Source organism: Astatotilapia calliptera, chromosome 12 (genome assembly GCF_964374335.1).
Source record: "Astatotilapia calliptera chromosome 12, fAstCal68.1, whole genome shotgun sequence".
NCBI classification, from domain to species: Eukaryota; Metazoa; Chordata; class Actinopteri; order Cichliformes; family Cichlidae; genus Astatotilapia; species Astatotilapia calliptera.
The window spans coordinates 31,620,372-31,872,541 of record NC_137433.1 but is presented as its reverse complement, the minus strand read 5'-3'; the positions used below and the strand labels follow the sequence as shown (position 1 = coordinate 31,872,541).

General features: G+C 40.4%; 6 protein-coding genes across 27 annotated transcripts; 1 reads left to right on the top strand and 5 right to left on the bottom strand.

Moving 5' to 3' along the window:
• Window positions 1-7,228: 7,228 nt before the first annotated feature.
• LOC145432104 (uncharacterized) lies at window positions 7,229-19,273 on the bottom strand. The gene is made up of 11 exons (XM_080308662.1): window positions 19,181-19,273; window positions 18,987-19,097; window positions 16,378-16,572; window positions 16,107-16,284; window positions 13,611-13,794; window positions 13,295-13,392; window positions 12,742-13,128; window positions 12,375-12,551; window positions 11,819-12,006; window positions 10,353-10,576; window positions 7,229-8,875 (listed from the first exon to the last, which is right to left on the bottom strand). The coding sequence occupies exons 1-11, from the start codon at window positions 19,271-19,273 to the stop codon at window positions 8,272-8,274; spliced, it is 2,439 nt and encodes an 812-aa protein (XP_080164788.1). The 3' UTR covers window positions 7,229-8,271.
• A 26,586-nt stretch (window positions 19,274-45,859) lies between these two features.
• kcnt1b (potassium sodium-activated channel subfamily T member 1b) lies at window positions 45,860-123,921 on the top strand. 16 transcript variants are annotated; one of them, XM_080308884.1, is made up of 36 exons: window positions 46,255-46,940; window positions 48,291-48,413; window positions 49,712-49,760; window positions 51,408-51,575; window positions 79,930-80,009; window positions 81,900-82,005; window positions 83,003-83,059; window positions 83,176-83,224; window positions 83,419-83,478; window positions 85,166-85,240; window positions 85,462-85,545; window positions 87,684-87,778; window positions 88,394-88,574; window positions 91,857-92,021; window positions 93,055-93,191; window positions 94,077-94,140; window positions 94,293-94,401; window positions 94,508-94,616; window positions 95,898-96,047; window positions 96,153-96,385; window positions 96,715-96,735; window positions 97,398-97,611; window positions 98,720-98,825; window positions 98,982-99,154; window positions 100,130-100,201; window positions 102,978-103,112; window positions 103,821-103,932; window positions 104,173-104,268; window positions 105,391-105,492; window positions 105,865-105,948; window positions 106,049-106,177; window positions 106,620-106,640; window positions 106,843-107,140; window positions 109,457-109,519; window positions 113,823-113,907; window positions 120,023-123,921. In XM_080308884.1, exons 3-36 carry the CDS (start codon window positions 49,720-49,722, stop codon window positions 120,141-120,143), a joined length of 3,795 nt encoding a protein of 1,264 aa, XP_080165010.1. In that variant the 5' UTR covers window positions 46,255-46,940; window positions 48,291-48,413; window positions 49,712-49,719; the 3' UTR covers window positions 120,144-123,921. The 16 variants fall into 16 exon arrangements, 15 of the variants coding, with proteins under 15 accessions (XP_080165016.1, XP_080165004.1, XP_080165008.1 ...); XM_080308881.1 differs by lacking the exon at window positions 48,291-48,413 and adding an exon at window positions 47,390-47,579; XM_080308883.1 differs by having other exon boundaries at window positions 46,255-47,579.
• A 119-nt stretch (window positions 123,922-124,040) lies between these two features.
• LOC113034426 (uncharacterized) lies at window positions 124,041-126,733 on the bottom strand. 3 transcript variants are annotated; one of them, XM_026188984.2, is made up of 3 exons: window positions 126,352-126,733; window positions 126,201-126,257; window positions 124,041-126,110 (listed from the first exon to the last, which is right to left on the bottom strand). In XM_026188984.2, the coding sequence occupies exon 3, from the start codon at window positions 125,935-125,937 to the stop codon at window positions 124,867-124,869; it is 1,071 nt and encodes a 356-aa protein (XP_026044769.2). In that variant the 5' UTR covers window positions 125,938-126,110; window positions 126,201-126,257; window positions 126,352-126,733; the 3' UTR covers window positions 124,041-124,866. The 3 variants fall into 3 exon arrangements, with proteins under 3 accessions (XP_026044769.2, XP_080165017.1, XP_080165018.1); XM_080308891.1 differs by having other exon boundaries at window positions 126,201-126,733; XM_080308892.1 differs by having other exon boundaries at window positions 124,041-126,257.
• Window positions 126,734-134,770: 8,037 nt separating this feature from the next.
• camsap1b (calmodulin regulated spectrin-associated protein 1b) lies at window positions 134,771-165,935 on the bottom strand. Of its 4 annotated transcripts, none has more exons than XM_026186766.2 (19): window positions 165,497-165,935; window positions 163,990-164,155; window positions 157,703-157,965; window positions 150,424-150,585; window positions 149,169-149,249; window positions 148,853-148,885; window positions 145,947-146,088; window positions 145,539-145,678; window positions 145,366-145,462; window positions 144,219-144,375; window positions 143,764-143,846; window positions 143,558-143,645; window positions 141,046-143,347; window positions 140,581-140,717; window positions 140,282-140,496; window positions 139,168-139,270; window positions 138,922-139,031; window positions 138,523-138,641; window positions 134,771-137,125 (listed from the first exon to the last, which is right to left on the bottom strand). In XM_026186766.2, exons 2-19 carry the CDS (start codon window positions 164,153-164,155, stop codon window positions 136,829-136,831), a joined length of 4,695 nt encoding a protein of 1,564 aa, XP_026042551.2. In that variant the 5' UTR covers window positions 165,497-165,935; the 3' UTR covers window positions 134,771-136,828. The 4 variants fall into 4 exon arrangements, with proteins under 4 accessions (XP_026042551.2, XP_026042552.2, XP_080165003.1 ...); XM_026186767.2 differs by having other exon boundaries at window positions 144,252-144,375; XM_080308877.1 differs by having other exon boundaries at window positions 165,762-165,935.
• A 3,744-nt stretch (window positions 165,936-169,679) lies between these two features.
• Window positions 169,680-177,568, bottom strand: ubac1 (UBA domain containing 1). 2 transcript variants are annotated; one of them, XM_080308876.1, is made up of 11 exons: window positions 177,112-177,568; window positions 175,885-176,005; window positions 175,735-175,808; window positions 175,540-175,647; window positions 175,274-175,376; window positions 174,453-174,561; window positions 173,922-174,198; window positions 173,377-173,463; window positions 173,029-173,167; window positions 172,246-172,370; window positions 169,680-169,819 (listed from the first exon to the last, which is right to left on the bottom strand). In XM_080308876.1, the coding sequence occupies exons 1-10, from the start codon at window positions 177,247-177,249 to the stop codon at window positions 172,255-172,257; spliced, it is 1,272 nt and encodes a 423-aa protein (XP_080165002.1). In that variant the 5' UTR covers window positions 177,250-177,568; the 3' UTR covers window positions 169,680-169,819; window positions 172,246-172,254. The 2 variants fall into 2 exon arrangements, with proteins under 2 accessions (XP_080165002.1, XP_026044039.1); XM_026188254.2 differs by lacking the exon at window positions 169,680-169,819 and having other exon boundaries at window positions 171,668-172,370.
• Window positions 177,569-178,563: 995 nt separating this feature from the next.
• notch1b (notch receptor 1b) lies at window positions 178,564-222,390 on the bottom strand. Its single transcript, XM_026186396.2, has 34 exons — window positions 222,127-222,390; window positions 221,395-221,476; window positions 209,034-209,290; window positions 208,510-208,848; window positions 206,563-206,685; window positions 206,240-206,473; window positions 205,907-206,062; window positions 205,339-205,524; window positions 203,944-204,057; window positions 201,081-201,194; window positions 200,731-200,964; window positions 200,282-200,392; window positions 198,311-198,503; window positions 198,046-198,191; window positions 197,821-197,934; window positions 196,971-197,090; window positions 196,552-196,704; window positions 196,209-196,437; window positions 195,504-195,705; window positions 195,179-195,332; window positions 194,837-195,021; window positions 194,059-194,191; window positions 192,974-193,231; window positions 188,330-188,442; window positions 187,432-188,000; window positions 186,720-187,154; window positions 186,353-186,501; window positions 184,390-184,600; window positions 183,997-184,087; window positions 183,586-183,748; window positions 182,130-182,428; window positions 181,743-181,890; window positions 181,523-181,620; window positions 178,564-181,430 (listed from the first exon to the last, which is right to left on the bottom strand). Exons 1-34 carry the CDS (start codon window positions 222,182-222,184, stop codon window positions 180,039-180,041), a joined length of 7,563 nt encoding a protein of 2,520 aa, XP_026042181.2. The 5' UTR covers window positions 222,185-222,390; the 3' UTR covers window positions 178,564-180,038.
• Between the last annotated feature and the right edge of the window lie 29,780 nt (window positions 222,391-252,170).

Genomic DNA, 252,170 nt, shown 5'->3' with positions numbered 1-252,170 from the left:
ATAAAAACAAAGCTCTAAAACAGATCCTGCTTGTTACTTTTGGCTTTGATCAGTTAAGGATAATTGATGATTGAGATGTTTCCACTTATGACGTGGATAATGGTGCTCACTGTCATATCTTGCTGGAGTTAAAGGAGCGTTGTAAATGTTAATAATAAAGGTTAATTCATTCTGATCTAAGCACTGTTTTACTTAGCGAAAAGATTCTGTGGGTTTATTATCAGAAAGATTTGATTAGTAAAGGGGTTTTTTTTAGCACCTGGAAGCTCCAGTTATACTCACCATGCTCCTACAACATCAGTTTGCCACAAATCTGCTAAGAGTACAGGGATATAAAGCAACTAACAACCTGGAGTATTTTTGTTTAGAAATCTAACTAATCGCATAGCATCCACAACAAGTCAGCTGCATGCTAAAGGTGGTGGATGTGCATTCACCCCTCCAGAACTTGATCTACTTCTAAACTGTTTTTGCAGTTTTGGCATAGCGACCTCACCGCTTTACTACTTCATGGCAACTGTGGGGCTGAGAAATGAAGAACAAGCAGAAGTTCAACTACTGCACTTCCTCTTGTGGTTAAGGTTGGCTCAGCAATCTCCACAGATTCTCATGTTAAAATGTCCAACTTTATAGCAGAATTGTCTCTGTAGGTAGTTTCTACCAGATGTGCAGGGTGTGGCCATGTTATAAGTGTGCCAACACAGGCACACAGGTTTTGATCTCACAAATGACAATGCTTGCTATCAGTGAATTTCAGTTTTTTATTAGTCTGTTACTGTTAGCCTACTAAATAGCAAACATCTGTGCAACTTACTAGTCGTGCTTTCAAGCATTTAGTGATAACCCAGAACTCTACCATGTTGGGTCAGTCTTTGCTTCAAAAATGCCAACATGACAACAGGTCCTCCAGCTACTTTCTAGTTATTAATTTGCCAAATTCCAGCAAAAGCAACACTGATGAACTGCAAAAACTACTAAAACTGCTCTGCACCTTTCTGTGTGTGCGTTCTCAGTTGTTCTGCACTTCTGCTGATATTGAAAGTATACCTCTGTTCATTTATGTCAGCAAATAATATTATTGGCCAAACCTGCATGTCACAAAAACCTGAAACTGTTGCAATTTACACATTTTTAGAGTCAGAAACCCCCAGGAATTTGAATTAGGGTTTTTTCCATCTACATAATCAGTTGAGGTGAAGCAAAACCACATGAAAGTACTTTTGTGGACTCACCCCCAATCCACTTGCGCTCTATGAAAATATTTAACTTCTTGTGAAACGTGTGACTGAACTTTTTCAGAGTAATCTGTCTGACATTTGAAAATTTGCAGTGTAAACACTCCTGCTGTTTGTGCTTCGCAACTACTCTGTCTGTGTCAAGTTCCATCAAACTCCAACCGAACCCCAGCAAAAGCAAGGAACACATTTCCGCTTTGACAAATGAACAATTAATTTAATCAAGTGAAATTTAAACCATTAAACCTGCTTTTTGTGACAGCCCCCTTTAACCCCCTGCCTCTTCACTGTTTACTTCCGTTCTCACCATTATAACAGGGTTGCAGGGCTGCACTGATTCCAATTTGTGCATGTATGTGTGTATGTGCATGCGTACTGTCGTGTGCTGCGAAATTCCTCTGCCAAATAAAGTCCTCATTGACCCGCCTTCAACAAACACGCTATGACAGTGTCCAGGGGAGACCCAACAGAGCACCAATTCAGCCGTCTGCAACTGGATCTCTTCTCCTCGCACAGAGTCCCCACACAGTTCGTCCTCTCATGACCAGGAAGGAAGGGAGCTCACCACCTTGAAAGAGCACTTCCCATGTACCTGTCTCAGCATCGCCGGATGTGAGCTTTTGTTACCACACGTTTTAGTTTACAGACAAGGAGAGCTATGTCCTGTGGAAGAGCCTAGGGGAAGATCTTCAATCTGGAGTGTAAAGTTTCATGGGGTTTGTAATGATTATTGCAGCAGCCTATGCAAGTGATTCTCAAATTGTTGCCCAGGAACTGCCAAGGGGTTCTTAGATGCATGCCTGTTCATCTTCTTGCCAAGAGTTAAATGAGAAGAAGAAGAAGCAGATGGTTACTTTTTAGCTCAGCTTAGCATTAAAATATAAACCAGGTAACATGTCTATTTAAGTGCAACAGATCTGCCAGTTTGCTGTTTTTGCAATTCAGCTTTTGTGTAAGAGAATAAAGCGTTTTACAGAACGAGCTTCAGAGCTTTATTTTGTCTTTAGACAAACTGTATATGAAAGATGGACGTAATTTATAGGTCTTTTTTCTCACTTCGACTGTCTCAGTGCTTTTTATACAGGCATCATTTAGAGCTCGCTTCACAGCCCTGCTGCCCGGATTTTAACTGGCACCAAGAAGTATGAGCACATTACTGCAGTACTGGCAAACTGACACTGGCTGCCTGTTAAGTTCCATATTGATTTCAAAATTTTGGTAATCACTGTTAAAACATTAAATGACTTTGCTCAAGAGTCCATGAAGGACTTATTAACACCCCTGCGTGCCTGGGTGTTTACTGTCATCAGTGACTTTTTATTCCGAGTTCTCGGCTAATAACAAACAAAGGTTAGCAGGCTTTTGCGATGTTGTGGTCTTAAGATATGTGGTATTTTTTATCCATCTTTATTTTTTTTTTTTTTTTGATTTTGTTCAGTTTTTACATTTTCGCCTACCTTTTGTGAATTTTCCTTTTCTTTTTTTTCAGAGATCCTGCCTATTGATAGGCCTAAAATTGTTTTTCAGTATCTAAGTTAAGATAATTGCCAGCGATAGTTTCATATTGCTGTCAGGGCACGAGCCTCTCCACACATCTAAAAGAAAGCTAATTATTTTAATTAGTAATTCCCTAAATTAATTGTCCTAACTTTTAAGGTAATTCCTAGCAAAACCTTTTATTTTACTTTCATATTATCAACAATCAAAACTAATGGCGTATGTATTTTCCATCCTCGCTGCACTCAGACCCAAACCTATTTATGCTTCCTGAAAAAAATAATTATATATTTAAATCATTTACACTCTAAATGATTTTCTAGATCAGCTGGGCCCTTTAGGTTTTAGCCAGGGCCCATTTGTCCAATAAAATACACATTTTTTGTGTAAGGGAGTGTTCTTCAGTAATAGCTTTCCTATGTAACACAGGCAGTAAAATGTTATGTGTCGTAGATATTTGAAGTCTTTCCAGATATGGTTCCTTTGGGCACATAAAGGTTTGTGGTCTGATGCATGTTGGTGGTCCTTGACATGAAGAAGTTTGAGAGCTCTTTTCAGTTTGGCCTCTGGGATTTAAATTTCTGCTTTTCTACCTGACAGCAGTTTCAGAAGAGTCGTCTTCCAATCCAAGCAAATACTTTCCTGCATACTCGCAGTTCAGGCCAAAAGCTTGTTTTAGTGGAAAGCATGAATTAGCTTTGATGGAAAAGCTGCAGGATTTTCTATGAGTATTTTAATAGCATATTCTCTTCTTCACAGGACCCAAGTGAGAAGTTCTGTGTGTGTGTGTGGAAAATTGGTGGATTTTCCTGCCGACAGTGTCGTTGTAACTAGCATTGCAATTAGCATAGAAGGCAAATTTGTTCAACTGAGTGCTAATTAGTTATAAGCAACAGTTCAGTTTGCACAGTTTAAGATTTATGCTGATATATTCAATTAAATTTGGATTCAATTTGAGTAAAAACATAAACGGGATATTTTTGGATATTCTGTTCTATTTTTATAACAAACCTTAAAATATGAGCTTAACACATGGCACATCTTTTCATTTCATGCTCTAGAGATGGAAACGCTTGTCTGATAAACACAGACTCTTTTGTTTTACTCTCATGTCTTGGGGAAATGGGGCCAGCTGAATGCAGCAGACTCTGCTCAGGCACAGCTGGATCCAATAAGAGGATGCCCTGGTGTTCTGTTTACCCATTCCATATATTACAACAGGAAATTTGGGGAGGAAAAGAGTGATATAATAGTATCAAATACTACTATATTCATTTCATTTCCCTACTAACAATTCTGCTTTTTCCCCTCAACTACAAAAAGAATGATAACATCTGTTCAGCCCAGAAATACTTTGTACTTTGTTCTACTATAACAATAGTATATTATGTTAGTTCTAGGCTATAGTCTGTTGTCTGTGCGCATGTAAAGACTACTGCACACCAAATCTACCTAGCTGTACCTGAACTTAAACTTTACAGTTTAGTCTCACGGCTCTTGCCTTAAATATTCCTACAGAAGGCAGCTGTGGGAATATTAACTTTACAGACTGGTAAAGTTAAGAACTAGCTTTCAACAGTGTGGATCATTTTGTAGTAACTTTTTTTTCTCAGGCATTTGTGGAAACAAAGTGAGACAGAATATTGGACTGAAATTTGTCAATGGTGACAGAAAAGGGAAAATAAAGTTAATAATATTGCTCCACTGAGTTGTTTCAGTTTGTTAATATTTAACATTTTCAAGTATATTGGCAGTTTTCTCAGTTTTCCTTTTAATGTTATTGTGCTACGTCACACAAACAGTTATTGAATGCAGGTTTAAAAAAAAATACACATTATTTGCGGCATGCATACATATAACCTTTTTTCCCCTCTACACTCCGGCATAATACAATGCACCAGTCATCTGGTTCATCCTGATATGCTGCACCAGTTCATGTATCGGCCATCTTTGCTACTTTTTTAGAATATATTATAAGTGAGTGCACTGAACGCAATAATGCAGTGATAGGGTAACTCAAGATTTTAACCCTCTTTAACAGTGTAATAATAATAATTTGAAGTTGTGCTAGAACACAAAGACTGAATCTGTCTGAAGGCCACATTAGATGTGGTAATTATTGCCAATTCCTTACCCCGTGGAGCTGCAGAAAGACAGACGCTGCTGCCAAGTCAGAGGCATTGTTGTGGTGACATTTGAGTGGGGGATCAAACCGCTGATGAATAATCCATATTGAAAAGCTGCTCATTCTGCCAAATGTCAAACAGCAGCAGGAGCAATTGTTCAAGGAGCGGACTCTAAAACTCTTCATTCAGCATCCTCATAATACTGTGTCACACAGTGTACTAGTAAAGGTGGCGATGCAGCGTGTGCAAAACAAACAGTGGTTTAATAACTGAGGTTTCAAAGGATTTCCTCACTCACTAGATTGCTCATTTTCTAAACCAGTCCTGTCATAATATGCCACACACTACGTTTGACTGTCAGTAGAAGTACTAACAGTTTACTTTCCTGCAGCTTTGTATTCATCGTCATCACAGCTTCACAGCTCGTCTGTGAATTGCTCTTCCGTCATGGATTGCACCCTGTGATGATCTCTGATCTCTGCAGCTCTACAGAACATGTCACAAGTCCAGAAACCCTCATTTTTATCTTGTGCTTTGAATGTGCAGCAAGAATGAGCCAACATCAGCTTCCTGCTCCCCTTCTGTTTACTGCAACAGATGAAAAGAGAGCAGAGTATTCTGTAAAGACGAGGGCTTAGCTGATTTGTTTTGCATTGTCATGAATTGGCAAACTGACTCTTTATAATTAGCCTGCCGCAAAGCCAAGCAATGTTTCAGGGCTTGCAGCCTGTCTCCAGTCCCCATAAAGAAATATTTGAAATTAACAAAAAGCAGCTTCCATCTGGTAGAGATTCACAACTTGGACTGTGTAGCTGAAACAAATTGTTGTATCCCTGTGGTCAGCATAGATCTGGCATATAGAACAGATGCTCAACCACCCCCAGGCTTCCATAAAAACACACAACACCAACATACACCTCTGCGCATCCATTCCCTCATGTCATACAGTGACTCACACTGTTATGGTGGAATAGATGCAGGTGGATTCAGTCTCCCCCAGCATGCTTTAGTGCTGGAAATAATACAATATGGTATTTTAGCTTTTTAAAAGATTAAAAAAATACATGAAGAATCACATCGAAATGGGGCAGGTGCAGGACCTAACACAAACAGGCAACAAAAGAAGAACATCAGTGTCTTGCACAGTGCTGGGTTCTGGTTTTCCATATATACTGCATGACAAAGAATGTAAAGATCTGAGCTGCCCTATTCTTCACAGTAATTCACACTGCAGATATGGAATAGTTTGGAATGTGATTTTTGCCTTCTCCTTGCATAAGTTGCTTTCTCTGCCAACTGCTAACAAGTACACAAGCTCAGCCTGTTGATTAAAGATTAGGAGGTTTCACTCTTCTTTTCATATCCTGGATTTTCATTCATTCAAATCTTAACACTTTTCTGTGACCAGTGCAAGAATTAACTTGAAGTTTGAATCCACCTGTGCGTATCCGTGGGGCAAAATTACAAAGACATCAAAAGTTAATGGCTCTGGAAACAGACACTGACCATTTATACACTGTAAGTGGAAATAAATTGCATCACCCTGCCCTAAAGAATGTCTGAATCACTGAACTTCCCATGAGGATAGGTAACTATTGTTCACTTCATTTGTTTTGTTTTTGCCCTAAGTCAGAGACAAGAAACTCGATTCTGAAGACTTTCCATTATCCAATTCCCCACAGCACAGTCTCGCTTATTTGAAACCTTACTCCTGTGTAACAGTGTATCAGCAGCACCTACGTATGCTACTTTCAGCTGTGTAAGAGCGATTCTTTGTTTTTCAAGGATTTAGGTAGTTCATCCATTAGCAGTATCTGCAAATGTGACGAATGATGTGTTTGATTTGATTATACCTTGACTTTAAAATAACAGTGGACATCACAGCACTTCCAAGACCTTATGTGACTGTACAGCAGCAAGTGATACTGCTCAGTAATCTACAAAGGCCTGAAAGGGGGAACTGTTTCTTTAGCCAACCTGTAAATTCCTAACAGATTGAGCTTCTGGTTGAAGGCCTTGTTTTTGGAAAAGCAGCTGAAAGAAGCTTGTAACACTGCAGGATTTCTTTCAGGCTAAATACATTAGCAGATGGACAATGGGGTCAGTGATCCGAGGTTTACTTGTAACAGAGAAGCACAAAGTCCTTATCGAAGGAGTCTGTGAATTACAGTGTGACTCGTGTTTGCCAGCTTATGCTTAGCCAAGCGTTATGGTGTACCACTTTGTTCTGTATTGAATCTACTGCAAACGTGGCTGTTAATATCTTAGAATATCAGCAGTCAAAACTAAAAAGAAACACGGGCTTATTTTAGCTGTGATAACATCCCTCTGCAGGACTAAGAATTGACCTGACAAATCATGACACCCCAATTTAGACATCTTTATTCTAAATGTACAAACACCACAAACAGAAGCTTATTCAGTGTGGTACGGCAACGCCGGATAACGTCTGCAGATGTAATCTTCAGGAACACCAGTCTCATTTATCTGTCATCCGCTTGGGGATTCGAGGAGCGCCTTTATCGGGGTTCCGCAGAAAGGAATTCGCAGAGACTGCAGATGAAATATGGACGGGTTATTTTCAACAGAATCACTACTGGCAGCCTTGAGAGGAGGAGATAATTACCACTTTGACAAGCTTTGATCACAGGTACAGTTATGCTCAGAATGTCTATGTGGATAGAACAATGAGATGACGGCCCTGAAATCCAGATGAGTGTGGCCTAGTTTTGCTTCTTAGATTATGAATAGAAGTACTGTCTAGCGCATGAAGATGCAAGAACTAACAAAATAGGGGTAGTTGATGTGGCATAGTTGACTGTCCATAACTCTTTTGATTTGTAGAAGTGGAGAAGAGCTACTGCAATGCTCTGGGGGAAAATGTTGTGGGTAAGTCATCCACTTGTAAATACTGTGGGTGGAATGAATCACTGTGGTTTCTTTTTTGTCCGAAGGCAGCAAATTATTCAATAGAATGACAGATGGATCAACGAGCCTGGAGTCTTGCTGGAGTCGATTTTAGCGAAGTAGGTGTGGAGTCACGAGGGGTAACACTGGTGGGAAGTAGGGAAAAAAAATCAAGATGAAGATGTAACCTTGGCATACAGAAATAAGGTTCAGTTCATTGATATCTCTTTGAAAATGCATCCAGACCAAAGTAAACATGCCTCCCACACTACCTGCCAGAACTAAACTGAGATGCAGTGTTTCTTAGCAGGGCCACCCAGGTATAGGAAGGAAGAGCTCTTTTTGTTTGTGTGTGTTTGATGGTCAAACAAGTCAAATGAGTCAGGTTTTGCCTCTCTGACCTCCGGAATGTAAACAACAAACCTTATGAGTTTTCAAGTCAGTGTTTTGTTTATGTTACATAGTTTTTCAGGGTTTGCGAATGTATTCTTCCACCCCTGCAGGACTCATTTATATTTTACCTCCTCCTGTATCCTGCTCATTAGTCCTGCACTGATGTTGTTCTCCTGGAGGCTCAGATGCCTCAGTGGAAACTGTGTCCTGCAAAGCAAAGCCCCCATGATGTCATTTCCTCCCACATCGCTGATGCAGTTCTTGTCTAAATCCACCTGCTGCAAACTCATGTTCTCTTTCAGCATGTCAGCCAGCAGCCTGACCCCGGGGTCACCCAAGTTATTTTCGTCTAGGATGATCTGAGTCAGTGAGCTGTTTCCTTTTAAGCTGTCAAAAAGTTCCTTCCAAGCTGCCAGATCGGCACCGCTGGTCTGTGCTAGCCCTAAATACTGAAGATAGGAATGGGATCTCATATATGATGCTAACACTTTCACCCCATCACTGCTCAAACCATTTCCTCCAATATCCAGCTCTAAAAGTGTAAAAAGCCTGAAAGAGCTCCATCCAGAGGGCAGCTGAGGTAGCATATTGTGTTCTGATGGGAAAAGCATAGCCTGTTGGATAGCAGCAGCTGCTCTTGCTGTTTGTTCCTGCAGCTCAGCTATTCCGTTCAACAGGGTCAGCACTCCATGGTCACGCAGTTTGTTCCCAAACAAGCTGTAGAGAGAGAAAATAGAGGTTACTGTGGAGATTTATTTTTGAGCCTCCATGAACCACTCACTTGAAAATGTAGCTGTGTGCACCCTGATATTAAGTTTTCTCTCATGTGACATCTAAGTTCAGGCAGAAAGCCTTTTTTTTTTTTTTTTTTTTTTACACCGGATGACACTGGATGACACAAATGGTGGATTTTGTGTGTGTGTGTGTGTGTGTGTGTGTGTGTGTGTGTGTGTGTGTGTGTGTGTGTGTGTGTGTGTATTTTTGTTTTGCAGTAAAATGGAATCTGCAGAAAACTAATTTGTTACATCTTTTCCTGTTGAGGGGTTGATGTATTTGGTATGTTAAATGCAGATTTAAGGCTTTTGAATAACTGAAGAACTGAACTGGTGCATTTGGGAATAATGCTGAAATATATTCATGTGTTTTCACAGGTAAATTATTTTTAAGCCCTTACAGGAATATCTTTGCCTCTATTCCCCTTTAAGAGATGAAGATACACTTTTCATTGGCTGTATTAGAAATAGTCTGCCAGCTGAAAATCTCATCTCATTTGTTTAATCTGTAAAAAGTGAAGTCTCAGAATAATTACGCAGAGTCACAAGCTTGACTGTCGCCAACAAAGGCCTTCTAGAAATAGAGGGGCCGGTCTTTCTCACCACTCTGCCGCTGTCTCGATAATTTGCCTTCACTTACCGCTTGTTTGTGGGTCTCTATGCTTTAAGTTTTGGCTTCAGTAAATAAAAACAATCAAAAATCAGTTGACTGACTTGATGATTAAAAAATATCCAATATTTCTTTGCCTTTAAAAACTCTTGGGTCACCTTTGCTGTTTGTTTTATTGTTTGCACTGTGAAGCATCAGTCCTTCAGCTGTGCAGCAACTGTGTTCTTTACTTGGTTTTAAGCAGTGAAGTTGTTTTTCTAACCAAGGGAAGAATGCTTCCATCATTCCCTTTGGTTGTCTTCTGTGGTTTAAAACATATTTTGGTCTTGCTGTTATCGACAGTGTTTTCCTGTAAGAATGGGCGAGATTTCTAAATTGTTTTTGCTATCATAGCCTAAAGATGGGCTCTCTCACTTGCAAGGACATCTCTTTAGACCTCGTGTGGAGAATTCCACTGGAAAGTACCAAATACAACTTCATCATCTCCAGACTTTTATCTGCCTAATGCATCACAATAATAATAAGGAAACCAATTCAATATAAGCTGCTGAAAATGGGGGACTGTGTATAAAAATGGCTGAAATTCCCACACAGTTAATGTGATACTTATATATCCATTACTTTGGTTGCTGTATTTCTTGGATTTGCTGCATTTTTATACTATCTCTTCAGTTCCGTTCATATTCCTGTCTCTCTCTTTTTTAAAAAAGTGATATTCAAATGCTTTTAGATGGGGGCATGTTTTCTGAATTCTAATGTTATTCTTTGTCAGATTTTGATAAGACACAACTCAGTGGAGCGTAGGACTTACTGCAGGCCTTTGACCTGGGGCTTCACTCTCAGAACATCCAGCAGAATGTGAGCACCGTAGGGGCCAATGAGGTTGAGGTTGAGATTGAGTAGTGTGACTTCAGACAGACTGCTTTTTAGTGACCCCGCCAGGCTCAGCAGAAGGTCATCTGTGAGGTCCGTGTTCCTCAGAACCAGCTGCTCCACCTCATCAGACATGCTCAGCACTGTCATCATGGCATGAAGCTACATTTACAAACCAGGAGAAAGTCACAGAAAACTGTAAGTCCCTCTAAAACGACAGTGCGGGAAATGAAACTGTTATAATGCAGTGTCGCTATACTGTTATCCATAAGAACAGTTTCTTACTGTGAAACTAGAGCACTGTGCTGTGTGGAATATATATTTTATATCTGTGAATTCTTCTTTTCTGTAATCTTGTTGTAGAGTGGTGCAGAATGCGCGAGCACAGAATTGCAAAGATATGATACAGACAAAAACATATTACATTTAACTTCTAAGTTACCTCAATTACAAGAGAAGCAGCTGTTATAAAAATACAGAAATCACATTTGCACAAGTGCAGATTATTATTTTGTCCTTCATACAGAAATGCATTTTGCATCTGAGCCCTGAGAGGAATATTAACATTAAGCATTTACTGTTTGTAAATGTGCGCAACAGCACACAATGTGAGATGTGTTGTCGGGTGGGAAAGAGATGTGGGGGAGACAGGTGCTGGAGGTTTTCTAAACACAGACAAGATGAGAGTCCGGAGACATATGGTCTGGCTGTCCGGCCACCTCTACTTTGCCATTTTGCTAGACCTTGAGGAATTTTTCAGGAACTGTTGGAAGCTTTTTCATCATGATCGGTATGACCGAGTGAAATGCCTGCCTGCCCCAGATAAAACTCAGTGACCATTTGAACAACTCGTCTTTGTATTCAAAGCCCAAATAATAGAATAAATCCTCTGAATTCATCCAAATGAAATAAAATCAACATTTTATCTGCCAAATCAGTGTTACATGCCTAAGACATATTGCCACCTTTCTGTTATCAGGGTAGATTTTACATGTTGGACAAGTTCCTCAGGGGGGACGTTTGTGCTTAAAAGCTAAAAATATGAAGCAGTAATTAAAAGAGAAAATGGTGGCACTCAATAAAAGCCTGTGTTTCTCTCTGTGTAAACACTACATTATTTAGTGAATAGCTGGAACATGGTAATATAGTCAGAGTGTGGAAAAACATGAACAACCTTAAAGCTAGTTGAGAAGTGGGACAATGGAACGTGCATTACTTTAATGGGCAAATTGTTTTTTAATGTTGACATTTCATTATATTATTTGGCAGATACAATTCCTGCTCTGACAAAAACACAGAATGGAAGAATCTGCTTGAATCGAGGCTTTTGGCAGTGATTTAATGCCAGGAAAGCTTCTGGCAAAAAACACAGTTTCACCACAGTAATTTGTGTTATACACACACCTGTGCCTGCAGGTCTTGCTCTCTAACGGACTCTTCCGTGCCAGCGCTCTGATTAACCATGTGCTCTTCTTCCTCTGGCTTTCCATCATGCTGCAGAATGGTGTCACTTTCTGCACTGAGCTCCACATCTGAGCGTTGAGCTTTGGGGCCCGATGACAGCCTCTTCTGGAGCCGGCACCTCTCCAGGACTTGGCATACAGAAAGAAAATTAAACAACTCAGGTGCAATAAAACCAACTGTCCTGAAGCCAAGTGCATGCAGTGATATTGATATCTGCGGTTAATTTGAAAATGTAAATAATAAAATCTAAAATTCAGTTTGTGCCTCTGTTTGAGCAATAGAGAAAGCAGATCAGCTAAAATTTATGCACACAGGCATGTGTGTATCTGCATAACCTCTCCCACACGTCATCCGTCTTCCTTTAAGCAGACATTTCTCAATGCATCACTTTCTTGCAAATTCAACCTTTTTCTGCTTAAGTGTATTATGTAAATCAGCTACAGCTCTCCAGGGGGATTCCACTTTGGTCCTACTGTGCTGCGGTTTCTTTACTCACTGTTTGCCTTGAACCAGTGATGTTTGCTTGGGCCTTGCTTCAACGCAGCACTCATTTCCACACATTCTTCATAGAAGTCCTTCAGCTTTTCCCCATCTCTGTTTTTCCCATTTGATCCAAGGCCCTTCTGTTTCTCTCTGTTCTGCTTCGTCAGTGCTTCCTCATCCTGCAATGAATCTTTAAAAAGAAACACTCTTTTTCTTTTCTGTTTTCTTTCTCTGCAAAGAATATTAAATGGAGATACCACAGGCAGAAGGCTTGAAGGTCATCTGTATCTCCCCTTGAAAGGCCAGAAGATTCTATTTTCCACTATTTTTCCATCTTGTCTTACAGGAATCAAACCAGATAAAAATTAAAATTTGCATACCGGGAAATTTGCTTATCACGTTCGATGGCGGCTGCCCCGTATGCAGGATTGTGACAGGGCTGGTTGTTCTGTCCTGCTCTTGTCTGGCAGACAATGCCTTGTCTTCAAATTTTTCCATCACTGTTGACCTCGTTGAGCTCTTGCCGTCTTGTCTCTCTTCTCCTCTGTCATTTCCAGCTGTCTTGCCTTTGCTCTCCTTCTGATTAGTTTGACCCTTGCGTCGTTTCTTTTTGGAGGTCTCTTTAATTCCAGCTACAGGAAGGTCTTCGCTGTCTGTTGATCCTCTGCTGCCCTCCTTGGTGTGTTTTCTTGTCCTCCTCACTGATTTCTTCACAGGTTTGGCTGGGATAAATAGAGGGGATGATGGACATGACTCGATGACGCCTGCTTTGGAAACATTAGAGACAAAATGAGAAGGAAAAAATGCTTTGTGAGACATCTTGTCTTTAAAGTAGTTGATCAAAAGCAAGGACTGGGCCTGATATCAAAAAATGTTGATGAAAAGCTTTAGGAAGTAATGGAAAATTGAGACCCTCATTTCCAGGCTTAGTACCATTGCCAGTGCTCTGCTCGAGAGAAAGATTTAAGTTCTCCTTTGCGCCGTTGTTCAGCTGCTGGCTAGAGCTGTATTTGGTTCGGAGACTTGTGCATCTGAAAGGGATGGAAATGTGCTTTCATTATATTCTACCTACTGTACCAACATCACCCCCTGATCTTGTAAAATATGCTTCCTTTTTCCTCAGTGTCCACCCACAACACATTATATCTGCAAAACAATGGATTTACCCAACATGTTTTGACATTTGGTATTAAATTCTCATTTTTCTGCCAGTGCCATGCTGTCTGTCTCTCAGAGGATGTAATCTTACCTGTAGCAGGGTATCCCACCAGCCAGCCAAGTCAATCTGAAGCAGCTCTTCCTGCCCTGCTGGAAGCCAGGAGTGTAGCGGTACTCACAGCAGGAACTGATCCTGGTCACCATGATGCCATTGACATAAAAGGAAGCACTGAATGGGTAACCTCTATGTCTCTGAGACAAAAACTGGAACTGCTCTGAAAGATACAAGCAGCACAAATATTAAGATTGTAGATATTGTTTGATCTTTTTAGAAGGTAGTCTTGTTTGGCTTTTCTTGCTGCAGGTCATCACATTTGGTAATGGTTTCTTATGCATTTGTCTTGTGTTACAAACGGCTTGTGGTCCACAAAAACAGTGGCCAGGTGTTCTGCACTTCCTGCAGTCTCATGTGTCACACAAAACCCTCCTGCAACACACAGCTCACATATTCTCTCTCTTTCTCTCTCTCTCTCTCTCTCTCTCTCTCTCTCTCTCTCTCTCTCTTCTCTCTCTCTTGCACACACACACACACACACACACACACACACACACACACACACACACACACACACACACACACACACACACACACGGAGCAAAACCCACAAAAAGACTTGGGGCCAAAACACTAGTCATAATTGATAGCATCACTGGTTGCATTTGGAGATTGAAATCACTTTTATGATTTTAATCAAATTTTACTTTATCTTTGCTTAATGTCATCATGTGGTGATGTTTGGCAGTGCTTCTATCTTTAGTTAAACACTGTGTTCAATCTTTTGCTGCCTCAACTGGTTTAGTTTAAAAGTAGGCCTAAAAAGCACAGAGTTACAGCGCTAGTCTACCTCAAAATCACTCTGCAGATTCTTCTTCCTCTGGCCTGTAGCGTTATTTATTCATCTAAATTGCTTTGGATTGAGTTGCCCAGTTTTTGGTGACATTGGCTGTAGAGATACAGTATCAGACTTCTGTTAAAAATCTTGGATCCAGACAGAACTCACCTTGTGGTGCTCAAAGTGCCAAAAAATACATTTGAGATGTTTACCAGCAATGTGTTGTTTCAGAAATTATGATTCAATAAAAACAAACAAACACAAAAAACATTAACTTTGGTGTGAGCAGTTTCATTCAGGAACTCTTTTCTCTTTTTTTTCAACTATGTCCTCTAACCAAACCAAAGGAAGTAATGTGGCTAGCTAATGTTACAACGCAGACAAGAAGACACCAGAGTCAACAGAAGTTCTTAGAAGACACCATCAATGTTAATGTTGTTTGCTTTGTTGTGCACAAGCTTTTTGTTGGGGCTAGACCATAGGCTTCCCTCAGCTCAGTGGGATTGGCAGGTGTAGTTCAGTGGAAGGAAAATAGTTCTCTGCATGCTATATCTCCAAAACTGAGTGACTCACACTGAAACTATCTAGATGGATAAATGGAACCAAGGTCAGAAAGACAACATGTTTATTTGATTTTAGAATGAACCTCCACTTTGACAGCACTGGAAACATACCACATCCTGGTTGGCTTTTGCAACTCCCATTTGGGAATAGTAACATTAACTTAGAAAGAGACCCTTTTTAGGTGCAATCAAGAGATGCAATACTCAAAACAGGACGCAGATCCAAGTGCAATTTATGTTGCAGTTCCAGCCATTGATTGGTGTCTCAAAATATCTTTTAAAAAAACAGATATGTCCGACAGTACAAAAAAGGCTATTTTTTCATTTTATACTATCTATTTCATTTTATTCTGCTTAGTCAATTCAAAGACAGTGGGAGGTGGAGTCTATCCCACCAACAATAGAGCGAGAGGCAGGGTAAACCTTGAACAAGTTGCCATAATCACTATTTAAAATGAACTTAACTGGAAACAAAACATTATGTCAAAATGTTAGATATAACTAAATCTGTATGTAATGTCACTGCACTCTTGCCATCAAAATCACATATCACTGTATATAAAGTGTAAAACCAATGCAATAATAGTCACGACATATCTCATTGACTTTGTGGGATCGACTGTTTGGATTGTGCTTCTGTGTATTGTCTGCTCCTTTGTTTTATTCCTACCAAGGATTTTGTAAACACATCACACATGCAGTCTGAAGCAGAAATCCATAACCTCTTTCTTGCCTGACTTTGAGATTCCTTCCCTGGAGTGATGCTTGTACAGTGTATATCAACATGTACCGACTGCAAAGATGAAATAACTTGTCTTGTCTATTGACGTTTTTTATGCGATGACAGTGCATCAGGTCACACATCAGCTTTTTATTGGTGTTCGGCTGAAATTCTGCCTCAGGGCAGTGTTCTCATCATTCTCATTAAAATGTTGCTTTGATGAGGAATTAAGCTTGTGGCAGTGGACACTTTAATGCCACTGATTTCTTTCTCTTACTTTGACCCCCTTAATGGCAGAAAACACCTTAAAATCTGCAAAAGGGAGTCAAATATAAAGAAATATAAAAAACGAATTTCTGAATCATTGTTGGCCATTCAAACTATACGGTTTCAGCTTTAGCAGTTCCTACCGCCTGGAGTTACGAGGCCTTTGAAGACACAAATATTCTCTCCTCCATTGACTTGCTGGAGTACTTTCAGTTCATCCTGAGTTGACCCAAGCCCCAGATTCCGATGTCTTTGTCCAAGGTAGGTCATTGTCACAGTGACATTGGATTTCTTTGCCTCTTTTTGTGCCTTAAGGCTGCTCTGATAAGAAGAGGGCAGAACGTGCACAGTGTAAGAAGAAGGGTTTAAAACATGTTTGAATTTGTTTTTGTTGCAAGCAAAATATCAGCCTACCTGTTTTGCTGTGCGACCTCCTGTTTTCTGAGAAGCCACTGAGGAGAAGGATCCTCTTCGTTTGTCATATAGGTAAGGGCACGACTGACTCAGACTGCCTCTGATTGAGTTCAGGCTTGAAGCCTTAGCTGTGATGGCTGGGAGATAAACATCACCTTTTCCAGGTCTGCTAGAATGGGCTCCAGGCTCAGTCAGCTACATGAGACGATCAGAATCAGAATACTTTATTAATCCCTAATGAAATGATTAGGTTACAGTTGCTCCAAGACAATAAGAACAGTAACAGACTGAACTAAATTAAATAATGCAATATATTACAAAGTTACAAATTATAAGAATACAAGATACATGCAACATTTCAAAGAACAGTTTAAAAAGAATACTTTATTTTTTCATAGCTCATCAATGTTATCGAAAGAAATTATTTACAGTTACACTACATTCTGCTTCTCTACATATATTGGTAGCCACAGATATCTATGGCAGCAAAACATAAATAAACAAAAAAATAAATAAATAAAAATAAATAAAATACAAGGTGTTGTAAATTTTCTGTGTCTCCCTCTCCCAGTCTGTTTGTATTACTGTCATTCCCACCTATGATAGTGTAGCTGGCATTGTTTTCACTCTGTGGCTCTGTGTCTGTATCAGTTAAAATATGGTCCTGGAGACACCTACTGGAACTACCTCAAGGTCTGTTTTGAACACTTTCACATGTCTGTCTGCCTGTCGTTGCCATGCAACTGCATCACAACTGTGTTTGATAAGACATCAAACTTTAACTGAGGTTAAAAATAAATAAATAAGTTTGACGACAGGTATTGCCTGACCAATGAGTATTACTTACTCATGTAATAATAATGACATGTTAATAGGCATTGCACACAGGCATAGTAGTCAGTGCTGCTGTCAAGGAACATAAAAACATGTTAAGGTGCTTCTTCTGCATCATGGTTCTTGTTAAACAGCTGGAGTTGCTTCGTGGGAGCCCAGGGCTGCTGTCTGCTGCTGCAGCTGATAGTTAAGTTTGGCAGAGAACACATTTCACTGCGGGGATCAAACAAAGTAATGCTTTACTTATTCTTTTTTTTTTCTTTTTAAATTCTGAATGACTTTTGAATAGACAAAAGGAACAAACTATTTAGTAGTTATAGTGTAGGAAATGACCTATTTGGTAAAATTTCAGTCCTGATGATTGCCTCTTTGATCATTTTTCACCTTTAAATCTTAAAATTTGAATTAACTCAAGACTGAAATGCTGCTACATCCACTGTAATAAGCAGGTCTGTTATATGATGGGTATCATACCAACACTCTTCTTATATATTTTTTGTGTGATTTCGTATGCAATCCATGTATATATTTACTCACCAGACACTTTATCGGGTATAGTTTTTCAGTTGCTTGTTAATGTGAATATCTAATAGCAACAACATGACAGCAGCTCACTGCATTTTGGCTTATAGATATGGTCAAGATCAGCGGTTCCCAACCTTTTTTGCGCCACGGACCGGTTTATGCCCGACAATATTTTCACAGACCGGCCTTTAAGGTGTCGCGGATAAATACAACAAAATAAAACTAGTACCAGTACCGAAAAAAAGAAGATTTATTCATAACACACGTGAAAAGAGCCAGGAAAACCGAGTTAACGATAAAAACGATAACAAAATAACGCTGAAAACCGATAAAAACCCTGAAAACCATACATTTCACACCTGAGCCTCAATTCTCGCGGCCCGGTACCAAACGACTCACGGACCGGTACTGGTCCGAGGCCCGGGGATTGCGGACCGCAGGTCAAGATGACCTGCTGGAATTCAAACTGAGCATCAAAATGAGTGAAAAAAAGTTATTTAAGTGACTTTAAACATTGTGTGATTGTTGGAGAATGGCCCTATTAAGGTAAATATATGAAGGGAGCAGCAGTTTGCTAGGTAAAGGTGCCTTCTTGACAGAGGTGAGAGCAGAATAACCAGGCTGCTTTGAGCTGATAGGAAGCCAATAATAGCTCAAATAACTCTTGTTAAAATCATGGTTTGTAGAAGAGCATCTCTGAATGTACAACACGTCAAACCTTGAAGCAGCAGCAGAAAATCACCCTGGGTGACACACCTGTCAACTAAGAACCAGAGATTAAGGCTATAATTTGAACAGGTTGACCCAAATTGAGCAATAGAAGATTGGAAAACTTTTGCCTGGTCTGATGAATCTGCAGCAACTGTTTGATGTGTCATGTCAGCACGGACCAAAAGCTGTGAGGAAAGTTTCCAGCACCATTTTAGTCCGACAAAAATTAAGGCAGTTCTGAAGACAAAAGTGAGTCCATCCTAATACTACAGTGATCCACCTATAAATAAAAAGGCTGGTGAGTATATTCTTTTTTTGTCTTATTTTTGAGTTTTGTAATTTTTTAAATTCTCATTTAAATTCACACTCAGTAAATAAACTTTGCAAGTAGAGATCTCAGAGTTTACCTGGTCATAATTCTTAAGCAAAATAATAAAATTATATGTTAGGTTCCTGAAGTTTGCATGCGTCATGTGTTGGGAAAAAGGGACTTGTTACTAATTTCATCAAATTAGCATGCTGTTCAAGATTTTTCCGACCTTGTAGATCTCCACAGTGTCTGGATTCTCAAGGAGGAGAAGCTTGCTTTTTGCTCTAATCAGACTGGCAATGGAATGGATCATTTTAGCATCTCTAGGCTGAGCTGGGATCTGTTTAAAAAATATTCAGAAAAGGAGAACGTTCAGATGCAATGTCAGCCATGGATCAGAAACATGCCCATAGAATGACTCACAGGAGTGTCTCTGTCTCCTCCGTGAACTCCTCTGTAAAAGAGATCCTGAAGAAGAGTCTTGCTGTTCCGTCTGATTCTTCTCATCGACTCCATTCTTCCAGCAACACGTGTTTTTGAATATATACCGTCAAAGGTTTTCTTCCACCTTTTATAGTTCGTAAGAGGAAAAAGTGTGACTATCACAAGTTAAAGTAGACACCTGGAACACTGTAAACACTTTGTGGTAAAATAATAATGAGGTAAAGGTACTGCTAATCATTCTTCAGCCAGGCTGTTGACAATGGTGCTTTTATTTCTATAATCACTAATTTTACAATATTACCTTCAGGGTATAAATCAAAGATGTGGGTAGAGATTCAAAGGTCTGTGATCATGGTAATGTATTCCTATTATTACCTTCCTGAGCTGTACTGTTATGGCTCCCTAAAGGTGGTATTATAAAGTTTTTTGTGTGAGACAATTAAATGAAAACCTGGGTGGAAGCAACAGAAAAGCTCTATAATTTTCACAGTGAGTAGGATGTATATTATAGTTTAGTCAGGAAAAGATTATATAAGGTCCTCGGGTGAGAGTCTGCAGAAACAACTGTACGGGGACCTTCTCTTTTCATTTAAGTTGTAAGGTCACTGTGATCCTGCAGCTCAGTGAATAAATCGAGGCAGTCTTTGCTGGAAGTCCATTCCCCATCTCAGCACCTAATGTGTTTTAAAAAATAATACAAATATGATAAATCTAAAACTAAGAAGGCACATCTTAATTCACTAATAAGCTTTCTTTTTTCTTTTACAGCCTACCGATGAATTTCAGTATCTGTAATCTAATCGCGTCATCCGCAGCCATGTCATCTGCTGTGCTGAGTGCTTCTGGGAGAGGAGGTAGCAGGCACGCAGCCATCCCCCTGAGATTAGTAGCCTGCGTATGCATGAATGCGCCCCAGCCTCCAAGACTAAAGAAATTGGTCTAAAGAAGTGTTTCTTTTTGGCAGTCTGGTTTATTGTCTAAATGGCTATTCTTAATGGCCCATATGTTTTGTTTTAAGCCTTTAATTTAGCTAGAACTGAGAAATACATATACAAACAAGAAGCTTGTTTACTTCTTGTTTGCATATGTAAATAGATAGATGACAGTGTGATGTAGCATCTGCAGATGTTTAACCTATGTGCTGTCTAATCTGATCAGATATTGTAGTTTTGAGGGCCATTTAAAAAAAATATAAAACTGAAAGAAACAACATCTTACTGAAAAATGCTCCACTATAAATAAAACATCTTTATTTAGGGTTTTACTAGTACTATATGTATGCAGTACTAACAAGATATTAAATCATGTTTAGCATTTTTACTTGTATTGTAGTAATAATAAATTCATTATACATTACTAAATATATTAGTTTAGAAGTATTCATAGCTAATTCCTAACACTATATTTACATTTATTTTTAATTCTTTTTTTTTTTTTAGGTTTACCTCTTAATAATTATTTTAAATGTCATTATTAACCTAACTACATTAGTACAAATTAAATAAATAAATAAATGCCCTCCATACAAAATAAAAATAAAATAAAATGGATTCTTTCTTATTCTCCATTATTTCTTATTGTGTTTTAAAGCTACAAATCACAGGAAGCACAGCAAGTACTCAAAACATTATTACATTATGATGTGTTTAAAATCTTTCTTCTTTCCTCACTCACCAATTTTTCTCATAAACCCAGAGAGGATAGAGAATCTTACCTGTTGTCTTGTCCACGTATGAAGCTGAATATGTGTTTGCACCTGGTGATGTGATATGTCCACAGCTGCTGATCTCCTGTTCTCTGCTCTCTTCACAAAGCCAGTGACACCTGAGCAGCCGACACCTTTGGCACATAGTCCCCGTCACCTGACATTGGTACCTCATATATCATTAATCGCCTCTGACCTTTGCTTTTCGCATTGACTGCCTGTGCTATTGTTTAAGTCTTTTCTTTTCTTTTCTTTTCTTTTTTTACCAACCAATTAGAAAATGTAAATTGAGGAGACTGAACACAGATTCATAACCGTGAATCACTGCCACTGATTTCAAAAAAACATTTCCACAATTTGTCATGAGCAATTTTTAACAAATTTGCTGCAAACAAAAATGAAGTATGTTACCACAAATGCTCCATCCTGCATCAACTAGTGAAACTAGGTGATCTCTTCATTACACGTTCTGCACTTGGCATTCTTTGAAAAAGGGCTGCACTTGTGTTTTTTAGCAAATGCAGTCTGGTTCTTGCACAGAGACCTCCGGGGTGGAAGGGGATAGAATGATTGTTACAGCAACTTTTACTGGAAAAGGATTTTAATCAAACTTCTCGGCAACTTTTTTTTAAAAACTGATGCCACAATTTTCTGTACTTGTACTTAAAAAAACAGTTAGCAAAGAAAAAGGAAGTGATGATAAACCGCAAACATGATAGAGCTCAAAACATAACCAACACACATATCAGCTTATTCTGGAGCTTGTAACCAAATTACATGGTTCATTAGCAGCGGCACCAGCTGTCATAAAGAGCAATGTGAACTCAGTAAGCATCACTCATTCGCAACAATTTTAACAAAAATGGACAAAATTTCAAAAGAAAATAATAAATTGCTTCAGAACGAAATTGTGATTATTCAAATGTCACATCACCTATTATTAAATCTGTCTTAAACGATTGTGAAGGTGCCCAAATGAGCAGTGAATAGTCATCCTTGCCATGAAGTCTTTTCAGTAGAAGTGTTCATTACATACTTTTTATTACACATTAATTCCCAAAGTATTCATTACAATTCACTTTAAGCTTATATAAGGCTTTGTGAGGCAGTCTGATAATCAGTGAAAGTGATCTTTCAGACTTCCACCGTTTCACTGGAATAGGATATCAGTCCTTTTTGCCCGTTTGTACTATAGATAAGGTTTTTGGAGCAACAAGGAATATGGTGATAAAAGACCCAGCTTTGCAAGATGCTCACTTAATTTTTAAACTCAGTCTGCATTAGCCTCAAATGACCTTCAGATAAACTTTTTTGTGTGTATTTTTTCACTGAATCAAAGGCTACAGACTTTATCCACTTACAGTTAAGACACATCAGACTCATTAGAAACAGATCTTTAAGACACTGGTGTTGCCAAGAGGAATAATTTCAGCAAGTAAAAATAATATTTCAATGTTTGTTGTTGTTTCAAAGCACATTAAAAAAAGAAAAAAAAAGAAAAATTATTATTTAAATCAACACATTCTGGTTTATTAGTGCCATTTAAGTTATAAATGTTAGCAGTGGCTTAAGAAACATACTAATGAAATATGAAGGGTTGTGTGAGACAGTCACACATGTGAACATCATCTATCCAGATGTAAAGCACAATTAAAAATTAACTGAAATTTAAAAGTTTTGTCAGAGACCTACATGTATGTCTCCTTTCATCAGTTCACCAGAGACTGTAGGCATTCCCATCATGCACTGTTATTGTTATATAACAGTCATTTTCCTGATGTTTGCCCATAAAGACCTGCTCATTCTCTCGTCATCTCTGCTCTGTGAGATGTCTGAATGGTTGCACTGTGCGCACGCCTCAGCTCTCTCAAAAAGCTTGATCTGCCAAGCGAACACTGGCTCCACGCAGTTTCTTATGTGCCGTGGCACATTCAAAGGGCCCCCGGAGGCCACCAGGCTCCGTCTGCCTGCTGGATCCATTACATTCATAAACTGATAGGAGGTCTGACCGTATTTGGCTTGGCAGTCCAGCATTTGCTTCCTGCCATGTTCACTGAAGCAATGTGTCAGTTTATTGTGGGTTCGCCGCACACCTCCGCCCTCCAGCATCCACGATGTGATGCATTATGTGAGTGGTGCTCTGCAGAGGGAGTAATTTGTCACTTTTTTTCTGCTCAGCACCTTTTGAGAGTCAAGATTTGTAAAAGTCATCAGTGGTCAGTGTGGAAATATAAGTTGCCGCTGTGAATACGTTGAAGTGAGGCCAAATTGATTGCTGATGTTGGCGTTCATAAGCTGTGTTAGAGCCATACATCACTGCATTTTATATACAGCTTATGTAATATCCTGCTGTCAGGGGACAGGTTGCATTACTCAATATTTATTCTGCTTCTCTTCGTGAGAACCAAAGAGCTAGAATATATTTAATTTCCCTCTTGTATACTTCCTCTTGTATATTTTGTGACTATATAAAGATGCAGAGGCATAAAACAGAGGATGTTGTTGACCTAAGTGCCCCTACGTTTTGCACTTTGCATGCATGTAATGACCTCCATAAGTATCAACAAAAAAACAAACAAGCATATAATGCACTGTCTTTTTGCACTTTTTCTGAATTTAGAGTTTAGAGCTCCACTGATGATTCCCCTCATTTCTCATTTGCAGATTAGTGATTTTGACAGTCAGTATTTTAAAGAAATCAGTTTCAAAGCAAGCATTTTGCTTATAATTCCTGACGAATATTCTTTATCAAACAATAATTGTTACTTTTTGTAGTTCGTTGGCCTTTCACACAATATTTCCAGGTACATGTGGAAGTTATAGAAGTACCCCTGTTGGGAAATGACTGTTCTACAGATTAAGAAGGAAAGACTATGACCAGAAAGTTGTGGTTCATTCTCTAGAACAGCAGGACATATTGGGTTGGTAAGTGAAGGACCAGTGTTTCCCTGCCTCATTACCACCACTGAGGTGCCTTTCAGCTTTAGGTCCCAGCGGAGTTACTGGGTCTGCTCAGTGGCCAATAGTTTCACTGGACAGATTCCAAGTCGCAATGGTGTGTATCTGTGCATGAACTGATCTTTCCCCAAAATGGAAAGAACGGCACTCAGTAATACTGTAAAAGATTTTTGTTTAAAGTAGGTATCTTCATTTGGTTCCAGAAGTCAAACTAACCCAGTGCCCCCCTTTCAAAACAACAGGGTGTTTGTATCATGTGAATTTGGCAAATATGGGTTAGAGAGTTGCAAAAGCCTTATCTTGAATAAATTGACTAGTGTGGCTGTGTGTATTACCAAAAAAAGGTAAGGTAAATCAAGAAATGCTGCATTAAGCATTTCTGCACTTTCTGAGTGTTTTTACAGACAGAAAGTGCATTGTCCCCGGTTTATTTCCATAAATAAACTGCCAAATTACTTTCAATTGAATTGAATAAAAGCATAAACATAAAACAAAGATATATCTAAGGAACGATATCTAACAAAATCTAATGATAAACTTCATCTAGCCATCAAACATCTCGGTCATTGAAGTTTCCAGATGGAAAGTTGGTCTGGAGAGAAATTGAGCTAGGTTGGGAAGTCAAGGCCTAGTATTTGTTTTTTGTTTTAATGAGTTTTGAAATTCAGAAGTTAGCTATATTTTCTTTTTTTTTATTGAACATAAATCATTTTTAATTAATTCGATCAACAAAACCTGAAATATTCTGGTGTGTAGCTGCAGGCTAGTTAATTTGGAAATGTTTAAGTTTGACAGTTTAATCTCAAAAGCCTGGGGCATGTAGTGTTTATGCGCAGAGTTTATTTTGTGATTTACTCATTTATCTTGTGATACTCTTTAAAATGCTTGCACAGCTCTTTAAATCAGACTTATATAAGGCTGTGGTGTCTTGTAACTCAGTGCTGAATGGGTCAAACGTTATGCATGAAAAAATAACAAAGCTTCCTTTGTTCATTTGTCTTAATTTTCTCTTGATACACATTCTTTTGTTTTTTTAATGAAGGACACATTGCGACAGGAGACTTCCAACAATCTTTGTTATTAATCATAATTTACACAATTCTCAATAATTGTTTATGAAGAAACGTTGGTTCGTTCATCTTAATGTTTCAAATTTGCAGTCGTGGCTCTCAGAGCGTCTTCCTTTGACATATGTGTTAGTTGTGCAATTTGTTTTGGGACAGTAGACTTTGATTTTATATGTTAGAAAACACATTTACGTATTGAGCCGAGTAAGAAACAAACATCAGCTTCCATAATGTCATGTCAGTGTTTTACCACTTGAGGGCGCAAGAAGACCACATCACCCCCTACGCTGCCATTATTGTTTATGGGAAAAAGAGGGCTGGCAGCTCTGTTTGAGGCTCCCTCAGTGGTCTGTTGTTCCTTTGTGGCTAATTACCTCCTTCTTTCTGAACTGCTGCGTCATCTGTTCCTGCTGACAGAAAAAAAAAAACGAAGTTATGGCTGATTACTGTGTCCCCTATTCTTACAGTTTCCACAAAACACTGGAGCTGAAGCTCGCTCTGCTGTTGTCACCAGGCAGTCTGAAATGAAACAGTTTGCTGTCTGTTTGTAATCCTGCATCAAATTTCACTTGATGGTTAAACGAATTTACTACCATTAAACAGCAGTAGTGTACAGTAGATCACACAGAGGGATGATCGGAAAGAAAATTACCAGAGTGGAGAAGCAGCACTTATTGCACACTATGCTTATCGCACACTCACTGATTTCAGGCTGCAGGAATTAACCCCGCCATGCCAGAGCAGAGACATATACATACAAATATATCCACATTGCTTTTTCCAGTGTTGCAGGGGTCGTTTGCTGACAGGTGACCTCTATCCCGTAAACTCTTGGTATGGCATGAGTGTGTTATAACACACATATGTACAGACAATTATTAAGGACTCAGCAAAGTGATGATTTTATAATGGATTAATTGTGTTGCAACTATCAGTATAGTTGATTTCTGACAAGTAAAACCTGCTACATTTGACAAGCGCTGCACTGGATTTAGCAACACATCTATAACCATTAACCATCAGAGTTTCAACAGCATTCTGAGGTAGGCTTGGACACTGAGTCCACATGGACTAGTTCCACACCTCCACTGCTGAGGCGGTTGCACAGAGCAGCAGCTGCATAGTGTTCGGTGGCAATCCCCAAACCAATAAAAACACTTCAACTAGTTTTTATCATTGATACACAGATTTTTCGCTTTTTACATGGTCACCTTCATCAATCACCTATAGGATGAGCGTCTCAGGAATTTCTGTCTACAACAATAATGATTGAGCCTCTATTACAGAGTTTCAAAATGGGACCTTATGTGATACCACCCATCCGGGATCCTAACTTAACACAACATCTATGTACTGTGTCAGTGAATGGCACGAGTGGCCTGTCCCATCTGTGCAGAGCAGCAGGGGTGCCAGAGCTGGTCCCAGCTGGAAACTAGCATAGCCATGTGGCAAGCTGGCATCTTCTTGACAGGGACATGGAGCAGACCACACGTAAGAGCCCTGCTAGAAAAAAATTGAAATAATGTAACCTTAATGTTGCCAAATAAAATCAATGTTATGCTCCATTATTCAATCAACATTATAAACACCTTGAAAGGAAGGAACGATTTCAATTTTCTGTCTGCTCTGTGGGAAGTTGTTGTATGAAAGCTCTAATGGCATTGTGGTCACTAGAGTTCTCTTACATTTTGATTCAAATTTTGACAGTTTCGAACAGTTGAAAACTCACTGATAACAATAAAATAAAATAATAATTGATTCATGAGGTTTGAGTATGTTTTATAATAGATTTGTATTTTTAAAGTCTACAGTTAGACTTTCTGGCTCTACAACAATGTCATTTCCTTTTTCTCACTTGTTACTTAGCAAATTCGAAGCTTCTCAGAAAAATGCAGCCTGCAGATTGTAATCAGCTACTTGAACAAACAACCTTTGGGGACAATTTTTATGGATAGATAATCACCTTTTAAAGGATGAGGATTCTGGGTGTGAACCTGGGTGCACCGTGCATCTGTGTCTTTTTCTTTGTGAATGTGTTTGTGCCTGTCAGTAAACTAAATGTGTTAGTTTTAGGAAACTGGTCATGTCCGTGGTATTGCTGAGATAGAATCTCCCCAAACAACAATGTGTGGATATGGAGAAAAGGCTTTATATTATTTGTCCTTTGTAATAGTTTGTCTTGTATGTATGCTGTCCTTATCTCTTCAGAAACCTTATCATTGAGTTTTACCATTTGTGACATGCGCAAAACCTTTACTGATCAATCCACATGTGGATTTGAGGTCATTATATGCTTAATTGTCTCTGTTATTCAATTTTACTACTGTTTTTGCCTCCTTACATCAGCAATATGCATGTGTCTGGGATAATGTGCTGTAGATAAAACTGAATTACCAATCAAAAACACCAACAACAGCAACAATAACACCAGCACCAAGGAAGTATGCAAGAAATAGATTTTATTGTACTTAAATGCAAATCTGAGTTGGAATTCCAGTAGTGCTGCAACACTGCATTACTTCCATCCAGTACAGAATGGCTCAGTGATTATGTTACTGCTGTGCATTTGACCTTAGTTTCCAAGATACCTGAGAAGCCACTATGGTACAACTTACTATCCAATGGCACAAGAGGACAAGTACAAAGAGGTACCACGAGTACAATGATTATATCAGGTTAGTCAGGATCAGACAACTGGTGCTTTGCTTTCAGTAAATGTCTGAAAGCACTACACAGTACAAAAGAAACATCCCTTGGGGAGAGCTGTTCGTGCAGTTTTGTATAGCAACACAGAGTAGCCTCTATTTAGCTACGAATGTTCCTCTCTGTTGGGCAACAGATTGTCAGCCACATCACAACCACTATCTTCCCTTGTAATGTAGTATGAATAAAAATCTTTTGAAGTACTGTATCCCGCCTCTGCAGACATCCACCATGATGTATTCTGCTTCCTGTGTTCTATGCATCACTTTAAAACCCTCTCGTCGTTTTCGTTCCCATACTGTATGTAATGACTGGCTTTAACAACAAATGATTCAGCATCATGGGAATTCAGTCGAATCTCTTGTAGTCAGTCATACACATCCAGGAAATTGTAAATGTGATCTGTTGAAGTGCTGCCTTGTGCATTTTCAGTCATGGCCACCAAAAACCATAAGTAGTTGCTACCAGGGTGGCCTTGGTTTTAAAATGAGGAGATGAGGCTCACACAATCAATAACCTCTTTTAAATCACTTTCTAAACACATTTTTTTCAGCCTTGCTTTTATATGATTCCATTATGCATCATATTTGACTTTTTGGGTATTTCTGTTTTCTTGATTTAATATGTCTATCTATCTATCTATCTATCTATCTATCTATCTGAGGTAATCGATTGCATCTGCACCAAAGCAACATTTAAGCTGCACATTCTGAGTGTAAGTTTCTATGAAAACTTCTATAATGTAATATATACAGTGTTGTTAGAGCACATTGCCATTTGTTATTTGTTTTTGTTTTTTGGAAAATAAACATTTGAAGGAGAATTTATATTACAGTTTTTCTTAGTGGCTTTGGTGCTTTTCCCACATCACTATTAACATTTGCACAGCAGTTAGTGTATTTCTCAAAACATTTGATGCGAACGGCAAAACCTAGTGGATAACCTGCAAAAGCAGGTTACTTGCTCAAAATCGATAATACATTCCTCAAAAGGAAGTATTGATGTCAATGAAACTGTCAGTGTCATCAAAATGAAAAGTCTTGACACCATCTTGATGAACAAGATAATCAAATGGCTTTGTCACGTTTTCATTCTGACAGTGTACACTATTCTCTCAGTGTCTTCAATGCAAAAAAAGGTCAGAACTCGGTGACACTACCTGAAAATGCTCAAGACAGCACTATCCACTTTTTGCACAGCCATGTACAGTAAAATCTACAGTAAAATTAGACATTCCTGTAGTTGTGGAAGTAAGTGAGTACAAGACACTGAATACGTATGTTTCACATTTTTACTGTGTAGGATGTTTATAATTCTACAACATTGTGCAAAAGGAAAATACTCTACAGTCACGTATTTAGAATAAACATGAGAAACACCCTTTTGGTAGAGCTGTGCACAAATGTGAACAATATAACAGTACAATGTAACAATGTAACTGAACTAACGTAAATCATTCTGGCACATGGCCTTTTGCATATTTTTGTAGGTGATTAATTTATTAGTATTTTCTATATTTTTGCACACAGAAGATGGCATTGTTCAAAATAAAGATTTTTAAGTTTTCAAAATGTCAGATTTTGTATTGTATTGGGCTCTAGGACCTACTGTCTTCATAAGTGTAGACTTTTCTGCTGGGTATTGGGTGCTACACCATAAATGTAATATACTCACTAATTTCAAAATCCTGGTTATGGTTTATAGTGTTTTAGGCTATAGTGCTTATAGTATCAATATTCCCTTTGGTTGGGAAAAATTTGGGTCTGGTTTAGTTCCTCCTGAAAAAGTTGGTTATTTGCGAGTTATAATCTCCATCTGAGTTAGAGAGATGTAAAATTGCTCTGGAAAAGAGATTAAAACAGCAAATTTCACTATTAATAGATGTGGTTGACTTTGCATAACTTCTCACAGAGGCAGCAAGTCAAAAATGGTTTGTTAGAAATACTTTACATTATCTAAACATACAACATAGTGAAAACATTAAAGGAGCCAATATAAAGGCGAAACGCACAGTAGTGTTGATGAGTAATAGTTTGGGATCCTTTGCATGGCCTCTATATTACTTTTAAAGTCAGCTACACCATTTTTAACAACAGAAAAAACACTGGCATCACTAAAACCTCTGAACATCATATTTGGTACGTTGATCATGTACTTCTCACCTCTTGGTTCATCGTGTATCACTAATGTCTTTGAAGAACGGCTCTGTTTCATCGGGATTGGAAATGTTTTTCTTGTCTATGTTAACCACGCCATTTTCAGGAGTTTGTGTGGGATGATTATACAATGACTCAGTGGCTGCTCCCCCTTCAGCTACAGTAATACTAATCTTACCCGTCTAGACTGCCAGTTTTTGAGTCGGCACAGCAGTAGAGTTTTCATTTTTCCTCTCCAACTGCTTCAAAGTTGAGGTTACGTCAGAAAAGCTATATATATCATCCAGCCACTGCTGTGAATCGAAATGCTATGTTAAGGTTGAGGTTCAATTATATCGGTATGCTGCTGCATGCTTTGTGGTTGTAACAGGAATGACGGTCCGACCACATAGTTCGTACATTCAGCACTTTATTTCCGGTTGCTGTTCCCTTTAAACCCCGGCTGCAGATTTCCAACACCTCAGGTGAGGCACGATGAGCTGATGGAGCTCCGGTGTGTCTCAGCCTCCCATGCAGCCGCGCCCAAGCCACACCGTGCCACAGTGGTTATCAAATTTGACTCTGGAAACAGTTGTAGGAAGATGTTTCATTTGCTGGCTGTTTAACATGTGGATTGTCTTACATTTTAGAAGTGATCAGTAAAATAAATGTTTAAATAGGGATCACCTTCCGTTATGAATCTGTTTTAAATTCCTTATCTGAAGGATTTCCCTTTAACCAACAAATGGTCTTATTTGGTGCATTATTACCTACAGAAGGTTCTGAGATTTATCAACTGAACGATTAAATGGTAAGCTCTTAAGACTGACTTAAGGAAACAATTTATGTGTAAAATAGTCTGGGATGTGCTTGCTTACCAAAGTTCAAAGAGAATTGAGTCATATCACTAAGGCTTCCAATACTCTGACATTTGAGATTTACAGAGCCCATGGAGAAATCTTTTATCTCGTGTTCAGAAGTCATTTACCTCATGGGGACAAGTTGTTTTTTTTAATTTCACACCCTAGTACTTCAGGGTAGAGATTAATATGAATACTGCAATTTTAAAATGCTAAATTCATTCACTAAACCCCCAAAATGCAGCAGATGCATAAACAATATAGCAGTTTTAAAATAATGTGATAATAATTCATTTTATTTGTACATGTTGATTTTAATTATAAAGTCACTGGGTAGCTGAGAGTAATTTTTTCCCATTGATTCCAGATTGTGTACTGAATGCTTGAACTGGATAAGATTGTAAAAAAGCTTAGTTCATATATTGCAAAAAAAAAAAAAAAAACCTCGCGTTTTCCTTTGTAAATAAAAATATATTTTCCCCTGTCTCCTAAGCATAAAAATGTATTATAGTTTTAAAATGTAATGCTGCTGGAAGTTGAATAGATATCTAGTTTTGGCTAGTGACTGAAGTCATCCATGAAACATCTTGATTTCTCTCTGACTACTTGAGCAGGGTTTAAAAAGCAACTGATATATTCAGTAATTCACATGCCTAGATATTATTCATCCAAGTCAAAGAAGAAATGCCCTACATGCCTTACATAGAAATCTGTTTATGAGAAGATAGCTTGTCAGTATTTATTTTTCCCTTACAGACTTCAATAAATCCCTGACCTCCTGAAAATACTGGATTTTATTTTACAGCTGAATCACTCAAGAGGCCCTAGGGTGATGAGAGCAGCCCAGATACTGAGGTCACTGAGTGGCCAAATCAAATCTGCCAGTAGAGTGCACGGGTGTAACTGCTGAATCTGGAAGGAAACTACAGACAATTAGAGAGATCAGTTGTCTATCTTATACCCAAAGACTTTCGACTCATTTATTCTGCAGGTCTCGCTGATGGGCAGACGACTACAATTTAGCCTGGTGTAACTGTCTGTTTGTCTATCTGTGAAGTAAAGGTGAAGTGCGTTTATTACCAGATCTCATAAAACAAATATTAATCTTTAGAAACAATATAATGTGTAGTGTAATGTGTAGTTAAGACACAATTTGGCAGTCAGCCCTGGAAAAAGGACCACAAGGAGGTAACAGAATAGTCATTTTTACATCAGAATTTGCATTTTACCGACTTTCCTTGACCAACAAATAATGAATCATTAAAACATCCGAGCGGTTCCTGCTGAGCAAAGAAATAGAGATTTGTGATGTGTGTTTAATTGTTATAATTTTTATAACCCAATAATTGATTAATTAGAAAACAAATTTTGCATCTAGAATTTGTACCTATACATACATATCTTCTACTTTCATTAGATAAGAAATCTAACATACACAACACCTTCATGGGCCACAGAAACCCTGCATGACTTTAAGTTATGAGGCAATCAAGTCCATCTGAACTTAAAATTGAGCACACGTCAGCAATTTCCTATTAAAGGAGGAGTCTGGGGTTTCACGGATGGTAGAATGAATCACTTGGGGAAGTTATATAGGGATTTGTGGAGCAACTGAGGGAAGGCAGGTTTTAGCACTTGAAATGTCTTACAGTTCAGAAAGCTATTGCAATACAAAGAAGACACATTGCAGGAATCAGAAATGTGTTTACAGATAAAGCACATAAGGTTGTTGCTTTCAGGCAGATTCACAAGTCTGACTACAGATACTAAAAGATTAAAACAAAAAATAACAGTAGGATAATGAACAAACTTCCAGCTCTCAATCTAGGTTTTTGAGTCTTTTGGCTGGAAAGATTTGCAGTAGCGAAACAAGAGGGGACATAATGTCTGAACATCACATGTCTTGTTTTGCATAATGCAATACAGGAAGATGTATAAAAACTTGTTTTTGTTAATTATTGGCAGTAGTTGGGAGAAAGTTATGAGTACACAGTCACTGTAATTTGTCCATGTCTGCTTTATCGCTTCATGTCACAAAGCAGCCCTACAGGAGCAAGAGGCCCGCCATATGCTGGTTTGTTGGTCAAAGAAGGGTTATTCTGCCATCATGGCATGTCAACTCCCCTCACTCTGCAGAGACAACTCAGCAAATGCATTCCAAAACATGTCCTCAACAGCATGTTTATGGGTCAGTTGATGCATCACAATTTGAGAGTTTAAAGAGTTCAGGAAAAGAACAGATTTTCTTTTTATTGCAACACTCAAATACAATATTGAACTGAAGAAATGTTATTATGAGATTGTATTATGGAAAGTGTACCTGCAGGACCAAGATTTTATTTATGCTTGCAGTCCTCTGCTTCCCTAAATATATATCATCTCAGGCACACAGCTCTGGCTGTCAGCACAGCAGCTCCACTCACCAATTGTTCAAACCTAATGTTTGCAAGGAGCAGCCAATTAAACTCAATTTTTGGCTTAGGTAGTATGGCTTTACAGGGAAAGGAGCTAAAACAGTCTGATAAATCTGATAAATAATTGTTATTGTAAATTGTGGGTTATTCACAGCTACTCTGCTAATGCCATTCTTCCAGAGTTGCTTCATCCGGTGTTTTGATAATGGTGTTAGAGAGCACTGTCCTACTCCCATAGGTGTTAGATTCAAGAAGAAAAACATGGGGCTGGAATGTCATAATAGGTCCACTCTTAGTAAACAGCTTTCGAAGGAGTCTGCAATCCTCATTAAACGAATGCATCTGTTCACTCTCTCACAAGACCAATTAATGCTGGATCTTGCAGTTTCAGTACCATACTGTTGTGAGACTGCTGTGGTCACTTTATTGTAATTGCTGTAGTCTGTCCTGGGCAGGCTTTTTGGTTAATAATTAATGGATGCCTGGTTAAATGGCAAATAGATCAAACTATTTTTCAGCATTTTTGTACTCTAACTTAGCACTCAAAGTGTTTTTAGTACATATTCAACCATTCACACATACACTATTCAGAGGAGCACTCGTCACACAGTTACTGCAGATGTTTCAGCTGCACATCCAGGTCCTAGTCTACCACACCCCAAAGGTGCTTTGTTAGATTGAGATCTGGTATCTGTGGAAACCATTTGAGTACAGTGAATTCATTGTCAGGTAACCAAGCCTAGCTCAGATATGAGCAATAGAGAGCTAACTGAAACCATACTGGTGTGAATTAACAAGGTCTGCGTCAGGTTGCAAGGAACCAGGTCACTGATGAGAAGAGGGCTATTTGAACACGAAGGCATATGTGGGAGAACAGGGCACTGTTGGAATGCTACTACCAAGTAACTCCAGCGGAAGGGGTTACACAGGGAGGATGTGGGACCTATGAAATACCCAGCATCTAGACTGACAGCAAAAACAATTAGTAGCTCAGTGTTTCAACACTTGGATGAAACAGCTGCTATCACAACTGGAGATCAATGAGGTATAACACAAATACTGCGACAAGTGGGAGCTGGGATTGGGTACCAAGCCCTAAGTATGACTGAAGGTGCGCTGATTGCCAGAGCAGCTGACCTGAGAGATAGGATCGTGGCAAAGGTGGAAACCTGGTCCCTCCATGGCCAATTACCAAGACTATGTGAAGTACCCTCTGAAAGTCTACTAGAAGATGTGGATGCAGCATTACAGAAGATCCCTACTGCAACCATCACCGAGACTACACCATGGCAGCAGTGAACCAGAGGTGCTTGGCTATCAGATGAACAGCCACAAGTAGCAGTGTCCTCCATGGAGAAGGAAACTAGTGGCCAAAATCAAGGTAGCTCAGAGGGAAGTTAGCCAACTTTTGGAGTTGCATAAAAGGTACAATGAAGAAAGGGGTGCCTAAGAAGTACAGACACCTGCCCATACCTGAAACTTTGGAAACTGCCAAGCAAAGACTCACAGCCTTGACCAGCTGCTTAAACAGGTATACCAGAGAGATAGAGGCCAGGAGAATAAACCAGCTGTACTACACTGAACCATCCAAGATATACTGTCGGTGGCAGGGGAACAATATGAGAACAGCTCCTCCAAGGATGGACACAGCGCAATCCTGGAAGAGCATATGGGAGAAGTAAGAAACCCATAATGGTGATGCGAAGTGGTTAGTGGATCTAAGAGCGCACCACAGCAACCTCCCTGAACAGGGTCCAGTATCCATCACAGTGGCCAGCTGCCAGCATTCCATGAGCATCTGGCAGCACAAACGAACCAGCTGCTAGTAGACAAGAGACACCCAGAATGGCTAATTGAAGGTTGGACTTTCCTGATCCTCAAGGGTGCCCAGAAGGGACTGGTCCCATCCAAGTACCAGCCAATAACCTGCCTCAATACCACATGGAAGTTCCTGTCAGGCATCACTCAGGAACAACCTCTGAGATATATATGCAAATCATGGGGAAGTGAGATGTTTTGATATGTTTTTATACAAGATCTATACTGTGGGTAGGGGAAGATAACCTGCAATGTTACAGGAATGTGGGGAGTTGAGATAGTTTTAAAATGTCTTATGTGTGTACACTGGTCTTATTCTGGCAAATAGTTGTATTTAAAAATGACACTCTATGGAATAACTTCAAAACTTCTCCCCTGGTATTAACACTTAAAGCCCTTTAACACAAAGGATTTGTCACTGTGAGCATTTCACGCCATCTTCTGAGCAGATTGAGTTTTCATTTTCCAGTTAAACTGCTGACTTCATGAGAGGCTTTAACTGAAATGGGTTATTTTCATTTAGGCTAATTTTGTGGAACAAGATGATTCAACCTGCATTTCATTACCTCGCACAAGCAATCACAGCAAGGAAAGGTGAAAGGAAGCATGCTCGAGCTGGCAGCGACAATCTGAAGTCAGCTCTTAATAAGTACCAGCTGCCTGGCTCTAATAGAGAATTCCTCCCAGCTCGAGCTGATGAATGAAGTCGTGTAATGTAATATAGGTGTCATGTGGAGACATCAAAGTCGGTGAGTTGTGGACCAACTGCTGGCAGTAGGCTATGGGGTGCTGATGCTTTTTCATTAAGCCAAGGCTGGCAAAAGATGGTGTAAGTATATACGGTCCAAACATCTATATATTGAAAGACCTCTGTCCTATTGTTGATGTAACTTTCTTTGACCAAGAATATAGCATTGTGAAACTTGAATTTAAGTTAGACTTCATGGTTGTTTTGACAAATATAGCAGCAGGCTTGTAGATAAGTCAAACGCTGAGGGTACAAAACTTACAGGGCAAGACATTCTTCTCAAATTATGCTTAAGGTCAGTGTCGTATTTGTCAATTTATGACCGCATTCCCGCATGAATTCCTCCAAGGGTGGTCAGATTTCCTGGATATGATGGTTTGCCTCTCTCTTTGACTTCTCAGTAGAATAATTTCCCATTAGTTTGTGTAATACAGTCAATCTAATTTGTTTTCACTTTTATCTCAGGGGATACTTGGATCCACAAGTTTAATGTTCCTTTCTTTACAAAACCATCCCATTTCTCTGGACTGTGTTTGGGTTTGTGTGTTTCCTCCCAGTCAAACGAACCAACCTAACACAACTATTACCTTATAACTTGCATTCTCTTCATGACACATTACAATAAACTGTAAATTGTGGTGGATCTTGAGTGAGACAAGCTGCTACATCACTGACCTTGTGTTTTTATTTTTACCCAACCTGAATCTGGTAATCTTAAAACTTAACATCATTAGCCATACACTTATTTTAAAGTACTGCTTAAACTGTAGATCAATGTTTCATATTAAATAAAAAGAAAGGCAACTGCTTTAAACTGCATAACTGTGTATGCTGTAGAACTAATGGGAGAATGAGAGATTTGTATTTATTTGCCGTTGTTGTTGTTGATAGTATTCGACAGAAGAGGTCAGTATTAAGGCAGAAATTTGATGCAGGTGCCTAAAAAAAGTAAAATCAAATTGTAATTATAAAATCTTATTAGTGAGCGATGGACTGCCCCAAATTCTTGTTTTATAGGATTTTCTCCATCTCCTGATGTTTCTGGGGTATTTATTTCTCATAGGCCCAGAAAGTCCAAAATAAGCTATTTCACTCACACACACAGTGCACTAGTCGACGAGTTTCTCCTTCTTGCTCTACTTCGTCAGTTTCTTCAAATATCTCAAAGGAGCTGGCCAATTTCCCAGTTCCCACAGTTAGCCATTTCTTAAATGGATGCCAGCCAACTGACCCAATAATAATCATCCCAGCAGGCTCTTGACAACAGTATGGGGAAGACCTGCTCCAGAGTGATCAACTCTCTATGCATTGATCCTGCTAGCTCTTTTTTTTTTTTTTGCCCCTTAGCCGACTGCACCTAATCTCTGAAGGGTGTTTACATCGCTGTGCTGACATTTCAGGGGAATATCAAATGTCCCACTCAAGCAAAATTTTGGCAATTAGGAGAAAATATTGTTCTGTAGGATGTGGGTTTTCAACTAAGAGTCTTGAATACAGAGAAAACAATTTTAATAGCCTTCCTGTGGAGAGGAAACACTTTGACAGATGTTTGCACAGATGCCCACACAACTAAAACGTTTTCACTCAGTGCGAACGTGTGTGTGTTTGTGTGTGTCTGTGTGCAAAAGCTAATGTATGAGAGTAGTATACTACTCTAATTAAACTAATACTTTATCTTCATTTTGAAGTATCTCTCTGGTAACTATTCTTATTTGCACTGTCATTTTATGCTACTGAGGCTAATAAGAAATTGTGGCTATATAAAGGGGAAAACAGTATTTGGCTATTGTAGTAAATGGGCAATTTGACTAATTCTGTCTGTTGCAAGACCCTCCTAAAGGATAGAAATGAACCAAAAGTGACATTCCCACACTGCCCCATGAACAGTGTAGAATGGTTTTCTATTTTTATTTGTGTGTAAGCTTGAAAAACTTTAAAAGTAGCACAAAGCACAAAGATTGCAAATACTTTTTTTTTTTTTAAAGCTGAGTTTCTATGAAAGCATCTCTCTGTGACTTGTCTTCTCAAAATGTTATTGCCAGCAGCTGATATTATCTTCCTCCAACACTTTGACATCCCACTCTTTGATTTCCATCCTGGCAGGTATCCAGACACAGACAGCTGGAGTACAGATGTAGCACCCTTGAACAACCCCCAGAGTGCAGTGTGTCTGGTGGCAATGGACAGATATCTGTATGCCATTGGAGGACATGATGGCATTACTTTCACAAGTACTGTAGAGAGGTACTTTAGCACAAGTGCAAACTAAAGGTCAATATCTTACAAAATGAACTGTCATTCCACTTTGTGCAGACTGTAAACAAATGAGACTGTTTTAAAGAGCTCTCACTGAAATGAAAGGTCTCTCTTTAGAGTTTGCAAATAAAATAAAAATGTATCTTCCATTCCTAACACAGTCTTCTAATGTGTTTAGTTTACTGTCCATGTATGAAACTTGTTTGTGCTATCATTACATAGCACTGAGACAGCACTTTTAAGGATTTTTAACGATATTCTCTTAACTATGGATTCTGGCAGCCCTGCTGCCCTTTTACTGTTGGACTTGTCAGCAGCTTTTGACACGGTTGACCACGACATCCTGTTATCACGGCTAGAATCGCATGCTGGCCTAAAAGGATCTGCCCTTCAGTGGTTTCGCTCCTACTTGACAGAAAGGTTCTTTTATGTCAATATGGGCCCCCACAACTCCAAATTAGCTCCTCTTAAATACGGTGTTCCTCAAGGCTCTATTTTGGGTCCCGCCCTCTTCGCACTCTATTTGCTGCCATTGGGCTCCATCTTCTCGCGGTACAGCATTTCATTTCATTGCTTTGCGGATGATCTACAGATTTATCTACCTTTAAAATCAGGATCAGATCAACCGCAGCTCTTATTACGCTGCCTTGACGACGTTAAACAGTGGTTATCATTAAATTTTTTACAGCTAAATGAAAACAAAACTGAGGTTGTCATTTTTGGCAATTTCAATCATATCGACAGCACGTTGGGTACCCTCTCCTCGTATTGTAAAACACATGTAAAAAACCTCGGAGTTTACATTGATGGTTCTTTTAAATTGAATAAGCAGGTGAGTGCAGTAGTTCAGTCCTGTTTTTTTCAGCTAAGACAGCTAGCCAGGATAAAGCCATACCTTCCGGCTGACGTCTTCGAGCGTATCATCCACCTTTTTCTTACTTGCAGATTGGACTACTGCAATTCATTGTATTATGGCCTAGATCATGCCACCATCCATCGCCTTCAGATGGTTCAAAATGCTGCTGCTCGCCTGCTAACCGGTACCAAACGGAGAGAGCATATAACCCCAATTTTAGCCTCTTTACACTGGCTCCCTGTCCCCTACAGGATCCAATTTAAACTCTTACTTTTTGTTTTTAAGTCACTCAACGCCCGAGCCCCCCCCTACTTGTCAGAGCTCCTCTCTGCCTATGCTCCAGGAAAACCCACGAGATCTAGTTCAAAACTATTGTTGTCCATTCCACGGACTAACCTCAAATCTCGTGGTGATAGATCCTTTTCTGTGGCAGGTCCCAGACTTTGGAATAGTCTCCCCTTTAATATTAGATCTGCTCAAACTCTTGAGCAATTTAAATCTTTACTAAAGACACACTTTTACGCTCTGGCTTTTAACACATTATGACCCAAGCATTTTGGATTTATCTGAATTAGTTAGTATTGTTTCAATTCTTCTATTTTATTGTTTCTATTGTTATTATTGTATTACACTGTAGTTTTTAATTTTATTGTTATTGTTAAGCACTTTGTGCAGCATCGGCTGTTGGAAATGTGCTATATAAATAAATCTGACCTTGACCTTGACCTTGCTATGAAAAAAAAATCTATAAATGTAGCTAAAACTAATCTAATCATTTTCTTATTTACCTGACATTTCACATTAATTTGATGACAAGCTGAAGAGGCTGACTCAGAGGAAGGAACAAAGAATTCAAGCTGCACAAAAATATCAATGACAGACAGATCACTTGCTAAAATGATAACCTTTGTTTCGTTGTTATAAATATGATCCAAAAATGAACAAATGGACCAAGCAGGTACCGGTGCTGACAAGAAGAACCAGAGCTGTGGCTGCTGTGCTGGAAGGTAACCTGTATATAATGGGAGGGAGTGATGGTGAAAGGACTCAGGTGTGCGATGCTATTGAAAAAGACTATCTTTGTCCTAAACCTCACAGATACTGATTACATCAACAGGATAAAAGGCTGAAATCGAATATTATGCCTAACTTCAATAAGGAAAATCTGTAATCACTCACCTGCATTCATCCCTGGCTGTTTGGCTAGTAGTCGATTCTTTACGTCACTTCCACTCACCCACATTCTCAAACTCAATACTGACATCATTACTGTAGTCCAATCATCTTCTTACGTGCCTCGTTTGAGCCAATCTGCTTACATTAAATCTCAGTACTCCTCTGTTAGTCTCCCTTTTAGATTCTGATTCATGCAGCTCACTTCCTCCCCACCTCAGTCAGAGCCTCCAGCTTCATCTTCACCAGCATCCAAACCCTGGAGTCACTTAAGTCCTTGATGATGGTTATCAGACTCTAATTGGCTAATAGATTTTCCTGTCTAATAATTTTTCTAACACAATAAATCATGTTCAATTCTCCCACATGATTTCTCCTTGTTGAATTAACAATTATTCACTATGAATTAATGTGAGCTAATCATAATAATAATAAAAAAATGTCTTTCATAAGACAGACTTTTTTTTCACCCACCGTGCTAACCTGCAACCATCCACATTTGGGCAGTTGGAAGCAACAAATACCCAGCATTTTGCTTTGCTTTTATATGAAGATTTTTTTTTAAACTAAAAGAATAATAAATAAATAAATAAATAAATAAATAAATAAATAAAAGCTGAAAAATAGTATGTGTTAATATAGGAAAGCTATACTCACAAAAAATATTTTGTGCCCTGTTTGTGACCCGACCTCTTTCTACCCTCAAAAACTGAACTTGCCTGCTTTTGGACATAGGAGAATTTAAGAAACACTTATTGTGTATCTTGACCCCTTTAATTCCATGTATCCCACATTACCACAAGACACACACATGCATACACACTTACAGGCAACCGCTTCAACCTTGCCAAAGATAAACACGGGTCACTTGTTCCTAACTATTTTTGTCTGTGAGAAGTGCACATCGGTGCAATTCCCACAACCATTTTTTGGTTCCCATCAAGTTCTTGGACACAATCTTGGCTTGGAATATCCAACATGTTTTTTTTTACAAACTGAAAAATGTACGTATATTACAGGAAACACTTTTAGCTTATTGTGTAGAGTAGATTAGTAAAGCCTGTGTTATAGGTCTTAAACCCAGGGCTTAGTGTTTCTCTGCGGGTTCAACACTTGTTTTTAAGATTGCCTCTTTTTGCATATTAGTGCAGTTCACATTTTCCTTTGGCATTTATTATTTCCCCTGTCTGCAGTCTAGTTCATCTTCTTGGTTATGTAATATTTAGTTATCCCTTTCTATTTCCCCTGTCTTCCCCTGTGTTCCCATGCCTTCTGTCAAGTCTTTGTCTGTTAATGATGCCATGTTTAGTTACTTCCTGTTTTATTTTGCTAGTATCTTGTCTCTTGTGCACTCTGTTTGGCTTTGCTTTCTTTGTTTTGTGTTCCCAACAAGTGTCAGCTGTGTTCCCTGGTGTGTCCTGTCTCTCTAATTACTTGGTGTGTATTTATTGTCTGAGTCTCCCTCTGTTGTTTGTTTGTATCCTTCCCTCATGGCAGTTTGTTTACCTCCTCCAAGGGTCCTCATTTATTTTTCCTTATGTGCTGCTCTGCATTTCTTTTGGTTTTTTTTCTTAAGTTCCAGCAATAAAACTGAGTTTTTGAGTTAATTTCTGCCTCCTGGATCCTGCATCTAGGTCCACACTCTGCCTGCCACACAGTCGTTCCCATGACAACCTGGGCATTTTTCTACATAAACACTCCCAACCTGTAGTGCTACACACATGGTGTATATGGTTGTGCATTAAATAGTATACATGGCCTCCCCTCACTTGTGCTATCTTCTAAATGTTCCCCAGTGTAGCGGTACAACCCTGCAGATGGAACCTGGTCGATATGCGCGCACATGCTGAGTCACAGAGAGAGCGCTGGTTGTGCTGTGTACCTGAGACACCTCTACATGGCCGGGGGCAAAGATGAGCTCAAGCTGGAGCTCCATGCAGCTGCAAAGGTTCAATTGTGACACCATGAGGTTGATGCCTGTGAAACACATGAGGAGTGAGAGGGTAGATCGGTACAACAGACATAAACTGTTCTCTCTAAAAAAAAAACTTCTGGCCATATTTGCATACGAATGATAAAAATGGAAAATATGGAGCGAGGAAATATGAGTGACATGAATGAGAGAGGACCACATGATTTTTCTTTTGTTTTATTGTTTAATAATTTACACTGCAATAAAGGGTTCTTACTGAAAACATTTTCTAGCATGCTTTCACTGGATTGTGATGGTGCTGATGATTAAAATGAATTCATTATAAAGTTAGAGGACCCAAATGTAGGATGCTAGACGAGTAAGAAAGTTTAAAAAAAAAGTATAAAATTGAGTAAGAGAGCATGAGTGAAGCTAATCAGGGCAGGGAATGCAAACATACAAAATTGAAACAAGACAAATGCACAACAAAACAAGGAGATTCAGGAGACATTGGGGAAAGAACGGTCAGGGTTTGAAAAAATAAATCAGGAATCAAAACTAAACAAATCCAGCACTGATAACAGTATAATGTTTTCAGTGCTCACCATCTCCGTTTCATATATTGGCATACCAGCTTTTGGCAGCTAAACAAAACACTAAGTGTCACTTAGCAGTTATGCGTCACAAACTTAGTTTGGCTGGATGATGGCATTTTCACACTATGGGCATAAAAGTATCTATCAAATTTGAGCCAAACCAACTATATTCTAAAATATTTGACTGAACATATTTGAGTGAAACATCTGTCATTGTACTCTGGTACAATGTGAAAAGTCTACACAGATTTATTTTACAAATGTAAAGCAGCACACTCGCAGGTCACTTTGTTAGGCACACATTTTCAACTGCTGAGTAACATAAATTCTGTTCGGCCAATCAGAGGTTTGGGGGAAGTGTTAGAATGATTGGAGGTGATTTAAGTGACCTTAAAGTGGCCAAGATTCGCTTTGCATTCACTTAGTGGCTTTTGAGCCACATGAGCTCAAGAAACACTGAGGTGCCAAAGTCTGAGTATTTCCCTCCATATCTTACAACACTACCACTGCTGATCCACTGGGATTTTCCCACACAAACATCTCTAGGGTTTACAGAGAGTAGCCTGAAAAAGAGAAAATATCCAGTGAGTGGCAGTTCTCTGAGTGCAAATGCCTAATTGTTCCCAGAGGGAGAATGGCCAAACTGCCTCCAGCTGACAGGAAGGAAGCAATAAGTCAACAAACCACTTTTTAAAATGAAAATATGCAAAGTAATAAATATGATAGCCTTATAAATAAATATATAGAAAACCATTTTTTTCTGGCACACTTTGGATCCCTTAGTACCACCTGAGCAATATTTAAACATCATAGCCTGCCTAACTATTGTTACTGACCATGTCTATCTCTTTATGACCACAGTGTACCCATCTTCTGATGGCTGCTTCTAGCAGGATAACGCACTATGTCACAAAACTCAAATTATTTCAAACTGCCTTCTTCAACATGACAACGATTCACAATTGATTTCACAATGATTTCACAACTGGCCTCCACAGTCACCAGATCTCAGTCCAACAGAGCACTTTTTGGGATGTGGTGGAACAGATTTGTAGTGCAGCTGACACATCTGCAGCAACTACGTGATGCTGTTATGTCAACATGGACGAAGATATCTGAGTAATGTTTCCAACACCTTGTGGAATCTATGCCACAAAAACCTGAAGCAGTTCTAAACGCAAAAGAAAGACTAATCCAGAAGTGTAATGTAAGTGTAAATAAATGCTAAATCTTTCCAGTAACTGTTGAGATTATTTACTTTTGATGAGAATGGCACCTTAATGACACAATTTCAAACATTGGACTTTGAGTTTCAGAAAGTTTTTTCTACTCTTGACTCTGTATGATATCAGTGAGATCAGATGTCCATAAACAGTCACGCTGGTCTGGTTTTGACAGCAATCCTACCGACATCTTGTTTAAACCTTCTGTATGTGACAGGTAATCATTTGGGAGAAAGTTTGCATGAAAGGGGTGGACTTAAAGAGATAGAGAATAAAATGGCTTGTTTCCCACAGTGGAAACAAGGCGCAGTATAAGATAAATGAGGATACTTCAAGAAAACACTTGGAATAGTTTTCAGCACTGAAACAAAGACTTGGTTCTTCGTAACATAATCTGAAATCCTGGGATCAACAAAGTATATATATGTCTTTCTCTATCTTACTTGTGTATTTTCAGATATCTCTTGTAGTCTTCAGTGGTGCACTGCTGGCTGTAGGAGGATCTGATGGTTTCACCCATCTGAAAACAACAGCAGTTTACAGCCATGAAAACAACACATGGAGGTAAGAGGAGAACTGAATTTGTGACAAAACTAATACAAAATGATTGCTACAAGCATCAAATGATGCCATAAGCCCTGACATAATTTTGTTTTGATTCCCTGTTAATTACATTTGCAGGAAACATGAAAGCCATAATGTAAACAAGCTATGAACTGAATCACTATTCAATGACATCAATTAGTAGTAGAGAGCTATAAAGAGGAAATGTATTTACATTTAAACATCATGAAGGGCACAGCAGGCCACGAATGCATTAGCATAAAACATTAAATATGTTGTATAAGATATATTGATACAATACATTATATTAATATTTTCCCGGAGGATTATTGTTTACACTTTGTTGGTAATATGGGAGAAGGATTAACTAATCAAAATAATTTTATGTTTAACTGGATTGTTCGAATCATTTATGTTTAGTAAATGTAATTACACTGGATGTGGCAGGTTCAGATAATGGTGTTAAAGGGAAAAATACAGACTCTTACTTTGGTAAAAATCAAGACACAAAAAAGAGATGTCTCTTCCAAAATTAGTTAAAATTCAATGTAACATTACATCGATTAATGTTAAAGAAAGTGTATGCAGGATGAAAATATTATAAGCGAGACAAATATATAGTCTCTTTGTGATTCATGCACTGTGCTCATGTATGGCTCCTATATATTATATATGCCTTCAGGCTGCAAGCTGAATCTGGGTGCTTCACTGTCTGAGCATGTTTCCCTTTCCATCTGTTTTTAGACACTTTGGAAGCATGAAGAGTAAGCATCCAGGTGGGAGAGTGGCTGCGCTGTGCTGAGACTCAACAATACTCATATTATATGAGCAGGACAGAAGTGTTAGAGAAAAATAGCCTAATGGATAGGCTCAGGGACACATTGCAATATGGTTCAAGTAAAGGCAGTAGAATAAATGAATAATGGAGGAGTTCGCTACAAAATGAGACATAGCTGCATTAGTACATGGTGACAGCTAACTAAAATTAAAGCACATCACATGCTACCCAGTTTTGATCTTTTATGTCTGTTGTCTAGAAATTATAAACAGATGAAACTGTAGAAAGCAGATTTCAAGAATAGGTTAACTTTTGGATTGACAGACTTAAAATGTAGATTTTATACAATTCTGAAAAAGAAAAAGCAATCAAGTAAAAATGAGACAATCACAAAAATGCTCATAATATGAAAAAGTGAATCAGTGTTTCAAGGGATAGCACCATTTAAGATGATTTCATTTTAACTCATGAGCTTGCTAATTAAATATTAATGTGGAGTAACAGGTGTTAGTCATGGATAAATCATAGCTAAGGCACGGATTTGGAGGTAAAAACATAGAAGCGCATATTGTTAGTCTTACAATGAGGCATGGTTCATGTGAAGTGTGTTAAAAGTAACCAATCACAGCTCCTTTCTGAGTTATTTCAATAAGCTGGAGACATCTTTGAAATTTATGTAGACGTTAATCATATCACTGAATTTTTGCAAGTGGCTCAGTCTATTCAAAGTATGCGGGAAATGACTGTAAATGACCCACAGCAGTGACTGTAAATAAAGTGCTTCACCATATTTAATCATTGAGCTTGTGTAAACATCCACTGATAGGAAGGGTAAGTGCCTGCTGCGGTGTAAACCAACAAAATCAGACAAATCAAGTGGAGAAGAAAATCTGTGGGAATCAAGATCCTTAGCGAGACTAGTGAGTGAGTGAGTGAGTGAGTGAGTGAGATCTGACTGCTGGCATGGGAAAGCATAAGAGGCTGTGTGGGCTTTAAAACGATGACGCTCAGAGCTCTTTCCCCTGGAGAATAATGGGCTGAAATGTGGAGAGGCTCAGCACAAGGAACGCACACAGAGTAGCGCGGCTTTTCCACAGACACACAGGAACCAGCGGTGTCTCCCCAGTCGTGCCACTGTGCACACAGAATGAATATTTTCTTCAATGTGAGGGGGACAGTTGTGAGGCAAATAGCAGAGGACAGAGCAGCTGTTGCAGGTATGGTTTAACAGAAATACATATATACATTTATGTATGTAATTTTTCCCTGTGTGTTGTAGGAAGATATTGCAAGTGTAACTTGCCAAGACTCTACACGTGCTGTGTATATGCTCCATAAAATGTTGCTGGATATTGATAATTATAAGGATCAACAAATAACTTAATAATTTTGGGGACTGTTGTGATGTTTTGGTCTTTTCCTGACCAGTATGCAGCTAAGAGTAAAGCTCCCCCCACATGCAATTTATTGTGTGGTAGTGGAAATATAATAGTAGAAGAATAGTTGCACTTTAATGCACTTTTTTTCTCCAAACAAACGTGTTTGGATATATAGGTACATCTGTCACTACCCATTAAATACCACTTCTTAAAAATAAATAAATAAGAGCCAGTCTTTTGCCTTGACATAACTTTGAAAGAATTCTGCGCTGTCATGATTTGGGGTGGGAATAACCGTGACAGCGCAGAACTGCAGAATCTATTATTAGGTGTGTTTTTTTTTTCATTTCACTAAAAGCTCTTTTTAAATTAGAAATTTCCTGTCAGCATTAAACGCTTCAGTTTCCTCGGCAGACGACGAATTATTCCAAGGTTGTCCGGTAGGTGGCGAGGCACCGGTGGTGACTTCAGGTTAGGAAATCAGCGCCCCTCACCCGCTGTGTCCTGGGAAGCAAGGATGAGGATGATGATGTTGTCCGGACAGCGTGGAAACCCGGTGGACAGCGCGCTTACTTGATGTGTTACTTCATATGCGTAAGCAGACGTTACATGGCAGGAGTCAACAGCGAAGAGAAGCTGTACTTTGAGTGATTCCGAGGGCAAGGGTTGTTATATAACAGCAGCTGACAACGGTTACAGGGGACTGCGAGCTAATTAAAAAGACGAGCGCAAGTTTATCGTTAACTTAACGTCCGTCCTCCTTCCGCCACGAAATGTAGTTCGGCAACAGTGGCAAACAAAGTTGTTGCTAAGCGACAAGGAAGTCAGTCGGTTGTTTTTTGTTTGTTTTTTTTCGCCCATGAATATTTACGTTTAATGTCAGGTGTGCCATAATCGCGTACATGTGATAATGATAATGGCAGGAAGTTAGCAAGTCAGGCTTCGCGCTTTGCCGTCAGGAGACCCTTCTTTGGGTTGATGGGATTTAACTAAACCCCCAAAGCTCACTGTTGGATCCCTTTTCTTCCCACCTCTGATCACAGGAGCTAACTTCCACCCCACAACTCTTGCAATTGTCACTTTCCAGTGATGACATAGCTTTCGCGGGTACTCGTTGTTGGGAAGCATCCTGTGTCGCACACGCAGTGCAGTATGGAGAGCGAATGGAGATTATCTAAATCAAACCTAAGTTTACGATGCTGGGACCTCGGCCAGAAACGGGAGCACAGCCAGGTAAACGAAGTTAACAGGAAATCACAGGGTACAGATGCACCTATGTGTTTTAACGCGTATTAGTTCAGCGAATATCATCAAGTTTATTGTAAAGCTTTGGTGGCAGATGCTGTACCGTGAAGTAAGATTATTATTATTTTCTCTGTTATTTATATTGTGTTGCCATAACATCTGTGGTGGACGTAAATGCAGATGTTTTGGTTGTCATGAAAATATCATGACTGCATTTCTGCGTTATGTATGTCTGTATTAATTGTATCTGTATTAAAGCTGAACCCTTGGTAATTGCAGTGAGGATGGGCTGATTCGCTGTGGTGGAGAGCATCTTTCTGCCATTGTTCATCACTGCAAATCAATACAGTTATCAGCTTTATATTGATGCTCAGTGGGCTCTTCCAGGATTCCATTACCTTCATTCATAGGGGCCACTGAATGCCTTGATTGAGTGAGAAAATAATGTGAGTTTGCTTTAGAATAGCATCATCAGCTGGGGAAATCTTGGTGTCCTGCCTCTCTGTGGAGGTTAAAAACGTTTGAAGAGTCAATTCCGATGGCTCAATCATCCAACACCTTAATAAGTAACCCGCCCCCATTTTTCCACTAATTAAAAGTTTTGTTGTCACTAACAAACTTTTTTCAAATGTGGAATTTTGATAAATATGTTTCACAGATGATGGTTTTAATCACAGATTTCCTTTTTTTTGCTTGCAGACTGTGCTGAGCATTATGTCTAGATATTGGTCTCTGCATTGAAATCTGAAAGGCAGTTAGTCTCATCTGACCTTTTGAAATACATAATTCTGAAGAAGACGATTGCAGATTTTTACAGCCATTGTAAGTCGAATTTGATTCTTTTTAGTCTTCTTCTCGCCCTGGTTCCCGTTATTTATTTAAAGACGAGTTTTATGCCTTCCCTGCACATGCTTTTCCTCGCTCCATCTGCTCTCTTTGGTCTGAATCCACGACATTCGCTCCATTAAAATGAGACACTCTCTTACCGCAAGCGACTCTTTTTCCCTTTTATTGTGGTCACTTTGCCTCCTCCATTAAGTGAGTTCTCAGAGGTCACAGGCTCTGTATTTTTTTTTCTTTTATACTGTATGGGGACGTGCTAATTTTACTTGCACAGCTGAATGTACAGTTCTCTGTCTCTTTTATCTTGTCATGTAGTTCTTCTTAACTTCTGATGTCTCCTAAAGTAAAGAACACATTGAGAGTACTATATTCTTTATTCTTCTGCATTCACCTCCTTTTGTTTCTGGTTTTGGCTTTCTTTCCTCTCCACCGTACTCGCGGTCATAACCTATCTCTCTTTTCTCTGTCTGCCCTTCTGGGGGACTGTGCCTTCACTGTTAATAAGGGAGATCATGTCTCTGGTTGCTATTAGCCCACTCAAGATTGCCCACACCGTAGTATGAAAACCACAGACACACACTTAGCTCTGTATTACCCACTTATTTTCCCTCTGTAGACAGTTTAGCAATAAACCAAAGGCACATCAACAGAAAGTCTAGGTTTATCTTTTAGCTGGAAATGTAAAAAAATGTCATGGAAGTGCAGACACGGATGCCCATCTTGTTCAACCAGACAGATGAAGCTTTGGTATATTGTACCTACACTGTATGTATTTAAGAACGGTCTTTGTCCTGTTTCTGAAATGACCTTCCATCTGTTTGTTTTGCTTCATGGGCAGAAAAAAATGTGCTAACAGCATCTTGACAAGGGAATCCCTCCTCACTATTGCAAAGATTAAAATGTACACTAGGGTGCCTTTAATAAACACATGCAGATAGTAGCTGATTAACCCACTTGCTGCTTTCCACTTTATGAAAAGATGCAATATAAAAAAGTTAAGCACCATCGAGTGGAGATGTTGGAGAGGGACAACTCGGTAATATCAAACTGTACCCTTGCATAAATGTGTTGGTGTAATCCTGCTCTATGTAAAAACCAGAAAGTTTGAGAGTGCACACTGATCTTTGCGTGTAAGCTGTGAAACAGGCAGTGGATGTGATCGACCTCTTTCAAAAGGTCTTAAGAGGAGAGTTTTTATAAGTGTTGTTTAATCTCTCTTTTCCCTTTTCTCTCTCTCTCGCTCTCGCTCTCATTCATCATTGATGTCCCCCTGTAAGAGCCAGTGATGAACCCTCCACGCCGATCATCGAGTTCCCTCGGTGACAGGTAACTTCCTGAAGAACTTCCCTACATGTGTTACTGTGTGACAAGGTGGAAACGCATGCAATAATTAGCCACAATATTTGAAAAAAAAACAGCTGCTTAATTTTGTGTAAATGCACATTGTTCTTTGAAAATGGTCTTTACCTGTAGTGTGCCTCCACTACTACTGCTCCATAGATTGCCTTATCAAAATGTAATCTGAATTTTCAAGTTGCTCTTTGCATTCCTTGAGTCATTTTGGAGCTTGAAATGAAAGTGTTTGGGCAAAAGCTTTAAGTGTTGAGTTACCAGCTCATGGAGACTTGCTTCATTTGCAGGCTACATTCATAAATTTGATGGGATTTAAATACAGTCAGCCAAACAGAAAACTAGACAATTTATTACATAAAGCACCACCACAACCACAATAACCTTGAGCTCTAGTCCATGACTTGAATTAGCAGAGCAGAAGCCTTGGAGAGAAGTGCTGACTACAGCTTGCATCCACCTGTTAGTTGCCATAAATTAAAGTTTTGTTTTAAAAAGTAAAATAATAAATGACAATAGGTGCAAGAGAAATGAAAAATGAAAAACATTTTACTTCAGCTTATTTATTTGCACCAATCTCATTTAATCTCAGTGTGAGTCATTAGGCTACTGCATAGTGCTGACATTTAAAGCTGCATTAGTTACTTCTAGTTCCTCCTTTTCCTTGAAACATATTGCATGTGGAGCTGGTGAGAGAGAGCTGATGTGAAGTAGTATTAATCAAGGTAATGGCGTCATGTAGTATTACACTAAGTGTAATATACACTTCTCAGCAATTGTTGCAACAAACCATCATCCTTCTGGCTTCATTTCTAATGTCTGGATTTTAACTGTTGACATTCTGGTTGCAGTAGTTTTTAATTTGCCCGTCGTTTTATGTGACCAGGGAAATGTTTATTGGGGATGGACCAATAAGGCCGCAGCTGCAGCAATAATGTATATTGTAAAATGTAAATAGGTTGCATATTCATATGTCGTTCCCTTTCTTTTTGAATAATGCATGTATGCATGTTTGTATGTTTCCTTTAATACAATAATACATAATACAAGATGTTTGTGAAATAAGTCAGTTGCATCAAGTCACATGGTTTAGATTATTATCCATGTCAGGATTTAGGCTTAAAATAGGGTCTGTGTGCCCATTGCAAACCATTTCTGCTTAAGCTGTTTTCTCAGCTGTGTTAGCAGCACAAGAGCTTAATAGCTGGTCAAGAATCTTCATTGTCATTATCAGTGTGCTCAGTGTGTCATCCTCATAAATGCATGTCGTGTTTACTTGGGATTTCATGGAATGGATAATGGGCCTTTTCTGTTTGCTGTGGTTTCCTTTTTGTCCCATGTGAATAAATTGGCATGTGAGCATTACAGTAAAATGTTTGTCATTGTTCCCCCGAGCAACCACCTTTGTGATTGCAGACAAGTGCATTATACAACCATAACTTTCCTCACATATGTTTTAAAACTTTGTAATATGCTTTTTCAATTAGAGCCAGCCTCTAAATTAACAGCGTCACGTACACTTTTGTTGTGTCTGTTCTCAGCTGAATACGTTGTTTTAAAATGTCACCGTTGTACTAGCAGACAGGTTGCTGAGCAGATTCTGCTGTCTTTCTCGTCATGCAGGCCATCCACTGAGACCGTGCAGAAAAACAACAGCAGCAACTCTGGTGTTATTCTGGACATCTCAGCTCTCAAGATGGCCGATGTGGATTCAGGGGTGCCTCCGCTCCCACCTCGTTACCGATTCAGGGACTTGCTGCTGGGGGACCAGACATTTCAGAATGATGACAGGTAGCACGAAAAGCTCTCTTTAAGTTTGTGTGTGTGACATGTGAGAGACTGCCCAGGAATATTGTGGATCTTTTTTGTACAATAACAACAACAGAGAACCTGAAATCTTGCAGTCTTTATTAAGAAGAAGTCTCTCCTAGAGTAAATGACAATAAATTGAGCAAACTGATACTACTTTGGCCAGAATTCTACTGAAATAAGAAAATCACATAAAATAGAATTAGCTGAAAATTCTACTTGTAACAGCTGTAACAAGATTTGTGTTTTTCAGGGTATAGCTGGATTAAGTATATATATATTTATTTTTTTATTTACCCTTGACTGGCGCTACAGTCACCAGAGTGCTGTAGTGTTTGGGAGTACAGTTATCGCTGCGGTTGGAGAGGCAGACCAACAGATGCTGTTTGCTACCCAAGAGGGGAAAAATTAGCCTCAGGCATGGCTGAGTGCTGTGGAGCTCTCCATGGTGCTGAAATGAAGGCATCTCACTAAAGGATCAGCAGTCCATTGTATACTGGCTTGCAAAGAGGAAACTGGCAGCCAAAGCTTTGTATGGTGGACTTACTTTTGATTTGTCAGAGATTTGTGTGTTAAAATGAACTTTCACTATTTCAACTTGTGAGACTTTATATGAAGGCTTCCATAACGTTTTATCCTCAATGCACTGCGGCTCAGTGATGTTGAAGTTCCTGCTGTAGGTGAATCCAGTTCCCCGTTCTACACTATGGAGAAGTATGGAGACGACACCCCCCCCCCCACACACACACACACACACACACTGCTTTGTTATATTTCCTAGTTGAGAAGGGAAGTGATATTAGTTTTCTAGTTTTCACAGCTTTCCTGTTAAAAACAACAGGAAAAAGGAGCAGAACCATTGAAGCTTCCAAAAGACGTGTGGTTGTGTTCTCAGTATTTTGTTCTGTTGCATTTGATCCATTTGAGTTCGAGAAAAAGACTTATGAATACTGGTGGTTATAAGCAAAGACTAAAACCAGACGCTTTGCCTACAATGTTATCTCACAAGGTGTCCAAACACTCTCAGACAATGAGTGAAAATTGCTTAAAGAAACAGGAATGACAGGGGACTTAAGAAGCTTTTTTTGCTAGGCTACAGCAGATGCTGTATCTGAAAACACACTAAATGGCATGACCCTAGTGGTATCTTGAGGTGTCTGACATTCTGCCAGTTCATACTGCAGTTGCCTGGACAAATCAGATGGAGCTGAAGGTGGCAATCACATCTAGCCGGCAATTATGGACAGTGTTTACGTGGGTGAACACGACCTCTCATGGTGTATTCACATAATAAAAATGTGCACCCCTAACATCCAACAAAAGGCAGAGGAGGAGGAGTACAACTGATAGCTTAAATCAGAAACATTTTTTCAGAACTTACCATTAAGTCCTATAATTTCACTCACTTCTCTCCAAGCCCACTCCTTTTCTCCCTATCTTTGTCTAGAAGTGCAGTTGAATCAGACAGCTCCAGCTGCCCACAAACACAGTCAATAAATTAGTTCTCAATTTCTCATTGTCAGCATCAGGATAATCCCAGCTCTAAGGGACATACTGAGAAGCAAATTTTCTTCCAAAGTTAAAATATTGTAATTCCTGCAAGATGCTGATTTCCCTTGATTTGTATATCAATTTGCTTTGCTGCATAAACTCTGTCTGAAATCTGGCCACAAAGAAACTTTGCTTTGCTTAGTGTAATCACAGCATAACAACTGTTGACAGAAAACAAAGCTCTCCCTATCAATGTAGAGGGGCAGTTGCTGCGCAGATACTGATTATGATTAACACTTCATTTTGAGTAATGTTCAAAGTAAAAAGATAGATGTTTATCTTGCCCTAAGGTCCAAAGACTTGGACAGTTTGTCACTAGAGAGTCTGTGCTGCTATTTAAATGAAGTAAAGTTACAATGTGTTTTTTGTTTTTTTCTGTTTTTTTTTGTCAGTACTGTTTGATTTCTGAGGTTTATACGATTTCAATAACTGATGTTTGCTCACAATGAGCCAGACCAAGTCTTAATTAATGAATTGGAATAGATAACTTGCAAATGCTTTGGTATACCACTACCTATCATTTTATTTCTTTGTTCATCTGCCTAGTGTCACTGGGGATCCTATCAGTTAAACGCCATCACTATGTTTTTAGAGAGAAATGCAAGGCATGTGTCTACAGATAACATTTAGAGCAGCAGAAAAATACACAATCCCCACCCCACCCCCACAACCCACCCCCCACTACACGCACACATGTTTATTGTTCCTGTGTGCTTTCCCAGAGTGCGCAAAGGTTTCCCTTTTACTGCATTAGCCATTTAATGTTGACAAACAAGTCGTTTGAGTGAAAGTGAGATAATGCACAACTTGTGAATAATATATCTCGCTGTATGTTTAACAGTGGAAATGCATGGAAAATATACATGGCAATATAGTCATTAGGTAACATATCTCTTATCTTTTGTCCCGTATGGGTTCTGTGTCATGTATCTTAAGACTGTTCCCCTGCAAATGAATGTTTTGCTGAACATTATTGAATTGCAGAAGGTAATTAGAGCTTGTTGCTTAGCTACCAGCACATGTATGCCTTAGTGTGTGTGTACATATGCATGCACATTCTTGGTGTTTCCACAGAGCCACGTAATTCACAAATCCTGCCAAGAAAAACAGAGGATAACCAAATCCAAACAACAGCTGTAAAATACATAGATACACATGTACATATACACAGGAAATCAATAGGAAAAGCACCAAAAAGTACACTGCTATTGATACTGTCTTATGCCAGTGCAGAGTAATCCCTATTTTCTGATCTCTGGAGTGGAAATTCAAACAGATGATGTCACTTTGCCTTGGGGACATGCTTTTTCTAGCTTGATGATCTTCTGCATGCTCATGGGTTGAGATGTTGACTATTTCCTGTGCTGAACCTTTGTGAAGTCTGAAGCCTGAAAACAAATTACCTCCCAGAGGGAGGAATCAGCACCTTGCTGCCCTGATGACCTTCTGTATCTGTTTTTCTTTCATTTGTCATGATGTGCTTTTAGAGTTAAAGGCAGTGGGTTGCAGAGATAATGCACCAAATAAAGATACATCATTAAGGGAGTCCACCAAGGCACCGGGTTATCAGAAGCACATAAAAGGGGAGGGGGCAGTTTGTTGCAAAGTGAATGAAATATTAATAAAATAATGGCGATAAGGCCATTCACTGCTTATGGCCTTATCGCCAAAAACAAAACATATTAGTAATCTGTTTCGTTTTTGTGTTATCTTCTACAGTGATTACTATCTTGCAAACCATTCTAAGTTTTAATCCACAAAAATGGCTTTTTGGTTAGACGGTGTTCTCTCATGCATGTAGAGTTATTGCTACTCACTTTTATTGGCATAATTTAGATGAGATTGCTCAACTTGCTCATGTTTACTGGAACCTGCTTTGTTGTAGTCGTGTTTTAGATTTGCAAAGGACTGGGGGGAGACAAAAGCCAGATACTAAAACCGTACTTTTTTTGTGCCTGGATGTGAACTCATTTATTGTGGAGAAGTGCCCGAGTGTCACTGTGAATGTATTCTTTGCTGTTTTTCTGTTTGTACGCAAATGCAAATTGTTCAATGTGCGACGGTGCAACAGTATTAAGCCCTTCTGTGCTGTCTATGTAAGTGTTTCCCTTTATTTCCACTCATCTCTGTGTCTGTAGTGTGGATGTGGGCGTACAGTGTAGATGCCTGTGTGGGGAGGAGGGGGGTAATCTCCCTCCTGGGCTGTCATTATCTCCAGGGTTGGGTTTCAGAGGGCCATAATGACGACTTGGTTGTGTGGGCGCTGAAGAGCAGCATTCACACTGAAGTCGAGCAATTTGTGTGTGTGTGTATGTGTGTGTGTGTGCATGCACTAAACAGGTGTTCGTGTATGTGCCCTGAGTGTGGGCACGCTGGTGTATGGACCTGTCAATGTCTGATTATATATCTGAGTGTGTGTATGTGGGTTTATTCCTCAGTCTGTCAGCCAGCTAACCTCAATCAAAGTCAGAAATGGAAACAGCCCACCAAATTCATGTACAAATGCCAATAGAGTTAAAAACAGAGCAGAAGAAAATTAGTTGAATCTGTCTTATCTCTGTGGTCTTTTTTGTGTTTTTGTGTTTTTTTTCTTCTGGCCTCTTATCAAGGCAGGGTCCCCTGGGTGTGAAGCTGACAGGGTGAGTGTTAATCGGTCACCTTATCAACTCGACACATCCTTGTGAGTCAAATAGAGCCACTTGCAGTGGTGATCTAATACTGACTTGTGATCTGCTGTCAAGGAACAGCTGGTCTCAGATTAGACTCATTCATTCATATTGCCATTTATAATTCTGAATTATTTCATAAACCTCAGTTGTTAGATTTTTCCAAGACACCAGGCTGTATGTTTCTGGTCAATCAAAAATGTCATGTTTTGTGAAGTGGAGTTGGACACACTTTGACTCAACATGGTTTTGTTTTGACCATATAAATACTGCAAAACCAAACTCCATGCAGAATTACACATCCTGAGACAATAATTGTGCACTGATACTGGCAGCAGCTGTTTGTTTGCACTGATTCTGTGGCAGAAGTGGCTATTGGGATTTGATGCCTGAATGATTTCAATCGGACCGAGTTTAGGAGGAGGATAAGATACAGAACAAAACGAAAGGGGAATATGATGAGCAGAAGGAGCACAAAAACTCAAAGGAAGGGAACGTGTTGGAACGAGTAAATGGGATGGAGGAAAGAAGAAAGACAAAGGACCAGAGGGAAAGTGATGAGTCAAACTGTAAAGATGAGGATGGATTGGTCCAGCTAGATATAATCAGATAATACCAGGTGCAACGTGCACACAATGATGCCTTTTGTTAGTGAACAACTTGAATGCCATTTAAATGCATGCAGCAAATTCATTTCATCATATATAGGGGGCAGAAATGGAAAAACTTGTCCTTATACTGATGTCTTTATACATTTGTCACTTATTATCTTATGTAACAAGCACACACAGAGAAGTTTTTGTTGTACATTTACATTTGATGCAAAGTTACTGATGTTGACTTTTTCTTTTAAATAAAACAGCTAATGCTTTATGCTTAATATTTGCAAATAATTATGACTTATTTTTTAAAGAAGCCAAACAGAAAGTGATATATGGTTATATTTGACTTGATCTAGCTATACCCTGAAAAACACACAGCTAGTCACAACTTTTACAAGCAAACCCTAAGTGAAGTACCATCTGTAGGTCTACTAGAAGATGTGAATGCAGCATTGCAGACAATCCTTACTGTGACCATCAATGAAACCAACCAGCTGATCTACACCACAGCGCCTGTGATTTCTGAGATGCTTGGCTATAAGATGAACAGCCAGTAGATAAGATGAACAGTGCCGTCCATGGAGAAAGAGACTAGAGGCCAAGATCAAGATAGCACGGGGGGATGTTAGCCAACTATCGGAGCTGCAGAAAAGTGCGATAAAGAAACACCAAGCTGCCCGTTACCTGAAGACTGCCAGACAAAGACTCACAGCTTTCATCAGCTGGTTGAAGAGGTTTACTAGAGAGGTAAGAGAAGTGTACTCTCAGTGGAAGGGGAATAATATGAGAACAGCCCCGCCAATGCTGGACAAGGAGCAATAATGGTTGCGGATATGGAAGAAGGACAGCAATGCTTAGTGTCTAGTAGACTCCCAGAAGGGACCCATTCAACTACCGGCCGCTATAACCTGCCTTACTATCACATGGAAGTTCCTGTCAGGCATCATAGCGGCTAAGAAGAACAGGCACATGGCTCAATACATTAGCTGGGCACAAAAAGGAATTAGCAGTGTACCAGAGCGGGAAAACACCAGCTATTTGTAGACAGAGCTGTTGCCCAAGACTGCAAGATCAAGCTCACCAACCTGTGCACTGCCTGATTAAATACAAGAAAGCCTATGACTCAATGCCTCAAACATGGATCCTGGAAAGCCTAGTATACAAGATCAACAGGACCCTAAGAGCTTTTATTTGTTTACATGTGTATATTAAACAAAATACATTTTTGTACTTTGCATTCCTCTCCAGGACATATACCAAGATTTGTTGATTGGTCTTTGCATAAAAAACTTATGTAGTACCTATAGCTACAGGCAAGGACATAAAATGCAGCTGTACAATATGTGGGCGATGATAAACAAGTCTAATTATTCACTGCAGGAGCCTCTATACACTGACTGTAGCTTGAATAATTGAAGAATGAGGGAACAAAGTCTGGACTTTTTAGGATCCTTGGATATTCGGTCATCACGTTGTAACCACAGTGATAAAAAATAAGTTACTTCATAGTATAATAGTATAAATAAAATTAGTATAAATTAGTATACATTAAATGTAATGTCACAGAATATCACCATGTGACTCATTTATTCACTAAATATATTCCTTAACTCTACTGACATGTAACTCTGTAGTTGAATCATGTATACATCACCTACTTTGTCTCAAGTGTGTTTACAATTCCTTTAGTCTGGTCTGTTTATTGGTTTTCTGTCTTAAATCTCAGCATTTCAGTAATAGTGTTCTATAACAGTTTCCTTCTTGAACATTTCCAGGGGTACTCACTGGTTTCTGCCACCACAAAGTGTTTATGACTACAGTGACCTGACTCAAACTGCTGTATGTATGTCAAAACACTGTATATGAAGTCTCATTTCCTCCACTAGTTTTTCATTTGATTATATGATTATATGTAGCTAATAAGCAGTTACATATAGCAGCATTTTCCAAATTTTTGTTGATAGCAACAAATGACAGCTGTCGTTTCATTTGCTGTGGCAAGCATTGTAATTAAGCTATCGCCTGTTTGTGTCCCTAGTTTCCATGCTGTCCAAATTATTAGTATGTAATGATAAAGGAGAAACGGCAACTTGAATACCATGAGACATTTTGCATCGCCAATTTCGACCTGATGACTTCCAGACGTCATCTCACTTAAAAGTCTGATGTGCTTCAAAATGTGTGTGTGTGTGTTGTTACTGGTGACATGTGCATTTCCGCTTAGCAAACAGAGCTTGAAATTAAGACCATAGGTGGCATTAGTCATTGCAATCAGCGCAGAGTGGGTAGGCGACACTTAAGGACGGCAGACTTGTTCTCATTAGCTGCGGAGTGGCTGTGTTTTTCTTGACATGCTGTGAGTTTAAGAGTTGTTGTTATTGTCACAATGAAGTGCAGAACCCAAGCATGTTGTCCAATTTCTGTCTATTTTGAGACAAGTTTCTCTAAGGATTTGTTCAGCCAGTGAGCGGAAATGGTGGAAATGAGTCTGTCGAAGCGTTGCATTGCTAAAAAGCCCAATTTGTAGGGAGCTCTGTTTCGACGATTTCTAGCCAGATTTATTTCCCATCAGCGCAGTGGAGGTATTAGTGAAAATGACACGACCTGCTTAAGCAGAAAGGAATGAGCATGCAGCTCTCATAAAAGGTTTTATTAGTCTTTATATGAAATCATTTGGAACATCACAGTGTCTGAGTGCATAGTCTCAGAGGGATAGCTCAAGTGGGACGTGCAATTAGAGAAAGACTGCAAAGGGAGAATTATTGAAGGTGGTGCTTGAGAAGAATTAAGATTTCATTTACCCCCTCAGAATTTGTTTCTCTTCTGGGCCACTGCATCTTTGAGCCTTGAAATCTCTGGTGCATTTGCCATTTAGCTCTCGTGCTTTGTCTTGCCAACTTAATTAGCATCAGTGGACTTGGCTTGTCAGACTTTAATAAGCAAAAGCAATGATGGAAGTACTTGGTTGAGCTTGTAAACATAGACCAGGGAGCTCCGGTATTGAGGATGCAAGTACAGCTCCACATAGTGGATTATTTAGCAATGGCCAACCACATTTCTACCCACTAGTTCAAAGGGTCTAGCAAAACTGCAAAACCTAAATACTAAAACTGGCTTTGAATTTGAAAGCGTTCCCATGTTTTTCTTAAATGTTACAACAACTGCTTTTTCCCTTGAGTATAATAAGCTTTAACACTAATTATCACTTATAAATCTATCTTAAGTTGCTGTTGTATAGCTGTGTTGTAGGGTGATTTCATGTGTGCTGCTGTGATTATCTGGTTCTCCTGCCTAAAGGCAATCAGGTAAATGTTTTATAATCAATAAAGCTGCTATGGTTCACTGATCATGAATGTGCAGCAGTATTTTAGGAAAGAGCCCAGTGGCAGCCCTTTCAAGTAATTCATCTGCCTGCCAATCACCTGATGACTTTTTCATCTCCTGTCTACAGCACCTCACATCATAGCATTATAGCAATTTTCTCTGTTCCTTTATATTCAGTCTGTCCTGGATTCACTTTCCTGTCTTGTACATGAGTGTTAATGTAGCAGCATTGCTTGCTCATGAGCAGACATGTGCTGTGTTAGTAAACTGTTGACATAGAAGTTCTGTGGTATAAGCTTCTGAAATCTGCAATTGATGTGTGATGGTCTTAAAGGCTAAATAAGATAAAGTGGTGCACTTTCTTGTTTTAACAGATTTTCTTTTTCAAACTGTGCAAACTATTAACTAAACTGTGTGTTAATTTAAATGCATCATTAAAGTTCTTTATGCTTGTATGTTCCTTCAGGTTGTTTACACTGAGTGATCAGTACTATATAGACTGAACAGTAATTTTATTGTAAGTGAAATGAAAATTGCAGGTATGTTTTTGAATTATTACATGATTCAGCTGTTCATTTAGTAAACGAGTATCTAGGTAAATTAACTGGAGTATATAGTGGATGCTTTCATGTAAGGCAAATGAAGAGAACCGTGCCACTCATTTTTGGTACAGCGTCATGCTGGGAGCAGCTGTTTTATTCATGGAACTGTCGATTTGTTTGCCATTAATGTGGCTTAACGAAAGTGCCAGAAAAGGTTTCAAACGTATTTATATCGGGGGGAAAATATTCAGGAGTTTACCGAGATGGTTGTGGTGTAAATACATGTTGCACAAACTGAAGTAGTGTTTCTTATTACTTTAGCGAGTTTTCTCTGTTCATAAATAACTTAACAGCTCAACTGACATTTTGAAGAGTTGATGGCGTGTTTCTTCTAATTATTATTATTATGGATGAATCAAGCGCTCTGGCATACTCATTCTACTCAAGTAAAGTTCCACAGTCATCTTCATTTTTGGAAGAGAACATAAGGTTATGACTGATAAATGGTTGTTGAACCTTTTCCGCACCAAACAGCCTCTGGCAAGTTTGCAGTTAGCAAGCAGTAGGATCCCCGTTTGCAGTGCTCAGATGCATGTGTACACTCTTGTGTGTAAGCCTGCCAGTGGAATTGGCTAGACTTCTTCCTCCTCTTTGGCTATACTGAGCACAGGGAGACAGCTCACCCACAGCAGTGCTAGCTCACTGCGTTAATATGTTTTGACAGAGGAAGCATTATCACAGCTCTCAACTCTCATCTGCAGCACGAAGCACGATGCTGAGGCGACCCCAGTGATCACGGAGATTTAAAGGGAGACTTATTAGGCCCACCAGCAGCTTTGGTTCAGTCTAACAAGCTTTTACCACTTTCAAAACATTAAGTGCAAATAAATGTTGCTGTCAGGTGACTGCTTTTTAAAAAAAAAAATCCCACTATATCAGTGTCCATTTCTAAACAAATAAATTAGCTGCAGTTGTGCATCCAGCTATACAGCTCAACAGTGACAGCAGTAGCACTATGGCACAGCATGATGTTGCATACATCAGCTCTGCCCCCAAAACCCTGTTTCTTTTTTAAAAGAAATGTCTTTTTCCTTTCATCTTCGCAGCTGGAAGTTACTCATCTTGCATAATTGTGTTTAGTTCTTCTGCCAAGCATTTCTAAGTGGAAGGCTGTGCCAGCTATAGCCAACCAGCAGGCTTCACTCCTCTCTTAACATGTTTGTTATATCCCTGCATTGTGCTACCCACTAATGTAATTAATGCAAATATCCAGTGTGAACAATGGCACTCGTTCGACTTCTTTTGTGCTTCATTAAATCTCGTTTTTAACCCTGAGTTGGGTCTGGACTATACTGCCATCTGTGTGGTTAGATATACTGTAAAATACATGAAAGCGCTCTCTCTCTCTCTCTCTCTCTCTCTCTCTCTCTCTCTCTCTCTCTCTCTCTCTCTCTCTCTCTCTCTCTCTCTCTCTCTCTCTCTCTCTCTCTCTCTCTCTCTCTCTCTCTCTCTCTCTCTCTCTCTCTCTCTCTCTCTCTCTCTCTCTCTCTCTCTCTCTCTCTCTCTCTCTCTCTCTCTCTCTCTCTCTCTCTCTCTCTCTCTCTGCTACACTGCAATCCTCTATTTCACCACTAAGTGTCTCTGTGCTCAAATCTGTACATTTCTTCCTGCTACTCGTGAACTCATTTACAATCCACTGTCTGGTTTTATGCCACATACATTGTTGCTTTTCTCTTTCCATTAACTGTCATTTTATGCTTCGGACTGTTTCCTTATGGTCAGCTATTACCTTTCCAGCACTTTGGATCACAAACACAGTCTTGGCGAGAGTATGTGTCACATGATACAACATGATTCATTTATCAGTTTACAGTTTGAAATGCAGCACCGCGCTGCTTGACAAATATTTATACAGAGATAAATGACTTTAGTACACGGAGACAGCATTATTGTCTATGATTTTACGAGTATGCACACATTGATTTTTAGAGAACATGAGCCTGTTAAAAGGTACTGGGTAATATCAACAAGTGTTCCTCGAATTTTATTGACCCTGTTTCCCACTAAAGCTTGGTAAAATGCAATAAAGTATAAGACTACCGTAAACTGCAGCCTTCAAAATAGAGTTTAATCAGCATGTTTTTAGAACAGTGCAATATGAAAAAGAACATAAACTAATCCAGCGATCAATCCTACCTTCGGAAAAAGGGCTGTTGTAAAAGGTTGGTTTCATTTGTACTTAAATCCAAACTGACTGTATGCTATAGTTACAGATGGGATTGTTAAGGTAGTTGTGTAGATCCCACTAAAACTGAAGACGTAACCGTTCAGTCATCCACAAGCCAGCCTCTCTAATCCCCAGGGTACTTTAAGCAGATAATTTAAAATGTTTCCTGCAGGTTGAACTGAGATCAGCATCTGCATCACAAATGGAGTGTGTAATGTGTTTTGTAAATGCATTACCAATGGGAGTTCAGCATGTATGGCTGCTTTGGCTAAATTAGGAATAAACCACACTGTAAACACATAACCAACAATAGGTCTGTGAGCTTGTAATCATGAACAGAAGATGAGGAATGTAACTGATTTTGAGTAACTATTCTAGATTAATGCCTAAAGAATCTTTTCAGTGAGCAAGACAGTTTTTATTAGATGACATAAATTTGAATTATAAATAAAATGTGAAAAATCTGGCAATCAGACTTGGGTTTTTGATGACAACATCCATACTGGACAGAGTTTAAATATATTTGCAAGGCTACTTACCTGTTTTTACCTGTCCTGTTTTAGTCTAAAGGCCACTTTTGAGGTGACTACCAATGAAGTTAGTTTTTGTATACATCGCTTTGTATCAGCTGTGGTTGTTTAAGAAGTGTTTTACAAGTAAAATTGGTATGGTGTGGTATGGAAATTCAGGATAAAGTAATTGAGCAGATAAATCAAAAGAGGTAAACTATTGCAGAATACCTTAACATCTTTAATCCCTGGTTCAGTATGTGTTAAGCAGTTTACATACAAAATGATCAGTGGCTGCAACGTTGGTTTCCCTTTGAATGACTTAATATGTACATTATGGGTCCTTTATCTCTGACTAACTGAGAGAGCCCTCCTTCCGTTACAAGACTTGAAAAAAACCCAAAGGACATATAATTCGGGGTTAAATTCATGTTTACATGTTGAGTTTTATTCTAACAGTTCAGGCTTCTTAAAAACACTTTTTAATTAATATTTTTCTTTAAAAAATGACTTTGTAAAATCAATTCCTATTTTTTTGTCATTTACAACTTTAAACTCTGGTGGTTTCTTTTTCATCACCTGCACACTCTCACACTAATATCATGTCAACTCCAGGTGTCCCGTGTTCCCATGCAAACCAGCACGATCATGCCTGAAGTGTTTGCCTATCCACCTGCTCATTTGTATGTGGTTTTTCGTCACTCCTGCCTGCAGCTACTGAAAGGATAGCACTTCTAAAGCTTCCAGTGAAGTTGAGATGAGGACAGCTTGATTTATTTTCAGCACTGTTTTTAATCATTAAAACGGTTTCAATAAGGTGTAGGCGCATCTAAATCTTCAGCTCGTTTTAGCTGACTGGACGATTTACTGCGGGACAGGACTGAAGAAGAATGAAGGGCACGTTGGCCTGATCAAAAGTAATCGGCGGTCATTAAATTTGAGCATCTTGGTTATGTAACATGCTGGGAAGCCCGGTTGGTCGAGCTCTTGACGCTACACCGTGACGACGTGAGGATCTCACAGACGCGCACGGGGACCTCTTATCTCCATCAGGGATGGAGGTAGATTCGATTAACAGGAGACAAGTTCATGCTTCCCTCAGTGTGTCTGAGGACCCCGTGATGCGACAGGGAGAGAGACAGTCTTCGTCCTCCTTCGTGCACCACCAGTGAGACCGGGATGCGGTTTTCCGGCGGTGTCGGTCGCTAACTGAGCCCATTTTGACACCAGGAGGAAAAAAACATATTGGCCGTTATCTGCTGGAGGTAACACTCGGGAAGCATGGCAGGCGCAAAGCTGACGCCCTCTCCCTCGGAGATCGACCCAGACGTCAAGACCGATGTGCAGAAAACACCAGAGCCCACCTGGGTCAATCCCTCCACCCCTCTCCGGACCATCGGCTCTTTGGGGAGCGATGTCGACCAAAGGTAGCTGCCGCAGATCCGCACCAAAGGCGCATGTTTCTAAATGCAGCTCGCTTGCACACACGCAGCATCCTCACGGTGTTGCAAGCGACCGGCACATCAAGTCTTCCTAATAACTTGGCTGGTAATTAACAGTAGTCGTAATCAATATTTCATTACCATTAAAGCTGTCCGCCTGTAAACTGACATTTCCCACAAATTTACAGCGTAGTGTGGGAACTACGGTAGTTACGCATCGGGTCCTACAGGCTATATTTTCCCATTGGGATTAAACATTAAGGCAACCAGTACGACTCTTTGAGTCACTTTCACGACAGATGGCTGAATGATCGCAAACATTTCTGTCGTGAGTCATTTTGCTCCAGGCATCAATGGGATTCATTTAATGACTGCAGTGTTTGGGATTACATAATTCAGTGGATGCTGCATTCCCATTACAATTTTATGAATCTTTTGCAGGTTGCATGAGCTAAGTTTTTTTAATATTATTAATGCATATATATTAGATTGATAGATGAAATAAAAATGCAAACCACAGGAGAGCTCCTCACATACCCCCTCCCTATATAAAAATACTACATGTTATTTCACAATGTGCGGGCACCAGTCCATAAAATCTGCTTTTACTCTGCTACAATTTGATAGACAAATTAGATGTGGTTCCTGTAACAACTGAGGGATGCATTTTTTTTTCTTTCGGAGACAAAAGAACTCAAGAGCTGGAGAAATGCTGCTGTTCAAGCTAATATTTGCACTGTTATATGCAGGTTATGAGGTTGGGTTGACTGAAAACAGAGTGTGCTTATTTGGCTGTGCTTCAGAAACTACTGCACAGCCAGTATGCTGGTGGTGCAGTGTGCCCTGTCTCTCAATATTTATAGCACATATTTTTCTTCTCACTTTTTATGTGAAATACTGATATTTATCTGCATGTTTGATCAGATCTGCTGGGATTTAATCTGTTCTGAATGATGGAACATTTGCTGTTGGTTGTGATTTTAATATCCATATTGAGGCTACAAAAGCAACAGAGTGGCATGGGAAATAGCTAAACAACGTGATTACAGGAAGAATGTCAAATGCAGCACATTTGGATCAAAAAATCATAATCCTAAAATAATTGGCTACATTGTTTATTAGAAACTTTAATAAAAACAAAACAAAAACCAACCCCTTTAATTAAATATCGAGGATAGATTAGAAACATTCAGTTTTTACCACAGAATCCACCCTTCACTTTCTCAGCTAAAACCATGGGCAGAATACACACACCTCTGCAAAGCTGCCTCCCCGAGGCAAACGCCTCAACTTTAGCTACTGGATTTTGGATGACAGATCTGGAAGGATGTCAGAGTTTGTTACAGAGTTGGCAGAGATGTCTAAAGCCCTGAGAATTCAGGTGGACATAAATCAGAGTTGAGGCTTGAGCTATCACTAAATGGGAGCCATCTATTGATTCCGTTCAGTTCCAATTATTCATATAGTCCATACTGGTTTCTCAAGAACTTTACCTTGCAAAGTAAAGCTCTCACAACATCACAGGGACAAACCCAGTGATTCATATTGGATTTTTGTCTTCAGTCTTCCTTTTTTCAGTGTTTTTTGTCAAGCTTTATTAGCTGTCAAATCCTAACCGTTATGTTCAAACGGATGTTCAGTGTGGTGAACATGACAGTAGAGCAGATAACAAAACATGTCTACTAAAAATTGCAATTACAGCTGTGATCAAGACAATGAAGACAGAGGTTTAAAGTCCTATATATGCAAATAGGTGAGCTCAGTCATCAGTGCTACCAAAAAAAATAGGAGAAATATACACTAATGAAAACATTATTCACAGATGACACATCAGTACTTGTGATGATGATGATACTGGCAAAGACAGTGAATAATTAGCCAAAATTATAATGTGTGATTTTGACACTGAGGGAGGAGATGAAGCTTTTGAAGTTACTGGTGTCCTGTAGGTGGATATAGTCAAAGTGACAGTTCAGATCCGTAAGAGCAATTAAAACCCAACAAAAGCCAGTAAGTCTGTTGGCAGCTGAACACTGTAAGAATAGGTTTAGAGACACTGAATAATATTGACTATTGCTTTATTGCCATCCAAGACTGTTTAAAGGGTTGTCTAGTACACTATCTACAAACGGGTTGGCTGTAAAACCTAATGCATTAATTGGCCAGTTGCCCTGAGCGCGGTCCATCTCCTTTGTTTACAAGGTAGCGAGTTTTGTTGATAAGGGCTTATATCTTAATTGAGGACATAAATTAATAAAAGTTGGCCTTCATTTTCATCCAATCATTACATGACCAGATTTTTGCAGAGATAAAAAAAAGTGTATTAATTTATCCAAGTCACTTGCAGGGTGATGTCTGTAATCTGAGAGCTTTCTGGGTTGTGAAATGTGGTCAGCGGGGATTTCTGTCCAGCGGGCGATTTCTGTCCAGCTGGCTCAGGAATGAAAGGATGCGGAGAGAGTAAAAGAATCAATAATCTGGTCCATCGTATAGCACGGTCTATAGGGAATTCATCTATTTTGGCATAATTTACAACACCTCTATGTTTGTTTATATCGATTCTCTGGCCGTTATTGACATCTTAATATTGCAGGCAGTGAGAGACTAATTAAGTCTTGGAGGATTTTCAATAACAGAGAGAGAAGGATCATCTTTTAAACGCGGGATGTGGTCAGAACTGATAAACACATGCAGATTTATTTTGGCTTCGTCCATCTTCTCCACCACTTTGTCCTCGCAGTGAAAAATGTGTTTGCAAATCGAGCATTTGGTCTGCCTTGCTGAGGCACTATTATGCACTGTATATTCTCACTAAGAATGGACCAGGATATTGCAAAGGATGATTTGAATTTTTTAGGTCAGCTGCGTAAGAACTTGATAAAAGGCAGAGTGACTGATGTGCAGCGTAGGCTTTATCCCATTTGACATTTCAGCAACGCAGAGCCTTCCACGAAGCTCACGTCTGTCAGTCCAGAGGGCTTCTGCTTTTTTAGCCAAGTTAGCAAACTACTTGTGTACTTGTATCCTTGTACACTTAATATTACCTCTTCAGTATTAAAGCATCAAAGTTGACTTTAAATTATTAAATTTGTGCAAAAATGCTGGGCAAGTAGAAGGTCGTTGGTTCAGTTACAGTCAAACAAACAAATCACCATTGATGTTTTGTCAGGGAGGACAACCAGGCTAAATCAAAAATGCAGAGCTAGCTGCTGTGCTGACCCCGTCTGGCAGGGGAGTAGCCGAAAGTAGCTTTTATAGTAGGATTAAGTAGAAAACTCAATACGGCCACAAAACTGCTGTTCGATTAGACCCAATAATCCCAAAGATATAAAAGGGACAAATTCCACAGTATATATGTAATATGTGATAAGGTTTGTCTTTGTGATGTTTATTATTGCATCAGCAGAGATATTATAGGTAATAATTCTTTACTGTACCTGCTCTAAGTAGTAACTTATGCTAAGTAATATTTGACACTGTTGCAAAGCATATAACCTCCCTTCATTCATTTTGTTACTCCAGTTTTCAAGATTTAAAGTGGAAGAATAGTATATATTATATACCAGAATGATACTTTTGCTGTTAGCTTTTTCTGTGAATACAGACAGAAAATGTGATGAGGGAGCAGGGGAATAACATTAGGTAAAGGTAATGGGAGTTGACTTGGGGAAGGTGCGACTAAGGGCATTTTGACCATTTAGTATCTTTACCATCTAAACTTCAGTCTAGGATTACTGTATGAAATGGAGATGCTGCAGTGTGAGTCTCTTGAGTTGCTTCTGGGATGTGTGGAGAACAGTATGGCAAGCTACCAGACTGAAAACTACACTTCCCATTTGCCTTTGTAATTTCTGCAGTCATAAAGTATAAGTGCATGAAGCCCTCCCACATTATCTCTGTAGCTCTCACAGCTGAATGTTACTGGAAAACATACGTTGAAAGTGCTGGTCATGTTGCACATAACTCAGTACCTCCGCTCACACCTTCGCTCCAGATCTGCTCCAAAGAGGTGAGAATCAAGTTCTTTACTGTAATTATTTGATCTTAAGTATACTAAGGCATGACGTTAATGACATAATCTAATAACGTCTGAATTATAATTGAAAACGGGACAGATTAGACTCTGCATGCAGTGTATCTGTTGTAAGCTAGTCTCCATTCATTTTAGCCTCTAAATTGTTTAAGCTCTTAGTAGCCAGATAGCATCTTTATTGACCAGTAAAGTGCTGTGAAATATCCACCAAATCACTAGCGGGATCACAGCAGAGCAGTGATGGTCCTGTTTTTATGTACATTATCTCTTATATAAGCCGACTAATCATTTGCTCATTGGTTTAACTCTGAATTAACATCTCAAACTGCTGAAATGTAGTAATAAGCAATGATAATATACTAATAAAACTGTTAGAAAATTAGTAAAGTGTTGCATTGCAAACCTGGTTCAGTGTGTTTCGTATGGTTCAGAAATTTCCCAAAAATGTCCAGCAGTCCACATTTTTTTTTTTTAATCTTAAAGTTCTGTGTGTGCTAAATTCTCAAAGTGAATTTACTGAATTGAATCTGTCTTTCAGAAGTGGAAAATGTGATGTTATTAATCATTTAAGGTTGTAGAAATGTTTTTAACATCATTCTAGATTACTTGAAGAAAGAATTGCTTGGTTTCAGGTAGGGCTGCACGATTTTGCGTAAAATGAGAATCACGATTTTTTTTGCTTAGAATTGAGATCACGATTCTCTCACGATTTTCTTTTCCAGTATAAATATTTATTGCACTTATTAACTGCACATCAACTTCAGGTGAGACTGAACATAAAAACAATAAATAAACATAAAAACAACAAATGTCTCACATTATGTCGTTGCCGCAAAACGTTGTACTGCTTGAAATTCTGTCTCCACCGTTGCTCGACGCTGCGTGTATAGAGCAGGTAGTGCAACAATAGAAAAATAGTTGCGGGACGGCACTGTGTAGCGTTTGTCTAGGGTGTTGATCATTTTCCTAAATCCCTCGTTTTGCACAGTGTTGATGGGAGCCATATCTTTGTTCAGGTGATAAGTAATAGCCTCCGTAATTTCTTTGTGCCTGCGGGAGTTCGACGGGTATAGGGAAGCGCTGTATAAGGTTCCCGTTATTGATGTTTGGGTGGTTGACGGGGTTTTTTCCCCTGCCAATTTTAGCAGCCAGCTTCTGTATCACGTGGTATAAGGCTCCGCCCTTGTCATTTGTTGAGCAGGAAGAGTGAGCGCTTGTTTTCATGCAGATTACGTCCCAGATCAAAATGCGGTACAATCGTCGTCTTTTTTTTTTTTTTTAAATCATTGTCATTTGGAAATGAGATCGCACATAAGTATGAATTGAGATCGCAATTTTCTAACGATTAATCGTGCAGCCCTAGTTTCAGGATATTGAGCCATTAGAAGAAAGTTGCAGATAAATGAGTGTACATGGACACTGCTCTTTGGAAATTAGAATGAAACCCATTTTCACTGGCATGTTGGAAGTGAGAGCCATTGTTGAGATGGTAAAACGTGCTTGATTAATTACTGAAATGGCAAAGTCCTCCCTTGTGACCTCTCTATTTCCTGAGTGGAATGGACAGTCCATTAGTCCATTTAGAGTTTTGACAATCTTCTCAACGCAAACCTCTCAGCTCTGCAGTCTTTATTTTCAACACACATTCCTCCACCACCTCTTTTTTTTATAGGTTTGACTGATATAAAGACCTTGTTCATGTAGAGATTTCAAAGACAATTCAACCCACCCTTTGTCCATTCACTTTTCCCCAAAATTGATATGGAATATTTTTAAATATACTCCAGACACTGAAGCAGCTTACTTACTAGATTAACAGTAAATTCAAATTTTTTTTGAGTTTTTGGGGGTTATTGGGATATTTTCATAGGTCATAGTGAATACTTAAGGGTGGAGTGGGGGCAGCTGAACATGTGGTGTTACCTGACTGAATATAGTATACATATAGTATGTATACATACCGTTTACAAGAGTTAAAGGAAAGGGCTGTGCTGTGATTTCTTCTATATTTACTTTTACCTCAAGTTCATAAGTACGAAGACAGAATATCACATTTATTTTTCTCTCACACAAAGCTAAGGTATATTTTCTCACTTTAAAACAAAGGAAAGTAATGTCCTAATCCCAAAGTGATACTCTGAATATATACCAAATGAAAGCAGTGTACAAAAGAAGAATCACTGGTATTAAAATGAGAAAAATCTGTGTAATAAAAGTCTGCCCCATGAATGGCCTTTTGACTCAGACAAGACCCCAGACAAGATTTTTTTTTTCCATGAAATTTGTACCTGTGTAATTACTGTGTTCATGTTGTTTCCATTTTTGAATCTGTGACGTTATGTATTACAGTATAAAAGAAAAATCCCATTTAAAAACTCATACGTTTTGATTTGTTGTCAGACAAAAATGCACACTATATTATATAAAATACTACAACTTTCAGCCTCAGTAAGAAGAATGTAAGAAAATAATCGACGTAAGACTACTTCTTCTGCTTCAAATCAAATTGTACATTTAACCTGTGACCCTTTGCGCCTCAGATCTATTCATTTGTTAGTGAGTGAAATTATCTGGGTATGCCTCTGTTTGTCACCTCCCTCAGTGTTACATACTTCCCTTCTTTTAACGGTCATCTCAATATGGCAACTTTGAGACTGACCCTGAGGATGTGTACACTGACTCCCTGTGGTTTGCGTTAAGTGTTCCATCTGTTCTTATGGTTAACTTAATGCTTTTTTATGTCACGTTAACCTCAGATATAACCAGTATCCACTGTAAATGTTTATATTTACTTGCATGTGAAGTTTAATGGTGACTTAATGAAACCTGGTGGAAAAGTCTTGCAGTAAGAAACAGCCACTCAAATATAGTATTTGGTTAACCTGTTTATTTTATATGCCTTAGGTAGAATTCCTTTAGGAATTTCACTAACATATTGTCACATTCCACTTTGGCCTTTCTTGCTGCACAACTGATTTAAAATTCTCTCTGAAGTTTAAATTTGGCTCCATTATAACTAAGATGCAAGTAATGAAACTACATTGCAGTGGCATCCTTTTCTTGCTTTTCATCCTTTACTTCCCTTTCCTGCTTTCTTGACCCCACTCTCTCCTAACCTGTACCTATCTGTGTCCGTGTGTGCTGCGTCCAGGTATCAGGAGGAGTACAGTATGGACTCAACCAATGCCCAGTAAGTCTCTGGCAGCATCATGCTTGCATGGCATGGATTGTGTCTGCAGTGATAACTGGACTGCGAGCACCAAAGCATATGCATAAAGCACTTTTCACTGGATTTTGCCTACACCATGTGTAAACATAATGCCATTACTGTGATAAGTTGCAAAGTTGGTAGATGATGCAGAAAGGTCATTCTTTGGCTACCTTTTCAACAGTTGTTGTGGAAAAGATGTTTGGTCCATTTATGGAAACTGGCCACATTTGATCATACCACTGTAAATGTTGGAAAGGTAGCTTTCAATAAAGTAAATGCTGGTGTATTTGTTTTTCAACTGAATGTGCACGCCAGGCTTCACCACTTCAGTGTTGTCAATGTCCATTTGTGGGCTTGAAACATGCAACTGTGTGAGCAAATATGACAGAATTCCTAGAAAAACAAAGAGCTAAATATTGTTGAAATGGGGGCTGAAAACACTAACATGGAAATGATTCATGCCTTACTTACCATATAATGTGCATGTTGGTGAGTTGAAAATCATTGAAATGTTTATCATCTTTTAGACCGACTGAGTTAGATGGTCTTTTTTTTTTTCTTTTTTTTTTTTTTCACTGCAATACCTTTTGGGAAATTGAGACATTTCAGTGATAACTCAGATTTTGGGTTGTGGCTGTAGGTGATGGATCATCAATAACGTGGTAAAACCTGAATATGGAATCTGTAGAATTCCTTCTCTTCTGTAGGTGGTTTTCCTTTAGCTGTTATGACTATGAGTTATGACTCGAAATGACAAGTGCAAAGTGTAAATGTATACCAGTCAACAACATCATCGAAACCTTTTCTACAGTTTCACATTAAAACAATACATTTTAATGAGATGATCAATGTTATTTGCATCCCCTGTCAGTGGTTATTATTGATGTGACTGACTGGTACAAGTCACATCATCTCTATGCTGCAATTGTTAGTCATGTTGCAATGAAGTGCTGGGTTCTTTCTGTGTGGGGCTGTAGGTGTGAATGTGACCGTGAATGTTGGTTTTGCCCCTGATGTTGCTCCTGATGGCTGGAATAGATTCCATCCATGAATTGGATAAGTGGATGTTAAGAAAATGGATGAATAAATGGGGGGGGAAAGATTTTCCAGCATATATATATTGGTGTTTCAATTATTAAGATCTAAAAGTTTGAATAAACAACAACAAATTTATAGTCAGATTATGGTTTATTTATTGAACTTGTACAGATAGAGGAAGTTTGTAGTGTTTATGGGAGCAGTTGTCTTGTCTTGTCCAACATATGAATAATGTGCAATAGCAGCTATGGTTAACCTGTAGATGTAAACACCTGCCAAACAAACATTGAATTTGTGACACGTTCTGTAACATTATTAATCCTTCAGCAACATTAATGCTCCAACCTTTTACCGACACACCGCAAAAGAAGCTGAAATGTCAAGATCCTCCCTCCTTTGTCAGAAATGACAGGTCATTTGACCTTTAAGGCTGCGGTTTTATTCTTGATTAACCATCCTGTCAGTAAACTGGAAATGGTAATGTCACATACACTAATGACAGTGAATCTGTGTGTGTTTACTCTATCGGTTATCTGTTCATTTATTTGTTTTTTCTGACTGTCTGTGTAACAAATGTATATGTTTAACTTAATTTAATGAAACCACAGTTAACAGAAAACATATTTGATTACTATTCATTTTCCTTTGGCTCTTATTGAAAACGCTTGTTCAAGAAACACTGGTATAACTTGTCAGCAGCAGACCTTTCAGCTGTGGTTGCTAATAGAATACTTTGTACTGCTGTGTAATGCTACTTTGTTGGCTATGCAGTTGGAGGTTGGGTTGAACATTGTGGGTGTGTTGAGCTATACGCATGTGTTAACTAAAAAGTGCTTAATTAAAGGCAGTGCATTTTAACACGGTGTTAAAGGATATGCCTTTTAAACTGTATTCACTGTGGGGTGATTGACCTTGTTTCTGTGGTGCAGCAGTTGCATTACCCTGGCAACACCATGAGGAATCTTGAAGTCATTTTTAACTAGGATATGTCCTTCAGTGCGCATCATCAATATGTAGGACTGCTTTCTTCCATTTGCGCAATATCTCCAAAATTAGAAACATTGTGTCTGAGAGTGAAACTAGAAACTAGTATTACTTCTAGGCTGGACTACTGTAATTCGTTATTATCAGGATGTTCTACCTGTACCTGAAAAGTTTTCGATTGATCCAAAATGCTGCAGCAAGAGTACTGACAGGGATTAGAAAGAGATAGCATATTTCTCCTGTAATGCTTCTCTTCATTAGCTCCCTGTTGAATCCAGAATTAAATTTAAAATCCTGCTCCTTACATACAAGGTCTTAAATAATCAGGCCTCATCTTGTGTTAATGATGTTTTAGTACCATATCACCCCTTTATGGGACAGACTTCTCATTCCTAGAGTATTTAAAAGTAGAATGGGATGCAGAGCCTTCAGTTTTCAGGCCCATCTTCTGTGGAACCAGCTTCTAGTTTGGATTCAGGAGACAGACACTATCTCTAGTTTTAAGATTAGGCTTAAAACGTTCCTTTCTGATAAAGCATATAGTTGGGGTTGGATCAGGTGACCCTGAATCCTCCCTTAGTTATGCTGCAATAGGTCTAGGTTGCTATGAGATTATCATGATGCATTTAGTGTTTTTTCTTTAATTACCTTTTTCACTATGTTGTTTATACATTCTGCATTTCATATTCGTTATTATTAATCTGACCTTGGTTCTGCTGGAGATTTCTTCCTGTTAAAAGGGAGTTTCTCCTTCCCACTGTCACCAAAGCGCTTGATCATAGGTGGTCATATGATGATTATGGTTTTCTCTGTTTCCTTTGTATTATTGTAGGGTCCTTACTTTACAATATAAAACACCTTGAGGCAACTGTTGTTGTGATTTGGCACCATATAAATAAAATTAAATTGAAGTTGACGCAGTGCAGTGGTTACTTAACCATTTCTTTCAATGATTACAATTTAATGAAACATTAAAACAATATTTAACTGCATTTTTATTTGCCTGTGAAACATTTTCATACAATTCTTGCAAAGGAGGGAAATTCATGAAGTTAGTATTTCCTCTACAAAAAGACATTATTAGGGTATTTTGACATTATTTCTTTTTTTTTTTAAATCCAACTCATGAATAACTTATTTTTTTTTTACCATTTTATGAATTAGACCCTTCTGTGGTCTTTAACATCACCCCAGTGCCATTATCCAATCTGACAACCTTGTGCTTTTAAGTCTTATCCAGGCACTGAGGTCTCTGCACTTTTTACAGTGCTAAGCCTTAAACTCAGGACCTCTGTAAATCTGGAGTTCATGCACATTCTGATTCTTTCATAGAAAAGGATTATCAAAACTCACACATGGAGGCTAGATCTAAATTATTTCTGCACTTAGAGCACTTGAGCAGTACCCTGTTAAAAACCTCAACATTTTGTACCTTTTCGTTTTCTGCGGACAAAGGAACATCTCTTTTATGTGATGTCGCTTTCGTTTTATGAAACTATTCGACAAACAACATTGCTACAATGCTCTTGAAATATTCAGTCAAGAGGAGGATAAATTTGGTTTTACAAAACCAGCACAGTCAGCACAGCAGGCAGCAATCTTAAAGCTGCACATTTGTGTCAGAACTCCTTAATAAACCGTGAAAGACATATGACAGTTGCTTTGAATAAGCAGCTTTCAGATGCCTATTTAAGGCTTCATTGCACTAACGTTTGCTCATACATTCATAAGTATTAGGAACAAAACCATTCAGTGTAATCTGGGTCCGTCAGCGGTCCACACCACCCACGCTCATGTGCAGCAGCTTACAAGTTGTACATATCCTATAGACAACCAGAAATCACCATCCCTGCCCTTTCATGTTTCCCTTGTCTATCCACTGAACACACAGGTCCTATTAAAGTTAGTGAGGAAGGCTTCCCCTCCAGATGATTATGACACAAACACTTACACATCCTTCTTGAGGATTGTGGATTCAGTGTCCATTTGATAAGCTGCCTTCACAGTTAACACAGTCGCGTCTGAGCTGAAGTCCATATTCTATCTTTGCACTATAATAAGGCTTTGGAAAAGTACCTGCAACAATTGGGAAGTTTTGAGTGCTTTAGAGTGATAGAAGTAGAGAATAACAATGAAGCCACTGCTTTTTATTCGAGGAGTATTTTTAGAAGCCTTGCAGCGTTTATATCAGGAACACTTTAGTGGGAGGTGAATAGGACATTTTCTATTTTCAACTCTTTGCTTTGTCAGAGGGGCAGCAGAGCAAATCCGCCATCAGAAAATCTAAAACTGTATTAAGGCTGTGATGTGAAAGAGGTTTTTTTTTTAACACTGTTTACAGGTAAGATGCATCATTAATGGTCTGCATAGTGATTCTGTGGCCTGGTTATCATCAGAAACCTTGAATTAATGGGTCGCTTCACTAAGGCTGCCTGGTTGGTCAGGGATAATCAAACTGATGTGTTACAGATTTGGTTCTTTGCAACTAGTTGCAACTGGCAGACTGCAAACTAAAACATACAAGGCAAGGTTGCTGTTGATTGGGCTCTGCAATAGATGCAGAGCATGAAGCATCTGAGTACCATCTTAGGACTGATATCTGTTGTAGGCTCCTTCTTGAGTGACTATTACGACCCCCATTGTCTTGTTGTGGTGTTTGCCTGTGCTTGATTCTGCAAAACCCTCACACATATTCCATATGGCGCAGAGCATCTGGCGGCTGTTAGACAGAATTTGTTTTTTGTTCGTTCTTTTTTTTTTTTTTTAAATGTAGAATGGGGCTTTGAACAGATCTGTTCTGCTCGTCTGATTATCCCGAGGTCAACAAGCTGTTTGATGTTTATTTACATGGTCTACAAAGCAGTTGTAGTTGTTCAGTGTCTCACATGAGGAGCTCATAAAATTGCAATCCTGTCACAGGCAGCGGTCACTGTAAACAGCATTTGTATTTGTGTTTGTTTGTGTGCCACCTCAATACTATACATATATGTATATATATTAGTGTTGAAGCTCTATATACCGTAAAGAGTTGTTAGTTGAGGACTCAAGGTCATATGATGCATCTATCCTGTGTGCGAACAAAGGGACTGCATCTTCTTAAAGTTATTGTCTGTTGTGAACACTGTGTGACTCCTTGGATATACAGACTACTAATCATCTTACCCTACAGTCATTGGTGGTGGTTGTTTGCAGACTCGAGATGCCAAAGGAAAGAGAGTATGTACTTGAAAGGTATTGCTGTGGGTTCACAGCTCCTGGCAGCCACTTTATGTGTAAGAAGACCTTTTTGTACCCTTGGTCAGAAGTGTTTTATAAGCACGATAAAAGGTAAGGACAGCAAATGTTTATCCTTGTGTATTATGTGGACAGAAATAAGTGTGATGAGAAGTGCTGTAAGGCCATAATTTTGACTGGCTAGTTTAAAAAAAAAAAAAAATCCACAGAGGCAATTCAGTAATTTATAGCTTCTTATTCAAGTCCATTTTTTGCTTTTTCAGTTGTGAAGGACCATAGCTTAGAACTGTATTCTGAATCTTTGTCAGTAAAATATTGTTTATATGGTTCAAATGACTGAAATTATAGAACAAATGCACAGTTTTGAGACTACTGAATGTTGGGTTAAGTCATTTTTAAATATAGTCTCAGGAACTTTATGACATGGAAATTGAGAGCTATTGGTCTTAAGAAAGTAATGGAAAGCTAGAGCCATATGCAAGACATGTCTGAATGGCATATTGAAGTCCTAGTTGTTGACATATTTCTTGTTGTGTACTTTGTGTAGCAAAGCATATACAAAATCGACTTTTCTTCAATCCAAAATACATTATAATCTCCCCCCAAACTACAGTTTCTTCTCTTACTTAAATAACTGAAAATGCTCTGCTACTAGAAAGAGGTATAAATACTTACATGAAAATCTGATCTATACACCCACCTTTACCTGGCATGTTTGAGCTTACCAAACAAAAGCAGCTGCAACAGATTTATATAACACATCAGATTACAGTTACTTACATCATTTTCCAGTATATTTATACATTCACCAGATAACATGACATCGACCCTTTTCTCCCTTTTCACTCATCTCCATCTTTGGATATCTTTACCTTTAACCACTTTGCCTCCATTAGCCTCCTTAAAATGTCCATGTTCAGCTGGGTGAAGGTGATTTAAGTGTCTGATTAGGTTTATTGTTAGGAAGTTTTTATGATGGTCCCTCCATGATTTTCTTTGGTGAAGTTTGCCTTCGCTCCAAGTGAGGAGCTTCCATGCTAAAGACATGTTTTTTTGTGGATGTGAATATGCGTGACAATTTATATGCACCACAGGACACATGTTGTACATGCATGAAGCAGGCCGGCTCAAAATCAGAAATACCCAAAGCCAAGATTGCTGGAAATTGGCCTTTTCCGGTCCCTTGCTGGTCGATTGCTGTGTCTGTAGTATTTTACAGAAACATAAAACTTAAATAATCAAGTAACCTAGAATTAAAACTTTGCGGCCTTTTCATTTGTAAAGTAGCTACTCTCTGTAAAGAATGTATTCGATTTGCTGCTGGGCTTTTTTTTCTGTTAAATGAGTAATTCCCAAAGTGTTCAGTTAAGTATTAATGTACTCAGTTTGTGTTTTCCTTTAGTCGTGTCTTAAATCAAGATTTAAGTTTTATAAATAAGTAATCAGTCTGTAAATCCACAAATTTTATTTTTCCTTACAACAATGGTTGGCTTAGGTTTTGCTCTGTTCACATTTGTCCATGTGCTTATAGGCAACAGGGTAAATAAAAGGCCCTAGTAACTTTCATTCAACTTTATAAGTTCTTTTACAGCTTCTTAGGTGACCGATACCAGTGAGTGAGATATGTGTGTGATGGAGTCTGTATGGATGGGGATTTGGAGATGATGGCTTCTACATGTGTGTCGGTGTGTGCATTTGGCTCCGTCTGTCTCTGACTAATTCCTCGTGCAAGGAAAGCATGCCACACAGACACGTGAGTGAACATTTCCTGCACTGAAAACTGTCTCTATGGCAATACGGAAGGAGGAGAGAGGGGATTAGCTGGGAAATGGCTCATATCATGTTCTTTCTCCTACCTACACTCTTTATCTACACACACATAGTCCCTTTGGAGTAGGCTGCTGTAATTGCCCCTTAGCTCGCTTCTCTCCTCCCTTGTCTTTTCGCACCCTGTATTCATCTTGTCAGACAAGGTGGAAAGCTGCAAGGGTCCCTGCTGTGACTGTAAGACCATTATTACTTTCCCTTCATGTTCTTTACTGACAACAAGCTCTGTATATTACTGAAATGGGCAATAGGCCTGGCTCATTACCTTCAATTGTCTAACCTACCCACAGTTCTGTAGCTACGTCATCATTCATGCTTAAGTGATTGTTTGGTCCATTATGTCTGCTCAAATCTTTAATAGCTTTGCATGTGTCATAGTAGGTGTGACCACTTAAAAAGCATTGCTAAAGTGCTATAGTTTTTAATAGGGAGATAATTGTCAATTATTAATGGAAGCTTTTTTTTTGGTGCTGTTTATAAAGTGGGCTCTCCACTTGTATTCTCTCTTATTTATGTGAAGAAATAAGGCTAGACTCCAGAGGTACTGATTGTCTCTCAAATTGTAAACAAGGTTTCAGAGTGCTGAATGTGTTGGCACTCTTAAAAGTCGCAAATAAATATTACAAATTTTATGAAATGTTTAGAAATATTAAGCAATCAGAAATGATTCAGTCCTATTTTGCCCTTTTCACAGAACAAATTAGTCAATTTGAATAAATATCTCACTAAAGTAATTAAAAAAATACTTTAAAACAAAGTATTTCTCTGAATGTGGAGAAGTTTCGCAGTCGCTGTCGAGAGATTGTCAGTATATTTACATAAATCTTCATTAATGACTGCAGATGCTGTACGTTTGAATTTCAAGTTAGATGTGAATGTACTTGTGCTCAATATTGTTATTGTACATGGCAGACAGTAAATGCTGGGTAACAGAATTAGTGAAAATAATATACAGCTTATTCTAAGTCTGTATAGATTTGCATGTGATCTGCTGGCTGGAGTTTACTGGAAAAAAACTCAATTCTGTTGACAAGAAGTGAAAAATCACAATAAAATGAAACGTACGAAACATGAAGACTTCTGGGAAATGTCACCATATTGTTACTGTTTTCTTCTATGCTTAACCTTTCTGCATTGCCCCCACAGGGTTCAGGTAGAGTTCTATGTGAACGAAAACACCTTCAAGGAGAGGCTAAAGCTTTTCTTCATCAAAAACCAAAGGTCAAGTAAGTAACCATAAACTATGCTATCTTTTAGAGTGAAAATGGTAAGCGGCTTGCTACTGCTAGATACTTTCTGAGCCAAATGAATAATAAGTGCATAATAAAGGAAATGACAGCCAATGATGACATATTTCCACTTTGTGTCTCAGTTGGGGCTTTCATTATTACATTAGCTGCCTCATTGTTGGGGTTTTAGGTGTTCAAGCTGTGACCCAGCGTGGACAGAAGAATATGGCTCATTTGTGGAGAGATGAGGCAGAGCTGCAGTGTTTTTCTCATTAGGACATGCCACATTGTCTCTAAAGAAGACACTGGCATGACTCAGCAGTTTGGTGCACTGTGTCTGGAAGCTGTTCATTTGCATGTAGTTATAAAAATGTACACTATGGGAACTCTCCCATATATAGTTGGACATGTTGTTACCGGGTCCGTGACGCTGGCTCTGCTTTCGTTCGCTCAGCTTGTTGTTGTCACTAGGCAGCCATAGTCTTTGACATAAAACAGCAGGTTTTAATGAAAATGTCACATCGTGCTGCGGGGGTCTTCTGCTCCATTTGTTGTTTGTTTGTCTGCCCTGTTTCAAACCTTTTTAACACTGACGCAGGCTTCATCGCAAGGGGTCGTGTCACTAGGGATTAGCTAACTCACTGGCTGGATGACTGACTGGCTAGCTGACACTGCTAGATTTAAAAAAGCTTCTGTCATCTTCTGTCAGGCTTTAGTTTTTATGTGTATTATTTAGTGTTGTATGTAGCAGGTTGTATGTGAGTTTATCAGTACACTTATGTCCACAAAAAAAACCTTGTGACTTCATAAACATTATTATCACCCATTGTCATGTTTAGGCTGTGTGCAGGCAGGAGAGGACCCAAACGCAAGCTCACGGGAAAACAGGACTGAACTCAAAATACAGCTTTATTGCTGACGGAAGTTAAGGCGATACAAGATAATATGGAACTAAACTGGGACGCATAAAGGAACTGACTCACAAGGAAACACACGGCGGAGCACACAGTCATGAGGGAGATTGCGACACTGACACAGAGAAACACAGGGCTTAAATACACTGGGAAATAACGAGGGGAATGAGACACAGAAGGGGAGCACAGCTGGGAGAAATCGGACATAACGAGACCCAAGGGAAGCGAAACTCAATACATTCACGTAGGACACAGACCTTCAAAGTAAAACAGGAAATGTAACATAGACGCAGACTTGACTAGGGGAGACAGAGCAACTAAGAAACACAGAGAAAAATAACAGGGAGACACAGAGGGCGGCTAACTAAATATTCAGAAAACTAAAGAGAATACAAGAAAGTCAAACTAAGACACTAGACTAAAGAATAAACTGGGGCAACAAAGAGAACTAAGATCATAATACAAAAACTCAGAGACATAAGAAACTCAAAACACTGGGTCACCAACCCAGGACCGTGACACCCATGGCTATTTCTATGCAAGCCCACCAGGCATTCATACTGCTTTGTAATGCTTCTGCACATTGTTAGGATACAAAAGTGCTAGTGTTATTTTTGTGTTCTTCTTGAAGGATTTGAAGGATGTGCGTCATGGAAAATCAGGTGTGCCAGGCTGCTGTAGAGGCATGGAAATATAATAGTTATGGTTCAGGGGTAAAAGCATTTTATGCACCCAAACGACCACAATTTGAGCAGTAGCAGTTCGCTATGATGAAGAGAATTTGCTGGATTTGTTGTTGACAGCAGTCTCTGTTTGAACTTCAGACTGCAGACAAAGTGTACACAAAAAAGAGTGGAAAAAAGTCAACACAGAGCTTTAAGTCTGAGCCTGTGAATAATGTGAAAAGATGTAAGCAAGCTCCTCTTTAAGTCACTCAATTTAAGCTCCAGCTTTTTTTGTTGTTGCTCCACAGGCCTGAGGATCCGCTTGTTCAACTTCTCACTGAAGATTCTCACCTGTGCCCTCTACATATTAAGAGTCAGCTTGGAAGATCTGAAGGAGAAAAATGGGAGCCCATGGTGAGAGTGAGACTCTACCTCTCCCTATTCAATCACTGTTCCTATTCCACTTGTACATAGTAATTCTTTTTTATTAAAAATCAAAAATGGAGGATAAATAAAAGCTAGAAAAGAAGAAAGAGGAAAAGGGTGATAGTCATGTCATCACAGGGTAAGTAAATGTTAAAGCAGTCCTTCCAGATACTCAAACTCTACCGCACAAAAAACATTAAAGCTGAGATAAAATGAGTGAGATAAAAACAAAGCCATGTATGTGCAATGTTACTTTATTAGTCCATCACTCCCTCTGTTATCTGGCTTCACAGAGCCCAATATCAGCTGTCACAACCAAAGTCTGTTATTAACAGGTCTGCACATTAGGAAAAGTGTATTTACAGGTTTTTTTTAATCTAGCAATTCCAAACAATTTCCAAAATATTTTTTTTTGTTTTCCATTGTAGAAAACGGTAAATGTAAGTGACTGCAGCGTGATGGCTTAGCGCTTAGCTCTGTTTCCTCATAGAGGATCCTTGTTTCAGTGGCTGGTAGGGCCCATCTGTGTGCAGTTGCCTCTGGGGACTCACAGATAAACATGTTAGGTTAGTGCTGCCTGTACTGGACTATAACAGACTGGCCAATAAGATTCTTCATCTCGAGGGTTTCACTGAAGGTTGTCAGGAGAGCATAAAGCATAAAGGATACAGTACCATGAAGTATTTGCCACTTCCCAATTTCAGCGAAAAAAACAAAGAAATCAGGGAAAGGGCAAATGCTTTTTCTCGACACTGTAAGTATATGTGAAATATTCAGTTTTTTACTTTCACAACAGTTATTTATTTTATAGTAATTATATAATTTTACTCATGTTGTGTGCGTGTTTATATGAACAATGTGAAAAAGTTGCTCATCCTATGCAGTTATGTGGATGTTTGACTCCCAGTAGACGTGTTTCCTCCCATTCAGACGTTCAAACTGTTACTCTGTGTTTATCTTTTCCTTACTCCTGTCCGTAATACAGTGCAATGAATCGAAGCAATGGTTGGAATGATACATCAGAGCCACCACAAATCAAATGGTATGTTCATGTTAACATGGCACTCCATAGTAAAATTAGTGGTGCACAATAGTAAGGTTGATAATAAATGCAGATGCAGTGAAGTGTGAGTAAAAGTTTCACATTGTTTGTGACAGGGAACGCATTTTCTGGGTGAACAGACGAGAGTCTGTGTGGGCAATACAGGTGAGCATAATACCGTTTCTGTGTGCATAAATCAAATTCCATTCCATGAACTCAGTCTCAATGCATAATTCAGCCCAGAAACACCACAAGCCATTTATTAGAACAAAACACTGCAGAGTATGGACGTTCCCCGCTGAAGGCCGAGAAGAGTCTGCATTTGCAGGGTTCATTTATCTCTCTCCCCTTTGCTCCAGGTGACAGTGGCCTTAATCAGTTTTTTGGAGACTATGCTTATCACATATCTCAGCTACAAGGTAAGAGACTGACTCACACTACAAATTTTATCTTTTTAATTCTTATTGTCCTCTTGCAGCTTCTTGATCTAAGTCCAACGCTTTGTTTCCTGTCTTGCGAACCAACACTTTCCAGCCTCATTTACATTCCCCAAAGACAGCCCCATCACAGAGCCAGCAGTCTTTGCTGCAAATTTTCAACTCAGACATCTAGCACACTGTCTCAGAAAGAAGTTGAGATAAAGGCTCTACAGAGCTTAAAGTGCTGTTTGTGTTTTGTCTACAAACACGTGACAGAAAGATGCATCACAAGTGTATTTAGGTCTGATTTGCGAGCCTTGCAAACCTTAGCATTGATTCTAAAGTCGCTGGAACTCTACCAAAAGATTTAAATATCATTTTTCTCAAAGTTATTCCCTCGTGTGGTGTTTTGATGATTTTGGAGGGTGCGATCAAGCACATCCACCTAAAACCTCCCACAGGGGCTCAGCTGAGTGCTCATTTTCATATTGATCAAACCATTAAGTGAGCGCTGGTACCTTATGAGTGGTGATGATATGGTCATTTAAAGTGATCACTCTCATCAGGAAACCATTTTTTTTTATCGTAGGATAACAATGATCACTTATTGTACTGGTTTTTCAGCTAATCTTCTCTCCCCGAACCAGCCGAATGCCACAGAACACAATCAGTTCCCTTCGCTGTAGCTGTCAAGAGTTTAGGTTCAGCTTTCCTTGAATCTGTGACACATCTGAGTATGCACTTCTTTTCTCAGTCCTTGTGCATGCAAAAGGAGGATTGTGCACATTGCAAGTAAAATATAAAAAATATGTGTTAGTGAAGTGCACGGTATATAGAAATACAGAATATCTGATGGCAGACAGAATATTTGAAACATTTTACAATCCACACAAACATATCTTCATAACAGACCATTCAGTTAGCTGTAATAGCTCTTCTCAGATATTTATTGAATTGAGCAGCATCACATACTGTCCATATTTTTTTCTTTACTTTTTAATCTGTTAATGTATTTAGAAATTAAGATTTTAGGAATGAACACACTATTAGTTTGGATTTGAACATCTCCCACAGCTTTCCCTGACTCTGAATCTAAGTTGCACCATTGCTTTCATCTCCTGTTGAGATCCTCAGATGTTTGCATCACAAGTGTAAATTTATAGTGTTCTGCTTCTTGAACATTATACCTTGACAGTGAAAATATATGCAGATATATTTTTACTTATGTTCTCATTCACTGCTATATAATACCAAATGGAATTATAGTGCACAGAGACATTATGTAACACACGTGTAAATGAGCAGAGGCTGCATCATACAGTCGATTATGTAAACCCTTCATTATGAAAAGAGATTTAAGTGGTATATATATATTAGAACCTTTTTATCTTCACTTTAAACTTTGTATCTTACATTTAACCACAGTAGCTAAGCATAACAGGCAAAAACTACAAACAAGCACATTTGAATGCTTTAAGCACAAAGTCAGGTGTTATATTCAGATACTGACACTAAAATTGTTAATTTCAAAGAACCATCTCCTCTCAACAAAGATTTTAGATGTTAGCACAGAAAGTTGTTGTTGTTTTTCCTACATGGTGTTGTTTTATGTTGATGTCCTCCATCTACCGAAGGCAGACCCCTGCAGCAGATTCATTAAATTGTATCCCATTAATTTCCTTTCTAGGGAAACATTTGGGAGCAGATCTTCCAGATTTCCTTCATCCTGGAAATGATCAACACAGTGCCATTTATAATCACAGTGAGTAACTTAATCAGTTCGCCTTGTCCACAAAACAAGATCTTCAAATATCAGATATGTACAATTTTGAATTTAATGAGAAACTACCTAATGCATCTAAATTTCTTTATTATTTGTATTGGGGATTGTAACGTCATGTTATATATGAGGTATATTAACTAAATATCGCTTTACTAATATACTGTATATTTTCACCCTGTCTCTTTCTTTTCTTCTTTAAGATTTTCTGGCATCGATTAAGAGACATATTCGTCCCTGTGTTTCTTAACTGCTGGCTAGCCAAAGGTGCTCTGGAGAATATGATTGTAAGTTTTTTGCCAATGTAAATAAAGTGTGTGTTGCATCTTACACACTAAAGCTTGATTGTACTAGAGAGAATAAACAAAACTGTATGTTTTCTTTATTACTATGGGCTTTGAGGTTAAATTATCTGCCCTCTAGCAGCCATATTAGAGCTCATGAGTAGCATTGTGTAAGTGCTCAGTGGGTTGATACAATGTAACAAAACAGAATTTAATTGACTAGGCTAATTCATTTCTTTCTGGTTAGCTGACACTCTCTTTTTGTCGACACTGATATGTGCACAAAACAACATATCTTTTTGAAGCTACATTTATCTGTGTATTAGCAGTAACAGTGGTTACTTTGATAAATTAGCCTGCTGTCTAATTAGCTGGCTACAAAGCTAACACAAGCCATGTTATTCATGTTTAGCTGACGTATTTAGGAGAAAACAAAAGACGTGTTTTTTTAATCGAACAGCAGACTTTCATATTCACGCTGCAGTAGGCTTTCAGACATACTGTGTTTTCTCACTAGAAGCTAGCATAAGGAAGAAGCAAGCACTTTTTCTTTCTTTTAGAATTGACTGCATGTTCTTGAGGCTAGTGCACGGCATGCACGGCAGGTATCGTGGCCTTACACTCATTGGTCCACTTTATTAGAAATACTTGTTCACTTTCTCATTTATACAAATTTCTAATCAGCCAATCACACAGGGTAGGTGTGAAAATATCCAGTGACCATTAGTGACCATTAGTAAATGCCCTGTTGATACCAGAAGTCATAGTAGAATGGTCAGACTGCTTGAGCAGTTAGTAAGGCAGCAGTAACTCAATCAGCCACTTGCTACAACCAACGAATGCAGAAGAGCATCTTTGAGCAAAACTAACTTTGAAGCAGACAAGCTACTGCAGCTGAGAACCACACCAGGTGCCACACCGAGGGAACTGAGGCTACTGAAGCTACAAAACTGAGTAAAAGAAGACTGGAAGAAACATTACTAAGTCTGAGTGTCAATATTAGTGGTTCAGGCTGCTGCTGGTGGTGTAATGGTGTGGGAAATACTTTTTTGCACACTTTGGGCCCCTTATCACTTATTGCTCATCACGTGATTCCTTTATGACTACCATATACCCATCTTCCTGTGGCTGTTTCCAGCAGAATAACACACCATCTCACAAAGCTCAAATAATCTCCAACTGGTTTCTTGAACATCACAATAAGCTCATTGTACTCAAATGGCCTCCATAGTTCCCAGAGATTGCCATCATGGATGTGGAGCCAACAAATCTGCAGCAACTATGAGTTGCCATCGTGTCAATATGGACAAAAATCTCTGAGTAATATTTCAAACACATTGTGGAATCTATTTCGTAGAGAATAAAGGTAGTTCTGAGGGCACAGAGGTTTCAACCCAGTACAAGCAAGGTGTACCTAACAAAGTGGATAATGAGTGTATATTGTTTAAAGTTGCAAGTAAAGCAGTATATGTTTAGAGTACTACCCAATATCAAGAGCAAGTCGAGCCAAAGCAAAAAGTACAAGTGTGGGCACGGCGAAGTTTAATAAAACACAGAGTTCACAGAAATCTGGTGTTGTAGTATTAGTGTTGCCCAGAAGGGTTTAACAGGTACATGAAATTCAAAGCAATTCCATTGGATCCACCTGGTGCAGTGTGTGCTCTTGCTGTGATTCAGATGAGACAGAGTAAGAGCTACATGCCAAGACGGTAGGTGGCAGATGGTTGAATCTGTGGCCAGGGGGGTGGTGGCAGGCAGAACATGCTAACAAGGTGCAAGTGAAAATGAGTCGTGAGCTGCCATGTTGGAAGATGGACAGTATGCTAATATAGGAGTATAAAAAAAATCTTCCAAAGAGGAAAGGGCACTCGTTTTGGTGTAGTTTGTGTGTTAGTAAAATAATGGACTACAGTTACGTAAGAGATCTGAGCTTTGATTAATTAAATTAAATGATTTTAATTTGGTTTGGAAGGTATTTGTACGTGTGATGCAGATGCCCTTTTAATAATTTGTTTTGCAAATATATTTTGGTCCAGTTGTCCTTGAGAAATTGTTTATTTTTGCTATCACAATTGGAAAATGTGTCATATTTCTCAATCAGCGGTATGACTAATGCACTAAACCTCTTTTCTTGTGTCCAGAATGATTTCCATCGTGCCATCCAAAGGACCCACTCTGCCATGTTTAATCAGGTGTTCATCCTCATCTGCACCTTACTGTGTCTGGTTTTCACCGGGTGAGTCAGCCTCTGTTCTCGCTGTTAGTCACTGAAGTGCATCTCTGACCGCTGGGGCAAAATCTGTTCTCTGAACCTTGTACCACGTAACCCCAAAAACATCGTCTCACAGTTGGTGGTCTGCATGGCTTATTATCTGGTAGAAGCAATATTTGTTGTAGAAACGAAAACTGGAAAAAGCAAAACATGTAGCTATTCAAAGATCTGTTGAAAGCAGGCATTGTGAGCTACGGTTGGTTATTGGTTAATGTTTTTTAAGAGGTAGTATCCATGAAAGAGATATGTATTTGCTACTGTTGTTGGAAAAAGAAATGCTTATAAAAATGCACTGATGATCAGCGTCAGAGTAAACAGACCTACAAACACTGTTATTGTATTGATAACCTTGGTGTCACTTTAAATGCCATACTGAGGAGAAGCCCACGTTGGGCTGACCTTTGGGCCTTTGTTCTTGGTCAAATTGAATTGTAATATCCAGTCTAGACATGACTATATTACCATAGTGAAAGAGATTGCCTTAGTAGAATATATCCCCTTTCATATGTTATATTTTAATTATCTTTACCCGTAGGACATTTGTCTGGTGTCATTGTATGATTCCTCGTTTTTATGCAGGGCTTGTGGGATCCAGCATCTAGAGAGAGCTGGGAAGAACTTGACCTTATTTGACTCGTTCTATTTCTGCATCGTTACTTTCTCCACCGTGGGCTACGGGGACGTCACGCCACAAATCTGGCCCTCCCAGCTGCTGGTGGTCATTCTCATCTGTGTTGCCCTGGTGGTCCTGCCGCTACAGGTACCGACTCTGTGCTAAATTAAAAACCAGCGATTCGCAAAGTGCAGTGAAGGGTTGCGGTTTGTTGTAAGCCTTGTGTTAGGTCTTAATCATAAGGAATTCTTTAATATTCTGCAGTCAGTGATGACCTTTGTGTGGGTATCATCAGATATTAAATGACATTTTCATGCTGGCCTGCAGCTCGTAAAAGTCTAATTTGGTCCTTCGCTTCTGTGACATTTTTTTGGCTGCAGAAGAAGTTTGCAAGTGCCAGTCAAAATCCTGGCTCACATTTGCTGCATCATTAGTCCACATATATACTGTGTTATTTATATTTAAAGACTGCGAACAGGTTCATCCCTTCACTTCGGGCGGACAGGGACAGCATCGCTAGCGGTAAGCGTAAAGGAGGTGGGCTTGCTGTTTTAGTTAACAACCGGTGGTGTAACCCTGCCAACATAACAATCAAAGAAAGGATTTGTTGCCCGGACACTGAACTGTGTGCTGTTGGACTCAGGCCGTATTATTTACCCAGGGAATTCTCTCACGTCATCTTGGTGGCTGTCTATGTTCCTCCCTCTGCTAACCCCACAGCTGCATGTGACACTATCCACTCTGCCATAGCTCGGCTACAGACTCAGCACCCGAGTGCCTTTATTGTGATCTCGGGTGACTTCAACCATGTATCACTGGACAATACACTACCAACATTCAAACAATATGTGGACTGTCCCACCAGGGGAGAGAAAACTTTAGACTTACTGTATGCTAACGTCAAGGATGCATACAGCTCCTCCTCCCTCCCCCCACTTGGTAGGTCAGATCATAACCTGATTCACCTCACCCCCCGCTATGTGCCAATTGTGAGGAGGGAACCTGTGACCACCAGGACTGTTAGGAGGTGGTCAGAGGAGGCAATAGCGGAACTACAGGGCTGTTTCGAGGTGACCGACTGGGAAACACTCTGTGAGCCTCACGCCGAGGACATCAATGGGCTTACTGAGTGTATCACAGGCTACATAACTTTCTGCACCGACTCCATTGTTCCAGCTCAGACTGTTCATTGTTACCCAAATAACAAGCCGTGGGTGACTAAGGACATCAAAGCCCTCCTCAACAACAAGAAGAGGGCTTTCAGAGGGGGCAACAAAGAGGAGGTGAGGAAGATCCAGGTGTTACTAAAGGACAAGATCAGAGAGGCTAAGGACAATTACAGGAGGAAGCTGGAGTGGAAACTCCAGCAGAACAGCATGAGAGAGGTGTGGAGGGGCATGAAGACCATCACTGGATTCAGGCCAACCAACAGCAGGGGAGCTGAGGGAGGTGAGAATAGAGCCGACGAGTTGAATCTGTTTTTCAATAGATTCGACACCACAGTGTCTGCTCCCACCCCCACAACCTCACCTGCAGTCAGCCTGGAATCCAGAGCCACACCACTGTGCCAGCCTCTCTCTTCACATGTTGCCTCCTGTGAGATTCCTGACACCCCTCCCCCACCCATCACCTTCACTCAATACCAGGTTGAGATGCAAATGAGGAGACTTCACTCAGGCAAGTCTGCTGGACCAGACGGAGTGAGTCCCCTTGTCCTCAAGGCCTGTGCCCCCCAGCTGTGTGGAGTCTTTCATAAACTGTTTATGCTGAGTCTGAGTCTGCAGAGGGTCCCGGTGATGTGGAAGACATCATGCCTCGTCCCTGTACCAAAGACGCCTCGTCCCAGTGGCCCCCAGGATTACAGGCCCGTGGCACTGACCTCCCACATCATGAAGACCCTGGAAAGGCTCATCCTGGACCAGCTGCGACTCATAGTAAGACCACATCTGGATCCCCTTCAGTTCGCTTATCAGCCTCGTCTCGGAACAGAGGACGCCATCATCTACCTGCTCAATCGTGTCTACACCCATCTGGACCAGCCGGCGAGCACTGTGAGGGTCATGTTTTTTTACTTTTCCAGTGCTTTCAACACCATCAGGCCGACCCTCCTGGGTGATAAGTTAGCAGCGATGCAGGTGGATGCTTCTCTGGTGTCCTGGATTGTTGATTACCTGACAGGAAGACCACAATATGTACGTCTCCCACAGTGTGTGTCTGACAAGGTGATCAGCAACACAGGGGCACCACAGGGGACTGTCCTCTCCCCCTTCCTCTTCACCCTCTACACCACAGACTTCAGCCACTGCACAGAGACCTGCCATCTTCAGAAGTTTTCTGATGACTCTGCGGTGGTTGGATGCATCAGCAGGGATGATGAGACAGAGTACCGGGCTGTGGTCGACTCCTTTGTCACGTGGTGTGAGCAGAATCATCTGCAGCTCAACGTGGCAAAGACCAAGGAACTGATCGTGGACTTCAGGAAGACCAGGAAACACTTGACCCCTGTTTCAATCCAGGGGGTCAGTGTTGACATTGTGGAGGACTATAAATACCTTGGAGTACACATTGACAATAAACTGGACTGGGCTAAAAACACCACAGCACTTTACAGGAAGGGCCAGAGTCGTTTCTATTTTTTGAGGCGACTGAGGTCCTTCAACATCTGCCAGAAAATGCTGAGGATTTTCTATGAGTCTGTTGTGGCCAGTGCGATCCTCTATGCTGTTGCATGCTGGGGGAGCAGGCTGAGGGTCGCAGATGCCAACAGACTCAATAAACTGATCCGTAAGGCCAGCAATGTTGTGGGGATGGAGCTGGACTCCCTCAAGGTGGTGTCGGAGAGGCGGATGCTGTCCAAGATAAAGACAATGTTGGATAACACCTCCCACCCACTCCATGACATGTTGGTCAGTCACAGGAGCACGTTCAGTGAGAGACTGAGATTACCGAAAAGCACCACTGAACGACACAGGAAATCATTCCTGCCTGTGGCCATCTCCCTGTACAACGCATCCACTTAACACACTGTTTGCTGCTACAACTACACATGTTTCTTTCCAAATATTTATTTATAAGTGACTTATGTATGTATGTATGTATGTATGTATATATATATATGTATATATTGTACTATTCTTAGTTAGCGTATTGTCTGTCTTGTCTTAATGTTGGTTTAAAATGGAGCACTGTAACAAAAAATAATTTCCCCCAGGGATCAATAAAGTATTCTGATTCTGATGTCTCAAAAAGTTTCTGTCCCTGTGGAGCAAATGGAGTGAGAAGTGGAGATGAACTCCCACTGCTGCCAAATTACTCCACTAGTAGTTTTCACTCCATCTGTGTCCAGACAGAAAATCTATCTCATTTTTTATTATTTATTTCATTCTTGCTGCTTTTGACGTCACTCCACCTTTGCTGTCATTGTGTCAGTTTGAAGAACTAGCATACCTGTGGATGGAGAGCCAGAAGTTGGGGGGGAACTATAGTCGACATCGGGCGCAGACAGAGAAGCACGTAGTGCTGTGTGTCAGCTCGCTGAAGATAGACCTGTTGATGGATTTCCTCAACGAGTTCTACGCTCATCCCAGATTACAGGTACAATGAAAAGACCAAATGATATGTTAATATGCTGCTATTTTGCTTATTTCCACTGTTTCCACTATATCTTCTATATTTCTATTGCATGCTTTAATCATGAGCATGAGACATGAGACCGGTTGTGTAATTAGCTAAGTCAGTAGTACACAGTGACTATTCAATATAAAATAAGGCAAAACCTTTCAACTTGCCAGCCTAAGAATCAGCTGATTTTTCGCTCAGCCCGTGGAAGGACAGATGAACTGTATGTATTGTTTTCATAAGTCAGAGGAATCACTACTCCTCCTGCAGTATTTGGTAGAACTTAGTGAAACCTCCATGCAATGATATCCTAATAGGTCTTCACCTAAACTGTGCTCAAGGTCATATTTGTCATTCTCAGTGGATTTTAATTGTTATTAATTGGTCCAGTACAGCTGACCAATGACAAGAAAACTTCACTGTCACTGTACTTCACACATACAGCACAACACAGTAACACAATAAGCTGTGCACGTTGATGAATATTGAGCTGGATAAGCTACCATGCCACTAAGATACTGGTTTATATTATAACTTTTTATATTATAATATTTTTGTACTTTATTGGATGTTTTACTGTGAAAAAGTTGCAGCTTTTTTGTTTTATATCATTTTTTTCCCTCAACATTTGGTATCAAGAAAAAAAGAGCACTTTGCCTATGGATCTTGACATTGGAATGGGTGTAAAGTTGATTTGGTTGCAGTTGTCAGAGCTAAAATGTGTTCATCAGTCATGAAAAATGTATGTTACTTTCTCCTGTACCAATGAATTTATGAGGGTTTAAAAATACTGGGGGAAAAAATCAAAGGTCAGCTCATGCCTGTGTACTTCAAGGGGCTGTAACTCTTTGTAGGATGAAGGTAAATGTTTTGCATGGCTTTATTATATATACACTTTGGACTGACTGACTCACTTTTTATAGATTTATCCAGGGTTTTTGTATTTCATGTTTGTTTTGGGGTTTTTTTGTAGATTTTAATTTTCTTGTTTTTTTCTCTCTTTCTCTAGGACTATTATGTGGTGATTTTGTGCCCGACAGAGATAGACATTCAAGTTCGTCGAATTCTCCAGATCCCCCTGTGGTCCCAGAGGGTTATCTACTTGCAAGGATCTGCTCTCAAAGACCAGGACCTGATGAGGGCCAAGTGAGTAAACGCATAACATGCACATATTAAGACCAACACCTAAAAACAAAGCTCTTGTGCGTTATCTTTCTGAAAGGTTCAGATTTCAGTAGAGCTGAATCTGATTGGTTTTATTCTTTTTATTTTCTGGATACGACTTGGAATGTAATTTAAAGTGTTGCTTCTCAACTGGCAATGCAAAGCCATTGAAGTGCAGTTAGAGGGTGAGATACTTACAAATCAGCTTGGCTGGCCTCTGCTTTCACTTCAGTGTAATGCAGTTTTACTCCACATCGATCATCTCCTCACTTCAAAGAGCAAACTCTGCACAGAAGCAGCGAGAGAGATTGTGACCTGTCAGTTTTGTTTTCGTCAATCAAACCCATTACTGCACAACCGCGGCATTCGTATCTCGTAGCTCGGCTGCAGATGTTGAATTACAGCCCTATATCCTTTTCTTTGAAAAGTCTTAAGTTTGTCCAGAAGTTCACTCCTCTTTTCCAAGATGCCCTCTTTAATGTGCAGCTGTTCAGGTGCTGTGTCATTTCATATGCACCGATATGTGACCACACAGCCAGCTTACCTTCAAATGACTAACCTCTATCGAGAACATGCAGAGGGTTGGTGTGACAGAAGAGGATGCTAGGAAGGGTGAGGTGGAAGCAGATAAAAAAAAAGGAAGAAGCAGCTCCTGTGTTGCAAGCACTGCATTCTGATACGGTAGTGTTTTCAGAGATCAATTGGGCTTTTAACCTTTTGAGCCTTTGTAATGGCATATTAACGCTCATCTATGCCTGGCTTTAATTTAATGCACTGATCTGTTAAAATGAGGTGTTTCACACCTGGTTGAATGACCTCTTTCCTGCCTTTCTATCTCTCTTTTGTGTGTCTCTTCCAATCTGTCAGGATGGACGATGCTGAGGCCTGCTTCATCCTGAGCAGCAGGAACGAAGTCGACCGAACGGCAGCTGTGAGTCTCTTCCTAAACTGTGTCATGATAATGATTATTTCAAATAAGCAGTTTCCCTTTACACCCTATTTCCCTTTGATATTTGCCAGGGAAGTTGTAGATGAAAATGAGCCACTGGACAAGTGAAATAACACAATTTTGCTCCCTCACAGGATCACCAGACTATTTTGAGGGCATGGGCTGCAAAAGACTTTGCTCCAAACTGCCCTCTCTACGTACAGATTCTCAAACCAGAAAATAAATTTCATGTTAAGTTTGCTGGTGAGTGTGCAAAGAATTCATAGCTTCTGAAAAACAGTAATTTGCCATGTTGTTGAGACACAGGCCAGACTTTTTCTTAATTTTGCAATTATTCCTTTTCAATTAGATCATGTAGTTTGTGAAGAGGAGTTCAAGTACGCTATGTTGGCACTCAACTGTGTGTGTCCAGCCACGTCCACTTTAATTACGCTGTTGGTTCACACCTCCAGAGGACAGTGAGTATCCGCCAACATTTATTTGCAGTTATTATTCTTTCCCCTTTTCATTTTTTTCATTTTTTTTTTTACAATTTTTTAAAAATACATTTAATTTACTTATTAGTGCAGCACGATGATGCAGTGGTTAGCACTGCTGCCTGATTATTTTGGGGAACCTGTTATTAGACTAGATTTTCCAGTCCTGCAAACAGGAGGACGTTTTTGGTTCCTTTGGATAAAGTCTAATTTCAACACCTGCTTCTTTTCATTTTCCTACACTAAACCAACCATATTTGGTATTTTTCCAGTAAGTATGTGTTACTGTAACACAAATTACCCGGATAAAGTAACAATTATTTGGCAGTTAAACTAAATCTGCATGTATGGGTAGTATTATACTTAAGGAAACAAGTAATGGAAGCCCTGTGTAGTTTTTTTAAGTGTCTGTGAGTTCTGTAATTGCTCTAGAAGACATAGTTTGTTGTAGCCTGTGGACATTGTTTTTGGATTTCAAGCTAATAAGACCTATAAAAACCATATTTTTACTTCTTAAGAATTTACTCAACAAATGTCTGTGTTTCTGCCTACATAGCAACTCAGCTTCTCTGAAAGGTTTCTATTCAGTAAAATTTCTAATCTTCGCTTTGACTAAAGAGTTGAATATTTGTGGAGAGATTAAATCTCTCTTTGGGATTAATTTGAGAGGAGGATGACTGTGTGTTCTGCACACAGTCTTTACAGTTACACAGACTGCACTCGGTACAATCTCACTACTCTACTGTCACCGCTGCCTCGACTTGTCACTGTCGAGTCAGTGAACATTACACTTTTTTCTTGTCAGGCCATAAATCTGGCTGGTTTTTTTTTTTCACATTCTGTTCAGTCCGCAGGAGACACACATCCATTTTCATTTCCATTATGGAAACTGGCCCCAGTTTGTGCCTTAGACAAGATGACAGAAGACTTAATTTGTGCCAGGTTTCAAATATAATTATGATGTACACAATCTGTCTTACATCAATGACCCTAAAGCCTGTTGTGTCCTGATATTGTTTGTGACTAGAGTTGAGGAGGCTGGAGAAAACAGGGTCAGAAAAGGTCATGAAAGGTTTGATTTATCAGTACCGAGAGACAAATAAAGTGCAATTTGATTTAAATGTCTTCTTTCTCTGACATTCAAATTGGTTCTGCGCCAGAGTTTAAGATCACAGTCTAAAATATAGTAAGAATGTAGCATGTAGCAAAAAGACTATGGGACACGAAACATCAGAATGAATTGTTCTGTTAATACAAATTCAGGGAGGGGCAGTTATCACCGGAGCAGTGGCAGAGGACATATGGACGCTGCTCTGGAAACGAGGTCTACCACATCCGCTTGTGTGACAGCAAGTTTTTTGGGGAGTACGACGGAAAGAGTTTCACCTATGCTTCCTTCCACGCCCACAAGAAGTTAGTACATTTTCTTCTAGCTCAGTAGAGTAAGATCCTTTCACATTAGAGTAACATCTCTGAGAGCAAAAACCATGTTTGTGTCATTTTGATTTCAATCGTCAGGTATGGCGTGTGTTTGATTGGAGTTAAAAGAGAGGACAACAAAAGCATCCTCCTGAACCCCGGACCTCGCCACATCATGGCTGCCACCGATACCTGCTACTACATCAACATCACCAAGGAAGAGAACTCTGCTTTCATCTTCAAGCAAGAGGAGAAGCACAAGGGCCTGCCTGTCTCCGGGCTCTATGACGCCCCCTCAAGGCTACCTGTGCACAGCATCATCGCCAGCATGGGTAAGACTGAAAGCCACAGGCAGGAATAAATGATGTTTACAAAAAGCGCAGCTGATAAAGAAAGCAGAGAAAATAGGAAGATGGGAGGGTTCTGTTTGTGTGCTTACTAGGCTCACTATCTGATGGCTGAAACGGTTTCCATAGAAGAAGAGAAAATGGATGCTTTGTTGGTGGTTTACTCTAAATTGCACTCACACTGGGCCTTTCTGAATGCTTAGGGCTGCCTTGCTGATGCTTTATGCTTTCACTGACTGTTAAGCATGATTTTTTTTTTTTTTACTTTGTTGGCTGACATTGTTGTGTTGTGCTTTTTTTTTAACCTGTGAAAGTTGATCAGGCCACTTCATTTGGTAAGTTTGTGCATGAGGCATCAATTTTCTATTATTCACACATTTTATTTGGAATCATTTGCACAATAACACCTCACACTTAGCCTAAAAATGTTTCAACAGAATGATATATGTATAGTACATATATCAAATCTGATATTGTGCATATATCTTTGCCACATATCTTGTACAACTCTGTATCCAAATAAGTTAGGGTGCTTTAAGTAACAACACTCTGCAAATATTAGCCTTTTTTAATTGATCAATTTGTTCTCTTTGTACATTTTTTAATAAACACGAGCTTTGAATAACGCTAATGCCAATATTTGCATTCTGTTTTAATCACCTTTCTTCGTCACAGCATCCTAACTAGTTGGAAACAATTGTGCTTGATATAACTGATCTATCTATTTTTCATATTTATGATATGATGTATATCATACATCATAGGGATATATTTACTGACAGATATGCTAAGTCATTACTATATGCATGCTTTTCATGGTAGATGGTAGCTTTGTGCTTCAGAAAGCAATACATTTTCTCCTCAAGGTCAAACTTCTGAGACTCAAGAGAGTAGTAGGAATATTACAGGCCAAGATAATGAAAAGTCTCAATATATACATAAAGCTATTTCTATATAGCTTTACAGTTGTGATAATATAACCCAACATGATTTCCAGGCACCGTAGCCATTGACCTGCAGCATCCCGATCCTCCTGAGGAAACCGGCAAACTTGCCCTCCCAACAGAGAATGGAGCTGGAAGCCGCCGACCGAGCATCGCCCCCGTTCTGGAAATCGCTGACTCCTCCTCCATCCTGCCCTGCGACCTCCTCAGTGACCAGTCAGAGGATGAGACCAACCAATCAGATGAGGAAGGCTCTGTAGGTTCAGAGTAAGTTTTTTTTTTTTTTAAACTGAAACGTGCCCGTGGTATCCTTTGCTCTGTGCTTGATTGATCTCACCTCCCCTTCTCTTCTTTGTCTCTCAGCTGTTGTAGGATCAAAGATGGATGAGTTTGAAATAGGCATGTAATCAGTGTGTCGTGATGCTATTAGATGTGAAGTACTAGTGATGAATGTGTACAATCATGTCAGTGAGGATAGCACTTTTTCTCAAGTGAGGTTCTTGTATGGTGTCCCTGTATTGATTGCTGCTCTTAGCGCTCATTTATCAGTTAGCCAGGCAGAGTCACCCTGAAAGGGTTTTAGCACGTCAGATGTAGGCCAAGGCCCATGTGCTTTATTTTCTCCGTCTATGCGGTTTCTTAAAAGTGAGATAAGTTCAGGATAGATTAGGTACTGATCCCTCAGCCCATGAAAACCAACAGCTGTTAGACCCAGACAATGGTGAGTTTCATAAAGGTGGACCTAACATGGTCCTTCTGACCTGTGTGCCTCCATTACTGCACCCGTTGACGCTTCAGTAGTTTTTCTTTTTTAAGAGTTGTCAGTGCCGCATAGAAGAAAATTCAAGGTCCCACAGTGCCATCGTGTGGTGATCAGTAGGTTTACATCTATGATCAGCTGGAATTTCTTTTATTGGCAAACTAGAGGGCATCGTGAAACTCATTAGGATAATTGCAGCTGACCCATTACAAATCAAGGAGCACAGAACCAAACGGACACACAATCAAGACTTGATTAAAAATAAATAAACTTTGTAATGGAATTAGTCCTTCAGGCTTATAAACATCTGTAATTATAGTAAAGCAGCTGCAGAATCTAATAACAAACTGAAAAGAAGAAACATTAAACTGGTGATAATTCACTTAGTTTATATCATAAAGTAGTGATGAAAGAAGGAAGAGGGAGTTGGTGATGCTTACAGAAATTTTGTAACAGTAGAAGCCTCTTCAGAATCTCCTTAAATAAAGTTAAAAATTAACAGTCGCATAATATCCTAAAATATGTCACCGCTGATATTTGCCTGATATTTCTTTAAAGCTTTAAAGGTGAGTTCTTTGAGTGTTTAAGTGTTTTTTTCTGTTTCTTTTCCACAAGCTTTGTGAAGGGCTATCCCCCCAACTCACCCTACATCGGCAGCTCTCCAACCCTGTGCCACCTCCTACCACAGAAAGCTCCGTTCTGCTGCCTTCGCCTCGACAAGGTAAGACTCAATGAAAACTCACAGTACAAAATCAACGCTTTTTTTAAACATCTGTTTTATCGTCGTGGTAAGTAACTGCCCTGTGGTTTGTTTCCTAAGCGCACAGGAATACTAGACCTTGACTAAATTTCTGTTGAATTGTCTGTCTCCATCCAGGGCTGCACACATAACAGCTTCGAGGATGCCAAGGCATACGGCTTCAAGAATAAGCTGATTATAGTGTCTGCAGAGACGGCCGGAAATGGTCTCTACAACTTCATCGTCCCTCTGCGGGCTTATTATCGGCCCAGAAAAGAACTCAACCCCATAGTGCTGCTACTGGACTACCCGTAAGACTGTTCAGTCTAACATCCAACACATCCAGACCAGCGTTTATTAGATTTCCTGACAGTGATGCGAAAGCCTAAAGCTTTTCAATATCACAAGAATTTGAGAGTCTTATAAAACTTGTTTTTTTGTGTGCTTTTTAAGAATAGTTGATGATGATATAACCAATGAAGGAGGCCCTCTCTTTGTTACATGGATGTCAGTGTTACTGCACAGTGTTGATGAGACTGGTTTATCATTATTGCGGTGCATGGACTTCTCTATAGGATCATTATTTTAGCAGTTTCAGATGTTACAGGCAGCAGATTATGGTGCAGGCATGAAAATGACAGCAATATAATATCTCTATAAGGGCTTGCTTATTATACCTGGAAGGATATACTTGTTAACCTAGCCCCAACATTGAGAAAAAGCTGTGTACTGTATATGATTAAGTTCACCAAACAGAGAACTGGAGTGAATTTCAGGATTTACAAAAAAAATTATGTTTGCAATTTAAGAAATTCAGTCAATCAGTGGATGACAAAAGATGAAATTATATATATATTTTTTTATCTCTGTTTCTTTTTTCTCTGCATTATTCATAGACGTCTGCAGTGTTTGTATGTTAGGGCATGTATATTTTTGTGCATGCATGTTGCAGTGGTCCATTTTTTCTGCTCTAACCCACTGCGGGCTTCATTAACTTTGACCTCATTTCTGCAGTTTGCTGAAACAGATGAACGATAAAAACACAGGGCCAGGAAAACAAAGTGGCCCCCTCAGGAATTTAAATGTCAGGCAGTTTTTTATAAATCCTCCAAATGCATTGAACAATTTATTTCTCTCTTAATCCATAATGAATTCAAACAAATCTTTCCTGCCCTCATCAACAGGCAGATTTCAGGAAATTACTTGTACAGTTTCGTAATCTGTCACTGGGGTTTACAAAGATAATTAGTGTGGGATGCTCAATTCATGTTTCCCGTTTCCCGCAGGCCAGACAACCATTTCTTAGAGGCCATTTGCTGCTTTCCAATGGTTTACTTCATGGCCGGCACAATTGATAAGTAAGTGTTTATATTATAAAAGAAAACGCACTCGGTTAATCACCTAGCTTAATGTATGAAATAATTTTTCATCCAGCCAGCAGAAGTACAGCTCCAGGACATCTTGGACATCACAGTTACACAACAACTTAAATGCACTGTAATCTTTAATGGCTCTTGAACACATTTGCTGCTGATTTGATTTTGTGTTTTATAGGCACATTTGAATCAAATGTAGCAGTTTGATTGCAAACTATATAATACATTTTTAAATCATTTTAATCTTTTCTGTGTTACCTGAGGAAGAAGACAAAGATGCTTGTCAGTGACGTTCAAACGTGCATCTTGCAGCTGTTACTTGCAGATTTTTGAGCTGGAACAAAGCAAGCACTCAGTGTTTGACTGAAGCAGGGAAAGCAAGTGGTAGTTAGTTTGAACCTAGTGATTTAAAAACTTCACTAATGTGTAATTAAGCTGTCAAGAAAAAATGGCTTCTTTGCAAACAAAAATGAATGAACAATGTAAAGAGGGAGTCACCATAGCATTATAGTCTAAACATTAACAAAAATAATAGCTTTATGGAGACAACTGTACATTGAAACCTAACTTTTAGTTCTGCAAATATGATTCTTTTAGTTGAGTCATGGAAAAAAAACAAATGGAAAACATGCAGTTGAAAATGTGCTGCGTTTATTCAGTCCCGTAAACCAAAGGCGTGTACTACGAAGCTGGATTTGTAACTCTGGTTTTCAGTTTCATGAAGGTAGTTCACCTCTTACTGGTGTGCATCACCATGGTAACTTATACTGAAGATCTAACCTGCTTCGGGGCAGGTTGTACTCGAGACGAGAGCAACAGGCACGAAAGTCCCGCCAACTGACCAATCAGCTCTCTGGAAAATATTCTTAGAAGCAACTTAAGTTTTTAAATGTTGACTGCAAACAGTTTTACAATAATTATTCTAAAAACTTAAATTTATAAAAAACAGGAGACCTGTTTCTTGAACTTGTATCAAATTGTTTATAACCACATTCGACTTCTGTTTTTAGATTTCTTTCTTTTCATTAATCGCCATGTTGCCGCAGCTAAAAGAATAAAAACTCAAACTTTACTATGCACATCTATTATTTAATGAAATAACAGTAAGAATCTCAGCTTCCTCCATGTCTTAAAGTGCTGACTATGTAATGCTGCTTACAGTCAGCATTTTTGTTGGTTTTGCTTTCTGGGTTTATGGCTAGACTTTATTAATATACTTACCATCACTAAAAGCATATTTGTAGAAGCACGTTTCTTACTAAACTACTCAATAGTGTTTTCCCGTTAGATGCTCACACCACTAATTTGTCTGCTGCAGCTGTGTTGCTTTCAGCCAGCATTGTGTGTTTAACCTCCAAAATTACCAGTAGACTCGTCCATCAGACGGTCAGGCCTGTCAGATGCTGCCAGTGCCGGTCGTCTCATGTGAACATACGAATAACTAGATGGTTAAACCCCAGTTTAATCTATCGAGTTGATAAAACCTTTCATGCAACTACTTTGTCTAGTTCTTGATGTTAGATGTAGGGTAAGCCAGACAACAGAAATATATCCTGGGTATGTTGAATGTGCTTGGTAGTGCACGTCAATTCTGACAAAAAATAAATATATTTAGTAACCACTAACCTCTATCTAAAACTTGTTTTTGCAGTCCAGCTCATTATAATTTATTCATGCATAAAAATCCACTTAGTAAACTCCTCACCTTCTTGGTCGATGCAGATTTGGACATCATAAATCCAATTTCTGTCTAAAAGAGGCAACATTAAAATGTTTAAAATGAGAGAAATGTGCCATAAAAAAATCAGCTCAATTTGAATTTGATGGGAGCAACACATCTCAAAAATGTTGGAACAGGGCCGTGTTTACCTCTATGTTGCATCTGCTCAGTCTGTAAAACTCTATGTAACTCTGTGTAGCCTGTAAAACCTGTATGTAACATTCTGCATTGATAGTGGCATTAAAGATATGCATGCTGACAATTGCATGTGTACTAATGTGCACCACACTACATAGAGACGTGCATATTTTTGAATGGAGCTCTGATAACAAGCAGAATGGTCCCTCTGCTCTTTAGTTCAGAGGACGCAGCATCCATGTTTGCATCACAGAGGTTTAACCTGGTGAACTATTTTAACAGACAAAGATTTCTGGAAGTGTTCCTGAGGCCATGCAGGCATCTCCATGACAGCCGCCTGAGGGTCCGAAGACCACGAACATCCATTATTAATTTTTGCTGTTTTGATGATGTTATGTACTGTAGATGATGAGATATTCACAGGAACATATTGAGAAACATTATTATGAAATATTTCCTAAATTTATAAGCACTGTTTTTTGCAGATTAGTGAACCTCTACCCTTTACTATTCCACAATGCTCTTTTTTAAAAATATATATCAAATCATGTTACCGATCTGTTGCCAGTTAACCTAATTAGTTGCAAAATGTTCTTCCAGCTGTTTCTCTCATTCACACTTTTTTGAAAGGTGTTGCTTTCTTCAAATTCAAACTTGACTAATATTTTTCATGAAATAGGAAAATGTCTCAGTTCACACATTTGTTTTATATGTTTTATATATTCTTTAGTGAATACAATGTGGGTTTATCAGATTTGCAAGTCATTGAATTCTGTTTTTAAATTTTACATGATTCCAACTTTTTTGGAGTTGGGGTTGTATTTACTATATTACTCTTATATTTACCGTTTTCTAACATGTCATAACCTATTAATCACTGCTGCTTTCTGAATGGGACAGCTTGGACAACCTGCTGCAGTGTGGTATCATCTATGCTGACAACTTGGTCGTTGTGGACAAGGAGAGCACTATGAGTGCTGAGGAAGACTACATGGCAGATGCCAAGACCATCGTCAATGTCCAGACAATGTTCAGGTAACATAGAGCGTGCTTTAAAAACTCAAAGGTGTCCTCCCACCAGTCTCAATTGTTCTCACTCCCCCACTCATCTTATTGATCCAGGAACAAGTTCATTAAGTTCATCTCAGCTTCTCTCCTCTTTGTGCGCTTGGCCTCTGTCTTTCTCACTTTGCAGAGAAAAAGGTTCATGATTTTATGTATTTTGTGCCTCTGTTGGGGAAGAGGTGTCATGCTTGGTGATTACTGTACTAAAGCATTTTTCACAGAGACAGCTGTCGTTGAGAACATGTTGGAGTTCTCGTTAGCTCTTGTTAACATGCCCACGTCTAACAAAACCAGAGTACGGCAATCGCACTTAACACAGTGAATTTTGGGGAGTCTAATGTTTTTGACCACAGTATAGATCGCCTTGTGCGAGCTCACCCTTGTTATGTATGAGTCAAGATTCTGGTTTTGGCCCAAGTGTGCACCAGATTCACTTAATTAATGTCTTCGTCTGTTCTTACTGCAAAGCCAAAGAGCAAATATAAGCTTTTAGAGGGGGTTTACAGAAAGGCAGAGCTCATCTCAAAGACAAACTACAGCTGCCAAAGCTGTGAAACTGCTCATTTATTTAGCAACTAAAATTAAAAGCATTTATCACTGCCACACCATGTCTCTCTCAACACAAAGCATTTTGTCTTTCCACTGACATCCCTCTCACTTTATTTCCTCCACACTCAGGTTGTTCCCCAGTCTCAGCATCATCACTGAGCTCACGCATCCATCCAACATGAGGTTCATGCAGTTCAGAGCCAAGGACTGCTACTCACTCGCACTCTCCAAACTGGAAAAGGTGAGTGTTTCGTGTTCAGTGTCTTTGACTTAGATCGTTTTATTTTCTGGACAATCGAAAAATATCTCAGTATCCCAAAGAGAAGTGTAAGCACTTTGGGTTGTGCATTATAACTTGCAGCCTATGAAGTCTTCTTTTTTTTTTTTTCTTTTTTTTTTACCTTTTTGCACTGTATAAACTCATCTGGCCAATTTTTGTGTACACTTTGCTAGTTTTAAGTTGGACCCAATTTGCTTTCAGAACTGCTGTAATTCTTCGTGGCATAGATTCACACAGCTGCTACAGATTTGGCTGCACATCCATGATGACAATTTCCTGTTCTACCACATCCCAAAGGTGCTGTATTGGATTGAGATCTGGTGGCTGTGGAAGTCATTTGAGTACAGTGAAGTCTTTGCCTTGTTTGAGATAATTTGAGCTTTGTGACATGGTGTGTCCATGTTCTGGAAGCAACTGTCAGAACATGGTTACGCTGTGGTCATAAAGGGATGGGCATGGTCAGCAACGATACAGCAGGCTATGGCTTTTAAATGATGCTCAGCTGGTACTAAAGTGCCAAAGTGTCCCAAAAAATATCCTTCACACCATTATACCACCACACCAGTCTGATATGATATGCAAAGCAGGTGGATCTATGCATTTATGTTCTTTACACCCATTTTCTGAGCACACCATCACCATTGCAACAGAAAACCAGACTAATCAGACCAGGCAGTGTTTTTTTCAATATGCTTTTTTTGGTTTAGCTTCACCACAAATCTGTTCTTAACTGTCGATAGGGGCACAAGGTGCTGCTGTAGCCCATCATCTTCACATTTTGTTGTGTTGTGCATTCAGAGAAGCTTTTCTGCATACCTTGGTTGTAACAACTGGTCATTTGAGTTACTGTTACTGTTGCCTTCCTATGAAGCAGCGTGGCCATCCTCCTCTGAATTTTGGTATCAATGAGCCATTTTTCTCTTTTTCAGATTATTCTATATAAACCCTAGAGATGGTTGTGCAGGAAAATCCCAGTAGATCAGCAGTTTCTGAAATATTCAGACCAAACTATCTGGTAGCAATACCCACACCACATTTAAAGTCACCTTTCTTCCCCATTCTGCTGCTCAGTTTGAATTTTAGCAGGTCTCTTGACCATGTCTACATGCCTAAAATCACTGAGTGTTGCTGCTTCAATCAGCCGAATAGATTTTTGTGTTAACAGTTAGTTTAACAGCTGTACTAAACAACATGGTCGGGTGAGTTTATATGACATTTAAAGAGTTAGCTTACTTTCCAGGAAATCAAATAAACCCATTAATAATTTTTGTCACACTTCAGGCCTCTTGTGAATGAATGCATTTGTTTAATGCAGTTAAATCATCATTACTAACAGATAAAGCTTGTATGTATCCCCACTCTTTCTTAAATCTTTTTTTGGCTCCTTTTTTTTGTTTGTATTTTGTTTTTTGCTTCCAGATAGAGCGTGATAAGGGCTCCAACCTGGCTTTCATGTTCCGGCTGCCGTTTGCTGCAGGCAGAGTGTTCAGTATCAGCATGCTGGATACACTACTTTACCAGGTGGGATAACAGACTTTGAACTAGTTCGTTATGAAATAGTTAAATATAGACCTGTCTGTCAGCGATTTCATCCTTAGAATTTGTGCTGCACTAGTTCCTCTGTCTGAAAGTTGTGTCTAAAAAGGTAACGGCTGTTACATCAGTATTTCCTAGTAAGGTGCAGTTTATTGTCTAAAGTAAATGTGGGTTTTTTTTTACGTGTTTAAGCCTCAAATGAATATCCTACAAAAGAACATTTGTGCCATTAAATATTAATGAGCATAATGCACAGGATAAAATAATTTATTGCAGGTGTTATAAAGAAAACTTCCCCTCAGAGCAATTGCAAAATGTGTTTGCGAAAGCTTTTAAACTTATTTTTTTAAACCACAGTCATTTGTCAAGGACTACATGATTGCCATCATCAGGCTTCTCCTTGGTCTGGACACCACGCCTGGTTCTGGGTACCTATGTGCTGTATGTGGAAATTTACTTTTGCATCTTACCAAGTGATTTGTGCATTTTAGTAATTTCATCTGTGATGTGCAGCAACTTTATCGTCAATCTCTCACTTCAGATGAAGATCACAGAGGAGGACCTGTGGATCAGGACCTACGGCAGACTCTTCCAGAAACTTTGCTCCTCCAGCGCTGAGATTCCCATCGGGATCTACCGGACCGAGTCGCATATGTTCTCAACCTCAGAGGCAAGTTCACTTTGATCAGATACTCAGTATCTGAGTCCTGGTCTTGGATTTGGTGTCAGCTTTTGCCTGTGGTTTGAATTCAGCTACCATCTATTAATCATTCCCTCCTTTAGTTTTTGCTTGAGTCCTTCTCCTTTGATACTCTTGCTTATTCTTCAGCTTGTATGTCCTATTCCCTAAATTGCCTTTCCTTTGTTTGAGGCTGCACATTTACCATTCATTTCTTAATACAGATACATTCCAGCTGACAGAAATTCATGTCAAGCAATGAAATTAGATTTATATTTTTGACTGACTCTCACATACTGCTATTAATACAGTTATAAATAAATAAGCTTCCATATGCTGATGTTTAAGGCTTCGAACATTTGTTTGCTCTGAATGCCCTCATCTTTCATTGCATCTCTTTTTGTTTGGATGTCTGTCTGTCCTTGTATTCCAGTGCAGGGACAGTAATGCACAGGTAAGGTCCAAACAGGCTTGATTCTGTTTATTACGTCAGCTGACTCCTTTTTGCTTAAAGCAGGCAAAGTAAAAAAAAAAAAAAAAAAACTTTACTGGTATTTTTTTTTTTTTAAATATCAAAAGTTTGTTTGTTTCTTATTCTTATAGTGCACGCTTTCCTCACAGAATCCAGCATTCACATTTCCATCTTACCATTCCAGTCTCAGGTGTCCATCAACGTGGAGCAGGGTGAGGAGCACCGTGATCGTGGAGGATCCTGGAAGGAGAAGACGGGCTACAGAAACTCCACCACGAGTGACCAATCGGAGCACCCGCTGCTAAGGAAGAAGAGCATGCAGTGGGCTCGGCGGCTGAGCAGGAAGAACGTCAAACCGTCGACCAGAGCGGAGCGCATCTCACAGCAGAGACTGAATCTGTATCGGCGCTCCGAGCGACAGGAGCTGTCCGAGCTGGTCAAGAATCGCATGAAGCACCTGGGCCTCCCCACTGTGGGATACGGTGAGTGGAACAGCTGATGTTATGATATATGAGGATATATTGATGCTTTAGGTTGAAAGATATTACTCAGTATAGCTTATTGTATAGGACTAGATACAGTTCAGCTGCTCTAATCAGTTATTTTAATTAATGATTGTATTTCTTTGTATTTAATTTGTAAATATTAGTCATAATGTCCCAGAAAATGAATAATAATGCTAATTATAATGTTTGTTGCAGATTGGAGTCTCAGTTCTGTAAACATGACTTTGAGGTCACAGAAGCTTTGGATGCAGAAATCCTGTAACTGGTTGAGTTAAATCGCAGTGAGTGAAGCCTAAGAAAAGTCAAAGAAGGAAACCTTTAGTTCAGAAGTCACAGACATTCAAGTCCACACAGCATAGTAGTGTGAATCCAGCTATAAAGATCTGATTAAAGTCATATAAACTGAAAGCCCAATTTCTGAGAGAGGGTTTTTTGAAGGGTGCGGTATGTAAGCATCTTATTCTAAAAGGATGCTACTAGCCAGCTAACCCTGTCCATCTCGTCTCCCAGTTTCTGCTAGCTGCTCAGGTGTGGTGGTTCTTGATGTCATTAAGTGGCTGCTCATAGTCCTTGTTGCTAAGAACTGGGGGACCTGAACCCTGTGGATAACTGATTTATGATGTTGCCACAAAAGCACCCTGGCTATTTGGCACAAGAGACTAATCAGGCCAGGCCTGTGCTCTTATTATTCAAAATATTTATAGCCCCCTGAGAACCAGCCTATTCATTTATGTCCTCTGTAATGGATGTTTGTTTTGGCGTCTATATCTTTTGACTTATTTGAGCTACTTACGACGCTTTTTCTAGTAGTGAAAATGGTGAAAATGTCACCCCAGATGGATCTCTTTAGGCTGCTTGTTTTTTAATGATCCAAAAACCAAAGATTATACTACAGAGAATTTTAGAAGCTGGGACAGGCTAAAGATTTTATTTTTGTATTGTTCCTGAACACTGTAATCTGCTCAGATCAAGAATAGCATGTGACTGATTTCATGCCACAGGCAGTTACACATACAGTGCCTTTGTTATCACTGCCTTATGTGCGGAACTCCCATGAGTTCCTTGATTAAACACGGGTACCATTACTACATACAGCTGCAGAATGAGTTCTTGCATTTGTTTGAGAACACTTGTTGCCTTTCCTCAGTTGCCTACTCTGTTACCACCTGTTGGTTTTACTGGGCTTTGCTCTGATGCGTAATAATAATGATATTGACCATCTCAAAGTCTCAAAGTCACATATCTATGCACCACCACAAATTTCATTGTCACTGTGTTATCAGTTTAAATCGAGATATAATAAACTGGCCCTGTTAGCCTTAATAAGATTGCACGTACTGAATCAATGGGCCGTAGCATCAGCTGCAAAAGTACTTTCTGAGCCTGGTGGTGAAGTATATTCATGAGCTTAAATTTTAGAAGCAAGGACACTCTAGAGTCTGATAAGTTCAGGTTTCAGGATCAAGTTCATGAGATTCTTTTGCTTCACTAATTGATGCTTCTCTCAGCTGGTTAAATTATTTCTGCAGTGCAAGCAGCTGTGTTTGAGAAAGTTATTTAACCCTCCGATCTGTATTCCAGTCATTTTTGTTTTCTTTTACCTCATCTCATTTCCCATGAACACATAGTAATGTGAGGCTTGTTAGTACAGATCATCGACATCGCACTGCATCGTCACTGACCTTCAGAAAACCTCATTTTCTCACATCACTTTCACACCCATCAAACTCCTCTTCCGTGTGTCATAACTCAGACGCACACCACCTCGCAGTCATGATCATACCATCATGTGGATGTGAACACATCACGCATGAGGATGCAGGAGCACGAACCTCGTCTCAGTTGCATTCAAGACTGCAATTACAGAGTGAAATTGCCTGCATTCTTTTCAGTTCACTTTTTCTTTCGTTTTTGCCTCCTCCCAGCTTCACGGCTCAAAACAAAACAGCAGAATCATGCTCCAGATGTGTTGTAATGTGTCAATTAAATACGTTTCAGGAAGAACTCCTGAAGTTCAAGATCTTCTAAAGAACCATGAATGTCAGTGAGGATTTCTGCAGCAGGATGTGACAGATTAATAATTTGGAAGTGATTCTGTGCACACACTGATGCATGGCCTCTTTGCATTGCTCTCACACTTTTAAGAGTTTTTTTGATTGTTGTTTTCTTTTTTTTGAATCTGCAGATGCTTTTGCTGCCTGCCTGATATTTTTTTTGTTTCTTGTTCTTGTTTTTTTTTTTTTAACCTCCTTTCTCTGCCTCTTCTGTCTTCCTTCCCCTTTTGGCTTGTAGAGGATGTTTCTAATCTCACTGCGAGCGATGTCATGAATCGAGTAAATCTAGGATATTTGCAAGGTAATTTGTGTGCTGTTTATAACTCATTTGCAACATGTGAGTGATTACGTCCACCTTGTGGAGAAAGGAATTTGTCCTTTCGCCAGCATCCAATGAAGAATAGCATTTGCCCACCAAAAAGAATGCTTAACTGTAGATGTTATCTTATCTCTTTAGTTATATAATCTGTTTTATTTGACATATAACTTGAGTACAAATGAATACATTAGGACGTTGAAGTTAACAGTGACTGCCGTTGCTTAGAGTTGCAGGCCATTTCAGAGCACCCGTATTCAGAGGGGACCAGGCTGTCAGGTTAGCTGGTTGATCACAGTACTGCAACTTTACTGCATGAGTGTGAGTGTGCGTGTGTTTTTTATGTGAGTGTGTCCCCTGCCAGAGTCAGCAGTAGGTCAGCAGCAAGTCTCTCACTCTACTCTCTCCCTCTCTTTTTCGATCTCTATCTGGTCTTTCTGCATTGTGTTCCTGTGAGGTGACGTCCCAAATGGCTAGAGTACTGCAGGGCATCAGAGTATGGCTTAAAGAGTGGAGCGGAGTGCATTATGTCTGTGGATGGAAGGATAGATTGTATTCTATAAATGTATAAAAGACGACGAGTGTCGGAGGTGGTCTGATGTAGAAAGTAAACATGTTGGAGGAAGCGGGGCTCTTTTCCTCCTCCATGTCTGTTACTTTCACATGTCAGTGCACCTCAGAGTGTATTAACTTTATGCCATGGCCACTTCCCCAAAGAAGTCAAGTTTGAGCTGATTGTATTCAGTTTGAGCTCTTTTTACCTCTCAGCGTTTTTGCTCTGGTAATATATCTTGTGGTTCTGTACTCCTGCACACTGGAGTGCTCTCAATTTTATTTAAAGAGCAACTTAACATTCACCAAAAATATTGCTTTTTTTAGCGACTTCCAGTGGTTTAACTTCTCGCTTTAGTGTAGTTATGCAAAATGTGCACGCCAAGAGCACTGTGTGGAAAGAATAAATATAGAGGGAGGAAATAAAAATCAGAATATAAAGGCGGGTGATACTGAAAGACTGCAACACTCTGCTGGCAGGGTGGAACAAAATTATTCCAAAGATATTTTCCTTCACTGCCGTAACAGTGAAAGTCTTACAGCGGTGTTCGATTGGGTTGAGTTCTGGTGACTGTAAGGATGATAACATATGTTTCACACACAGACTCGCTATAATGTGGACATTATGCTAGTGGCTCTTAAAAGCAAAGCCAGCAAGGATGTGTCATCTCAGTATTAGCAGGGGGCAACTCCTCTGGCTCCAGAAAGAAATCTGATTGTAGAAGTCTGTAGGAAATGACCCAAGTGCTCTCTGGTGACTTCAGAAAATGCTTTTCTAATGAGTTTACAGTCGTAATCGATGGTTCCAAGTCTTATTTAACTCAGCACATGTAAATTATGGCCCCCATTAGAGCCTGAAAGGGCAATAAAACCAGGGTATGCTTTCAGACAGGCCTGCCTCATGATTGGAAAATCTCTTTTGAATGTGGAGCGTCCTTTAGTTTCTAATTTTATTTTTAATACACAGTCTGTGGATTGACAACATTTTCATACTTATAAAAGTGCTTTGTGGTCATCTTGTTTGAGGCCAGCTTTTGAACCATAAAGATAAAGGTGCTCCCTCAGAACAAATGATGACGCACGGCATAAAAGAGGATCGAACAGGATTCGGTTCTTTTCCTGTAATTTGTTTCACACGTTTGAGCTAAAAATCGAAGGTTTCTAAATTAGAACAAGACCAATCTGTAGTTATTTTAGTGCCACAATAACTAAATGACTACATCCTAAATTGCTACATTAAAAACTAGGATTTTGATTAATGGGAAAAAACACTGACCCTAATAAATGGGAATAATAGGAACGCAAGCAAAAAGAGACCAACTTAAACGCTGACCAGTCCAGAATCATGTTTCCAGAGTTGGATAATTACCAGTGTCAGTATATTAAATATAATATTTAAATATTCACACTTCCGTAGCATGAATAAGGCAGGGGTCTAGATCATCTTTATTTGTTGCTTTGGGGGATTTTAAGCTGTTGATTCCAAATTAGTAGCATTAATAGGAGCAAAACTGTTTAAAAAAAGTATACCCTCTAACATGAGCAAAAGTAAGCATTGTTATAACTATAGTTATGCTGGATTACAGAGCCACAACAATAAATCCTTTGCTTTTCTTCAGCTGGTTACCAATTATATATCTGCCGCCATGGTATAACCCATATTTAATACACTGAGTAGTCTGCAGTAACGATGTGTGGATGAAGGGCGAACAGAGAATTACCGTAACTGTAAAGTGTACCTGAATAGATGAATAGATGAAGCAGCAGGTTGACCTCTTCCACTCTCACACTCCCAATGTGCTTTGCTTCACTCTGTTTGGTTTGAGTCGCTCTGCGTTTGGTCCAGTCTGACGGATGCTGGAGCATGTTCCTCTCTGTCTGTGCGTATGTCACATGTCAGTCGGGGGGAGGCTGGGTTGTGGTGGTGGTTGGGGGGGGTGGGAGGCTGAGTGTCGTCAGTTAGCATGGCAACCTGCCGCCTTAGCAGCCTGTTGGTCCCGTGTGGAATGCGCAGGACGTAAAAGGAATGCGACTTAGATCGATCTGTTGCGTAGCTGGGGACGCTGTCTGCATGCTGGCTCCGTTCTGAAGCTGCGCATGGGGTGCCATTTCAGTCAGCAGGCAGCATGTGGGCCTCCCCTTATTCCACAAAGTGCCCTGTCAGTAACGGTTAGACCTTCTCTCTCTTTCACCCCGCCTGGCTTTATAAAGGGCCACAAGCAGGTGGGTTTGTCACGGAGACACACGTGCCCTCCTTTTCCTTCCTCCGCCCATCACACGACACAAGTAGGAGACACTGCCGGAGTGCAATCACCACACATGCATGCAGACATGATTAACACACACACACACACACACACACACACACACACACACACACACACACACACACACACATAATATGACTCATCTGGAAAAATAAAGGTTAAACTCTCATAGGTTTCCTCTCATAAAATCTAAACTCTTCATAGTGCAGAACAATTTCCTTGGCCTAACTGTGTTGTTGAAGCAATAAAAGATGTTTGTTACAACTGTTAATGTTTTTAGTGTTTATAACAGGATGTAAAGGACTGAATGGGGGAATTTAGCAATTTATGAGTATCTTTAAGTGGTTGATTTGAAAACGAATTAAAATGCTTTTCAAATAAAAATAATAAGATTTTCTAAATCAGTTTAATATTTTGTGAAATATTAAATTTTCTAACAGTAATTTATAATCACATGGTTGATTTATTGTTCAATTAGCTTGTTGCAGACTGGAAGAATTGTTTAACTATTAAAGTGAATCCGTCCTCGTCCCCAGTTGTCAACGTCTGGTACTTCCCCTGCAGTACTCATCAGAATCTAATCAAACTTGCACACACTGATCGCTTAATGGGTCCTCACCCAAACTGTGATCAAGGTTGAGGTAACATTGGTCGTTTTACGTGCAGCAACCTGTGAATTGTTATGAATCTTGAGCCTACGTCATTTACATCCTGGTTAAGGAACTAGTTAAAGGTAGAGAATATATGCAGGATTGATTTCTTCTACAAGAAATTGGTGAATATGGCAAACTGGACTCTAAAGGCTTTCAAAACTCTTTTGCTAGTCAAATTTTATTATACATCTTTAAAATATACAAACCATAAGAACTTTGAATACTGTGTAAAATGTTTAAAAAAGGAAGAACTGAATGATGAGCCCAGATCAGTCACCCATTGAAAACATTTTGCATTAATGATAAAAAATAGAATAAAAGACATCCTGTATAAATTGATTATGTGAAAAAAACTGCGACTGTTCTCCACTCACAGAGTTTGTATAAGTGTGGTAAAGCTGCCCCTGCTCCAGCTATTTAAAATGACCGTGTAAAAATGTCAGATTCTGGAGTTTGTATGTTCTTTTTTCTAATCCCATTTAAATACAGGCTTTACATTACTTAATGACAGGCTTTATTCATGCTAAATGTGTTTAATAAGATCATTTGTTTCCTCATATTAAGATTTAAATGATCATTAGCAGTTGTAACAAGGAACCCTCAAATTATTCCCGCAGTTATTTGCCTCCGATTTTTTGCACCACTTGCTCGTTAAGTTTTACTTTACTTTTGTCCTGACTGAAAGGCTGAAAACAAGGCAGTGTCATATTTTAAATGGATAAAAGGCTCATTTCCTGGTTGATGTTCTGTATAATGGAGGGGGACGAGAGAGGGCTCCAGAGCAGCACTGAAGGCCATCTCTGTCTGTTTCTACAGATGAGATGAACGACCACCAGAACACGCTGTCCTACGTCCTCATCAATCCTCCTCCTGACACCATGCTGGAGCTCAACGACATTGTGTAAGGACCTCTCTCTTTTATCCTCTACACTTTACTTTGTTAACACCTTTGTGTTTTATCTGTGTGTTGTTAGTTACAGTCAGACTAAATTACAATCTAAACCATTATGTTTTTTAGACTGGTCAGCCAACACTAATGGTACTTAAATGTAAATTAAACTGAGTAATAAATTACTGAATAGTTGACATGTGGAGCTCAGCTATGATATACACAAATCAAAATCTTATATATTGTTATTAAAGCCTGGAAATTATAATATGGTATCCATCCTCATATGTCAAAGCATTAACCAATATTAAATATCACCTTATTACCACTTACTGCCACAAGTCATAATATAAATATTAGAATATAAATATATTAAAATATTAGGGGTGCAACGATACACAAAATTCACGGTTCGGTTTGGTTCGATACTTTGGTGTCACGGTTCGATATTTTTTCGATACAAAAAAAATGTTCATGCCTTTTTAATTTGTCATTTATTAAAATTAGAAATATATATTTTAACTCAAAAGTACAGTTTTTAAATTTAATGTTGCTGAAACAAAAGTAATTTAAAAAATAAATCTGATTGAGGAATCACTCATCTTTGGAAAAGAGAGTTTATTACAGAGAAATGGCTCTTTCCAAAATAAAAGCTATACTATACGCTTCTTCTGGGCTATATTCTCAGCAGCATATTGTAGCGGGTCAGGGCTGTTCGGGTTCTGTTTGTACAGTTATGTTTTGTTTATGTTGCCATAGTGACGGCTGACGCCCTCTCGCTGCGACGGTGTGTCCTTCCGGGGTCAGAGGGCGCCCTGTGTGTTGTTCTTGTTGTTGCTGTGCGGTTGCCGCGTTGAGCAGTTAGCTAGCGGCAGTGTTCTTCTGCAGATGTCAATAAACGGCTGTGCTCCCTGGCTAGCTCACGGGAAGCAAGACCAAACGACACCTCCGTCTCCTCCTTGTCTGAGCTCGCCACATTGGTGTCAGAAGTGGGATGATGGTGGCACCCCATGTTCTGACCCGAGTGACTTTTCCCCCGCCGGTCGTGACCGGCCGGTGCGCCAAAAGAAGGCACCTGGACATTTGCAAAGTGAAAGCAAAAAACAAGCGCAAATTCAAACGCGATTTCAATATGTCACATATTGACAGTGGCTCACCGATGCCAATGACATAATTACCCAGCTACATTTCCGAAAGAATGCAAAAGCATTGACATATATTTTTCTTCCTACAATAGCCCGACGGGCAGGGCAGAGATAGCCCGACTGGAAAAATCGCTAGCCCGATGGGGGCTAGCGATTTTGCAAGCCCTGTGTTACAGGCATGGCCCTTTAAGGATGAAGCCTGATGGGAAATGTATTCGGGATGTGTGTAGCGGGACTGCCTGGTGTGTGTGTGTGAAGAGAGAGAGCGGAGAAGGGGAAAAAGTAACGGTTAGCTACAGAAGAGACGAAAAGAAAATAAATAAAAGGAATATAATAACTCCCTCGACAGCCAGAGTTGTGTCGGCGATGCTCGCTGTGAGTAAACTATTTCAGCCCACTGTACGCGGTGTTCGTGCCTTAGAGAAGAAATAAAGTTTGGTGAAGCAGTTTCCTACGCCTCTTTCGATCTTTTTGCTAGCGGAGTTGACCTGTATAGTAAGCTGTTGCCGGCTACGAGTCAGTTACGGAACCTTCAAGTAACTGCCAGAGGTTTCCTTACTACGGTTCGGGGCCGCGGATCTGGTGCGGTAACACCTGTATCTGATTGAGGAATCACTCATCTTTGGAAAAGAGAGTTTATTACAGAGAAATGGCTCTTTCCAAAATAAAAGCTATACTATACGCTTCTTCTGGGCTATATTCTCAGCAGCATATTGTAGCGGGTCAGGGCTGTTCGGGGTTCTGTTTGTACAGTTATGTTTTGTTTATGTTTCCATAGTGACGGGTGACGCCCTCTCGCTGCGACGGTGTGTCCTTCGGGGTCAGAGGGCGCCCTGTGTGTTGTTGTTGTTGCTGTGCGGTTGCGGCGCTGAGCAGTTAGCTAGCGGCAGTGTTCTTCTGCAGATGTCAATAAACGGCTGTGCTCCCTGGCTAGCTCACGGGAAGCAAGACCAAACGACACCTCCGTCTCCTCCTTGTCTGAGGTCCCCACATTGGTGTCAGAAGTGGGATGATGGTGGCACCCCATGTTCTGACCCGAGTGACTTTTCCCCCGCCGGTCGTGACCGGCCGGTGCGCCAAAAGAAGGCACCTGGACATTTGCAGGACTTTGTGTGGGGTAATGGGGTCGTCGGGGACGACTGACCCCTTAGGTGGGGGCTATGTAGCGGGTCAGGGCTGTTCGGGGTTCTGTTTGTACAGTTATGTTTTGTTTATGTTGCCATAGTGACGGGTGACGCCTTCTCGCTGCGACGGTGTGTCCTTCCGGGGTCAGAGGGCGCTCTGTGTGTTGTTGTTGCTGTGCGGTTGCGGCGCTGAGCAGTTAGCTAGCGGCAGTGTTCTTCTGCAGATGTCAATAAACGGCTGTGCTCCCTGGCTAGCTCACGGGAAGCAAGACCAAACGATACCTCCGTCTCCTCCTTGTCTGAGCTCGCCACAATATTAAACATATCAGGTCCCCATAAGGAGAATCATGTGCTAACGGCTGTCTAAATGACTCGGGTAAAGTTTGTAGCATGCATGCTTGTTGTTTTTGTCTGCTTCCACTTGTCTTTGCACTAGGATGATGTCAGTGTAAATGTGCAGTCATATTCGTTGTGTTCCCACTAGTGCTGTCAGCATTAATCTCCTTGAAATGACGTTAACGCCACAACATGGCAAATCTCCGTTAACGAGCTACCCCTGCATGGGGCTAGACGGCCAACACGTTAACGAGCTAACTGCGCTAACACACTAGTTCCCACCCATGTAATTGTGCATTGCGTGGCACATCCAACATACTGTTTTACTTTAGTCCATGATGCGCTTAGCTTCAGGGTCATACGTCACATGAAAACCAAAATAATTCCAAAAGCCAGATCTGAATGATCTGTCTCGCTAACTTGCCCTGCGCTCTTCCTTCTGACAATGCTGTCTGTGTTGAACGCTCAGTGGATCTGCGCTGACAGTGCAGCCTAGGCGGAGTAGTCGAACGCAGATTCACTGAGCGCTCAACACAGACAGCATCGTCAGAAGGAAAGTTGATAAAATAAATTACAAATTTTGTATTGTTCATACATATGCGTACCGAACCGAAAGCACTGTATCGAACGGTTCAATATCGATACGAGTATTGTTGCACCCCTATAAAATTTATAGTATCAGAATACAAATATATTGTAATGCACAGATATTGCAATTTTATTGCTAGTAAGTTATTATTTTGTAACCAGCACATTGTTTTACTATATTTACCCCGGGTTTCTTGAATGTTATTACCCATCCATCCATCCATCTTCTTCCTCTTAACTGGGGCCGGGTAGTGGGGGCAGCAGCCTAAGCACAGAAGCCCAGACCTTCCTCTCCCCAGCCACCACCTCCTCCAGCTTGTCTGGGGGAACACCAAGGCGTTCCCAGGCCAGCTGAGAGATATAATCTCTCCAGCGTGTCCTGGGTCTGCCCCGGGGCCTCCTCCCAGTGGGACATGCCCGGGACACCTCACCAAGGAGGCATCCTTATCAAATCCCCGAACCACCTCAGCTGGCTCCTTTCGATGTGGAGGAGCAGCAGCTCAATCTGACCCCTCCTGGATGGCCGAACTTCTTACCCTGTCTCTAAGGGAGAGGCCAGCCACCCTTCGGAGGAAGCCCATTTCTTTCGCTTGTAACCGCAGTTTCGTTCTTTCGGTCACTACCCACAGCTTGTGACCATAGGTGATTGTAGGGACGTAGATCAACTGGTAAATTGAGGGCTTTGCTTTTACACTCAGCTCTCTCTTCACCACAACAGACCGGTGCAGTGTCTACATCACTGCAGCTGCAGCACCAAACCGTCTGTAGATCTCCCGCTCCTTTCTCCCGTCAGTCGTGAACAAGATCCCAAGATACTTAAACTCCTCCACTTGTTGTTACCCAATAACATAATTTCAATGTAATATCACTCAGCTATAACAACTATTGATACAAAATTATTATTTGGATACACTTACAACTTCAGTGGGGTAATTAAAAGGGAATGTTACTATGTTATTACTGAGCTGTAACAAATTGTTACTTTGTTATCTGATCTGGGGGAAAAGGACAAATTATAAGTTTATTCAACTTAGTATTTACAGTCATCCTGTATATCCAGACATGCAGCTTGCAAACAGCTACAAACAATGACTTCACACTGTTTCGTAAATATATCTTTTGCAGGAGAACTGCAGGAAAAGTCTGGTATTATGTGAAATATTCCATTTATAACACCTTTCATGTAAACTCCAGCTGTGTCGCAAAGCGTCACCCTTTTTGATGTGTGAATCGATGCCTGCAGCACACGCGCACAGGTAACGGTTAACACCTCGAGCAGAGAACCAGCAGGGTGTGTGGATCTTAACAGGCGACGATATAACTGGCATGTTAACTGGCTAACACTAAAAAGTATAGCTATTCTGAAACAGTCAACAACGTAACACGAATATTAATTAATACGAGGCATCAGTAAAGTTCCTTAATAATACTGGTGTCACCTTGTTAAGCGTGACTGCTTCAGAATTATTTCTAGCCTCATAAGAAAGGCAAGTAAAAAATGGCTGAAATGAAGTCTAGTTGTTATTTAACTTGCAAAGGCTTAACTTCAAACTGCGCACTGAACTTCCACTTTTGAAGCCTCGCCGCCACAGACTCCAGGGTCGAGCTTATGTAATTATAATGAGCAGCCAGAAGGGACAGCTGGCAAATCATTCTGCTTTTGAGTAATGCACCAATCAGACACAACATTATAACCACTGACAGGCGAAGGGAATTGCATATCGCTACAGTGCCACCTGTTAGGGTTGAGATATATTTGGCAGCAAGTGAACTGTCAGCTGTTGATGGCAATGTGGATCTGAGGGACTGACATGATCCAGCTTGAGGTGGCTATATGACTGTGTCACAGCCTGTGAACATGGTGGGTCTTACTGGGCTACATTATTAAAAAGTTCAGTGCAGGCCGTGACAGAAAGAGGGCAGGCTGTTGCCACACTACAGAGCTGGTCATGTCGACCCCTGTCCACAGGGGAGGCATTGGAAGAAGGCGGCCTGGCCCCATGAGTAATGTTATCAGAAAAAGCAAAAGGATTTACTGTTTAAAAAGGCAGCCTGAATGAAGCAAGTCCTTGCATTTATGTGGGTGTTACTTCAACCTCTGCCTAAACATAGTTGCAGACCATTTGTATCTGCTGATCGTAGCGGGCTCTTTGAAACAGCTACAAATATTATATGAAGGACCCTGGTTTAAAGAAGCTGTGTGCACACAATACCTAATGTTAATGTTGGAGCTGATTGGTGTAGTTAATAATTTAACTGTTAGAACCAAACTAGGATTTTAAAGTTTCAATTAATTTGCACTCATCCATACTACAAGTTAATACACTACCCTGTAACTGTCCACTGATTGAGATCATGACAGTGCTTTAATAATAGAACTGTTCCAGTATTTAAGATCTCATCTGTTATTTATTTGAGATCTCTCTATATTTTTTGTTTCATAGACCTTTATTATATTGTTTTCAACTTGATAGTAACTAAGTAAATCACCTGGTAATAATAATTAAATTGTTGCTACTGTAGACAGTAGTATAAAAAATACAACATGTGTTTGATCACGCCAGATGTCCTTCCTGACAGAAACACCAGCTGATTCCTGTCATCTCCTGGGATAAAACCAGGGCTCATTCTCTTGTTAGGTAAATGTGTAAACCATTACACTGTGGAGCCACTCTGGAGACTCAGTAAGAAAGGAAGGTGAACAGTGCAAACCTCTTGAGTAATATTTAGCAAGTACATGGTTGGAAAGTTACTCTCACAGTAAGTTTTAGACTAATTAACAGCTTAATTTAGTGATAATGCTCAACTTTCCTAGAGGTGAAACCCCCGGCTGCCATATTTAAATGCCAGATGTTTACATGTAAGTACTCGTTTGGGAGTCCAAGTCTGTAACTGCTCCATGCTGGCAGATAATGTCAGTTTTTGTCTTTGCAGGTATATAATCCGCTCAGACCCACTGGCGCACGTGCCGGAGGACTCGCAGGTGGGACCGGCTCGTTGTAGCAGGAACCAGCAAGACTTTGGCACAGAGACCAGAGATGAGACTCACCTCTGAAACCCACCCACGCCCCCAGAGTCCTCTACACACCCTGACCCTTAACCTCTGAAAGCCGGCCTGGGCCCACTGAGCTAGTTTGTCTCACACAGATAAAGGCTCCTATCGGGCCGAGATCAGCTGTCCATAGTGAATGTGCATTAAGTGCGTCTCAGCTCGAGACCAGAAACGATCAACATCTTAAAAATTCACCCCTGAGAGATCTCCTGTTTCCCTACCGAGCTGCTATAGAAAGATGCATGAAGAGTGCCTCGTCATCACCTGCCATTCAAACACACGCAAACACACATCACCCACGAAAACAATCTGAAACTGAGAACCCTCCTCCGAAAAAAAAAAGGACGGCGAGAGTAGAGCTTAAACAGAATATCTTCACTGTCACTTCGTTCACCAAGCAGTGCGGTTGACCTCATACCATGACCTCCTCTGTGCTTGTTTCTACCTGAATTTACAAAAGAACAGAAACCTGGGGCAACTACACCCTCCTTCACATCTAAACGATCATGTCATCTAAAGACGAGGGTAAATGCTTTGAATTTCTTCTTTTTTAGGCATTTAACCTAAAATTACACTACCTGTGCACTTCTCTTTACTTATTTATTTTAGCTTAATTCAAATTTTAAAACTTTGTTAGACAGGTTTTTTATTTACTTACAAGCACAACCTTTTTTTCTGTAAATATACACACTACCGTGCTACTTTTATCAGCCAGGTTTGCGGTATATTTCTGGAAATGACTTTGTTGTGATCATTGCTAGAAAGTACATTTATTCCTAATTTATTTCATTAAGTTTTCCAAGTCATGTCTGCTCTACTGTATGTGCCATTCTGTTTACACTATTGCTTTGTGAATATCGTTGAATTATTTATAACTTTTGTGCCATTCTGCATCTTTTTAGTATGGAGCCTGTCAGCAGCAGTACAGGTGGAAATAAAACGTTCGTTATTCCTTGTTTTACTGCAGTGGGTGCACAAAATGTTAATTCATGTTCTTAAAGAAAATGCAGAAGTGCCAAAATCTGCAGTTTCGTAGGTCATCTCCATCAGTGAGTCAGTCCCCATAGACTTGCATGCCTGTCGGGGTTTCCCAACGTCAGCTATGAAATGTACATATTTAAAGCCTTTAATAATCAGGGTGTGACAGTACTCAACAATTAGTTGCTGAACTGAACTACAATGTTTGTGCTGCTGGTGCCATTTAAAGCATTTCTGACGTAATATTATTTGACATAAAAATATATATGGCCTGCTGTGCAGCTGATTGTACAGTCTGACAATTTTGTGCTTAAATTTTGGTGTACCTAATTTTTTTTTATTAGTAAGTAACTTATCAGTACTAATCAGAAGTTATTTTAGTTTTGACTTTCAGCCCTACGGTTTATGGACCCAGCTTGCTAACCAAGCTAGCTGCAGAACATCCTCCCAATAAGAGCTAAACATAGTGAGCTTGGCCCTGCACAGTGCTTGTTATCACAGCAGCACTATCCTTCTTATCACATGCTCATTATTTAGGAAAAGTCTGTAGGCTAGTTTTTTAATATACGCACACAAATTACATCTCATGTCAGATCACATTTTGTGCATTCAGTTTAGTAAAACATGGCATCCCCGCCGCCGCCTGCCAACGACAAGCTCTGTACATCTGTGACATCAGTGTTTATTATTACAGGAGCTGACCCAAACATCTGCAGCAGCAAAAGGAAAACTGTTCATCAAAAAAAGGAACAATTTTCTAAATTTAGCATTTAGAAACTAATGTTAACAACACAAGCCTTTTTGCTGCTGTACTTATTACAACTCAGTATTTATCTGAAGTATTATAAGCTGCATTTTTAATTTTATATTTAAGTGCTATTTATCGTTGAATAGGATAGAATGAGAAAATTCTTTTTTTTTCTGGACTACTAGTTTTAACAAGTTAATTTTTAACTGTCAAGTGTCTCCGTCACTCAGTACATATCATGGTCACTTTGTAAGGTACACCTGTTCAACTGCTTGTTAATGAAGATAACTGATCAGCCAATCACATGGTGAGAATAGAGTGCATTTAGGAATGGATGCCTGTTTGAGACAACCTACAATTCAAACCGTGCATCAGAATGGGGAAGAAAGGTGATTTAAGTGACGCGGGAACAGGGTAACCTACATCATTTGAAAATTCACGGTGAAAATCTTTGGATTATTGCGTACATAAAGATGCAAAATGTGACTACTTAGCTGTAGAATTTAGAGAGAGTATTTAGATTACCCAATTATCTAGCAAAATAAGATGCTCAATTAAAAAAATCACCACTTGCACTAAAATCAAATCATAAAATGTTTAAATGACTTTCAGTTATCAGTGCCACAATGGATCTGTTGTGGTAAAAATTGGAGAATTGATATCTCTAACTGCTATTTCACTCAGTCACTTGAAAATAAAGATCCTCATCTTTTGCTAAATGCTATCAGATGCATCATCGTTAACTGTAATTAATATCAACAGCAGTCAGGCTCCAGTGTTTTCAACTTGAATTCATTTGATTGTTGTCAGGGTTTTTTTGTTTTTATGATCATATCTGGTGATGAGTTGCAGTGCGACCGGTAGCAGAATAGTTTTGCACAGATATCGACAGGCACAGTCAAGTCTGTTTCTATCCTGTAAATTTACTGTATTTCCAAATTTATTTTGGAACGAGCTGAAAAGCAAAATGCGCTCCTTTCTGAACCGTACGGGCACATTGTGTATGAAACAATATTTAATCTTGATTTATCTTCTTTCAGCTGCACATTTGGTTTGCTCAGTGTATATAAAACCTTAATGTACTCATTGTTTGCCAGTTTGTTATTTTGTGTGACGAAACGTGAAACTGTTGGACTTGAACTATTTTTGCACTATGCTCTACGGGAATGCGTAGAGCATAACAGCACCCCTTTAATATGAATCTGCAGAACACGGCGGACAGTATTCAACCGTTCCCATGAAGCAGAAAAAAGCGTGATGTGCAGTAAATTATCATGCATCTGTTGGTTTGGTTTACCCTGTGAATGTTTACAAAACTTGATTCGATACTTAATTTTTCATTTGTCAAAGAAATATCCAGTGACGATTTGAGAAATCAAAGTGTTTTCTCTCACTGAGATGTGCCATTTTTTCCCTTGTTTGTTCTGAAGAAAATATAGGATAGGCTTTTTCATGCTTATTACTGTAGGCATATTTGTTCCGCTGAAATGTACTGTTGATCTTTGTTCATTGGCCCCTCTGAAGTGTCAGTTTACAGGGCAGGGAGGTGAGGAGTGAAAGCGTGAGTGACTGCGATGGAGGATGCAATCAGTGTGCTGATATACTCGCGTAACATCTTCCTAGGTCCTCACTTGTGACAAATCCGAACACTCTAGAAAGGGTTCACTTCACATCTCCTACTGTCCACACTTACAATACCACACGGGGCATGTTAACACGAAAAAAAGAAGCATGTTTTGATATACAGGCTTGCCAAGAACAAGACATTTTGTACGTTGACAGGGACATTTACCGGTAGTCCAATGTCTAGAGAAACCCATAATCGAGTCAACTGCTTGCAAGCTGGAGTCATTATTTGATACTGTGTATTTATATGAATGGAACATGCATGTTGTCTCTGTGTTAACAAAAGCCTACTATATGTATTCTGTTTACCTCCACTTTGTTTTTGAGTCATTGTCCAATTTTTGTACTATTTCTTATGAGAAGTGTTCTTCTCCACATTCATAATATGAACAAATAAATGCTGCATGCAGCCAGAGCGGATGAACCTAACACAGACACTGATGTTTTATTTCATTTATGTGAGGAATGCGGGGATAATGACATATATTTTGTGCCGTATATAGATATGACCCCACCTATATAGGTGGCTGGTATGTTATGTGTGTGAGCTAAAAGACTCTTCTGATGTGTGCCGAGAGTTACCAAACAAAACTTATTTTGTTAACATCTTTTTTTTCGTCAAAACAAAATATGTTGCTAGCTCAAATTAAATATTTTTTCTTTTGCTCTTTTATTTACATTTCCATATTTGTACACATTCAGCAATAAAGTAAGCGATGAAAATTAGCTTCACCCTAAAACGTCTTTATTATTATTATGTATCACATTATAAGTGACACTCATTTTTTTGGACAAAAATTATGTATTAAATTAAAGTTGAAACAAGATATTGAAACCATAAACTCAGAAATTTAATAAATCAAGTGAGCAGGGCACACATTGCATAAAAGGAGAGCAAAGTAAAATACAGGGAGGAGAATATTTAAATCAGACATGCAAAATGATTTACTAACGATTGCAACATGCAATTTAGTGCTAATTGCACTGATATTTAACGCTGAAAAAAAGCATGTCTTATCTTTTGAGCTTGATATTGAAATTCACCTCAAAAAGCTTTTTTTTCCAACTCTAATCACAATTATGAGCACTCTTGGGTCTAGTTTAGAAAATCTGGCCTTTAAGTAGACTTCTATGCAATCTGATTTCAAGAGCTGCCCTCTGCTAGCCATTAGAAAGATTGCTGGGTTTTGGAAAATGGGCTAAATTCAGCCAGTCGTCATATTTAACACAAATGCATTAAGAGGCAGAGGCTGGACTGCACTGTGCTAATACAGCAAACTTTCAAGTTACACTTAGTGTAAGAATCAAGTGAGAATTTCATTTTACTTGAAGAGTGATTGGATAGCCATGATGATCTCCTCTGCCAGCTCTCTTCTAACGCCGTTGCTTGTTGGCATGTGTCTGCTTCCACCTCTGTCTGGTCCAACGGCCATTGTTCTGAACGACTTCATGCAGCAGGTTCATGAAGGCGTAGTCGTTCCCAGACAGCAGCGTTTCGTCATCAGGTGATGCACCACCAGAGGGAGCCTTTGAGCTGGACGCCCTGTTTTCTGCCCTCTGCCTGCTGTGCACAGCTCGTTTCGATTCCTTCCTCTGATTGTCCTCCTTGCTGCTCTTGATGTTGTTGTGTGCTGAGCTTTTTCCAGATGTCTGATGTCGATCCTGATGGAGGTTTTCCTGATTCGCATTTTGGTTTTGTGCAGTCGTTTGTGTCACAGTGGTAGTATCACCCACTGCCATCCCTTCTTTCTTCAGGTGTTCCTCTTCAATTGGTTTTAAGGACTGCGAGTGTCTCAGGTCCATGAGAGCCCCCATTTGATTTTTCATAGTTTCATCTTTCTCTTTGTCCCCATCAAAAGTGAAGGGATGGCCTCTATCATTTACAGTCTTCTTTATTTCATCTGAAAACTTCTTTGTTACATTTTGTCTCCAAACAGTCAAGTCATCACCATCCTCCTCATCTTCTGCTTTTCTTTTGCATCTTTCCTGCCACTGAGCTGCAGCGAGGGGCCAGGTAGAGATCCTCTTGATAATTTTGCTGCCTTTTGATCTTAGACCAAGACCTTCAACAGACTCTTCAACAGGAAGTGATTTGTTCTGGTCTGTGCCAATGCTCAGATAAGGTACCATGTCAGTGCTAACAGGAACACATTCAGGGTTTTCATCTAGATTTGTACCAGGATTGGCTGTTTTTTCATTCACCTTGATCGCGTCTGTGGTGTTTGCGGGATTTTCTGTCTGAAATCCTCCTGCAGCTCCTGTGGCTTCAGTTTCATTCACCAGCTTCTGCTTTCCCTCAGCTGGGTTTTCAGTGACTTTTGCTTGAGCCTCTGTCTCAGTATGCAAAGTCACAGGATCCTTCCCAGATGCACAAAAAGGAGACATGAGGATTACAGCATTTGCTGACTTTGCTCTGATTCCAGTAAAGGATGTTATCCGAGCCATCTCTGCATCCTTATTCTCAGAGGATCTTAGAGAGTCATGACTTGATCTGCTTTCTTCTTCCAGCTGCTTTTTGTCTTCTCTCGAATGCCCGGGTGTCACACTTTTTTTGTTGTGTTTCCTTCGGTGTCGCACAGCCAGGAAACACACCACAAACAGCAGCACACAGAGGACCACTGTAGAGGGGGCCAGGTAAACAGAAAGACTATTTTAGCTACGTATGTATTTTCAATTCAATCAAACAGAAATATACAGTAGAAACATACCAATCACAGCAATGAGCGCACGGACAATGTTGGTATCTGACGGTGGTTGTGATGGAACTGGCCAAAGGAAAAAAAAAAAAAACAGCACAGATTTCATGCATTAGTATTTCAGAATTCTGATGACAAACATTTTGAGAAGAATCCAATGTACCTGTCACTCCAGCAGGTTCAGAAGCTGTTGTGGATGAGTTTGTGAGTTCGGCGTGGGGTGAGGCTTCTGTCCTTACCAGAGGTGACGTCTCATAAGATCCTGAGGAGAATAAGAAACAAACTAGAGAGTCCACAATGTTGTAAAATGCAGAATGTTTTCACTTCTTAAAAGCAGTAATTGTGCAAAATGTTTTAACAGTTATATACAGTTCAGGACCGCTGGGCTATGGTCAGATTAATCGTGTTACTCTGGCGCCATCTGCAGGTCAATAACTGACAGAGTTTCAGGATGACTCATACTAAGGGTGTGTGCAGATTTTCCCCAATGCGGTTACGGTAGATTCTGTCAAACTGATATAAAATTATTTTTTCATAGCAAAATAATAGACAACAACATAAAACAAAACAAAAAAATCTTAGGAATATTCGTAATCAGTGATTCAGAGCTATTCTGTGACACAGATTTGATGCTGTCAAAGTTAGAGACCCTCTCTTTGCCTTCCAAACTGCCTTAATTCTTCATCACAAAGATACAGTAAGGTGCTGGAAACGTTACTCAGAGATTTTGGTTTATATTGAGATGATGACAAGACCAGATGACTGTGGAGGCTGTTTGAGTCGACATGTTCAAGAAACCAGTCTGAGATGATTTGAGCTTTGTGACATGACTGTCATGCTGCTATAGGAGGAGACATCAGAAGATGGTACATTAAGGGGTTCTACTCTATTTAAACAATGCTCAGTTGGTACTAAGCGGCAAGAGTGTGCCAAGAAAATATCCCCAACACCACTGTACAAGCAGCAGTGGCATGACTCATTGATACAAGGAAGGATGGATCCATGGTTTCATGTTTAGACCCTATCAATCAAATGCTGCAGCAGAAATCAAGATTTATCAGATCAAGCAAAATTTATGTTGGCCAGTTTTGGAGAGCAGAATTGTAGCATCAGCTCCCTGTTCTTATTTGACACGAGAACCACCTGATGTGCTTTTCTGCTTCAAGATTTGATGCATTGTGCATTCAGAGATACTCTGACACAAAGAAACAGTCCATGTCTCCTTGCATAAATGCATTGAGTTGCTGCCATGTGATTGGCTGATTAGATATTTGTGTTAATAAGCAGTTGAGCATGTGTACCTAATAATGTGGTCAGTCAGTGGTATGAGTTGTGTGTGTGGGGGGGGGGATAAAAACAATAGAAACAAAAGACAGGAAAAGCCACATGTACCAGTGAGAGAGGAGCTTGTGGGTTTGGTTTTGAAAGAAGTTTCTGTCTTTGATGTTGGTCGTGAAGGAGTTTCCACTTTTACTGCAGGAAAAACAGAGACACTGATTGCTAATGTTTTAAAGAGATAAGAGTATTCTTGTCATAATGGTGAATTTCAAACAAAAAAAAGAAGCACATGTACCAGTGGATGCAGGGCTAGGTGTATGTACATAGATAGGCTTAGGGTGGATAGAGGTCTCTAATGATGAAACTGTCACTAGAGAGAACAGCCGAGACATAAATACGCACAAATTTAAAATGTAGAGAATTTCACATTTCTAATAAAAACTGGGAAACGAAAAAAAAAAAAAGTACCAGTTTGAGAAGAGTTTATTGTGGATGCATCAGTGGATGAGGCTTTGAAAGAAGTGCCTGAGTTTGAGGTTGGGCGTGATGGAGTGGTTGTCACCACTTTTACTGCAGGTAAAAATAGAAATACTAAGTGCCAGTTAATAGTATGCACACACTGAAATGTAAAGAGTTTCACGAAATTTTATTAGCCACATGTACTGGTGTAAGAGCTTGTTGTGGGTATATCAGTGGGTTTGTGTGAGTTTGATGTTGGTCGTGATGAAGGAGTTTCCACTTTTACTGTAGGAAAAAAAGAGAAAAGCATTGTTTTTGTTTTTAAAAAGGGGTGAAAATATTTCTGTCAGAATTTAGAATTTTTATGAAAAAAAGCAGCACATGTACCAGTGGATGCAGGGCCAGATGCGTGTGCGTAAGTGGGCTTAGGGTGGACAGATGTTTCTAATGATGAATCTGTAACTACAGAGAACAAACGTATGCACAAATTTAAAATGTAAAGAATTTCAAACATCTAACGGAAACTAGGAAAAGAAAAAAAACTTCATGTACCAGTGTGAGAAGAGCTAATTGTGGATGTATCAGTGGATGTGGGTTTAAAAGAAACATCTGAGTTTGACGTTGGACGTGGTGGAGGCGTCCTCACCACTTTTACTGCAGGTAAAAATACAAATACTAAGTGTTGGTTATTTAAGTAAAGATATGTAAATACTCTTGTCAAGTGTTACAAATAAAAAACAACAACTCTGGCACAATTTAAAATGAAAAGCATTTCAAAAAAAGGATTAGCCACATGTACCAGTGTGGGAAGAGCTTATTGGAGGTACATCAGTGGATGAGGCTGCGAAAGAAGTGTCTGATGTTGGGCGTGATGGAGTGGTTGTCACCACTTTAACTGCATGCAAAAATAGAAATAATAAGTGCCAGTTACTAGTACGCACAAAATGTAAAGAATTTCACAAAATTGATCAGCCACTGTACTGGTGTGGGACGAGCTCATTGTGGCTACATCAGTGGGTTTGTGTGTAACAGAAGTGTCTGAGTTAGATGTTGGTCGTGATGAAGGAGTTTCCACTTTTACTGTAGGAAAAACAGAGAGAAGCATTGCTTTTTTTTTTTTTTTTAAAGGGGTGGAAATATTTCTGTAAGAATTTTGAATTTTTATGAAAAAAAGCAGCACATGTACCAGTGGATGCAGGGCCAGGTGTGTGTGCATAAGTGGGCTTAGGGTGGACAGATGTTTCTAATGACGGAACTGTCAGTGGAGAGAACACAAGCACGCACAAATTTAAAATGCAAAGAATCTTCAGCATCTAACGGAAACTGGGAAAAGAAAAAAAAGCTTCACGTACCAGTGTGAGAAGAGCTTATAGTGGGTTTGGGTTTGACGGAGGTTTCTGTCTCTGATGTTGGCGATGGAGAGGTCGTCACCACTTTTACTGCAGGTAAAAATGTAGATACTACGTGGCAGTTATGCTTTTAGACTTGTAGACTTTAATAAAAACATAATTAGGCAAGAAGAAACAGCTGTACCAGTGGATAAAGGGCCCACTGACGGTGTTCTTGATGGTGATGTCACGCATACCGTTACGTTCCACACCAGCCGACCCCTCAGGGATGGAGGACTCTCACAGGTCACGTCCATCTCGTTTTCCAGCTGAGATCTGCTCTGTAGAGCTGAGGGGAGAAGCGACTTTACATTTCTTTCTTTCTTTTCTTTTTTTTAATAAAACCACATTAATAATGTAGTTTCTCACTTTTCTCAAACCTTTCATAAAGGCGACAAAGTCTTCAGCTTCACACGAACAGTCCCAAGGGTTCCCACCTAATCTGATCTTGGTGGAGGTCAGAGATCTGAAGGCTTGTGGTGAGACCCAAGTCAACTTGTTCTTGGACAAGTCTAACTCAGCCAAGGCGGCCTGGGAACTGAAACTATTCTGCTCAATATTCCTGAGCATGTTTTTATTCAGCCTGAGGCTTGTGAGGTTAGCAAACTGTCCGAGCGTGGACTCACTCAAGACTTCAATGTGATTTCCCGTAAGGATGATCTCACTCAGGGCGGCGGGCTCTTTAAACCAGTTTGAATTAATCTGCGACAGATTGTTTAGCTCCAAGCTGAGATACTTAAGATTGGTAAGTGAGCTGAAGGCTTTTTCAGCGATTCTCGTGACACCTGCGTTGTTGATCGTGAGCCTGGTGATAGAAGCGAGGTTCTCACTCTGCAGCACTGTGGAGTTGATCTCTCCGACATCCTTCAGGACCATCAACAGAGATGAGGAACCAGGTTCAAAGTCTAAGTGGGCAGAAGTGTTTTTAGAGGAGTCAAACACAAAGCTGCACATACTTACATTTGCATCCTTTTGCTAAATCAATCTGAATCAACAAATGAGCTCAAAGGAGAAAACATGCAGTGAAACTATAAAATCAAAGCATCCTGCAGATATGCAAACATCTGAAGAGACTATTTTGTTGCCTTTGCTTCCCCCTAGTGGTTGACAAATGTGTGACCAGAGTAAAACTTGCAGCATCTGTTACAAGTCAGCAGGTATCATTAACTGTGGTTTGATCACGTTGAGTATTAAATTGTTAGTAAATTGTAGTAAGATCAATAAGAGAAAATAAAACTTCTTGATCAATTTTTACAGCCCGACAGAACTGAAATCAGACTTGTCCCAATGACCCCAGAAGCCTCAACATCATAGACTCAGTCTGGGACTATAAAGGCACAAAAGACAATGAAATCATCGGAATCCTCCGAAGAACTTAAAAAATATATAATTGTAAAAACTTTGGTCAATGGAAATAAAAAAATTCTGAAAAGTAGAGTTTAGGGGTCATTTTCTTTTTTATATGAAATTCTATTTTTTACTTGTAAAACTACAGGAAATGGTTTTAGCTTTGAATCATTTGATCGGACTGTTTTTTTTAACCAGCGTGAGCAGGTTTTGGTTCATGTGTTTATTCCTACAAGAATGTCTAAATCTATATCTGTGCAGGTCAGCCGAAAGGTTTCTTCTTAAAACCACATTCAGGGAGTCTCAGGTATTTAACCCTTAGTGAGGGCCGTCCCTTTGGCTCATGTGACAGGTCACATGATTAACAGTGGATCAACAACCCTCGGGACCTCCAAGAGACCTGCTCCTACTAAGGGTTAAATATCATGCACTCTCTGCTTGTTGTTTGACAGCTGAAGAAGTTTATTAGACGAGAGGTGAAACATCTTGTCAGAAAAGGCGACTTTAAGGCCAGTTGCGTTTTTTTCAGTATACACATTTGTGTATTAAATTGAATTAAATTAAATGAAGAAGAAATCCATTTTTCTTCTTGGTATGAAGTTAATTGACTTTATTTCCGATATATAAAATGTTGCTGTCTAAGCCTATTTTAAAGGTCACCATTAAAGGTGTAGTAAACAAAATTCCTTACATGTTGGGATGTTGAAGCAGATCGTGATCGTTCCCTCTTTGATACAAGGACGGCTCAGGTGGACAACAGCCAGCAACAAAACACCACCAGCTACAACTGTGTGGATGCAGACCGCTCACATTAGTTAAAGCTGAACATTTGATGACTTTCTGTGTGAGCATTAAAACCAGCAGCACTTACCCTTCATGGTGACCTGCTGGATGCAGTTCTTCAGCTCGGACTGTGGAGTGAGAGTTTGCAGATTGTGATGGTCTCGTGATCACCTGAACTAACAGGTGTGAAAAGAAACAGAGTTGCCATGACAGAGAAGAGTCTGCCATGGTTATGGTTGTGCATTTGAAGGCGCTGTTCCAGTTGGCTGATGAAGCACGAGACAGCTTTTAACAGTGGGGGGGCCTGAAGATGTTTTCACCACTTAAAGGGCTTTTCAGTTGAATACAGCACCAATTCAAAAATGTTTAACTCAAGCACTTTATATTGCAAAGCAAAGATCCCACAATATAAGAGAGAGAAAGCACTAAAGATACCACAACTGTTTGGGGGGGGGGAGGAAAAGTGAGAGCATAGAAAGATGATGATCAACAACAGATTATGGGAGAACATAGACCAGTGTAACGTTGGCATATAAACATATGGGAGAATATAGGTTGGTTCTCAAGCATGTGATAGTCAATTTTCATTGTGGGCTACATTCGGGTCCATTTTCTTAAATGGGCTGAACCAGTGTAATGTAGTTTAACTGCAAATTTAACCCCTGAGATATCACAATTTCAAGAGGACATGCCTGTTTTCTCTACATCATAAAGAAATGCTGCTGTAGGTAATGAAAGAGACCTGTCAGAAACTAATGTGTAAAATTAAAAAAGGTTGAACTTGAATGTTTTTTGGTTCATGAAGATCTCTCTCTCTCATATCCATCCAAGAGTCTTCTTCAGTCTCAGGTATTTAACACATAGTGATGTTGTCCCTTTGAGGTGATCCTGATGCTCAGTGAGCCTTTATCAATAATGCGAGTCCTATCACAGAGCTCTACAGTTGTTATAAAACTGGCTCTTGGGTGACAGGTGAGACATGTTTTTAAGCCAAACAGTTGCCTTCCTTTCAAGCGCTCAAATACACGTGGGTTCATCCTAGGAAACATCCTTAGTGCATCATGAGAGGACTCCCAGCAAACCGTATTGAACATTTAAAAACATTTTAAGTAGAATTTTAGTAGCAGAGGTTTTGGGTTGTTTGTTTTCTTTAAACTTAGTGAACTCTGAGTTAAGTACTTGATGGGGTTAATATGCTTCCTCGAAGTGTGATGCTGGCTGATCACTCAGGACTTTGTACATGTGTAGAAGGATTTTAAATTGATTTCTACATTTAAGGGGCAGCTAGTGAAGAGAAATGCAAATCTCCCTCTCTCTAGTCCATTTGAATGCGCTTGCTGTGGAGTTTTGAATGGACCTAAGGCTTTTGCTACAACTTCATAACAATGTTGAATAATATTGAATATACATGCCCAAAGGTTCATCCATCCATCACCTCATTCACACCAAAGCAGTGCTCATGCAGAGGCAGTTCTGCTTTGGTGCTTTTTGAGAAGGAGCAAAACCTCTGATCCCTACTGAGCAGAAGTTGGAGTAATTTCTATTAAAAGTGTGGGCTTTATTTGCCAGCCATTAATGAGTTCCTTCTGCTTGCCCCTCTCATGATGTCAGGAAACAAAACCCTCCTGCTGTTTAAACCTGAATCATGTCGAATGAACTAAAGAGATGCATCAAGATAAACACCGATTATTTTTAACCCCTGGAGGGTCTTGGGTCGATTTGTGGCTATTTTTCGGCTATTTTCAAATTTTGATTACCTGCCATTTGCACAGTGTTGAATGGAATATAGCGAAAGTCTGCAAAAAAAAAGTTTGGTCACATTTACTGTTAAAATTTCAGTATGACTTCCGGAAATTAGCTTCAGGGGCTAAGCTAGCGATAAACTTACGCTATTGATCCTAGGGTCGATTTGTGCCCCATTGAAACCCATTATAAACGCTATTTTTCACAGCAAAAAAAATACGGTCAAATCGATCTCGATCGGTAATGCTTCCGCTTCCGCTTGCAGTACTGGCCTTGGAGTTGTAATTTTTTTATTTGTCCACCGGGTGGCGCCCTTGCTCCACATTTGACCCGGGGCTGGAAAACAGCGGGCTGCTTAAAGAGACCTGCGGGAAATGACGCCTCTTTTCCGGCGTGCTGCCGCGGTTTCGCCCGCTGATCGTGCGGGACAATTTTCGGCCCCAGGACCGTTTGAGGTTGGATTTTTTTTTTTTAAATCAACAGGAAATGACGTATTTGTTGTGACGTGGTACCGGATGTGTGTGTTGGAAAAAGGGGTCCGACGCAACATGCCCCGGTCATCGTCGCGAGTCAACCCGGGAGCATGCACCGATTCCGGGCTAGAGGAGGAGCATTTGCCGCCTGGAGACTATTTTCTGGTCCTGAAAAAAAAAATAAAAGGCGATCGAAATGACTGTTTGTGCCAATCTTTAGTCCATCTAAAGGCCTAATTATAATAACAATCAAATATTACTTCAAATGTTTTTTTGGGAAAATATTTAGTTTTTTAGTTTTTTTTTTCGTTTTTTTGTAATTTAAAGGGTTAAAACAACGAAAATATAATTAAAACTTTATATGAATATTTCAGGGAGAAGTAGTTTTAAAAGACTGACCAATTTAAAGTGAAAAAAAAAATTAATATTTAATATTTTTATTGCACTTTTTGGGCGTGGTCGATAGTGTGCATTTTATGAAATGCGCTCCTGGAAAAAAAATAAAAGGCGATCGAAATGACTCTTGGTGCCAATCTTTAGTCCATCCAAAGGCCTAATTATAATAACAATTGAATATTACCTCAAATGTTTTTTTTGGAAAATATTCAAGTTTTTTGTTTTTTGGGGCAAAAAAAGCAGTGCGCTCATGTGACGAAACCGGGATATAAAGGGTTAAAATCCGCGAAATGTAATTAAAACTTGACATGAATATTTCAAGGAGAAGTAGGTCTAAAAGATTGGCTAATTTAAAGTGGAAAAAAATATTAATATATAAATTTTTTATAGTGCTTTTTTGGGCGTGGTCGATTTGTGGCTCTAAGACCAATAGTGTATGCATTTTTCTAGGACCCTCCAGGGGTTAAAGTGAGGTAAAGTCCAGTTTAAATTAGAAACCTGTCATTCTGGGAACACTTTTTCTGTCTTGTTAGCTTTCATTCATTAATAGGAAAAAGTGTGTTTCAGTGAAAAGATGCAGACTTGCTCCTCGAGAAAAAAAAAAAAGTGTGACAATTGCAAACAAAAAGTTGTGATGTTTTGTTAATCAACATGGTGTCAAACAGCAGCAACAGAAAGCAGTGAATCTAAATGGATAAATGAAGCCATGAGAAAATCGAAATGAAAAATGTGACTTTTATTTACTTGAAAATTTATTCTGTTTCAGTGCTTCCATTTTAAAATAAATAGATGGCATGGGATCAAAGATAAAAATCAACAAGGATGAAAAGTACATGTGTAACAAACAAAAAAAATACGGTGACCAATGCCAGTACAATCTTTTAGGTAACATGAAAATACACTACCGTACAATTAACGATCGACCACCTCTGCCACCCAACCTCCCCAAAAACACCATGCAGCAAGAGAGAAATCAAGTATTCCACAGTTTTTTTTGGAGACAGCAGTAGTATCATGTCAGTGACGGCCCTTCGGCTTTAATTGTCAGTGTTAAATCTTAGCGTTTAGTTTAGTTTCCACAATTATATTCATTATTTTCCCGGAGCGCACAAACAGCAGTCTTATTAATTCTTAGTTTTTATGCCCATTCAAAAGGTAAAATCCCCTCAACAAGCAGAAAGTAAAGTGCTCGTGCAACGCTTGGGGTTGTTCTGGAGGCCAACATATGGTTTCTAAAAAACACACAAAAAAGCACTTTGAGTTTTGAAAAAGACAGAGAGAAGAAGAGAGACGACGTGGCAGTGTTTTGTCAACACCTTGGAGGAATGTTCTTTAATGTTGGTACATAACTGAACCACAGCCCCCCCCCCTCCCTCCCACCAACCACCCCTCCCACACACAGAGACCCTCCCCTCCGTAGTGAATATATCAAATACTGTCATTCGAACAGGTTACAGGGCAGCGCGGAGGTACTCTTCACAACAAGAGTGCGCGAGCCGCTGCTGCGATTTAAGATGGGACAGGCTGACAGAAACACTTGGGGAGGGAAGAAAAGGCTTTGAGGGGAGTTACATTGCATGAAATAAGCCGTCGACAAGTGTTCATGAGTGCACCTTTGTACAGGACAGTTTAAGTAGTGTCCAGTGGAGAGAGAAAACACAACTAAGCTCTAAACATCAGAGAATTCCTGTTATGATGAAAAGACATAACATCAGCTTAAACTTTATTCCACATTGCTTAATTGATAAATTAAAAAAAAAAAAAAGCGCTAAAAAAACCAAAAAAACCCAAAACAAAACATCAAAAAGCATCATTTTGTACCAAAGCCTATCATTCATCCTAAAAATCAAAAAGGATGTTTTGACAAATAAAATTCTTTAAAATGACCATCGTTATTTTTTGCCTTTTTTCTTTGCAATACACATATCCAGTGCTACACGATCAGCATCTAGTTTAAAAAGCGGCTGAATAAATAGACGATAGTACCACGATGCGTGAAAGGCCAACGGATGTCTGAGGGATACCCAAGGAGCTCCCCCGTGACTAAAGAAGAAGACAGTTCAGAGCAGCAGGTTTTCTGGAGATCCCTGGTGAGGCAAAATTGGTAATGCCAGCCTGATTCGACAGATTCGACAGTCCACACGGGGAGAAACTGTAGTTGTGACAGCAGTGTAGTCCTAAAGGGTTGTACAAAGTTCCCTTGTTTCCGATTTTCTGAAAAGAGCGACATAAACCCCCCCAGCCCACCCCGATGTCCCCACCCCCTTTTGTGTCCAAATTTGTCCAAAAGATGAGGCATTTCTGGAGAGAAGGAAGGATTTTTAGTGCTGCAGCTGAGCTCTCAACCATGACAGTGCTGAACTAATAAATACTTCATGTAAAAATGAACATCCACCACATATGAGGGGGGGGAAATGCCACATGCTTGAGTCATGGTTGTTGTTGAAAAAAAGGAAGAGAAAAAGTAATCAGGCAGACTCAAAATGAACCTGAACAGATCCCACCGACATCACAGGAAGAAGAAGCAAACTGAGCTGGCATTCCCTCTCACATCGCAAGCACCAGACACACACGCGCACACACACACACGCGCACACGCGCACACACACACCTTTGTTTCTGCCTCGGTCCACCTACAGATGACCGCATGTCCATAGTGGCCTCTCTCCCGTGTAGGTTTCCATCCCGAGCTTTGGGGCGTCATTGCAGTCAGAAAACAAGCAGTGTGAGGATAGGATGAAGTGGATGAAGGTGTGTTTCCAAATCCTGCCTGCTATTTTCCACTTTTCTTTGGCACAGCGCTTCTCTTGGCCTGCCACAGGTGGTTGTGGATGGTCAGGGCGTCCACGCTGACTGACACAGTCTTGGCAGGGATGACGGTAAACTGCTTTCGATCAGAGCTGTACTTATACAGCTTATCAATCATCTTCTTGCTGATGCTCTTGGGTCCGGTGCCCGTCAGCTTTTGTATCTCTTCGGTGTCGGGGAAGTACGAGTAGAGTGCCCGAAACTGGCAACCACCGTCACGAAACAGGATCATGAGGTGGTTGGACTCACACTTCTCCAGCTCCTAGTGGGGTAGGGGAAGGGAGGGGGGTTACAAGGAGATATAACTCCTGGGTAATTTTAAGACAACATTCTTTAAAGACACAACTTTCACCAACTTTTGCATGACGTGCTGTCACTGATTATGAAAAAAGAAATTGATCATGCTTCCAAGATAGAAGTGCCAGTGTTACTTTTGTGATCCCAAAAAGAAAACAAAATAGTTTAAGAAAAACGAGTGTATAAATTACATCAAAATATTCATATTCTGAATGCAGGAACCTTTGGATCACTTAATTCCAGAAGATCCCAGAAGTTCATTTAACAAACATCTCAGGTAGTGAACGTGCGTCTAGTACCACAAAAAGTAGATTGCTAAGGACTGAATTGGTCCTTGTAGCCATGTTAAGAATAAGAATAACTTTATTGATCCCAGAGGGAAATTCATACGTCTGACATGGCTCATTTGCTATTTGTATGAGACTAAATAGCCTGATGTCTTCCAGTACTGATGCATTTTTGTTCCATAAAGTGGGCGAGCAGAGTTGTTCAACATGGCTACTAACGTGTTTATTGTGCATCTTTCCATCACTTCCCCCAGCGTGTCCAGTCAGGCTCCAATTACAGAGCCAGCTTTTCTCATTAGTTTGTCCAGTCTTCTTGCATCCTTGTTTCTGATGCTGCCTCCCCAGCCTCAGAATGATAGGAGATTTGCAGCAATTTACTGCAGATGTTAGGAAATCTTAGTATTCTTAACAAAAAGAGGCAACTTTCCCCCTTTTTGTACAGTTCATCTGTATTCAGGGACCAGTCCAGTTTATTACTAGGTGTAAACCTAAGTATTTATATTTTGTTACAACCCCTTTGTCCACCCCACAAACTTTTACAGGCTGGAGAGGGAGCCCTAACCTTCCTAAATCTACTATCTTTTCCTTCGGCAATCGTGGCTGAAGAGTTAGCAGTTCGTCTTGTAATCGGAAGGTTGCCGGTTCGAGCACTGGCTCCGACAGTCTCGGTTGTTGTGTCCTTGGGCAAGACACTTGCAGGCAGAGAGCCCAGTGGCACCAGTGTCCGGCAGCCTCGCCTCTGTCAGTGCGCCCCAGGGCGGCTGTGGCTACAATGTAGCTTGCCATCACCAGTGTGTGAATGGGTGGATGACTGAATGTGTAAAGCGCTTTGGGGTCCTTAAGGACCAAGTAAAGCGCTTTACAAATACAGGCCATTTACCATTTCTTCGTAGAGGTGTTTAATATGAGGTAGTTTTTCTGACTCCAGTCACTGAAGGCGTTTACAAGATCCCTACAGTCAGATTCCCGTCCATTCCTCACACACCAAAAAACAAACAGACAAACAAAACCAAACAAAATCCCACCAGCATCTTTAGAAATACTATACAACATGCTGATACCACCCCACACTAACCTCTAGGATCTGGTTCTTCTGGGGCTCGTTGACTTTGCCAGCCAGGCAGCAGTGAGAGATTGCATTATGGATGATTGGCTTGTTTGACTTGGCACTGGGCTCCTTGAAGAGTTTGGGGCCTACAGAAGAAAAGCCATGAAAATGTAACAGAGGACTAAGTCTGATGACTGCAAATTTAACTACAGCTACGACACCTACAGTAGGTGTCAGTTGCTTCTGACCAATAAAAATCTCCTTAGCATGTTCAGAAAAAAATATAGTGACCAAAACAGCGATATTCACATATCATTTTAAATGTTCCGAGACTGATATATTGATCTCTTTATCACTAATCAATGAATAACTATAAAAGATTTGTAGTCATAGTAAAGACTGATCACAGATCACAGAAAAACTTGCCAGTATATTCAGCCATGGAAGTGATGGAAGAGGCGGTGGAGCCGTTGTCCCAGTCTCTCTCTGCAGCTCGACTGTTCCGACTGCCTGGAAATGACTCCACAGAGTCACAGCTGGACACAATGGCACATGAATGGGTGGATCAATAATCATGACAGAGGGCTTCTTGGGTAACAAAACAATTTGAATATAGACAGCAAATCCTAAACAAACAGTAAACACATGAAAGAAAGAGTCTAGGGAATTTACCGCTGGGAGCCTGCACCTCCAGAGTTTACGCTGTCGGCCTCGTTGGTAGCGGCAGATGCGAGAGACAGATTGGAGCCTGACTGGGCGTTACTCAGTTTGTCAGCTATGTAAAACAAAGGAGACCATTTGAAAAATGTAGGAAAAGTTTGGTTGTTTTTGTTTTCCATTTAAATGTAATTACAATATTTTATCAATACTGAATAATGAGCCCATTACCAGATTATAAGAAGGTCTTTGTTTCAGTAAAAACCAACACTTTTATAGATGATATAGGGAGAAGAGCTCTTTAGCTTGTTTTTTCCTAGATCTCAGTAGTTTGGGACAAGAGCCATGGTCTAACCATCTCCATACTCCGTTAGAGGGGGCCATCAGGGTCAAGTGACCTAACGAAATGGTGGGACTTTGCCAAAAAGTACTTTGATGACTCACAGACCACGAGAAACTGTTTCATCATATCTGATGAAATGAATATTGAACTTTCTGATCCAGTTCCAGATATACACACTTATTTGTAACGCTACAATCAAACAAGGTGTAGGCTACATCAGTCCAAAGACATACAGGAGGTGCTAACGTGTATAGAATAAAGCACAAACGTATGGTTAAATGTGGCCTGTAGTCTAAAGTGTTTGGGAAAAGGCCTGCGTGAGCTTAAATGAATCGGCCAATCAGGATGAGAGAAACTTAAAAAAAAAATAAGTATGCCAAACTCAAGGTTGTCATTTCTATCAATAGTGTTTTAAATGAGAAAGTTTTATTTGAAAACCTACTGAGTAATTCAGTCTTTTATTTTGAACAAAAGCCCTCCAAAAACCACTCAGCTTCAACCCTTCTGAGTTTTGGTTCTAGACTGTGCATAAAAATGAAATTTTAAAATCAGCCTGAGAACCAAAATGTCTCAATACTCTAAAAATCAAATAATATTAGTGTCATAAACAGTAAGTGTGGAACATATAATTATTAGTAAAAAATAAAAGAAAATAAAAAATAGCCCACAGTCAGTCAATGTACCCCACAGCTCAGCTGGAAAAACAAATGAAGCGCACCATGCTGTGACATTTACAGAAAAACTGATTTTTAGCTAAATGTCAAAGTGGTGATGTAACAGTCTTACCTGTAGAAGAGCACTTGGAGAAATTATCGCTGGAGGATTCCTCTCTGAGGACAGACTTGGGTCTGTGCTTCTGCTTCGGTTTGGGAGTTTTGGGCTTCACAAGGCCTTGTTCCTCAAACATCTCTTGTTGCTTCCTCCGCAGATACTCTTGCTTTATCAGCTCTCGCCGTGTCTTCTCCTCCTCTTTACGCAAACGATCCTCCTCGGCTTTCCGCCTAGTGTTGGCACCAAACACTGGAATTTTAGTAATTTTCCTAACAAATAAATTGGAAATCGATGTCAGTGTGAAAATAATGTACCTGGCTTCGTCACGCTTGAGCTCAGATTCGGCCTCTAGTTGTTGTTTACGTAGTCGAGCCTCCTCTGCTTTCTTCTGCTGCTTCAGCAAAAACGCTGCTCTCTTCTTAGCGAGCTCATCCTCCGCTTTCTGCTCATCCTGGAAAAATATAATAGAACAATGTATTAAATCTGCAAATAATAACAAATGTGGTTAAACATCAAAACTGAAAACTATGCAATCTGGTTATTTAATAATTAGAATCACTTTTTCCATTTGGCCAAACAAAAACAAGCAAAAGATTACAAATTCAAAGTATAAATACGAATAAATATAATTTGCATTTCAAATATTTTTTTTAATCAGCAAAATATGAAATTATAAAATGTGTGTCAATGTGAAAAACTATTTATGTTAATCATTTATAATTGAAAGAGTGTATTAGGGAATTAATAGACACTTGAGGATGCCTGTTATTTATTTTTACCTTGAAGAAGAAGCCCAGGACTGACTTCTGCTCTCCATCATCTCTCTCTGTTGTTTTGTCCTCAACACCCCCCTCTTCTTCTTCTTCTTCTTCTTCAGGTGCCTTCAGCTCTGACAGATCAACCTCAATGAGGTGGGTTTTGTTGCGTTGCGCCTCATCTGATGGTATATTCTCTTTCCCTGAACCGTCTGAAGAGTTGAGCTCAGACTCTCTGGTGTTGCTGGACAGGCACTCATCAAAGGGCACTTCTGGAGGAGCCAGTGATGTCAGGTCCACTCTGGTCGGCAAGCGAATGTTTGCTTCATCATGAAGTCGGAAGGTGGCACTCCGAACGTGGCCAGATCCTGGCTTGTCAACTGTCTCCACTACTGTGGGGTTTCTGGGACTGTCGGGCTGCTCAGTCCTGGGGGACCTGCCCCCAGCTGAATGCTTTGGGTGTGGCAATGTCTCTGATCCACTCTGGGTGGGTGTGAGGGTCCTGGTGGTCTGGCGGCTCTGCTCCTTGGCCATCTTTAGCTCTGATGGTTTGGATCTGGCGCTTCGGCCAGAGCTTAGTTTGGGGGGTTTCCTGGTTGGAGCGGTGCTAGTGCCAGAAAGATGCTCCACAAAGTGAAAGCCTGCTCCAGTCTTGGAATCTCCGTTTTTGTCGCTGGTTTGAGCAGGAGGTGGAGCTGCACCAGGTGGGGACTGTACATTCTGTTTCATCAACATCTCCTGCTGCAGTGAAAGCTGCATCATTTGTTGCTGGATGCTGCCAATAGCTTCATTTAGCAGCTCGATAGAGCGACTGCACTCATTCAGGTCCAAATCTTCATCCAGATAGAAGCTTCCACCGTTCCCTTTCTTTTCTGCTTCTAAGGCACCAGACGGGGTGGTCTCATCCACTTCCTTCTCCCCTCTCATGGTATCAACACACATATCATCTTTACTTGATGGTCCTTTCTCCCCATTGAGCTCATCTTTAGAGATGTCAGCTTTGAGTGGGTTGGGTAATGTGTCACTCCTTCCTCCACCTTTCTTTACTATATGCAGAAAGGCTGCTTTTCCCAGCTTCTGTCTCTGTCTCGCTGACAGTACTTCCATCTTCTTCTTCTGATGCTCAATGGCACGCCGCTTCTCTTCCAGCTGCATTCTGAGCTGGACCAGTTCAGAAGCCAATACATTTGCACCGCCACTGCCTGTACGAGAGGATCCTCCCAAGGGGGAAGAGGGGCTCTGGTCCCTCTTAATCCTCCATGAGGAAGCCAGGGGGCCACTGCACTCTGATCCATCTGGAGTGGTCCTCTGGGAACTGGAGGCACTGGAGCGCAGGTCATGGTTGCTGCCAAAGCGCTGCTGCTGAGCTTTACGCTCAGCAAAAGAGGTCATGCGCACGCTGCCACTGGCCATGCTGCTGGCCTGGGAGTGTGTGCTGAGACAGGGGCTGGAACAACCGCTGCCACCATTAATATCTTTGTCTTCATGCTCTTTCACATTCATGTCTTCTTGGAGTTTGGCTGATTCTTCTTCCTCCTCGTTGAAGGCTTTCCTGGGCCAGAGTGTTTCTTTAGTGGTTGCGGCTTCATCCAAATCCTCTTCCTCCTCATCCAGGTCCCCTAGGTCACCGTCCTGACCATTGCCAGGCTTTAGTTCTTCAGAATCTGAATGCAAGTAGAAACCCTCAGCTGGGTCCCTGGAGGAAGGTTCCACACTGCTGCTTAGCCTGAGACTTGCCTGACTTTGAACAGGCTCATCTGACAAGCCTTCCTCAGCTGGAGGAGGAAATGTTTGGTTCAGATTGGAGGGAGCTTTCCTGCGAACAGCAGATGTAGATCCATTTTCTCTGCGTAAAGAGCCCCTTCCTGCAGACCGGGACACTTCACCACTCTCCTCCTCCTTGTTTAGGCATACAGACTTCTCTTTAGCCGTTTTGAGCACGGCAGGCATTAGTGGTTCAAGGTAAAAGCTATCTGGTGTCAATTTGGAGTCAGTGGAAGGTTTGGATCCAATTACAGCAGCTGATTGTGTCCCCTCAACCCGTTTGGAGATGGCAGGACCATCGCTCTTGGCTACGGTCACCAGAGTTTCTTCCTCATCCTCCGTATTAACATTAGTCAGAAGGCTGTGGCCGTTGACTCTACGTACTGGAGGACGTGATGGCTGGTGTACAGAAGTCTGGTGTTTGGGAGTGACATTGATGACATTGGATGCCAGGCTGTCCTTACTAATTGAGCGAGCCAGACTAACGCTGTCACCAGAAGCTATGTCTGCATCACTGTCAGTGGCTGAGTGCAACAGATAAGGGCCCATTGTGGACACTGGTCTGCAGAAAGAGATCATGAGAATAACCTCAACTGTAAAGTCTGTACTATATGCACAATATAAATAGTCCTTACAGAATTTAAAATTTTATTCATTTTTTGCCTTACTTACACAGTTAAGACCTACACTGGTCACATAAACAAGTTAATCACAACTAGCTGTATGAAGAAAGCGTTTTATTTTAGATTAAAAGTGCAGTTATTCCAAGTACCTCTGCCTCTTGTCGGGCCATGCTACTACAGAGCCTCTGACTTGTTGTCCGTCCATCTGAGTCAAGGAGTTCGAGCGGTTTCTCAAACCTACCCAGAAATACACAGGTGCAGATTTAAGTCAGCATGACTTAAATCCGAACTATTAAATCCTACTATACAGGTAATGCATGTATGTTTAAAAAAATAAAATCAAGATTCATCTTACCTGCATCGTCTCCTTGTTGCTTTTGTTGTCTCTGTCGCAGGGGCAGAAGTGGGTGTGAAGGACTGAAAGTTGGGCCCCCTTTACTACAACCAAAAATAAGAGACAAGAGGTTGGCAGAAAATTTATGAACAGCTTAGTTTTGTGTGTTTTGGATCTTATCGTACAGACAATAGGACCCAAACCCACTTTAAACCAATCTGATACATCTCATTATATTTTAGCATATTCACTAGAAAAGCCCAGTATTTTACCACATAACAGACAATCAAGGTCCAACAGCATGCACAAGGTCATCTTAACACAAGTGATCAGACACAGGGTTAGATGTGAAGGACACATGAGAGCGAAACACAGCCATCCCTGCATATCTACCCATCCTTGTGGGTCTATTGTAACTGTTTAGACGACAGGATCATGATGAAGTGGAATGAGAAGGAAAGTGAGAAAAGACTTACAGGGGGTCAGAGTCTTCAGGGTGCAGGAAGTACCTGTTACAGACTTCAGGGCTGCTCTGGTTGTCGGCCATACCAGGACTAGCTAGGAAGCTTCGCTTGGTGGCGTTGGAGATGGGCACTGATGGACGGGCACTCTTGGGATGAGCTATGGCTCGAGCTGAGTAAAGGACAAGGGCAAAGGTCTTGACAACTGACTATTAATGATGAGGATGACTAAACTAGCTGTACTTGGGAAAACAACTGAGCTTTAGTTCTAAGGACACAGAGCACTCTGTAGGGTTGGACCAGAGGTTTTATTTCAAGATACACCAGCGTACCATACAATTTTTGTGACCATGGGTAGGGCTGTTCGATATAACGATATACACCGGATGAAACGTCTATCGTTTCATTTTACGCTATCGTTTGTTTCGTGGTGTCGCAAAATAAACTGTTTACGGCAATATTTTTTCATTGTTTTGATGGTCACTGTAGTGACTATATTAATCTATTAAAGTTCTCTCTTTCTCTTATATTTTATATAACCACATTAAGGACGGACAAGCGCCTGTTTTTATGCGTTGTGGTTAGCAACAACGACGGTAACAGCATCACGTGTCCGCTTGTTTATGTTCTACATAAACCTTTCACAATAAAGCTCAAGATCCTGTTGAGACTTTTCAAAATAAACTGAATCACGTGAAAGAGCAGATTATTTACGGATGAGAATTTAAAAAAGAGCCGCCAGATGCTAAAAAATAAACCTTAGACTCAAACATTAGAACAGGCTTTTCCCCGCAGCACGCCGTGTAATAAATACTCACAAAGAAAACGGCGGCCTTTACAACTTATGTCTAAAAATGTATAGTTTCATGCATCGGTTAAAACACTCGACTCCAGCTACATGACGCGCAGCGGGAAACACTTCCCGCAAGACGAGCTGCCCGAGATTCACAGAATTTACAGAAAATGATACATTTTTGTGATTTATATCGTTATCGGGACGATAGAATTCTTATATCGGGATATGAGATTTTGGTCATATCGCACAGCCCTAACCATGGGAGACCACGAAACACTACAATGTAATTCACCACATATGCATACTTCCTTCTCTAATAGGCTTTAATAGTTTAATAATCTTCACTTAATCTACTGTAATACTTACGATCTTTAAACTCCTGGAGGTCTCTGGGCTGGACAAACTCTGGCTTTACTGTCTCAAACCACCAAAACAGCTCAGCGATAAACACCATCACATTGTGCTACACAAAGAGCAGATGGCACGTTATAATACTTAAAATTCACCCTGCAGTACAAATATCTGACAGTTTTTTGTACCTTGAGCACAGGCGGTGAATAGAGCATGTCCTCTGTTGTCAGATAGAAACTTTTATTCAGGTACTCATTGGCAAATTCTCTGAGGAGCTGGATGTTGTACAGGCTATCAGCGATAGAAGGGACTTCCTTCAGGCAAATATCTAATCAGGTGCACAGAGAGCAGGTCAGATCAGGACAACTTGATGACATGATGGCTATAAATGTCTCACTGACTGGACAGTGAGAGTAAGTATGAGCAAGTGACAAAAATAGCATCACACAGTTATTAAATTGAGCATGTAAGTAGAGCAAGTCTATTGGCCCCTATAGAAAAATATTATTTGAGAGTGATTTGTGAGATGTAAGTAGTGAACGTGTGTGTGTGTTCGGGAGACAGAGAAAGAAAACACACAGGCAAGAGCATCATACCTTCCAGCTTCATGAGATCGGAGCAGTAGTAATGGACTACAGTGAGCAGTGCAGCTCCATCACAAACATCCCTCATCAGATCTTCCAGCAATGGAAAGAAGGGCAGCTGTCGACCGGAAGCATGTTCCCGACGATACCGTACCTAACCACCAGGGGGAGAGAATCAGGGTTTTATGAGAAGAAAAGCCACAACACACATCCCTGGAACTACCAGTCAAGTGGCACGTCACAAAACATCCTACATGGAGTGACTAATATCACAAATACAAATCTCTTTCACATCACAGTAACATCTGATGTGTAAGTTTTTCTTCCAGTTAATGTTAGAACTAATTTAAGCATCAGATCAAGGTTCTCCCCAGTGGTTTCACAGTAAAATGGCATTTGTAATGAAAGCACCAGTTAAAGGCTTCATTTAAATTGATCAACAGCACGTTTAGTGAAGTCTGTTAAAGATGGTTCCGAATGACAAAAGCCCCAGAGGCACCATGATCACCCAATCGAGGGAGAATCCTTGAGACCTGGTTAACTGTGAGAAGATGAAGGTGAAGGTGTTAAAGAGCAGTGACATGAAGAGCACAGAGTAAAAGATCAGTTTTCCATTGACTTTAATGACAAGCAGACCACCAGCGGTGAAAACCAGTGAAACCAGGTAACACGAACCAGCTGACCCAAATGTCAACAGCTTTAATCACTGGCTCACTTTTTGTGAAACAAGTGTATCATTAATACAGAAATTCAGCCTCCCAAGTCACATTTATTTGAATGCCTACTCTTTGAAGCTGGTAATCATTTCAGGAACTCACTGAGGAAATTGAATAGCAACAAGTTAATTAAATGAAACAGACAAATGCACACCCATTTTAGAAGCTAAAAATGAAATCACATACATCCAGACCTGACAGAAAGCCCAAGTACAATGTACTAACTTGTAGTGCTACATTTACCTCCATGTTAGGAAGAGGTCAACTCTGCAAACTAGAACAGGGAAAACTAGAACTGGAAGGTGATTATTATTATTATTATTATTATTATTATTATTATTATTATTATTATTATTATTATTATTATTATTATTATTATTATCATCATCATCATCATCATCATCATCATCATCATCATCCTATGTGCACATGTGTGTACACATGTCCTGCAAATGCCGCTTAATTTAGTGGGCAAAACTGAAGCTATAACCTTTTCCAGATATAATATTAAATTTCGACTTAGAAGGAGATGACACATAATAAATTCAAGCATAGTTCCACATTTAGTTATACTAACAGCTAGGGCTGTGCGATATGACCAAAATCTCATATCCCGATATAAGAATTCTATCGTCCCAATAACGATATAAATCACAAAAATGTAACATTTTCTGTCAATTCTGTGAATCTCGGGCAGCTCGACTTGCGGGAAGTGTTTCCAGCTGGGTGTAGTGTACCTGGAGTCGAGTGTTTTAACTGATGCGTGAAACTATATATTTTTAGACATAAGTTGTAACGGCCGCCGTTTTCTTCCTATTTTTTAGCACCTGATGGTTCTTTTTTTGCCTCTCATCCGTCAATATTCTGCATACTATTTCACGTGATTCAGTTTATTTTGAAAAGTCTCAACAGGATCTAGAGCTTTATTGCGAAAGGTTTATGTGGAAAATAAACAAGCAGACACGCGATGGTTTTACCGTCGTTGTTGCTAACGGCAACGCATAAAGACAGGCGCTTGTCCGTCCGTAGTGTTGTTATATTAAATATAAGAGAAAGAGAGAACTTTAGGAAATTAATATAGCCACTACAGTGACCATCAAAACGGTGAAAAAATATTGCCGTAAACAGTTTATTTTGCGACACCACGAAACAAACGATAGCGTAAAATGAAACGATAGACGTTTTTATATCGTCATCCGATATATATCGTTATATCGAACAGCCCTACTAACAGCCTTCACCAAAACAGCCAACTTTATACTGTATAGCTTTGCCTAATTAATTAAAAATATATTCCATTAGAATTCAGAAAATCCAACATTGCTTGAATTCTCAGAAATATATATAGTTTAAATCCAAATTCAAGTCCAGAGATTCTAGGCACTACTTAGAGTAAATAAAACACAACCAAACAAAAAAAAAAAAAAAAAAAAAAAAAAAATTGTAATCAGCATAAAACAGCTTAAAATGAACTTTAATCTCGCTCATGGAGGGTATTCCACAAAACTATGCTGGGGCAGTTGTTGTCACAAGTCACGGGTGAAACTAACAACCAAACAAGAAGCTGTACTACAGGACACGTTCTACGTTAGTGAGTCTCCTGACTAGGAGGGATCACTGTACCGCTTCGGAGAGTTCCTCTGGCCCCAGCATGCAGTGGGCCAGCTCGTGCATGACATCAGGCTGATACACAGAGCAGAGATACTGTCAGGAGATTGTGGGCATATAGGAAAACAGTGCGTGAGAGCGGAAGAGAGAAACTGGAGGGAGAATGACAAAGCAGATCAGTGAGAGAATGTGGCCAGTAATGGGTCTGCAAAGCAAAGGAGAGGTGTAGGCATGGATTTTTCTCGTATTCTCACTAGGCAAGCAAATACCACACACATCTGCGCACAGAGAATCCACATGGCCTACTTGAGCTTGAAATGAGGTAGCACACACTGCATAGCTTAGAGGAAAAAAAAGTTTGGACACAAAGGTTAGAATAACCTTACACCTTAGTGACATATTTGCCACAAGGGGGAAAAAAAGAAACAAACTAGCTGTCAGCCTTCTCCCCCCTGCTGACACGCTGGCTACATGTAGCACGTAATGAGCTTGAATGAGCCATGGAGGAGTGTGCGCACACATCAACACAGAACTATGCGTGCAAAGGGCAGAGGGGGAAGAAAATGGGGTTATGGGGCCTGGCATCCAACTTACAGGGACTAGCTTCCAATACCATTTGGAGGGAGACTATCCAGTTTGCAGGGATAAGAGAAGGGGGAAGGAGGGACAGATGAGGAACAGGAGCAGAAAGGTTAACACGTCAGAGGTCAGAGACAAAAGGATTGGATCTGCTTCCAGTTTAAACAGATAAGAGTAGAGGAAGGTCAGAACAACATCAAAATGCCATTAGGGAGAAACATTCATGTGAGCGCTAAGGATGCTGTTGCTGTTTTGAAACAACTGATTGCTTGACACACCTGGATAAGACATGGAGATTTCTAATAAAGGAACCTATTTTGAGTGGCTTTACCTTTTGATGGCTAGGGGACTCCAGTGGGTGGTGCTTGACTTTGTGCTCCCTTTCTGCAATCTCCCTCATCTTCATGTTTACCTGCAGAAGAAAAAAAAAAAGAATAACAAAACAATTATTAGTATGTTTGCATGGAGTCAATAAACCACACTACTGAATGGTAATAGAGGGCTAGGAACCGGTTAGCAACTATCTGGCAACCACTGAATGCAAATGGAAACTGCATATTAAGCTACTGTTTGGAAAATTGTTCCCGTGAGTTGCTGGCTGACAGTGGATGAAATCATTGACAAAGAGGATGTAGCAACAAAAACCTCCTTGTGGATATTTTGATTAGAAATAGAGTTCTATGCTTGCCTGTAGTTTGCTTGAATGACATCTGTAGTGAAATTTGAAGTGTGATGCAAGGCAGAAACAAAACATTCACTTTCAAAATAAAAGCTGCACCCCAGCCTATAACCAAAACATTTCACTTTGAAAGCAACTTGTTTCAGTTTCAGGTATGCGGTGCACTTTTCACAAATTCACAACAGCTTGGTAAGTAATCCGTACAAATGATAGATAACCACGGCAATCTGCTAGGGACAAAACATTTGCAAAGAGGTTGCCATATACTTTTTTGCGATAAGTTTCATGCTAATAGTGGCCAGTAACCTTAGAGAAGAGCTTTCTGGATATAGCAGTTAGTTAGTGAGGCATTTGGAGCAAAATTAAACAACTGCCTAGTGAGAAATTGCTAATCAGGTCAGAATTTCCTTGACGAAAACTTGACAATGTTAGAAAAAATTGCTTTTCTGAAATTTAATCTAAAAAAAAATGTAATCCATTTAAATATTGCGCTAGTAGACTAAAGAACATATTCTTAGTCTCATGAATAAAGAGATTTATATCACAGTTAATATCAGAATAATTAGATTAAAATTTCCAAGATGATAAAAACAAAATGTGCATTCTGGCATGTGGAAAAAATATTTTAGGATTATATCCCCCATCTCCCATAGACTGACAATGTTCTTTCAAAAGACAACTACAACATGAACTTGAGTCTGTGCGTGTAACAGACCTAGACTCCTGTCTATTGGACTATATCCAATCATCAATGACATAAGTGGACCACTTTATTCAGAGCCCCAGGAATAAAGCCAGCTGGATTTTAGAGGATAAAAAGCCTAAACAAGATTTGTTGTGAAAGAGTTTAATAATAATGATGATAATATCCTGCTGTGTGTCTTATCTGGGTCATGAGTGTCTATACCTTGTTGATCCAGAAAACCATAGCATCCTCCAGGTCAAAGGGCAGCTCCTTAGAGGCACTGAAGGTAGAGAAGCGCTTGACAGAGGCCACCACTTTCTCTATGCTGATCATCTCCACTGTGTAAGCCATCATCAGGGCATCGATCATGGGCATGTGAGCACTCTGAGTGAAAGTCAAGAGCAGAGCACATGGCAATTCAATCCTGCTGTATTTTTTTTCAGATTCCAATGCAAACAGGCAGAAATTTTAAAGTTCCCAAAACATAAAACATTACAAAGTGTTAGGTAGATTATTATACAGAACCTAAGCACCTATAGCAGGGTTCTTTTAACATACACTTTTCTAAATTAGCACAATCATCACCGATGCAGCAGAACAAGAGGTATTTTTTTGGTAATCATTTACAGTTTTCAAAGACACTAAAAGCCACAAAACACTCAGTATTTCACTTCTATAAAATATGCAACTGCTTGGAAAGAGGAAAAAAAACTAAATGTTGCAGCCATTAACCTTTTTAATTTTAATGTTCCTTGTCTCATAACACCATATGTTAAATTATCATAAAAACTACATATTAATGCTGAGTGTCATCATTCATTGGCTAATTTCATCACACCATCCCACAGACACAGGAAAATCTGGATTGGATTGTTTGGGGGGGGTTGGGGTTTTTTGGTAGGGATTTTCTCATCTCAAACTGAGATGAGAAACAGCCCGAGACGCTTCTCGTCTTCCACCCGTCTCCTTTTTGTGTGTTAGTCTTTCTTCGTATCAACTTTGATGTCAAAACTGTTTTATTTATTTATTTTTCTTACTTGAGTCACAGCGAGTGTCTGAGAGGAAACGATATTCAGAACTTCCACTGTTTCCGCTGGAGCGTTGCTGCTTTTTTGTTCGCTTTTTTAACTGTCATCACTTTGGTGGGAACACCTTAGAAAGCCGTCCCTTTTCTGGGATCCTCTTTAGACACAACTGATTCTGTTTCTTCACTTGGACTTTCTCCTTCTTTATTGCCATAGCGCTCCAGGGTTCTCTCACGTCACATAGTTTATCACACTTCAAACATTTCTTTTGGAGCCTTAACAGAGCTTTTCTATATATGCTTTAGTAATCCACAACTCATCTTCCATCCATTCATGCAGCACCTATATTGTTTTAAAAGTTAGTAATGACTAAGCGTCCTACTATTTAACAACCACTAACATCTGTGAATACACAGAATAGACTTATTAAATAATGTTGCTATCCGTGGCTTCAGTGGTACGGCCAGGAGTAGGGCTGAACGATTATGGAAAATAATCTAATTGCGATTTTTTGCCCCAATATTGCGATTGCGATGCGATATGCGATTATTTTTTAAGGTCTTTGTCTTCTGTATTATTAAACAAAGACAAGCAATACATCATATAGTATGGCCAATACTATATTACATTAATTTTAAACTGTTCTTTCCTGGAAGACAGACCTCTGTTATGATGACATGAGGTGATGCATGAATTGATGACTGACATTTTTATTTAACTTCTTCAATCACAACAGTATATTTGAACATACACAATAGTTTATTTTTAGCTTACAAACATCTGAGCATAAAGTGCTGACAAGGAACCCTGGTGTAAACATTAAAATGAAAGTCAGTACAATGTTCAGATTGCAGAAATATACATAAACAAAATCAGTGGCTTTACCACACTCAGTTTTTCGACATCTGTGAACTACTAGACAGTCATTCAATTAAAAAATAATATTATATAAATAAAACTAATAAATAAAAAATACACACATCTTACTGATCTCTGCAGTCAGTAACATTACACATAAAGTGCAAACATAATAGCAATTGTATAAACACACACACAAACTGGAAATTGGACGGTCTAGTTCTGATTAGCGTCACCGCTGTCTCGGTGGAGTTTAATAAACTCGGCCGTCTGCTTCTTGCTATCTAAAATATAACCAGACACTGGTGTAAATTCTCGACTGTCTCATACTTCTGTTTAATAAGTTTTCTGTTTGACGTTTAGTCAGCTGTGTGAAAACCAAGGAGGAACCCACCCGGGGGATTAATAAAGTTTTATTTTATCTAATCTAATAACTTTAATCTCAGCCAAACCGATTTACTCACGAACAAACAAAACACTGAAAAAAGCCCAACAATAACATTTTTAGGTTGTCTAAGTGACTTATATATTACGTTTAACCCGAGCAGCGAAACTCCGCGGTGATCTGAAAATGATGTGCCGGGAGTTGTGCCGTTCTCGGCCGCATCAGTAATCCTCGAGCTCCCGGCTAGCTGTCGAGCTGGTGGGTAGCAGACGCCTCTGAAAACATCGAAGCACTTTTGCAAATATGGGATATCTTGATAAACCGAGCAGATATTTGATGTTTACACAACTACTTTCTCGCCTGAAAATATGTTAAAAGTTTATTTTGTGACCCAGAAAGATTAGTATGAGTAATTTTAAAACTTAGTAGCGGCCGCCATTGCTGGAAACTGGAGTTTGGCTGGGCCGCGCTATGAATTCTGGGATATGGTAGTAATTTGGACAGCCTTATAATCGCAGTATAATCGCAGCCTTTGCGGTTAGAAAATTGCACTTGATCATGTCGCGATATTATCGCAAATGCGATATATCGTTCAGCCCTAGCCAGGAGGTTCTTAAACAAGTGTGAAGCTTTAAATAACCACAATGGCTTAATCAAAGCTGAAGTCTCTCAGTCGGCACAGTAGGTGTCCAATGTTAAACCCGCTCTTCAACTCCTAATGCAATCAAGAGGCCCAGCAGGGGCATCCCATCACCCAGCGAGCCGACAGCTGATGCCTAAAAGTCAAAATATTGATCCTCGATGGTCAGAGTGCTAATTAGATCCAATCAAATACCAGGGAATCTTAAATTCCCTTTGGCTAGTGAATCTTTATTTTGTAAAAGTCCACTACTAAGTATTGTTACTTATGTAAAACATCACAGGCAGCACCTGAAACTATAACAAAACTATTACAAAACACATATATAACAACACACACAAGTTTCAAGCAGTGCTTTGTGCAACACACTGCTAGCTTAATCCAATTGGTGATGGAAGTGCACAGAGATTAGGCTTGTTAACATAACAAATGAGAGCTATTCAGAGCTTTCTCCACTGCATGACCTACATGAACACAAACAACACTAAAATACATTTCCAAACAAACTAACATGGTATTGTCTGAGACATGGAAAAGTTAAGAAAACAAAGTAGGGATGACTATTGTGCATACGGGAATCTAAAAACCGCTTAGCTCTGGTAGCTCTTGGTCTCAAAACCAGACTAAAACGTTTTCATGAAAGAAGCCAACTAAAGGGTAGAGCTGACCTAAATACCATTTTGGGGGCTTTTAGGGTTTGTTGAGAATTATTTGCAAACATCTGAATCTTTGAATACTGAGAGAATCATAGAGCGAGGTCTGGGGACGGAGGCAACCACTGTACCTACAACAGTTTTAGGAGCCCTTTTAGTTTTTTGTGGTTCAAATGCTTCCTTGGACACCAATGAACATAACATAACATAACATAATAGGCCGAGGGGTAAAAAACGTAAACATTTGTCGATGGAGTGAGACTTTTGCTCTAATTTGCCAAATCAGGCAGCTCTCTTGGCTGAACCACACTTATTACTTACAACAGCGTAAAGGGTAAGAAAGACAGCCCTTTCATTTTTGTTCTGCATGTGGGGCAGGAAAACCCTGACTAAATTCTCCAAAATTTAAAATGGCTCAAAGTCTTAGCAGGATATAATACTACAAGAGCACCCCCCCCCCCCAAATATTATTCTTTACCCTAACTACACTATAATTAAAGCCCATTGATTCTGAACAAATACATACTGAATTCAATTTAAAACATCCAATGTGGTCAGCAGAAAACAACAACACATATTTAAACTTGACATTAAATAACATCAAAATAGCATATTTAGGATACATGAAAGTGTAAGATGTTCAATCTTTTGTTCTCCTATAACACCACGGCCTTCAACAATGCAGCATGTAGCCCCATGTGGAGCAGGGGCTGCTGGTGCCCCAAGCTCTGTGTGTACACACTGACCATGTGTGCGCACACACTATAGTATAAATTGGTCTACAACAAAGGGTAGCTTCACAGGATTTTTCAAGCCCCAGCTGTTTCCCAAAAAAGAGACAGGCAAGGTGCAGAGGAAGTGTCTGTAGGTGTAGGATCCCCTTCATTTAAACAGACACACAAAGTAGGAAAACACAGGTTGCTATGGAAACACCTTGTCAAGTCAGCAATATGGCAGTGGGGGTTTCAACAGTCTGTCACAGATAAGTGGTGTCCTGTTCAGGATTTTCTGACATCCTCACTTGGCTTTGTGTCTGGCTGCTTACATACCGGCCTGCCTGGATTATTGTATCAGACTGCTGGGAGGAAAAGCAGACGTACATCACTTAGGAGCCAGCCTGCAGAGGAAAGGCCTGCTCTACACCACTGCTGGTTTCCATGGTAACAAAGGGGTAGGAAGCAGGGAGATGTCTAAGAGCAAATGAGGCTGTTGGTGTTCATCCTATCCTGTGTGAAGTGCTCTTAGTTAAAGTGTGATACATCGTATTTCATCACCAAGGGTTCTGCATTCATTCACACGGATCTGCCATGGTGACTCAAGCTGTGCAGATGTGGAATAAATGCAGAGGGCATTTAACCTCATTATGAGGTGATCTGTGAAAATCTTACAAGGATTACACTTGCCTCAAGACAACTAAATGGGTCAACAGGGCAAGTACCCAGTCACCAACATCTTTACCATTTTGCTAAGTAGAAAGCTTGAGAAAGGGAGGACAGCTAGGCTGGATAAGCATTTAAACTGAGCGTTTAGGGAGCTTTTCCAACAGATGGATGAAAATGAAGGTGAGAAAAATACCAGACACAATAAATTCATTTCAACAAGGTATTAACACAAGAGCAAACCTCTTAATGCTAATGCCCCCCACTCTGAGGGAGCACAGAGATCAGTTTATTTAGCAGGATTTCTATTTTTAATGATCCAGCGGAGAGTCATTTTAAAAGTATGTTGCTTTTGCATATGATTGCAGCAGTGATTGGAAAACTGACCAATAACACTTTATGTTAGACACTGAGAACAGGGACCGCCATTCAAATGCAAAAAATGAATAAAAAATAAAAAAATCATAGTGCATCTCTCTTACTCCTTAGTTGCTCACACATTGTAGTTGCTTTTTGTGTTAGCTGGATCACCAAAACCTAAAACTGCTTTCCTAGATAACGAGTATCGCAGTAGAGGTCATTGACTTTACCTGTTAACCCAGGCTTTCTAATTTAGGATTTGTGTATGGAGTAAGAGTCAAATGACCTCTCAGCAAACAAATACATTACAAATTTTACAGCATGCTTCATTCAGAGGTATTAGAAAGGCCTACCTCAAAAGTTTGCATGTAAGGAATACATTTCTTCCTCAGAGAATATATAAAGTGTTTAGAGGCCACTAAAAAAGCAGCGCATTAAAAATACGTTAATCAAAGCTGATGTTTAACCTCGACACTGAACATACACAAGGCCACAAATTTACTGAATATGAGATAACTGCATCAGTTAGTGTTGGTTATTGACAAAGATTACCTAATGTCAATTTCTGTTTCAAAGACCAGAATTATCTCTAACTTCTATATTTCCAGGTATACTTTAGAATGATTCAAATAAAATTAAAAAACAAAACAATGTAACCAGTGCAAATTATTCATTTATACCAATGGTGGAATTTCATATTTGAAAATGTTTAAACTGGTGCTGCTTCACTCTGCTTTTATCAACACAAGTTGTAGCCATATTATTTAAATAAACATATTTATACGTATTGTCAGTTAAGAAGTGAATGGGGACCTTTGTGTTAAACTAGTGGCCAATTCAATGACCAAAGAGTTGCAGGATTACACTGTGCAGGAGTGCCAATTAAACTGTGATTAAAATTGCAGTATCTGACACTGTTGCGGGATTTGGCCAAATTATTAATTTGATTATACCCAACTCTGCTTTTGGATAATTCTAAAATAACCAACTTCTTTCAGATTTAGTAACCAAAATATCTACAGTGTTATCAATAACAACCAGTAGAAAAGAGTAAGCTCATCAGTAATAATAATTACTGACAACTAACCTCTGCCTCCTGTTGTATTTACATAAAAAACACACGGTGGTTTATCTGATACTGTGGTATCATCTTTTAACATCACAATGATGTTTATCTTTTAACTTGTGTAAAAAGAGCAAACTGTTAGTAAAGATATGAGTAACCTGTGAGTAGTGGAAAAAGACTCATTACAAAAGCATATATAGTATGAAATAAGTGTTTGTGTTAATTAAATTAACTGTGGCTAAACTCTTTCAAGACAGATTAAGGACAACAACACCTTTGCACAATGAAGGGGGGGGAGAAAAAAATAAAAAAAATAAAAAAATCACACCCACACCTTTCACGGTAACCCCATACACACCTTGCATGCCAGCAGTCAAATGTCACTTATCCATTTGAATAGATATGATGCAGGAAATATTCAAATATTCTGGACACTGTACTAAAAGCAAAGCATGCTTAAAACTCTTTACAAAGTGGATAATGTAAAGAATCTGCAAATGTTTTTGGTTTTATGTGCACTGACAGATGTTTTTAGGTTTGCTGGTATTGCTGGATAATAATAAACGGACTACTAACTTTCACTGACTTCACTGAAGAAAGATAATGCATCTGAAGCAGGAAGAGCTCATCCCCTGATAGACAATCTGTGCTGCTGAGATACACTTTGTAATTGCTATTACAGTTTCACGGCCTATATGAGACTGCATGTGTCAGCTGATCAATAAAAGCATTAACATACCAGTATTATAGTACGTTTTAATTTCAAACCCAAGCAGCAGCTACATGTGAAAATAACAAATCAGCTCCCAAACTTATTTTTCCACAAATTCATTCATCACCAACCTGCTAGCCCCTGCCCTTCCAATTTCGTGTTTCCTTACTGGCTTTCAGGAGAGAAGATAGTTTACTTTAGGCTTTGGAGATCTACCACAAGGTGGAGGGCCAATCTAACAAGAACATGCAGCAGGTGGAGGCCTTCCTTACGTACTGCTACACCAGTTTACCATGTGTCAAAGCAAAACCAGTACTACTAACTGTCCATTGACTGGACAGGAGACTCACTAGACAGGCAGGTGACAATATTAGGTGTTATTGCCACAAAATACTGCAAAATTTGAGAGGATTTTGCACTCACCATTTTGATCGGCATACAGGCCAGGTCCCCCTCTGTAACGGGTGTGTCATCACTATCCACCACATAAATGCCCTTCCTGGACAGAGCTTGGATGACAGACATGTGGGACTGAAGAGACACTGCCTGCTCAGTTTTGAGGATGAGGGCACACACACGGCAGTAAAGCTCACAGGACAGCAGCAGACGAATGACAGGTGGCTTGATGTGTTCCTGGTCATACTGGTCTGTATAGAACGGGTCCCTTAAGTCCTCTGGAATATGGTCTGCAATGGAGAGAGTGTTTGAGGGGGAAGTCAGTGCCCAAAATACAGGAAACATCCTGAAGCAGTATGTGAGGTTAACACTAGATCAAACTATACATGGACTGAAGACATACAAAAGCTGGTTAAGATAACATACAAAATACTACATAAAAAAGCAGCCACAGCTCTGACTGCCTCATCTACAGGCTACAGTAATGTGACAAAGCCCAGTGCTTTCCATGTAATATTTGTTCCATACCACTATTAGTTTACTTGTAGCAAACATGAACTTTTGTAATTGCAAGTTACAAAGCATTTCCTCAGGAGCGTATCAGGGAAACAGATCCTTGATAAGCCAAGACCTCAGTGAGACTTCTCAGGTGACACTGTGGACCTTCCCCCCCCCCGAAACCCACAAAAAAACCCAGTTGACCTACAGAGACAATTCTGTTGCTTTGAATATGAAGTCATTCTCAAAAACAGAAACCACAGCCATATATGGGCATGAGACAAAGCGGCTCTCTCGAGGCATGCACAAACTACATTTTTACTGTAAGGTAAACCAGACACAGGAATAAAATGGGTGTAAAGGCATGTGCAAACCTGTCCAAATTCAAAACAGAACAGGGACATGATTGAAATGACCCTGTTCTGTAAAATCTGTTCTTAACGCTGTCTGAGCCCCAGTAATACGGCATGAGCTGTGTGTGTGTGTGTGTGTGTGTGTGTGTGTGTGTGTGTGTGTGTGTGTGTGTGTGTGTGTTGTGTTCTTAGCCTCTGCACTGACTGACAGGATAAAGGGAGCCACTCGTCAGCAATCTCCTATTCACAAAAACTGGATGGTGGATAGCTTCTAGCAACTGGTTTAGTGGATGATGAAGTACCAAGCGCAAAAGATGAACTGTAAAAGCAGGCATGGTACATATGTACAGAGCCTTTGAGAAGAATGTAAATTCAATAAAATTTTAAGGAAAAAATAATTCCTTAATAAACAATCGACACAATAGACTTATCATGTATAAAGCTGTAAGTTTAGAAAACATCAGATGCAGGCTTTCTTTTCCAATTTCTTTTCCAATGGTCAAGAATAAGGGAATTTTTGCAGAGATAACCAATATAAATGACTAATTTATTACTATATTGACTGTAAAAAATGTGTGCCTGAATACTGATTCCAAAAAAGAACCCCTACAGACTTGAGGAAATTTTAATTATAATGAGGACTTGATTATTTTACTTAACATCACAGGTTGGGGGTTCCTAAATTGCATCCAAATGCAAAATATTTCTTTTCTACTCTCCTCTCTTGTGATGTTAAATTTGTTTCTGCCCCTCCCTGAGCACACACCCTGACTTCACACAACCTCTCACCGTCTTGTCATTTGGTGATGAAACTTATGAAGTAATTAGGAGCTTTTGTTCTCATGCATCAAATCTGATAATGTAGAAATATGACCAAAAACTTGTATCACAGGGAAGTGGGAAATGCAGCTTTAAAACCTATTTTGAACTTTTTGTCCCAAACCTAGAAAAAATCATTTTGTCTCTAGGTAAAAAGACCCACCGGCCCTGCTAGTTACCTGAGCTCCAGTCAGACCAATCAGAAGCAATAGAAATAAAGCTAAAGAAGCTAAACAGCAATCGCAAGTTATGTTGGTGAATTTCCTCTCTGTTCTTGGCCCCTTCCTAGCTAACATTTTTCAGCATGCTGTTCAATGGTATAATTTTAAAAATAAAACAGTTTGTGCCACAATGTTTGTCCTGTTAGTTGAACATTAGTTGTGAGCTGTTACCTGTTGTCTTGTAGTCATCTATTTGATTCATACAACTATAACAATGAGTAAGAAGGTGTTATAAGTTCATCAGGGCTATGATATAGTGATATAAGGCACTTGAAAGAAAAAACAACAATAGCTGCTGTATTTGTCCACTAATATAGTAGTTTACATATCTGGTATCCTGCCCAGAACATGATGAACATTTGTTGTTGTGTAAAAATAAACTGCAAAGAAGTATTACATTTAAAATCGCAGATTTAATATATTTGCCATCCCGCCCTTATTTCAGTAGCTGCTCAGATCATATCGATCCTGTAATCGGTATTCTGCATGCATCACTGAAACACAGGCCAACATGCTGCCAACCCCCATAAGAAATGAAGACGTCATTGCACAACAATAATCTATTACACCAAACACCCAGCAGTTTTGATCATTCCTAAAGAGCAGTGTTTGAGTATATAAACAAACAGTAACATTGGAGTAACTGTGTGTGAAAACAAAAGGGTCTGGTCAGGGCGAGTCTTCACGTTTGAATACATTCAACAGACACTGATGTCATGTGGCAGCTGCCCCCCTGTGTTCCTATTACCCAGAGCCAGGCTGACAAATTTACTAACTGGGATGGGGTGGAGCTGGAGAACCTGGCCTGGCAACAAGACCCAGCAAAGTCAGCCAACCAGGACCAGGACTATACCATGGTCAGCACAAGCAAACATGGGCAAGAACCAGTACTGTGCATGCAGCCATCACAAGTTCTAACCCTCGCTGGTGTTGTGTCTGGCTGTCTGACACGCATGTTGCCAGCAGCTGTGGCAAACATAGAGGGTAGTAAGGACAGGAGACCATATTGACAAATACAACCTTGTGCAAGGAGGAGGGGAACCAGACAGGTGAAAACAAACTAGATGAAAACTAGATGACCCCAACATCCAAAGATTGTTATACTCTTTACAATGAAATTACATCACAGCTCTTTAGGCTGTTTCTCTCCGTCAGCCAGTGAACAAGCCAAGCAAACAAGAGTACACTGTAGCAAAGACCAGATGAGCCATAGGGTGAAAATAAAATGGCCCTAATTTATTGAGTCCCCATGGGAAAAGGCAATTGTGACTGCAGCTGAGAGTTCCCTCCTTCTTGGCCACCAAAGCACTGGGCTGCTTTACACTTTCCATTGTAACAGAAAAGGATCTCCACCCAAGTTTGTGTGTGGTGCATCATTTTTGTCCTTAGGAAGTGGCTTTTAAGCACCATCTTTCAGACTGCATCGTTAGCCAAGGCCTATGATGACAGACAGCGAAATGACAGAGCAGACTCCTACAAGCCTTGATATGAACTCAGACAAAAGTATGAGCCTTAGTAATGAACCTTAAACAAAGAGGGCTTTAGAGCAAAATGCTGGCCTTAAAAAACAGGCAATGGAGACAATAGTTTTCCATCCATAACCCAGATTACCTTTGAATCCAATCTTGCTGTCATTTGTTTAGAATGAATGCACCACTGGCATTAGGAAATCTGAGTAATGACCACAAATATAAAGAGACCACAAAATACAAAGGAAAGCTTGTAATAAGCCTCTGAAATAATGGTCAGAGACTAAACTGAGCCAGCACACACACACAAAGCAGTGAATGGAGGGATTTATGAATCAGATAGCTGAGGTTTATATTATATATAACCAACTTCAACCACTATGATAAGGAAACACCCTGCAGCACATAAAAAAAGGTAACTAGCAGTCCTTCAAAGATGTCTTTAGTGAACCAACTTGTGAAATGCTGTCAGGCACTGGTGACTAACCAAGCACCAAAAAGTGAAAATCATTTCTGTTGGTAAAACTTTTACCAATCCAATAAAGCTTCTTTGAGAGAAATTAAGGCAACATTCACATATTATAGTTTCTCCTTGGATTTACTGGAGTTAAGTAAGAAAATAGAAAAACTGGACAACATGACTGTAATGTTTAATGACGTGTGTTTGTCTGTCTACAGGACAGGTTTCCAACAAAGGTTTCAATGCAACACTTTTTTTTCCCCACAAGAGACCCAACTACTGGAGCATTCACATTTAACCGTTGAGCCGTTAAAAGATTTCTGATAAAAAGTGGGCTGCATGCTTAGATTAAACACTGATACAAAGTAGAGTCACCAAGCAATGTGGTGCATAGACTGCATGAAAGTCACCACATTTCCAAACTTCCTCAAGCATTAGTAGAAGCACAAAATCATGTATGAGCAACTCATGTAAGTGTAAAGTGTAGATATCCCCACTGCAACCAGTGGGTCCAGTTTACCTTAAAGTCATCTCTTACTAAAAGGGTTCCATAGCATTTCTGTAACTCTCTCCTGTAAATTCATATATTGGTGAGCTCTCACTTAACTTAAGGGATTTCACATCATACCCACCAAGTTAATGTGGCATAGATTTTCCATGATATAAAAGTGTCATATTTTAATATCAACGGCATAGGAATCTCTTGCGTGCACATTCCCTAGCATGCAAAACAAGACAATCCAGACATGTTAGACAGCCAGACCAGTGTGTCAGGCTTGACAATTTAGTACCTACAGACTAAGCTACATCAACAACCTTTAACCCCAAGCACAACACTATGCGAAATATGCAAGAAACTTGTTTTACTACTTGTGGGGAGGAGAAAAAAAACAAACAAAAAAAAACTGTCAAGTACAACCGAGCTAGGAAGGCACGTGACCAGTCATCAGTTGCAACCAAAACGTAAACAAATCACGCAACTACGTATTACTGGAGCGCTTGCTAGTTTTGCTCCATATGACAGGAAGAGCAAAATGGTGGCTTGAAATCACTCAATTACTGACACGGTTACATAACGAGCGGCCAAGGACATGATGCCAATCCAAATAGTGGTAAAAGTGGGATTACAAAGCTCAACCCAAGACATAACATCCAAGCATTTTTCAGTTTAATTATTATGTGAAAATATTTTTGCAGGCTCCTAAAGAATTACAAGATTAAACCAGTTAAGTTATTGTTATACTTAAGTGTTAAGCAGTATGTTCTACTTTTACTTAAGGTTTCCAGGAAAAATGCTACCTACACTACATTTGTGATCACATTTTACATAGGCTGTGTCACAACTATTGATCTCTATAATACTGGTGCTGCTGCTGTTGGAATCTTGAGGCAACAGATTCACAGGTCTAATTAGGTAGTCTGTCATCAATGACAGTAGTTCATTGGGGAAAAAAAGGGATGGAAAATGTCCTTTGTTTTGTTTGCACCAACAAATTCTACTGTCTGCAAGTTACAATTTTAGATAAAATGTTCAGTATTTTTATTTTGTATCATAAATATCATCACTGCAATTTCTTTGAAACATCGTAATATAATTTAGAGATTGTATCACCCACCCTTAGCTCCAACATGAAAACTTTTTTCTATACAAAACATATTGCAGAAAAGTATGTTTGACGGAGAACTTTAGCACAGAAGAGCAGCTGCAATTCAATTGTTTACAATATCGTCAGAACAGTGCGGTGCACATGCAACAGTTATGTATCAAAGCTCAGCAGACAGTGGTTGACTCAAATGTAGTCTTTGTGAAATAAATTGCAGAAGATTTTATATAACAATGTCTCCATAATTCCTTTTGCCACCTAACATAAAATATGCACATATCGTGAAAGGATATCAACTGTACTAAAGGTAAACAGTAGGACTTTTTTAAAAGGGTCCTAGTTCCACAACTTCACTAAAACAGATCCTAAAATGCTTACCTTAAATTTCACATAACTCATTTCACCCTTAAAATGTATTCCACTCTTGGAAAAAGCAACCACAGACAAAGCAGGAAAACCTGCCCCTATCTGACAAAGTTACTAATGCCGATACAATCTCAACAGGCAGTGCCAGTGACTGGCAGTGCAGATCAGTATTTTCCATGCTCTGACTACAGTCAAACAGATATAGCCTAATCCTTAGTGCCTGTCACTCAGGCCGATTTGGGCTCATTCTCACTGGCCGCCCTACAAGAATGGAAGGATCTGGTGAGTCAGTATGGGAGTTCGGTTGCCAAGTGCCATGGGGGGGAAACAGTTTTGGCTCAAGAGCACAGACACAAGTATTTCTTCCTCTTGGGTTTTTGCTGTCAAAGTTTCGCTGCTGGAGCGCAACACAATCTGCTGACTATCACTGTAGAGAGCAGTAAACACAATGTGCCAACAACAACATCTGAAGTAACTGTGAGACATGACATTTGTGTAGCATGAATGCAAGTAAAATTACTTACCAATACCGTAGGCTTTGGCAAACAGCCACCGTAGGTTGGCTGCTATTTTTGCTCTGGCGGAGTCATACATCTCCAAAGGTACAACGTCCATTGTGCCTTCTGCAACCCCGGCCAGTTCTACTGTTCTCTTAGTACTGTCCCCGCCAGCACACAAATCAACATCCATCTTTAACCAAAAAAACCAAAAAAAACACAAAAAAAAAGCACATTGTTAAAGATAAAATTATACAGGACATTATGCTGAGTAAGAGCCAATGCCAAATAATATGATATTAGCCAGGCATGATTTGCCAAGTGACAAATTCCTTTAAAATGACTCATAAGTGATTTTCTGATACATATTTAACTGAAATCTCACTGACTACAATGTTTGTTGCTTATCAACAGAATATGTTGTTTTTTTATTTCCTTCCTTTAGTGACCCATTAGAATTACATGTGGTCATTGAGACACAAGTGTCAAAGAGGCATTTCGCAGTCACTCATGATGTCAAACAGTAGACAATAGACTTGAGATTTCCAAGCAGCAACTATTTCTTAAATCACCTTGAACTGAAGTCATGGTGACTGCAAGAATGAATCTTTATGATCATTATGTACATTTTGACAAGCAGACAGTTGACTGTACTATTGCACAACTGCAAAGCAAAGGATATGATGTTGGTTTAACCTTTGTGATCACAGTAAGTTTACTTGCAACAAGTACATGTAGACAAAAGGAATGTGATCAATCTTTGTCATAGTTTAGAAATTTGATACTCACGTCTACACTGTGCAACACAACTCTAGTAGCAGTTGCCAACTTTAGACAAAATGTATTCCACCTCAAATACAAACTTACAAATTATCAATGTCAGTCAGCCAAGCAGACTTGTGTTTTCTGATTAGTTAGATCAAAATCACAGCAGTTTCACTTTTAACTTCTTTGTCATATAGGTGTTCACCTTTTACTTGGACAACGGTTCGACAGGTTCTGACTGTCTTATCCTGTCAACAGCCTAAAAGGCAATACTAATTACATTAATAGGTTAATAGAAGGATACTGACTAAATTTAGTATGGTTTTGACAGAAAACTAGTGCACACCTGCTTATCACACATGAGTTCTAACGGATTTTTTCCGTTTGTCAGAAATCTAAAGTTCTCTTTGGTCATGAGTTTAAGTTATCGCATTACCTGTAAAAATATTAATAATAATAATAAACAAACCTGTAACAATTTCATTTACATTAACGGCCCACAACAGTACTGTAAACGCTGCAAGGCCATAACTAATGTTAACATACTTTAATACGTTAGCAGGCTAACGTTACGATAACGTTATTAACGGGATCAACCGTTAGCTGAAACAGTAAAGATTTTCTTAACATTTGGTCTACTAAGCGGCCATGCAATGAAACGCAAAGCAGCTAACTATCACCAGCTAACCGCTAGCTTGCTAGTGTGTGCTGTACAGCAGGACCACTCAATGGTCCCATGAATGACGTTAGCTAGCTGGCAAGACATTACCTTGAAAGGTGTGGTGTAAGTCCAAGTCACACTTTCGTTCCGTCGGGTAAACGGTTAACCAAGGACCTGTCTCAATAAACAGGAGCCTGCTATATAGAAAACACACCAGCGGCAGCGACGCATTATAGCCAGCTAATAATGCTAGCTTGGAGGCGAGTCAGTGTGGTCCCCTCCCAACAACAAGAACCGATCCGCGGCCTGTGTGACAACCGCTCCACGGCAGACTTTGGGCCGAAACAACACAGGGAGAAAACGGGAGGCTCACCAGTAAAAAAGTACAGCGTACGCGGGTCTTAAGGCTGGAAATCTACCTCAGTGTTAAACCCTCCATGTTAGATAAAAAATAAGCATACGTTTGGGGCTCGAGCAATGCAGCGAGGATCAGCAGTGTCTTCGCGCTCTGCCCATAGAAATGCAATTATTATCCCAGCCTTCCCAAACGCGCACAATGCGCATGCGTGATTAGCTTCCAGACTATACTCGTAATACTGGAAACTGAAATCCCGCCTTGCATCACAGATGCTTTTTACTATTAATATTACTTTTTAAAAATATCTTATTTTTAACTGGATTCATGCGCACTGCATTTTTGTAACATGACTTCCTAAAGAACCTGTTTAAATAATGTTAATCAATTTTTTTCTCTGATATGTCTATTTAATTAACCCACAAGAACGTCAATTTAATTTCTCTTAAAAACTAATATTTCAACATGCACTTGCGTTAATATATGTATACATTTTTTCTTTTGTACTTTAGTCCTGTTTTGTCCTTGCGGTCTTGACCAATGATGGCATCTAATGGTGAAAGATGGTATAGGAATTTGAAGATTTGGAATGATTTTGTAGAGCTTGCGTAATATCCGTAACTGTTCCTCAAAGTTAAAACTGAAGAAGCACTGTCCTTCACACTTCCCACTTTCATTACATATTTAATATGTATTTATATAACTAATGAAAGAAAGACGCCGTTTTAGCTCCTGGTTCGAAATCTAAAACTGTAAATCATTTCAGAATGTTTATTCATATATCATTTATGGTGGAAATACTCAAAAACTCAAAAGTCAGAGATTTTAAGAAAAACTGAACATGTAGTTGACTCCATGCAGTTTGCATGCCAGCGTTACAGGCCACATAATGGAGTAGAAGATCCCACAGTGACCTTTGTTGAACCTAACTGGATTCTCGTGCTCAAGTACTTTTTTGGCTCTCTTTGGCTTTTAACACAATCCATCCTCATATTTTAATCAGAAAGCTTTTAGAACAATTTAACCCAAATAAAAACATTTTGCTGGAGTCTTGGGGGATTTTGTTTGTTTGTTTGTCTAGCAGGACTCAAAGAGTCCAGATAAATGCAATTCTTTCTAATCAAGTTTGATTGTCAATTGGCTGCCCACAGGGATGTGTGCTTTTACCCTTAGTATTTATCCTGTATACAAATATGTGTCAAAGCAGGAACATTAATAGTTGGCTGCTGGACAAAGACACCAGTCATGGCCCAATTCTCGATGAAACATATCTAAGACAAAAGATATGAGGATTGATTTTAGAACACATACTCATAAACAACAGGTTACAGCCATTAAGGGTCAGACAGTGGAATGAATTCACCGTTATAAATATCTCTGATTATTGATTCCAAACTGAACTTTGAAGCAAACTGTGAAGTTGTGAGCTAAAAAGGGCCCCTGTGTCTGTCATGTTATTTCCATACTGAAAAGAACAGTGATGGTTTGATTTTTGTCTTGCTTTCACTGACGACATAGTTTGGATATTTATCTGTAAAGAACAAAAACTCACTCCATCAAATTATTAAATGGTCTGTCTACTGTGAAGAACAACTTGGTATAAAAGCAACTTTTCTCCAGCAGATAAACAGCTAGTTGTTTTTTTTATATTCTACATAATGTGGGATGAATTCTATTCTTTGTTATTATGTATTATATTGTTTTTATGCTTATCTGTTGTTTGTGATCTGTGTTTGTTCGGAACATTTCTTTTAGACAACTTGCTGAAAAACATGCTAACATGTTCCTGGGATAAGAAACGTTTAACTGAGCAGTCAAAATTCAATCTTGATGTCAAAAATAAAGTATTCATAGTGTTTCTATGAATCAAGGTCAAAACCAGGTACAATACTAGCAAAAGAAATCTCAAAAATAAAGACTGTATAACACTGTCTATTAAAAAAAAAAACAACCACACATAGACAGTGAGCCACAATTTGGCAAGTCCCTGAATTCACGCCAACTTATTTGCCATAACTGAACAACAAAATCAAATATTTACAGCTGCAGCTAAACAGCGCCATCTCCAGGCTTAAAGCAAACAAGTCAGGTGGCCCAGATGGTTTTCCTTTTGAGTGGTTTGAGGTTTTTCAAACTGAGTTTGAGAAAACTGAAAAACTCAGTTTGAACTGAGCTAAGGCTTGTTTTTGGCCTTCAATACAAAACTAAAGGATTAAAAAAATGGCCCGTCATGGAGCAAAGCAGTTATATCAATTATGCCCAAAGAAGAAAAAGACAAACTAGAATGTTGACCATCTAGAGCAATCTTCGTATTACGAAACCCAGATTAAACTATTAATTACCAATGCGATGGAGATGGATCATCATGAATGATCCTCCAGTCTATGTATTACTGGATTAGAAAAACCTGGAAAGATTTATGCAAAAGATAAAAAAAATCAATGGAATAAAGGCCAGTTACAATTCTGGAATGATTATATAAAATATTATTCTTCTGCTTATCTGGGGTAGGGTCACAGGGGCAGTAGCCTAAGCAGAGCAGCCCAGACTTCACTCTCCCCAGCCACCTGATTCAGGGAAGACCAAGATGTTCCCAGACCAGCCGAGAGATATAATCTCTCCAGCATGTTCTGCATCTGCCCCAGGGTGTGTCCCAGTGGGACAAGTCCAGAACACCTCACCTAAGAGGCACCCAAGAGGTATTCTTCTCCGATGCTCAAACCACATCCTTTGGATGAGTGGCAGTTCTACTCTGAGCCCATCCTGAATGGCCGAGCGCCTCACCCTATCTCTAAGGGAGATACCTGACACCCTTCAGAGAGAGCTTATTTCCCACACTTGTATCCGTGATCTCATTCTTTTGGTCAAAGCCCAGAGCTCATGACTATAGGTGAGAGTAGGGACATATATCAACTGATAAATCAACAGCTTCGCTTTTACAGTTAGCTATCTTTTTACCATGATGGACCAGTACAGTGTCCACATCACTGCAGTCGCACGACCAAACTGTCTCTCGATCTCCTGCTACCCTCTCCCCTCACTCGTAAACAAATTGGAAAAATTTAGAAGTGTCACCTCACATACAAAACAGTTGCAGCAAATGTCTGCCCCTCTCTGAGCCTGGCTCTGCCAGAGGTTTCTTTCTGTTAAAGGAGAGTTTTCCTTTCACACCGTTGCCTAGTCGCTCATAGGAGATTGCCAAATTGTTGTTTTTTTTTACCTTAATACTGTAGACACTTTTTTCGAATTTGGAGTTATATAAATAAATTTGAACTAAATTTAATTGCCCAATTGAAGAACAAATACAAAAAATGGTCAAAATATTCAAATTGTAAAACACCAATAAAAGAACCATAAATCAAATAACCTATAGTTCTGTTTTTGTCTGTTTTGATTCGAGTGCATTTCTGGATACCTGACCAGTTTGCCATAAAATGGATAGGTGTCCAAAAGCATACAGTACACGTAACTCTAAATTATAAATGTAAGAGTGGCGGCTTTCTGTCTCCCTGCGTTAACCCTGAGTGGCGTCCTGTCCTGCTACCATACACCATAACGCAACTAAGTTCTATAGGCGACCTTTTAATTTTAATAATTGTATATATAATTTTATAAGTTGGTCGGTTTAAAGAAAGTTTTATTGTACTTTCATTGTGAATACATTAAAAATAGGCTGAGATAAAAGCAAATGAACAAGTCAAAGGAGCTTGCAAAGAAAAGCATCTGGACTTCTTTAAGTTGCTTGAAGACGTTTCACCTCTCATCCGAGAAGCTTCTTCAGCTCTAAGGGTCAAATGGTGGAGTCCCAGATTTAAACCCAGTGGGAGTTTCCCCCCAAAGAGGGACAAAAGGACCCCCTGATGATCCTCTAATCACATGAGCCAAGGTGTGAAAACGGGTGTGGGTCCCAATCCGCCAGGGTTTCGGGTGAGCTCATTGTGAAACCTGGCCCCACCTTATCATGCGATTTCCTGAGGTCAGATGGCCCAGGATGTGAGTGGGCGTTAAGGCGTCTGGGGAGGGAACTCAAAACTGGATTATAGATGGCAGACAGTTGGTGTCGTAAACCACCGCCTCTGGAAAATGAACAAATATTAGATAAAATATATTATATTATATATAATATTAGATAAAATAAAATACAGCAATATTTATAAATGTAACTAAATTTAATGTACTGTATACAGGTAAACTAATTCCATCCACCTAAAGATGGGCGGCATTCTGCACTGATTTTCAATGTGGCATTGCTGAATGGAATCTGTGAAACAAAAACACAACATACAACCACAAAAAATAATTTTAATGCAATAGTGATTTAGATGCCAGTAGCCATTAGGCTGCTTGAACGAACAGACTGTGAGCATATTGCATAGGTTGTTGATCTGGGACAGTCCGACACGTGGGCTGGGTGAAACAATAATCAGACTCCAACAACTCCCTCTTCACTGCCCCTTAGCAATAAAATTCACTTTGTTCGTTCGGGTTCCTTCTGACCGTTTTCAGCATTTCCTGTGGCCATTTTTCTTCCTAAAGCGTACAATCTCCCAATGTTCGTATCAGAATATTAAGAGGGAAAGATAGTTTGGTATTCATGCCAATGCAAAGCATGGAGGTGGTGAGACAACTGGTCATGATGGCCATGACAGATTTCCAATTGGGCACAGTGTGCAGAAAGGTTTCCATAAATTCAAACATGCTGCATCACTTTGTATCACACTGTGACCTACCAGTCCATAAACACATTTTAATGATGGTTTGTAAAAACAACATTTGAAGCATTATATTTTTTCACATTTGTAGATTAGCTTCAAGGTTTGCTAAAAATGTTATAAATATGAACATATTACTAGTTTGGCTTTGATATAAATAATGTAATATATAGTTCAACCAGACAATTTTCTCTAAAAACATTTAAATATTTTCAAATATTGCATTTACCAAACCATTTGATGTGGTGCTCTTATTCATAGGTAAAGTTCTACACAGATTAGTTAAAGCCATTTCTCAAATGCCAAACTAGAAGGGGGTAGAGCAGAGGTTTGCCATAGCGACAAGTTTAGAAAAACAATCTCAGCCTCCCTGAGCAAAAAGTCACATCAACACCACATTTTAAATATTGAATAAAAACACTCAAAAACTTGGCAAAACACACCACCCTCCATATTGTCTTTAAATCTCTTGTACAACAAGGAGAGGCAATGCTCTCCTTCATGTATCTGGAGACTTTAAGTACTCAATGCAAAGGCTATTATTAACACACTACCCATTGCAGTTCACACATCTCTAACACTCAAATATATGTCTATACAGGTCAACAGAAGTCCTTGCTATTGCACAGAAATACAGGGTTTTTCTCCACTGGGTACATCTAATGACAAGGCAGGTTATACAGTGACATTTTGGTTTGACAGCATAAATGTTTGTTGCTCTCAAAAAGGAAGAAAAAAAAAAAGGAAAAAACAAAAAAACAAATCAAAACACAGAAATTGGTTGCATGTCAACTTCTATTGTTTCCACATATGTTTGAAGACACTCGCACCTCTCAAGCATGAAGCGAGCATGCATCTTCATCATTCAAATTTAAGTTTAAAAAGGCAACCACCTTGTGATAAGCTTCACTTCTTCGCTACCAGTACATGCTTTTGAGACAACACACAAACCCTTCTTTCTTCTTGTACTAGTGCTGCGGTACGCGATATTCATAGAGGTGAAGAAGTGCCAGACGAGAGCAACATGACAATATGACAATCATGAGCACATCGACAGTAAACACACACAGGCCTAATATAAAATCTTCTTGTAAAAACATGACTGAGACATGATTTAGTGTACAGTTTTGCTCTAAAAGGCAAGAAAGTCAAATAAATATGTTTGAAGAAGTTCAATGAAGATTTCTTTTTAAAAATCCTCTTTGACTCTACTTTTTCCTCTCAGTTATAAAGCACTGATTTTTGATTAAAACAGAGGGAGAAGAAAAAGAAGATGTGATACTGACAGAAGTCTTCCACACATTCACCACTGATGAAACATTTTAAAGAGACACTGAAAACTGCAGTTGATTTTTAAATATTGCAAAACATAGAAAACAGTTTTTGTTGAAGTGTAAACATTAAATTGATGTCTGATGTCATTTTTACACGTGGACAAATTATATAAAATAAATCATGTCTGTCATACCTATAAATTGTTATCATTAAAATGTAAAAACAATATACTAAATCTCAATTTATATTATTGTTATAACTTTATGTTAACATCTGTTTTGTATAAGTGTTTTTACTGTATTGTTATAAATAAGTTATATCTGTAACATCTTCATTCATACTTTGACTCCTCTCTCTTTGTCTTTAAAAGGCAAAAAACAATACTTGTGTCTCTCCCACGCTCATACATACACATTCATACATGCAAGCGTACGCCTCAGTGTGATCAAACACACAAACACATACACACGAAGCTGCCACAGTCATACACGGGATGGGGGGGGGGGGGTCGTCACCAGGAGGCTCTATGTGCGATTGAGGGTCTGGAAGATTCTGGATATTTGTAGCATGACAGGGCCGGTCTCGGGATCGTTCATCCACTGGGTGCTGTTCAGAGGATTCTCCAGCATGTCTTCAAACGCTGCACATAAACACAAAGCATATTTGTGAGTTATATAATAGACCCCCAACCCACAAATCTTTCCCCTCTTCTGTCAACTGGTGAAGACAGGTAGACGGGCCTTTCTCTATGTCATATGCCTTAAGTGGACACTGATGTCAACTGCTGGTTTTGGGCTCAGTGACTTAAAGCCTAAACGTTAGTGCCTTCATTGCTTCTTTATGTTTTATATATCATGTTTTGGAGCCAGGAGTGACCGTTTTTGAACAAGCGAGTGGAGTGTTGGGTTATTAGCTAACCTATAGGGACAGATATCAAGAAAAAAAGTAACAGACTAATAAAATATCAGAACTTCACTCACCGAAACCAAAGCACAAGTCTTCATGGATGTTTAGTATCACACAAACAACAAAACATAATATAAAATAACCATATATACACAGGTGAATGAAATAAAAAGAATGATTTCACACTGTTCGAACAGTTTTCCTGGACGTCTCAGCAAGATCTTTTTCAGCTGCTGGTGGTTTTTCTGTCTCATTTTACAGAATGAGACTATATTTGAGTTCCTAAAACTACACAATAATATAAGGATGTCAAAAAGTTTTTAATATTACTTTAGGGGAGAATTTTCAAAAACAGGACACTACGTTGGCTTTTACACTCAATGAGACTATACCTAGAAGAGTTTTGGGATTGGTTAAACCCAGCTGGACGACTGGATTTTCCAGGATGGCTTGAAACAGTGGGCTGTTGGTGTCGATGCCTTTGTCCAGATCTTCTGGAGAAGGTTTCCTGTCTCCCAACAGCCACTCACACTGCAGGAATACACAGTAAGGAACAAAAAGGACACCAATTAAAATCTTTATGGAAGTCAAAGTATAAAATTAACTGAAAACAAGTGAAACAGGTATTCAATGTTACTGGACTTGTTGTTTTCGGAAGGTTTCAGAAATTACTGGGGGGAGGGAGCTAACTGTTAAATTTGTTTATTAATAGTAAAACTACTGACGATGTGTAAACTTACCGCTGCATCCTGTTGGTTGTTATTGACTCTCAGAGCATCGATCACCTCCTTTTCATCAAAGCCCATCTCCATCAATGCAATGACTGCCTGCAGAGTTCATTAAAAAAAGCAAAAAAAACCCACATACAGTTAAAATCTATCTAAAGTCTATTCCAGCAATTCCAGCAGCTATCATGGGGACACAAAACTTACTTAATAAGATGTGAACAAGTTATGGTAAAAAAAAACAAAAAAAAACAAAACACTTCCATCAAAATCGAATATCACTCAAGTTTAAGTGTGGCCCTGTCCCACATAAGATAAGATAAGAAGAACTTTATTTATTCGGAGGAAAAATTCTTTTGTCATACACATGCTCAATGCAGCAAGAGAGACAGAGGAACAGAGGAATAAGATATACAATAAGAATAGTAGTATACAGTAATATACAATAGGATAGTGCAAAATATAATATCAAATAACTCAAATAACATGCAGCTGATGAGAACCCTGAGAGGAGATTTGTAAAATCTGAAGTCTTGTATAAAAGCTAAAATTGCACCCACCCTTGAATCTGGTCTGAACTCCCTTTTCCTGCGGATCCTCTTGAAGATCTCTGTGAGTTCATCCTGCTTGTTGCTCTCGTCTGTGCTCGACTGGCTGGATAGGCTGCGGTGAGGATTAGGACCAGAGGCTGAAGCAGAAGCTGAAGCAGGGGGGCCTGGAGTGGCAGCTGCCGTAGCTCCTGCTGCCCCAGAAGAGTCCTGGCCTGGTAGTGGCGTGTCCACAGAGGGGTCATCTACATGCTCAATCAGCCACTCCATAGCCTGGGTCACTGACATGCTATAAGGAGATCAGATAAAACTACTGTTAGGGTACAAAGATAAGGAACAATTCCTATGAGACCCTTTCGTGGAACCTTGGTATCAGTGCATTCTTCTCCAAAGTGCTGTCCTGCAAATTAATGCCCACTGGATATGTTTTCACCATATTTTGCAACAGGGACATATTTTTTTATGTGTGTGTGTGTGTGTGTGTGTATATATATATATATATTCTTTTTCCCCCCCCAAATATAACTATAGATACAGCCTTACTGGTTCAGTCTCAGAGCTTTGATTGCTCTGCTCTCAGGGAAACCCATCTCAGTGAGCTGCTGGAGGGCCGTTTCATCCACCCGATCCTCTTCATCTTCATCTAACATTGCTATGAGACACAGACACACAAAGAGAAAAGATCTTTGGTTGACAGCTAAATGTTTGGAACAATCAAACATACAGAAAACCTGCACTGCCAAAATAAATGTGCGCAACTTCAGATAAAAGATAACATCTAGTTTCTAAAAAGTGCCCATTAGTATGTTTTATTTATTTATTTAGGACAGTGCATGTTAATGAACATAAATGTAAAATAAATTACATGAATGTAAACATGCCAGATTATAGCCAAGGGCTAATTTCCATCTGTTGTCCATAAAACATTAAAAAATAGACATAATAATTCATAAAAAATTCAGAATTCATTTATAATAAAAACTCCATCACCAAACTCACACATACACACCATTCTATTCCCAAATAAAACATTAAAACTATACAACTTATACATGATCACACACTTGATTTGTCCATAACCAGTTTTTAACCTGTGCCTTAAACAAGTTGAATTTTGAGCATTCTCAAATGGATTGTTGTGGCTAAAATAAAACCCAATCCTAACCCTAACCACAGACTTGGTAAATGTTAAAACTCAGGTGGGCAATTAATTTTCCTGAGAGAAACTGGAGAGATGAATCAATCATTTTAGAAAGATTAAAAATAATAATACAGCAGAAATGAATTCAAGTTAATGGTGCTGTGACAGACCCAGTTTTTCCACTGGAAAATGGGTTAAAGGTTTAAGGGATTTTCCACTTTACCATTTGCCTTTTTGAATAGTTCGACAGCATCAGGGTTCAAGGCAAGAAGCTTCTGTGCGACTTCAATAAGAGAAACCAGGATTTTTCTGAGCTCTGTTTGAAACTGCAACAACACAAACAACAATATACAAGGACATTAAAAATAATTACAAGCTATCAGTCCAAGTACAGTGCAGGTAAATTTCTCATTTACAATATTTTAAAGTATTATTGTAATTTATCTCCATTTCAGTGCACCCTGTGAGCTAAAGCTAAACCTCTCTTACATCTCTGATGTTGTGTTGCGTAACAGTACGGTCTGTGTGGCGTGTGGATAGGCTGGCGGTGGCTTTCAGAATAGCATCTTTATCTGGAGCTTTGTTTTCTTGTTTCTTCTGTGATGAACAGAATAAACAGCAGTTAATAAATATATGCATGTTTAAAAAAAGGACTTCTTCCCAAAAACTGGACAGAGGACTTACCTTGTCTTCTGAACTAACGTCAGCCGTCTTTGGAGGGGTTGGTGGCGGTCTTTTCTTTATGAGCAGCAAAACATCTACAACATACATTAAACATGTTAGCTTCATGGAAAACTGTGGCAAACCACGGCAAACTGGAGAGACGCTACATACCTTTATCTTTGAGATTTTCATCAGCAACAGTTTTTGTGTCAGAGAGGACTCTTTCTGTAGCAGCATGAATAAGTTTATGATGTGTAAGGGTTTTGGGATCTTCTAGACTTCCATGTACACACTACAAATTAAGCACAAAACAAAACAACTCAGGCACAACCAGATAACTCATTGTAACTAATCACTTTCTTTGTTTTAAATATCATTCAGTTACTGTTATAAGTAGGACCAATAATGACAGACATTTGAAAAAGTTATTTAAAAGAAGAGAAAAAGGAAAAAAAAAAAAAAAAAAACCAACCGATGATCTAGATGACCAAGATCCTACACAGAAACAGTGGATTGAAAAAACTTAAACACAATTTTTAAGTTGTACATGTCACAGTGTGCTAGTTATCTGCTTTGTAAATGGCCTGGTCATTAAAAAATAAAATAATTGAACTAGTAACTAACTATTTTAACTAGAAATAGTACCATCTGCTTCTGCTTTCTGACAAATTTGAATGAAAGCGGTGTACTTTGTTTTTTAACATAGATTATGGCAATGGTGCTGTTGGTCTATATGACTTATGCATTAAAATGGGTCTGACACCCCTGCAACAGAGAAAGCCAGATCCTCACAACACAGTTGTAGGAACAAGCAAATTTTCGAGTTTTGGTTATCAAAATAACTTTAGATCTGTTTTCTCTTGATCAGCTTTAATCAGTTAACTACATCAGCTCTGATATTTAACCGAAGATACAAACTGAGTAAAAACAGTCTCCCTATGTGGAGGATTAGCTGCTTTCTGTCTTTGCCTTGTCATCATAAATTCAGGATTGGTTGGGTAAACAAAACATGACTCATCTAAAAACTCTAAGCACTGACTTCATGAAGTTTCAGAGACGTATTAATTAATTTAAGAATATACTGGGCTGACACGAAAACCAAAACTTAAACCACTACTTGAGTTTTCGCCATAGCCCAAGGAAGGAGAAGTGAAGTGAGCTGTATAATAATAGAATGGCTAAAAAGTAGCATGCGTTTCTTAGTAGCTACTGGGACAACCAACTTGCTAAATTATAAATAGCAAAGTCTACCCAGTTACTATAAATACAGCGCCAGTGATACTGACACTGACAGTTTACGAAAGGGACATGGCACAGTGTAAAGCACCCCAGGCAGAGGAGTGACAGGTCGAAAAAAAAGGAAGCAGGACAAACACAAACAAGCCAAGAAAAACCTACATGTTTCAAGCACCTCTCCTTTAGTTTCTCAACAGTCGTGTCTTCCGTGACCTCCTCCAACCACTCCGTGCCGTCCATGGTGCAGATGTGTATTTTCAGCACTTTGCCGGCAAATATTTTTTCCTCCTGCACGAACATAGCTCCAGACTTAACAGTACCAGTCCAGTGACGATAGCTAGCAGCAGTTGCTATGTGCCTATTTGGCAAGCTTGCGTGCTAACCTTAGCACCCAGCTAGCCGTCGTCTGTAAATCCACCAACAACAAAGTGAGAGCGGGCACCGACTAGCTGAGGGCCATTTGGGGGTTCCTCGGTCGGTTTTCGCTGCGGTGGTAACCGAGAAACACGTCCTCTTCAAGACGAGTTCTTCTTTTTTCCTGTTAGCTCACAAGCAGTAACTAGCGAAAACCCTATTTTTACTGTAACTTGAACTTTGAACTCCCAACTGTACCGCCAATGCTGGATTGTGGGATGTGTAGTTCTTTTGAGTGACAGGTCCAAAAATACAATCAACCCGGTCAAGCCGTTTTTAGAAAACACAGTTACTTGCAACAAAATTATGAAACATCGTAATATTTGCTTCTTTAACCTGCACTTAGAGGATCCTCAGATCTCCAACGGTCCAACATCAAGGTAACTAAAACAAAGCTGAAACTGGAGTTAAAGCAACAACAACGAGTTAATTAATATTAAAAATAGGCTTCAGAAAAGATGAATATCAATTAGGTAACTATATGGCAATACCAAATGACAATATGAGGAGTGTTTTTTCTGCTTGTTTTCATTTTTCCACCCTGTCGATCGATTATATTAATACCATTTTTCTAATATAGATCGATTAAAAAATGTTGCAAAAGAGTTGTTCAAAATGCTTTAATAAATAATATGTACACGATAAATCTAAGAAAAATCAGAAAGAAGGTATACTCCATTATTATGTAAATGTGTGTGTAACCTTGGATCCTGACAGGTGTGTTGATCTTTTACAAAAATAAGCTGTTGTAGAGTTTTATAGAAAAATAACAAAAACTATTTGCTTAAGTATCTCTATGGCAGCCAGTCTGAGCATGTTGAGCATGCATATTTCTTTTTTTTTTTTTTTACGTTTTTACTTAATCATTACACAGTAAATTGAGGAATGGGTCCCACAGCTTATACCAACTATGGTATTCAGATGATTTGTTCTTCTTATGAATTTTCACGATGTTGTATAAATATTGCAGCTGTAATTCACTTAAACTTAATATAATTAATTTTCTTTAACAACTGTCACCACCAGATGGGGACATACTCCATCCATACATACATTAAATTAAAAGTAAGAGCCAGATCACAGGAAAATTCAGCTTTACTCATCACAGGCTAACCTAATTGCAGTGATGACTTTACTGGATTTGTACTTTAGATGTTTATTATAAACACACAAGCATAAAAAATAAAAGACAATTATCACTGATTTCAAGACACACAGGTGCCCTTTATTATAACAAGAAACATTTTTACAGATTGAAAATGAAAAGGGAAAATACATTTGTTGCAAATTATAGCTTTATAAAGACAAAGGAAACATATTGCAGATATTGCATTTTTCACTACAACCTAATGTGGTTTTTAAAAACAGAACTTTTTCCAAACTATACCAGAGTGCATCTCACAAAACATTAAGGTGGACCACAACTTGAGAACAAAACCAACAGTTTTCATTTCATTGAAGTGTAACAAAAAAAACCTTTCTATCATACATAAACATTTGCCTCAATGGATTTTTGTGTGTTCCAGAACAGCAAATAAATATCAATTTATAAAACCTCAATATTTATTTATTTTTCCATTTTTATATGAGAAAAACACCACCTAACAATATATTGTGCCTATTTGTATAGAGTTCAAATTTATTTATGCATAAGGGACAATAGGATACAAAATATAAATTCTGTTCTGTTTTACATTTTAGAGGCTGATGATTGGTGTAACACCTATCACAATTGCATGCTTAAGACATAAGATTTCTTGAACAAAATCTTGCTTACAAGGGACACAAGGGGCATATTTACAGAAGGAAGGACACAGCCATAGGCTCAAACTAAGGGAGAGAGAAAATGGAGATTCCTTTTCCCTCTGAACAAAAACATACACTGTGGCCGACAGGCCAGATCTCCAACACCACAGGACTCGCAGATACTCAAGCCTGCCTTAACTGCCAATCTCCAAGATGGCCTTATACTGTACAACATATCACATTCCCACTCCATTTCCACACGAGTGAAATCAAACCAAGAGGCACAACATAATGCTGTTCCACTGATTCAAGAAATTTACATGACTCTAAAGAGTGTAGCTAAGAATCACATGATATTTATGGAAGCTCCCATATCATACAGGACCTGTACATGGCATTCATGTACTGTTAACAGTTTACCATCAGTTGATATTTCAGATGCTTACAAATAACTGAAATAACACTGAAACTTAATATGTGCTCTATAAAAATGCCCCTTAATCACGATTTTCATTATAAACAAGATTATACAAAAATATATATATATAAACATGAGAAACCATATAAAAAAGGCAAAGTCCTTAAGGGAAAATAAATACCCAGTGTGTATGCTGCGACTTCACTCCAGAAAAGAAGTACTAAAAGAAAAGACTTTCTATAAAGGCCATCCACTGCCCTGCTTATGACATAACACCGTGGACCCCACAAATTTCTGAAGGCAGGCAATGCTTATAAATAAGACATTAATAAATAAAAGAATGGATGAAACACAGATGTTGCTGTTAGTATAAAAGCTTATGAAGGTTTTTTAAAATCCTGTTTACAGCGTTGCCCTTTCTCTTTTTCCTCCAAGAGTGCCTTTTTAGACAAAAAAAACAAGAACAAAAAAAAAAACATATGTACAGCAGCTCAGCTGGGTCTGAAGATTTTTATTTGAACTGTTCAGGTATGTGTGCAATCTGAGACGGCATGCTTGTCGGTGGACTCGAGATGCCCTCTGACCAGTCAGACATGTTGGAATGAGGAGATGAACTGGACCACTGGTCAGGGGAGCCGGGAGAGGGTGTCAGAAAGGGGTGGTCAGGTACTTGGACCTGATGATTTGGGGTGTTGTCAATGGGGCCCGAATAACTGTGCTGGGAGGGTGGGGTGAGGAACTGGGTGCTAGGCATTGACTGGCTGATGGAGGAGGGCATAATCTGGGTCTCCTGAGGCAGGATGGTGCGGATGGGCATGGTGGAGTTGCCTGTGCCCTGCTGGAGCTCTGGAGAACTGAGCTCCCCACTGATGAAGTTTTGGGTGTTGGCTGTGTTTGAGTTCTGGTGCTGCAGCTGGATGCTCTGCTGCTGCTGTTGATGCTGCTGCTGCTGTTGTTGAAGCTGCTGAAGGTTCTGCATCTGCTGCATCTGTTGAGCTTGCTGTTGCAATATGTGCGACTGTGGACCCATTCTGGTGTTCTGGATGCCCTGATATGTCATCATCTGAGTCAGGCTGCTGTTTGGGTGGCCATTATGGAGCGTTGTTGTCATCATCCCGTGCTGGCCTCCCTGGTGAAGACCTCCTTGACCACCAGAGTTGTTTCTCATTGGGTTGTACTGACCTGGTTGGCTCATGTTGCCATGCATCCTGGACAGCCAATCACACTGCCCATTCATGGCGCCCTGGCCACTGGAGACAGTAACGGGTAGGTGGGTAAGACGTGGAGGCATTGGGTCAAACTGCATTCGAGCCAGCTCCTGCTTGCTTGGCATCACCATGTGGTTTACAGCCAGGTGTGGGTCAGACATCCCCTGCAGATGGTTCAGGGATACAGACGGCGACTGCTGGAAAGGTGAGGTCATCATCGGCGGTGAAGCTACATCAGAGACATAGCCATGTGGAGACTCCAGGGAGTCAACTGGAGACAGAACAGCTGAGCTATCCAGGAGGTTCCCAGGCTTCCCATCCTGGGAATTCTTCTTCTTCACCTTCATGTCTTTTCCCTCCTTGCACCCGATGCCTTTGGTGCTGGGCTTGCGTGCCTTTTTGCTCTGGCCTTGACCTTGAGGCTGGGGCTGCTTCATGTTTCCCAGGAAGCCATTAGGCGAGCAAAGAGGGGGTGACAGTGTGGTGCTTAGTGACCCTCCATGCATGGGAGGACTTCGTACCAGGTTGTACTCGTCCATCAGCCGCACAATGTCGTGATGCATTCTCTCTTGTGCAATGTCTCTGGGTAGCCGGTCCATGTGATCAGTTATTTCTCTGTTGGCAAAATGGTCCAGCAAGACCTTGGCAGTCTCATAGCTTCCTTCCCTAGCAGCCAAGAACAGAGGTGTTTCCTCCTGAAGTAAACAGAAAGGAGACAATATATTAAACAGTTTAACAGATGCACAAGGAATGTTCCTTCATTGCAGAAAGGGGGTTATTTCTATACCTTGTTATTTTGCATGTCCTTGTTGGCACCATTTTTGAGTAGCACAATGGCTGCCTCCACGTTATTTACTGCTGCGGCCCAATGTAGGGCTGATTTACCTGCAGAGACAGGAACAGGGTCATTAGATATAAAATTCTTTTTGCACCACATTTAGCACTAAAATGTGAAGATTTCAGGCTTTTGTGAATATCGTAAGTGGCAAAAAACATTGAAACCTTACCAAAATCATCAATTGCATTGACATCAGCATGGCAGTTAATGAGCTCCTCCACCATGCCCTCCACTGCAAGCCTGGCAGCCAAGATCAGGGGTGTAGTGCCATCATGCATGCGGGCATCTAAGTCTGTGGCACGGTTCCTTATCAGAATCTGCAAAGATGTACAACACATTACTCCATTAGATTCCTTTAGAATAATGAATTTTACAGGAAATTTAAAGTATTTTAACTTTGTACTATTAATATTTTTTTAATAGCTATATTTTTCACACAAAATGGTCATCACAATTTTAAGATGAAAAAAAAAAAGACTTTAAACGAGCCATGCTCACATTTGCATTTTGGGTTTCCTAATCCAAAAAGAAATAAATAAATGATAAAGAAACCCACCTGGAACACTCCTTGGGCATCAGCTGCCACAGCAGCATGCAGAGGAGTTCTGCCCATGTTGTCTTGTATGTTGGCATCAGCGCTGGCCTCCAGCAGGCGTTTAGCAGCATCAGAGCGGGCATAGCGGGCAGCCAGGTGAAGAGCTGTTTCACCCGTCCGATCAGTCTGGTTGTGGAGGTTAGCACCTTGATAGATGAAGTCATTGATCACATTAGCAGAGGCGTCCTCCTCCTCCTCGCTGTTGCCTGTTTCTAAACCTCCGCCACTGCAGGACGCAATCATCAGGGGTGTGAATCCATCTGCACGGAAGGGCCAGAAGAAGCGAATGAAAAAAAAGGCACTGCATGGTCAGCACAGTACAGTCATATTAACTACTGCAAAACTACAAGAGGGTTCACTTCAAAGCACCTGGCAGATCAAAACAAAGCAACAAACAAATCGAATGTGGATTTGACACTTTTTCCTGGGTTGAATCATCACAGCGCTCTCTTTTTCGATAATAGATTCTGATCAAGGCCCCGGCACAGGAGAAGCTTCAGAAGGAAAGCGAAGCTAGAGGGATAGAGGCCAAGGCTTGCTAAAGCTAGACTACTGCAAAAACGAAGCATTAAAATCTGGCTGTGAGAGGCGGCTCAGTCAGTCGACTTGGATAGGTTTTCTCCTCTTCAAAAGGATAGCAAGCCCCAGATCTCGCAGATTTGGTCGATTCAAGTGCATCGATCCGCAACGGGGGGAAAAGTGTGCTCTCAAGATGTTAAACCTGTTACTTTGATTTTTCATAGCTTTTCTTCAGGGAATTTGCCACTTAGTACAAAGTTAGGTTTTTGCATCTGATGCCTTCATTGGTTTTTGTAATGTAGAATAAAAAAAGAAAAAAAAAGAAAACAGAGGCCTATTACTGGTCAAATGATTAATCTGATCAGGAATCAGTGTTTTCCCCCAGGCATCTAGCTTCCAGCCAGCTGCTTTGAAGAAGATCCTTTACCCTGAGGACATGGAGCTTTAGCAGCTCCTACATGCGCAATTACACACGCACGCACACACATAAAAAAACACACACATCCTTAGGAAATGTGAAATGTTCGCCCAGAAAAGATATTAATCAATTCACATACACAAGTTTACACAAGAAAAACACACACAGAAAAATGTGTGACTACTAGAAATGTGTGCTCAAAAAGTTCTTTGCCCCTTGATCCATTCAAATATCAGTAATAGCTTTACACTACCGAAGGATTTTCCTCTCCCAGTTCCCTCACCTAGACTTTTCAGTTCTGTATTTCACAAGCAAAAAGAAAAAAGGCAAAAAAAAAAGACATATACATATACATATATATATCTAGTAGTCTCTGTAATTTAATGGTTTATATAAAGACAACCAAGTCATCCGCAATAAAAATAACCTAAAGATAAGAGGTCCCGCCAATATAAATAATATCTATGGTTCGTAACACACCTGGACCGCGGACATTGACATCCAGGCAGTCATTCTCAATCTCGCCCTGAGGGGGTGTGGGAGCTATAGATGGGATGCGCAGGTCAGCGGCATCCAGGTGCTGCTGCGTCCACTGGCGGTTGTCTGTCTGGTCGTCCGCATCCAACACAGCCTGCTCATCAAACTGTTAAAACGGGGACAGCAGGAGGTCAGACAACTGAAACTGACTTTAAATCGAATTAGAAAAAAACAAAAAAAAGTTTAAAATGTATTATAAAAAGATCATAAAATTATTTTAAACATTTAAAAATACACAAACAATTCTCTCAAAGCCTAGAATTAGATGTCTTATGAAATAGTTGCTCAGACTGTAAAATTGAATAATAATAATAATAATAATCATTATATTTTAGTTATGTCAGAGTTCCTTACCCTAAAGCGTTTCGCATCTGAAGGTTCGTCTTCTCCCCACTCAGTGTGGGTGTCATCCATGAGAGAAATGTCTGAGGTGTTTTTCATTGGCCTGTGATGAAGCAGAAAACCTTTTAAAAATCCTCGTACTCCACTGCTTCAGTCTCATACAAGCCACTCACCATTAATGGTGTAGCGATGCCGAAAAAACAAAAGCATTGATTGATTTCATACCACACCCCTCTGCCCCAACAAGTCAATTAATTCACACGTAAACCTGCTATATCATTATCATTAATGATCCAGAGAAAAATCCCATTTTTCCAAATTTTTACCTAAAGAACTGGCCCGTCACCCAACCCGCAAAGAAACACACACCAAATGACAGCGAGTGCCGAATAAATGTAAACTTACTTTAATCCCACCGAATCCTCTCCAACAGGCTCACGTCTCTTCTTCTTGCTATCTGTGGTCTTGAAGCCCTCGGGAAGCCAGAGCCGCCCGTGTTCATGACGGCGCTTTCGGGCAGCCACCATTCCCAGTCCAAGGAAGGCCAGCATCCCTAAACCGCCCAGTACCAAGTAGATTAGGTAGGAAACCTGTGGTGGCTCGGGTTCCACGCCACCTGGTAGGAAAATGGACATTATGTTCACAGTGGGCTGAGGACAAGATGTGGACCGCTGGACCGGGACACCCAGGATCAGCCTGAGTGTTCGAGCAGAGCTAGTCCGGCTCTCCTTCGCCCCGCGGATCCCACTCCAAAACGCAGCCAGTGTCTGAAATGGACTGACGATCCTCACCGTTTGTAAAGCTAGCTTCTTCTATCTATTCAGTAATAATCAGAATTGCTAACCACTTTTCATCAAAAAAAGAAAAAAAAGGGATGGGGCGTGATAAAAAAAAAAAGAAAAGGGGGAGAAAAGTACACCACCACCACCTCCTCTCTCTCTTTTCAGCCCAGGGTACCAAGAGACAACTTTACCATTTCTTCTTTAAGAGAAAAAAGGGAGGGGGATTAATGAACTTCAAATTACTGCACGCACTTTAAGCTGTAAAGACGAAGGATTTATTAGGATTTTCGAGATAACAAAGACTCCCAACTTCTAGCACACTCCCGATCAATTTTTCCCCTTCTCTTTTTTTCCACTAACGATTTTGAAATGATAAACTCCCCCAACCTAAACCCTCAGAGATACATTAAGTCCTGGTATTACATTCAGCGAGGTGAAGGTTGCAGCAGCCCCTCACACTGTGGGATGAAGTGCGTGTGCGTGCATGTGTGCGAGTGTGATATCCGTGGACGTATATGTGTACATGTCTGAGAAACAGACAGATACGGTTATGTTATGTGATTTTGGAGGCGGGGGGAGGTTGGATGAGTTGATTTACGGCAATTAACCATTTTGGAGCCTCAAGCCATTGGATTTACACCAAGGGGAGGACTCATTGTTTAGGCCAAGAGATTCACAACTGCATTTGTTCACGGCTGCATAACAAATACACAATCAAAGAGTTGTAAGGTTAGGACCCGACCAGAGGCCACGTCGGATACATTTGCTTCGAGCGTGAGCATGAAAGAGCATGTGTCTAATCCGAGTATGTTCTGTGCGTGTGGACACCACGAGGCCTTAAAAAACCCCATCAGTGATTTTTCATGTTTTAGTCCTCATACTACTAATGACATTTATTTTACTTTACAAACAATCAAGCTAATTTGTGCGATCCTGTTTTACATTTTAGACTGTCTTCAAGAAACCTTGGGTTTGCACAGAAATGAAAATGATTACCAGTGTGTAAGATACACTAATGTTGTATTTGCATACAACATTTAAGGAGTGTAGTCGATTTTATGTTTTCGTTTATAAAAAGATCCAATTAAAAAAAAAAAGACTAAACCAACAATTATACATGAACAGAGATAAATGAACATGTTTTTTACATGTTAATCAAGAAGTTTTGAAATTTTAGGAATAAAAATATTTGCCTGGGCTTTGCAGGCTACATCAAATCTATTCAAGTGGAGGTTTGGCCTGATAAAGAAATATGCAGTACAACCTGAGGCCCACTACGTTTTTAATAGGAGTCAATGATGGCTTTGTTTTTTTCTTGTGATTTGTTAACAGTATGGAAAATACACAAAATCAATAGACTTTTCCATTGAGTGTACATTGATTAGAAAAGTTTCATCATACAATATATGAAAATATGAAGCAGCTGCTTTAGATCAAATATCTTTGGTAAAAAGTGTCCAGAATTTGACAAGCTGCAGTCAAAATTTGCTTTTGCTTTATTTTTTTATAGAGAGTTCTATTTTTTGGAAAGCCAAGAATGCATACAGACTTTTTAAGTCATGCAGATACCTATTAAATATACTTACTGTAAACAGCTTCAATGGTGAAAGGTACATCCAGTTTGCCACTGGACTCCAAAGCCCCAAGGAACGCTGCAGCATCACTTGTGCTCTGGAAACACTCGGTGGATTGTTGGAAGCACTGACGGTTGTCCACCTCCAAGTGGACAATTGAACTAGAGAGTGAAGAAAACACAAAGTGACTCCAGACTTTATCATTTTTCTGAATCTAATTAGCTTCCGCAAAGAAATAAAAATCTTCTTAAACCCCCCCAAAAAGAAAAAACTAAATCCAAAAACAAAGATGAGCATATAAAATGACAGATAATGGAAGAAAATGATCTGAACAATTTGCAGGTTAATGACTGAAATATTTTCAGAAATGCCTTCTCACCCTTTGATCTGCAAATGATCCAGCTCCCTCTTTGCTCTCTTGCTGTCACCAGCCAAGTCATACAGGCTCCTCTTGACCACATTCAGCACTTTGCCAGGAACCTCTGACCAAGAGTCCACTGAACGCTTGACGTTGTACTTTTTCAGCTCATGTTCGTTCCCATAATATGGGTAGACCATCATTTCCCCCTTTGTATCCTTCTTGAATACCACATTGGTTCGGAGCACGCGGCTCAGCTCGCGCAGGAAGCCGAAGGAGTTATTGAGGAGGTGTTCAGGGGTGATGTGGACAACCAGGACCAGCTGGCCCACGGCTAGCTTCTCAGGCATGTTGCTGGCACAGTCCAGGCCATCCCACTCGCACTCTGCGTTGTTGCAGCCCTGGTCGCAATGGCCATCGGCGTAGTGATCCTTGCAGTACTGGTCATAGAGAGGGCTGCAAAAAAATTGGATGCAAAGGCCCAATTAAATATCTCTTAATTGCACATATATGCTTAAAAGAAGAAGTATATGACACAGAAACTACCTACAGCTCTACTGGAAAATAATGAACTGTTGTATCAAAGACAGTTTTATCACTGTAGTTCTCTATCCTGTTTGTTCTTCTCAGCATCTAATTAGCAGCACACCAAGCAAGACAAATAGATTTTAAGATATTTAACTGGATATTTTATGAAGCTAAGCTAACTCTTATTTCACTTAAATACACTTACTTGCACTGTCCTTCCAAGTTCTGGCAGTCAAACCCATCATACAGACATCCAGCATTGTCACACTGTGAGTCACACTTCCCATCATTGAAGTATCGCCAGCACTGCAGAGCGGCCGAGCAGTTCTTCCACGGATCGTTGAAATTGAGCGAGCAGTCGCCGTTGTCCCAGCCGCACTCATGGTTGTTACAGGACACATCGCAGTGCTTGTTGTACTTGCGCTCTTCACACTGCGGGATCCCGCAGGGGACGTCCACTGGGGGTGGCGGGATGTTGTGGCCAGACCCTCCCGGGAAGCTGTAATCCAGGATATGGCAGCGGAGGCCGTTGAAGTTAGCTGGGCATTCACAGTGGTAGTACGGCTCCTCTGAGGTGTATTCACACGTGCCACCGTTGTAACAGGGGTTCGAATAACAGGGACTGTCAGTGGGATATTGGCATTCAGGTCCAGTGAATAATGGAGCACAGAGACACGTGGGACTCTTATGACCGGAGATGCATGTGCCTCCATTGCGACAGTGAAGGCTGCCGCAGGTCTGGGAGTCGTATTCACACGTGGAGCCAGTAAAGCCCTACAGGAAGAATAATATATATGATTTATGCTTATTATATATTAAATAAATTAGACTGATATGAATATAAGCAATCTGTCTTATTCCTGAAAACTAAAATTCAAGCCAATATCAGGCTATCTATGATTAAAGCCAAGAGGGCTAATTTAGATCAAATATTAGTAAAAAAGTATATTTCCCATTATGGAAGCATCACATCGCCTTCTGTATGTCTCTTTTAAAAGTTACAGTCAACATTTAGATAATATTAAGAGGAATTTTTGCTCTTTTATTACAACTTTCTTATGAGTGACAGAGGTCTGTGTATATTTCCGAGAGTGTGTACTCACAGGAGGACATTTGCAGATGAAGCCATGTGGTGTATTACTGGCCACAGCACAGGTGCCTCCATTACGACAAGGTTTGCTCTTACAGCCATCGAACACAGTGTCACAACGCTGACCTACAGAGGTGTCACACACAAAAAGGTTTGTCATTTCATTTTCATTCCTCATTATAATTGTAAGGTTAATGTCACACCAGTACGTTTTAGATCAACAAACACTGTATATAAAAGATGTGCAGCAGCAGGGACTGACTCCTGCATCTTGCATCATTGCAATTTGATTTTCACTTGACTTCAGTAAACACTTTCCTGATTAGACTATGGTCTCAGTTGCTACATGCAAATAATATTGAACACAACATGACATTCATTTTGCCTGTTATTTTGTTCTGGCAAGTACTTTTTATTTTAAGCATGGTTTAAGCTTGAATCGCTACCTTATCGTGGTGGAGGGGTTTGTGTGTCCCAGGGATCCCAGGGGCTATGTTGTCTGGGGGCTTTTGCCCCCTGGTAGGGTCTCCCATGGCAAATTGGCCCTGGGTGAGGGACCAGACAAAGAGCGATTCATAAGACCCTTATGAAAAGGACACCGAGGGAACAGTTTACCCTGCCCGGGATAGGGTTACCGGGGCCCCGCCCTGGAGCCAGGCCCGGGGAGGGTGCCCGAGGGCGAGCGTCTGGTGGCCGGGCCTTAGTCCATGGGGTCCGGCCGGGCACAGCCCGAAGAGGAGACATGGGCCCATCCTCCCGCAGGCCCACCACCCGCAGGAGGCGCCATAGGGGTCGGGTGCATTGTGTGCCGGGTGGCGGCCAGGAGCGGCGGCCCTGGCGGACTGACCCCCGGCTGCCAAGACTGGCAATAGGGACATGGAATGTCACCTCTCTGGTGGGGAAGGAGCCTGAGTTAGTGTGTGAGGTTGAGAGGTACCGGCTAGATATAGTCGGGCTCACCTCTACACATGGCTTGGGCTCTGGAACCAGTCTCCTGGAGAGGGGCTGGACTCTGTCTCAGTCTGGAGTTGCCCCTGGTGAGAGGCGGCGGGCTGGGGTGGGTATCCTAATATCCCCTCGGCTTGCTGCCGGTACGTTGGGGTTTTTCCCGGTGGACGAGAGGGTTTGTTCCCTGCGCCTTAGGGTCGGGGAACGGGTCCTGACTGTCATCTGCGCTTATGCGCCGAGTGGCAGTTCAGAGTACCCAGCCTTCTTAGAGTCCCTGGGGGGGTGCTGGAGGGTGCTCCACCTGGAGACTCTGTTGTCCTGCTGGGAGACTTCAATGCTCACGTGGGTAACGACAGCGAGACCTGGAGGGGCGTGATTGGGAGGAACGGCCTCCCTGATCTGAACCAGAGCGGTGCTTTGTTATTGGACTTCTGTGCTAACCACAGTTTGGCCATAACGAACACCCTGTTCGAACATAAGAGTGTCCATAAGTGCACGTGGCACCAGGACGCTCTAGGCCGTAGGTCGATGATCGATTGTGTAATCGTATCAGCAGACCTGCGACCATATGTTCTGGACACTCGGGTAAAGAGAGGGGCTGAGCTGTCAACTGATCACCACCTGGTGGTGAGTTGGATCAGGTGGCGGGGGAGGACGCTGGACAGACCTGGTGCACCTAAACGCATAGTGAGGGTGTGCTGGGAACGTCTAGCAGAGGCCCCAGTCTGTGAGATCTTCAACGCACACCTCCAGCAGAGCTTCGACAGCATTCCGAGGGAGACTGGGGACATTGAGTCCGAATGGACCATGTTCAGAGTCTCCATTGCCGAAGCTGCTGCATTGAGCTGCGGCCGCAAGGTGGTGGGTGCCTGCCGTGGTGGTAATCCCCAAACCAAATGGTGGACACCAGAGGTGAAGGGAGCCACCAGGCTGAAGAAGGAGTCCTATCGGGCTTGGTTAGCCTGTGGGACTCCGGAGGCAGCCGACAGGTATCGACAGGCCAAGCGGAATGCGGCTCGGGCAGTGGCTGAAGCAAAAACTCGGGTGTGGGAGGAGTTCGGAGAGGCCATGGAAAAAGACTTTCGGACTGCCTCGAAGAGATTCTGGCAAACCGTCAGACGTCTCAGGAGGGGAAAGCGGTGCTCTACCTGCACTGTGTATAGTGCTGGCGGAGCGCTGCTGACGTCGACTGAGAAAATTGTCAGGCGGTGGAAGGAATACTTCGAGGACCTCCTTAATCCCACTGACACGTCTTCCGAGGAGGAAGCAGAGTCTGGGGATGAGGGGAATGACCCGCCAATTTCCGGGGGCGAGGTCACTGAGGCAGTTAAACAACTCCTTGGTGGCAGAGCCCCTGGTGTTGATGAGGTCCGCCCCGAGTTCCTGAAGGCTCTGGACGTTGTAGGGCTGTCCTGGTTGACACGCCTCTGCAATGTTGCGTGGAGATCAGGGGCAGTACCTGTGGACTGGCAGACCGGGGTGGTGGTCCCCATCTTTAAGAAAGGGGGGACCTCTCTGGGGACACCTCAGGCCCTCCAAGGTTTGGAGGCCTATCTCCACCCACCACCACTTCCCCTGCCGGTGGCGGACTCCCTCAGGTGTCGGTGTGTTGGTGGTTCTTTGTGTCTGGGGGTGGGCGTCCGGGTACACACCGGCTCACTCCTTGGCGGCCGCTTGTCGGGGCCTGGGGCCTGGGGCTCGCTCGGGCCCCCTTTGGAGGTGGGGTGCCCCCGGCCTCTCGGCCTGGGGCTCGGTCACTCAGGCACAGCTGGGGGCCGGCGGAGCTCACGGGCGCGTCACTGCAACTCCCCCTGACTTCTGCTCCGCGGCTGCTGGGCGAGCCCTCATCTGGGACTCTCCTCGGCTCTTACTGGAACAGTGGCGCGGCTGCCCCTCTGTTGGTCTTCCATGGTCTCTTGTGTTCTGGGGGCCTCTGGATGTCTGGAGTTTTGATCTCCTCCATACCCGCTTCACACCCTGGAGGACGGGGCTGTGGCCCCCCCACACTCCCTAGCAGATCATTACGTGGAGAAACCTTTGGAATGCAAGCATGCTGATCCACACAGGTATGCACACATGGGTATTCACAGACGCGGACTAAAGCTTTCTTGGCTGCTGCCTCAAAGCACACTGTGCGCTGTCTATCTTGCGTGCTGCACAATATCGTTTATTATTTAGTAAATATTGATATCTATGACTAGCTAGTTTATTGTGATGGTGCTTTGTTTTCTCTATTATTATGTTGCTCTTTGTTGTTTGCTGTCTCCTCTGTTTGTTTTTTTTGTTGTTTGTTTTTTTTTTTCTCCATACAGGTGACCCAGGAGTTCTTTTTTTTTTTCTCTCTCTTCTCTCTCTATTCGATCCCTATACAACCGTTGCAAGAGCTTGGTTCGCATTGCCGGCAATAAGTTGGACTCGTTCCCGGTGGGTGATGGGCTTCGCCAGGGCTGCCCTTTGTCTCCGGTTCTGTTCATAATTTTTATGGACAGGATTTCTAGGCGCAGCCAAGTGGCGGAGGGCTTTCGCTTTGGTGGCCTCAGAATCTCATCTCTGATTTTTGCAGATGATGTGGTTCTGTTGGCTTCATCGGGTGAAGGCCTCCAGCTCGCACTGGAGCGGTTCGCAGCCGAGTGTGAAGCAGCGGGAATGAGGATCAGCACCTCCAAATCTGAGGCCATGGTTCTCAGCCGGAAAAGGGTGGAGTGCCCACTCCGGGTCGGGGATGAGTTCCTGCCACAAGTGGAGGAGTTCAAGTATCTCGGGGTCTTGTTCGCGAGTGATGGGAGAAGGGAGCCGGAGATCGACAGACGGATTGGGGCTGCAGCTGCAGTAATGCGGACGCTGCACCGGTCCGTTGTGGTGAAGAGGGAGCTGAGTGTAAAAGCGAAGCTCTCAATTTACCGGTCGATCTACGTCCCTACCTTCACCTATGGCCACGAGCTGTGGGTAGTGACCGAAAGAACGAGATCGCGGATACAAGCGGCAGAAATGAGCTTCCTCCGAAGGGTGGCTGGCCTCTCCCTTAGAGATAGGGTGAGAAGTTCGGCTATCCGGGAGGGGCTCAGAGTAGAGCAGCTGCTGCTCCACATTGAAAGGAGCCAGCTGAGGTGGTTCGGGCATCTGACAAGGATGCCCCCTGGGCGCCTCCTGGGTGAGGTGTTCCAGGCATGTCCCACCGGGAGGAGGCCCCGGGGCAGACCCAGGACACGCTGGAGAGATTATATCTCTCGGCTGGCCTGGGAACGCCTTGGTATTCCCCCGGACAAGCTGGAGGAGGTGGCTGGGGAGAGAGAGGTCTGGGCCTCTTTGCTTAGGCTGCTGCCCCCGCGACCTGGCCCCGGACAAAGCGGATGAAGATTGATGGATGGATGGATGGTTTAAGCTAATCAAAATTAGCAACTCAATTAATAATAGCTCATCTTGTTAACCAAGGCAGCATAATCTGATCATTGCTACTCTCTTGTCCAAAAGTTTGCTTTAAAAAAGATAAATTTGCAATGGTGAAAAGCAGAAACTCAAAGCTTCCATAAACTTTAAACGGCTGATCTCACTTTGGTTATGTCCATCTTTTATATGCTGTGTGTAGTACAAACATGCAAACTGAATGATGAGGGCAGTTTAAACAGTGAGTGCAAAGAAAATACCAGCCAAAAAGGCAGGCTAACATATCCCCCCTCAAACTCTTTAATATACTCTCTAAGCTGTTTACCCGTGTATCCGGTGCGACACTCGCAGCGGTAGTTGTTGGTGAGCTGGATGCAGCTGTGCGTTCCACGCGGGTCACAGGGGTTTGACAGACACTCGTTCACGTCTCCCTCACAGCGCTCCCCAACATATCCCGGAGGGCAGATGCAGTGGTAGCCTCCGACTCCATCCACACACTTGCCTTTGTTGAAGCACTTTGGCTCTTTGGTGACTGGGTCAGTGAAGGGAGTGCAGTCGTCCACATTGATCTCACAGTGAACACCTGAAGATTGCAATGAAAGAGTAAGGGGGAATCAACAATGTTAAGTAATGTGCATTCATTTAAATAAAGAACATGAACAATATATCATTTTGAGAATCACCAAAAGCGGTTATGACTTTAACAAACTGTCAGCAGGTCATTTGCTTTCTATTCTGTCATTTTCCAGTAAATTGCAGATATTAGTGTCCCTTTATAGAGGAAATTTTGGATAAAGGGTATGAAATTAGGTCTGGACTTTGAAAAACAAAAAGATAGACATGTCTACAAAGACATAAAAAAAAACAGTAGTTAAGTTTGAAGAGATACATCAGGGCATGTTGTATGAAGAGTTTTATATAGTAACATTTTAATGTTTCGAGTAAGAAAAGATTTCAGAGATCCAAAAACAGATTTAAAAAGTCCACAAATAAACAGAGAGTCAAAGTGCTCTGCTTTTCCAGTGTAAATGGCTTTAGGTTAAACCAGACCTTGAAACTGACCAAAAATGATTAAAGTCAAGACGTTTAGAACCATTTTTAAATACTGACCTGAATTTGTTTAAAAAAAAAAACTTTTTTAATCTTCAAATTTCCAACAACATGTAGGCTGTTTTAGGAAAACCAACTCTATTGCCACTTTAGACTGACCTAAAACACACACGCTCCCTTCATGTCTGAGAGAAAAATCAATAGAGTACTTGACAAGTAGAGGAAGAGATGGAGCCAAGACGGGAGGTGGAGCTTTTATGCCCGGGGTGCTGTTAAGCCCTAATTAATGAAGCGTGGAGACAAGTAGGAGAGAATGGAGAGGCAGAGAGGTGTGGAGGAGTGTGCGTGGGGTCTGCTGACCTTGGGTTCCCCGGGGACAGGAGCATTTGTAGGTATTGATCAGGTCAATGCAGGTGCCCCCGTTCTGGCACGGCTGGGAGAAACATTCATTGATCTCCACAGAGCAGTTGGTCCCCAAGTATCCTGGCATGCACTGAGGAAGAGAGGGAATAAAAGACGAAAGAGGAATAGAAGGAAGAAGGAAGAGCGGGACAGCGAGAGAAGAGAGGGGAAAGTTAATCGATGTCTGACATGAAACAAAGATGTTTTTTGTTTACCTGGCTGTTTTCTGGCCTCCATCCTGCCAAGGCCAGAAGATCCTTTACTCCGGAGAAGATTAACATAACCAAGCTGTTTGTTTTCTATTTATAAGCAAACCTCTTCATTAGGACTGCAGCAGAAAGGATGTCTGCCTTAAACTTAAATTCAATGAACAGCTACAATTACCACTTCTTAGTTGAATGCCTCCGACAGTTAGTTAAAAAGCAGGTTAATATCATATAATATAGAAGATATATTAATGAGTTGTAGTTTTAAGAGTAAAAATATTTCTGCAAAGAAGCACACATCTAGAGTTATACAGTCACCACAAGAAATGTGTTTAACTATAAATGTCTCCAAGTAATGTTTGTTAGAACAACCAAAAGTTGCCATAAAATATAAATAACATACTAAACTTGAAAAAAATGCAGTACATATGTGCCATGGTGCACCAAATTTATGTAAAAAAATAGACACATAAAAACAAATCTGAACATAGATAGCAAAGGGATAAAAACGTTCTCTTCGCAGTTTTTACCTTGCAGGTGTATCCGCCCAGAAAGTCGGTGCAGGTGGCGCCGTTTTGGCACGGGTTCGGTGTGCATTCATCTACCTGCTCCTCACAGTAGCTCCCGGTGTATCCCACCTGACAGTGGCAGTAGTGAACATTTCCTGCGTCCAGACACTGACCCGAGTTATGACAAAGATGCGCAACATCGACTCCTAAATGGATAGCAAAAGATGATGGAAGTGTTGTAATAAAATTCTTTATATTTTGTCAGTAATCGGCAAATAATATACGACGTGATATTCTAAGTTTAACAGGCTAAACATTGTTAAAAAAAACACCTGGCATAACAAGGCTTTTGAAACCTCTCACCTCTCTGTTTGGCTGCCACCTCACAGGAAACACTTGGGACGTCACAATAAAGGCCCGTCCATCCAGTCTCACACCCACAGCTGTATGTGGTGTCTGTCTGCCAGCAAGTTCCCCCGTTTTTACAAGGAGACGAGTCACACCAACGAACCAGGTTCTGAAAAGCATAATAAAAGTAACAGATGTTGACTGTGCGGTGTTAATGCAGTATGCATATGTTATTTATCAATTCAATATGCCAGACAGATGTAATTTGCTCATTTTACGGTTAAAACGCAGGGAGCCTTGAAGACAATCAGAATAACTTTGTTCTACTAGCTCCTCCTACCTGACAGTTTAGTCCTGTGTAACCGTGTGGGCAGGTGCATTTGTAAGTCCCATAGCTGTCCTGGCAGGTACCGCCATTCAGGCAGGGTTTGGAGTCACACTCATTGATATCATGTTGACAGTAGCTCCCGGTGAAGCCTGGTGGGCATAAACATGTGAAGGCATTGATGCCATCCACACAGGTGCCACCGTTGAAGCAGGAGCTGTAGGGAAAAAAATAACAGACGTCAGCGCATCAAATTAGGGTTAAAATATTCTACAGCTTTTTAGGGAAATGAGAGTAAATCAATACAGCTCTCATTATATGAGCTGCAGGCAAATTTATATCTGATTCACAGAAAGTTCACCCAGAACAAACATTTTTGTTGCAGCATTGCTCTACTTCAATTTCACACTTTTCCCCACACATTTTTTTTCACACATTTTAAAACTGACTGAATAGAGCAGAACTAATGCTTCGGCCATTTTTGCAAAAAACATTAGAGCTACACATTAATTTAATGTAAAAGCAAACTACTATGTTGAAACCTACTGTTGTATATCAATATTTCACCAGAGGGGGCAGTAGTGGACAAGAAAACAAAGATTACAACTCCAAAGCGCAGAAAGTGAACCTGCTGATCTTGAAGAGATTACTCACAATGACACAGTGGCAATGTCTGTGGGGTTTAAATCAAGCAAACAAAACCTTCTGTGAGCTCTGTACCTCTCAGTGCAGTCAGGAGTGTTATTTTCACAATGAATGCCACTGAAGCCGAGCGGGCAGGTGCAGGTGTAGCTGTTGACACAGTCAGTGCAGTTGGCTCCGTTCTTACAGGGGTTGCTCTCACACTCGTTGATGTCCTCCTCGCACCTTGTTCCGCGAAAGCCGGCCGGGCAGGTGCACAGGAAGCCGTTCACCTCGTCATTACAGAGCCCTCCGTTGCTACAGGGGTCTGCAGGTGGAAGCATTAGACTCAACTTTATGTTCTTATTGTGCTGCTTGTGTGCACTTTCATCAATGGACACGAAGAGGAAACACATAAAGGGAGAAGGACTGATGAACTTACTGGGCTTGCAGTCGTCAATGTTGTTTTCGCAGTTGCGTCCGGTAAAGCCCGGTTTGCAGCTGCAGTGGTAACTGCCCAAAGTGTTCTGGCAGGTTGCTCCATTGCGACAGGGATTCTTCACACACTCTTTGATGTCCACCTCGCAGGTTTGACCTAGAAGGGATTAGGAGAGGAAACAGAAAGCAAATATTATATACTTCTTCAAATGCTGGCACAGTAAGTATGAAATTAAGAACATAATCATCTTGATTACAATCCAAGGATCTCTTATTAGAAATGTTTGTATTAAATTAACATTTAACATTTACATGTGTACTTCTGTTCTCTAAAAAGGCTGCTCTCTGAGTCCTTTTTGACCTTTTCTATGACCTCTTACTCATTCCTGGAAGGTACTCATATATGCAGACATTAATAATTACCTTGCCATCCTTCAGGACAGACACAAGAGAAGTTCAGATAGTCCTCTGATTCCTGACACAGTCCTCCATGCTTGCAGGGTTTGGAGCTACAGGGGGCCATCAGAGTTTCACAGTTCTCTCCTGTAGTGTGCAAACGCAAGAAAGAAATACACCGTCAACTGAATTAAACTCTGTTTAACATTTATCTGTCACTATGTGATACCACGCAGGAGTCATGAACTTGGAGATAACCCAATCCAAATGGACACAGAATCATCTTTCAATCAATGCTATCAGAAGATTTTAGCCATGTTCTGTCAGTATTTGAGGCCTGTGGAGATATTTCCCTATCTGTTTCCATAACATACTGCTAATACAGGAAGTCGGCTCCAGTTTCCGGCCATTGTGAAGCCATTTGCTGTTCTGTGAGACAGGAAGCAGGCAAACAGGAAATGTGTCAAGCAACCCGTTCCCACCCCAAGCCAAGCAAGAGTCTTTTAGTATTCAAAGCGCTGTGGATTTTTCCAAAAAAATATACAAGACAAATATAAGAACAATTTGCCCTTAAACTTCCCATGGTTATGTGTTTGATTAAATACTAAGCCAGATGACATTAAAATGACATTAAAATGTTTCCCAGCTCCCATCACGGATGCTTGTGGATCACAGAGGAGCACAGTGAGTCAGAGGTTTGGTGTCTTTGAGCCCTGAGGAAGTCTTGCTGCTGAACTTTACTCAAGAGCTATTTCATCCGCCACACATTTTCCTCTTTGCCCAACAGCCGGTGGAAACTGTCTCCCACAGCAAGGAAATGCCAGAACGCCAGGCCAACACATGGGTGTATCAAATATTTTCAATAATATTTTCATACCCGTGTAAGGCAGGATACAGTTGCACTTGTACCCTGCAACGTCGTCAATGCAGGTCCCCTGGTTAAGGCAGGGATTGGAGGCACATTCGTTGATGTTGTTCTGGCAATTTGGTCCTGCATGCAATAAATTAAACACATTTCAGTTCAAGTGGTGGTTAGCAGTGAAACTGTACGGTTCGAATGACACTAAACGAAGCTCATCGACACATGCTAACAAATACTGACCAGTGAAGCCCATGCGACAGGTGCAGACGTATCCGCTGGTCATGTCCTTGCAGGTGCCTCCGTTCATACACGGGTTGGATTCACACTCATTGTTATTGATGTCGCAGTTTTTGCCGCTCCAGCCAGAGTCACACAGGCATTTATAGCTGACGAGGAGTAAAAGACAAACATCATCGATAAAGGAAAAAATTTCTTGTTGGAAATCTGGGGAAACTTGTTTATTGTCACTGCCCTGCCCCTGAAAAATGTTTATAGACCGCCTCACCCATTTATCTTGTCCTCGCAGTGACCATGGATGCAGGGATTGCTGAGGCACTCATTGACTTGGGAGAAACAGGTGGTGTCATGGTAACCATCTGGACACTGGCAGGTGAAGCTGTTGATGCCGTCGATACAGGTGCCGCCGTTGTGACAGGGGTTGCTCGCGCACTCGTTGATGTTTATGTTGCACATGGCACCTAAACAGATATTTCGCTTTACTTCCTGACATCATGAGTCTCCATGAGTTTATAAACAGTGAAAGGATGGGTGCTGAAATCACTGCAATCATTTTTACACTCCAACAGTTTTGATGTATTACATGAAAACGCTGAACAGCTGCACACAAAGCCTCCACACAATCAAGTCTATATATCAACACAGCGAATGTATCAATTTCCAGAAACATACGGCTTTAAAGGCGGCCTTTGTCGGCGACTTGAAGCGTTGATGCCATTCAGGCCCGTGTCATGCGTAGCATAAAGGCAGCCCATTTAGCTTTAAAGCAGGGACCGGCTTCCAAGCTTTTAAAAGCTCAACTTTCAGGAATCTTTCAGGGAATCTTTTCTCCTGCTCAAATCCCCACTGGCCCTGTGTGCCAGAGTGTGTGTGTGTCCTCTCTTTGTGCGGGAGGGCAGCTTGCTTGTCCGAACAGCAGCAGGTTGGGGACAGGGTGGAGCTGGAAAGTGACACCGGTCGAGCCTCAGAGGAGCGTGCGCACTCGCTCGCCATCTGTCACCCTCCCCATCAGGACCTTTGAATCCTCTGATGCTGCACCTTAAGCACTCGTTTGCCCACTTTTTACTTCAGACAGATGTTATGTTTAACCTGGCTATATATTTGGAAAAGATGGGCTTTTCCAGTGCATTAGTTTGTGGCAGTAAACCAAAGATCATGCAATTCCACTTTATCTATTTGAACAACAAATATCCTAACATCAATCTTCACTAGATTTAATCTATTTGAAATTAATTTTTTTGGAAAACTAAAAAAAATCCTCTATCTGGAATGATCCAAGAGTTTTTATGTTCCTTCAAACACAAAATGTGTAATATATCAGAAAAATGTGGTAAAATCAAAGAATTTTCAGGAAACTGCATATTTTGAAAGATGTTGTGAAAATTTGATTATTCATTTCCACTAATCTAGCAAGCCATTATCTGGAAAATCTAACCTCATTCAGAATTTAGGCTGAAACCTGTTAGTTTAGGTTAAATCTGTTTTCTAGGTTTTCCTGCCAGATCAGGGAAAAATAGAAAACTTATACTATCACAATTTCCCTCAGTATCACCATCTCCCTCCCATTCTCCTGGGAGGATTTTGGGTTATCACCTTTGCACTTGTTACACAGCAAATTTCCTAGTGTAACATAATCAGCCTCAAAGTCTCTTTTAGAGTTATTAAAACAGTCAAAGTAAAAACGAGTAGGCTAGCCCATATAGAGCCCAGAGCAGTTTTACTCATGCAGGGTCCCCAGGAGGGTTTTCTGCAATCAATCCATAGTGGGTCCCCGATGGTATTAGGACAGCTAGTGCTTAATATCTATGGGGAGTTGAGATGTTTCTGATTTTTGCCATTTACAGAGATATCTCAGAAACTGACTGTCAATAAATGCACATTTCTTCTGGATGTTATCCATATCTGTGACAGATGCTATGATACAAAGGCATCTTGTATCATATCTACCTTGGATCGTATTTACTGCAGTGACTACAAATGTATGAAAATACAAACAAGAGCCTACATGTTAACATCAGAGTACTGAAGCTAATGTCTAAGGCTCATACTGCTTGATTTGCAGTATTTGTTTTCTTTCTTTAAATCTGATGTTTTAACATGCAGTCAACAATCAAACTCTAAGATTCATTAGAGTTATTTCAAAACTACTGTGTTCCTTCTTGCAACCATGATCTGAATCACAACTTCCTGTTTCCTGTTTCCTATATTGAAATCAATAGAACTATGAACTCCAGTTTACCAGTGTAGCCAGGTTCACAGGCGCACTCGTAGCCATTGATCTTGTCATTGCAGGTCCCGTAATCACAGGGATTGCTCTTGCAGTCATCGATGTTGGTTTCACAGTTGATTCCTGGAAGAAAGTTGTTTTTTAGATTAAAAAAAAAATACTGGTGCCCAACATTTATGGTATAAATGTGAAAATCCTAGGTGACTTCCTTCTTGAGTTTTTGCATTCACAAGATTTTTAGAAAACTTGACCTTAAGATTCAGGTCACTGAGATTCAAACTCATCCAAGATTTTTAGTAGATGCAGCTGTGCTATCAATCCTACGTTGCCTTGTTTTCACGTTATTGCATTCACAAACTTGAGTGTCCATGCTGCCAGTGGAGTGACAACAATATCTCATCAGCCTTTTTATGGCTGAGGGGTAAAATGTTACGCTTGTATCTCCTGTGTGTGATCCTTACCTGTTGTTCCCTTGGGACAGACGCAGATATAGCTGTTCTCCCTGTCCTGGCAGGTGCCTCCGTACCTGCACGGCTGGCTCAGACACTCATTGATGTTGGTCTCACAAAGCCGACCGGTGAACCCGGGCTTGCACTGGCAGCTGAACGAGGCCAGGCCATCAATGCAGGAGCCATAGTGGCAAGGGTCGGAGTAACATTCGTTTATGTCTGTCTCACAGTGCTTCCCAGTGTAACCTAGGAAAAAGAGTTGATGTCTGTTTTAACTGACACATTAATTTGTGAAATGTTGTTATATTTTAAAGGTCTTGGCTCCTTTTACAATTATTATAATTTATGTTAAGCGTGAATACCTTCAGTGCACTCGCAGGTATATTTGTTGGGTCCATCTGTGCATTTGGCGCCATTTTTGCACGGCGTGCTGGCACACTCATCAATGTCTATCTGGCAGAGGTTCCCACTGAAGCCTGGAAAAACAACAAAAAGCTGTTATTGTGCGCATGTGTGTGTGTGTGAATGAGTGCGTGTGTGTGTACAGACATCTCATTTTAAACCAGCCACACTCATAATCCTGAGCCTATGTTATAAGAGCTCTTAGCGAATCAGAAATCTGCATGTTAATTAACAACTGTGAAGCACTACGAGCTCCCCATTTTCTCCTTTCACTTCTTTTCAGAGCAGAGGCAAAGGGAGAGGAGCTAGTGGGGGAATCGGTTCATTTAAAATAGGGGAGGGAGGGAGAGAGGGAGAGAAATGAGGAAAGAATGAAAGTTAGGAGGCCTCCTGACCAAGGGGTGAAAGACAAAGGCCCTCCTGTCTGCTCAAAGCAGCACCAAACTGAGCCTGTTGCCTTCTTTGTCCCCCAAAACCTTTCCATCACAATGCATATTCTCCTGTCTTACTTTCACCCCTTCCCCACTACCCCCTCTACTCCCTGCCCGCCTCCAAAAAGAGCTAGCTTGACCTTTGAACCTCCGGTATTCAAAGTGTTGTTCATTCAAAATCAACCAGTAGGCTTTCTTGTTTTTCCTGGACTTATTCTCAGATATTTCCTCCTCGTCTCCTGTTTGTCACAGCTCAAAGACTAATAGGGTGATGAAGAGATAAAAAGTTCTACTTCCCTCCCACCCCATCACCACAACATCACAGGAACATACAGGTGCTTAAAGCTAAAGAAAGACCAGTTGTAGATAATCCAGTGAGGAAGTATTTGTGTGGAGAGCTGCAAGCTGATTTCTCCCACTGGACTCTGCTAGAAGCATTTATACTTCCCCAAACTGGCTGCAATCAGACGGATGAAGTGATGACTAAAATGTAGACACTGCTAACAAAGTTTTCAGAACAATGCAGTCCAAAACTATGTCGATAGCAGATTAAAGCTGATGCTACTTTAAAAATTAGAAAACTAGACACTCCAGCTTTTATTTTGTGCTACTTATATGATATAACTTATATGAATTAAGGCTGAGAGTCTACTTAAGTGGCCTTTAAAACATACATTTAAAGAATAATTTAGGCTAAAATTTCCAAGTAGTCAATGGGATTTTTTATAGCATGGCAAGCAAAATATTATTTTTTACTTTTTTCAAAGCTTGACACAGATCTGTGAAAAAAGAAAAGTGTGAATTAACTCTTAAAGCTATTATTTCAAAATTTCCAAGCTTATTAAAAAACAGCACAATACCAAGTGGATATTTTCTGCTGTATGTATGTAAAGATTTGAACGGTACAAAAGGGTGTTTTATGTGAGATGTTGTTGTTATTTTTGGCATTACTTGTGCTTTTAGTGTTGAAAAGTGCTATAAATCAAGACAGTTTGCAGTCTGATAGGGACTGTGAGTTTACAGCAGCAACAACAGTCCTTGGTACAAACTGCATGTTTCTTAACAGGAATGTGACTGTTCTGTTCTCCAACAGCACTCCTGACATTAATGAAAAGATTTTCTTTCCCAGATGCATAAGTATGCACACACACAAAGGATAAAGCGGAGATGCAACCACGCACAGGGCCGTGCACATCGCACACCTCAGCAGCCAAAGCGGGATTTATCCCCAGACTGCTGGAATCAGACATTTCAATGGCTCTCAGCAGGGTTTCCATGGCTATTCCATGTACAGAAATGAAAAGGGGGACCCTCGCCTTGGGCCTGGCTCGCAACAGGGACAAATTTACATCTCAACTAGAGCGGTTAAAACCCCTCCCCCCCTTCTACCCTTCCTGCTTTGGCATAACGGTCCATGCATCTCAACACTACCCACTTCTCCACACACCCTCCCAAAAAACACTTCCACCACCACTTTGTGCTGCTTCCTCACACAGCCCTCGCTCACTGTCACACACAACGAGTTTTCTTAGGCGCTAAGCTCTTGTGTTCACTCTTGTAGCCCCCTCTCTCTATTAATTCCAAAGCTTTCTTGTTGTGGATGTCTTTTTTTTCTTTCTGCTTTTCCTTCTTCCTTTCTTTTTCTCTCAACAGGAGGAATCTTTCTCCTCCACCCAGACTGCCTTTGATCCACCCAACTCTGAGCTCTGCTATTTTCCTTTTCCAAAAAAGAAGAAGAAAAAAAAATCACTTCCACCTCAATGATCCCAGTGAAAGAATGCAAAACAAAAACACATTTGGGGAGTCTATAGATCCTTCCTTTCTCTTCTATCTTTTTTTCTATCCAATATTCAGAAGTTGCATTCCTTTGCTCCTGAACAAAACATCAATACCTCATGTACAAACAGTGAAGCTCCTGTATGAGTTTTGAAAACACCCACATACCTCAAAATAGGCTGAAGAACTACCTCATTTACAACCACAACACAGAAAATGTCACTTTACAGACTGTGGCAGCAGCTCTGCCTTCTCTTATTAGCTCTCTCTTGTTCTCAGTTGCAATCACAAGCCTTGCTTAGTTTCTGCTCGATCATCAGACTTGATAAAAAGGATAACAAACTTGTTCAAAAACTTCAAACTTCCTCAAGCCTTTCCTTATAGATTTTCTTTTACCGCTTCTCCTCAACTGCTGCGTATGTGCGGGGCTACCCGGGCCAGCATAAGCTCGCCTCAGGGCTGGGATTAGTGCCCGTCCAGATCAGTGTTTGTGTGTGTGTGTGTGTGTTTGTGTTTGAGAGGAGAAGAGAGCGAGACAGAGCAAGATCAGCCTCTGTGCCCCCTGGCCCCACGCCCTCTCCCTCCTCCCCCCTCCACAGCGGTACGGCAGCCTCACCTGTGGGGCACTGGCAGTGGAAGGCGTTGGTCTTGTCGATACACTCGCCGTTGTTCAGGCAGGGGCTGCTGGCGCACTCGTTCGTATCGATTTGGCAGAACTCCCCCTCGTAGCCTGGCCAATTAGCAAGGGAGGACCGTGAGGGAGATTTGATCGGAGACACACAGTTAGAAGCACTTTCACACTGCAGAAATATACTGCTACATACTGGGTTTAAATTATACAAAGTACTGAGGAATATAACTAAATATTGTTTTATTTTATTAAGTTGTTAGTTTATAAAACTGACCCCAATTTATGTTAAGCTAAAGGTGATGTCATGTAAAACTGCAATGAACTGAAAATACTTTAGTAAAATATATTTGTAACTTTTCCTCTGAATGTGACTTTAATATTAAGTTTGCTGTTGATCACAATTAGTTAACAGATTAACTAATTCAGCTCTATTTTCTTGTTTGCTGCATTTGAATAAAATCTTGAAAATCACACAAATTCAATCAGAATCCACGATGATGTCGTTGAGCTGAAAGTCTGACCATCAGCCCCAAAATTAAATATAACTCAGTCTAAAGAGTCAAAACTGCAAATCTTCACATTTCAGAATATGTAAAAAGAAATTTCATTAATTAATCAGCTAACAATTTCTAAACTTCAAAACAAACCCATTCTGAAAGGAATCCTAAGTCATTCACATGGGTTTTATTTGTTGACTTTACTTGTCCAATTAGTTATTCTACTATTATTCTTAACTCCCATGAACACAGCAAATTACGTGACATGCAAAAGTAAAAATACACACACACAGGGCAACCTCAACATCACACCTACATGAGCTGCTCAGCCACAAAGCTCCTGCTGCAGTTTTTTGTAGTTGATGATGACTGTGTAACTTTAGCCTTCTGTAACTTTACATGGTCTGACACTTTGTGCTTCCATTCTGCATAAATACCACTTACAGAAGAAATATCATAAATTTACTTGTTTCAAAGACTTCATCCTATTACAGTACAGTTTCTTTCACACATTCAGTGAGTTCTTTAAAAAGATCCATTTTTTCCACACACTTTTGCAAAGACAGACTGCCTGGCTAGGTGGGGGGCTTGCAGCAATGGGACTGAAAACACTTGAATTCAAAGTGTGGCTCGGTCTGTGAGAGCTGAACTACTTAAAGTTCAAAGCAAAACCTATTTTTGATTATAGGAGACTTGTTTAGTGCATATGATTTGCTGCATTTGGTGAAATTAACCAAAACAAACAAAATTCAAGTTAAATGTATTCATATGGGACACATTTCCCTCAAAGGACTTTACAAATGTGCACAGCAGAGCGTTCCAGAGTGCACCCTGTGGGAATGTGACTGAAAAAGTAGCTTCTCCATATAACCAGACATCTTACCTGGCATGCAAATACACTGGAATTTTCCTATTTGGTCCAGGCATGTAGCCTCGTTCAAACATGGGTTCGACATGCACTCGTTGATGTCCAGCTCACACCGTGGTCCCACAAAGCCCCGCTGACACTTACACTGGAATGAGCCCCTGGTATTGATACACTTCCCCGCATGCTCACACGGATTGGAACCTGTTTAAAAAGATCCAGGCTTTAATTTCACTTCCTTTAGCAGGTTGGTGTGTCCATAAGGATGTGAAAAGCAGCAATTTCACTATAAAAGACATTATAGGACGTTGAGTGGCTCAGTGTTGTTTGACAAAGCCAAACCAAAAGCCTCAACTGCGGGATTACAGCAATAATACCCCAGAGGGGGTTATTTACTGCAATTAGGGGTACAATTATGGGTACCAAAGTACCCATAATAGGGCAAAAGAATGACCTTGTATTTTAGTTTGTATAAAGGAATTACAAACCAATGTGTGGTAATTGAAGTTTTCGTGACAGTGGTAAAGCTAAACTCTGAATACTGATGTTGAAATATGTCTGACAGTGTGCAAAAGATGAGTTTTACCCAGTGAGCATTCATCAATGTCCTGATCACAGGAAGCTCCAACATATCCCGAGGGGCAGGTACAAAAATGATTTCCCGTGACGGGGTTGGTGTCACAGTTGGAGCCCTTTTGGCATGGGTTGCTCATGCAGGCATCATCCAGCTGGCAGAGCAGACCTGGTGCAGAGGACAAAAATAAGAAGGACTTCATTATATATCCAGTGATTTCAATCAATTTCAGTTTTACTGGGTTAGCTCACACAGTTTGTGTCAGATTAAGTTCGCACAACAGTTGTATTTAACTTAAGAAGCAGAAGTTCTGCCGCCATGCACTAAGATCGAAATTCCACAAACCTGTGCGGCCGGGGGGGCATTCACAATAGAACGAAGCTACCCGGTCATGGCAGGTGGACCCTTGATGGCAGGCCGCACTGGCGCAGTCATCGATGTTCTCGCTGCAGTCGTCCCCGGTCCAGCCGTTCACGCACACGCACTGGTAACTGCCATAGGTGTTGTGGCATGTGCCGCCATTTTGGCATGCGTTGGGCATCAGCTGGCACTCATCGACGTCCTCTCTACAGAGCTGGCCTGTGAAGTGGAAGCACCAGGATAAGTGGGTGTATGTCCCCAGACAGGCTTCTTCACGGACTCATACAGTGAAGCAACAACATACAGACCTGTAAATTCTGGTTTACACTGGCAGTTGTAGGTGTTGACTCCATCAACACAGGTCCCTCCATTCTGGCATTCATGATTTGGACAGTCATCAATGTTTTGGCTGCAGTTTTTCCCCGTAAAACCTGACATTAACAAAAAAAGAAAAAACGTCTCTCCGTTAATTTGCTTCAGTGTGGGTTTACGTTGCATAAACTGTGCCGTCTTTAACGAGACTTTAAATATTTAGTTTCTCATTTCTCCTGGTTTGAAAACAACAATGTCCCATTTACAACAAAGGGAATGAAACTTGCAGTTAAATGTGGTCAACTGTCTTTTCCTTCCCAAGAAAAGCGAGGCTTTACCATTTTGAGGTCTGTGGTAAGCCTGCCACTCTCCTATACGGTTACACAACAAGCAGCCACTGCACTGTACAGCTGGCATCCTGGGTAAAATAAAATGCAAAGCAAAACCAGTACAACACGTAACGACTTACAGTCAGCTTCTGAAACCAAGCTAAACCACTGCTAATATATAAAAAAAGCAGATGTCTGCAGCTTCCACTGCAATGTTGCTCAAATTTCAACTGAATTTTATTGTCGGAAATTTGTTATTGTCATTCAGGGCTCAGTCAAACCGGCCTAGATACTAGGGAGTGGTTGCTGGAGGATCCAACCGGAGGTTGCTACACAAAAAAACCTTGCGACTGGTTTGGTTGCTAACAGATTGCCATGGTTGCAATTATTTGGTCACAAGTATTCACCATTTAGTCTCTGAGCTGTAGTGACATTTTTAATAGTGTGGTGCAAACTGTAAGAGGAGAAAGTTTGCCTTCAAAGTAAAAGTCGTGTCCTCAAGCAGCAACAAACACATCAAAAGGTCTCTGCATCACACTTTTCACACTTTAACTACCACTTGATGAGTAGTTTGCGAGTGCTTGCAGACAAATTGGCGTCTTCCTTCCAACATGACATGCGGGTTTGTGACTGCAACTGATCTCTAGGCCTGTGTGACTGAAGCCATTACCATGCTTCTGTATGTGAAAAAAACACAATTCCCTCTGCAAGTTCCTAGTAGTGTGTGCTTTGAATTGTGCTTTGCAGGCTAAATATTTACAATATTTGCAAAATACCAACTGGCGATCGACTCAGCCAATCACACATGATCAATTCATTTAGTCACTTTACCCTAGAAGATCCCAACCCTGACTTACATGGATGTTTTCTTTTAATTACTTTAATGTATGTAATAACTTTAAAAAAAAAACTGAGAGACCAACACATTATTTTCTCTTTAGGCTTTTCAAAGAACAGACGAGGCTGCCAGTAAGACGGGATGGAAAGTTGCCACACAAATTCTTTGCGTGAATTTCTGAATTGGAAGGAAACAGAAAAAAACAAGGTGAAGTCAGTGTGTGTGGAGGTGACAGGGTGGAGGGCAGGGCCGGAGTCCCAGCAAGAACTGCTTCACTCCATCATGTGAAAAGGATGTTGTCCTTTGACCATTTCCTTACGATAAGCCCGGATGCTTTCCTGCTCTGCTTTGTTCGCATACTGTGCACAACAAAGTACAAATACACTCACACACTCACACAGGGCACAGCACACACAGGAGCAGCCCAGCCTAAAATGACATCACCACTTAATCAGCCACTCGCAGTGCTGATATTTAGGAATCACCTAACCTTGATTCAATGGGGTGTCATGGTGGCTTTAACTTCACAAACGTTAATGGATCTGATCAATCCCACCTTACCACAGCTTCTTAAACAGTACACCTTTATTTTATTCCTTTTTAAAAAGAAACTCCTGAATATTAAAAGCCTAGAATAAAAAATTTGCTGACCTCAGTATTCAACATAGTCACTTTATTTACATGACTGAAGAAAAGCACAGGAGGCCCACTTTAGAGCAATTGTACAGCAAATGATCAAATCATTTAAGACGTGTTTTAATGCAGCTTAATGTTACCTGGCACACAGGAACATTCGTAACTCGTCTCTCCCTTCTGGATGCAGGTGCCTCCATTTTGGCAGGGTGACGGGTTGCAGGGGAAGTAGCGGCTCTCACAGTGCTTGCCTATGTAGTCCGGTGGGCACTGACATCGGTAGTTGCCGACCTCGTTGATGCACACCCCGCCGTTCTTGCAGGGCGATGGCTTTATGTCGCACTCGTTGACATCCTGTGTGCAGGTCATTCCAGTGAAGAAGGGCGTGCAGGTGCAGATGTACTGGAATTCAATGACGGAGCACTGTCCACTGTTGGCACATGGATTAGAGGTACAGGGGTCGGCTCGTTCACACTGCTTACCTGAAGGCACAAAGATATTGTGTGAAAGATTAAACACATTGCTAGACACAGATTTCTGGGATTTCACAACCTCAAAATGACCCATAAACAAAGAGTGTTACTTTTGTTATCCAGTTATCTAGTTTCCAATCTTATTTATCATCAACCAACCATTGGTTCAATATCATAGCACTGTTTTATTTTACCTAACCATCCAGGTGGACAATGACACTTGTAACTCTGGAGATTGTCCAAAGCACAGGTGCCTCCATTGCGACAAAGTATGCTGGTGCAGGGATTGACAATCTGGCAGTGGAGGCCTACGAAGCCTGGCCTGCAGCTGCAAAAGAAGTCCACACTGTTCTCGCTTAATGTGTGGTGGCACATGCCATCGTTCTCACATGGCGAAGCGGTGCATGGATCACGAAACTGGCACCTGTTTCCTAGGAATCCATCACGGCACCTGGAAACAGCAGATGAGGGAGGTCAGAGGTCAGTTTCTTTATGAGAAAGATAATCATTTTGTCATATTTAAACAATTTAATATGTAAGAGGTTTATACTTTAAGTATTAATAAAAGCCATGATAAGAACTGAGATTCTCAGCTGCTAATCAGGGTGATGTTTGGATTATACTTTATTATGGATTATACTTTATTTTTATTTACCATTTACTCTTCATTTTTCTGAGGATGTGCACACTACTTTCCAAAGCAAGCCAATGTGCTAGAGCTAAAACTGGCAAATTCATATACTAAAAGCTGCCAGTTTCTTATTTAATTGATTTTTATTTATTAATTGGACTTCTGTTTAGCAGATTTCAATATGCATAGTATACATATAGTACACTAGTGTGTATATATATATATATATATATATATATATATATACATATATATATATATATATATATATATATATATATATATATATATATATATATATATACACATAGTATACTCCCACTTTTTTCCCTTTAGTGATATGAATTGAAGCAGTATTAGTTTTTTTGTAGACAGAGTGGTGAATGCGTCACATTCCCAGTAATGAGAAACTATGCTTTAAACGGGACATTTGTCTTTCTACTGTCACCCCCTGTGGACAATGTGTTTGAAGCTATAAAACAGAGTGGTCTGGGCAGCGAGGGGAGGGGGACAAGCTCCTGTGATGTTTCTCACAGGTTGTTTCTGAGTCATAAACGCTGCTCGGACCCCAGCGAACAAGTTCCCAGAGAGAGAGCCGCTGATCACAGAGGCACATTCACACATTTACAATTACAATGAGAGGAGCTGAAAGCATGTCCCCTGAGGATGCGCGCGGCTCAACAAAAGGGCCACACACACATACACATACTCGCACAAAGACAGACGGTGATCGCTATTTTACACAGGGCCACACACACATACATATACCCGCACAAAGACAGACGGTGATCACTATTTTACACATGCATACACACAGGCAGAAAGATTACATGAAGGAATGTTTCACAGCTCCTTGCGTATCCACAGATTTGTGGGCTGGAAGTAAAGTAAAGCCATATTTCTTGGTATGGAAAACTCTTTAGTTTTAACCAGCCACTTACATCTAACAGACACACTCTGTCTTAACCAAAAACTGATTGAGGTTTAATACTCAGTCCTTTTTGCTGCTCTAACTGACCCATAAATCCAAGCAGTTCACAGCATTTCAAAGATTCAATCCTATTGTCAATAATGCTGGTTGGCTAGGGGCACAAAAGAAAAATCTGTGGTATTTGGAAATCTTGTTCCTAATCCGTCCTTCCCAAAAGTGGAGGTATGAGAAAAGCAGCCATCATGGCACTCTTCAGCAGCTCTGAGGACTGGAATCTGCTCACTTTGACCCTTTTGTCAGCACTCATTCATCCTGTGTACAAGGCAGCATCTATGCCACAGTTTGAGCTGCAAGCCAACATTATGGCAACTTCAAAGCACCGTGCCACCACCTCAGTGCTCGTTATTCTGTCTTCCCCAGAGAGGATTTGCTCACGCATCAGACAAGAGGATGGGCAGGGGATGAAGTGAAAGACACTGCAGTGCAACCACTCAAGATTCATGAAAGATTTCTGAAAAGTGAATTCCCATGTAGCGGAAAACTACACAGAGAATGTCCTAAAATGCAGATTTGTTTTTTTGCTCTGTTGGAGTTTTTTTATGCACATGCCTGACCAGCAAGAGTTTTCTTTCTCTTGTTTTGTTCTCACACAAAAACCATTGTGCACAAAGCATGAAAGACATTAAAAAAAACCCCAAATTGCTCTCAAATACCTGACCCGAGCCAGCCAGTCTGTTAGCACTGAGGGGCTGACAGGACCCTGTCCCCAAACATTCCCAGGGCGTCCACCCTGTGTGTATGTTAGTGTAAGTGGGGCCGAGCTGTGGACCCTGTGCAGGGACAGGCGTGTGTTTAGACAGGGTCTCCCCCTCATGGGATTAGACAGCTTTAGGACTGTGGCAAAGAAAAGAAAACATGACATGCTAGGCTGCCAACTGCATAAACAGTAGCAGTGAGTGGTGGCATTTCACCATGTCTAGAGCAAAGAGTGGCACCTTGCATGCTTGTCATTTAGTCTGAGGCCATTTATAAAAGTAGACCTACTCGTTCCAGCGCTATATTTTTATTCATGGACTCTAGAAGAGAGCATTATGTGATTCACAGTGAAAAATAATCCTTATTTATTAACACCAGGTCAATGTGATTTGTTTGAAAGAAGCCAGCTTTCTTCTGATTGGCTGCTTGTATCATGAACAAAAGGTTTGAACAGAGTGGGTGGGGCTTCTGTGCTCAGAGTCAGAGCTGTGTGCCTGAGATAACCATATTAAGTATATCTGCTGTAACTGACATCACACAGAGCCAAGAGTAAAAAAAACTCCACAATAAACTGTTGTAAACCAAGCCTTTTCTGAAGACCTACTTTTCAAAGGAAGTGAAATGTGAAATGTCTAGCTATTATAAAAAAAAAAACCCAAAACCCCCCCACAAATTTTCCACAAATTACTTTACAATGTGCAAATGAGACACTTTGTTATTATATCCATCATTTAGTCAATTACAAGGTCCTCTCAAAGACACATAGTCAATATCTTTGATGGAAAACGTCTAATCTGTCAAAAAACATTGTAAAACATTTTGATTAATGATCTGAAAATACTGCCGTTTCTCTTACAGTAAAATTGTTGGCAACTTTTCAGGACACATTGTTTCCAAATGCCAGTAAAAGACACATAAATCTTTCACACCTAGAAAAGAAGCAAACCCTGGTCTGACGCTAAGGAGAATTACCAGACTGAGCCATTAGACTTGACTTATGCACATAAAATGTGTCTTGTCCTGATGACCTCTGGGTTTTTCCAATCTGAACCAAGAGAAATGCTCAGTCTGTCATGAAATGTCAAATAAACTTAAAAAAGCAACACTGAAAACTTCTAAAAAAAAATGTAAATTCATATTTAGTAGTTACAAAGTATTTCAGCAGTCTATGCAGCAGCAACACTGAGTTAATCTGATAAAACAGCTGTACATTAAAATCTATGGACATTCTTCCACATAGAGCATCTCTATTTAACCCGACAGGGGACAGTGGAAGTATGTGTGTGTTGCAGTGAGTCTGGGGGTGGGGAGTCGGCCAAGAGAAAATTTGGCTGCTAGAAGGCCAGTCCAGCTAAGCCCCAGCGGTGGCGGGTGCTGAGGTCGTGAGGCGCCGCACGAGCTCGCTGGAAAAAGGCCGCAGGGAGCAGGTGCGCATGCTAATGAGGAGACAGCAGCTGCTACCCCGGCCAGTCATCCCCCCCCCCCCTCCCTTTTACCCCTTGTCTCCCATATCCCCAACACTTAGCCTCCTTCCTTTCCATGGCACCCCATCTGACTACTGTCCTCAAACACTAAGAGAGAGGCCGTGCCCTCATCTCTCACAAAAATAAATGCGTTATGTTGTGATTCACTATTCTTTTTAAACTAGTTGTTTCTGGCTTGAGGTATTTATTAACATACTGTAAAAATGTAAAATAGCAATCAAAAGAATGGAAATTTAAGGACTCAAAGTTAAATAACATGTTGATTTGGACATTTTTTCACAGTGTTGGTATTTGAATGAATGCCCCCCACCATTCCCACAAATACTTAGCAGTAAAAATGAGGAGTGAGAGAGGCATAGAAAGGAGAGCGAAGGATGAGTGGGCCCATTGTTTTTCCTCCCCATTCAGCGCTGACCACAGGCCGGGCGTATTCAGCTGTTAGACCTCCTCTTTCCTCTTCTTTCTCTCCCCCCCCCCAAAAAAAAAAAAAAAATCTTTCTCTGAATTGTCCTTCCACTATATGTGCTCACTCCTGATTTCTTTTTTTTTTTTCACTTCCTCTGTTCAAAGCTGTATGGCTGCTGGCATCCACTCGCTCCCCTCTGTGCACTCTCTTTCCCTCCAAAACCCTCTCTCTCACCCCTTTTCTCCTAAAACCCCTTCTTTTCATTTGTAAGACAGCACAGTCGGATTTATAACTCGCATCTGCTTAATGCTCATCCTCCCAAAAGTTTCATCCAAGATACTCCAAGCTGCTCTGCAACTTTTTTTTTTGTGGTCTGCAATGCTGGAGGCCAAGCACAAGGCAAAAGGAAAAGCTAAAAATCCAAAACACACACACAGACGCACATAGACAGAGACACACAGACATGCACTGGGACAAACAAAGACGTCTGAGAGAAAGGAAACTGGTTTGGTTTGGTTTTCAAGGAGAGAAAGGCAGAAAGGAGGCAGAAGGAATTTTCTGGTGTTTACTCTAAAGAGCCTCCTGTCCTGATTCTTAACCTGAGAAACCTCAATAGGGGCTTGCTGGCAGCTTCCCTTTATGGGTCTTGGAAAAGACTTGCACTAGCTTTTGAAACCGGTTTCTGCCCTCACAAAAACAGCTCTGCATCTCACACCAAGGTCTAAAAGACAAACAGACAGAGCCCCTTGCACCCTTACCTCAAAGCATGTGGACACACTATTCAAACACACTCCGCCTGGGATGCTAGCATTAAGTCAACTGTAGCACACGCTTGACAAAGAATGTTAACAGTTTGCTCTTTAACTTGGCGATAGCCTGTCAAGTACACACTCAGCACAAAACAGCTTTTACGGGCATCAATTTTAACTGCCTCGATAAGAGCCCAAACACATAAAAAAAGGTGGGTAAGACAAAAGATATTCAACGACTCTTTTATCAAGTCTTGGCTGTGTTCAAAACAAACAGAGCAAAGCAGCTGCTTCAACAAGTGAAATCTGCCCGGCCCGGGAAGCGGGATAATCTCAACAGCAGTCGATAAACTGGGCTGCTAGAAAGGTAAATAAAGAAGACATGAAAAGTGGAGCACAAATCAGAAGCTGAGCAAATATCAGGTGTTTGGGAGGTATCGTGTAACTGCAGCACAGCAGTGGAATTATCTCCGCGGTAAGGCCGATACTGTTATTATCTTTTCTGTCATCCCTCCCCAGCAGCCCTCATTGTTCTCCTCTGCGCTCACTCCCGGGCCATCTCTTCTTCAGTCGCTGCCGCTGTAGCCCGTGGCAACAGGTCTGCACCACTGATGGGATGCATAACAGGGCCGGGCGGCGGCTCGAGCCTGCAGCAGATGTTGTGGTGACATCTGACCCTCAGCCAGGCGTCACTCTAAAGGGGTTTTCCTCAGTGCCGAGCCAATCTGCCATCTGCCATCTTTCTGAGGTCACACGCAGATGGGAGCATGTAATATGTAGGCTACACATGTGCACTGTATACAAATAAAAACCTAGAATAAGCAAAGAGATTTTGGCAGCTGCATGGGCCTTGCTTTATGTGCTCTTTGAGAAGCTTAGTGAATTAGGTTGTGTATTTATTCAATTACTGTGGCATGTAAAGCTCTGTGAGAAACAGATCACTGTCTGGTTCCATTTCCATTAGCAACTTGATCAGGATTTTTTTAGGATAATTCTTTGTTTCGCTTGATCTGCTGGGTATTAAAAACACCCGTCTCATTTTCCAGTAACATTTTCAAACACATAAAGACATTTCACTTACTATCATGGAAGAAACTGGAAAAACTGGAAGCTAAAACTAGGACTTTGTTGGTATGATAGATTTTAACAGTGTTGGAATAGCCCATTCAGCCACCTTCTTTATGGCTTATAGATTTTGAATGCCAGTCTACAGAGGTGCATGTGAGAACACGAATGTTTAAATCACTTGGATTGGACATTAATCTAGAGATGTTCCTGGTATCTAATTTACTAGTCTGATTAAAAAAGCACCAACAAAAAGTCAAAAGTGATTTAAATGGATTGTCTTTAATCAGTCGACTTCCGAGTAAAGATGCCTGCATGATGTACAGCTGTGCAAATGCGAGAGCAAATCAATATCCTGTCCGGTGTATTCACAGGGAGCAAGTGGCTGTCATGTGTCCTGCCACCTGTATTTCCAGCGGTGAGAACATGTCTGAAGTGGACGATCCCCTGATGTGTGAAACATGCGAGACAATGGTCTGTCACATTTCTCCCAGTTTCTTCAACTAATTGTTTTTCTCCTCCTCCTCTCCTTTCTCCCTTATAAGTTTGACTAACTGACCTTGTGTCTAGGAGTCAAATGATGTAGTTCCTCTCTCTCCCCCCTCCCCTTATCTCTCCTGTCTCCCCACCACCTTATCTCATTTCCTGGCTGTTTGGTTCATGTCTGGTCTAACTCCCCTTTGGTCTCATCGGATCTGTTTTAGTAGCACTGCCCAGGGGTGAAGGGGCACTCTCCCCTCCTTTCCACGACACTTACCTCTCTCTTTCTTCCTCTCCTGTGTTTTCCCAGCAGTCTGCACAGTAGCAAACACCTCTTTAACACATGCATTTGGCTTGAATCACGCAAATATAAATAACTCTTCACTAAAACCGAACCTGGCACAAAAACCAGGCTTGTTGTTTGTTGTGGAAATGAAACCAAAGTTACCATCAAATCCCAACTGGCTACAGAAATTACAGGGGGAAGTGCTTCCACTTCTTGCCTTCTCTTTATATTCATCCTTCTTTTCCTCCCTCTCTAATCGTACAGGAGAGCTGACCTGGCCAGCCCACATCTGGCAGCCTTCATTAGAGACCCTGTTTATTTGGGAGCAGTATAGCCCATGGGAAAGAAAAAGCTCCCCTTTGGACAAAACACTCAGTGTGTGTGTGTGTGTGTGTGTGTGTGTGTGTGTGTGTGTGTGTGTGTGTGTGTGTGTGTGTGTGTGTGTGTGTGTGTGTGCGCGCATGTCATGAGCGTAATAGCAGCTCTAATGACTTCTGCTACTGCCACTTTACGAGGCTGGGAACCACTTAAGGGCTTCACGGGTGTCTGAAGGTGTAACTGACAGCACAACAGGATCCTCAGGTTGTTACTTCAAGGGTGAGCCAGAGCATGAAAAATTGTCCAACATGTACATCGCTGTTAAACTGTTGGCTGTTAAGACAACCCTGTGTGTGTGTGCTAACAGCCACAAAACAAAGTGAAATGACTGTAACTTCCAAACAGCCAATGTTTAATAGTGAAAGTTTCTACTGCTCAAAAGGACTAATACATGTTTCTTTTAGGTTTTCCCAGCCTCTTTCTTATCAGATTATCAGGTTGATTTAAGAGTGAAAGCTGTCACTTTGGCTTACTTATTTACTACTTTGTTTGCCAGGTTTCTCATGTCAGTCCTGTTATTTTAAACACTGACGGCAGCTAGCAAAACATGATGATTATCAGGCGTTTTCTACCTTTAAAAGAAGCATTTCTTCTGTTATTTCAAAACATACATACAAGATAACACCAAGATTAAACCTACTGATGGTTGAAGCAAGTTAATTCATCACTGCAATACAATGCTCTGATGTAAACCACAATGGCTGCACCTGCAGTCCACCCTGCCACCATGGAACAGAGAGGAAAGCAACAAGGAGCCCAAAGATGTCCTCAACAGAGGCTCCACCACACAACACACAGGACCCAAAAGATGGACTTCTGAGATCCTGGTGGCAGTCACAAAGAACGCCTCCAAAAGTCATGTGTCCATGCTCTACAGCTTTGTGTTGGCATGAGGTGGAAATACAGAACATTTGGTTGTAATACTGTGACTTTTTAACATTTATTTGCATTACATTTCTAATCTTTAAATATTGTATCAGTGTTAGAGCTTTAGAAATATCTCCACCAATTAATACAATTGAAATTCACCTCAACACCTTCCCTTCAGTGTCCCCACTGAATAAAACCCCCTGCTTCAATGTAATAAAATCAAAGTTAGATTAGATTTGATCACTTCATTATATTTGGTGCACTCACAGAGAGCGCAGACCTTTCTATCAAAGGCAAATTCTGACCACTCCCAAACAATCCTAGCACACTATGATTCCTGCTGAAACTTTTAACCCTTGAGCAAATCTGTACTTTTTATTTTTTGTTGCCATGTAACAGACACTAATATCAGTCCTACAATCAGCATTACTGCTGTTATAAACTGCTCTGGTTCACGATAAAGGCATCACACTCCACTCTCTTAATTATTCTGTTTGTGAGTGTGACTGCAAGCTAAAAGCACACCTGGCAGACAAAGTCATTTTTCTATGTGAAGCTGAATGGGCAAAACCACAAGTAATCATGGGTATTATGGAGCATGCTGCTGTATGGGAGAGTGTGTGTTCCTCCTAGTTGTTATACTATAACCCAAAGACAGGTGGTCTGCCGGAAGGAAAATAAAAGAAATGAGGAAGTGTGGTTTGGAGTGTGCAAAGCTTCTTTGTCTCTCTCTCTCTCTCACACACACACACACACACACGCTGACTGTCAGTCCTCTTAGCCTATGATCAAAGTTTATGTGATTTGTCTTGGCATATGCCAAACAGGGGGGGTTCAAATATCACTAATCCTCGGCACTGAGGTTCCCCACCACCAAGTCGCTTCAGTCAGCCAGAGCTCTCCTCTCACCAGGCGGACTCGAGCCAAAGGGAACCTAACACTGGCAGCAGTGGCCATATAAAAGGCTCGCACTATGTGCTTCTCGTTGTGTGATGATATGATCAGATACGGCACCTTTTCTTCCCTTAGGCCACTTGGATTCTGCTTCCTGACTCTGAATAGAGGTGCAGGGGGGAGTGGAGAGCATGCGGGGGAGGCTAAGATAGACTCATCTGACTGGAGTGAACAGAGGTGCCATTGAAGAATGCCCAGAACCGGAGAGACAAGGGCTCACTTTCACTGAAGGTGGATCTAATACTGTAGCAGTTGCACATACCAGCAAGGAATTAACGACTGGCTGTTATCTGAGGCAACGTTTGCTCAAAATGCCAACAAATGAGCAGATCCTAACAGCAGGATTAAACTTCTCACATTTTCAGAGCCTAAATTTGTTAACCCCTTTCAAGAATCAAAGGAGCAGATATGGCTACTGAGTGTCGCTGGGAGCACAGGTGTGTGAAGGCAGGTGTGTTCTTAACGATAAATTAGAAATAAACAACTTTACCCGTATTTTTTTTCAGGGAATTTCCAACCAGCTCAGTGTGTGCAGGCTGAAAGTGAAAAACGTTATGCACAGCGCTTTCAAGCTCATAAATTGAGAGCAGAGCTTAAGTTTTGGAAACAAACAAACACACAGATGCATCTCAGCAACAAGTGGGCCAACTTAGTTTACTCACAAGGACTGTTGCATGCAATCGAAAGTTGCAAATGAACCATATCAAGGCATCATGTCATGTTGCTATGATTAGATCTTAGCTTGAAAAAAAAGTGTATTAAAGCCCCAGTGCTTGGAACTTGGTCCTCTGTGTATGATACAGTTATAAACTTTTCATAATTAAATACCTGGACAAAGGGTTTTTGTCCCCCTAAATGCCAGAGTAAGTAATAGTGACCAAACAAAGGGAATTAGAAAGCAGCTTCAAACAAGGGCCAGCTACCTTCTGTAGCTGAAGTAAATAAAGGCATTGGATGCTGCTATAGTCGAGAGATGACAGTGGGTCTATAGTATTCATCTGGCCAAACTCCGATCCTTCACCTACTATGCAAACTTAAACCCTTGCAACAGCTCACCACTTCACGCTGCTATCAACATGCTTTCAGCTGCGTTTTTTCATCACTTTGACCAGCTAACGGTGAAAGTATGTGATCTCTCAGCAGCATCCTTCCTCGCCCCTGTCCCAGCCTGACATCTCTCAACTCTCAGGAAAGAGAGGGAGCTCTGCTGCAAGCTGCTTTGATTCTGGCCACTGTGCCACTGGAATCTGTGAGTTATTTTTCCTAGTCTGGATTGGCTCAGCTCTGTCACTGCCTTCTGCTGCTGCCAAGCCTACACAGTAAATGAGAGGCCTCCTCGAAGCTCTCCGGAGATAAAGTTCAGTTGGGATGTCATTGGGCCAAGCCAGATACGAGGATGAGGTATTTATGGCATGGCATGTCAAGTAGGCATCTTTGACAAACTACATAAAACTGAACTATCCAATGCCACTTACTTGACCTCGATATAGCACTTGAGTTCGAGAGTGGCAGCTAATTAGTTGAGGAGAAACCCAGACTGTAATTCTGACAAGCATGAAGAAGAAAAACACAATCTGTGAGCTGAGAATGTTGTAAACATTTAACTGATTAAAAAAAGCGCACATTAATCATCATCTTACACCTATTTTTACACTAAGCTTCAAACAGGATCCACCTGGTTGCAATTATTTCTCGCTGTTCGTGTCGTGATACTTCCAGCTGTGCTGCTTTAACAAGAGCTGAAGCACTGGCTGGATCAACCCACTTACTGTGGAAGTCATCAATCTTGGAGAATGAGGTTCATGTAAAAAGAGCGATAGCATCAGTAAACGTCTCTCTGAGTTTTGGAGCTGTAGAGTGAAGCAAGAAGCTGGTTTGTTAATCTCTTACACTGGTTCACTTTGAAGATCAGCTTACTGGCCAATTAACCTGATAAGTACTTAGGATTGTATATTGTGTTTTAAGGTTCTGGGGAAGCTTTTTAAAGGCTGAGAAAATGACTTTTGGCATTTCATCAGTGAGAGACTGCAAAGCAAAATATTGTGATAGAGGCAGAATTCGCTTTAAAAAAAAAAAAAGAGTTCAGCAGTGCCGTTTCTTGCATCATGTAGCAAAAATCCAGTGACTTGGTCTGCCTAATACTAGCAACTGAAAGTCTACAAGTATATAACAGCTTATCCTGCATTGATTCTGTGCATTTTTCATCTCTTTTCAAGTTCTAAAGCTTGCACACAGGACTTAGTACAACAGGGACTGTGTAGTAATTCACGGTGCCCTTAAATGTCGCTCTAAATCTCTACTTTTAACAATATTAAATTTACTCTTGACATTGAGAAACTACACACATTTATACGCACAAAGCCTAACAAAATTCTTCTTAACTTCATATCACTGTGAATAACATATTGTAATAGAAATGCAAGAAAAACCAAATGCCCAGAGCTACCTTTCAGAAAAGATGGAATCGAAAGCAGTTACTGTTTTATTGTCTGTTTTATGTCTATTTAGACAGTCTGCCTGACCTCAGAGAACCTTTGAACTTTATTTTTTTTGGCCTTCTGGTGGTGTGGTGACAACTAACACAATGAGGGAGAAAACACTGAAACACACAAAGGCATGCTGAACCTCGTGTGCCCGCTCAAACCTTTTCAAAACCGCGACGATGCCCATCTCCATGTTTAATTGGAGACGTCTGAGAGGGAAGACAGTGCAGGGGCACAATGATTGCTTTGTGGCCCAGTGAGGAGGTGGGGTGGGATTGGGTGGGGGTGAATACACAACAAGACCAAATTAAGATGTGGCAAAGGGCCAAGATGGCTGCCAAGGTCTTTCAGTCCCAAAGCTGTGACCTGGCCAGCCCAATCACTCGGCGGTCACCGGTCTTTGCGACAGTAAGGTGACACTGGCTGATGCAGCTCATGCCAGGGTGGAAATAGAGCCAACGAAGGCTATTGTTGCGGGAGCATGTTGTCGGAGCATCTGAAGTGAAAACATCTCAAAACACAAAACTCTGCAGACAAAATACAGAACTCGTGCCCATTTTAAGCAGTTTAGAAAATCCTCCAGCCTCTGCCATCTGTCCAGGGGACTGAGAGAGAGAGAGAGAGCACTGAGGGCCATTGAGGAGGGGACCAAATCCCAGGAGAGAGGAGGGGGGGGGGGGGGTTGTAGGAGGACAGGGTCTGAGGGTCTCTCTGGGAAGCCTCACCCAGATTAGTCACACAGAATTAATCGTAGGGGAGAACAATGGTCGCCGAGCTTCTGGCAAACCCAGCTGTCGCTTCGTGAAAGAAAAGAAAAACAAGATTTAGGGCTGCGAGAGTTTGGCTGCAGAGGAGAGAGTGTGGTGGCAGTAACACACTCTCTCTCATCGGGTGACCCCTGTCCTCATCAATGTCCACTCAGTTTCTGTCTCAGCTCGCTGGCCATTTGCGTCCCAGAAGAGTAACAATAAAAATGAAAAATAAAATAAATCTCATAGATTCCACAATCCCACATCTCTTCCGTGCAGATGTTTCTTATTATTCTTTGGCTTAAAAAAAGCAAATGCAGTTGTTGAACTTACTTGCACTCTTCGTTGCCATCTAGAGTTGTTTGACATTTCCCCTGGTTCAAACACGACTCCGCCTGTTTGGAGCATCTCAGACCTGCAAACAGAAAGTTTTAATACTTGTGTGCTTTCCTCACACTCCTCTGAAATCACTGATTATTGCCTGTACAACAATCCCTCCAGGTGTTGCAGAAAGAACAGCTTCCAAATATGTTTGTTTCTCCCCATAAATGTAAAATCTAAGTGTGAATCACATGTTGTAGTTTAGCTGTCCTAATTTTAAAAAAAGACTGTGCCATCTCGGAGGATAACACAGCTTTGCGATATTATTAAAACACACAAACGCGCTCACACTGCTCCCAATCCAGAGTGCAAAGGCATGCGTTTACACACTAGTGAGAAAAAGTTGAGTGTTTGCCGGGCAAGTGCTCAAGAGCTGCCTGCAGAGCAAAAATGCGCAAACTGATCCAGGAGAGGTGAAACCGTAAAGGTTTTGCTAAATCCAACAGGTGCAAAAGAAATAAAAAAAGTAAACATCATGACTGTTAATTAGCAGATGAACCCTGCAGGCGGCAATAAAGTTTGGAAAATTCTGCACTTTAGCCTCAGTTCACAAAAAAGTGAGCGCATCAAGATCAATTCACACACTTTGGACATTTTACAGACTAAATAGTCATAAAAGTGATTTTTTTTCTCTCAACTTTCTCAAGCAGGAAACTACCACCGAGAGATTCCCCCGCCACTCACCTCGTGTTACTCCTATCAGCGACAACAAGAAAGTTAGTTTGACAGACAAAATATGCATTCCTTCTGGTTTAAAATGATTGTACAAATCCACGTGGGTTTTTTCATAGATCCGATAATGTGTCTTCCTCTTCGACAGTGAAAATACAAAAACTATTTCAGTTCATCCTTGAGTAAGGTCCACAGAGAGAGAGAGAGTTAAAAAACACACAGTAACGCTGAACTCCGAGCATGAGATGTTGTCACTTCGGGTCCCGAGTTGGGAATGATCTGATCTCCATCCGCCGCTCCGCACCGAGGGGCGTTTTTCTTCCACGGACACATGAACAATCACTCAGTTGGTCCCCAGACAGGCGCAAGCTGCACAACTTGATAAAGTGACAGTAAGGAAGTTTGTTTGTGTTTCCCCCGAGCGGTTTTCCCATGTAGTGAGAGGTTAATTAACGCGTCTGGATCATTAGTCCTGCAGATTACATCAAGTATTTACCGTGAGAGTTAAAAAGAAACTGTTGGGCACTTTAAAAAAGGGACTGGGCGTTAATCCAGTCGATGTATGAATTATCTTAGTCCTTAACATCTTAAATAAAGACAGGCTCTACTTTATTGTACTTTATGCCAGTTTAACGTGGTTAAACGACTTCACAAGCCTGATAGTTTTCCATTTTAATCATAGTGACAGCACTTTACTGTAAAACATTACACAAACTCAAGGAAAATAAACATGAACATTATTAGTCAACTTAATATTTCAAATGCTGGTAGTCCTGATTGGAGTCTTTTAATTTGAAAGGGTTGCTTTGAGTCAGTGCATTCACTTTTTAAAAAAAACAAAACATGCTGATTTTTACTTAATCCACTTTTATTAGATAGCTTTCATTGTTACTCTGCGACCTAAGATGCTATATAGTACAAAATACATTAAGTGATTATGCATTTTTATAAACACTTTTACAAAAGCTGGTTATACACGAATAGACTGGTAATAATACAACAGCACCGCGCTGTATTATCATGCATTTTCACAGGACAACTCTCTATTTCTACAGAGGTCGAAGTGATACCCAGTAACACCTTTTTGCATATAAAATAAAGTTTAACTGTAAATCCAACTCTGAAAACAGTACATGGTTGATAATGATAACTTTAACCATTGCTACCCTTTTTTCCACTATAAAGACACATCTCCTGGATGCACTGGTACGCATCTTCAGTGATGTATCCTAGGGTCATCAGGTGTTTCGGGTCTGACATAACCATTTCAAGTGAATACGTAGGTAAAGTTTATTTATAAAGTGATTTTCATGGAAATGAATTCACAAAAATGCTGCAAGATCAAAAGAATGAAAACTAAGAATAATCACAATAAAACTAAACAAAACTAAAAATTAATATGGGGGGGGGGGGGGGGGGGGTATAACAGTACAAGACCTGTATAAAACACAGAACAAAATAGTATAATGGATAGAAGATCATTAAAAAACTGTTACTATTAATAAGAATCACAACAGTAATCCCCATTACATAAACATGTTTTACCTGCTTTTTATAGAACATTAGTTTATTAGCTTGTCTTTAAACTGCTGCACCCCTCCACCTGAGCATGACAAACAGCCAAAGCCTGTGAGCAGTTATGATCTTCTACAGTGATAAATAAATGCTGACAGAGGTACACGCAAATTTTCATTCAGTACGCAGAGTCAGCAGTTCCCATCAGGTGGTCTGTGAACAGACTTTAAGCAACTTCACACAGGTAACGGCTGTCATGCACAGCTAGACAAAACAAACTGATGACACCTGTTTATTTAGTTTTCTGGGGTCAGTAGTTGAAGTCTCACATTTAGACCTAATAAGAAAATATTACATCAAATTAAATATTTCCTTTTATGTTGGTTTTTTTGGGAAGAAATAACTATTAAAATAATGCCTTATAATGTCCCAAAGATTTCTATTTTTAAGCCCATACATATCTTCTGTAGCAGAGTCAGTCTCAAACCTATATGAGGGTTGTATGGAAAAAGCGTGTAGATTTTTCCATACATGGAAAAAGTGTGTAGATTTTTCCATACTCTATACTTCTATACCAAGTCTTACCTGATCTTCAGTCACAAATAGACAAACAAAATCTGACTAAACTAATGACACACAGAAAGTTGTATTTTAGTTCCCTTAACTAAATACTATACATCATTCACAATGTAAGCTAGAAAAGGAGGAATCTGGGGTCATTCCTCTCAACAAAACAGTTTCAGTTCATCAAGATTTTTGGGAAGCTAACCGAACACTAAGGTCACGACTCTGACCTGACATGAATTTGCCCTTCTACTTCATTTATTTACCCTTCTGCTGCTGTTCTGAGATTCTCTCTAAAGTTTCTTGATATAATGTAGAGTCCATTGTTCCCTCAAATACTGCAAATAGTCCATACCATTAGATAGTAAAGCTCATTTAAACCATGATGGTACCTCCACCATGTTTCACCTCCGTAATACAGCAGCTAGACTTTTAGTTGATATGTTTTGCACTGGGTAAATGTGAAACACTGAATTGGCTTTATTTTAACTCCATAGTTAGAACTCTAAAAGGTGACTGGCCTTTCTCTGTTATTGCCCCTAGGCTCTGGAATAAGCCATTCAACACAAAGTCCTGTTCATCAGCTGACAGTTTTAAATCGGTTTAAAATACCAACCTAATACCACTCGCTTTTAATTCAACCCTGAGGCGTCTCATGGTATTTTTTAAAATCTAAAGAGTTTAGTTTTCAGTGGTACAATAAAGAGTTGGGCAACCACTGCCAGAATCTTTGGAAATTACTTTTAGATTAGTGTAGGATGACAAATAAACATTCTTAATTTTGACTTGGCAATCATATGTAGGTGTCAGCAATCTCTATCAACATCACCAGGCCCTCATTTTCTTAACAAACTACAGAGTGACACGTGGCGACTCTGCCAAGAAGTGTCAGGTGAAACATCTGCTTGAAAGAGAAAAAATAAAAAGGTGTCGTTGAAAGCCTGAGGGCAGACAGGGTGTCGGAGTGCTCGAAGAGGAAACGGGGGAAAAATGTTAACCAAGGAGGAGAAGATCACACTGAATGAATGAAATGCATGAAATCCCCATTTAACCTACATTTAGTCTGTTGACACATAACAATTGTGGTCAAAAATGCATGGGTAGATAATGCAAATGTCAGTCTGGTTACCTTTATCACATTAAGCTCATAAATCAGCTTTGACCAATAAACTTAAGAACATAAAAGTATAATAATAATAATAATAATAATAATAATGGATTGGATTTATATAGCGCTTTTCTAGGCACCCAAAGCGCTTTACAATACCACTATTCATTCACTCTCACATTCATACACTGGTGGAGGCAGCTACAGTTGTAGCCACAGCTGCCCTGGGGCAGACTGACAGAAGCGAGGCTGCCATATCGCGCCATCGGCCCCTCTGGTCAACCCTGGCTTACTTGCAATGGAATATTTTTGCACTGGTATTTTTACTTAGTGAAGTTAAATATTTTTTTGAGATTCGAGCCTTATTGAAGCTATACTATCTAAACAAATGATGTTTCCCTTAGTTAATCTGTCTTTTGACTTAGCCTTTTGTGGACTGCTGGTTGCTATCATTAGAGTCTTTGTTCTTCACACTAATACGCCTGTTTCATATCTCCTATTGCAAAAACGAACACATGCTGTGTGGTCCCATTTGACATGTTGAAAGCTGGATTTACGCATAGACTAGGTTAGAGTCTGAATCTCGAGGCGCTTTATAGATGATCATATAAATACACACAAACACATATATACACTCAACAAAAATATAAACGCAACACCTTTGTTACTGCTCCCATTCCCCATGGGATGGACGTAGAGACCTAAAATTCATTCCAGATACACAATATAACCATCCCTCCCAAACAGTGGTCACAAATCAGTCCAAATGTGTGGTAGTGGGCACATCTGCTATATTGAGATAATCCATCCCACCTCACAGGTGTGCCACATCAGGATGCTGATCTGACATCATGAGTAGTGCACAGGTGTACCTCAGACTGCCCACAACAAAAGGCCACCCTGGAATGTGCAGTTTTGTCTCACAGCAAAATGCCACAGATGCCACAAGCAATGAGGGAGCGTGCAATTGGCATGCTGACAGCAGGAATGTCAACCAGATCTGTCGCCCGTGCATTGAATGTTCATTTCTCAACCATAAGCCGTCTCCACAGGCGTTTCAGAGAATATGGCAGCACATCCAACCGGCCTCACAACCGCAGACCTCGTGTAACCACACCAGCCCAGGACCTCCACATCCAGCAGGTTCACCTCCAAGATCGTCTCTGACCAGCCACCCAGACAGCTGCTGGAACAATTGGTTTGCACAACCAAACAATTTCTGCACAAACTGTCAGAAACCGTCTCAGGGACGCTCAACTGCATGCCCGTCGTCCTCATCGGGGTCTTGACCTGACTCCAGCTCGTCGCCGTAACAGACTTGTGTGGGCAAATGCTCACATTCGATGGCGTCTGGCACGTTGGAGAGGTGTGCGCTTCACGGATGAATCATGGTTCACATTGTTCAGGGCAGATGGCAGCTGAGAATGTCCCAGTTCTTGCATGGCCAGCATACTCACCGGACATGTCACCCATTGAGCATGTTCGGGATGTGCTTGACCGGCGTATACGACAGCGTGTACCAGTTCCCACGAATATCCAACAACCTCGCACAGCCATTGAAGTGGAGTGGACCAACATTCCACAGGCCACAATTGACAATCTGATAGACTCCATGCGACGATGTGTTGCACTGCATGAGGCAAATGGTGGTCACACCAGATACTGACCGGTTCTGGGTCCCCAGACCCCCAATAGCGCAAAAAACTGCACATTCCAGGGTGGCCTTTTGTTGTGGGCAGTCTGAGGTACACCTGTGCACTACTCATGATGTCAGATCAGCATCCTGATGTGGCACACCTGTGAGGTGGGATGGATTATCTCAATATAGCAGATGTGCCCACTACCACACATTTGGACTGATTTGTGACCACTGTTTGGGAGGGATGGTTATATTGTGTATCTGGAATGAATTTTAGGTCTCGACGTCCATCCCATGGGAAATGGGAGCAGTAACAAAGGTGTTGCATTTATATTTTTGTTGAGTGTATATATATATATACATATATACATACATATACATATATATATATATATGTATATACATATATACATATATATATATATATATATATATATACACATATATATATATACATATATACACACACACACACACACACACACATAAAAAAACACCCAGCACGCCCCTGCGGGCGGTTTATCCTTCAAGCTCGGGTCCTCTACCAGAGGCCTGGGAGCTTGAGGGTCCTGCGCAGTATCTTAGCTGTTCCCAGGACTGCGCTCTTCTGGACAGAGATCTCCGATGTTGTTCCCGGGATCTGCTGGAGCCACTCGCCTAGCTTGGGAGTCACCGCACCTAGTGCTCCGATTACCACGGGGACCACCGTTACCTTCACCCTCCACATCCTCTCGAGCTCTTCTCTGAGCCCTTGGTATTTCTCCAGCTTCTCGTGTTCCTTCTTCCTGATATTGCTGTCATTCGGAACCGCTACATCGATCACTACGCCGTCTTCTTCTGTTTGTCTACCACCACTATGTCCGGTTGGTTAGCCACCACCATTTTGTCCGTCTGTATCTGGAAGTCCCACAGGATCTTAGCTCGGTCATTCTCCACCACCCTTGGGGGCATCTCCCATTTGACCTCGGGACTTCCAGATTATACTCGGCACAGATGTTCCTGTACACTATGGTTATGGCGTTCCATGTATGCCTTGCCTGCTAGCATCTTGCACCCTGCTGTTATGTGCTGGATTGTCTCTGGGGCATCTTTACACAGCCTGCACCTGGGGTCTTGCCTGGTGTGATAGACCCCAGCCTCTATGGATCTTGTGCTCAGAGCTTGTTCTTGTGCTGCCATGATTAGTGCCTCTGTGCTGTCTTTCAGTCCAGCTTTGTCCAGCCACTGGTAGGATTTCTGGATATCAGCCACCTCCTCTATCTGCCGGTGGTACATACCGTGCAGGGGCCTGTCCTTCCATGATGGTTCCTCGTCTCCCTCCTCTTTCTTGGGTTTCTGCTGCCTGAGGTATTCACTGAGCACTCGGTCAGTTGGGGCCATCTTCCCAATGTATTCTTGGATGTTCGTTGTCTCATCCTGGACTGTGGTGCTGACACTCACCAGTCCCCGGCCCCCTTCCTTCCGCTTAGCGTACAGCCTCAGGGTGCTGGACTTGGGGTGAAACCCTCCATGCATGGTAAGGAGCTTTCTTGTCTTTATGTCAGTGGCTTCTATCTCCTCCTTTGGCCAGCCTATTACCCCAGCAGGGTACCTGATCACAGGCAGGGCGTACGTGTTGATGGCCCGGATCTTGTTCTTACCATTCAGCTGACTCCTCAGGACTTGCCTGACCCTCTGCAGGTACTTGGTGGTTGCAGCTTTTCTAGCGGCCTCTTCCTGGTTCCCATTCGCCTGTGGGATCCCCAAGTACTTGTAACTGTCCTCTATGTCTGCAATGTTGCCTTCTGGTAGTTCAATCCCCTCAGTTCTGACTACCTTCCCTCTCTTTGTTACCATCCGACTACACTTCTCCAGTCCGAACGACATATATATATATATATATATATATATATATATATATATATATATATATATATATATATATATATATATATATATATATATATATATATATACACATATATATATATACACACATATACACACATATACACACACACACACACATACATACACATATATATATATATATATATAAAAAAAAAAAAAAAAACACCCAGCACGCCCCTGCGGGCGGTTTATCCTTCAAGCTCGGGTCCTCTACCAGAGGCCTGGGAGCTTGAGGGTCCTGCGCAGTATCTTAGCTGTTCCCAGGACTGCGCTCTTCTGGACAGAGATCTCCGATGTTATTCCCGGGATCTGCTGGAGCCACTCGCCTAGCTTGGGAGTCACCGCACCTAGTGCTCCGATTACCACGGGGACCACCGTTACCTTCACCCTCCACATCCTCTCGAGCTCTTCTCTGAGCCCTTGGTATTTCTCCAGCTTCTCGTGTTCCTTCTTCCTGATATTGCTGTCATTCGGAACCGCTACATCGATCACTACGGCCGTCTTCTTCTGTTTGTCTACCACCACTATGTCCGGTTGGTTAGCCACCACCATTTTGTCCGTCTGTATCTGGAAGTCCCACAGGATCTTAGCTCGGTCATTCTCCACCACCCTTGGGGGCATCTCCCATTTTGACCTCGGGACTTCTAGGTTATACTCGGCACAGATGTTCCTGTACACTATGCCGGCCACTTGGTTATGGCGTTCCATGTATGCCTTGCCTGCTAGCATCTTGCACCCTGCTGTTATGTGCTGGATTGTCTCTGGGGCATCTTTACACAGCCTGCACCTGGGGTCTTGCCTGGTGTGATAGACCCCAGCCTCTATGGATCTTGTACTCAGAGCTTGTTCTTGTGCTGCCATGATTAGTGCCTCTGTGCTGTCTTTCAGTCCAGCTTTGTCCAGCCACTGGTAGGATTTCTGGATATCAGCCACCTCCTCTATCTGCCGGTGGTACATACCGTGCAGGGGCCTGTCCTTCCATGATGGTTCCTCGTCTCCCTCCTCTTTCTTGGGTTTCTGCTGCCTGAGGTATTCACTGAGCACTCGGTCAGTTGGGGCCATCTTCCCAATGTATTCTTGGATGTTCGTTGTCTCATCCTGGACTGTGGTGCTGACACTCACCAGTCCCCGGCCCCCTTCCTTCCGCTTAGCGTACAGCCTCAGGGTGCTGGACTTGGGGTGAAACCCTCCATGCATGGTAAGGAGCTTTCTTGTCTTTATGTCAGTGGCTTCTATCTCCTCCTTTGGCCAGCCTATTACCCCAGCAGGGTACCTGATCACGGGCAGGGCGTATGTGTTGATGGCCCGGATCTTGTTCTTACCATTCAGCTGACTCCTCAGGACTTGCCTGACCCTCTGCAGGTACTTGGTGGTTGCAGCTTTTCTAGCGGCCTCTTCCTGGTTCCCATTCGCCTGTGGGATCCCCAAGTACTTGTAACTGTCCTCTATGTCTGCAATGTTGCCTTCTGGTAGTTCAATCCCCTCAGTTCTGATTACCTTCCCTCTCTTTGTTACCATCCGACTACACTTCTCCAGTCCGATATATATATATATATATATATATATATATATATATATATATATATATATATATATATATATATATATATATATATATATATATATATATATATATATATATACACATATATATATATATATATATATATATATATATGTATATATATACATATATACATATATATATATACACATATATACACACACACACACACACACACACATATATATATATATATATATATATATATATATATATATATATATATCCTCAGTGCATAGAAAGGCTGTATTTTATTGAAATAACCCACCATTGTGCTGTAGTTCATTGTGGGGAAAGGGGGGGGAATGTGTTTATTGTATCACATAAACACATTGGTGGAAAGTAAACAGGATTTATGTTGATTTCCTTCTCATTGTGTTGACTTTGGGGGAGTTGAGCTCTGTCTTCACAGCATGGATGGAAAGACCTGTTCTGTTTCATCAATCTCAAAAGCAGATAGCTGGTTTAATCAGAAAACTACACCACAAACTATTTGATGATGTGGTGGTTAAGATCAAGCAGAAATCAAAAATATCCTAGACTTCTTACATATCTTCATAGGTTTACCATTACCTAGGTGTTCATTTTCATCATTATGGATGGGCTTTGGAGATCCAGGCCTGTCCAAAGAGGTTACCATGCTCCCTCTGCTGAATTCTACTTTATAAACCAATAAGTAAAATTAATTCTCACAGTTGGGTAAAAAAAAAAGTTAAATACCTACATCGCTTGATAAGTTGTTGAAACTCAAGCTCAAGTTTTTAGCTGGTTAATAATAGCTTAGGCTTCAACCACATTGGCCTAGAGACCAGTTGGTTACAACCTGGTAATCTCTGGTCAATATGGAAAAATATATATTCCTCAATTATTTGGCAAGTGGTTACTAGCTGTTGGTGAAGTAGGTTGCAAGAAGGGTGCTACAAAAACCTCCTTGTGATTGCTTTGGTTGCTAACTGGTTGCTGCTGTTTCCCATAGTTTCCAGTGCTGGTGCAACATTTACTTTCAAAGTAAAAGTTGTGCCTTACCACTGATGTTTCAAAGGGACATCTTTTATTTTGATGGTGAATGATCTGTTTCCAGCTGGCATAGCACTCTTCCCAATTTCTCTACTGCTTAGCAAGTGGTTGGCAAGTGTTTGCAGACAAGTCAGCATCTTCCCAATAAATTATTGACATTTGTGGTAATCTATTAGCAGCCCAAACAATCACAAGAAGGTGTTTAGTACTGCACCACCTAGTGACTGTTGGCAAGAACTGGTGAGGGAATACATGCACAACTAATTGGTGCCAGGCAGTTTCTAACCCAATTCTAGATCTGGGTAATTGAGGCTTTAGTGTTTTTGTAGCACTTGCAGTAACTAGGTTGACTGAGGAAGACATTGACTTTGAAACATGTCGGCCGAAGTAAGTCAAACTTGGGAACAAATGTAAAAGTGCTGAGAAAATTGTGCGCTCACAGTTGGTGATCCCAACTGCTGCTCTTGCCTTTTACACTTAGCAATCCAAGATGTAATTCTGCACTTTTAAAACTGTGGCTACATTTCTCCATGTTTTGTTATCCCCTGTTTAGGGGATGGAAACACAACATGAAGAGCATCCATCTTCCTCGAAGTCCCAAGTAGCCACTAGAGCAAGTTTCACAAATATAGTGAGCCAATGCCAAAGCAACAAACAAACAAGTGTGTCTATGGATCCAAACTGAGATAACCTGACCAAAAGAAACAAACCAAAACAATAAGACTAATAATAAAAATGTCCTGTCTAGCATAAACAAGAAAGAACTGTTCAAAATAAATTGCAGCTCAGCCCTGGTCACACCTTTAACCTTGAACACAAAACACATTGCAGAAGTTACACATTAGCACAGGCGTGGCTCTTTGGAAAGTGGAGATGTGAATCATCCTCTCCCTTAATGGTAGCCACCTTGGCTCCTTCTGTAGGGTGTGGTATTCAAGCTGAATCCAATCATCTTTGAGTTATATATGAGGCACACATATTGCTGCCAGGCACCTTCACTTTCCTTTAACGGAAAGAAACACGTTAGACAGAATGGCACAAAAACCATGACAACAGTTTTAACAGTGTACTCTACCTGTATTGTGGTACTGAGGTATGTTTTAAAGTAGATTATTAATTTTCAAACAAGTGGCCCATTATACAGTTATATTAATTGCCTCTTGCGGAACAGTTTTGGTGTAAATTGGGTCTTTCTGAGTGCACAGTGTGCAAGAGTGCACGAGGGCATGTAAGGGGCATAAATTTCCTTTCTTTTTAAACACTAAACTAAGTTGAACTAAATGCCCGCTGTCAGAGTTGGTTGCCTCTCCAAATGATATGTTCTGGTGCCAAGCTTGTAAGATTTATTCACATTGCTTTTTCCTGTGGCACCACACAACACAAGTTGACAGTTTTGAAAATTGTGACTCCACCAGAATTGGTGATCCTCTCACTTTTCCTTTCCTTTGGCCAGAATGTCTTTTTTTTGTTGTAAGTTCAATACCAACTGCAAAAAGATTACAAACCAAACCAAAACATTTCCTATAGTCAGAGGCCATGTCTAATAGATTTTCCTTTGAAAACGCATCTTTTTCTCTCCGTTTTGGCGTTCCGTCCACACTGAGACTGTGTTTTCGATCAAGGAAAACGGAATGTTTTGAAAACGCCGTTTTTGGGTCGCAGTGTGGCTAGCAAACCCGGAGCCTATTAAACTAAGATAGCGGAGGGCATAACACAGCAGTTGTTTTGTCTGCTCTCAATTTTGACAGCCCCATTAAAGATTAATATCTGTTTGTACATGCTTCATATAGCTTTTCTTCAAATTCTTTCATTCTCACTCGCTTTTGCAACTTTGTGCTTTTGTGTTACTCACAGCAACAACTCCACTTCATTGTTAGTCAATTTAAAAAACTTGGTGCCTTTCCTCAACATTTTGCTGTGACGTTTCAAAGAGCTGGAAAGTAAATAAACGGCAGACAGAAATGAGGCAGGTCGAATCGCTTTGCGTTTCACACATGCGCAGTACTGGAACATAAGCATTTTCGGACGTTTTTAATGTGAAAACGAATTAAAATGATAGTGTGAACGCAGAGCATCATTTTCAGACGTGTACAAATTTCAAATTTATCCGGGCTAGTGTAGACGTAGCCATGTAGGTCATTTGTTAGCTTTTTGTGTTTGACTGGTTGTTCTAAGTGACAAATGGCACCCTTACCCTTTCACAGTTAAAAGTAACTGTATCACACAGTGTGCTTGATTTTAAACTGACACAAAAAAGAACCATACTTTTAGCTAGCACGCTGCTAAACTGCTAAAAGATAGCTAACAGCACGCTGACATTATCACTGTGAGCATGTGAGCTTGATGATGGTGGGGATTTATCTCAAATTACCAGTCTCACAGAGCTGCTGGCTCTAGACTTGTTAAGAAATACTTTAACACAGAAAACAGCTTTATGTATATGAACAGGAAGATTGCATATCTTTGGTGCCATGACTAATTAACTCCTGACAGCTGGCGGTGACATAATCCAAACTTGTTCAATTGACTGTACACAAGCATGAGGTTCATGCCAAGAATATATGACGTTAATATTGCTTTGCAAAAAAAGGTCTTCTGTTTGAGAGGCGCGTGGGTGGGCGCGGGGCAGCTTGGAGCGGCAGATGTGGTGTGTGTGAAGGGACGAGTCCAGGCATGCTTATGCAAGTCACCACCACGTAGTTCATTTCATGTTTTGTGCATGTTAGCTTGCTGAAACATTGGAACACATAAAGAAAAGTGCTGTGATTATTTTATACCACCAAATGTTTGCTCTATCATGTTACTTACAAGTGACTGAAGCAGAAATATGTTGCAAAGTGCAAACAAGTGCAAAACTTTTCATCTTTGCTTTTTAATCTTTCACGCTTTCAGTAAAATGACTTTATTGTTTATGTACTTCATATTGAACTTACTCAACAGTTTTCCTACTGACACCTGAAAACTGAGCTGCTTTAAACCCCTGAGCCGTCAATAGATCGGCTTGGCCCCCCGAGTGCCAGCTACTTTCTGCGATTGTTATTTCCTCTTTTTCTCTCCTCTCCTCTGCGACTGAGGGTGGGACATAACAATTTATTCCTTCGCTAACTGTTGAATCTGATTGTTGGTGACTTGAGTGCCCCAAAGGATCTGAGCAGTCATTTTTAGCTGAAGCATGTTTTTTGCCAGAGAATTACTGTAAACAATCGTTTTCTAATAAGTAACAGACTTGTTTACAGTGTACACACTGACAGGCCTTTATCAAGCTTTATGGATGGGGAAAGAAGTGACCCTCGTACCCTCACATACCCCTGAGGGGATCTCATTAGCTGGTCAAGACCGCTTTTGTCCAGTTGAGCCAAAGGTCTGCCAGAGGCTTAGGAAAGACATTAACATTGTGGTGTACAGTATTTTTCTGTGCACCCTCCTCTTCTGGCTCATGTTTATGCTTTTTAACTGCATGTTGTTGGACTAATGTTTGAATTGAGCAAATAAAAAACTTTTATTAGGTTATTTCTGAATAATTTTAGCATAATTTTATGTTTTGTGCACGGAAATAGCTATGTTAATTGATGGTTTATAATTAAATGTAGTTGCAGTCGGGGGGGCCTAAAACCGCTATCAGATTCCTGAGTCGATCAGTGCGTTAGGGCCTGTAAAACTTAGTTAAGCAGTTAAGAATCTAGTCAGGATTCAACACAACAAATAAAATTGTATAGAAGAAGAATAGAAGAAATGTGTATGCCATCCAACACTTTATTTATAATTAAGATATAGATACACTGAAACTGATTGTTTAAGTGGTATAATGTGATTTCTTTTAAATATGTGTCACACCATGTGCTTGTAGGTTATCACTGATCCATTAATTTTTCTTCTTTGTTGGTCACAGGAAATGTAAACTATTAACTTTACACTTGTTTGACACTATCACACATTAATTATGAAGTCATTCTTTTTCCCAGAGGCTGTGCTGTGTGAAATGATGATACAGTTTATGCATTCTCTTCCTTCGAGCTCTCATTTCAAAGAAAATCACATTGTGGGAGAAGAATTGTCTGCAAAAGCTCGATCAGCTCTTTTGTTTTTATTTCCTCTTTCCCACTAAACAGTGCTGGCATGTTCAGGAGGGTACGTTTAATACCAATACACTTCACATCCAGGACAGACAAATCCTACAAGTGCTGTGTCCAAAAAGCATACCTGAGGGAAGGAAAATAAGCCATTGTATTGCAGTCGTATTATTTCCTTAGTGTTTCAAAAATGGATTAATGTATCCTGGTGTTGCTGTATTGTTCTTATCAGGGAGGTGGGGGGGCGGTTACTGACTTTAATGCTGAATTGTAGATTATGTCGCCCAATGTGAGGAAATGCAGACCCGAGTCTTTGGCTCCTGCTTTCCTGCAGTAGCAAGGTTAAAGGAAGCTGAGGGTCTAGTACCAAGAGTATTGTTGGGGTAGTTTGGAAAATGTCTTAATCTTTGGAAAACTGCGGCAATTTCATGTAGAATTAGAAACAATAATGGCATCTTGGAATTTAACCACCTATGTTTACCTTGTAAATGATGCATCATTTAAAAATGACCTACAGTGTAGGTTAATAATAGGGAACCATGGTTTTCCCTCAGAGGATAGAGTATACACAGGTGAAATGTGATATTCTTTAACCCTAAGCCTAATTTAAATGCAAATTGTGTACTCTCCTAAGTACTCAGGCTTTCTTGAGCTTAGCTTAAATGTCCTCAGTACCGGATTGGTTGAGCAACTACACCCAGTTCCTGCTCATTTCCTGCTGTCTTTCTTTAGGGCCTGTGTTCCAGCTTGCTACTGCAGATAAAGGAGATGGAGTAATAAACTAAGCCAAACCACCTGTGCTAAATTAGACTTCTGCTCCCTTGCCTAATTCTCTGGACCACTTAGAGCATACTTACACTATGCTCTCTGTACCAGTGCTCTCAGTACGGTTGACCCCTAAAGTCTAGTTTATTTGACTAGTATGACTACTACACAGTGCCCACAAACCTTACAGTGTTTTCATTGTTTAGCCAATTGTTCATGTAAAAATATGGTAAACGAGGGAGGATGTGAGATGAGATTGTGCTTAAGCAATCAAACAGCTACTCATGCAGTTGCCTGCAATGGAGTATAAGCTCCACTTAAAGGAGTGGTTTTACTATGTTGCATGCATCTCAGAGCTGGAGACACGATGGCTGAGTAGTCATTCCTGTTATTACGCTTTGAAGTCAGCTTGAAGTCCTGACCAAGGATGCACGTCTGTGTTTTCACAAACAAATTATGAGACATGCACAGGGATCCTTGCAGCACCATTATGATCGCCACATCACCCATATTATGTGCAAACAGTGGCATCACCACAACTCTGAATGTACTGTCTACCTTACAATATAAAGCACCAAATCACAACTGTTGTTGTTGAATAAATAAAATTGAATTGAACTGAACGGAAACATTTGTACCAGTGCAGAGGATACCAGCGCCTACTGGAATAATCTCCTGAATGATAGTTATCTCTACTCAGACAAAACCTCCATCCACAAAGCCAAAACAGGAAACAACGAAACTGTATTTTCTGTGTTTATATGTATGTATGCTAAAAAAAAAGTCAAAATGATTGTACACCCCTGTTTTCATCAGTGGCACATGTGAGAGGTTAGAATGGCGAGTGTGAAGGGCCGATTACACTCAGTGTGTGATAATAAAACTTATGTGATGTGAACCCAAGTAGATTTAGACTTGCAGATGAAGGTGTATAACTGACAGAATGGTCCAACTAACTAAACTTTGGGGGTCAAACAGATTCAGAGAGCATAATATGAATATGCTCTACTCTTTGTCCTGCAAGACTGATTGCAAATACATAAATATTAAACTTTCTAGTAAAAACAAGAGAATGTAGGAGGACAAGAGGACTATCCCACTTTTCATCCAAGATGCAAGGGTGAGTAAGAAAAATTTCACTTGTAATTATTCACAGCGCTCTGTGATAGAGCCAAGTAGAGTAAACATGGATCTATACCACCCTAACAGGGATCTTACAGCTGGTAAAACAGAAAGGTGATTTGTTCTGGTACATAAATGATTTGTTGCTCTTTAGCTTTCTTGTTATGTTCCTTAGATGTGTTCTAACAGTGACTCTAGTATCCCAGGTAGAACAGTCAGCAGTTTTAGTTTTACAACCATGCCGAACGGTCTACATGTTCAACAATATACAATAAGGAAACTCAATGCTTCTGATACCTATTAGGGATATCAACCTATCAAATCTTCTGACCCAGTAAGTTAAAACACCATTTGGGCCATTTCCTCTGCTACTGCCCGTTAAGCTAATTACACTAATGGTAGCTGTTGAATGGCATTAACAGTTTGTCACTTTTATGTCATCTGCAGCTGCTTCCCAGTATTGTGGTGGCACCCTGGCTACGTAAGCACAATGTGCGGACAGCCAGACGCAGTGGGTCAGTGGTTCTCTGGCCCAGAATGAAGAGTCGTGGGAGGTCCAGACCCCGGTTCTGTTTTTGGACACACAGTCACAAACAGGAAGTCCTTGCAAACCAGTCACACAGCGCCACTTCCTCCTTTTGTTTACAATGGGGGTTGAATTAAATTCCCAAAGACAAAGTTGTACCAGTGTTTGTTGCTCCAGCTCCATTTTGGCCCTGCTGCTTTGACTCTGATTTTTCAGCCTGCTGCCTTTGCTTCACAGTGAATCTTGATTGAATCTTGTTTGTTTTCCTTTACCCATCATCTCTTTTGAAACTCAGGAACCTAGGAATGAATGGGCTGTTTAGTTAAGAACATCAAATTCAAAGTTTTTTTTAAATGGAATAGCTCTTTTTTAAATTAAAAAAAAAATCATTTCTAACTTTACCGATCGATATAGACATAAGCAGAAGATTTTCAGAAACAAATCTAATTTCTTACCTTTATACTTAAAACATTTTAGCAAGTAACCAGTTAGCTCACAACTGTGTTTTTTTATGTAAAACATCACGTGTATTCTGTATACCAGGGGTTTTTCGACTGTTCTTTTTTACCCGTTTCCAATGACTCCCTGTAGGTTTGACAATAAATAGATGAATAAGTATAATGATTGCTTTCATCTGACTCATAAAAGGCTTTCACGTGGTTGCATTGGTAAACATTGTTTATTAGTACTATAATTTCCTAAATACAACAGAAATCTGGTGTTATTGTAATGACAGGAAGTTAAAGCAACAAAATAATGTTGAATAAACATTAATAGCTCACTACGGAGTACCTTTGTGGATCCTTTCCAGATATTCCAGCAGAAAAACCCTACAAACTCCATTACTCCAAATACAGTTAGTGGGGTTAGGTTAACAGGGGATTCTAAATTGGCTCTAGGTGTGAATGTGAGTGCGAAACGTTGTCTGTCTCTCTGTGTTAGCCCATCGACCGGAAAAATGTATAGGGTGTACCCCACCCTATGGAATGGCTCCAGCCCCACTGTGACCCTGAATTAGATATGCAGAAGACGGATGGATGTTTCAGAGCATGGACAGGGAACAAAAGGCATTGTACCAGAGAGAAATGACATCAAAGTATGCTGATTTGAAATCTGCAGAATTATAAATCACTAAAAATGGTGGTAGAAAAACTGAATATAGTGCAAGTCAGCAAACATTTTTAAAATTTTTAATCGATATATCTGATGGCTCTGTTATGTAGGTTTTATATCCAGGTGAAATTATAAAGGAAACTACCCTACACTAAGTGACCAGAGATATTTCCGGAAGGCTGCCAAGCGGTAAGACTTGCTTATGGGACCTCCTCTGCATGCTGTGGGATTTTAATATGGGATGTTTGGGTTACTTGGGTGCCTTTGTTGTGATCCTGAACAGTTTTTGGTGATGAGGCAGGTTTTGGTGATCAGCTACAGGAGGCTGCTGCTACATGAAAGTGCAGCAGCTGTGCTTGCAACCATATTTAATATGAGATTTTACGTGTTATGTGACTTTGAAGTAAATGCAGAAACCTGTGGATTCTCACAGAACCTTGCACTGGGACAAGGTGAACAATATTATACACTTCATCTGTCACTTGTGTAAATGTTTTGGCTAATCACTATACATCCAGATGGACCTTATGTAACTGTTGCTTTAATTATGCAGGTGCAGTCAGTGCCATAATGCCCTACACATAGCGAGTCTGTTGGGAGCAACACAGGAAGTTCACTTGATGATCGAGTCACAAAGTCTGCCGAGTGAATAGCTCAGGGACGTGAGTCAATAATATGCCTGACTATAAGAAGCACATTTAATGTTTTATTCTCTGTCTTCAATAAATGTTGATGTTGATACATGGGACCGCGAAGGCTTAAGTAAAGACAGCGCTCACAGCTGCTGCTGAGGTGACAAAACGGGGACTAATTTCTTGGTTGAACACAGTTTGCATTTTACAGATTCTACAGAAAAATGGTGATACCGCTACCACAGTGCAGATTTCTTTCCTTCAGCAGTGCATTTATCTTGTTGTGGCTGAAGACTTGGTATGACACACCTCTGAATGTGCTCAGGCAGAAAATACAGTTCCTTTGTTCCCTAAATATCTGATAATTACCGCAGGGAACTCTGCATACCACACTATGCTACCTTTATGGGAAAGGCCTCCACTGTTTACATTGTGTGAAGTCTCTGCAATAATGAGTGAAAAGCATGTAGAATAGTGGAAAAAGTAATATCAGAGGCTGTGTTCAGAGGATGCAAAGGCTTCTCAAGGGGATTATATGTTACTTAAAATGTTAACTTCGCAATATTAGTGCAGCCAGAGGGAAAAAACATGCTGTGTTTAAGTGAGTTTGGGAACTGTGTGGCCTTTCGCTTATTAGAATTTCCCAAGGGAGTGAAATTCCACTTCTCCCCCAAACTTCTTCACTTCTTCCGTATTTCTTACTGGGTTTCTCCCCCTCACTTAAAATGTATTTCACCTTTTTTTCTTTCCCTGTCTCTCCTTCTCGTTCTGTCTTTAAGTCTTCCATTCTCTGTTTTCTCCCTTAATATTCCAGCTTTAGCCAGGAGCATGTCACTCCCACACAACACTGGCCATGCCATGTGTCAGAGGTCCAGGCCTGTGAAATTCCCAAAGGTGGTTTAAACAATTGTAAAATGAAACACAAAACTAGTGAAATATATTAATATGTTACAGATGTAGTAGAAGGCCTGTTTTGGTCCTTAAAAATTTCCAAAAAGAGCAGTGACAACGTGCCATTAATATCTCTTGATTATTGTAAAACAAAAGAGCCTTGAAGTCACTTACATGTGCCACACAAAACCCCATTTATTGATGCCAGATTTGACACAATGATGTCACTGAACGGTACCAAAAATCTGCACCATTGAGTCACTTCCTGGAGGAGAACAGCCGCCACCTAACATCACGGTTAGGTGTGTCACCTTTTCCCACTCACAGCCCATTTGGGTTCAGTTTTGGCATTCCCACTCTTCTTTTTATGGAGTTACACAGCCCAACCTCTCTCGTGCTCACATTTCTGAGACATTAAATGGAGAAAGGAAATGGAGCGAAAAAGGTATAGCATGAGTCGCCAGTGAAAGCTCTCTGCCTGAAAGTCAGGGTGTGGTTCATTACTGTAAGTTAAGGACAAATCTGGTCAGAGTGCAACAGCTTTCCTTTTAAAATCGTATACTGCAGTTTTAAAAACGGAGGTTTTAAAAAAGCCTTTTAATTATTAGTATTGCTAAAATGAAAAAGAATGAAAAAAGGATGATTATTAGTTCATCAGCGACAGCGCCCCCTAGCAACACCAGTACTTTTTATCTATACCAACTAATAATGAGAGCGTTCATTGTATAAAACTGTATCCAAAAGATGGATGTAGTTTCATGGTGTGACAAATTTAACTAATTAAACTTCAGCCTCCATTTTTCTAGTGTCCACCCAAGGGCGACTCTCTTGTTTAAAAAAAGTCCATTTGTATAGAAGTCTATGCTTCATCCGTAACCTCTGAAAACACTTTACTGTAGGTTTTATGGTTAAGTCCTTCATTGAACGTGTGACTGACTAAAACAGGATGTTCACTTTGTAATTTATGGTCCTTATGGTCATAAATAACGATAAAGCAAGGTATTCATTCATGTTTTTTTAACATCTGGTTTTAAAGATATACTTTTACTGTAAAACCAGATGTTATATATACAGAATACTCAGCTCGAGGCTTCAAGATCAGATTGTCAGCTGACCTCACAGTGACTACTACATCTTTTATTTACAGTCTATGAATGCAATATGCAGTGCAGTAGGTGTCTTGGGCATTAAAATTTGCTTATAACATTCGAATCAAATAGGCAAAAGCAATGCCTTTAAGGGGAATGATTTCCATAGCAATAGCTATATACACCCAAAGCTATGAAATATATGTGGCATTTGACTTAAAGTAGATTCAGTCATCTGCTGTCATGGAAAATGGTGGTATTCGATGATTAAATGTTGATAAGGAAAATACTGTGTTTTCCCCTTCTTTTTTTGGATAAATGAAAACCATAAATAACACACCAGCTGCATTATTTTGAATGTTTTCCTTCAGTCTGCATCATGCCATCTTTTCTGTCAGCACCTGCCTTCCACTCACTGTCAAATCTGCTCTCTTGTGATGTAACTTTGATAAGAGGGATGTGATGACAGAGGGCAAAGTTGTACCGTGCTGTTGGCACAAACGAGCTCCATGATCCTGTGGGATTGTGGGTAAATATCTGCAGCCCAGTCATGGGAATGAAATTGCTCCATGTCAAGTTTGTGAGCTGGGGTTACTAATATAGATTTAACCAGTGCAAGGTCACTTTGGAGGACCAAGGGACTTTGTACTCCTCTCATCAAGGACTATTTCTTCCCCTGTATCTAACTCTGTAGAGACAAATTTACTCACTGTGTTCTTTTTACTCCTTTTCCCACTGTATATCTTCATAAGGAAAATATTTTCTTGAAAATAGCTGTTTACACGGAACTTTGATGTGCCCCGGGATTATTATTGTAAGATTTAATGTCTCCAAAAGTCCTCAAAGTTTGGACAACACAGTGGCAAGGAACCAATAACGTGTGTGTGAGTGTGTGAGCTGCTTGTTTGTGAACATAATCACATAATTGTAGTTTGTGTAAGAGAGAAGGAAGGGTGAGGATTAGCGTTCCTCTGTGTGTCGCTGTGTGATGTCTGCATGAGAACACTGTGGAAGCTCGTGACACAGTGCCACACAAAGAGTAAGGAAACCCGCTAGCGTGTGGGACAATGAAGCACCTGAGGAGTTTAGCTCAGCACTTTGGAGGAGGATGTGGCAGTAAGAACAAATTCACACACCTCTCATTTACGTATAACAATGACACTAAAGTTCTCGGGGGTCTTTGTTTCTTTCCTTCTTCTTTTTGTTTATTGGTTTCTGCCATGGAAAAAAAATTGGAGGATGAAATAAAAACATAATTATTTTTATTCCCCTACAAAAATGTGGCTTGGTTTCACATCATATATTTTTTTCTCCTGTTTATCAGTGCTTAATCAGTGGGAACTCCCCACAATTTGAGAGCAGCTGTGTTAAACAGCAGCACCTTAAACAGTAAAAAGCTATTAAAAAAGAAAAAAAATTCAGCCCTGTGTGTTTTTCATGAGAAATATCTACAATATCTTGCAGCAGCTTGCTTATCCTTGGTAGCTGAAAATAACGGCACACCACAGTCTCTGATGTGTCTCATGCAAATATAGCTAAGCACACAGAATTACAAAATTTCTGCTGATGTGTTGCATAAAGATTTTTTGCATGAAGTTATGTCATTCATCTATAAATATAGAGAATATACTTCAGGTTCAGGTTAAGGTTACTTTAGGTTTGGTCTGTAGTAGTGAGTCATGCACCCTTACATTAACATTTTCAGTACAAACAAAGACAGCAGGTTAGCATAATGCAACATACTGAAGAAATAACTAAATAATAACAAAAGAAGATTCAAACACCATCATGCAGGATGGAAAAGCTGTGATTTGTCTGTCAGAGAACTTTTTTTAACCCACGCTGTTGTCCACAGCATCATGGTTTTTGCAAAGAAAAACATTATTGTATGTAAAGTTTTGCTGAAAACTGTAACTGAGTTCAATTGTTTCTTTTGGCAAAATGTACAGCAATCAAAAAAGAACCTGCACAAACATGGAGAACATACTGTGCTGCTTTTCCCAGGAGCACGTACACATTTCAGAGGAAGTAAATGTTTTGTTTTCTGTGATTAAGGTCCTTAGCGTCTAGTTATAAACAGGCTTTCTGTTACCGTCTCACCTATACGCCTGCGAGATCAAGGATATCTCTGATTTATGTTCAGAATTCCCCTTTCACTTCCCAAAAAATTTAGAAGGACTTTTTTAAATTACAGGCTCTGTGACTATTTGCTTATCTACTTAATCCCTCTCTTTAAAGAAAACAGCTATTTGAGTCTTCCAGGCAGTTCACAGGCTACTAGAGTATCCCTTCCGTCTAAACAGAGATAAAAACTGTTGTCTTCATATTTAGACCTGTGTGTTCCTGACTGGCTCCCATGACAAGACAACGTCACGACGGTGGGAAATTCATTTTCCTGTTCGGCTAAACAATTGGGCGGCATTAATCCTGAAACTGCAGCTGTGAGAAAGTTCTGGAAAAAAAAGAGTTCATTACACCTTCTGACTGATAATAGGTGTGAACTGCTTTTTACTCAACCAAACAAGGAATAATGGGAAAAAAACACAATACAATACATCTTTAAAATCAGGCTCAGACTTCAGGCTCTCATCCTTCATTTCTCACATTCTGAAAACGTTCTTTTCACCGGCTGCTTTGAGTTCAAACACATCGTCAGTTAGAGACTTTAATGGATGCGCTAAGACTTCAAAAGGATGCATTAAATAAGACTGTTAATCCTATTGTTTGAGGTAGGTAGGCTGGAGCCTACATCAGCTACCATAGGGTGAGGGGCAGGGTAAACCCTGGACAGGTTGCCAGCTTGTTGCAAGGTCAACATAGAGAGAGACAAACATTCACACCTATGGGCATTTGGTAACCTAAACCCACTAAGTGTGCCTCTGGACTGTGGAAGGAAGCTGGAATACCTGCAGAGAACACACAGAATAACAGGGGGCACTAACCCAATATTTTTAGTGGCGCCCATATTGCCACCTCTATTAAAAAAATAATAATAATAATTTGGAGGCACCCCTGCATGCAACCCCCCAGCCAGTTGGTGGATTAAAACCCAGGACCTTCTTGCTGTAAAGCAACAGTTCTGACCACCTTGCCACTGTGCTACCCAGCAATTTATTGATAAAACAAAAACATCTGTGTTGTATATAACGGTAGAAACGTGTCCTTTTCTCTCTGTTTCTACTGGAAGATCATCAAAGTCATCAGTCAAAATTTCCTGTTTGTGAGTGCACTTCACTGCAAACCAATCAAACAACCATTTTTTCCTCCTACAGTCAAAAACCTCTCTCTGTAATGGCTTGATTAAAGGATGAAGCATGAACATAGTATATGGATCTTGTCCCTGGCTGACTAACTGAGTTCACATCACTGGTGCAAAAAGCTGGAGGTGGAAATCAGATGCCTGGGCTGCATGACAGGAAGTGGCCTGTTTTTCCCAGCGCCATAGAGCGCAATACATGTGGAGAGAATTCAGCTTAGGAGGTTCAGTCCAAAATCATTCCAATATATTTGATCTTTTTATGCATCTTTCAAGAATATATTACCAGTTGGAAAGTATCTAATAGTGTGAAATGCAGTCTGCAGGCTTAATATATCAAGACTCCCAACTTCCAGTTCCAGGAAAAGGTGACTGTGAGATATATGCCTATAACAGCTTCACAAACTCTTATCAAGCTGTTCATCAGTTTCCCACACCGTGTCCACAGCAAGCGATGTTCCCTCTCTGAGACTGGTTTGCAAATGCTGATGCTGTGTGATGGAGTATTTCACAGCCCGCATGAAACTAGAAGTTCTCGTTATTTTCTCCTGGCCCAGGTAGACTCAGAGACCGTTTATCTGACACCTGTCATCCTGTTCCATTCCAGCTGACGGTTTGTTTCCCCGCTTCATTCCTGCAGCACAATGGGAAAAAAGCCTGGGGGTTATTGTCTATTGTTTACCAACTAACCCCATATCTTTTACTCTCCCTGCGCACTGTTTTTGGTGAGATTTTCTTTTTTTGAGCGGGAAAAAAAATTCTCTGGAGGCAGCTTGGGGGAAAAAAATAAATAAAGGAAATGATATTGATGTTTGTGTTCACACAGTGGTTTTCCTGATACCCAAAGAGGTTTTACTAGGTTTGGAGTACCACTATTGTCCTCCCGAAATATTTACAGTTCATTTTTTTGCATGACAACAAGCAGATGTTTCACACTGAACGAGATCATATCACGGTTTTTACACAATCCATTACTGTTTCTGCTGGGAAAAAAACCTGTTGACAGTCTCATCAGGCAGCTCGTATCATTTTACATGATCATGTTTATCCTTTTAAGTGTGAGGAAAAGAGGAAAAAACATCAGCAAGAAATTCTGGATAACAGAATTTTTTAAGTGTTCAGCTGTGTAAATATTTAAGTTTTTCTGTGTTTATGAAAGAGCAGAACACACACAAAATTTTTCCAATCTTCCAGATCTCTATTTACAATATAAGCTGCATAACTGTAGGCAAACAAACTCATAAACAAAGAGCTATATTTATCCTGTTTGCTCATTCAGGGTCACTCAGCTCTGACGGCAATCTCCAACTGACAGATCCTCTTGCTCTCTGGACCTACACCTCAACTAAGGGAGTTAAAGGCTCAAATGACCGGTTTCATACTACTGAATATAACTACTGTGAAAACTACTGTGAAGTACAAAGCAGTTTATGCTTCTTTGCTGTAGATTCAAATAACTGTTTCCTTCAGCGATTCATTGGGTAGAATTCCCCCTTGGAATAGCAGGAAAATTAACAGTACAACTGGGTTATAATCTATGACTAGTGACCCCCAAAGTGTTTTTTTCATTGAGATAACCATTTTCTATCTTCCATCTATCCATTCTCTGCCACTTGTCCTTTTCAGGGTCGTGAGGGGCTGGAGCCTATCCCAGCTGTCTTAGGGCAAGAGGCAGGGTACAGCCTGGACAGGTCACCAGTGTCTAAAATTGTTGCATACATTCAAAATGACTGAAGAAAACTATTTATATGGATTATTATACGTGGACTAATGTCAACTTGCTAATGTTAAGACCCCAGTTATGGTCTGTTAGATCCACATTGACAATCAAATGTGTTTTTCAAACGACAGTTTTTGGGTGGGTATGAATAGTGCAGCTCAGGGTTATTTCCATAAAGAAGTAAAACATGTAATAAATAATATAGAGCTAGAAGTTCAAGTGACAACGATAGTGATCACAATTGTAAAAGCAGATTGCAAGTTACTGCTTCCTCACATCAGAAAGGTGCAGGGGGAGCAACCGACGTGCAACTCAGACTGAACAAAATACAGCTGATGTTATATTTTTTTACATAATGTTTTATTTTATCCTGTGACCCCAAATCAGATAATTAAAAAAAAGAAATAAATGGATGGATATTTTATTTTGTAGTCCAAACACTGAGTTGAGGTTCTTGGACCGGATGCAATGTTGCATCAGGAATTGGGTGTAAAATCTATGCACAGTGTATGGATCCATCCGGTGTGTCTTTGGGAAATAAGAGAACAATCAAAATTACCTTTTCTTTGGTGTTTTTCTCCTCATGGATACCCTGTAGATAACTAATTCAAGCTTTTGGCCACCAACATCTTGGTGTTTTAAAATCAGACCTCATGAGGACAGACCTGCCTTAGAGGATACCCTGCTTTAGCATCTATCTTAACTCTGTATTTAACAAAATGAAGATCCTGTTTATTGCTTTTTAAGTATTATTAAGTCCATAAACTCATCAGGTGTGGTGCTCACGGAGGTCATGAATCATTCTTTACGGGACTTCTTTTTGCAGCCTTTGTGATTTTTTTTTACTGTTCTCTGAAAATCTATATTCACTCCCTGATCACAAAGTTCAGAAAATATGTGGCTTTTTAGCTGTTAAATACTTACTGTAACTGTGTTCAGTGAAGAGTGTTTCAAATAAAGTATGCATGATCAGCATTGACCAACCTCATTCATGTAACTGACACATTTCATATTTGTCATTAAACAACCAAGGTTCCTATGTAACCTTTTACACATACCGTAGCTAAAAAGCTTCGTTTGAATCAGCTGCAGACAAAAATACCCATTTCACTCAAAGGTTAATCCTTGCGCCTCATAAAAGCTCTGTTTTTCACAGTTCACAGTCCTATTAGATATCTTAAACCCTGTTTAATGTCTAATAGCATTTGGTCACAGTCTCCTTTCAGCTCCAACTGTCATAACCAGTACCATAACTATGAGGGCTTTTGCAGGGCAGCCCTCATATGGTCTGGGTGAACTGGTCATTGCCTCTTTCTGTAGCTGGTCTCCTCTGGGAATAAAGGCTCTTACTGTGTGTGGTTGGACACTGTTGATAACAACGAAGTGTCTGGGTCTGACATAGTCAGGCCAACGGTGACGAAGGCCACACAGGCTCTTGTCCTTTCATCGCAATTATGTGCAGTCCTTCTGCTAATTGCAGAGAGCTGGCTGGAGTGAGGCAAGAACAGGCTGTTGGGATTTTATTGAGCGGAGGGACGGAAGGTGGAAGAGAGGGACGAAGCCGGGTCATGGAGATGGTTGCTCATTAGAGATTGAACAGCTGCCAATCTTCCAGCTGCCTCTGCTCGACACGGGGATTACTGAGGAGGCAGAAATGCAGAACATGCATGTCTGTGGTATACTTTTCCTAACAAGTTTTCTTTACCTTTCTTATTCTTTTTATTCTTTTCTGCTTTCTTTTCTGTAGTTTCACTTTGTTTCTTAAACTCCATCCTTCATGCTTTCTGCTTTAGTTTTGATGGGTTTTTTGGTACCTCTGTTGTGTTTCTCCCCTTTTATCATTTTGCTTGACCCTTCTTTCTGTGTGGGCAAAGAACAGGCAGGAGGACATGACTGAGATCAACTCTGGCTCTGGTATCATTTATCACTGATATCAGCACAAGACCCATCTGCAGAGTGATGCTAATTAACCAAACTCTAAAGAGAGCTTCAATCAGTTCTGATCTCCTGGTAGTCAGCACTGAATCCCAGCAGGTTTGTTAGGGCAGCATGGGAAATAGTGTTTAGCTGCTGTGTCCCCCATTAAAGCCCTGGGAAGTAGGAGACTTTTGGAGGGTGCTGGATTCAATTTGGCAACAAATGAGAGATTTCCTTTATTTTTGTGTGAGGTAATAAAAAGTTAGTAAATGTCACCTATTCCAAAATGAAACACAGGGGGCTACAAGTCATTGAAAGGTCTGGAGATTTTGCAGTAAAGCTGTATCAGCATAAACATGGCCAACAGACTGCTGAATTAAAAAACAAATAAACAGACAATTTATTGTTCTTGTGAGTTTTAAGGTCTTCATTATGTGCACCGTTCAGAATGCAGTTATTCCCAAATAGAGATCCCCAGTCTTTGCTTATTTGTGGTTCTATAACTATATAGTAGTGAATTCACATTTGAACGTTTTGGTTCAAATTATCATCAGTACACATGGAAGAGGTCAGGAGAGAGTTACAACAGTGGGTGGGTACAGCCATCTGTGAAACAGAGTGGAGGCTCTGTCATCATTTGAGCATTTCAGCCATCGTTATTTGGAATCTTGACAAAACTGAAGGGGATTGGAATTATGATCCCCGAAAAGAAGCATCAGATTTTTGCGCAAGACTAACTGAAAAACATCAGTGGCTCCATTTTTCAGCATGGAAATGAGCCCAGACACACTGCCAGAGCAGTCAAAGCCTACCTGGAAAACACAGAGCAGAACACTACTAGTCATGGATTGTCCTCCTTAGAGCCTGGATTTCAACATTACTGAATGTGGGATTATTTAAAGGCAGCCAATATTCAAAGAAAAGCTTGAATATCCTTCAAGAACTCTTCCTGAAAACTACAATAAATTACAAGAAGGCTTGGCACAAAAAGGCAGGGGTTAAAACTGCACACTGTTTTGCAATTCTAACCACTTACTTCAAATGCAATGCCCCTGGAGGCCATTACTAACTGAAATTACTTTGTGAAGTTTGAAAACTGACAAAATAAGTTTTCTTATTTGTTTGAATAAGGTGTTTATTGAGCGAGTCAACTGCATTTAAAAGCCTCTGTGTTTTTGTTGTTATACTTCCACTGATCTACTTCTGGCAATATGTCCATACAATAATAATTACAAAGACTAAAATTATAATAAAAACGAACCTCTTTCAAACAACAAAGTGAAACAAAACTGCATTGAAAAACAAAAAGTAACCACAAAATTACAATAACTCTCGAAAGTAGCGAGTACCCACACATTATCATAAACCTAAGGAGAGATAAGAGATAAAATTAGTTAAATACATTATCCTGACAGCTACATAGGTATACCTGTACCTATGTAGCTGTCAGGATAATCTGTGTGTGAACCGGTGGCTGTTTATGATTGTGACCTTAAGGAGACCATTGTTCCTGTAGTGATGAGGTGTCATTCCAGCTCTATTGTCTACATGAGTGCAAATCTCCGGAAAGTATTAAGCTTGTTCCCTCCATTCAGCTTCTGCCAGCCAGAAGGCAGCAAAGTTGATTTCACTACAAAATGCTGGATGACAAACAAATAAACAAGGCAAACAGCTACAGCTGAAGCTGTTTGTACAAGGTCGCTTTTAGTTAAAGTTACAAACAAACAGGTGACCAAAGCTCAGAAGCTCATGTGCTTGCTGGTGCCTGGATGATAAAGTTTATACCCTGGACTATGTTTTTGAAAACACCAACCCTCCATTATAACATAAGCTATATAATATGAAGTCAGATGTTTTTGGATTAATAAAGATTAAAACATCTGTTGACCGTAGATTAGAAGACATACGACAGGAACGAGCAGCCACATATGTGTCCTCTGGCAGACTGACCGAGGATTTGTCCTGATTTGTGCTAAATTGGTTTGGCTGAGCTTTGTATGAGAGCTTGTAACACATTTTAGTGTTAAAGGGTTTAAAGAGAATCAAGTCTTTAAAGTTTTAAATACTTGCAAAAAAATAGAAAGCTACCATCATGTAAAAAATAAAATTAGTTAGTGGACTTAAATTTTTGACAGGACTGCACAGAGCCCTGTGAATCAATACCTTGTGGAACCTCCTTTAGCAGCAATAAGTAACTTGAAGTAACAGTTTTTTGTATTAATTTCAGTCTCTTGCGTCACTGTGGAGGAGTTTTAGTTCACTTCTTGCTTTAGTTAATTGAAGTTTGCAGGCATTCATTTGCACAGCTCGCTTAAGATCTTGCCACAGCGGTGTGGATTTTGACTGAGCCGTTGCAACACCTCGATTCTTTTCTTTCTTAGCTTTCAGTTCAGCTTTAGCTGTCGGACAAATGACTTCACTTTGAGTCTAGAATACCAGAGTACAGTTTTGATTTTGGTCATGTCTGTGCAAAGGACATTGATCCTTGTTGTGATTTGTTAAGATGCAATGCCGCAATCCTAACCTGTGCAAAAATACCTTCTCCCTCTCCAAACATGCTGTACTTGCTCAGTCTTTTTGCACATTGTACTTTAGCATTTAACATGCTAACTTAGGCCTGTATAGTCTAAGATATTCAAAATACTTTTTGTTTTGATTTTTTGTAAATTCTCTGAGCAAATGTGCTTAGACATTCATTCCTGGAATTATTCTGGCATTGCATAACACTGAATGACCACAAACTGCTCAAACCTCTGCTTTTATAGAGTTGATCACAGTTTTTTTTATGATCAATTAATCAAGTGCATTTAATTAGCAGGACCTGGCAACACTTTACCCTCTTATTTCTTATGGAAGCAGTAGGGGTATACTCAGTTTTTCACAGGAGTCTTAAAGTCCTGTGAAATCTCCACCAGATTTGCCAAGTCCAATAACAATCCATCTCACAGATACAACTGAAAAGTCTGGAAAATCTACTAAATGGACCTTGAGATATGATATTATATCGGCAACTTTCTAAAATCAAGACTGAGCTTGACCTTAAAAATGTGAGTGATTATGACCATGTGATCCACATGTAGCATGTGGAGTTTTTAGAAGTATATAAGAAAAAAATAAAACGTGAAAAAATGAGCTGATAGATTTTCTGCCATGTATTCTGACTGTGTACAGTTCTTTAGTCTTCTTTCTTAGATAAACAGGTTGGTTATCTGAATACAAGCCACACTACGGGGAGCTCTGTGCGACAGGCTGCTACAGTAGTTTATTTTAGGTGTATCTTGAATGTACGAGCCAAGTTTACATGTGCCAGATTTTCTCAGACAAAAAAGAAAAGTATTTGACAGTTACGTTACTTTGTGCTGAACCTCTAAACATCATAAATCTCAGTCTCAAGAAAACAATCCTTAGCAAATATCTAAGCCTTTTGTTGACAGCAAATCACAGATGACTATTCTGGAAACAGACATGTCTGTGACAAAACACACATGTGAGGCATGTGAGGCACTGACAGTTCAATTCCCTGGTGGTGTCGTGGATGAAACCTGAAAACCTGAAACCATGTCAAGTATGCCTCAGCTGCTTGATGTTGAATTGTTGTGGGTCCAAGAGGAAACACAATACGCTTTATGAAATATCAGCTGTGATGGTCTAGCATGAGG

Coding starts and splice junctions, on each gene's coding strand:
- LOC145432104 (XM_080308662.1), bottom strand. CDS start 19,273: ATGGAGTCGATGAGAAGAATCAGACGGAACAGCAAGACTCTTCTTCAG. Junction 13,129..13,294: donor CGAGCAGAGCACTGGCAATG/GTACTAAGCCTG, acceptor ATGTTTCCAAAG/CAGGCGTCATCGAGTCATGT. Junction 8,876..10,352: donor CCCCAGGTCAAAGGCCTGCA/GTAAGTCCTACG, acceptor CTCTCTCTACAG/CTTGTTTGGGAACAAACTGC.
- kcnt1b (XM_080308878.1), top strand. CDS start 46,115: ATGAATATTTTCTTCAATGTGAGGGGGACAGTTGTGAGGCAAATAGCA. Junction 100,202..102,977: donor ATGGCCGGCACAATTGATAA/GTAAGTGTTTAT, acceptor TGAATGGGACAG/CTTGGACAACCTGCTGCAGT. Junction 103,933..104,172: donor CACTCTCCAAACTGGAAAAG/GTGAGTGTTTCG, acceptor ATTTGCTTTCAG/AACTGCTGTAATTCTTCGTG.
- LOC113034426 (XM_080308891.1), bottom strand. CDS start 126,297: ATGAAATCTGTGCTGTTTTTTTTTTTTTTCCTTTGGCCAGTTCCATCA. Junction 126,111..126,200: donor TGCGCTCATTGCTGTGATTG/GTATGTTTCTAC, acceptor CCCCCTCTACAG/TGGTCCTCTGTGTGCTGCTG.
- camsap1b (XM_026186766.2), bottom strand. CDS start 164,155: ATGGATGTTGATTTGTGTGCTGGCGGGGACAGTACTAAGAGAACAGTA. Junction 157,966..163,989: donor TGCCAAAGCCTACGGTATTG/GTAAGTAATTTT, acceptor TCTCCATTGCAG/ACCATATTCCAGAGGACTTA. Junction 139,271..140,281: donor CTCCAAGTGCTCTTCTACAG/GTAAGACTGTTA, acceptor TGTTTTACATAG/CTGACAAACTGAGTAACGCC.
- ubac1 (XM_080308876.1), bottom strand. CDS start 177,249: ATGTTCGTGCAGGAGGAAAAAATATTTGCCGGCAAAGTGCTGAAAATA. Junction 175,648..175,734: donor ACGTTAGTTCAGAAGACAAG/GTAAGTCCTCTG, acceptor TGTTCATCACAG/AAGAAACAAGAAAACAAAGC. Junction 172,371..173,028: donor CAATCCCAAAACTCTTCTAG/GTATAGTCTCAT, acceptor GTTTATGTGCAG/CGTTTGAAGACATGCTGGAG.
- notch1b (XM_026186396.2), bottom strand. CDS start 222,184: ATGCATATTTTGTCTGTCAAACTAACTTTCTTGTTGTCGCTGATAGGA. Junction 200,393..200,730: donor CTGTCCCAAGGGAACAACAG/GTAAGGATCACA, acceptor ACTTTCTTCCAG/GAATCAACTGTGAAACCAAC. Junction 187,155..187,431: donor AACTTGGAAGGACAGTGCAA/GTAAGTGTATTT, acceptor ATTTTTTTGCAG/CCCTCTCTATGACCAGTACT.